At 38.6% G+C, this 246,977-nt stretch overlaps 3 protein-coding genes across 5 annotated transcripts; all 3 read right to left on the bottom strand.

The window, feature by feature from the left end:
- Window positions 1-3,069: 3,069 nt before the first annotated feature.
- ARLN (allregulin) lies at window positions 3,070-6,194 on the bottom strand. The gene is made up of 2 exons (XM_088021059.1): window positions 5,893-6,194; window positions 3,070-3,825 (listed from the first exon to the last, which is right to left on the bottom strand). Coding segments are annotated over exons 1-2 (207 nt in total). The 5' UTR covers window positions 6,099-6,194; the 3' UTR covers window positions 3,070-3,824.
- Window positions 6,195-33,403: 27,209 nt separating this feature from the next.
- Window positions 33,404-36,482, bottom strand: FABP2 (fatty acid binding protein 2). The gene is made up of 4 exons (XM_028087386.1): window positions 36,416-36,482; window positions 35,052-35,224; window positions 33,778-33,885; window positions 33,404-33,454 (listed from the first exon to the last, which is right to left on the bottom strand). Exons 1-4 carry the CDS (start codon window positions 36,480-36,482, stop codon window positions 33,404-33,406), a joined length of 399 nt encoding a protein of 132 aa, XP_027943187.1.
- A 26,964-nt stretch (window positions 36,483-63,446) lies between these two features.
- PDE5A (phosphodiesterase 5A) lies at window positions 63,447-204,956 on the bottom strand. Of its 3 annotated transcripts, XR_003606763.2 has the most exons (22): window positions 204,550-204,956; window positions 182,453-183,041; window positions 173,121-173,210; window positions 150,587-150,658; window positions 148,870-148,959; window positions 146,400-146,537; window positions 144,276-144,343; window positions 135,085-135,193; window positions 133,985-134,072; window positions 123,054-123,229; window positions 119,297-119,356; window positions 99,926-100,072; window positions 94,858-94,983; window positions 93,181-93,275; window positions 85,225-85,312; window positions 80,611-80,711; window positions 78,625-78,702; window positions 76,520-76,583; window positions 71,045-71,119; window positions 69,537-69,620; window positions 64,926-67,967; window positions 63,447-64,605 (listed from the first exon to the last, which is right to left on the bottom strand). XR_003606763.2 is itself a non-coding variant. In XM_028087393.2 (21 exons), exons 1-21 carry the CDS (start codon window positions 204,669-204,671, stop codon window positions 67,830-67,832), a joined length of 2,598 nt encoding a protein of 865 aa, XP_027943194.1. In that variant the 5' UTR covers window positions 204,672-204,956; the 3' UTR covers window positions 63,447-67,829. The 3 variants fall into 3 exon arrangements, 2 of the variants coding, with proteins under 2 accessions (XP_027943194.1, XP_027943196.1); XM_028087393.2 differs by having other exon boundaries at window positions 63,447-67,967; XM_028087395.2 differs by lacking the exon at window positions 204,550-204,956 and adding an exon at window positions 203,977-204,035 and having other exon boundaries at window positions 63,447-67,967.
- Window positions 204,957-246,977: the final 42,021 nt, after the last annotated feature.

The following is a 246,977-nucleotide window of genomic DNA, read 5'->3' as shown; positions in this document are numbered from 1 at the left end:
AAATATTCCAAAATGTAAATGATTAAAAATAAGTATTCCTAGATAAATATAAAATAATTGCTTGTAAAAACCTAATCTCACCCAGTTAAGAAATCTTGCTCAATTATTGTCTTCCACCTAGAGAAGTTTTTACTAGCCTTTTCTAACTGTAACAGTAGGGTTATTAGTTTATATTCTCTTAATTTTACTTGAATATGAACTATATTATATTAAACTTTTATCTTTTAAGAAAGCTTATTTTTAATTAACTTTTAGTATGGAGGGTTTGTAAATACTGTAAAGTTTCTAAAATTGTATTTGAAATATCATTGTATTTAATTACTGCTTTTATAACATTGTAAAATACTAAAAAATGGGTTTCAATATTTTTAATAACTTTGAAAAACTTTGTCTAGCTTTTTTTTAAGATTTCTATTTGGTCAAGATGTCCAGTTAAAAATGTATTATTTGAAACATATAAACTAATTTCTGGTATTTAACAGCAGTCTCATAGATTTGTATTTTCAACTCAGTTGAGTTGCAACATCAAATAGAAATATCTAATTTTGGCTCTTTAAAAAGAGTAATGTCCAGTTGAAACCACCTGAATCATGTAATAGTACTAACAAACTAGGAACTGTTTCTGTTGATTCAACACTCCAAATACAGATTTGAATACATAATTACTAACTATTCACATGTAAAATTTTTATTTCTAGAGTACCTAATTTTTATATGTGTTTTCTTCTGGTTATAAAATTATGGTAACTTCTGAAATAATGCAACCAATAATTATTGTAATGTTCAAAATACTTATCTTCAGACTGTTGATTTTTCTGTGAAATCAGTTTCTTCCGGTTCAGAATTTTTTTTTTAAGATAAACTGATTTTTGGGGCGCCTCAGTGGCTCAGTCGTTAAGCATCTGCCTTCGGCTCAGGTCATGATCCCAGGGTCCTGGGATCGAGCCCCACATTGGGCTCCCTGCTTGGCGGAGAGCCTGCTTCTCCCTCTCCCACTCCCCCTGCTTGTGTTCCCTCTCTCGTTGTCTCTGTCAAATAAGTAAATAAAATCTTTAAAAAAAAAAACAAAACTGATTTTTATGTTAACATGGTTGGACTTTTCTGTGTATTCATGAATTGTGGCTTCCTCTCCTCACATGTTGATTATGTATTTTATGAGAAATTAAGTCACCTTAAAGTTCAAGTGTACTTGGAGTATCACTAATCATAAAATGTCATCACTACAGGCTCCTAAAAATGTAGCTGCAGTGAGGTCTAAAGCAGGGCTCCAAAGGAGTTGGCAAACTTTCTATAAAGAGCCAGATAGTAAATAATTTGATCTTGGTGGACCATAGGGTCTTTGTAACAAACAACTACTCAATTCTGCCACTGTAGCAAAAGACGTATGTAAATGAATGGCATGTTTGTGTTCCAGTAAAACTTTGACGTTGAAACTCGATTTCATATAATTTTCGTATGTTATGAAATAAGTCACTTGATTTTTTTCAATCATTATAAAATGTAAAAATCATCCTTAGCTCACAGGCCTGATCAAAAGAGGTAGTGGGTCAGATTTGGCCCATTGGCCATAGTTTGATGATCCTTATCCTTGAACATAATATACATTAAGTAACCTTAATGACCTTAAATCAATTATCCTGTAGTCTCTGAATGATTCCCATGCCATTTTGGGACTAGATACACGGAGAGGTTTCTGTCCTGAATTTTCAGGTTCATAGACTCCTAAATCCTAAAGACTTTGTCACAGTTACTGGTCAGCCAGTTCATTTCAAATGGTTATTAAAATAATCATTTCATTTATATGAAATTGTCTGAAATTTACAAAGGAATTTATCAGATTAAAATCACATTGATGTTATTATTTGTTTTCATCATAGCAAGTCGGCCAACTTTTCTTGGTGTCCCATTCATCCTTTCGCTTTACCTACTTAGCCTTTAAGTGTGGGTGCTGTAAGCACTCACTATACTTGAGATGGCACAGTAGGTATAATTTCTTATTCATCTGCTGTAGAAAAGATTCACCCTCATACTGGAACCATTTCTGTATACTATTTACAGTCATGTCATAACACCAAGACCTTGCTACCTTCCCTCTACTAGAAATTTTCAGAATATTCAATAGTTGTGGTAGTGGGCTGATTTTAGCCTCAGAAACAAAATTATAAATCTTTGTAACACAACATTAAACTACATGAGAACTGTTAATCCTTTCAAAACCCTGCTACCTACCAAGTAATTTGTTTAAACAAATGCAAAATCCGAATCAGACCAAATTTAGCTATACAATAAACATTGATTGGACAAAATTATTAGCAAGCAGCAGAAAAACAGTTCATACTGTTTGATATGCTCAATGAAATTCCAGTTTTGTGTTTCTTTAGATGTATCAACCTTTGCATAAAAGGTTCTCTCCAAGTAGATGAAATAGTACCCTGGAGGCATAACTGTTACCTTGTAGTGGGCAACAGGCAACTAAAATCTTCCAAAATCAGTCCTGGATTTCATTCTAACGCCATGGAGAGGGTGTAGAGTTTACCAGATCTATGCTCTTATTTCTAAGGGAGGTGAATATCCTCAAAATATTTAGGCAATTCACATGTATCAAATGTCACCAATTTCAACAAGAGCCCATATCTTTTTTTTTTTTTTAAGATTTTATTTATTTATTTGACAGAGACACAGCGAGAGGGAACACAGAGGGAGAAGCAGGCTTCCCGCCGAGCAGGGAGCCCGATGCAGGGCTCAATCCCAGGACCCTGGGATCATGACCTGAGCCAAAGGCAGACGCTCAACGACTGAGCCACCCAGGTGCCCCCACAAGAGCCCACTTCTAACATCTGTTACATAAAGGAGTATCTGTTATATAATAGGACTAGCTTCTGAAGGGCTTTTAGTAGCTGCTTTGGGAGCGTGACCTTTCTGATTTAACACCAGCTGTTCACTCCTAGAATGTAAATTCTTACTAACATTTAGATATAAAAGAATGTAAGCTCCATGAAGGCAAGGATTTTTTGTCTTTTTTGCTTACTACTGTACCTGGCCGAGTAAGTGATCAAATATTTGCTGAAATGACTTTGCTGAAGTATTTAAGGTAAAGACATTATAAAAACAAAAACATATTTTAGCTACAAGCATTCTTAATACAATCACAATAATAAAAAATAGGTTTCAAACACAGTCCTATTTTAGGGAAGTTCGGGAACTTAAAATGAAGCAAGGGGAAGCATCCAGGTAAGAGGACATGCACACTAGATTTCCAATGTTGGATATTTATACTTTCTCTGAGATTGTATCAATCTGGCAACCATAACAGAGGCCCACTTAATCTAAAAATTAAATTGGTACTTAACAGCCAATACATTTTGGGCCTGCACTTTGCCCTTAACTCCTTTTTCTTCCATTGCTTTTGAGTAATTTATTTTTAAATACTTCACCTTAATATTTCACCACATTTTTGCATCATACTAAACCCTGGCTAATCCTTAAAATGTTAAAGGCAAGACATTACCATATTTGTTAATGAATACATTAAACCTTTACGTATAAATGCTTTAATATGCAGCCCCTGTAAAGCTATCAGATGTCTGAAAAGTTTTTAAACATGAATCAAAGAGTAGTTTTAAGAACTTAAGCTATGAATGGGTGAGATTACCCATTTAATATAGTCCCCAAAAGGAATAACAAGAGTATGTAAAATGAAAGAAAGTCCCTCAGAGTTTAAAATTCTGTTGCACAATCCTGTCTTCTATGTTCAAGAAGTTTGTAGTCATTTTCAGAATCCACTCCAGGAGCCAACTTCTTAATCTAGACATCAGGCAAACCATTCTGTAAAAACCAAATATTTGTCAACAATGTCTCCTTCCAGTTTTTTTTTTTTTTTTTTTTTAAGATTTTATTTATTCGACAGACAGAGACCCAGTGAGAGAGGGAACACAAGCCAGGGGTGGGGTGGAAGAGGGAGAAGCAGGCTTCCCGCGGAGCAGGGAGCCCAATGGTAGGGCTCGATCCCAGGACCCTGGGACCATGACCCAAGCCGAAGGCAGATGCCCAACGACTGAGCCACCCAGGCGCCCCTGTCTCCTTCCAGTTTTAATACTTTACCCCAATATCTGAAAATCTAGATTGTGTCAGTCACTTTCCTATTTCTAAATGATTTACGTATTGTTAAGAAAGAAAAAAAAGGCCTGGAGTATTCCTCCTATGGCTTACATTTTCTACCCAGAGCTGAAAACTGTCATTTTTTTTTTTTTTAAGATTTTTATTTATTTATTTCAGAGACGAGAGTGGGAGCAGGGGGCAGGGAGAGGAAAAACTCTGCACTGAGTGTGGAGCCCAATACAGGGCTCGATCTCACGACCCTGAGATCATGACCTGAGCCGAAACCAAGAGTCAGACGCTCAACCAACTGTGCCACCCAGGCGCCCTTGAAAACTGTCATTAAAAAAAAAAAATCACTATAAATGAGGTATCAGTCTCTACCAAAAAAGGAGGGGAAGTAGAGGAGAGTGAAAACTCTACAAATAGTTTGGCAGAGTATCTTACAGAAATACCCATCTCTTCCATTCACCCACTCAACCCTCTGCCTTTTTTTTTTAAGATTTTATTTATTTATTTGACAGAGACAGAGAGTACAAGTAGGCAGAGAGGCAGGCAGAGGGAGAGGGAGAAGCAGGCTCTTCGCTGAGCACGGAGCCCGATGCGGGGCTTGATCCCAGGACCCCGGGATCATGACATGAGCCAAAGGCAGCCGCTTAACCAACTGAGCCACCCAGGCGCCCCTCAACCCTCTGCCTTCTAATCTGCCACATTATCCAAGAAATCAGCGACAATGGGGCCTTAGATACAATGAGCTCATGCCCAAATCTTTGCCAAAATTTTGGGGGTGGGGAAAGAAGACATAATTGCCTATCATGGATTGAGAAAAGTTAATTTATGATAAGTCAACAACTCCAAAGTCCAAGAGAGCTCCCTGATGCCCAAATGAGCTGCACCGCTTTTCTTCCACAGGCCCTCCCTTCAGCTCACCGCTTCTCTCCTGAACTTTTCCCTTACCATCTCAGTCCTGTGTCCCTCTTCTTGTTCTGCTCCCCTGCCCCTTCTCTACCTTTCCTTTCCTTATCCCCTTCCAAAACTGTCTTTTCAGAGTGGGTGGCAATGAAAATGGAGAGCAAGGATTTTGCAAGTGGAACCTACAGAATTTTGTTATTTTAACAGTTGGTGTTTTGGCATGTGTGGGTGTATGTAAAAGGAGAAAATCAAAGAGTCCCAGGCTTCTGGGAGGGGTACTGAATGAATAAAGTTAACATTTACTGAAATAAGGACACTGAAAAATAAGTACATTTTGGTAAGAAGTTACTAAGAGTTCAGGCTTGGACCTGTTCGAGATACCTACCTGGCCTACTCGAGGTCAAACTGTAGTTATAGTAACAACACCTTTAGTTAAGGGCTTACTGCTGCCAGGCAAAAATGCGAATCGCTTTTAGATAAATTACTATCTCATTTAATCCTCACTACACCCCTATGACCTGGTTACTACTGGTCCCAAATGGTAAATGGAAAAATAAAGCTCAGAAAAGCTAAATAACTTCTTTAATTCCTTTGTGGTAGTGCAGGAACTCAAACCCAGCTGGTTTCATTCCAAAACATAAGAAAAAAATTATGAAGCCAAGTTTCTTCCACACCTCTTTGAAGACCCTCGCTGAGGTGCAAGGAAGAACACTTTCATTCCAGCCTCATCCCGACCCCAACACCACCCGCCCCTCGACCCCGCCATTAACCAGCTATATTATTACCATGGGCATACCATACTCTCTGGAATTCAGTTACCTTGCCTCCCCCCAGATTGTAGTGGTAAGCTCCCTACCGGTTCAGTTCTGCGTTCCGAGTACTCACCATGGTAAAAGATACACGAAGATAAACAACACTACATCCAAGAGGATGAAGAGCCAGAGATCCAACCAGTAGGAATGCTTTGGAAACCGGTCGGCCTGGGATTGAGACCGCACTTCGTGGTTCTGCTGCTGTCTCCCAGCTTCACCCAAGCCTAGCCGCTCCCGGGGACCGTCCCGACCATCATCCGCAGCTGCGCCCTCTTCCATCTCGCACCAGTCGCCCCACCACGGTCGGAGCAGCCAGCACACCCTCACGTCCTGTACTTCCGCGTTCACCTGGCCCTAAACTGGCCCCAGTTTGCCCGCCTACGCATGCGCGCTCCCCATACCCGGAAACGGGCCCCGTGCGCTCTTCTTCCAGCGCGCAGGCGCTGCCGGGAGGTCCGCTGGCTCCGTGACAGCCGGCAGGCAGTGCGGCCAGTACCCGGAAGCGGAGTAAGCTGGTTAGACAGGTTTCGCTAGAAGGAAAAGTCTGTGGCCGCGCCGAAAGTCACCATCAAGTCCCATTCCTGTCAGGTGATGGATTCCACCCAGGAACTGCCCACGGCGCCCTTTCCTTATCGCTGTTCCTTGGGGTCCTAATGCCAAAGGTTTAGGGCCCCCTCCGATAGGTTTTGTATTGTGTATATAGCACGTTACACTTCTTTAATCCTCAAACAGCTATAATGAGATGGACGTCATAATTATGAGCATGAGTTTCTAAGGGGGCCAGAGAGCAGATCGTGAGAATGTTGCATGTACCTCATGAGAGTGAATAAAAGAATAACCCAAAGGTTTGGGAGTGTAATCCCCTACGAGATTAGAGTGCTAGCGGAAAAAAAAAAATGACCATTGTAAGGGAGGAAAAATTCTCTACCTACCATCTTTGGGTCTCCAACAGGGCCTAAAAATTAAACTGACATAAGACAGATTAACAGGAGAAAAGCACACACGTTTTATTAAATTTTTTTACATGTACATGAGAATCTAGGCAAGAGAATGAAGACTCGAAGAAGTGACCAGAACAGAAAGCTTTTATACCTTTTAAACAAAGGGGTTTGGGCCAGGGGTAGTAAATTGTGGAGAAATGCCTAGGAAGATAAACATTAGTGTAACAAGATTGGTTTGTACAGATTTGTCAGCCTGATTTCCCCATCTCTGGTGATAAGACTGTTTTTCTTCCTCCTGGTAGAGGGAGGGCACCTTTCACATGGGAGTTTTATCTCCTGTCAGGAAGAATTAAGGAAGGTCAGAGTGCCCCTCTTGCACCTGCTGTTTCTCAAGCTCCTTTAACTTAAAATAATCAGTATGACAAAGCAGCATATTTTGGGGTGACATGCTGTGAACTCCTTCATTTCCTCTGTCTCAAAGTTCCTTAGAAGTTTCACATAAAAGCTGAATTGGTGGCTGTGGAAAGAATTGAGTTAGCAGCCAAGTGGCAAGGGATCTATCTGCAAAGGGAAAAAAGAGCATAGATTAGAATAAGAATAAATAGGTAATAACAAATCTAAGCACATTTCCTCATACCCCATTAAATCAGTCTCCTATCCCTGGAAATAGATCAGTCCAACAAAATGGCTGGACTTCATTTATCTGATGGAGAGTGTTTATCTTGTCTTTCAAAGGATGCAGGTTAGACATTTGTCCCACGCCATTTACATAGAAGCAGCATTCTTCGGCAATGAGTACATAAGCTCCTCCTTTTGGACTGTCAGTGTGTCTAGGGTGAGGCAACTTTGGAGTGTAACAGAGCCTAAACTATTAACTTCTGATAGAACGGCTTCCGATGTTTGTGTAGTGATACGGAACTCATGTTCTATTTCTATGGAAAGATTTAGAACTGCCTTTCCAACTCATAAATTCCAAAGCCTGGGAAAAGGGAGGTTAATATTGATAAAAACTTAGAATTGTGATGCACAAGCCAGTTTTCTGTAACATCACATATAGTATATTTATGTGGCACTAATTTATGATCAAAGGAACCCAAGTTTGTAATTTGGCTGGCATTTAAGGTGGAGTACCTGGTTACAGAGAGTGTCAGGAATCTGAGTCCACATCATCTTGACCATCTAGGTGGAACTCTTTAACCTTATCATCACATAAGATAAAAAGACCAGTATTGTTCATGGATGAGGTCAGAATGAAACTTGTGACCTACTAAGTTGGGGTTTGGTGTATCTTGTCACCTGTCATGTTGTCATCTGCACATTTCCAACTTCCGTGTATCCCTGTCAGTCTATGGGAGCAGAACAGGTTGTGAAAGATCAGATAGAGGAGGCCTGCAATTAGGCCTTAGGAGCTGTAAGGCTTGGTTTTGTTACGTGACCAGGTGAGTGCAAATTTTTGGGCTCCGCATATGTAATCTTTGGCCTTTGGCAGTTCAGCTGCTCCCAGGTTACCCAAGGGTGGCTTGTGAGCCTGCTGTAAAATCTGGTGGTTTGTCAAGTGTCAGTACCTTAAGAGTCAGCAATGAGACCATTTCTGACCTTCATGAGAGGCTCAAGGATGCTACCTGTGGAATCAGACCACAAGGTTTGATTGTAATATTGCCTTGGTATGTCATGTGGGAAAGGTCCAGTACCACCGCGATTTTCAGTGCAAAGGGAAAAAAAGTCCCTTCTAATGTCTTTGAGCAAAGGACAGTTCCTGAGCTTCCATAGATGTTTTTCCATGTACAACTGACTCACAAAAAGAGAAGAATGATGTGGTGTTTTGGCCATGGGTGCCATGACCTGTCATGCATCCAGTGATTAGTTAATGTGGCTAGTATTTAGAAAAGTGGCTTAAGAGGGTGTCAGGTCTATGCATAACCTGCTGAGGAAACAGTAAGAGTTACTAAGTGAGACCCTGTTTGAAGGACAGTCCATAGTAGAGGATCAGAGGGAAAGTGGAATAGATTGAGACAATCAATATCCAGTCAGCCTTTTTTTTTTTTTTTTGAAGATTTTATTTTTAAGTAATCTCTACACCCAACGTGGGGCTCGAACTCACAACCCAGAGATCAAGAGTCGCATGCTCCACATACTGAGCCAGCCAGGTGTCCCTCCAATCAGCCTTTTAATAAATGGCTAAAGAAAGGGGAGACTTTGTTAAAAGGAAGTTTTTTTATTTCCTTCTGGGAGTAGGGAGACCCAATGGGGGAGAAAATAGGTAGAAGTGCAGTTTCTTGATCTGTGATCTTGAGAAAAGCTGTCTACTTCATGATTTTGTCTGCTTTTGGGACCTGGGAATTTGCCTGGGAAATCCTTACTTTAAGGTCACCCTAGGGATGGTCTTCCAGTTGTCCTGGGAGTGCTGATCCTCGACTAACTTGGCAGGGCTTGTGTGAATCCAGAAGGATTTTTCTTTTATTTTGATAGCAGTGTGAGGGGTTAGTAGTACTTGATAAAGATCTTCTCAGTGAGATGATAATGTGTACTTTCCTCTAAAAACGGTGTTGTACATCTAATCTTCTGGTTAAAAGGATGGCAAAGCTTGCCAGTCATCAGAGGCCATGCCATTTTTACCTATTGATGATATGCTCCATTTATACTAGTTAGGTCTTGTATACAGCTAGTCATAATATGGACATGGAGAACAAAGGCAAAAGAATTGTAGATAAAATTAAACCTCTTTACAACTTGCAGTCCATTGACAAATACTTGAGGCAGGCAGAGTAGGACATTCCTCAAGGAACCCACAACTGCTATAAGGTTCATGTTTTGCTAGAGGCAAAAAGCAACCTTAGTTTGACACTAGACTGACCTCCAGGATCCTGTAAGTCTTCTTTAATATATGAAAATCCTTTTGGAAACTTCCTTTATCTCTCCCCCTCCCAACTTAAAGCATATAACCAGTTGTTGTTCAAAATCACATTGCAGGTCTTGTTTGCCCACGGGTCCTGTCCCCTGCCATAATAAAAACATCTTTTTGCACTGTCTCAAGAATTTGTTTTGCCCATTCACTCCCAGCCCACGTTACATCAATAGCATCAAATTTTTCACTTACACCCCTATAATGTTCACTCAATCCAGGAATAGAAGGTTTAGAGATGCCAGTAGGAATGGGTGAGCAAACATTATTTCAAAAGATGTAATGTTTTCTCTTTGGAGTATTCCAGATGTTAAAAGGGCCAGAGGTAATGCTCCTGGCCATTAAATCCAGTTTCTTGACAGATTTTTCCTAAAGTCCTCTTGATGTCTGGATTTTTATGTTCTCTTTGCCCTGAGGATTAGGGATGGTACAGAGTGTGAAATATTAATGAGTACCCCAAAGTTTTTGCAAGCAAGTGGTTAATTTCTGCTGTAAAATTAGTTCCTTCCTCTGACCCAATCCATAAAAGAATGCCCAAACAAGGAATACTCTCAGTTATTAATTCCTCACCACTGTTGTGGTATTGGTACTCCTGGCTGGGTAACATTCAGTCCATCCACTAAATATACAGACGATAACCAAATAGTGGGAATAGCTTGACACTGGAGATAAATCTATGGAATCCATTTTGGGGTTCCATAAGGGGGAATGTGGGCCTTGGAGGATTTCCTGAGGTATGTTGGTTTCCTCCAGAAATTTGGTGAGATTTATAAGTAGTACACTGGGAGATAATTTGGTCAGAAATTTTATGGATGCCAGGGAAGAACCAATTATCTTTTAGTTCCTTAACTATCTCCCATCTACCCATATGTCCCATCTGATGGGATATAAGTGCAAGCCAAAAGGACAAAAGAAAGGGGGCCACAGGAGGTCTGTTTGACCCAATGTATAATCTGTCTAATTGTTTGGCACCCCTTTGTATCCATTTGTCTTTTTCAAGATTGTGGGGTATTTGCCTGAATAGTTAATAATATCAGTCAGGGATAAAAGGTTTATAAATTGGGTGGAAAAAGGAAAGGAGTTCTATTTTGGGCTGCATATTTAGCAGCCTTGTCAGCCCTATTGTTCCCTAGAGATACAGTATCTGTCTCCTTAGTTTGGCGGCACAAGGAACAATAACAATTTTAGTAGGCAAGTGAATAGCTTGTATACGGCAGCAATTATATGCCCATTGGCAAGAGGAATACCAGCAGAGGTTAAGAATCCACAGGATTGTGGCAACAGCCTGATGGGCTCCAAAGCCATATCTAGAGCTGGTGTAAATTGTGGCCGTTTTTCCTTTTGCCAGTGTTCAGGCTCTGGTAAGAGCTATACATTTAGCAGCTTGGGCTGAGAGTGTGGCTCAAGGGTTTCACGTGGGTAAACTATGGCATGGCCAGTTACTATGTTTCCCCAGAAGTTTCCTCTGTAGGAATGATCACAAAATAGAACTTAAATCTGGGTTGTGTAAAGGGGGTCTCTAAGAGATTCCTCTCATGGCTTCTATATTTGCAGAGCAGTCCTGTGGAATGGAGTTGTGCTGTCCCTTATCAAGGATGGGATGATTGTGTAGTCAGATTTAAAGTGTTCCAGCAAGGGAAGATGAAAGAGGGGGCGGATAGTAAGGGCCTGTTCGTGGGTGATTTGCCACCAGGTGAAGAGGTTGTCTTATGAACTTGTAAGAGAGCAGACGTAGCACGAGGAACATAAAGGTGAATGGGAAGCCTGATCTAAGGGTACTGGCTCCATTAGGGAGGCAGCTGTGGCTAGTACAGGCCGGCAAGATGGCGTGCCTGCCCTCACACGACGCAACCAACAGCAAGGACTTAGCTGAGAGGCAAAGGTTTTCCTGAAATTCCCCTAGCAATCCCAGTATTTTCATAATATAGGTGAAAAGTTTTGTCAAAATTAGGTAAGCCAAGAATTATGGGTGCAGACAGTGCTAATTTTGGCCTTTAAAGGAGGTTAAGGAGGGCCTGGAAATGGGCTCAGAAGTAGTATTTGGGAGGGTAGCAAGGGCAGCCAACTTAGGAATTCATTTGCAGCTGTAGCCTGCTGCCTCTAGAAATTTATGTAGTTGTTTTTTGGGGTTTTGTTTTCATCTGTGGGAGAGGGATAGACAAAACTGACTGATGGCATTTGGGAGTGAGTTTGGAATGTCTTGAGATACCTCCTGTCCTAAGTAGGTAAGAGTTGTTTGTACCCCTTTAAGTTTAGATTAAGAGTCCTTATGGCCTCTTTCAGCTCCTGTAAGAGCACACTGCTTAGTCTGGTTACAAGGTAAAAGACCATCAACATACTGAGCAAGAGTGGATGGAGCCTTGGAATCTAAGTTGGCTTTAAGGACTTGGGAAAATATTGAAGGGAGACTTGCAATATCCCTGAGGCATACCAGTCTCTGTTAACTGTCTCCCTCTAAATGTGAATGAAAAGAGGAATTGTGAGTCAGGGTACAATGGAATTGAAAAGAAAGCTGAGCAGAGGTTAATTACTGTAAATCAGGCTGTGTCAGCTGGAATTGAGATAAGAATGGTAGCTGAGGGGCGCCTGGGTGGCTCAGTGGGTTAAACATCGGACTCTTGGTTTCATGCTCAGGTCAAGATCTCAGGGTTGCAGGCTTGAGCCCCACATGGGGCTCTATGCTCAGCACAGAGTCTGCTGGTCTCCCTCCCCCTCTGCTCCTCCCCTCTGCTCATGCTGTCTCCCTCTCCTTCTCTAAAATAAATAAATAAAATCTTAAAAAAAAAAAAAAAGAATGGTAGCTGAATTAGGGACTATGGGGTGTTGAGGAATTACAAAGGCATTAATGGCTCTCAGACCTTATACAAATCAATAGATCTGATTCCAGTCTGAATCAAATTTCCCTTTCTTTACTGGTAAGATTGCAGTGTTAACAGAGCAAAGAAATAAAGAATACCCTGCTGTAAAAGAGAATAGGTTCAATGCTTCGCTGTGCACTCATGGGGGCAGCACTGGGCTACCGGTAGGAGAGGTTTATTCCTTCTCCAGGTAATGTGCATAACTTGCGTTGCTGTAACAGTCCAATTTTATTTGCATGTGAGGCCCAGGCGCTAGTTGGGACATCTTCTAAGGCTGCATCCTCTTCAGAACAAGAACAGTGGGGTATTATCCCCCAGAAGGGGAAAACGAGGTGAACCCTCTGAGGGTGCTGAGGTCTAGGGAGATTGTTTTTTAAGCTTTACTTTTTTTTTTTTTTTTTTTTTTACAGCCATTAGAAATCGAAAACAGGAATACTCATAAATCACCGTGCCTGAAGAACTAGTTCACACCAGTTTTCTCCTGCTAATCTAAATTTGCAAAAGGAAAAACATGAGGAGAGACTCTTACCACTTTGCTTTCATTAGATCTTACAGGCAGAGACCGAGGACACTGGTACCATTTACCTTGTGTTGGCTTATGTCAGAGGTCCCAGTGATGTGAAATGTTGGGATCCAGGAGTGAATGGTCAAGAAAGAATTCTTGAGATGTCTTTGGTGCAAAAAAGGTAGTTTTATTAGAGCACAGTGATAGGACCTGTGGGCAGAAAGAGCTGCATCGGGCGCCTGGGTGGCTCAGTCGTTAAGCGTCTGCCTTCGACTCAGGTCATGGTCCCAGGGTCCTGGGATCGAGTCCCGCATCAGGCTCCTTGCTCAGCGGGGAACCTGCTTCTCCATCTGCCTACAGCTCCCCCTGCTTGTGCTCTCTCTCCATTTCTCTCTCTCTCTGACAAATAAATAAAATTTAAAAAAAGGAAAAAAAAAGGATAAGGTCATTTACTACTGTCTAATAAAACCTTATTCATGAGACCCTTCAGATGTATATCAGTGGGCCATATGTTTGGAGGATAAGTGCTAACATACATCCTGGGGGTGGGTGGGTAGAGATAAAGGAAGTTTCCAAAGGGATTTTTATGTGTTAAAGAACACTTAAGGATCCTGGAGGTCCAGCTAATGTCAAGCCAAGGTTGCCTTTGCCTTTAGCCAAGTATTAACACTGAGGCAGCTGAGTTCCTGGAGGAAGGTCTGCCTGTCCCAGGTACTTGTCAGTGGGCCGTAAGTTATAAGGAAGTTTGATTTTTTCTATACTTCTTTTGCCTCTGTTCTCCACATCAGCAGGATCTCTCCGCTGCAACGCAGCTCTGGAGTGAGCAGTGAACCAGTGACATCCCATCCTTGTCAGCAGAACTGTAGGTGAGGAAAAATTCTCCTCTACCTACCCTCTTTGGGTCTCCAGCAGGGCCTAAAAATTAAACTGACATAAGACAGATTAACAGGAGAAAAGCACACACGTTTTATTAATTTTTTTTTACATGTACATGAGAATCTAGGCAAGAGAATGAGGACTCGAAGAAGTGACCAGAACAGAAAGCTTTTATACCTTTTAAACAAAGGGGTTTGGGCCAGGGGTAGTAAATTGTGGAGAAATGCCTAGGAAGATAAACATTAGTGTAACAAGGTTGGTTTGTACAGATTTGTCAGCCTGATTTCCCCATCTCTGGTGATAAGACTGTTTTTCTTCCTCCTGGTAGAGGGAGGGCACCTTTCACATGGGAGTTTTATCTCCTGTCAGGAAGAATTAAGGAAGGTCAGAGTGCCCCTCTTGCACCTGCTGTTTCTCAAGCTCCTTTAACTTAAAATAATCAGTATGCCAAAGCAGCATATTTTGAGGTGACATGCTCTGAACTCCACTAGACTGCCTGGATTTTCCCTTATGACTCCAATTTTAAATATTTTCTCCCTTGTCACATAATGAATCTTGGATTGTTCAGAAAGCACAGGTATGTATTACTGGTTCTTTTAGTATATGAATGAAGATATGACTGTGTACCACGAAATCTTCATGAAACCTCTTTGAAGCTGTGATTACTCCATTTTACAGAATTCGAAAATGAGACACAAAAGGAGTACATAGTCTAAGGTTACTAAAAAAAAAATTATAAAGCCTAATATTGATTCCAAATCCAGCATTTTTAATGCTGTTCTACAGATGCCCCACCCTTGCTTTCATTTACCTCCAAATCTGTTAGCCAATAATAGAGACAAAGACAGTATACTCTCTTAAAGAAAACTACCATTGTCCTTTTGCTTTGTACATTCGGGGAATGAGAAGACCATTACCTGAAGATTAGCTAGACTGTGTGTTGTAGGCCAGATTATAGGCTGGGGTAGACTGGCAAAGGCCCTGATCGTAAGTGACACGGAAGCTTTACAGAAATTAGGGGAGGCAAGTCACCTATTGCCCCATGCAAATGATGAAAGCCTTCTTCTCAGTGGCAAGGTTGAATCAATTGCTTCTAACTTTTGAAATAGGATCGATAAAAAGTATTGAAATTATTAGAAGTAGCCTGACATAAACTGAACAAGTTCTGAAATGGTTTTAAATTTGTCCTTGGCAAAGAATCACATGCTCATCTGTGAGAGGACGTTGGTACTAGAGTCTGATCTCTTGAGTCAAGAAGGTCTGTCACATTTGGGAGAGCAGTTAAGGCAAACAGGGAGGGGTCATTTGGACTCAATTCATTTGAAAGAGCTTGTCACCTCTTCTGGCTTCACCCCTGTTAAAATTCCAGTAATTCTTGATTATTCCGCATGACAGAAATGAATATGGAGTATGTGGTAGAATTTGCTATGTCCTTAAATTGAAAGCAGTTTAATTTCAAAAAGTTCTTTACTGAAACCCAGGCACACTGTTAGTGAGGCAGGAGCTCAGCATTTTCCCCACCCCCTTAAATCTTTCTGCCCGATATGTCCAAGTGAAAAAGATGCCCCAGAAGCCACAGAATGAGTTATTACACTGCAACCACGATCCAGCACGTTCAAAATTCTGTCAACACAGTTAATCTGACTGGAGCTAGGGTCGAGAAGATAGTGTATGAGAATGCCATAACAATCAGATCAAAGGTATGTTTAGGAAGACATTCCAAACTTCTGAAGTTCAAGTGAAGTGCAGTAAGTTCTTAAGAGGGAGGTGATAAATTATGCTTTAACCTAAGGTGATAATGCAGATTTCTTCAGGCAGCAGTCAAGATTGTATGTCCATATAATAAATCATCCTCATGATCATTCTAGGAATTAATTTTATAGAGTAACCTCTCCAACAGCAAAAAAATGCAAATTTGCCAAATTTCCTCTGAAAACATGGGTTTTCTTAAGTTATCCCTTTCTTATCTTCATTCCATTTTTGTCTCCTTTCCAAATTGAATGAGTGTTCCAATAACCCTGTTGACTGGTACAACAAGTTATTTCTGTCTTCTGGGAATTTTATACATTTGTTTTGTTTTGTTTTTTCTCTTCCATCATCACTGCTATACACTTCTATTATAGTTTCCTCTGAGAATTGAGTCATCATCATAGCTAATTGCTATTTTTGCAGCTTCCCTTTTATCTTCATCTTGGCCTGCAGCAGCTGCCATCCATGTACCCCACCATTAATCGGTCTCCGCCCTACTCAGCCAGCCTCGCATCCAGCAGACACCCTTTGCTCCAGCCAGATTGTTGCTGTCTTCCATCTTTTTTTTTTTTAAGATTTTATTTATTATTTGAGAGAGAATGAGAGAGCACGAGACGGGGGATGGCCAGAGGGAGAAGCAGACTCCCCGCCGAGCAGGGAGCCCGATGTGGGACTCGATCCCGGGACTCCAGGATCATGACCTGAGCCGAAGGCAGCCGCCCAACCGACTGAGCCACGCAGGCGCCCCGTCTTCCATCTTTCTTACGGAGACTGTTCTCTTCTTGGCCTTTGGGCTTTGGTGCACGTTGTTCTCATTACCCTGTAATGCTTCCCCACCCACCCTAGTCCTACCCTTCCTCTTTCAGTTCAAATGCTGACTTCATGAAGTTTCCCTCTCGAATTCACACTGATCTCTCCATTCTCAGTATTTCTAACATACTAGTTGTGAAAACTTCACATTTAATTTGTCTCTACCTATTTTGTACACCAAGTTTTCTTCTTGGGGCAAGGGTTATCACCTCAAGATCAGTGAAGTATTTGCTTTCATTCTTTTCTTTTCTTTTCTTTTCTTTTCTTTTCCTTTTCTTTCTTTTTCTTTCTTTCTTTCTTTCTTTCTTTCTTTCTTTCTTTCTTTCTTTCTTTCTTTCTTCCTTCCTTCCTTCCTTCCTTCCTTCCTTCCTTCCTTCCTTCCTTCCTTCCTTTCTTTCTTTCTTTCTTTCTTTCTTTCTTTACCTTCCTCTGCATTAATTATTAACCTCTGCATTGTATAACAGCCACCTATTGATGAGGCTGTCTCCTGGGCTGGTCATTTTCCAAAATTTTTCTACCTTCAGGGCACCTGGGTGGCTCAGTCGTTAAGCGTCTGCCTTCGGCTCAGGTCATGATCCCAGGGTCCTGGGATAGAGCCCCGCATCGGGCTCCCTGCTCGGTGGGAAGCCTGCTTCTCCCTCTCCCACTCCCCGTGCTTGTGTTCCCTCTCTCACTGCGTCTCTCTCTGTCAAATAAATAAATAAAATCTTTAAAAAAAAAGATATTAAAAAAATTTTTTTTCCTACCTTCAACTCAAAAAACAGCCAAATTTTCTGGACATTGCCTGGCACATTGGCTTGATTTATAGCACAATGTTATGTAAGTTTTCTCCCCTATTAGAGTATTAAGTATCCTTTAGAAGGGAAACTGTACTTTTACCATCTTTGCAACTTCCACAGTCCCTCAAACAGTACCTTGAACACAGAAACAATCAAATATTTATTCAATTATATTTTGTCATATTCTGCAACCACTAATACAATTCTGGTCAAAAAATACTTGTTGAATTACCTCTGTTGTAACACAATAGTATAGTGACACCACTAAGATATGTTACTACTTATCTTCCACTCTCAGTGGGGATATTTTCTGAGTTTTTTTTTTTCAAGTGCTAGTAATAGATATGCGCTAATACATTCCCCACTCTTGGATTTCTTGTCTTTAATTTCAATAAATACTCTTTGAATGCCTCCCGAGTGTCAGGCACTGTCTGAAGAGCCATAGGAGGTGGTACAATAGTCATTCGATTCATTAGAGGTACTGACTGAGGACATGTAACAGAGCAATGGGATGTTCAAACACTCTGTCCCAGAGCCCTGAGGTTCTGCATCATGGTTTTGGTGTTAGGAAGGCTAAGCAGGGTTGGCTGTTGGACAAACTACCTCCCTCTTCCATCTACACGTGTGCACACTTCAACCATAAAAGCTCAGTTTTGTTTATTTAAATTTTAGGTTCCATAAAAGATTTCACTTCAAAATAAAGAAGGCATTTTGCTGCTTTTTAAAGTGTAAAAACAACTTCAATAGGGCCAGGCTTAAATTGGTAAGCATAGATGAGAAAGATGTTGAAATCTCTAATCTTGAAATCTCATTGCACTGATCAACTGAGTGATCAACCTGTTTTTGTTTTATTGAAAGGTATTGGAAGGGACAATCATTGAGGGTGGAGATTGATAGGTTAGTCAACACGTGAAAAGTCTTCTCTCATAAAATTATGTAATAGGCATCCAAGAGTAGACATGACGACCTTAACATAGGTGTGAATAGAATAACAATGTTAAGTGGATGCCAAGGTGATAACTGCTATATATAAAATGTTAACCAGAATTAGACTTATTTTATAAATAAGAAAAATGTCAACATATTAATAGCAGTTATCTCTGGAAGATGGGATCACAGATCATTTTATTCTTTGTGGTTTTTCCTATTTATTTATTTGTCAGAGAGAGAGAGAGAGCACAAGCAGGGGGAGTGGCAGTCAGAGGGAGAAGCAAGCTCCCTGCTGAGCGAGGAGCCGGATGTGGGACTTCATCCCAGGACCCTGGGATCATGACCTGAGCCAAAGACAGATACTTAACTGAGTGAGCCACCCAGGCATCCCTATTTAACTGTTTCTAACACCAGATCATAAGCACCAGACACATAATTATCAGGGGGTTATAATGACTTATTATAGTGCTTTTCAAACTACATTTCATGGAGTTCTATGATTCCTCAGGGGCTGACATGAAATGGAAGAGCTAGATGCAGGGAATGAGGCTTCAAGCCCCTACTGCAGAAGGTCAGCTTTTATGTTTGTATCTATAAATATGCCCTGTTAGAAAACAGATTTGCTTTTTTTCTGCTCTGGTGAGAGCTTTGTCAAAAAGTCACCTTGGGAGACCCATGTTCAAATTGGTGGAGTAGGCCATGCCAAGCCTCCAGAAACATTGAAAAATAAGCAGAAACTATTTGAAGCAAGTTTGTCAGAACTCTGGGAAATAGTCAAAGGTTTACAGCAACCAAGAAAATGCTGAATCAAATTATATAAAGAGGATAAAGACAGAGTTAAAGGGAGAAATAGCCGGTTCTACAGTAGCAGTTAGAAACTTCCCTACTTTCAATAATGAGTAAAACATCTAGAAGAATCAGTAAGAAAATTGATATTAGCACCTGGGTGGTTCAGTCGGTTAAGCCTCTGACTCTTCTTGATTTCTGCTCAGGTCATGATCTCAGGGTCATGAGATCCAGGCCTGCGTTGGGCTCCGTGCTCAGTGCAGAGTCTGCTTGAGATTCTCTCACCCTTTCCTTCTGCCCCTCCCCCGACTCATTCTCTCTCTCTCTCTAAAATAAATAAATAAAATCTAAAAAAAAAAACCGATCAGGTCTTGAACAACACTATAAATCATTAGACCTAATAAATATATATGGGATACTCCACCCAACTATACTACATCAGTTGGTAACCCAGGAAGAGTAAAATAGTGTATTGACTTTAGAAAATGGAAAGAATGAGTTCATGAAGTTTTCAACATTGCCAAGTCACAAAGTAATCCTACACAAATTCCAGCTCAAAATAAATGAGGAGGCTGTTGCTCATTTAATAATGCTCATTCAATTGCATTATTCTGCCCTTCTTAACCTAGCAACTTGGAACCCTCGTAGAATGTGCTAGTTAGGCACTTTATTTATATCGCAAATCCCAGAAAGTCACTAAATGTAATTCCAGGGCTATTTTAATACGGTCATGGGTCCTAGAATCCAAACCCAGGGCTCTTACTCTACTGAATATTCTACAAGACATACTTAGAATGGCACATTCCCTCATTTTTTTTTTAAGATTTTATTTATTTATTTATTTGACAGAGAGAGAGGGAACACAAGCAGGGGGAGTGGGAGAGGGAGAAGCTTCCTAAAAGTGAGGTCCCCATTCCCTCACTTTTAGGTTGTTGCTCAAATATCACATACTCCAGTTATGTCCTTGAACACCCCATTTAAAATTGTACCCCCGGGGCGCCTGGGTGGCTCAATCATTAGGCGCCTGGCTTCGGGTGGGTCATGATCCCAGGGTCCTGGGATCGAGCCCCACATCGGGCTCCCTGCTCGGCGGGAAGCCTGCTGCTCCCTCTCCCACTCCCCCTGCTTGTGTTCCCTCTCTCACTGTGTCTCTCTCTGTCAAATAAATAAAATCTTTAAAAAAATAAAATAAAAAAAATTGTACCCCCAGTGTCACCCCTAGCACTCCCCATCCTTCTTCCTGGCTTTATTTTCTCCATAGCATTTATACCATCTAATGTACCATTTATTTTACTTCTTGTATATTATCCATATCCCCTCCATAAAGACAAGGATTTTTTGTTTTGTTTTGTTCGCTGTTTTGTCCCTAACAGCTAGATCAGCACCCGCATATAATAAATGCTCAACAAATATTTGCTGAATGATATTTCGGAAGAAAATTTACTTATGTAACCACATTAAATTAAATTGAATCTGGACTCTAGAACACAGAGACTCTAGAACCAATACAGACACTTACTGGCTGTTGACCTTGGCTAAGTTATATAACCACTCTCTGCCTCAGTTTCCTCATCTGTAAAATGAGAATAATAATACTAGTTCTTATTGTATAGAGTTGTTGTGAGGATTAATGTGAGCTGATTTTTATAAAGCACTTTGAACAATACTTAGCATATTGTAAACACCATTATGTGTTAACTTGTGGTAGTAAGAGTTGTTTTGAGCTGCCTCTGAATTAGTGGTAACTTGTGGTAGTAAGAGTTGCACTGAACTGATCTGAATTAGTGCTGTGTTCTGTGGATAAAACATTTATTTGTTTAGATCTTACAGTTTCCTGTTTGCATTTTGGAGCAAATTCGTATTTTGAAGATTTTATGGGCCCTGGGAACTAGCCTTTTCATGCAGCATTACAGATGAAAATAAGAATGAAAAGAATCTCGAATGGAAATTAGGCCTCTTGGAATTCTGGAAAGGCCATATCATCAGGCATTTTAGGAAAAAACAGGCCAATGAAAAATATATTTCAAGATACTATCTGCGTCTATGAGAGGCTACACTACTTCTCTGTAACATGTATTACCACTGTTTGTGTTTGTTCAGTGTCAATGTTCTACCTCTAGATTCTAACCTTCGAAGCTACATTCAAAACTCCATGGGAACAAAATAGATTTGTCTTGTTCACCACTAAAATTCATGGCACATCTGTCACATGGTAGGTGCTCAATTCATATTTGGTTAAAGAAATATGTACTCTTGGCCACCCAGGATCCAAGGAAGCTATGGTTAACAAGTTATACTTTTATCCACTAGAAGCAAGAATTTATTATGTCTGCCTCTAAGAACCTACATTCACACTCTTTTCTTCTATCCAGGGTTTTACTGAACTCAGTCATGACCCCCCCTTTGCCTCATGGCCTCAATTGTCTACCTTTTCCTTTGTGCCTTTGAACTTTTACCTATTGTTACTAGCTGATGACTTTCTCTGTGTATTGAAGTCAAATTTCCCAGGGAGAGACCCTAACTGGCTTAATTAATTAGTATTATTGGCCTTAGACAAAATTCTCATATTATAGGCTGCTCTCAAGTATTATAGATTGACTGCCCTTGGATCTTCTGGCCTAGTCGATATGGCCAGGGTAGTGGTGATCTGGTTCAGAATAAGGTTATCTCGGTATAAGGAATAACTAGGGCTGATTCCCTCAGTACAGCCTCTGTATATAAGTTCTCAGAATACAGGATGGTGAAGGCTGGCTTGCTGAGGCTGAGGCTGTTTAGCATGCCCCATTTATTCATTCAGTTACAATTACTGGTTACTCTATTGTTTACTATAATGTTAAAAGGGTATGGTGGGGGAAGGGGTAGAGATATAACCCTCTGTCCTAGCTCTCCTAGACCTCACAGACTAGTGGAAACAGTCAAGCAAATTGAATACCGAATAATGGTATGATATTGGTGAGCACCTCTTACTACGGAAACACAGAATGAACAGCCTGTAGGGACTGGGAGTGTGAAATAAGCTCCATCCTCACTCAGATTTTTCTGTTCTAAGGATGTGCTGAAGAGGAGTTCTGTGTCACATTTATGTCCTTTGATACCCTTGTTATCTTGATATCTTGTATAAAAAATTATCTAAAGCAAAACCAAGAAATGGCATTAAGCATATACTCCTTCACCTAAAGGACTTTTGTGTTTTTGTTTTAATTTTATTTTAGTAATCTCTAAACCCAACGTGGGGCTCAAACTCATGACCCCCAAGATCAAGAGTTGCATACTCTTCCTACTGAGGCAGGTAGGCGCCCTGGACTTTTGTTTTTGAGTGAAACAACAGAGTCTTTGGTTCTCAGATATTTTCTCCAGGGAGTGTAATGAGTGTATCAGAATTGTTTGAAAATAACCAGTTACAGCCCAGGAATCTGAAAGATATGTCCATAAACGGGGCTGAGATCCGGGGAGAATTTTATTGTTCTCCTGATTTCAGATTTCTGTTATTCTCCCTTCACAGCGGTTCTAACTAGTAATTACTGGACAGGTATTTAAGTTCCCTATTTTTTTTTTTTTTATTTGAGTATAGTTGACACACAATGCTACATTAGTTTCCGGTATACAATTTAGTGATTTGACAAGTTTATACATTATGCTAAATTCCCTCTCTTCTTTCTGGTAATCTAGATATTGTAGAAGGGAGGGCTTGTGATAACCCTTCATTCTGATAGAATTCTTAGTGGGGGTAGATATTCTATGATGAGAAGCCCCCTGGAACACTATTCTTTTTCGGTAACTTATTAATTTTCTCCATGTCCCCTAACTTTCTACATCTTCTGCCACTGCCTTGCTTTCTCTTTTTTTCCCAATCAATTCTCCAGTAATGTCTGCTTTACCCAATAGCCTGAAGGTAGGTCATTGGGCTTGAAGGTCATAGATATATACCACCTTACACATTAGCATATACTGAATATAAAAATGTAAATCTACCTACCCCTAAATGACCAGTTTTAAAGATGATGATGATATTCTAGGTATTCCAATTCAGACCTAAGATGAACCTGAGAATTTGAATTCATTCGATGAAGTTCTTAATGGTGTTCCTCATTGAACATTTGATTTCTGGCACATAGTTACTTTTTAAAAATTGTTTTTTTGGTTGAATCAAGGAAAACAGTTGTAAGGGATTGTTCAGGAGGATATAAGAGGTCTTTGTTATTACTTTAGTTTGGAAGTTGGAACTGTGGAAGCACTTAATAATTATTATTTTTAGCTGCAAAATCTGTTCACTCAAACCATTCTAGATCACCCTTTGGCAATGAAATGCAAAGACCCTGCTTTGGAAGTCTGTGAAAGAGTTCATGACATTGACCAGTAGATGGCAGTGTTATACTATAGTTCAGAGAAAGCAAGCGGCAGAAGGTAAAGAAACATTTCGTAAATTGAAGTATCCATCCACAGTGCCCTTCTTCCCCTCCTGATCCCCCCCAAAACCCCTCCCACTTACTTTCTACCCCAGACAGCTATCTTACCCACCCAAACACCCCTTTTTAGGTTCCCAGGGATCTCTTGCTGCCAGTCTCTATTTACTCACAGGAAATAGCTTTTACACTTATTCACAGTCAGCTCATAGGAACAGGGCCAGCTACATAATTTGCAGGGCTCAGTGTAAAGTGAAAATGTGGCCTTCTTGTTCACAATTTATTGAGAGTTTTAAGACAGTAACAGCAGCACTTTAAACCAAACACAAAGGCCCTTCTGAGCCTGCAAAGGGCGTACATGCAGGAAGCCAGCTATGCGTTATGAACTTCAAAGATCTCTTTCTCTGCCCACTCCTCCCTCTGTTATTGCAATGCTGTCCTGTGACATACACCAAAGGGCTACTCAAAGGAAGAATCATTGAATGTTATTCAGACATCATAGAATTTTCTTTTTTCTTTTTCTTTTTTTTTTTTAAGTAAGCTCCACACACAGCATGGAGCCCAATGCGGGGCTTGAATTCACAACCCTGAGATCAAGACATGAGCTGAAATCAAGAGTCAGATGCTTAAACAACCGAGCCACTCAGGAACCCCCAGACATCATAGAATCTTAGTACTGTGAAAGAATTAGAGATCATCTAGTCCAATTGCCTTATTTTAAAGATGACTAAACTAGGGCACTTGGCTGGCTCAGTCAGTAGAGCATATGACTTTTGATCTAGGGGTCATGAGTTCAAGTCCCACATTGGGCAGAGAGCCTACTAAAAAAAAAAAAAAAAAGATTGAATTCAGTTCTGGAGAGATGAAGTGGTTCACCCAAAGTCCCCAGCTAGTTATATCACAGGTTGGACCAGAAGTAAGGGTTCTCACCTGCCAGGCCAAAGCTCACCCTACCACAAAGGCTTGGTGAGGGGTATTTTGAGAAAAGTGTTGTCCTGTCTATTCCGTCAAGGCTACTTTGGGGCACCTGGGTGGCTCAGTCGTTGAGCGTCTGCCTTCGGCTCAGGTCATGATCCCAGGGTCCTGGGATCGAGTCCCGCATCGGTCTCCCCGCTCCGCGGGGAGCCTGCTTCTCCCTCTGCTTCTCTCTCTGTCTCTCATGAATAAATAAATAAAATCTTTAAAAAAAAAGAAGACTACTTTGTTCTGTTTTCTCTACAAGAGAAGGGTGCAGGCTCATATTACTTAGATTTATTGAATACCAGCTATATGCTAGGCACCATGTTAAATATTATATATATATTGTATATTATATATATTACATATTATGCCTCAATTAAAAACAACTAAAAACAATCACAGAAAATCATTACTATTTTCCTCACTTTTCAAGTAAAAAAACTGAAGCTCAGAACTTGACTTTTAGTAAGTAGGAAGACAAGAATTTAAGCAAGTCTATAGGATTCCAAAACCCATTTTCTTTTTACACATCATTCCTGAGTTCTAGAAATGCTGAGTTAGCCTGTATTTCCTGAACGTTGTCTTTTTGGCCGGCCCTAGATGATCTTGGGGACTCTTACTAGACTTTCTATTCTCTTAAACTTTGTCAAGCTTGCTCCTGCCTTAGGGCCTTTGCTCCAGGGCTTTTCCTCCACTTGGGATTATTCCCCTGGACAATCCATGAAAACAGGAATGCATGTCAGCTAAATAGGGGACCTGATTGTGGGCCACTGTGAGGAGATGGGCTTTTTCTCTGAATGAAATGGGAGACACTGCAGTGTTTTGCTGGAGTGACATGTTGAAAAGAGACTAAGGGGGTAAGGAAGGGAAGGTAGAAATTGGGAGGCTTTTTAGGGGAGTTACATTAATCTAGGGGAAAGATAATGGTGATTCAGATGAAGATGATAGCAGTGCAGGTGATGGGAAAGTCTTGGCTTCTGGAGTTATACATGTATTTAAGTATGATAATTTTAACTTTGTGTTATGGATAATTTTAAATATGTACAAAGGTAGGGAGAAAAGTATAATGAATTCCCATGTTCCTACTAGGCACCTAATGAAACTATCCTGTGTTAGGTACTTTCCAACAACTGTAACAATTATTAACTTGTAACCAATCTTGTTGAACATATTACACACCCCGCTCCCCATCTCCCCAATTTGAAGCAAATCTCAGACAATATATTTCATGTGTAACTATTTCAGCTTTTACTACTCCACTTACTTCTGACTACCCTTCTTTTTGCTTTCTGCTTGTTCATTCTTTGGCATACTCTTGGCTTTTTACTCACGGTCTACCCTCTTTGTCCTCTTTAAACGTTTTTCATTTCTACCAATTACAAATTTTGTATTCTCAAATTCAGACTCCCTGAAGAAAGTTTTTCTTTTCTTTCTTTCTTTCTCTCTCTCTCTCTTTTTTCTTTCTTTCTTTCTTTCTTTCTTTCTCTCTTTCTCTCTCTCTTTCTTTCTCTCTTTCTTTCTTTCTTTCTTTCTCTCTTTCTCTCTCTCTTTCTTTCTTTCTTTTCTTTCTTTCTTTCTCTCTTTCTTTCTTTCTTTCTTTCTCTCTCTCTCTCTCTTTCTCTCTCTCTCTTTCTTTCTTTCTTTCTTTCTCTCTCTCTCTCTCTCTCTCTCTCTTTCTTTCTTTCTTTCTTTCTTTCTTTCTTTCTTTCTTTCTTTCTTTCTTTTCCTTTCTTTTCTTTCTTTCTTTTTAATGTAAGCTCTATGCCCAACGTGGGGCTTGTACTCACAACCCCAAGAGTTGCGTGCACTACTGACTGAACCAACCAGAGGCCCCAAGAGAGGTTCTTCTAGGTTCAGGTAGTTGTATTGTTGTCTCTGCACAGAAGTTATAAACTGGCCAAATTATGATAGATTGGCTGTTCTTGAGTCTGGCCCCCTCTCTCGGTCAGTCAAGTTGGCATAATATTAAGGTCAGTTTTTCAAAGAGGGGTGATGGCAATGGCACTCCATTAGCAAACAATCAGCAGATCTCTAATACTAATAAATAGTGGAAATGTAATACTGGAAAGGATATAAATTGAAAAAATGTGAGACTGCAATAAAGCGAGAAATCGGTAAGTACCTAACCACTTAATTGCCATTATTGTACTGTCTGACTTGATTCATTTAGAGTGCTGTTCTTGAGTGCCACTAAGGAATTAAGGGGCATTTTTTTTCTTAAGGTATTTTTGTTTATAACAGGCTGAGTAATAGTGTAGATCATAATGTACTGGATTGAAAGTCAAAAGGTACATTTAATTCTTGTGTTCATTATGGACTCTGTACAACATTGGACAAGCTAATAAACTTTGTGCTATAGCTTTTCTACTTTCAAATGAGATTAATACCTGCCCTTTTCCTATTTCACATATGGAGACAAGATGAGAGAGATAGAAGTACTTTGAACATTTATTTTTTAAAGAAGTAAAAATCTAAGTAATAGCCATTTTCTATGTAAAGTTTTTAATGCAGTTATAAAATGAACAGTGGATTTCATTTCTTACTTTTGCAAATGATTACATATTCTCTAATCTATTTCTTTTCATCATGTCCTCAAATGTGTTTCTTCCCACACTGTAATGTATCTGCCATATGTACATACCACTTAGAACAGTGCCTGACACTTGGTAAGAACTATAGAAATGTTAGCTATTACCTTCATCAGTATGAAAAAGAATTATTCAAAACAAAAGTTCATAGAGTTAAATGCTGAAAAAGTTGACTCCCCTCCCCACCGTGTAATACCCACCTTCTTAAAATGTAATTGCTTGAAGTATATAACATAGCGCACCGTGTGAGAATATGAAGAAAATAAAACTTTTGGGACCCTAGCCAACTGTTAGAATCAGTGTTTATGGAAAAAAAAGGGGGGGGAGGAGGTGGCAGTTGAAGGTGACAATTTTGGTATCTGATAGCCCAGTTGTTCTCAAAGACTGCTTTGTTCTCAAAGACCCCAAGAACCGCTTGGGAGCTTTCTGAAATCTCTGGTTCCATTTGCAGAGATTCTATCTAGTCGGTTAACAGTGGAGATCAAGAAAGCAAAAAAAAAAAATTAAGTTTCTCTGGTGATCCTGATTCTTAGCCAGGCCTGGGAATCACTAGTGTAGAAAAATATAATAGAATTCTTTAACTTAGTACATCATTTATTTCCTATCATTTTATTCCAAGTGATATTTATGGGGAAATATACATATCTACACCCAGAGAAGGAGACTAGGAAGATACTTACCAAAATCAGAATTGTGATTATCTCTGGATTATAGGTTTATGGAAATATTTATTTTGCGATTGCTTTTCTTATTTCTGAGTTCTGGTTGAGCATGTTATTTTTATAATAATAGATGTTTCTAAGGAAAATATTTACAACCAGTGCAAGATTTATTTTTATTGAGGTATAATTGGCATACAATAGCCTATTAATTTAAGGTATACATCATAGTGAGTCCATATTTTTTATACATTATGAAACGATCCCCATAGTAAGTCTAGTTACTCTCACCATACAAAGCTAATACAGTATTATTGATTATATTCCCTTTGTGTACATTACATTCTTACAACATTTATTTTATAACTGGAAGTTTGTCCCTGTTAATTTCCTTTACCTATTTTGCCCACCTCTCAACACCTACCCACTCTGGTAACCAATAGTTTATTTCCTGTATCTATAACTGTTTCTGTTTATTTTATATGTTTCTTTGTTTTATTTCTTAGATTCCACATATAAGTGAAATCAAAATGGTATTTGTCTTCCTCTGTCTGACTTATTTCATTTAGCATAATACCCTCTAGGTCCACCCATGTCACAAGATTTCATTCTTTTTTATGGCTGAGTAATATTCCACTCTGTATATATGTCTGTATGTGTGTGTACCACATCTTATTTATCCATTCATCTATTTATAGGTTGTTTCCATATCTTGGTTATTGTAAATAATGCTGCAGTGAACGTGGAGGTGTCTATATCCCTTCAAATTGGTGTTTTTGGGTTTTTTTTGGATAAATACCAAGAAGTGGAATTGCTGAGTCATATGGTAGTTCTATTTTTAATTTTTGAGGGGAACCTCCATGTTCTTTTCTACATTAACTGCACCAGTTTACATTCCCACCAACAGTGTATGGGGGTTCCCTTTTCTCCACATCCTGGCTAACACTAATTTTTTGTCTTTTTAATAATAACCAATCTGATGGGAGGTAAATGTGAGGTAAAATTGTGGTTTTGATTTGCAGTTCCCTGATTTGTATTTCCCTGATGTTGAGCATCTTTTCATGTGCCTATTGGCCATCTGTAAGTCTTCCTTGGAAAAATCTCTATTCAATTTCTCTGTCCAATTTTAAATCAGGTTGTTTGGGTTTTTTTCTTTTATATTAAGTTGTGTAAACTATATGTATTTTGAATATTGACCCCTTATCAGATGTATGATTTGCAGATATCTTGTCCCATTCAATTGGTTGCCTTTTCATTTTGTTGATGGCTTTCTTCTCTGTGCAAAAGCTTTTTACTTTGATACAATACCATTTATTTATTTTAGCTTTTGTTGCTGACTAGTCCCCCCCCCAAAAAAAAAAATGTTGCTAAGACCAATGTCAAAGGGTTCACAGCCTATGTTTTCTTCTAGGAGTTTTATGGTTTCAGGTCTTGCATTCATGTCTTTAATACATGATGTGAGATAGTGGTCCAATTTCTTTTGCATGTAGCTGTCCAGTTTTCCCAACAACATTTATTCAAGAGACTGTCTTGCCTACTTTGAAGAGAGTGTTCTTGCCCACTTTGTCATAGATTAATTGACCATATAAGCATGGGTTTATTTCTGGGCTCTCTAGTCTATTCCATTAATCTATGTGTCTATTTTTGTGGCAGTACCATACCATTTTGATTACTATAGCTTTGTAGTATAGTTTGAAGTCAGGGAGCATGATACCTCCAGCTGTGTTCTCCTTTCTCAAGATTGCTTTGGCTATTTGGGATCTTTGTCATTTCAAATAAATTTTAGGATTTTTGTTTTGTTATGTTTTAGTTCTATGAAAAATCCCCTTGCTATTTTGATGGGGATTGCTTTGAATCTGTAAATTTCTTTGGGTAGCATAGAGATTTAAACAATACTAACTCTTCCAATCTATGAGCACTGTGTATCTTTCCATTTGTTTGTGTCAGCTTCAACTTCTTTCATACTGATGATGATGATCATGATGTCTTACAGTTTTCAGAGTATAGGTCTTTTACCTGTTTGGTTAAATTTATTCCTAGGTATTTTATTCTTTTTGATGCAATTGTAAATGGATTGTTTCTTTCCCTTTCTGATAGCTTGTTAGTATATAGAAATGCAACTGATTTCTGTATATTAATTTTGTATCCTGCAAGTATACTGAATTCATTTATTAGCTCCAATAGTGCTTAGGATTTTCTGTATATAGTATCATGTCATCTGTAAATAGTGACACTTTTACTTCTTCCTTTCCAATTTAGATGCTTTTTATTTCTTTTTCTGGCCTAATTGTTGTAGCTAGGATTTTCAATACTATGTTGTATAAAAGTGGCAAGAGTAGGCATCCTTCTTCCTGATCTTAGAGAAAAAAACTTTCAGCTTTTCTCTGTTGAATATAATGTTGTGGGTTTGTCATATATGGCCTTTATCATGTTGAGATACATTTCTTCTATACCCACTTTAAGAGTTTTTATCATAAATGGATGCTGAATTTTGTCAAATGCTTTTTCTGCATCAATTAAGTTGATCATATGATTTTTATCCTTTGTTTTTTTTTCTGTAGTGTATCACATTGATTGATTTAAGGAAGCTGAACCACCCTTGTATCCCTGAAATACTGTACCCTGAAATCCCACTTGATTGTGGTATATGATCTTTTTCATGTGTTGTTGAATTTAGTTTGCTAGTGTTTTGTTGAGGATTTTTGCGTATGTGTCCTTTAAGGAATATATGCCTATAATTTTCTTCTTTTCTTGTATCTGGTTCTGGTATTGGGTAATTCTACCTTTGTAAAATGAGTTTGGAGGCATTCCTTCCTCTTCAATTTTTCTGGGATAATTTGAGAAGGATAGGTACTAACTCTTTTTTAAATGTTTGGTAGAACTCACCTGTAACAACATCTGGTTCTGGACTTTTGTTTGTTGGGAGTTTTTAAATTACTGATTCAATTTCATTACTAGTAATCAGTCTACTTGAGTTTTCTGTGTCTTTATGATTTGGTCTTGCAAGGTTGTGTATTTCAAGGAATTTATTCATTTCTTCCAGGTTTTCCATTTTGTTGATGTATAAGTGTTCATAGTAGCCTCTTGTGATCCCTTATATTTCTGTGGTGTCAGTTGTGACTTCTCTTTCATTTCTGATTTTATTTGGGCCCTCTGTCTTTTTTCTTGATGACACTGGCTAGAGATTTATTGATTTTGTTTACCTTTTGAAGAACCAGCTTTCAGTTTCATTGATCTTTTGTATTTTTTCATCTCTATTTCATTTATTTCCACTCTGATCTTTATTATTTCCTTCTTTCTACTAACTTTGGGCTTTGTTTGTTATCTTTATTCTTTTTCTAGTTCATTTAGGTGTAAAGTTAGATTGTTTATTTGGGATTATTTTTGTTTGTTTCTTGAGGTAGGCCTGTCTCACTATGAACTTCCTTCTTAGAATTGCTTTTTGCTGTGTCACACGAATTTTGAAACATTGTGTTTCCATTTTCAAGGTGTTTTTAATTCTCTTTCTTTCTTCACTGACCCACTGATTGTTTAGTAGCATGTTGTTAGTCTCCACATGTTTGTGTTTTTTCCAGTTTTCTTCTTGTAATTAATTTCTAGTTTCATGTTGTGACCAGAAAAGATGCCTGTCATGGTTTTAATCTTCTTGATTTTACTGAGACTTGTTTTGTGGCCTAACATTGTGGTCGATCCTGGAGAATAGTCCATGTATAATTGTAAAGAATGTATATTCTGTAGTTTTTAGATGAAGTGTTCTGTATAAAACTGTAAAGTCCTTCTGGTTTAGTGTGTTGTTTTTTGGGTCACTGTTTCCTTATTATTATTATTATTATTATTATTTTTGCCTGGGTGATCTATGTATTGATGTAAGTAGGGTGTTAAGGTCCCCTATTATTATTGTATTACTGTCAGTTTCTCTATGTCTGTTAATATTAGCTTTATATATTTAGGTGCTCTGATGTTGGGTACATTTATATCTACAAATTAATTGATTCTTGGATCGACCCCTTTATCATTATGTAATGTCCTTCTTAGTCTTTTGTGACAGTCTTTGTTTTAAAGTCTATTTTATCTCCAGGGCACCTGGGTGGCTCAGTCGGTTAAGCATCTGCCTTCAGATCAGGTCATGATCCCGGAGTCCTGAGATCGAGCCCCATGGTGGGCTCCCTGCTCAACGAGGAGTCTGCTTCTCCCTCTCCCTTTGCCCCTCCCCATGCTACTTCTCTTGAACTCTCTCTCGCTCATTCTCTCTCCCAAAATAAATAAATAAAATACTAAAAATAATAAAGTCTATTTTATTTGATATGATTATTGCTATTCTTTCTTTTCATTCCCATTTACATGGAATATTTGTTTCCATCTCTTCACTTTCAGCCTGTGTGTCTTTGATCTGAAGTGAGTCTCTTGTAGGCATCATATTTGTAGTCTTCTATTTTTATCCATTCAGCCAACCTATGTTTTCTTATTGGAGCATTTAGTCCATTTATATTTAAAGTAATTATTGATGAGTATGTACTTATTGCCATTTTGTTAATTGTTTCCTGGTTATTTTTGTAGTTTTTCTCTGTTTATTTCTTCCTCTCTTTGTCTTCTCCCCTGTAGTTTGATGGTTTTCTTTAGTGTTATGTTTGGGTTCTTTTCTCTTTATTTTGTGTGTATCTATTGTAGGTTTTAGGCTTGTGGTTACCATGAGGTTTATCTATGTTGATCTATATATATATATATAGCATTTTTTAAAAAAAGATTTTATTTATTTGACAGAGAGAGACACAGCAAGAGAGGGAACACAAGCAGGGGGAGAAGGAGAGGGAGAAGCAGGCTTCCCTCTGAGCAGGGAGCCCAATGTGGGGCTCGATCCCAGGACCCTGGGATCATGACCTGAGCCGAAGGCAGATGCTTAATGACTGAGCCACCCAGGCGCCCCTATGTAGCAGTTTATTTTAAGCTGATAGTCACTTAAGTTTGAATGAACCTAAAAGCACTTCCTTTTTTACCTCTCCCCATGTTTTATGTTTTTGATGTCATATTTTATAACTTTTTTTGTGTGTATTTTTTAACTACTTAGGTAGTTATAGTTATTTTTACTATTTTTGGTTTTTAACCTTCATACTAGCTTTTAAGTGGCTGATCACTGCCTTGACTATATGTTTGCTTTACTAGTGAGATTTTTTTTCTTTTATATATTTTCTTATTTCTAGTTATGGCATTTTCTTTTCCAGTTAAAGAAGATCCTTTAATAGTTCTTGTAAGGCCGGTTTAGTGGTGATGACCTCCTTTAGCTTTTGCTTGTCCGGAAAGCTCTTTTTCTCCCCTTTAATTTTGAATGATAACCTTGTAGGGTAGAGTATTCTTGGTTGTAAGTTTTTCCCTTTTAGCACTTTAAATATATCCTGCTATTCCCTTTTGGCTTACAAAGTTTCTGCTGAAAACTGATGACCAGTGTAGGATTTTAAAGAACCCCATGCAGTCTGTTTTTTTAGTTTACCAAATGTGGAAAAAAACAACAACAACAACCATATAGTCTATGGCACATAGCTTTTTTTTTTTTTTTTAAGGAGAAGCTACTTATAAAACAATGTGGAGACAAAATTTATTCATCTGTGTTAAAAAATGGCACAAATTCTTTTAGAACACCAATACAGCAATAAATGTACATCTTAGGGAATGTAAAACAAATTAAATCCTAATTAGCTTTTACTTGTTTTGCCTTGGTCAGATTAGAAATGTGAGTCACTGGTTATGTTTACAAAAGGACTAATCAGAGAGAGAAAAACAGTTTTATTACAATATAGATTTTCCATTCAATTTGTGTTCTGGGCTGTGCTCCAAGAACAAAGTTCATTCCTTTTTGAAGATCCTCTGGGCTTTTACTCCTTCATATGTGTAAGTCTGAAAGATGTTAACAAACATAGAAGAAATTGACATTAAGATTTAAAGCTTAATTAAGAAAAATATTAGTATTATTATAGCTTTGAAATGATTATAGTATTTTTTTCTTAGTCTTTATAGCAACATTTTATACAGATACAGGATATACCCACTAAAACACATTTTTTTGTTTTTAGTCACATTTTTAGTTAAAATAAGTAAGATTTATGAGAAAAATAATAGTTTATTTGTCGAATATATAACTCAGCAATCACAAATATAAAATTATTATTATGTAATTATTTTTGTCTTTAGGAAATAGCTGTGATCTTTTTACCACTCACCTGAACCAATTCACCAGCTATAATTTCTCGGATAGCATTCAGTTCATTTCCATTGTCTACCCGTCTGAATTTTCCAACAAGTTTATTTCCTTCTAGGTTCCAAGTACCCTATAAATGTAAAATAATAATAAATAATAATAATAATAACAAATAGCTTTTTTAAGGGTCTTACATATGTTAGGCACTGTTCTGAGTATTATAGATCTACTTCTTCAGTCTTCACAATGACCTTATGAAGTAGGTATTACTGTCTCCATTTTATGGTTGAGAAAACTGGGACACAATAATTTACCTAAAGTCATAGAGCCAGGATTGAACCTAGGCTTTTGGGGCTCTAGATTATATGTTGGTAACCCTTATGTTTGTCTCACTCAGTTGTTTCCAAATGCTAAATTTTAAGGTAGATGAGCAATGTTTCCTTTTTCTAAATCTTTCATGTTAAAAAGAGTATCCTAAATTTAGTCATGGTTCAAGTTAGTTTCATGGAGAGCCTAACAACACTGTGTATGTTTTAATTTTATAATGGTTGTAATAATTTAAAAATGGCCATTGGGATGCCTGGCTGGCTTAGTTGATGGAGCATGCAACTTTTGATCTTGGGTTGTGGGTTCAAGCCCCATGTTGGTTGTAGAGATTGCTTACAAATAAAGTCTTTAAATAAATAAATAAGTAAATGGCCATAAATGAAAAATATTTGACAGTTTGTCATTACAAACATATAGTTTAACTAGAAAATCCTGAGGACAAAAAAGTTTTTAAAAAATCAGTTGAAAAATACGACAATCTAAAATTTTTTATTTTAAACATTAAAAGGTATATTCCCAATGACCTACAATGTAGCATGCATCAGACTTTTCCATTTGGTCACCCATTAATTAATTAATTTATTTATTTATTTTGTTATGTTAGTGTATTTATTAAATGATTATTAAGTTTAAGTTAGATAAATCTAAAAGCTTTTGGTGCTATCAGGTATGTAAAGTTGAAAACACTGAGCTTTAGTTTTCCTTATGAATAATAGGTCTATATTTAATAATCCAAAGGATGTTTTTCTAATTCTTAGTGTTCAATCCAGGTTATTTACAGATGTATGAAAATAAAAACATTAGACTTAGATATCCTGCCAATTTGTGCAATATATAATGTGGATAAATTCTATTGGCTGCTTCAGTAAATGAAGGAGGCTTAACATTAAACATCCAGTGACAGAAAAGAGATTATTTTAGTATTGTGTAGAAAAATCAAGAATGTATTGCTTGTAAAAAGTATCTTACACTGAGTTCAGTTCCATCTGCTAGGCTGTAATTAAAAGTGACACCAAGCTCAAAAACAATTTCAATGGTACGAAAACTGCTTGATTCTTTGACGGTGAATTTATTTCCTTCTTGTGTAATTGTCAGTTTCAAATTGTCATGAGCTGCAAGCTTCCTTTTCACCATATTAACACCTGCAAAGCAAAAGATGTTGGAGAAAATAAAGTCAAAATGCCATAGAAAGTGTTTATTTCAACAAGTTCTGTTTTATTTATTTGTTTATGTACATTTTGAGGGTGGGAAGGAAAACTTGATAGCATTGCCTTGGTACAAGAGCATTCAGATTGCTTCTTACAGAAAAAATTCAAGCTTAGTCAGATCAAGAATAGTGATTCAAGTTAGGTTTCCAAAACTTATGAAAAATTAAATGAAAAACAGAATTGTAGAATCGTACAACTGAGTAATTTTAAAATAATTATCAAACTTTATGCTTCAGTGTTAAACTAAATTCCAGAAATGTCAAACAAAGGATTAAATATATTAATATATTTACAAGGAACTTTAATTCTGCATAAACAGTATTTTTAAACATTTTTTGACTTTCCATAATGGCTTTAAAATTTTGAACTTCATAATTCTCTTTGCTTTTTGTGGCATTTCTGACTATCACAAAAATGAGAAAATTGGCAAAGATTGCAGTCAAATTCGTTATTGTAAGAATGTGCAAATCCCATAAATTTCAACATGGAATTCTGAACTATAGGATATAATTGATGCAAATTTTGTTTTGGGGGAATGACTCCAATTTGTTTGCACATCTCACACAGTGTATGAGCTGCCAGAGTATTGGAATAGATATTAAATTTGTTAAATTAAAACCCGCATAGAAACCACATGGAATCATGAGATTATTCCCAAATTTATGTCAGAGGAAATGAGAATTACGTCTAATTTATTTAGAGCTGTGAATCATGATAGAACTTTTTTTCCCATTACTTTACTGTATGATCTTTGTTTTTCCATCCGCTAAAATTCAACGTTTTCAAGTTTTCATTATGCACTGCCCTTTTTTACTTTCTAAGCCAAAAAAAAAAAAAAAGTAAGTTTTCAATGATACAGGCACAATCAGCAGTTGAAGAGTGAGTGAATCATATCTGGATCTCTTTTGTTTCAGAGAACTCAGTCTTTTTTTCCCACTAGTGAAACTGTAGTTTTCCTAATATGAGAAGTGAGAATATTGTTTTCCCTACTCTGAGCCTCACACATTTTGGATCCTCACCACCAGAACAGGAGCCATTCCCTAAACCCTGAGGTTTAGAAGGAATTAGAAGGAAAAATGTCTGTGAAGAACAAAATAACAAGTCACTAAAGAATTAAGCCCTTACCCATTTTTTCCATGAACTTGTCATAGTTCTCATTCCGGTCTATCTTCCAAGTACCATCAAGAGCCATGATCTCCAGTTGAGTCAGCCTCTAAGCAATCAGAGATTCAGGTCTGTCCTTAGGAGAAAATTTATTCTATTTCTTATCTTAGAACCAACTTCATACTGTGATGTGGAAGTTTAAAGTTTAAAAGGTCACTTAACTACATAATGCCCAGCCATTGCGGTTTATCTTTCTATAAATTTCTTAGTTCCTCTCTGGAAATTCAACTGAATTACAGTTGACCCTTGGACAACATGGGTTTGAATTGCATGGGATTTTTTTCAATAAATACAGTACAATATTGTAAATGTATTTGTTTTTCCTTATTTTTTAAATATTTTCTCTAGCTTTCTTTAGTCTAAGACTACAGTATGTAATACATATGACATACAAGATGTGTATTAATTGACTGTTTATGTTATCAGAAAGACTTCCGGTCAACAGTGGACTATTAGTGTTTAAGTTTTTGAGGAGTCAAAAGTTATACAAGAATTTTTGACTGCGTGGGGGGGGGGTGGTTGGTGCCCCTGACCGCCCCCCCCATGTTGTTCAGGAGTCAACTATAAAACATGATAAACAATACCTATTCTATCGCAAACTACAACTTGTGAGTACATTTATTTCAGGAACTAGAATGCGTTCTCTCTTAAAATAGGTTTTCTGCTTATAAGTTCAAAGTGCTCACTACATTGGAGGTAACACAATTTAGAACATATATCAAATAACATCTGGGAAATGAGACAATTAATGACCTATCCCTTTTTTACAATAACAATTACCTTGTAAAGTAAGATTTTATGACCAAATATAAATAAAAAGTTAAAGTTAATATGATATTGAGACTGAAGGTTTATTTATTTTACTAATACGTTCTTTTGCATTGTGCTTTTGGGTTGCCAGGAGTTTGGTAAATATCCTGACACCTGGTACGGTCCACAACCCAGGGGTGCTCACTGGGGTTTTTGTTTTGGTCTTGAATGATGATAGGCAGCTGAGAAAAATTTTAAGAGGTAGAAATGTAGCTGGATAACCCAAAAACTTCCGTTAGAGAAACAGTCAGTTTTAAACCTCGGCCGTGTACAGAGAAAACAAAAACCAGATATCAGCCATGCCATTAATTAAAACCATTCCTTTGTTTTACCCTTTTTCCCTCTCATCCCCAATCCTGGGGCAATCAGAAGCTCAAAGTCAATATGTATGTGGGACGAGACTATGGAGGATAGCCTAAAAGGTAAAAAGTAAAGGAGGTCACCATATCTCTCCCTTCCCCCACTGCAGGCTTTCAGCCTGGAGCAGGACTGAGCTGGTAGAGGAAACACATTAACTTATTATGAAGTGCAGAGTTTTGGTTATTAACTAGTCTGAATATATCACTTGCTAAAAAGAGACCAGTATTGTGAATAAATGTGACCAAAGAAACTCTTATTAACTCAAGGTCAGCAGAGAAACTAAAGAGCATGCCCAACATTTCATTCAGGGTTACAGGAAGGATGTATCTAATGCATTCGAACAGGAAATTGGGGAAATAGAATTAAGTTTTTAATTTTTTTTTTTTTTAAGTAGGCTTCATGCTGGGCATGAACTCACAGGGCTTGAACTCACAACCCTGAGATCAAGACTGAGCTGAGATCAAGAGTCAGACGCTTAACCAACCAAGTCACCCAGGCGTCTCTAGTTTTTAATTTTGATTGTATCCATTGGGCACACTTTTTCAGTGGAGTTGCCTACTTATTATTTTATCAAGTAAACACATTAAAAAGCTAACTACCTTCCACTAGCTCCATTATTTCATTAAGAGAGAAAAAGACATCAAAACCGAGAGAGAGAAAGGGAGAGGGGTGCTGGGGAAGAGAGATTGTAATTTTAGAATACTAGAAGTCCTTTACCTTTGTAACTAACTTTATGAAAAAAAATTGATCACTTTGTTTTTCTCCCTTTTATCAAAGATAGTGAAAACTCATTATTTGGGAACCATAACCCTAGTATACTTCCATTTAAGAAGGGAACATAATAGGATCAGGTAAGCAAATAGCACTTGGACTCATGCCAACCGACTAACAGAATGGACATGTTAAACTTTTCAGTCTTCCACTTATCAGTGGCAATATCCTAATTTAAAGTCAGGAGTCCCTGTTGTCTGTAGAGTGGCACCCTTGGATTTTTTAAATGAGTAGATCAAATTTTTAACATTATACTTTTCCAGTTTCCCAATTCTGTAGCTTCTGAATTCTTACCACTCAACTGGACCCCACCTAGAAAAGATTATATAGAACCTATAGACCAAGTTCCCTGCAGACCTCTCCTACTGATGATACAATTGGACCATCTGGCTGAGGGCTGACCCAGTTCTTTATTTTCTTCTCTGATAAAGCTAGAAGACTAAGGGTCCTGCAGCTGGGGAGAATGGGTGGATTAGGTATGTGTGCGCAGATCCTCTCTCTCTCTCTCTCTAGGCTCATAGTCCACGTTAGTCACGGAGTGGTATGGAAGAAGTGGGAATCAACAGAAGCTCCTGGTGATGCCTATCCCATTCCTGCAGGGGATTGTACAAATTACATTCCTAACATGGCTTACGAAGCCCCTACTCATATCTCTAGTCTCTTGCCATTCCTTACTGTGTCCTCCAAGGTCTAAACACACTACACTTCTTTCAGTCTCTGGTCTCCTGAATGTGCATGCCTTCTGTTGCTTAAGGTCCCAGCTTGGTCATTGACTGCTCTGAGAAGCCTGTCCTAAACTACCACGAGTGCATCAGGTAAGCCTGCTTCTCCCAAATGTAATGACCTTCTAAAAGTCTCATAAAAGTCATAAAAGACAAAAACAGCTGATTCATGATAGCCAAGGAAATATTAGTATCATCATGAAGACCAGAAACATCATGAGGAAGGGCAGTACACTGTTTCAAGCTCATCTCAAAAAAATAGCTTTCTAGAGATCACAGAAAAACCCTTTCACTGCCTTGTATAGTAGGAGGAAACATTTTTCTAGAGTAATTAAAAAAATACATCATTTATGGAAAACAGCATTTTCTGGCCTCTTCTAATCACCTCAGAATTTCAATCTCAACTTGTTTAACTTTTACATGCCAGAGAAAACTAGTGGTCTCTATCAGGCCCTTGTAAGAGAGGGATTTGAGGGACCAATGCAAGGAGAAACAAGACGTTTTAAGATTACTGTCCAATGCCTAGCAGTGAATGGGGAATGAGAAAGAATTTTAGTGTTTGCCTACAGAAACCACTTCATTCTGTTTTAACTGTAATCTTCTAAATTTTGGAAATATTAAGACCTGTTAAATTATATCTTAGATTTTGCACCTGACATGGCTGTTTGGTTTTCTTCCAGAAAGACTGTAGAGTTATAGCAGTGCATAGCAGGACTTCTGCCATAAAATGGCCAGTGTGGCTCGCTGATTGTCCTTAATAACAGGACAGCCATTTTATGGGATCCACATGTGTCAGTTGAATGATCTTGCATGAAGGATTTATTCTTTTTATGATTTCATTTATTTATTTGACAGAGAGAGCGAGAGCACAAACAGGGGGAGCGGCAGGCAGAGGGAGAGGGAGAAGAGACTCCCCGCTGAGCAGGGAGCCTGATGCAGGGCTCAATCCCAGGACCCTGGGATCATGACCTGAGCCGATAGCAGATGCTTAACCGACTGAGCCACCAAGGTGCCCCTTGCTGAAGGATTTATAACTCCTTCATCTTCTGCCTTCTTTGTAGTCTAGGTCTATCCCCAGAGTGATGAGTCTCCCTCAAGCAATTTGGATGGAAGGTCACTCATCTCCTATGTTCCCCATACCACAGATAGTGGAAGATGAGTTTGCATTATCTCAGCTCCCCACTGCCCCAACCAAACCATTGTCCGCCCCCCCCCCATTCTTTAAGAAAGTCTTTTCTTTTGAGACCATTACCTTTTGGCTATCACCTTCCAGCCTCCTTCATCATAGTTATCTGCCATTTACCCCATCTATCATTATCTACCATCTGTCCTCATGTAACATTGCTATCTACCATCTATCACTGAAGATCTTGCAGCTGGCATCATCTTCTGTGTCCTGGCGTCATCCTGGGTGACCTCAAAGTCCACGTAGATAAGTCATTTGTCACTGTGGCCTCACAGTTCCTTAACCCCCTCATCTCTAGTAACCTTTACTTCTGTTACACTTTATCCATTTACATCCAGGGTTATAACTTGTGATTTGCGCTCGCTAGGGTTGTTCCTTCCGTAAAATTTAACACGGGACTCTCTGACCACAACTCTCCATCCTCTCAGCTGCTTCATTTTCTCCCATATTTTGGGAGAAAATTTGGCTTGGAGAGAACATCAGTCAGTTCCCTTTATTTTCTCCCAAATTGGAGCCCCCTCCTGGTTTCTTTACATTCTCTAATCAATATCCTATCACCGATAAAAAAACTCTCTTGCACATTTTCCCTGCACCAACCCCTGTGCTATTACACATGCACGGTTTCTAGTCTCAGCTGAATCGTCCGCACTGTCTGGCAAGACGTCTCTGTGTCCCAATCAACTCCCTCTTCATTTCATGACAGTATCTTTAATAATTTTTTTCTATTAAAAGCAGAGTTTTATTTTTTTAATTATTTTATTGAAGTGTAGTTGACACAATGTTACATTAGTTTCAGGTGTACAACATAGTGATTCAGCAACTCTGTACATTATGCTGTGCTCACCACACGTGTAGCCACCATCGGTCACCATCCAACGCTATTACAATATCATTGACTATTTTCCCTTGGTTGTGCCTTTTATTCTCGTGACTGATTCATTCTCTAACTGGAAGCCTATATCTCCCCTTCACCTATTTTGCCCATCCTCCCAGCCCTCTCCCTCTGGCAACTACCCTCTCCGTCTGTTTTCTGTATTTATGGGTGTTTCTGCTTTGTTTATTTTATTTTTTAGATTCCACATGTAAGTGAAATTATATTGTATTTGTCTTTCTCTGTCTCTTATTTCACTTAGCATAATAAGACCTAGGTTTATCCAGGTTGTCTCTAATTGCAAGCTCTCATTCTTTTTTATGGTTGAATAATATTCCATTATATCTGTCTGTCTATATCACATCTTCTTTATCCATTCATTATTCAGTGGACACTTGGGCTGCTTCCCTAGCTTGGCTACTGTAAATAATGCTGCAATAAACATAAGGGTGCATATATCTTTTCAAATTAACGTTTTTGTTTTCTTTGGGCAAATACCCAATAGTGGAATTACCAAAGCATATGGTGTTTCTTTCTTTTTTTAAGATTTTTTTTTTAAAGTAATCTTTACACCCAATGTGATGCTCAAACTCACAACCCCAAGATCAAGAGTTGCATGTTCTTTTTATTTTTTTAATTTAATTTAATTTTATTATGTTAGTCACCAAGAGTAGCATGTTCTACCAACTGAGCCAGCCAGGTGCCCCCCATATGGCATTTCTATTTTTAACTTTTGAGGAACCCCAATAGTGTTTTCCACAAGGGCTGCACCAATTTACATTCTCCCCAACAATGCACATGGGTTCTTTCTTCTCCACATCCTCATCAACACTTGTTAATCCTTGTCTTTTTGATACCAGCCATTCTGACAGGTGTGAGGTGATAATTCATTGTAGTTTTGATTTGCATTTCCCTGATGATTAGGGATGTTGAATATCTTTTCTTGTGTCTGTTGACCATCTTCTTTAGAAAATCTCTATGCAGGTCCTCTGCCCATTTTAATTGGATTATTTGGTGGGTTTTTTTTTTTTTGGTGTTGGATTCAATCATTTTCTTATACTCTTCTTCCCTTGCCTTCAGCAGATGACCTACATATTACTCCACAGGGGAAATAAACCATCAAATAATAATTCCCTCAATTTGTGCCTTCTCATTTTCAATATTACCTGTTAGTACTTTCTTTACTGCTATAAATTCTTTTACCCACTTATTTACTCAACAAATACTAGAATTTCTACTGTGACCCAGGCACTATGCTAAAGTGTAGAAGAATGAATACATACAGTTTCGGTCAAGAGGAAGCAAGGCTTAAAATTATAATAGTGAGGCATACGCAAGGACCTTTGCCCCCTGCATTTTCATATTTGCCCCTATCTTTCTCTTTTGTTTATTAGGCTGAGGTGGGATCTTTTCTCCTTCATATCAAGATGGTCAAGTCTTTCCCATTTTAAGAAATGAAAAGACTCTCTGGATTCTTTTTATGTTTCTAGAAACTATTCAGTCTTTCTCCTTCCCTTTATAGCCAGGCTTCCTGAGAAAATAATCTATACTTGTCTCTACTGTTAGTGCCTCAATCTACTGCAATACCAACTTTCATATTCACCACTCCACTGAAACTACTCACTGAGGTCACAGATGAATTTTTTGTTGCCAAACACTATGCACACATCTTGGCCTTTATTTGATGTCACTGCAGCATTCCAGACCACTGACTCTTCCCCACTTTGAAATTTCTCCTTTTCTTTTCCTGACTTGATTCTTTCTTGACATTCAACTTACTTCTCTGAATGTTCCTTTTTAGGCTCTTCCATGGGCAATTGTTCCTCATTTGACACCTAATATTTAAAGTTGTATCTTAAGACCTCTTTTCAATCCACGCAGTCTATCTGGGCCATCTTTTTCATTCCCATGTCTTCAGTTTCCATCGATGTGATTCCAGGCTTCAGAGTTACAACCCAGATCTCTCTCCTACCAGGTACCTATTCCATTTAAAACAAAACAAAACAAAACGATTTTATTTACTTATTTGACAGAGCACAAGAAGGGGGAGCAGCAGACAGAGGGAGAGGGAGAAGCAGGCTCCCCTCGGAGCAGGGAGCCCGATGCGGGGCTCGATCCCAGGACCCTTGGGATCATGACCTGAGCCGAAGGCAGACGCTTAATGACTGAGCCACCCAGGCGCCCCGAGGTACCTATTCCTTACCGGCTTTCTCTACCCGCATGCTTTATCGGCACCTCAAATTCCACACAACTGGAAAGGAGCTTAACTTTCCACTCAGTCTTGTTCTCTCCTCTTCTATTTCCTGTATCAGTGACTGATTCTGCCATTCTAGGGATAAGTCTAATGTCTTTCCTCTCCTCTATTCTCAGCTTTCCATTTTATCAACAAATCAACATTTACTCTTTAATATCACTTAAATATATCCCCTCTTTGTATTTTCTAGTAGTCACCATCACTCACCTAGATTGCTACAATAATCTAAATGGTGTTCCCCTCCTCCAGTCTCTCAGAATCTGTTTTGTCTAGAGAATTCTCTTCATAAAATGCACATGTGACCATGTCCTGTCTTTGCATATTATCATTCAGTGATTCCCTATTGCCATCAGCATAAAATTCTATGTTCCTTGCCTCTCCTGTTCACCTCACTTTACTCTTCCCTTATCCAAGGTGCTCTGATCTCTCCCATCTCTGTATTCTTGTCCATCTTCTTAACTCTGCTTGTAAATCCCACCCCTTACCCCATGCTCTCCCTACCTAACACCCACTTAGACTTTCAGAGTCACATCAGTGTCACATATCCAACAAGCTGCCTTGCCTTCCTCCTTCCTGCTGGTCTGGCCTAACTCTTCTTTGCCTGTGCTCCAGTATTGTCATCAGAACCCTTTTACACTTACTGCATTGATCATGTAGTATCTGTTAGCCTGTTTCTTCTAAGAGATTTTCAGGTTTGAGGGCAGAGACGATTCAAAGATTTTACTTATTTGACGGAGAGAGACACAGTGAGAGAGGGAACACCAGCAGGGGGAGCGGGAGAGGGAGAAGCAGGCTTCCAACCGAGCAGGGAGCCTGATGCAGGGCTAGATCTGAGGACCCCGGGATCATGACCTGAGCCGAAGGCAGAGGCTTAACGACTGAGCCACCGGGGCGCCCCGGCAGAGACGATTCAAAATGGGTACAAAATATGTACAAAGTAAGCTTATGTAGCCTAATTAAAGCCTTTGTTGCCTGTACAAAATATGTACAAAGTAAGCTTATGTAGCCTAATTAAAGCCTTTGTTGCCTGTTTAGAAGTGCCATTTGTTTCCCAGTCTGGGTTCAGCATGTGGGTGTTTAACCAGCTAACAGGTTATTTAATAATGAACAGTACCCCACTGCCTTCTAACTTGATACTAGGGTCATGGGCTTACCCATGTAATTACCCAGTGTAATATTTCGACTCCCTGCCTACTTCGCAACCTAATTAAGGAGCCTCCATTTGCAGGCTTTCCAAAGGAAAGTTAATTGCTGATCATGGCCTCCAAAGCTATCTGGTTGGCAGAATACTACAAGGGACTTTGGCTCCCTGATGGAATAAAGCAAACTTTTATCTCAAAGTGAAAGAATAATGTTGCCAAAGTGCTACTTTTTTAGGCATGGCAGAAGTAATCCTGTAGAAATCAAGAAAATGTTACCAGTGTTAGGAAAAGCATCAGTTGACTTTGCTATACCATAGCTTTACATCCTTGCCACAGAGAAACACACTTACTGGGAAGACTACCATGACTGTATATGTCACTGTAGAAAATTTTGAAAATACAGCTAAGCCCAAAGAAAAGTAAAAATTACTCAAGACCTTATCTCCCAAGGTAGTCGGTGCTAGCATTTATATATATATTTGTAATGAATAGATATTATAATTATATGTTATATATAATTATATATATTTATACACACATCATTCATTCATATAAAATATGCATGTTATACAAATAGATGAGCTTATTCTATATATATTATTTTACAAATCTTTAAAAATTAACAGCGTTATCAAAATTTTTCCATTTCATTAAATATTCCCCTACATCATTAAGAAATTTTTAAAATTTATTTATTTATTTATTTATTTATTTATTTATTTATTTGGGTGGGGGCCAGAGGGAGAGGGAGAGAATCTTAAGCAGGTTTATGTACGATTCATCTAGTTTTACGTATGTTTGAACACACTCACGCATTTTTTGTATATATATATTTATGTATTTCTAGGTACCCGTATGCGTGTATACGTACACATAGATATGTGTATGCGTAGACTCCTTTAAGTTTGTGTGTGCATAGAGACCCATGTACATATCTTCATTTGATCAAGATTTGTATTTTAGAAGGCTTCACTTGGTACCAAATAGAGGAGGGATCTGAGGGACTCATCTGGAAGAAAAGGCTAATTAAATATTGCTATAACCTTGCTGAGAAATGAGAACTGAAAATAAGATGGTGAAAGCGAGACCGGAGAAAAGCGAGCCACAGAGATGTGGGAATGCCCTAGATGGCTGGCAGACTAGATTAGCTGAGGAGACAACAGATTCCAGTTGTGCCAATGTGTGTGCTCTCTCCCAAGGGCATCAGGGCACAGTCTTCTCTTTTCAGGGAGCTTATCTATATGGAAGACCAGCCTTTGAAATACAGATAAAGTCCCTAAACAACATTAGTCAGTCAGACATTGAAATTTGCCCCCAGTGAATGTTGGTTCCCTTTTCAGTAGGCCTTTGCTTCTTCACTCATCTCCCTGTTAAAGAAACAGATTAATTTAAATAGAATCACTCTCTTTAATAATTTAAACTGGCCTTTTACAATCTGTTTATTCATCCATTCATTCCTCTGCTCATCCTTCTGTAACCATGGGTTGAATGAACACAATTTATGGAGCTTTACTAAAGTGCAAATTTATTTTTGTCTTTATCTTTCACTGGCAGAAGTTTTTTCCCTGTGCCTGCTTAAAAACCTAGGCGGTCCCTTGTTTTTTCTGCCCATTCAAGTAATAAAATGTTCTGTCAGGGCCTCGGAGTCACACAGCTCCAGGGGCACCATTTGCACTGTAGGCTTTGCAAATGAGACTCCCAGAGTTTAGCTCCCTCAGATTCTAATGGGAATTGGGCCCCTGGAGTTTTGCAACAGGACCTTGAGTCCTAAGGCCACGTTCATATCAAAATCATAGCTCTAATTCAGTATTGAAGAATGTTTTGTCTAACATATTAAAGAATACTTTACTCTTCATTCAAAATTGAGACTTCTCCTCTACACTCTACCTCCATTCCCGGGCCTGGCTGCAGGCAAGCCATAAACCTTCTCGCTCCCGGCCTCTAGGGTTGTAGGGCAGACTGGGATGTGGAGAGAGGCGGGCCCCTTCTATTGTCCTGGCGCTCAGTCTAGCTCTCCAGAGGTAGCAGTGCCTCATCCTTGGCGCCCCTCAGCTTCGGCCTGCAGCGGCTAGGTTGCCTTTAATCCCCTCAGACCATCCTTTTGGACAGGATACCTTTTTAAATGACCCCAGAATAATATTCCTACTCTTAGTTTTCATCCAGTTCCTAGAATTCCCATACTTTCGACCCACAATGAGAAGAGAGTGCAGACCCTTCCTAGTCACCCGCCTCTATCTTGCTGTAATAGTCTGCTTTAGCAGACACAGGTGAGGGCCAGACAGCATTACCTGGCACCCCGCACTCAGGACTGGGACTGGGGTGGAGCTAGTGAGGCACTCGCCTTAAGAGCAAAATTAAAGGGGCTGCCAAAATACTCAGCATTCAAGATAAAAATATTTTAGTGAAAATTAAAAAAATAAATAGTAATGGAAACAAATACGATGAACAAGATATCAAATTTTTATTTTTTTAAGATTTTATTTGAGAGAGAGAGTGAGAGAGAGCAGGAGCCGGGAGGAGAGGGAGAAGCAGGCTCCCCGCCGAGCAGGGAGCCCATCGCGGGGCTCGACCCCAGGACCCTGGGACTGTGACCTGAGCCGAAGGCAGACGCTTAACCGACTGCGCCACCCAGGCGCCGCAAGATATCAGAATTTTAAATAAAGACAGGGTTAGTGCAAGAGATAGTGAATTCTCTGTCCAACTCCTCTATTCTGCTTACATCCCCACCTCTACAGTCAGTTCTTAGGAGCTCTTCTGAAATAGCTCATTCCATAATTTCTGATCCGTTTATCGTGAGTGTAAATAGAGACTCACCTTCAGAGGTAGAATGATGAGCTTATATTGTTCAGAGGAAAATGAAGGACCTTCAAGCTAGTAAATTGTCAGTTCCTTTGTAAAGAGTGCTCTCAATTGTTTTAACATAGTAGTTTAAGTCAGACTTTTTGTCAAAGAATACAGCTATGCTTGTCATTGTAGGCACTGAAATTTTTTTGATACCTGTTTTCGGAGTTTTTGTTTTTTAAGCTGACGTATTAAAGGGGTAATTTAATCAATAAATATCTGTTGTCTATATAGCTGACTTCATACAGAGCTATTGGCTCCAATGATTTTGAGTAGTCGGAAAGAATTCTCTAAAATCAATTAAGGCGCCTTTGGCCTGTTTGTGTAACCCAGGACAAATTAGTAAATTCCCCTCCTGAAGTCCAGCTGTAGCATATGGTTCAGTAACACCCAGGCGTCAGCTATTGTTGCCTTGGTCCAGTAAGTGACCCTGCTCCGTAAGCATAGCCTAAAATTCATTTGGCTCAGTAAACAACACTGTAATATGCTGGCCGCAGAAAAGAGGATTTTATAGAACTCTTCCTGCTTGGAATAGCATAATCAGGAATTGAATTAATTATGATCCAAAAAGTTGTCTTAGCCCATGGTGTATGAGTTCTAAAACCCCAAACACCAAAATCTTACTTTGTAAAAATGATCCATATAATACAAAAACAGGCACATAACTTGAATTGAATTTCACAACATGTTGTTTTCCTAAAATAGACTGTCTTAAGAGTTCTTGCAAATCAGTTCCTGCTGCTTTATAAATGAACATATTTACACTGAATTACAACAGCTCTCCTGCAGTGGAGGCCAGCTTGTTCAGAAAACGAATTAGGGCCCAGTGACACCAGGGACTCTATGGCCCCATTGTTGCAAGTGAGCAGAAGGTCAGTGAAAATGAAGCATATTATGAAGTTCACGTTTCTAACGAACATCTTGCAAAGAACAAAACGGGCATTCAAGAAACATGTACAAGTTTACTTAATATTCTTAATTAACATTAGCATTGATATGAAAGAATACATTTCACATCCATAGTACGAAGAATAACCAAATAAATCCCATTTTAGCCACTCCTAGGTTAAAAAGTGGAATAGTACTGTAGGAGGTTTCCCCGCTTAGTGCTCACTAGTCCCCAATGGCTCTCTGCCTTGAGCACCTGAGAGGCTTTGCCTGCAGGCTTTCCTCTGGTCGAAGACCACGCTCAGCCCCTGCAAGCAGGGCATGCTGGATGTGCCAGGGAAGAAAGCCATCAGGAGCAACCCTCAAGTAATAATGGGAAGGAGCTGGTAGATAGATATCTAAGCTTCTTGGTCCCTCAGGTGGGATGACTTTGACATGTATTCTCTACAGCGTTTAAGAGGTCCCCAGTGATGATATTGAGCCTCGGTTGCTCACAGTAATAATCTGCTTATAACTTACCTGTGTAGACTTCCTTTCTCTTCCTCCCCTTCCCATTTGACTTCTCTACTCCCTTACCAGTATCTGCTAGGATAACTTCCTACTTACACTCAAATTCTCGCGTCAGGTTTTGCTTCTAGGGACTCTAACAATTGCCAATACTGTTGAAGCTCCTTATTTTCATCCCCAATTTTAACTCTCTGTTTCTCTCCAACCAAGGGCAACTACTGCTTTAATTTTTTTTATGTTTATCATTGCTTTGCCTTTTTAAGTTTTGTTAGATATATTAAAGATATCAGTAACTGGCAATACATGTTTAGGATTTTTTATTTTGAACTGAACAAATTTATTGCATACTGTATACACCCTTCTATAATTTTTAAAGAACTAACCATTATGTTTCTAAGACTCATCCATGAGTTACTTTTTGTTGATATGTCAATTAAAGCTACGAATATTTCTGCCCCTCGCTGCTAGTACACAGGTACCAAGAGTTTACCTGTAAGTGAAACTACCTGAAAGTGAAATCTGGGCATCTTCATTTTTTTAAAGTCACATTTCTTAGTAAAGACAATAGTTCTAATGCGTATGTCTAATTTTGTTTCCTTTTAAATCTCACTAAAGCTTTTAAGAAGGCAAAAATCCACAGAGCTGGGGAAAAGAGAAGATGAGACTATATCAGTAAAATTTGTAAATCTGGAAAGTAAATGGATGAATGGTAAGCTGCTTGGTAGGACTGAGAAAGCCAAACCTAACTTAGGGTAAGGGGTGCGGGGAAGGACTCAGAGAACAAAATTAATTTATACTGCAGAATCTTCAAAAGGCCCCATAATTGGTGTCTCTGGAAGATGGGACTAAAGGAGCTAGCTGAAATAATAGTGAATTAATTGAAAGTGTTTAAAGAAGCAGTTAAATTCTCAAATTGCCTTCTCTATACTAAGCCCGTGAGCAATTATTCCTCACAGCCAGCCGAATTATTCTCCAGAGAAGTTAGCACAGAACTGACTGAGGAAAAGTAGACACAGTTGGGGACGCAAATACTATAAAGAAACAGGAAGATTAACTGAATGTGTGCCTATTAAATATCGAGAGATCCACCCTATTCACTTTTTAGAACACTGGAAGCCAGGCCTTTACTTTCTATACAAGATTTTAGAACTCTGGGGGATCTGACTAGCCCATGGAGAAAGACCTGAAGAAAATGTCATTGCACTTTCCCCAACAAATGGCCCACCTAGATCACCCGAAGGGAAGTTCACAGTTGACAAGCTCACCGGGCCTCTAGTCACAGACCTTGAAAAACGAACGTTTAATTAAGGAGACATTTGAGAAAAGAAATCTCTAATGTGGAAGAGAGAGAGAGCAAAACAAATGGATGATAGATTTTAGATCTATGTGGGAAGAATAAAACTTCAAAAATAAAAGTAGGAGTGTAACTGTCATTAATATTTTCAGAAATGTAAGAGAATATGTTTCTTTGGAACAAAAATAGGATGCCAGGAAAATTGAACAGAGAATCAGAAGCTGCTCTTAGAAATTAAAAATATGATGGAAGAAATGAAATACTTAATAAAAGAGCTGGATGATAAAGAAACATCCCAGAAAATATATTAAAAAGACAAAGAAAAGGAAATTAGAGGAACAGTCTAGGAGTCATAACATTTGAGAAACAGAAATTCAGAATGTGAAGAACAGAAGGCAGGAAGCCATGCAGCATGTAAGTCACAAGAAAATTCCCCAAATGAAAGATGATATTTTCCACATTGAATAGGCCCACCAAGTACTTAGTACAGTGAGCGAGAATAGGATCACACTCAGGCACAAAGTGAAATTTCATGTATGTGGGGAAAAAGAAATAATTTTATACATTTCTGTGATTCTGGGGTGTAGGGTGAGGTGGCCAGGACAGGTGACATACACATCATAATCATGATGGGTTTAAATTTCTCAACGGCATACTGGAGGTTAGATGATCAAGGAGCATTGCCTTCAAAATATAAAGGAAATTGTTGCTTATTTTTCTAATCTAGAATTCTATCTGAACTATCAACTGAGTATTAGGATAGACTACAGATGTTATCCAGTTATACATGTCTCAAAAAATTTATCTCGTAAACATCTTTTCTGAGAAGCTGCTGGAGGACAAATGTGCATATGAAACTTGGATTAAAAAAAAAACAACCTTAAAACAGATTTTAAAAATAGGGGAAAAATAATACCAAATAAGTTTTTCAAAGTGGTATATCAATGTACACCCCCTAAAACAGTGTATGAAAGAGTACCTTAGCCACATCTTCATCAATAATTATTTTTCCTCTAAAAATTTGATAGGACTCATTGTGAATCTGTCTGAGCTTGACAGATCCTTTTTGTCTTCTTTATGGGAAAAGTTTTAAAAGAGCAATTTAATTCCTTTAATTATAATAATGTATATAATATAAAGATATAGTATAATAATATAGTATACATAATACATATCATGTAATATGTATGTTATATATAATACTCTAATTTTTTTACTACTATAAATACTATATATATTTTATATTTTTGAGTTAGTTTCAATCAGTTATTTGTTCCCAGATGTTTTTCTCTTGTCTGTTACCAAAATTTTTTTCACTAATATATAAAATTTATCCTTTTTGGTTTTTTCTCCTCTTCATTTTATTTTCTTGGTCATTAAACGGGAAATATTTATTCACATTCACTAATAACTAGAAAAATACAAATTTAAATAACTTTTTTTTTAAAGTGCACAGCAACATTTTTTCTAAAGATTTTTATTTATTTGAGAGAGCGAGAATGAGAGATAGAGAGCACGAGAGGGAAGAGGGTCAGAGGGAGAAGCAGACTCCCCGCCGAGCAGGGAGCCCGATGCGGGACTCGATCCCGGGACTCCAGGATCATGACCTGAGCCGAAGGCAGTCGCTTAACCAACTGAGCCACCCAGGCGCCCTAGAAAAATACAAATTTAAATAACAGTGTGATAAAATATTCTTTCCTCCAAATGTCTCCTCTTCATTTTATATGTTGTAGATCACACCTACACATATTGGCTATTTTTGCCAATTGCATATGGCTATTTTTCCTCTGAACTTAATGACTCTAAGAAATTTTTTATATATGCAGTGTGTATGTATGCATATATAGCTCTTACTACAGAAGTAATTTATGTTTATTGTTGAAAATCAGAAAATGCAGATAAGCAAAAAGGAGATAGCCTTCAATAATCCCTTCATTTAGGAATTGCCACTGTTCACATTTATTTTAGGTTGGGCTCCCTGAAAGACAGACTTGAAGACAGATAATTCAGTGCAGCTTATTGGGGCGTGCTCTCGGGAAAACCCCTGTGAGTGAGTGGAGGCAGCAGGACTGGGCAGCAGGGAGAAGCTGGTCTGATCTGCCATAGCAACCAAGTCCTTAACCAGTCCTCTGAGGAATTCTGGAACTGGAATAGCCCTTCAGAGTTGTGCCTCACTCAGACGATGGGGTTGGGTCTTTGTTCTGAACCCTCATTGCCCAGGGACGGGACACAGGTTGCCCCTGGAGAGAACCATGAACCAGGCAGCTCCCTTAGGCCTCGGACAATTTCCTGGCCCAGCTGTGAGCCGACACTGTCAGCAGCCGACAGTCAGCCTGGACAGTGAGTGGCTTTGTGCCTTGGTGGGGCGTGTGTAGGTCTTGAGGTGGCGGTGGCTAGGGCGAGAGGTGAATCCTGTCAGTACACCACAGCATCCACTAAAATCTACTTCTTGCACTGCTTGGGCCAACTTGCTTAATATAATAAGTTTACTTCATCTGGGAACAGTTCCTCTAGGATTCTGATTGGTCTCTTTTTCTGGGGAAAAGTAGGTTAGTGGGACGAGCTATTAGCCCCAGGTAGGCAGCTATCCTTGGGGTGACAACTGAGTTTATAATCTCTCTCCTTTGTTCCCCATTCTAGATTTGCCTTGCCTTAGGACTTGCCTTGAGGAGCCTGGGACTCTGGCTCACACTGTGGCAGCTCTAAGAACAGCCCTATCTTCTGATACTCTGTCCTCAATTATTCCTGCCAGGATGGAGACTTCTTTCCTCCTCTATTGGCCTCTTGGGAAATAGGAGTTCCTAACTCATAGAGGCCAGAGCTGGGGTAAGAAGTGGTGGTAACAGGGCAACTTTTACTTTTACTCTTTATTTCTCAAACCGCTGTATTCTCCGTGTTGAAGATAAAGCACCATATAATGGTTATTTCTAAATATAAGTTATATCCTGGAGGCTGATGCCCCATTCTTGCAGTGTAGGCATATATTCACTCCTTAGGCAAAATTCCTAAATTAGATTTGATGACCAAATGCCCATAGTAAAATCAGCTCACACACACAGCTCTGTTCCTTCCTAGGTCTAGGCCATGACAGAACACCCTGGGCCATCTACAAATGCTCTCCTCCTATCCCATTCCATACTGTTTGCTCTGCCTGGCAAGTAGCAGCCTGAATTAGTGCTGCCTAGGAACCCTGCCCTGGTATGGAGGAATGGATTCTGACTTGGAATTGTCCTGGCAAATAGCTTGTAGAACAAAGGATGTAATTGTAGTCGGTAAATACAAAGGGAAGTGTTAGTTAATACCTCACTATCCTATCATAGTTAAAATCCCCAGTGGGGAATAATAAATTATATATTCCAAAGAAAAGTATATATTCCAAGAAGGAAGGAGTCTGTTTCTGAAAGTGGTCCGTTGGCCCAGCTGGCAAATGGGAAAACAAACTTCAAAGAAAACTGTTCTTCTGACTTATATAGCCTAATGAATGATTAACTGGCTGAAATATCATTGATGGTTATGACTGTGTTGTATATCAAGCTTGTTTAGGGCAAATAAAAGAGCACTTAGAGGATTATGCTGAAATAAGCAAATTGCAGCAAATGCTGTTTGTCCTCCTTTGCAATCAAATGTTCACCTCAGCCTTTTTTTTTCCTCATGTAAGAGATAACAACAACAAAAAAATTGATGATGGCTTTCTGTTTAATTGGCGTGTGTGGGGGGTAATGTGGAGGAAAGAGGTCTGGAAGTTCTGAAAGAGGAGTAGATAGAATAAGTAAGGATCATCCATGAGAAACCGCCCCCCCTGCCCCGCCTGGCTCTGATCTCTATCCCCTCGCTTGGCTTGGCTGTGGGAGAAGTGCACCGTGCTTCTCCCTCAGGGCCACATAATTAGGATGTATGTTTGCGGGCCAACAAAGATGGCACAGGTGATGTCCACACTGTGATCCCCGTTGATCTGGGGGCAACAGCTCACGCAGGAAGGCCTGCAGTGACCTTTGCTCAGAGACAGGCGGTGAGCCCGTTGGGCCCCTTCCGCTGTGACAGCACCGACAGGAACTTTGCAGCCAGACCAGAGTGCATATTCTGGCTCTATCAAGTGCCAGCTGTGTGACTTTGACTAAGGAACCTAACTTTCCCTGCTTTGTTTTCTTGTCTGAAAAATGGGGATAAAATTATCTACTTAATGAGCCCGTTATAAGGATAAAATGAAGTTAGTATATGGAAAAGGCCTGGCACATGGTTACTGCTTCAAATAAATGTTCACCTCCTTCCCTCCACTCTGCTAGAAGGCCTTGCTATAATGCAGAGAACTGTCCTCTGGTCATTCTACAGAAAGGTCCTCTTTAGGCATGAAATCACCTGCCAGTGGTGCCCAGGACACAAGCTTTAAGGCTCTTGCGGGCCAACTAAGGTGCAGGGCTCAGGGCAGGAGGATGTTTCACTGAAACTGTGGCAGGACAGTCATCAGGCTATCTTCCCTGGCCGGGGTAGAGCTCTTCCCCTGAAGAGTTGGAATAGCCCCATTTCCATGTGGAGTGTACCCCAGGGTTTGAAGAAGCTCCAAACTAGAGCAGCGAGGAAGGTCTAAGGCTGAGCGGGGGACCAGGCTTACCCAGGATTTGGGTAAGCACCGCTACCTCACCTTCTCTTCTAAATCTCCTTTGAAATGCTTACTGTCTGTGATAAACTTGGAACAGACTGCTTTTCCTCAGGGATGCTTTTCTGCCTGTCTTCCCCAGGGCCTCTTTCGAAGCTGGACTGATCCCTTGGTTCTGATAATGAACAGTGATCGTCCGACCTCTGGTGTGGCAACCTGCAGGAATCTTTGCCCTCCCAAATTGCTCCTGGATGTTGATTCAACCCATCAGGACATGGATGATAAATCAGAACCATAACCTTTGTCCTTACTCCCAGATCTAGAAACAATTTGGTGAATAACCAGTAAGCAGTATTTATAACACATAAAATGTCAGCTCTCCCTTTGCCCCTCTCGGCCTAGGGCATGCCACATCCAATTTGTCTTTGTTCCAACTGTGAGAGGCCTTAATGTCATTGCGGCCTGCTGCAATTAGGTGCTCTCCAAGCATATGGTCCATGCAGAGGAGGAAGAGGGCTGATAATGGATCGGATCTTTCAAGATCCTGCTTAAGCAACTGTAGATAATATAGAAGGAGAGCAAATTCTGGAAACCATCATTTTATTTATTTATTTACCCCACAACTTATTATTTTATTTTAATTCCAGTGTAGTTAACATACAGAATTATATTAGTTTCAGGTATATAGTACAGTGATTCAACACTTCCATACGTCACTCAGTGCTCATCAGCAAAAGTGTGTCTTTGATCCCCATCACTCATTTCACCCATCCCCTCCACCGACCTCCTTTCTAGGAAGCATCTGTTTGTTCTCTATAGTTAAGAGTCTGTTTTTTGATTTCTCTCTCTCTCTCTTTTTTTTCTCTTTGCTCATTTGTTTTGTTTCTTACATTGTATGTATGAGTGAAATCATATGGTATTTGTCTTCCTCTGACTGGCTTATTTCGCTTAGGATCACACCCTCTAGATCCATCCATGTTATTGCAAATGACAAGATTTCGTTCTTTTTATGGCTGAATAACATTCCATTGTGTATATATATATATATATATACCACATCAAAATAAAAAGCTTTTGCACACCAAAGGAAAAAACTAAAAGACAACCTACTGAATAGGAGAAGATATTTGCAAATGACATATTCAATAAAGGGTTAGTAACCAAAATATGTAAAGAGCTTATACAACTCAACACCCCAAAAAACGAATAATCCAATTAAAAGTGCTTGTGGTGTTAAGAACATCCATGAGAGCCCTCCGATAGGTACAGGGCTCTTGGGCAAAGTCATCTGTAGCCTGAAAAGGTCAAGTCCAGCCGAAAGGCTGTTGGGCCAGTTAGAGTAAGGCTTTGCCTAGTCAGGTTTTTTCATCACTCCATATGGTTTGCAACTTTGACCTTACTTGTAATTTTTTAAAAAAGCATTTGAGAATCATAGTTGTCACAAACTGATTAGTTATAAAAGTATATGTTACTTCCTTATTTGGGGTGGAAACAAATGGCATGGCATTGAGAACAGAGAGAAGTATTGGCTTTTGGTGATTTGAAAAAATTTTTCTGGCAAGTCTGAATCAATAAATATCTTTAAATTATAAAAAAAAATGAGCAGAAGACATGAAGACATTTCCCCAAAGAAGACATACAGGTGGCCAACAGACACATGAAAAGATGCTCAACATCACTCATCACTGGGGAAATGCAAATCAGAACCATATGAGATATCACCTCACACCTGTCAGAATGGCTCAAATCAAAAACTCAAGAAACAAGTGTTGGGTGAGGATGTGGAGGAAAAAGGAACTCTCGTTCACTGTTGCTGTGAATGGAAACTGGTGCAGCCACTGTGGAAGACAGTACGGGGGGTTCCTCAAAAAGTTAAAAATAGAGCTATCCTACAATCCAGGAATTTGCACTACTGGGTATTTACCCAAAGAATAAAAAATTTGAAGGCATATATGCACCCCGATGTTTACTGCAGCATTATTTGTAATAGTCAAACTATGAAAGCAGCCCAAGTGTCCATAATTAGATGATTGGAAACCATCATTATTATCTTACTTCTGTCCTTGTTGAAATTCAATCTTTTACTTTTCTCTTTCCTATGTAGATGGAATATGTTGTACTTTTGTTGAGATGAAAAAGCCAAATAATTAGAGAACAAAGTTCAAAGAGACTTCTAGGAGTCTCTCTAATAAAAGTGTTAATGACTGAATCATTACTTAAATGGCTTTTTGTGGCTAGGCCTTTAATCTCGAGATTGTAAGCAGTTAGAAGAAGAGAGCAATGTTTTAGATCAGTAGTTCTCAAACTTCAGTGTCCATCAGAATAACCTGGAGGGCTTATAAGAAACTAATCTTGCTCAGCCTGACCCTCAGCAGTCAGTATAGTAGAGTCAGCATCTGCATTTTCAACAGGTATTTCTGGTGCTGCCGGTCCAGGAACCACTCTTTGAAAATTACCGATTGACCAGTTGGAACTGTTAGAGAGCAGAACTATTTTGTAATGCAAAGTACGGCAGATGTGATGGGGGGAGACTTGGGTTCCGGTGGCAATTCCAATTCTGCAGACTACCAATGGTGAAGCAACTGAGTCTTTTGAGACTCGGTTTCATCACCAGAAAGTCAGGAATGGAAATAATGCCTGTATCACAGAATTGTAGGCAAGATGAGATAAAGTCACGTGTTTGAAAGATCTTGGTAAATGGCAAAGCACAATCTAAGTTTAACTCATTCTGGATGTGCTTTCAACAGTCAGGTTTTCTCTTCAGAAGAATAAAAGCTTTTATTTTAACTTCTGGGATGAAAATCTTTCATCATTATCATCATCGTGATAATAGTAACAATAATCGTGGTCTTCTATTCTCCTAGTGTACTTCCTGTGCTGGGCACTTAACACATTTTGTTTTTATCTTCCGAAAACCTCATAAAATCTATTTTATCATATAAATTTTTGCTTACCTAAAAGGAATATAGACAGAATTTTCAATTTTTTTTGAAGATGGAGGAAGAGGCCACGAAGTAAGCAGTGCCTGCAGCCAAAAGCTCAAAAAGGCAAAGAAATGGCCTTTAGGAGGAACGTGGCTGTGCTGACCCATTTTAGACTTTTGATCTCCTGAACTGTAAGCTAATAAGTTTGTGCTGTTTTAAATCCATACATTTGTGGTAATTTCTTACATCAGCAAAAGGAAACTAATACAATGACTTCTCAAGGACAATTTTAGAAAATTGAGTACAGAAGGGATGTTGACATATCTCATTGTCCAGTTAGTAATTGTGAAAATCAGTCGCCACCAGTAGTGTCCAGGTACCGTCTCCTCGTGTTCAGGTTCAGGAACCATCTGCTTGTGTTTTTCATTGTCAAATGTGCTCCTCCTCCCGAATTTCATAATCTCCACTGAGAGAAGAAAAGAGCAACTCTGTTATACTCACAATGTTGTGGCTCTTTAGAACCTGTTTCTATGAGAATAGTATCTTGTTGCTTTTGCAGTTTCCTGACACCATTTATTTATATCGGTTATATTATTATTTCTGCCACTGCCACATCCATTGTACTGCCTACGAATCCTGGCTGTCAATGAACTGACCATCATCAGGTAACGATCAGCATAAACGCAAGTCTTAGAATAGGCAGAAGAAAAATACGAATGATAACTTCTGGCCTTGTTAAATTGGCTTTTCAGAATTTGATAATACAAAATAGGACAACATACCTTACAACTATGCTTTTCTTGAACTCTTTAGGCCATATTTACTGCATTCTTCCCTAAAATGGGATCTCATTCAATGTTGACTTCGCTTCTGCCTTCTATACAGCCTCTAGCAGGTAAGAAGAATGTTCTGCCTTGTACATTACGTCCCTCGAACAGCACAGCCTTTGACAGACTCGGGAAAGCAGATTTACCACATTGATTAGAAGCAGGAGAAGCCATTGATTGAAAAGTCCCATTGATATTGCAGAATGACAGTCTAGAAACACCTTACAGGAGATAGGCAGAGCACTCCAAGAAAACCTTGTGATGCTCTGGTGTGGAGCTTTGTGGAGATGGTTAGGTAAATGAGGTGTTTGAAGCAAATACACAGGTTGGAGAACACGCCACAGTTAAATGGGTTTGCTAACATTCCCTGCCTCACCCCCACCCCTTCAGAAGTTTAGATCTTGAGACAGGCCACATATCCAGACACTTAACCTAGGATTTCCGTCTTACATTGGATCAGGATTAGAAAGGTAAAGAAAAGAAACAAATCCCCAGCATTCACTGCTTTTTATTAGATTTACTTAAACCACTTAAGGTCTGTGGAGTGATGTGGCCATCACCCTCCAATTGGGTATCTGACTGAGTTGATTTAGAGGTGGAACAGGAGGCTAGGAGTGTGGTTTTAGGGGTGTTCCTTCATTTGGAGATACAAGAATGAGGTATTAATGATTTCTCCCAACAGCCTCTATCAAAGAGTTCTATTGTCTGAATTTCTTGGGGATCTGATCCTAGTCTCGTGGCTTCTGACTTCATGCATTGTGAATTGTTTCCTCATGTGTTTTGCAATTGTGAATTAGGAATTTGTCTTTACTGGCATAATTTCTACAGAAATTTTATGGGTCTATTTGGGGTTATGTTTTTCCAAAGACATTTTACCTTTGCTTTAGCCAGGTGTCCTGGGATATTACTGGCCTGAGACTTCTTTTGTGATTACAGTCTAACTTGGGTAGTCCTGGATGATATTCAAACATCAAATCTGTGTTAATGAGGATGGACCCAATATTATTAGCCCAGATTAAGACAGGCATGCTTCCTCTGTTTCCCAGTCTCCCAGTGGATTTCTTCTGTTCCCCCAACCCCCCCCTCTCCGTCTTAATGTTCATTGAGGGCATAACTCTTCAAATGTTTCAGCCTTACTTGGAAAGCCATTCCCCACCCGAATACCCTGTTTCCTGCTTGGGTGGGTATTAAACGCCCTTCATGATATAGTTCTGCAAATATTCCTAGGTCTGACATAGTATCAGTTCACAAGCAGACTGATTTGTTTTTTAATTAGCTTTATTTTGCCTCTGGGGAGTTCTCCTTCTTAAGAGTTCAAATATACATTTATTAAAGCACATTTGCTTTATTTTATACATTTATAAATATTTATGTATTATATGTTACATATATTATATTTCTATTTAAGTATTATATTAATACTTTATAAATAGCCTTAATCATCATTCATAATTATAAAACTAGTAAGTATTTGAATAAATAGTGGGAAGACTTTTAACTTCTCTAGTCTGCTACTTTTAGATTTTCACACATACTGTCTCTTCTGTCTGGAATGTTCTCCTTCCTTTTCACTTAGCTAAACCAGGTATCACACCATTAAAGAAGCCAACTGTGAGCCCTCAGGTTGGAACTAAGTACTCTCCACTCCCCACCCTCAGTGCATAGATAGAACTGTCCCTTGTATATAGTCTCCACTGGGCTAGAAACTCTGTGAGGCCATGCTTGTTTAGTTTACCCCAGCTGGATACGTAGTAGAGAGTCAACTATTTGTGAATGAATGAGCATCTTCTGCTGATTTTGTTTGCTTATTTATTAACTATTATTTTTATTTAAAAATTTTTTAATTTAAATTCAATTTAGTTAACATGTAGTGTATTATTAGTTTCAAAAGTAGAATTTAATGACTCATCACTTGCATGTAACACCCAGTGCTCATTACATCCAGTGCCCTCCTTAATGCTCATCACCCAGTTACCCCATCCCCCCCCCACTTCCCCTCCAGCAACCCTATAGCTTTTTTCCCTATAGCTAAAAGTCTCTTATGGTTTGCCTCCCTGTTTTTATCTTATTTTATTTTTTCCTCCCTTCCCCTATGTTGATCTGTTTTGTTTCTTAAACTCCACATGAGTGAAATCATATGGTATTTGTCTTTCTCTGACTGACTTATTTCACTTAGCATAATACCCTCTAGTTCCATCCACATCGTTGCAAGTGGCAAGATTTCATTCTTGCTGAGTAACATCCATCATATTTATATACCACATCTTTATCCATTCATCCGTCAATGGATACCTGGGTTCTTCCCATATTTTGGCTATTGTGGACATTGCTGCTATAAACATTGGGCTGTGTGTGCCCCTTCGGATCATTCTTTTTGTATCCTTTGGATAAATACCTAGAAGTGCAGTTGCTAGGTTGTAAGGTAGCTCTGTTTTTAACTTTTTGAGGAACCTTCATACTGCTTTCCAGAGTGGCTGCACCAGTTGGTGAGGTCGCAGAGAGAGGGGCACCCTCTTAGACTGTTGGTTGGGAATGCAAACTGTTGTTTATTTATTTTTAAGTATAAATCTTATCTTCTCCATGAGATCACTGGGCTCTAGCCTTTATGGGTGTTCCTTGGTTTGTAGCAATATGGTAAAATTCCCACTCGGAGTAACGCCACTAATGGTTATCAATTAATGAAAGTCTGATAGCTAACTTATTTTTCACAATAGAAAACAAATGTTTTTTTCCTAAAAATTGTTTTATTCAGCTTGTTTTTTCCTCTTAAATCTCACCTCTTGTCCGACTGAGAATTCCTGAAAACTCTGTATTGATTTTTGTTTCCCTTCACTGGAATTACTTTCCCCTTTCTTTATAAAAAATTCAATTTTATATCAGGTGGCAAAGCATGGAAATATATTCTTTCACTCAGTATTTGTCGAGTACCTTCAAAGTACGAGAAAGATGCAGACATACTGGTAGCTTAGGAGGGTTGTGTGATTATAGCAGGTGTTCTTAGGGCCACAGGAGAATCAAGTATGTTTGAAGGCCTAGAGGATGGAGCTAGAATAAAAAAAAAAAAAAAAAAAAAGAGAGAAACAGGGGTTTCAAGAAAGACAGTCTCCCCTTCATTGCCCAAGAAATTTATAACATTCTAACAGACTGAGGGTCTAACACCCTTAGAAACTACTCTTACTGGCTTGTGTGCACGCAGTGTGAGTGAGCAGTTGTAGCTGAGGCAGTCACTGACCAGGTTTTACGCCTTTCCTCCCTGGGCTAGGCAGATCAGTGAGACCAGAGAATTCCTGAATTATAGAGAGCTGGCTGGCATATGTTAGATCAGCGTTAGATAAAGCCTAAAAACACTCCTGTTGGGTAAGGGAAAAAAGTGATAAGAAGTGAAATATGATTTTACAAGTAATTAATATCGGGGATTTGAAGGTTGAAAGCTATTCTGACAGTCTACGTTAATTGCTTCCCCCCTGCCATTTGGTCATAAAAACTCGTCCCTTACATGGCAATTTAGAAAGAGGAATCCTAAAAAGTGCCTTTGGGATTGCTGTCAGATGATTGAGAAAGTCAACTTAGTTCTGTATATTTTACACACACACACACACACACACACACACACACACACACACACACACACACTTAAGATGAGGCAAGCCAGAGAGAAAAATCATGCATGCCATTTAATTAGATTTCTTTTGGTTTCAAATAATTATTTTGATTCCATTCATAACTTTTGTGAACATTTGTTTTGAAAAAGTGGTTTGTGAACTGGAAACATAGTTATTGTTTGTTTTCCAAGGCTGAATATAGCCTACAGAGAATATTCTCTGTAAGTTCAAAGAGTTTCTGTTAATTTAATGTCATGTGCCTTAAAAATAGAAAATCATATCCTGACATTTGCATATATCAAACATAGGAATCCCTGTTTGCTGTGAAGGCAGCACAGCTAATAGCAAGAATGTGAATTCAAGAGAGTTGTCAAACGCTTCCTTTTTCTACAAAAAGGGGTGATGTCTCCATGGATGAAATAATGAGTATCAGTCAGAGACTTCAGACGATCAGTTATTATTTGGAGAACATCTTGATGACATGATCACTGATCAAAGAACAATAAGCAAGAATTAATTCTCTATTGATTATTTCCATTTTGCTTTTCTTTAGTTAGTAAAAATTTTTTTGAAAAGCAGTTTTATTCATTGTACCCGGTAAGGGATTACTACTTTAAATAATCAGGAACTCTGGCGCCCCCTACTGGACAGGAAATCTAAACTATTATTTTACATGAGCTTTCATTTCATTTCTGTCTTTAGTTTTGTGAATTAGGCATAGCCCAGATATTCTGTCTCTCGTGACGAGGGCTTCTCTAGTGGTAAAACTAAGTGATGAATCAAAAATTCTGCATTTAGTTATACCTCCACGCCTCTACATTAGCAGCTCTGAAGCACGGTGGTATCGGGTTCTGTGAAGGCCTGACATTAGCTATCATCAGATGAACTCCGGAATGTTAACAGTAAAAACCCAAACAAAACCAGACCTGCCGGGTCAGGGAAATTTTACCTCTAATGCTTCTAGATAGCCCATCTGGTCCACTAAGAATGGAATTGAGGGCTTTTACAATTAAAATTCAAAAAGAGAACTTAATGGAATAAATACCTGCTTTGAAACTAGACACATCTGGACTCGAATCCAGCTCATGCCCTTTGGCAAGTATGCACCTCCTCCGCCTTAGCTCCTCCTGCAACAGGAGGCTGGTAATAATCACCCTCCATGGAGCTGTTAGGAACTTGAAGTGAAAAAGATGTGAAAATGTTGCCCTCAGACTGGGAGCAAAGGATGTTAATACAAAGAAGACTATTACTGAGAGGAGTCTTGGTTAAGGAAAGGATTTGATTAAATCACATTTTTTCAGCTAATATGACTACAGGTTAGCTTGCCTAAAGTCTCTCAAGCCATTAGGCTCATTCTCCCTGCCTAAAATTCCCCTAATAATCACACAACACTCATATCTACTTGTTCATTCTTCTTTTTATTTTTACAAAGCATAGCAAAATGAGTAAACGGCTGACAGGTGAAGAGTTTGCACAACAGAAGACCACCCTGACCATCTCCTGATTTTATGGGCATCATAGGTGGGGAGGTGTTCCTCTAAAGTGATTTCATCATAGAAGAGTGATCGGAAATGGGTCTCATGGTGGGGGAAGAGACAAGAAATCAACATTCACAATTATTTAAAAGGACTTAAAAGCTAAACATAATATACATAGTAACTCCTTTATCCTAGTACAAAAATAGTGCCAGAAACTATATATTTGTTCAAATATATTGAAAAAGGTATAAGAATACAAATAGATATTAACAGTGGCTAGTGATGATTCATAAGGTTTTATTTTCTTAAACTGTAATAGAAATTTATATTTTCAACTATTTACACTGCTTTCAATGACATTTATTAAGACATGTTTACACAGGCTTTTGAGAAACATATGGAAGAGTGAAGTGAGCTTTAATACTTTCTTCCTTGCTCCCTGTAGGGGAGCAGAAGGGGTCCAAAACTGTGTACAATTTAACAATCTAAAAGAACTCTGAGTAATCTCTACCTGGCTAGCATATGGAAAAAAAAACTCTATATAGTAGAATACATGACTTCTTACATAAGGTGTTCTTTAAGCTATCAACAGGGTAAATGATGCATACTTGTAAGAAGACAGGATATTTACGGATGGATTCTTAGTAAGTTCCAGGTAAAGAAGGTCCTGGGGGGGGGGGGGAAGAAGGTCCTTGGAAAACTGTATATAATACGTATGTTATAGATAACAATGCAAGTGATATAAGGTACCCTATATTTTCAGGTTCAATTGGCAGGATCAGAAGCTGGTAAGTCTTTCATCTAGCCCTTTTTGCAGACGGTGGGCTCCTTGAGGTCACTGCTCTGTCTCCATGGCGGAGCACAGCGCCTGACGTTTCTCAGGGACTCAATGTAACGGCGGACTGTTGCATGTCTGATACTGAGCAATTCAATTATACCACCTGATTTCAACTACAGTCATTCACAGGGGAGGACAGCAATTTCACCTTTTCCTCTTCTCATCTTAAAATCACTCGTAAACAAAACAAAACAAAACAACAGCACAGCTTGTGATGGCCTATCAGGTGTTAGGAGTAAAATCTGGTGAAAAACACAGAAAAATTGAAAATCAAATTGGAGTAGGTCTAACATTTGTGCTCTACGCTGAAAATAAAGGCACTTTACCGCTAGGCAAGAACAGATCTGTGACCAGTTTCCTTCCAGAACCCAAGATACCCAGTATATTTTCATACACTTCCTAATCTCAGTACTCTTATCTAAGGAAACTATTCTTCACGATTAAGAAATCAGTGGTGACAATATCACTCTCCAGAGTTTGTACCTTGAGGCAAGGTACTCAAAATCTCATACTCACTAGTGATCTGCATGAGAAACCAAATAACTGTATTGTGTTTTTTCACCTTTGAACACAGGTGGGATTAGATACGGTGCTCTGTAGCCCAATATCCCACTTCTGACAGTGGTCTGCTGCCTTCTGTGACATCCTCCGTGAAGACAGAGGCTTTGCCCAAACATAATTCCTCTAGTAACACTTGTTCAGGCACACAGAGGTTAAGTGACCCCCACAAGTTCACACAGGACTGCAACTGGCGAGGGCCAATCCTGTGAAAAATATAAGGCCAGGCAATTTTATAGACATCTTTTAACAGCTTAGTAAAATAGTGGGCACTTTTTGGGCTGAAAATGGAAATGAAATGGTATGTCATTCAGCTATAACAACTTTAATCTAGAAAAAGAACAACTTCTTACTAGTTATGGGGTAGTATAAATATAGAGCAGGGGAGGAAGGACTATAAATATACTTTTTCCAACTTGGGAAGATACTGAAAAATAATATTCACGTAAGAACAAAAGCTTTGATTTGTGCCCATGTACCAGATAATCTATGTATGGAATGATTTTCCTAAAAAGTAAAAATTATTTGAACCAACTAACTGGTCTTAAAGAAGTACTCTTCTTCTATAAGAACTAAAACTTGCAATAATAGAATAGGCATGGCGCTACCCAACATCTTTTAATTGTTAAACTAGAAAAGTAAAATAAACCATTATCTAAAGGTAAACCAAACAATTTCTAATCTACTTGGATCTTCTTGCTTGTTAAAATGACACACATACAAAACCTCCATATATCTCAGTGACATATTAGATGGGTCTAAACAAACTACTAAAGTATATGATTACAGATTTTAGCATAACTGCTAAATCACAAGGTGTATGATAATAAGGTTACTAAAGACTGCTATTCTTGAAACAATTTTTCTATACTAAGGAATTATGTATGCATGCATAGGTGTATACCAGTATATAGATATGTTATTTTAGTGACAGCCTGTGTAATTACACACCAGTGCCACCAAGAGGCAACTTTATAGATCTCACCTATATGACATCAAATAAAAATCGAGTAACATCCTGAAAATACAAGTATTACAACAATTACACATATAACAACAAACAGTTGGTAACTTCCTAGACTAGCCTTTACCACTATAAAGTGATGACAATACAATTTGTTTTGCTTTTTTTTTTTTACCTGAATGGTAAGAATAAAATCACATTATGTAAGACTCACACTCAGAATTTTAAAAATGTAATGAATATGTTGAATTTTAGGCAGTTTAGAGAAAAAAGAATATGAATGGGAAACAATATGTTTAGTGAAAGTTCTTTGAGGATGCTGCACCATGTCCCCAAGAGATTTTCTAGCCAATTTAGTGATTGAAACTCAGAAGCTTTTTTTGGTGGTTAACAAATCAGACAAATACCTCTCTTCCTACTTTCCCTGAGTCCAAACATTTCCACATGTTTGCAACAGATTTTCCTTTCCTGAACCAGTTGGTCGATTCAGTATCTGTTTCTCCAATAATGAATAAATGTGTATTTAGGGTACACATGATCAGTGGGAATCCACTCAAATGGGCTCAAATCTAAGACAATGTTAACATTGTGCTAAATGTGCTAAAAGCTATGAGAAGTATCAACAACTCTAAGCTCAGGGTCAGCATTTAGTGCACACCCCCCAATTTCTGTGATTCTGAGTTGACTAGTCCTATAAATTGAAATATGGCAGTTTCTCAGATGCAAACTCAACACTCTTAAGTTTTATTCAGGCCTAAACTTTCTTACCTTCCTGCTCCCTCAATTTAATTTTTGACCCCAATATCAAGGATAGCCCTTTGCTGTTTATACAATTAAAAGTATTCTCTATACTTCCTTTGACAAAGAAAAATAATGATTCATTTTACCTTTTATCTGCAGTCATATCTCACCTCAGGTCAATGCTCCAATTATCACTTTTATTCTGTTTTCTGTCGAGACTTAAACTGTTCACTTATAAACTATGGTTTGTAAGAAAAACGAGAAGGAAGTTATTTTAAAAAGGAAGTTCAATATTCAAAACACTGACTCTTAGAAGAATCTACCAACAGAATGTTTCTCTTCACTGACAGACAGATACGGCCATTCCATTTCTGGATCACACCCATCCCTCAGTAAAGTCCATGACCATGAAGTCCGTGAAATCAGTGTCTTCTCCTAAGGTTTCCCCTGCTTTCCATCAGACAGGATAGATTGCAATGATTTTATGGGTAGTCTTTGGATAGACGTATGTACTGAAATGAAAGAGTTCTCCCCTTTGTGCTCACTAACAAAAACAGCAAATCAATTAAACAATACCTTTTCTTTACAATACTGCCTTACAGTACTTGCCATTTGTTTCAGAGTTTTAACTTTTTCTGTGAAGGTAATACATTGTTGACAAATATTATCCTATCCCCTTAAAATCCACTAGGCTAGCCCTTCTCTCTATCCTATGAAGGTTTTAAAAATCCTGGAATACATTCAATTTGCTCCTAGACTATTTTTGAGAATGAAAAGATTCCAAACATTCTTTAAAGGATTGGTAATTCAGAAAACACAAAAACAATTATTTAAAACCCCCAAGCAAAAAAACAAAAAACAAAAGCCCCCAAACTCCCCCGAAATAAAACAACAAAAAAACCACCTCAGAGCAAGAATTTAACTTGCACCCTGCAGTACACAAAATATCACAAACAGAGCTCTTATCCATGTGCTAAGAGTGAGTGGGTGTCATCGATAATCTCAGATCAGTGGCATAAAACAAATATACAGAAAATATGTAATAGTCTCCTAAAAACATGTCATGCTGTGCTCTTAAAAGTTGTGCAAAAATAAAAATACAGCAGTGGCAAAGTATACACTAAATCCATACAGTGTATAGCAAAACTAGACATACTGCTGAATGTGCCATCTGTAAACTTGAACGCGGCGTGAACGGGCCGCTCAGTTCCTCTTGGCCTGGCCGCTCTCTCCGTTAATTAGTGTTTTCTCCTGCTGTTCTGCGAGAGCCTGCCATTTTTGCCTGTTCTTTCTGCAGCCATCCAGCAAAGGGAAACAGTCCTCTGATACGTGGGTCAGGGCCTAAAGAAAGAAAAAGAAAGCAAACAACTAGAAGGCGTCCAGGAAATAAACCCTCTCACCGGGCCCATCCCCAAGGGCCCCAATCTCACACTCACTTCACCAGCAGGGCCACTGTTGGGGTTTTCAAAAGCTCTGTGAACAAATATGCAGACCATTTATGATTGAATTCTCTTAATCGGTACAGAAAAGGAGTATGTGCTGAGAGACAGAGCACACACATACATTCCGAAGGAACCTTATGGAGCTATGATAGAGAAGATCTGTATAGAACCCACTTTGCAGGGGAGACAATACATTTTGCTCTTTGGTAGTACAGACGGAAGTGTGACTGCATCAGGACCTGCTTAGTTTTTGTGTTTTTCTATAAAATAGTTTTATACAATGCACTTAAGTAGACTGTATCCAAGATCATAATAAAGATTAATTTATAATTCTGCAAGGTATTATTACTTACCAATTAGAGTGCCGCCCATATTTAGATACAAAAATGTTCACTGCAGGTTTCTTTGTAATAGAGAAACCCTGAAAATAACTTTAAATACCCAACAACAGGGTTAGGTATACTATGTTACTACTTCGCAGCTTTTAAAAATATCGCAGAAACACATATGACATGGAAAAATATACATTAGGATGTATTATGAATTACAAAAAGCAAATTTGCTAAGTGAAAAAAATGCAAAAATTTCATAAAGCATATACACTAATATATTAACAGTAGTTGTCTGAGTAGTGGAATTATAATTCTCTGAGTTTTCTACAATGAGAACATTATAACTTCTGTAATAAATAATAGTAAAAGTAAAAGTACGTATCAATATTACATAGAATTTAACAAGTAAATCCATGTATACATATGAAATGTAGGGGGAGAAAAAGTCACTGAATTGTGAAATGCCTGGATTAGAAGATTCCAGGGTTTCTTTGAGTCTTGACATTCTATGATAACTCTATGATAAATATGGTTTTCCCAAATAATTAAAACTTAAAGAGGTAGTTTCCTATTTAAACTTTAGAAACAAGGATAGTGTCTACTTTCTGTACTTGGGAATAAGCATCTAAACTAGCAAACTGGATGTTTTAGGGAGAATATCTTTACCTAAAAAATAAAAATCCCAAGCCAGCAGGTGTAAGGAAATGGGAACTTGTAATATTTGTCCAGCTATCTCCTTTATATCCTCATAAAAATTTTAACAATATTAAAGCTACACTATACAATGAAAAAAAGTTGGGTAGTTTTTTTCTTTACTTAGGCCTAACCTTAAAAGAATATGCTGACATAGATTATGCACACTATCCCTCCTTAAGGTAACACTGACATATAATTCTTTTTAGTATTCCTACATCAGTTTGCTAGAGTCTAGCACAGAGTAGGCACTCAACAGACAGTTCTACACTGATGAATTAAAAGTTTTTGAGAAAAATCAAATATAAAATGTGTTCTTTATTCAATGCAAACACAATGTTCAGAAAAAAAAAAAGCCTAGTGTTAATCGCTTCAATTTACTGGAGGTTTTAATTCATAACACAGTCTAAGTTTAGTAAGTCTAAGTGTTTCCATATAAATACCTCATATAGTTGCAAGCAGATGGCATCTATGAACCCAACTTGCATACTTGGGATTTTGTTTTTCTTCTCCCTGTTCATTAGATCCTGAAAATACAAACACAGAAACAGACACACACACACACACACACACACACACACACACACACACAGATCTGCATTTACTCAAAGAACACAATGCAAGTTGGCTCCAAAAAACATGAATCACTGGGTTAGCTGAGGAAGGCCAGACACTTGCGTATCTGTCTCCTTCCTCCACGAGTCTCCTGCACTCCCTGCCAGCACCAGGCTCAGGGAGGCCCTGATCCTCTCTGCCTTTTTCATCCTGGCTGACTTTTCCCACACTACCCCTGGAATTGATCACTAATCTAGAAGTCGACCGCTGACCTAGAGTCAACCACTGACCTAGAGTCAACCACTGACGTATATTTGGAGAACACACAGCTTTGAACTGTCTATTGATGGGGAATTGAACACCCTCAGCTTTGTGGAAGAAGCCACTGAGGCCACAGCTGATTACAATTAAATTCTCGAAGAGAGATTTCTGAGTGATGATTATGCAGATGTCACTCTGCTTATTTCCAGGAGGTCATGGCTGGAGCACCAGAGGATCCCAGCACCCCATGGGAAGCAATGAGTCTGTCTCTGTGCTTGCTTAAAACGAAGGAAATTCCCCATTAGCCGTGATCATCACTCTGCTACCCACCACTTTCTAAGAAGATTCTGAGCCTCTGAATGAGCCTACCATTACATTAGAGGACAAGGAGTAATTGTGAAAGACTAGTGAGACACAGCATGTCCCCAGCTGAGGCTAAAGAGCGGAGTGGATGGAACTGTACACAGAGGGGTGGTCATGACCATGTCCCATTTAATATGGGCTCAATAAATGTCCATTTGAATTGGAAAAAAAGAAAGACTCTATGCTTCATTTTCAGGAAAAACTCATTCCAAAAAAGCCAGAAGCGGTTTAAGAATCTTTTTCTTGTCTATGAGATCCACACGCTATGTAAAAAAGGCAGTATGTATCAAAAACCTTTAAAAATCTGTGCCCTTCAACAGAGCAATTCCAGGAATTTGCCCTAACAAGATAATGAAAACTGCCACAGAAACATAGCAACACGGATGTTCATCGAAGTGCTACTGGTCCTAGTGAACATTGCAGACATGACACCAAAGGAAGTAGGTAAACTATGGCTCCGTCTATTTCATGTGATCATTATAAATAATACACATAAGAGCCTCTCTTAGAACGAAAATAGCTTACGATATTTAAATAGAAAAAACAAATTACAAAAAAGTAGGTACAATATGATAACCTAAGGAGTCTTTTTTGTCTTCTTTTATTTGCTTATGTTTTCTGTAATAAATACGTATAACTCTTTTAATAAGAAAAATGTTTTAAAAACTAAAATGAAAAGAAATTGTGTTCCTAAGATCCCACAGAAAGTGTAAGAAGTCTACCCTGAACAAGTGTATTTGAGTAATTCCTACCAATAAGGGCTCATACTTACAGCAGGCTCTATGTTGAGTTCTTTTCTCTCTCTGTCTCCCTGGTCAAAAAATTCAGTCGCTACAAGTTCTGCTATCTGAAATAAATAACCGATTAAGTTTTGGCAATTAAAAGCACACAACTCTGTAATATAGAGACTTTGAATAAAGATAGTAAAATCTATCAAAGCTAGCTTTCAACCACATCAGTAAAATGATAATAAAACAATAATGAGTAATAGAAATTATTATTTTATTTGCTTTTAAATATATGCCTAATCACCAAGCCTAGAGTTTATAACCTGTAATTAGGCAGAAAAAAGCAACATATTATTTCAACTTCAGCAATCAGTGGGGAAAAGGTAGTGCGTCCCCTTCTGTATGCATATCAATGAGCTATTTGTTAAGCACCTGTTATTCCAGGTGCTGTGAAAACATAGTATCAGTATAGGGGCATACATGGTGATTGATACGCCTTTTAAATTTATTTTAATCTACATGGTCCTCCTTTTTTCAAAACTTTTCCTTATAATTTTTGTTGTTGTTGTTAAATAAGCTGGGTTGTTTATCCTGCAGTTCCCCACTATCTGGATTTTGCTGATTGCATTCCCATGATGTCATTTAATGTTCCTCTGTGCCCTGTATTTCCACACGCTGCTAATAAGATCTAGAGGCTTGATTAGATAATTTTTTTTTTTTTGACTGCTTCATAGGCAGTGCTGTGTACTTCCATCAAGAGGCATATAATGCCTGGCTGCCTCTCTTTTGGTGATATTAGACACCATGAATGATCTTTGTCTAGATCCACTAGTTCAGGGGCTGCAAAAAGGTGATATTCAAAGCGATCATTCCTTTTTCTTTTATTAGTTGAAATACAATAAAAAGAAAGTTCCCCTCATCAATTATTTAGTTACCCTAAAGCACAATTCATACAAGAAAAGCAGGAGAAATGCTTGATTTTCTCCACTTTAATTACCATTTGAAAAAAAAAAACTTGGTTCCCAAGTAACTATCAAGGATGACCAGGGAAGGTTTTGTTTTATTATTATTATTATTATTTTTTAAAGATTTTATTTATTTGACAGAGAGAGACACAGGGAGAGGGGGAACACAAGCAGGGGGAGTGGGAGAGGGAGAAGCAGGCTTTATTACTTTGAACTTTTAAATTTAAACATATTTAATGTATTTCGATCCTTATTGATACTCAGATTGTGCCATTTTGCCAGTGGGAACTTAATAAGTTGGCTTTGCTGTTCTTTTGACAAAACGCCACCAGTCTTTGATAACTTCCCCTGCTTTCCCATCCAATAAGATGTTCTAGGCTCATTTATACATGTCCTGCTTTAAAACTGCTATCAGCTGTTTCTTTTTGGAGCCCTTGTTCCTTTAAATTGAGGTACTTAGAAACCTCAATATGGGCATGAGGTTTGTTCATGACTACCAGGTTGGTCATTATTTTTAAGCCCTTTTATTAGAGGACGGAGCTAGGACACAGCAGAAGTTCATACAACATTTCAATTCAAATTCAGGACTACAACATTTCTGCCCAACCTTATCCACCTTTATCTTTCTGCTTACACTGATGATCCTGGCTCTCAACAATACCAATGCAATTTTTTTTTATTTGCTTTTATCCCCCATCATCTAAAACAGTGATTATCTAGGACAAATTACCACTAATAATAAGATTACGGAAAACAGTTTTAAAGCCTTTTGTTGGTAATTCCTTTTTGTTTTTAGGGTACATCCCCACTAGAGATACATGGTCAAATTATTGTTTTAATGTCACTTGGAATGAAATAGTTCCTTTCAGTATGGTTTTGCAACCAAAATCAGGTTTGTTTCATTTTACTTTCAAGGCTTAGGGATATTTAAAATTCAATTTTATAATTTTAAAAACGATTTACATGGTTCCAAAGTTAAATCTACAAAACTAGTACACGCAGCAACTCTAGCTTCTACTTCTGTTCCCTAAGTCCTATTTCCTCCTTCCTTTATAGGGAATCATTAACATTTTTGTGGTTAATCCTGGGTTTTTAAAATATGAAGCAAATATGTACATATATTCATATTTTACCCTCTTCTTAAATAAATGGTAGAGTACAATATACTTTCTCCTCTACCTTGCTTTTTTCACTTAAAAATACATTCTTGTAATCACTCCATAGTAGTATACAGATAATTCTCATTTCTTTTTACAGCTGCATAGAACTCATTGTGTAAATGTACTATAAGTTATTCAATCAGCACCCTACTGATGAGCATTTGGGTTACTTATGGTCTTTGCCATTACAAATAGTACTAAAGTGAATAGTCTTGTATAAATATCTTCTTATATTCTTTCCAGCGTATCTTTGGGATAAAATTCCTAGAATCAATGGTACATGAATATATGTATCAATAAACTTCCAAAGAGTTACAGTATTTTGCATTCCTTGTTTTCCCTCAACCTCCCCAACAGATATATCATAAAACCTTTGAATTTTGCCGACTTGACAAGAAACGGTACCTCAGTGGTTTTTTCTTTTTTAATGAAGTAGAATTTACATTCTGTGAATCGCACAGATCATGAGTTCACTGTATTGACAAATGCATATAACCATGCAACAAATGTCCCATTCCAAGACAGAGAATTCTTCTATCACCCCTGTGACCCTGCTCAGTCAGTTCCTGCTCCCTCTTTCCTCCCTCCTCTCACAATCACTATTTTATTTCTTTCACCAGAGATTCGTTTTGCCTAGTCTAGAACTTCATATAAATGGAATCACAGGACGTATTCTTTTGTGTCTGGCTTTTTTTGCTCTGTACAGTGTTTATGAGACTCATCTGTGTTGTTGCGTGTATCAGTGGTGAGTTTCCTTTTATTGTTGAGCAGTACTCTGCTGTGTAAGGAATATACTGCAACATGTTTAGCTATCCTCCTACCGATAGATGTTTGGGTTGTTTCTAGTCCTGACTATAGTAATCTCCCTTATCCACAGTTTTGTTTTCCATGGTTTCAGTTACCTGGGGTTAACCACGGTCCAGAAGCAGATGATCCTCCCTCTGATATATGGTCAGAAAGTCAACAGTAGCCTAACACTACATCACAATGCCTATATCACCCACCTCACTACTCTCGACTTTATCATCTCCCATCATCACAAGAAGAAGGAGAGTGCCATATAAGAAGAGAGAGAGGGAGAGAGAGAGACCCCTCCGTCATATAACTTTTATTATAGTATATTGTTATAATTGTTCTGTTTTATTATTAGTTATTGTTAATCTCTTATGGTGCCTAATTTATAAATTATAATTTGTAATTTAATTTATAATTTAAAATTATAATTTATAATTTATAAGCTTTATCATAGTTATGTATATATATGAAAAAACATAGTGTGTATATATATATATATATATATATATATAAGATTTAGTCCTATCTGTGGTTTCAGGCATCCACTGTGGGGTCTTAGAACATGTTCGCCACAGATAATACTACTACATTGGGAATACAGCTGTTATGAGATTCTATACAAGCTTTTTTGTGTCAGTCAAGTTTTATTTGCAGTTTTTCTTCTGAGTGAGGTTCTGAGCACCTCTGCAAATGAGTAAGAGCCATTTACATTCCATCAACTTTTTGTTCAAAATTTTGGTCCATTTTTCTGTAGTGTTCTTCTTTTTCTTCTCTATTTTTTACAAGTTCTTTAATATTAGGTGTATTAACTATCAAATAATTTGCAAATTTTTTTTAGATTATTTATTTATGTATTTGACACAGAGAGACACAGCGAGAGAGGGAACACAAGCAGGGGGAGAGGGAGAGGGAGAAGCAGGCTTCCTGCCAAGCAGGGAGCCCGATGTGGGACTCGATCCCAGGACCCTGGGACCATGACTTGAGCCAAAGGCAGATGCTTAACGACTGAGCCACCCAGGAGCCCATAAGTTGCAAATATTTTTTACCAGTTTCTCATTGACTTCTACTTTGCTTATAGTGTCTTTTGCTATACAAAGTTTGCTTTATTTTTTCATTTTTATGTAATCAAATTTATCAGTCTTTTCCATTGTTTTTGCATGTTGAGGCACAGTTAGGAAAGTTTTCTTACTCCTAAGTTATAGAAGAATCCATAGATGTTTTTATTTAGTACTTCTATGGTTTAATTCTCTACTTTGAACTCTATGCTCCATTTGGAATTCAAGTGTGCAAAGTACATCCAATTTTGTGTTTAGCCATCTGGTTATGGAAGATGGGAAAGTCACCCTAAAATTATTTCATAAAAAGTCCCTCTTTTCCCCCAGTTATTTGCAATGTTATCTTTATTATATACTAAATGTTCTATGCAATTCCCAATGCTGAATTTTGTTCCACTGATCTGTCACTGATACCAAACTATTTTAATTCTATAACTATTAAATTATATAATTTAAGTATTGTGTTTTTTAATGTCTGGACCCCCAACCTCATGGCTCTACCTTTTAATTATAGAACTATTTTAATTCTATAACTATTAAATTATATAATTTAAGTATTGTGTTTTTTAATGTCTGGACCCCCAACCTCATGGCTCTACCTTTCTGGGATCTGATTAAGAAGAAAGGGTAAATGAAAAGACCAATTCTTCCCTCTACCATCCTCTTCCCTCTTTGGAAATGGGCAGATAGTCCCATTTATTACAGAGCAGGACAGTGAGTGAAGACCACCTTTCCTGAATGCTTACAGCACGGTACAGCTTTGGCACGTGGAGGGTACATTTCTGATCTTGTTTTTCCAGTATGTGTGTTTTGTGGGATGAACCTGTCACTGGGCTCCGTGACTATGCAGTGCCAAGCCCTGACCAGCAGCAGACTGTCAATAGTCCTGGGGAGTGCATTTAGGATTCAAAATGCAGTCTCAAAAAAGCAAAAACACAATATACACATCATTGTATGTACAGCCATCCCTTTTCTGAGCTGAGGGCCTTTTACTGCCTCGGCAAAATGTTTTACGGCAGTTACTTATTTAGAGAGAAAGATATATTTCTAGCCTTCCAGCCACAGGCCCTGATCACATCCTTCCTGACACCTTATATCAACATTTCCTATATTTATAAGCCCCAGGAAATGTTTAAGTTCTACTCATTAATGCCTTCTTAGAGCTGAGGTATAGCCTGGTAGGCTAACCATAAAGAAAAATCATAAAAAGAAAAATAATTTGCTGCTTCTATTTTTCAAGGTTATTTAAGGTTATGTGCTAAAAACATTCCTAAGTGAGCCAGAAGTACTGGAATTAAAGATTATCAACAGCTAGATTTTTGCTGTGTTAATATAGATGCTCTCTTAATATATCTTACAGATCTTAGTAAATGCTAAGGAATCTTCTAAAAAAGAAAACCTGTTTATGTCCAATTATCTGCTTTTAATACCACTTAAAAATTAGATAAAAAGTTCCACAAATACTTCTGAAGCCAACTTTAGAATACAGACTTTTCTTCCTTTGACTTTTTAATCCCTGCTTTTACTGTCAGCAAGCCACATACCCGTTGTTGAATAGGCCAGGGTTTGGTAATGGCAGAGAGATCACAAGCTGTCATCAGCATCGCTCTGTTAAGGGAAGAAGAAGCCCAAGGCTATGATTTACTTTTTACGCAAATATATACTCTCGGTAAATAGTTACTGGTAAAAAGGTTAAATTAAAGCCCCCTAAACTATGAAGACAGCAGCTTATAAAGACTAAAGAAACAGAAACAATTTCTTTGGAAGCGTGGCTGATTCAGTGATAGCAGTGTCACCATTTTGGTTGCCCATTGAACTACTGGAATTTGCCCTAACACTTCATTTAGCTCCAGATTGGCACGGGGAGAGAAATCACTAACCTCTGGGCAAAAACTTGCCTGCTGTTACTATATTTTTTCACCCTGGTATCCCATTCCCAGTGATAGTAAGATGAAAACACACTGATTACTAATAATTAGCCATTAAAGGATAGCATCAGATATCCTACTGATGGAAGTCCTAGGAGAGCAAGAATTATGGTGGCTCAACCCAATGCTGAACTCCGCACACGTAGTGACTTCTATGTGAAAAGCTCCGACTTACAAACAGTGTCTGCCAGAGAAAGAGGGAAATGAGAGGACAAATTTCGTCTTTCTGTTGTCGAGAGAAGTGAAAACCAGGCTGGACTCTGGCGTCGATGACAAGGTGCTCTAGAACTCACTAGCAGAACTATCATATGACAATGGTTCTGTACTTAGCGCAGTGTTTCCCATGTTGGCGCCAGATGCCTGTTTGTAATAATTTTGTTTGAAGGAACAGGCAGAAAGGCCCTCACTGTAATACAGAAACACTTGCAGTGAAGGACTGGATCCCTCGTCCCTGCAGGGAAACCCAACCTAAGCGCACGTTCTCCTTAAGTATGTGAGGCAAAAAGAAAGTGGTTTTCTGCTGCTATTTGACCTCTTTCCACCAACTCTCTTGGAGAAGTGAGTGCACCAGAGATATTTTTAATCACTGTGTAAACCCACTGTCATGAAGGATTTCAGTGCTTGCTAGTATAAACTGCCTGCCCCAAAGAAGACTATGCCCCTCAGTGAGCTTCACTAAAATCTGAGAAATGAGCGCGTCTGGTGGCACTGAGCTCTAGAGCTGTGAGGGCTTCTCGGCAAGTGGTCCTCGGGTAGGACTGAGCGGCGGGGATGGGCGCAGACTCGGAACTGCAGCTGGATTTCTTTTCTGTTATTGGGATAAACTGTTCACTAACTACAGTAGCATGTCTGTACTTTTCTTTTCTTTCTTTTTTTTTTAATTTTTATTTTTAAGTAATCTCTACACCCAACGTGGGGCTTGAACTTATAACGCCGAGATCAAGAGGCGTGCTCTACGGACTGAGCCAGCCGGGCACCCCTACACATCTGTACTTTTCTAAGGCACTGTTATGAAAAACATTTTGAGGCTACGAAGTCAAGCATGATTACGCAGAACAGAACAGCGGGGCATTTGCGTGTTGTTTCCTTAAAATTTGCATCTTCGTTTGAATGCTAAGTAATATCAATCCATTTAAAGAAATGTTGATTTCAAAATTATAATAGCACTCTCCTTGGTGTTCTGAGTCATTCTTTTCATTATGATTGACCGCTTGTTCTTTGTTATGGATCCAGTTCTTGCCATGGCAAAGGCAGGAATACTAACAGCAAAGGGATGGTATCTGCAGCTAGAAGGAAGGGGAGAGGTGTACAGGGGAGGAAAATGGAAATTTTGACGTTCTGACTGGGCTACTCTGCCATCACTCAAGAGAAGTAAACACTTCACAACCACCTTCTTGTTCCCACAATCTTTGGGATGCTATTTTCAGCTATTCCATTCCAAAGAATTGGGAATATGAGCAAGGGAACCTTATAGCTTTGTATTGATATTCCACCACATTTTAAAGGTCCTTCTAGGACAAAGGAGTGATTTATTCACTTGCATTGGCAAATGCATTTCTTTTCAAATAAATATTCAGATTCAGCCCTTTATACAACACTTTAGAGAATTCTAACAGCCTCTAAGATCATCCCATTGTAACAAATAATTGCAATAAAACCTGATAGTGATAAAATTAATTGGGTAGCAAAACTTCAGCTTTAAGGACAATAAACCTACTTACAAAAACAACTCTTTTTGATGAGGATCTTCCAAGTTGAATTGATTTTTTCTTATAAGTTCAAAAAATTCTCCTCGTCTCCTTGAAAATAAAGAAAAATATTTGGTAGTTATGATGAGCCCCCAGGCTCTTATTTCTTTGGTTCACAAAGACTCAGAGTAAATTTTTTTGGAAAAAAATCTCTAATGGTTTTTTCCCATCTTAGAATCCAATACAGAAATCATCATTTAAAAAACTAAAAATATCTCACTTTCTTCCCTTCCATCATTTTCTCTCGGTAAAACGGAATATTTTTAAATTTAAATTATTTTTAAATTATTATTTAACTATGGATCAGAAATAATGGTAATTTCAATTCTTTTTATTATTATTTTGTTATGTTAATCACCATACATTACATCATTAGTTTTTGATGTAGTGCTCCATGATTCATTGTTTGTGTGTAACACCCAGTGCTCCATGCAGAACGTGCCCTCCTTAATACCCATCACCGGGCTAACCCATCCTCCCACCCCCCTCCCCTCTAGAACCCTCAGTTGGTAATTTCAATTCTTAAACATGATTTTAAAAGAAAATGAAACAATACAAGTTAAAAACCTGATGCCAAGAATGACTTAAGAAATTTTAAGTGTATGGCATAATCAGATCTACATGGCTTCATTTTAATTTCATTTATCTTACACATTAGGGTATAGGGTAGAAAAATGTTCATAACAATTACTCTATGTCAGTATAAACTGGCGAAAGCCTTCTGAAGCAAAGACCAAGTAAAGTGTCCACTGATATTCACTCTATGTGCCCAGCACCGTTAAGCATCTTGGGAAGTTATAAGGCGTTAAGTCCTTTGGACAATGTTTAAAATCTAGTCGGAGACACAAAACAAACATAAGAAAAACTTATATAACAAAACTGACTGTACGTGATTTGAGTACCAAAACTGAAAAATAGGTTTTTCATAAGGGTTCAGAGGTGAGACCCATGTGGCCTGGAAAGGCTGGGAAGTCTTTGTGGTTATAGATATTTTTAAAGTCTTGGTAATCTGATAATCTTAATTCTGCAATCATTTGACATTGACTGAAGTTTGCTGTATTTTCTTTTACCCTGATTAAAGTGCTCCAAAACCCAACGATGCAGACCCTTTTAGATGTGGTTACTTTCAGATGTACAATAGTGGAGGTCTGGAATGTGATGTGTGTCTCTTTGTTTGTTTTTACTTCTCATCAGAGTGGTTAAAGCCATGGATGTGAGTCTCTGTGCAGAGGGAGAGAGGGTTGGGCTTCACGGAAATCCCATGAGGGTGACCACCAGACTCTCCTCACTCCTACATGTGCAGCAAAGATCTTGGTCTGCTTGTGGGAAACCAATACCTGCCCAAAGGCAGCTAAGGCTTTTCTCACTTCTAGAAAGGCAGTTTAATTATAAGTGAATGCATACACGCATGGCAAATACTACTCTAATGCACACTTTAATTTTTGAGTCGGTAACTTCACTAATTAAACTTCTACATTAATACTCTTCTGCCAGAATCAAATAAAAAGAAACAAGATTTACTTCTCTGGCACTTAGCTCCTTTTCTTGCCCACCTAGGCTTAGATTACAGTATAAAGAACTGTAACATGGTCAGAAGCCGGGGGAGTGAAGGAAAGGAGGAAAAGCAAACAGGCTATATAAACTTTAGGTTGCACAACCTAGCTTGCAATGACCGTGGGATGGTAATTTACTTTGTACATAGCTTCAGAGACATAGCAGTAGATCAACAGCACAAATAACTCTGTATTCTGTAACTTCTAGCATTAAGTGGTAAGTCAAAGGAGGAGACTTTCCTGGCTTCCTCTAAGAAACCGTTCCATAGTTTGAAAAACAAGACATTTGACTTGCCAGGACATTTGTCTTTATAATCTAAAAATTTCCCAACGTGCATTTTAAAAGTTTGGAACAATGCAAACACTTCCAAGACCTATTTATCTCAGAATATTACTTAAAACTTACTTAATGTACAGTGCTAGGTCTGTAGCTAAAATAGCTTGCTTGATCATTTTCAATGTGGTCTTATATTCTTCAATGGAGAGGCCACTGAGGATCTGATTGCCCTTTATAAAAAAGAAAACCATCATTAGCACTCCACCTGGAGAAGCTGCTGACAAGAACAAAACCTGAAGATAGAGTGACATATCTTAAACACACGCCTAGTGTTCCGAACTCATGAATACAGAGGACACCTGCCTCCTTAGAGTAAATGCCATGAAAGGATGTCTGCCTTCCATGCTCCCACCCCCACCACATTGTCTGATAAGGAAAGACAGCTTCATGATGGTGCATCTGCCTACACATGCATGTTTTTCCAAATCTAATACCCCTTGGGTCTTAGTCCAGGCCTAAAATCTAATAACTATATATCTTTGTCCTTTGGGCAGGTGAACTGCTATAATATAACAGCAAGAGAAAGCTTTGAAAAATCAAAGCCATATTAGTGGACATGAAGAATGGAGTAGTGAAATCTTTACATAATTGATTATTAAAGAAATCAGTTCTCTATGGTTTTTGTAATAAATCCAATAACATTTTTTTTTGGTGAAAATTTATATAATTTAACTTAATACCAAGAACAGTGTTTATTCTTTAGGAACACGCCAATATGGATGGGTACAGGTCATGTGCTTACTGGTGATAAAAAGCAAACATGGGTTGAAATGTCTCAAAGGTGGCTAATCCAGCTGTAAATAATGGAAAATTTTTGCTATATAAGCATTTTTTAAAATTTCTTGGCTGTAATTTAAAGCATAGTGGTTCTCTCATCTTGAACTACAGAAAACATTCCTTGGGTACTCAGAATATCCTCAAAACAGTATCTGTAAATTAAGTCAGATGTGCTTCCTAAATCTCAGGTCCAAGAAAAAAACCCAGAGATGTAGGAATGAGACCTGGAGGCAAAGGATTTGTTCTGAAGACAGGGAAACTGCTGAGTGCCGGAGGCCAGGGCCAAAATACTGGTTCGAGGGTAACTAGATGACAACATTGTGGTGTGTATCTAATTAATGAATCTGTGATGGTAACCATACACATTGTTTTTAACTATGAAATCATTTTAGATTCTAGGCCAGAAAGAAAACTATTTAGAAAATAACTCCCTATACTTTTATTTAACATAAAACAATTTCAAATGGAAAAGGAATTATCTTTTGGGGTTATATTTTTATTTTCCCTTCCAAAAACATAAGACTGTAAATTCTTATGTTTTGGTGCTTACAAAGACAGAATATATACATGGTCTTATACTTGGAGGCCAGCTATATATATATATATACAACCAAATTTCTTGTGAGTTAAGTAATGACATGTTACTTAGTAAGCTGTTATTTAATAACATGGCTACCTCTGATAGGGATATTGTTAAATATGCTTTAGAAAAAGGTTAGCACGTTTTCTTTCTTTGAAACTGAACAGGATATTAAAATGAAAGTTTTATATTTTTATTTTTATTTATTTTTTAAATTTTTTTTAAAGATTTTATTTATTTATTTGACAGAGACACAGCGAGAGAGGGAACACAAGCAGGGGGAGAAGCAGGGAGCCCGATGCGGGGCTCGATCCCAGGACCTGAGCCGAAGGCAGATGCTTAAAGACTGAGCCACCCAGGCGCCCCTGTATTTTTAAATGAGGCACAGAGATAGCAAATCCCAAGGGAAGTACAGATGTTTCTACTACCACACAATATATAATTCCTGGAAAGTCTCCATTCTGAAACACTACACACTAAAAATAACATGGTTTGTAGGGCAAATAGTGTTGGGGCAGATTACACAGAACCCGTGCAACTTTATAACCAGAGCGTAAAGCAGACTGAAGATTCGTGCATCTGGAGGTAACCTGGACAGTTCAGGCTGGCCACTCTGGAGGCCCTTCGAGAATAGTCAAGACACACAAAACAAGGGAGTGGAAATGCTGGTTTGTGGGGGCCCAGAGACAACGCGGATGGGACTGGATCACTGAGACGGCGGGGCTGCTTAGGCGGGCACCGAAGGAAGAGCAACCTCCTCGGACCCTAAAGCGAGCAGTCCAAAGCAAGGGAGCACACCTCAGGTGCAAGTGACCATTTTCCACATTCTTGCAATAGGACAGAAAGGGTGTGTGAGCAAAAGCCAAGCGGAGGGATTTTTTTCTCTTGCTGAAGGTCAAAATTCAACTCCCATAATTTTGGTACCTTACCCGAGAATGTGTGTAGGAAATACAATTGTACACTTATGCTAATGTCATTCAAGCACCAAGCACACATGAACTAATTCATATTAAACAATCACATGCTTTAGCAATCTGTATGAGAATTTATACTGAGGTTACTGAATGAGGTTACTGAACTGGTTGTATAACTCTTTTTTATAAAAAGATTATTATTTATTTATTTGACAGAGAGAGATAGTGAAAGCAGGAACACAAGCAGGGCGAGCAGGAGAGGGAGAAGCAGGCTTCCCGCTGAGCAGGGAGACCCATGCGGGGCTCGACTGGGATCATGACCTGAGCCGAAGGCAGACGCTCAACGGCTGAGCCACCCAGGCGCGCCTGGTTGTATAACTCTCAACCCCTCACCCCACACTGAGATGTTTAGGGAGAGGTGAGATCCTGTTCCCTGTCATCTCAAGTAAGAGAGGAACATGAAGTCCCTACATGTGTCTCCTGTAGTGTAGGGGGGGTGGGAGGGGCCACAGCGGTCTCGTGTCTAATATCTGTCTGGAAAATCTAAAAGGCAAGACCCAGGCTAACTAGCCACTCTGACTTTGGCAGCAAAGGAGAGGTTACTACTTGCATTCTCTGAGTTTTGGAGGCGTGGGGTTGATTTCTGCCCTGTCCTTTTCAAGAGGACCTCAAAGAAGGCTAAAGTACCTTAGCAGCAAGGAGCTCAAAGTGAGCAATCCGATTTTCAGGAGCTGAGGAAGGAGCCATAAATAAAGCAGACAGAGATGATCATTCACATTAAAGAAACATCTGGTAGAAAAACCCCACAATGAGGGAGCTTGGCAGGGATCATGAACTTACCCACAAGAAAATAATTTGGTTTAAACACCTACCAGGCCCAAAGAGTGAGACACTCCTAACAGCACCAGTCTGTTGAGAATGTTCTTGCCTGTTTTTTTACCCATTTCCCCTTCCTACTCTCCAAGTCCGGAAGGGTAGGAAACTACATGGGGGTTTAGGAATGAGGAAGGAGTTAGAAAAAACACAAGGTAGGGATGAAAGAAGCCAACCAGAGCAGAAAGGGGAGAACCTGAAACTTTAAACCAAGTCCAGAATCTGGACTATTACACAGGACTGGACATTTTGGTTTCTAAATTGAGACCTGTATACTATATTTTGGGACTTAAGGTAATTAGAAGGCTTTTACTTAAAAAGAATGACCAGAAAATGGGGTGCCTGGGTGGTTCAGTCTGTTGAGTGTCCGACTCTTGATTTTGGCTCAGGTAATGAACTCGGGGTCATGGGATCAAGCCCTGCATCGGGCTAGCGCTAGGCATGGAGTCTGCTTAAGATTCTCTCTCCCTGGGACGCCTGGGTGACTCAGTCGGGTAGTATCTGCCTTTGGCTCAGGTCATGATGCTGGAGTCTCAGGATCGAGCCCCACATCGGGCTCCGTGCTCGGTGGGGAGTCTGCTTCTCCCTCTCCCCATACCCCACACGTGCTCGCTCTCTCTCTCTCAAATAAATAAATAAAATCTCAAAAAAAAGATTCTCTCTCCCTCTACCCCCCACTCCCCCCACATGTGCATGTGTTCTCTCTCTCTCTAAAAAAAAAAAAAAAATGAAAGAAAGAAGAGTGACCAGACAAGTTATAGGCCTCCCAAGTTTTGTTTTAGGGCTCAGAGAAAAACTCGTCCTAGCAAGCAAGCATAAAAAGATGGAGGTAAAATTGCTTTAAGATTATATACCATGCATTGTGCCTCTTCCACATAATAGTTACAACTTTCACTTTTTTCTTACATAAAGGTAATACATGCATATAGCAGATAGTGTGAATAATGAACAAATCAAAATGAGAACATAAAAAGTATTAACAATTTAACTATACAAAGACAACCTTTGTTAACGTTTTGGTGTACATTATTTTACTTCCCTTCACATAAATTTGTCTAGCGTAGCATATCATATGCTTTTTTACACTGATAAATATTCATTTAACCGAACTGTTGAATAGCTCTATTCCTTAACGCAACAGTTTGTGAGTGGCCAGAAGATTCAATAAAAAGAGGAACAGGCATGGTTTTGTGAAAGCAAACCTTTGAAAGAGCTGTATAAGCCACTTCGTTTGACAAGAAAAAAAGGAAAATTAACTGCGAGCCATAAAATACTAGTTTTGTTTGTTTCTAGTTTGCAAAAACCAAATAGAGGTGAGGAACCAGATACCCTTTATCAGGCAACATTTAGACAGTCTTGGTTGTCTAGAGAAGCGAGGCTGGGAAGATTTTAAATGTTCTGGCTTTGCCTTCCTTACCCAAAAAGGAATAAAGCATGCTCAAGAATTTATGGTGCTGGGAATAAATCCAAAACTTAAAAATAAAACTGAATTTATAAAGCTTTCTTTTAAAATCCCACAACCATAAAGTAGGTACTTACTGGACTATTAAGAATCATCAGGCACTGGTCAAAATGATGATGCTCCATGATTGAATGGCAGTAGAGTTGAGCAAGTGGGTGTTCACTTCTGAAAAATATTTTGTTGAAGAGAGGAAAACAGTTTAAAAATTACCCATTTCCCCCACATATCAGTTTTTTTCCTATCTTCTTAATGCTAGTTAATGAAAAAAGAGGCTACTGCACAAAATTAACCAAACTAATAATTTTCTCTTCTTTGGCTGAGGAAAACAGTGAGTTAATCTCTGGGGAAGACAGAGTCAAGTTGTTTTCAAATACCAGTGTAACTGGTACCAGTTCAAAGTACGAACGATTTCACTGGTTTTAATATTGATAAAATAGTAGAAGGAATGAGGACAAAGGACTAATTCCTCTAAACATGAAAAAAAATCTCTGAAGTACTTGTAACCATTATATTTTTCAATTTCAAAACTGCAATTAATTTAAAATCCGAAACAAATGTCGAGCCAGTCTTTCCTCTGAAATAAGGCTGAAGGTGAGTGTAGTCACACGTGCCTACATCCCCAAAAAGACTGGACTGAGATGGACTGATCAGGCGCGAGTGCTGAAAGGCACAGAAAAGGGGTATAGTCGGTGCACATCCCCCTTCGAAGGGAGGAAGCAGACAGCTGAGTCAGAACAAGTGCCCCATGTGGAATCCAAGTTATTTCAGTGTAGGATATCCCACAAGCTTGTTAATTTGAACTTGGGGAAAATGGTAGAGACCATTTGGCTGAGTGAAAGGAAGGATACTCTACTCAGTTCATTATATGTAACAGGGCAGTCACAAATCAAGTTCTAAAGCATGACAAGCACGGTCCTCCGCCTCATCTTCTCATGGCCCTTCACGTGTGAATATGAAGCACCATTTTCACTATTTTTTTCTTTAAAGAAAAAGTTAGAGTTCCTGCAAGTCTCTGTTTCTCAAATTTACGAATTGTAAAGTACAACACAAGTGTTTGTTAATACAGTTGACTTGTTATTTCTTTATACTACTATATGAATCGATAATTTACGTATTTACTTTGAAGATAGAGAAGCTGCCCAACACTAAAGGAACGGAACACAGGAAGAAACTGAGTAGAGTAAGAGATGCTTAAGGGAAAACAGAAACAATAAAAGGGAAATAAAGGTAAGAAAATTGGGAATCTCATCTATTCCTGTTTAATCTCCCACTGATACTGCTGGCCCCCAAACCTCCATTTTTTTGTGCTGTTGTAACTTTTCCCAAGTTAACTCCTGCCTGTCTTCTTTGCTCCTTCCATGTTTAGTGAGTTGTATGATGGACCAGATACTGTGCTTATCATTGGACAATGGGAAGACAATGGATGGAGTAAAATGAGAAGATTTATTAAAAAAAAAAAGATAAATTTGCTGGAATCAAAACTGGAGACTACTGGAAGTTAGTTAGGAGACCGCTGGGAAGATAGTAGTCCCAGTTCTGGTAACGTCGGTGCGAGACAGCCCGGAGTCGGGTGACGGAATCCCGCCTATCGAGAAGCAGTTATTCAAAAACTATTTAGGAGGTAGGAGTTGGCAATGAATCCCGAGGTGGGGACCCAGCAGGGATATTCCTGGGGGGAAAGTATGCATGCCAAGTGTATGCCCTGTCTTATACCGACAGAGGAAAAATGGGAGAGAATGATTAGGGATGGGAGGTGAAGGAGGGAAGATGTCTAGTTGAGTGTTGGATCTGTTGATTTTAAGGTGCCCGAGGTCCACCAAGTGTTTAATATAAATATCTGTACTCGGGTCTGGGCTGGAGATGCAGGCTTGGAACACATCAACTGTATACGGTACTAATCCACGCCACGGGTAGTTGAGGCGCTGCTGAGTACTGGAGGGCCCAGGGCAAACAGCATGATGGCCTCCCTCTGCCGTCTGCCTTGTAGTCTACATTCTCTACTTTGGCCAGTGCCTTTTCTCACCATTCGGACTAGCTATGCTAAGGTCAACTTCAACATGACAATTGCAGCCTTCCCCATTCCCTTCACTTCTAGAGTATCTGTTTATTTTCATTTACGCAAGAACTTCAAGGACATATGATATTAGTTTAATGTCCATTTTGTTCTGCCAGTCGTTAGCCGTTTATATGTCTATTACCTTGTTAGACTGTAAACCTCCTGAGCTTGGTAGGATCTGTTTTCCCTAATGATAATAATTACCATTTCCTGAGAGCCTCAAACATGTCAGGTGCTGTGATAAGTAGTTTATATTTAATCTTTATTTAATATGGGACATTTCCATTCTCCACATCAAAATCCTCAGCCCACCTCTGACTCCAGCGGACTGATGCAGCGTTGAGTTTCCTGTGTGATTTAACAGACTCCCTGCAGGGGTCAATTAGAAGGTGCTTTGCCCCTCACCGGCCTAGTTAGAAGCTGGCCCAGAAATGCGATTAGGCAGACGCAACACGAATATGCCTAAAATGTCGAACGCACTTTACATTTTTAGACAATGCAGAAAGGACTGTTTCATATTAGAAAAACTTCTCGGGCTGTGGGATAGATGAATGCAAATTACGTGTGTTTGCCTTTACTTATGTTCTAAAAATATGGATTTATGAATCAATAAAAGGGTGATAAATGCCCCAAGTTTCCTGTTTACAAAAATACTCGTGGACACCAATGTATTCTACATTCCGTTGCTTTTTACTCTTTCAAACACAAGGCTGTGTTGCTTCTTTCTATGACATCCTGTCCGAGGGACTTGTGTAGGTCCCTACTGCCATCGAATTTTATGCCCACACTGAAGTCAGCGAGCAGTACGGATGGGACACCCTCCTGCATTTTCCTCTTGTCCTGCAGTTGTCTGTCCATCTCTGAGAGTGGTGTCAGGATGCCAGTGCCCAAATCAGAATGACGTTCTAGAAATAGAAAGCCTCAGAAATCAATAGAAAATGTAAGCTCTGGGAGAAAAACAATGCTTGCTGCCCTAGGATTCCTTTTTACAGACTCTTAACAACCGTCCTTGATCCTGCTTCTCACCCACGCAAATGGCTCTGGGCTCAGATCTCTTAACTAGTCTTCTTCATAAGCCACGTCAACCCCACTGAATTCTTTCTCTCCAAAGCATCACTGCTGTATTCGAGCAGCCGGGGGTTATTTTACCTTCGTGTTCTCCGTGATCACATTAGATGCCACAGATGTTCAAGCTGATGATGCATTTGACCTCTGACCCTAGTTCTCTGACCGCCTTGACCCTACTGATAGTCTCTTTTCCCGTCAGCAATACATACACCTTTCTTTGTTCCGCAGCTGCTAGGTGCTGCTAGAAGCAGTATTTTTGCTGCTGCCTACTCCATGTCCCACCATGGCACAAAGCAAGATCTTGAATTCCTATATGTCCTTAATAGTATCCCCCTTTGAAAACGCTAAAACCAAGGTGCCTGGGTGGCTCAGTTGGTTAAGCATCTGCCTTTGGCTCGGGTCATGATCTCAGGGTCCTGGGATCGAGTCCCGCGTTGGGCTCCTTGCTCAGCAGGGAGCCTGCTTCTCTCTCTGCCTCTGCCCCTCCCCCTGCTTGTGCGCGTGCACTCTTGCTCTCTCTCTCACTCTCTTTCTCTCAAATAAACAAAATCTTTAAAAAAAAAAAAAGGAAAGAAAATGCTAAAAACTGGAGAGCATTTACTCTGTGCTGGGTACTGTTCCAAGTCCTTTACATTTATTTATACTCCTTAATCCTTGTTAAAACAAAACAAAGCAAAACAAACTGCAAGGGAGATGCTGTCATTGTTCCATTGCACAGAGAAGGAAATAGAGAGAGGATGTTAAATGACTCGCTCAAGATCAAATGGAGTCGGTATTTGCTTGTGCACCCAGGTATCTGGCTCAAGTTGGTCCTTAGCCACTGTAACCATCATAGCCCCCGAGGGGTGGTCTAAGGATTAACTGAACTCATATATAGATATAAAGTACTAAAAAGAGTTCCAAGTGCCACATGGTTGAGAGCCATATTAAGTGTTCACTTCTATTATTATTATTATTATTATTATTATTAGCTAGTGACATTAGGGCTCCTTGAACATGCACTTCTTGCATATTGAGAGACTCCAGCCTCTCAAGCCCTCCATCCTAATCGGGAATGATCTCATTCCTGGCTAATATAGACTCTATCCAGTTGAACTTCACAAACTGTGATTCCTGTGCTGTCTCTCCTGCCCTGTTGAGGCCCTTAGAGCCTGATGCCCACCTACTGTCACCGTGCCAGGCCAGGACTCCAGCTCATTGCTGTTCTAGTAAGCGGGGAAGACCAGGGCACAGACCCAGGAGAGAGACGTGGTCTGATTATGGTTACCAGAAAATTCTTTTATTCTGATTTTATGGGAACTTGAAAAAAAAAAACATTCCTTTAATCATTTTACTTCTTCTAAGTACCATGATATTTATTGTTTTCTCCTCATTGCCAACACTCCTCTCCCTTCTGCCTTTCTTGTCCCTTCCTCTCTAAGTACACACACACACACACACACACACACACACACACACACACACACACACTTCCCAGTTCCTCCATTTTTGTCAATGGCTCCATCGCTGTTTCAGTTTCTTGGGCCACGAGACATGATTTCCCCCTTCCTTCATGCATATAAGCATCAGTTTAATATTAAATGGAAAAACATTTCTCCCTCCATCTCTTCCTCTCTGTAGCCAGTGTGTGATGGTCACCATGTACGTGGCTGTCCTAACAGCTCCCTAGCCGAACTCTGTGCTTCTAATTATTACCCACTGCACCTTGTATTTGACTTTCAGTCTTTCCTTCCTCAACAAGGTCTTTATTACCCACTGCAGTGGCTCCTCGTTTCTTCACTCTACCACATCTCAAGCTTGCTGATTAGTTTTATAGCTCTCCCTCCAAGGGGGTTCTACCTCTACTTCTTCACCCTCTTACTCTCCGTCCCGAGTCAGTGAGCCTTTGGATTCTGCACGGGCCAGCCAGCCATCGTTGGTCCGTGAGAATGCCCACCCACCTCAGACTGTTTCTGGGCTATCTTCATTCTCTCGCCTCTCCAAATCTTAGCCACTTCTTAGGATCCACTTTGTCCGTTAACAGTGGAGTCTTGACCCATCTCCTCTGCCAAACACTTTACTAAACAACTCAGGACTTACTGGGTATTTTCTTATATTGGTCACCAAATGTTTCATGAGACTATGAAAATTACTTAATAACAGGAACCACATTTTATACTCTATAGCTCTCTTTCTGCCTAACAAAGTGCCAGGCCCTAGTAATTGCCCATTAGCTGGCTGCCTAAAATGTAGGACACTTTCATTCTATTCTTTTATAAAAATACCAAACTTGAATCTAACCAAATAAATGCATCCATGACAGTCTTCTTATATTGACTGCAGGCCTAATGCAAGAGGTTTCTCAACATGAGCCGAGAGTCACACTGTGCTTTCTCTAGTGGATGTCTGTGACATTTTGTCCCCATTACTGCCTGTTTTTAAAATAATACTTTAATATCTATCTGAAACCACTCTTTGTTTTACCCACCCAAATGGGAGAAGAAAGCACAACAGTGAACTCTCTCTAAATATTTCACTGGCACACTTGCAGTACTCCTCATAATGACAGTTTTCCTAATCAAGGAAGCCGTCAAAGGACCAAATAATGGATCAAAACATGGTTTCCTATACATCTTACTTCAAATTAATTTTCTGAAAAGGTGTTCAAGAAGAACGACTGATAGAAGTTCAGTTTCTAACTTTGCTACCACATGAGGGCTTTCATCTTTTTGATATATTAGTTTCATTTCTGTGCCTTCTCTGATGGTGATGGTTTTCTTCACGTAGCGTTTGAATACAGATGAGGTTGGACACTGTATACCTTTTTACAAGTTAGCTCTTTATACGGGAATGTGTATGGTACTCTTATTCCCCCAAGAGTTCCCTGGTTAAGAAAATCCTCCTGAAGTATCACTTATTTACCACTAAGGAAAGAAAAAAAAAAGAAACATCCCTGGAAAATTCTTGGTTTCCTCTACTCAAACCACAGAGATGTAGGAAGAAATAAAAATCTCTGAAACTCCTTTAAATTTTTTCTTAAAGTTACTCTTACTCGGTGGAAGTCTGCTTTGTGGTGTGTGTGAAGGCAAGATTCTGCAGTCTATGAATTTTTCCCAGGACTTTTTTTTTTTTTTTGAAGAGAAGATGACGTTTCTCCAGATGTTTTTCCGGGTAATTATTTTTAAATAAACAAAGGAAAAATAGCTGTTTTTTTTTTTTTTTCACTCTAAAGCAGGGCAACATGGCATCTTGGAGCCAACCATGCACTAATAATGTATGTTCAGCTTTGAGGTATGGAGGCAACATAGCACTGCCGGCTTGGGTCTTTTGGCTGCCCTCGACCCGCGCTAAACATCTTTTCATGTCGTTGTTCCCTTTCATAATTACTCCTGTGTCAGTGTGAGGCTCAGGAGCACGATCGTGTGGCAGAGCACAGAGGACAAAGGACATGGCATCCAGTCCATTCTCCAAAACGTTTCCTCTTTAAGTTCAGATCTTAAAGAGGAAAGAGCCAGTCTCTGACACTCGGGCAAGAGCTCGCTACCTTTTCCCATCAGAGGTCAGCAGAGGACATGGTGGCCGCATCACTACAATTCTTGTTACATGAAGTTTTCCATTTATTTAGATAAAGGGAATGTGGTTCGAGAGCTCTCTGAAATTCCCTCAAGATATCAGACATCTGGAATTTCCTTAAGAGGTCTACCCATTAGTTGCATCACTTGATTACCTAAAAAAAATGCTCAGTAGTAAGAGATTTTGCCATTAAGATGTAGGCTTTTCAACTATGTTGCTACAAGTAAATAAAAACATCCCAGTGGCTCAAAATCTGACGAAAAGTGATGTCACCTTTATCACCTCATTTGTCATTGCAAATGTCACTTAAGGATGGCCCGGGAGGGAGCCTGAAACACTTGTCTTGAGTTGGTATCTGCTCTGAAAATCAGCCACAAAGTAGGCTTCTGATGTTGAGAGGACTATCACTAGCATCTGCTGCGAAGACTTAACACTGAAATATGCACCGCGCATTCCATCTGGTATTGATCCATGTTCTCTCTTGAAACGGACATCAGCCCTATGAGGGAGGTAATAAGCTATTGTTTTCATTTTGCAGATCAGGAAATTGAAGCACAGAGAAATAAGCTCCTTTGCCCAAGGTCACACGGGAACCGTGTGGCAAAGGTAGGGTTTGCATCCTGTCTGACTGCAGGCCCCAACTTGCAAACACTGCGCTACACTGTCTTCACTAAGACCAAAAGCCTCCTTCCACTTCGTGCTCATTAAGTACTCAGAATCGAGCTAAGCACTTTTCAAATATTATCTTCTCTACTTCAGGGTAAAATTCTATCTTTTTTGAACTAGTCTTAATATATTGTTTTCTAATGAAGCTCTTAAGCTGGGTAGACATAAACTAAAGCAAAACTCTTGGTAATTATCTTGTGAAATAAGATTCTCAACACAAAGATTTTTTTGAACTTCAGGCCAGAAATGTTACCAATGTAATATTGGATTTGGATTTTTTTTTTCCCATTTCCCTTAAGTAAAACCAGAGTATGTTATGGGGCCTCAATCAATTGAAATCTGGTACCATCAAATTTTGCTGCTTTTACTTTAAAAAAGACAGCCCTAGGGGCGCCTGGGTGGCTCAGTCGGTTAAGCGTCTGCCTTCAGCTCAAGTCATGATCTCAGGGTCCTGGGATCAAGCCCTGAGTTGGGTTCCCTGCTCAGCAGGGAGTCTGCTCCTCCCTCTCCCTCTGCCCCTCCCCACCGTTCCGTGCTCTCTCTCTTGCACGCTCCCGCTCGCTCGCTCTCTCTCCCAAATAAATAAATAAAATCTTAAAAAAATAAGTAAAAAAAATAAAATTAAAAAAAAAAACAGCGCTAGAATTTAAAAGAAACATTTTCTTCTTTAGCTGGGGAAAAGGCGCCTTACCGCTGTATGTAAGAGTTATTCACACCACGGTGGTCCAAGTCATGGCTCAGAGCAGCAATCAGCAGGGCGAGTATCTCCAGGTCAGTCAACTTGCTCTGCATGACCAAAGACGTCAGTGGAAAGAAGGAGAAAGACAATTTGGTAAAGTTCGTTATTCTACCTCTTTTCACCGACCATGTGTTTGTTTTTCCGAGTGCTTTTCACATGTGCTTCTTTATGGTTAGAAAGGACCCATGGGAGAATCCTTTCTGCAGGGCATCAGTGGTACTTTGTCTTCAGAAGGGAATGATTATGATAAATGTCATTTATCAACAGAAAAAGTTGAAGTGCCTCAAATAATCCATAATCTGTCCACCTACAGCAAATAGCATTAACTCTTCATTATCTACATATATGGGGAATCATCAAAATAAACTTTAACCAATTGTTGTCTCTCTGACTTCCAGTTGCCTGCAGATTCTGCTCCCCTCACTCTCTGCTGGTAGTTGCTAGGTCCTTCAGGAACAGAGACAATGTGAATATTAAGCAAAACAATACATAAAAAAGAGGATTAGAAATGAAAATCTGGCTTTAAAAAGTTGCACAATATGTTCCAAAGCCAAACAGAGGTTATTTTTGTAATATCTGCCATTTGTATTATTTATCCCGCTGGTCTCCTTCATCAGTAAGAAAACAAGTTGAAATCATTATCAGCTCCACTCTGCTGGAAACTCAACATTCTACATTGTATGTTTATAACATCAGACAAAAATCATCATTTTGTTATTCTTCATAAAAAGCAAGGATAGTCTTCAGCAGTATAATCCTGATGACATTTCCACAGCCCAAAATAAGTTGATCTTATTTTTTATAAATGTTTGCTATGGCAGGGAAATACTACTATGGTATTTCATATGGCCTCTTGGACAACAATCCCTTCTTTTAGCTCTAGCCAGTTAAAATGTGCTCCCTATGGAAATAGAGACAGAGAATAACATTTTTAGAATTTACTTTTTAAAAAAAAAAAAAGAGCATGGAAGCTCTGAATTAAAAACAGTTATATGATGGATGCCTGGAATCACTTACCTAGAATAACTAGTAGATTCCCACTGAAGTTAGAATCTAAGGACAGAGTTATGGATAAAATCTGGCCTGGAAATGAACGAATTACTTGAACGTTTTCTGCATTGATCTTCCTTGTACACAGTCTCTGGTCAATGTATATGATATTAAAACCATTTCCATGAAATACTACTTATAAAATTTAACTGAGTGCTCCAGAGAAAATGCGATAGAGAACCCCGGACTTATCTATGAAGCCACCTGAGTGGTTTTTGAGGAATTCTACTATGGAGCAAGTTGGATGGGAACAGGAGGAATTTGATACTTTTTCTTATACTGTAGAAATTTCCTACAGAGGAAGTATTTGCCCAAAGACTATTAAATTTAACATGAAGTTATTTTAAGGATTTTTAAAAATATGCCATATATATTACACATGAAGGAAAATTAATAACTAAGTATTTTGCCATGCTAGTCTTCAATTAACAAGATGTCATTTATTTTGTAAGTGGCAACAAATATTAATCTAATCATCCATTAGTGCACATTACACAAAAAAACCTGAAAGAATATGCTGTAAATTTTACTACCAAAGCAAGAAGAGGTCTTAAATATAAAAACAGCTCTAAAAAGTACCTGAATCTTGCCTGCTTTTAGAGCAGCAAACATGCACTGAGCTGTATTAAAGGCGTGTCTCCAATTATGATAAGCAACATTCTTCCGATAATTCTTCTTAACACTTAAAATCCACCTGCAAAGAACCTTTAGGAAAAAAAGCGTAAGTAGTAACAATACTTGCTAACATTTAGCCCATATTTACTATGTTCCAGGAACTGTACAAAGTCTTTACCTCTAACCCTCAGGACTCTAGGGGAGGCACTACTACTCTGATAATTTTACAGATGAGGAAATGGACATTCAGAGTGGCAACTCTCCCAAGGTCACGTTTCTCATAAAGGAAGGGGCTAAAATTCAAACTTGAGCAGCTGGACTTCAGAGCCCACCATGTTCACCCCCATGCTAACTAAACGAGATGTAAAAGGCAAGAGAGCCTTAAGGAAGGTATTTTTGGCATGGGGTAGGGAGGGTACTGACTAGCTTTTTAAAAGATATTGTGTCCATGTGCCATCAATTAGGAGAATCCAGTCAACTATGTATGGATTCACTTTTAGAAAGTCATGGAAATGGCCGCTCTCAACTTCTTCTCATGCTCCCACTTTTTAGTTCTGCAAGGGTATAGGGTACAAGGCTGAGCGGGTGGGTTGGGCACTGAGATACAGAGCAAGTGGCCAAGCACAGAATGGAGCTCCGAAGTCCTGAGGCAATCAGCAGGTCTTTTGTCCCTTTTAAACTACGCTTAAGTATTCAGGCAGAGTTACTGCTTGGTTACCAAGAAGTAATTTTTAAAAATACATATGCAAAATAAAGCCCTGGGGTCCCTATGAAAAAGATTTATTTTAAAAGATGGGAAAAAAAAGGAGACAGACTTCAGAAAATCTCAAAAGCTGGGTTTAATTCAACTTCTAAGGAGTGTATTCAATAAAGTCCCCAGAGACTCATGGGCTCTAAGCATAGTTATTTTTTGTTTGTGTTAGCATCAGAGTCTCCCTCTCTTTAATTCTGAATGATTTACTATACTTTGGAGGATCTGTAAAAATAAATATGTGCTTCTTCTTACGTATATCACTGGAGATACTTCAAACACAAACAGCATCGCCCTGGGGTATGGAAAAAGTACCAGGGAAAAGAATGTTGCTCTAACAATATTCAACACAGAATGACTGGCTGCAGAAGTAGGCCAAAAACAAGGTTTCTTCTTTGTTGGTAGAAATTGCTTATATAGGATTTGGTAGAAAATCAGTGCTTTCATAACCCTCCTTTTCTTTTCAGGTCTTTTGTTCCTGTTCTATAACACAGTTCACAGGGAATTCTGATAACAAGCAACCCGAATGTCCCTTAGCTCTTGCATCTCCAAGTCACCATATTTAGCAGAGGATTTCTGTGTGCCTAAGACTGACATGCGTTAATCCCAAGTACAGTGCAGTTTCTTTCACCATAACCATTTCTGAACAAAATCAGCTGGAGAGCTGATAGTTTCGTCTTACTGGCAGAATTTAAGTAAGAGCTCTAAACTTGCTTGGATATGCTTATATGTTTATAACTATCAAGTGTTAGAGAAAATTATCGGTGATGAATTAAAGAATCAAGGAAAATAAGCAGGAAAACCCAGAAATTTAACCTATGGATATATCTCTTTACTAATCATAAATCTGTAGATATAATTAAATGTGCACATATATCATATAATGTTAAATAGTGACCAAAATGACTCCATGAAATATTAATTCCTGAAGGACTATTCTATTATGCTTCTAATAAGATGGGCCTAAGAGAACTGGGTAATCCAATGCATACATTAGTTAGGAACTAGATTTAAGTACAGTTTTGGATTACATTATCAGGATAATCTTTTAAAAACTTTTTTTTTTTTAGTATAGTTAACACATAATGTTACATTAGTTTCAGGTGCACAACATAGTGATTCAACTTCTCTGTATATCGTGCCTTGCTCACCACAATTTTAACTACTATCTGTCACCATACAAGCTTATTACAGTATCATTGATTATATTCCCTATGCTGTGCCTTTTATTTCTGTGACTTATTCATTCCATAAGTGGAAGCCTGTATCTCCCATTCTTCTTCACCCATCTTGCCCATTCCCCCAACCCCCTCCTCTCTGGTAACCATCAGTTTGTTCCGTGTATTTAAAGGTCTATCAGGATGTTAACAGCACTTAGGAAAATTACAGTCAGATCTGCTCAGTGCTTGGTGGATATGCCTGGCATGTTCAAATCTGCAATACAGTCTTTTGTATGGGACTACTGAATAATTAGGTACAATGTGGATGACTCTAGGGAGCATGCTCAATACACTAATCAGTCTCCAACAATGACAAAGGCTTCCTATGTCCTGAGTGGCAGACTCAAGATGCTCTGGGAGAAAGAGAAGAGCCAGAAAACAGCTCAGTTTCTGCCCTCAAGAATCTCAATCAGGAGTGAAAATAATAAAAGTGCACATATAAAAGAAGTAAAATCAAGACCACAAATTGTCAACAGTATTCCAAGTGGTATGAAGTCAAAACTAGGGTTGAGTCAGGCTCTGAGGACGAGAAAAGTGTGCTGTGGCAAGTAGTGGAGCAGCCTTGCAAGTGGGGCTGTCCATTCAGGAGATGAATGACATGTGAAAGACAGAAGGTGAAGATACACACAGCACATGCAGATTTGTTCAAGTAGAGTCAAGAGTCTGTTTCATAGGTCAGCAAGAGCAATGGTTGCCATGTTTGTAGGAGAGTAACTCAAGATTTGGAAGCCAAGAAGAGACATGAAGATTTGACAGACCTTTCAGTAGGAAAGATTCTTTGACGGGGAAGCTTCATGATGCTAACATCCTCTCCAGCAATAACATTTTAAAAATTTTATCACCCTAAAATTATACTGACAACAATATCTCAAATAAACACGACAGGAGAGTCACCAGGGCAGGAAGGCCAATCAGAATGACTGTGGTATTCAAGTTGATGTTGGCCGGAATCAGAATAGTAGTTATTCAAACAGAAAAGGAGAGTAAATGAACAAGACATTAAAGAAAAATACCTGCCTAATGAACAAAAATTCAAGAAAAGGGAAGAATAAAGATTGCTAAAGAAATTTTGAGTGACTGGGGCACCTGGGTGGCTCAGTCGGTTAAGTGTCTGCCTTTGGCTCAGGTCATGAGCCTCAAGTCTGGCTCCTGCTCAGCGGGGAGTCTGCTTCTCCCTCTCCTCTGCCCCTCCCCCAGCTTGTATGTGCACGTGCGCTCTCTTAAATAAGTAAAATATTTTAAAAAAAATTCTGAATGACTACCATCATATCTAACACTCACATGCTATCTGAAAACTTATAGGTTTTTAAGAAATAAGAAATAAATCAAGTTTTAAAAACTTCATAAATAGGTATAAGGATCAGATTCCTTTGTCCTGGCTGGGCTCTTTCAACAGAACGTTACTAGTTTAACGTATGGGAAATCTCAGAATGGAAAGGGATTTGAAATGCTGTCTTGCTTTTTAAGGTCATGCAACCAGCAAGAAGCTGAACTGAGTTTCACATTGAGAACTGGCTCTAAATGAGGTCTTTAGTCCATTAATAGAAAAACCTTTTAAAAATGAGCCTTATAACCTACAGTAGAGAAACATGATAGGGTGATACAATAAGGAGCAAAACGTCATAGGAGATAGGGGTATACCTATATCCACATGTGTACATACAGTCACATCAATGCGTGTGTCATTCTTACAAGACTCCCACTGGGGAAGTCATAACTGATTGTGAAATGGAGAATTTGAGAGATGAATCGCTTAAGGAAATAAGAGCTAATGACTAATAGAGCTATAACTTAAAACCCATGATCTTCCTACTCTTCTCACGCCATCTGAATTTCAAAGAGGGCCAGTAATAACCAGAGAAGCCTTCTTGAGAGCTTTTTGAAATAATCAAGTAACATGATGTCCTTTAATCAACATGGCTCTAAGAAGAGTGAAGTATTATTAGAGTCCACAGACAGTCGTTCTTTGTTTTCACCCAAGAGTCATATAAACTTTGGCTGTATTTAAGAAAGAATACCCCAAGAATACCATCAATGGCACTGTCTTAACCTAGCTATATTAGCCCTTCCTTTTCGTTCCTAACTGGAAGGCTTTTGAGAGCAGGGACAACTCTTCACTGAAATGAAGGCTTAGCATGGTGCCTGGTACACTGTATGTATTAATAAAGTTTCATTTTATGAATTTGTGGATTGCTAAATAGTAGAGGCCTCCAAGGTATTTAAATTTCTAGACAGGAAATCTGTAAAAGAAGACTAGAAATTTGATTGACCAGAAAAAAATTAACTCTAAAGGCAAATTACTACATTTTTTCCCCCAAACAATCCTTTCTCTTCTCCCTTATTCTTTGATGCTATACATAGCTATTCCCTGGTATCTCCAGATGGGTATTAGAAGATACTGATCGAAGCCCTGCTGTTTTCTGAGAGGTGAATAAGGTAATCAACAGGGGTTAAAATCAGTTTTCATCTCCCCCCCCCATACGGGTAACCCCTGTTCAAACCACAAGCTTGGCCTCACATCAAGTGCCTGTACTCCCTCATTTCCAAAGGAGTTCACTTTGTTTTGGTCCTTCTCAGTACTGTGTTATCATAACCTCTGAGATCGGATCAAGTTACTTCCGTGTTTACAACTCCTCAGTGACTCACCATTGTTTTCAGGATAAAATCCAAATTCTTCTGAATAGCCTACAGGGTTATATCCGATTTGCTTACCTTCCTCTCCAAGTTGCTTCCCTTACCACCCTCCCTCCGCCAGGGCTCTGCAGCCCCAGCCCCACTCTCTCATCCTGCCTTTGCACACACCCTGCTCCCACTGTTGGGAGTACTCTCCCCTGTTCTTCAACTTGGTGCTTGGCAAATAGTAAGAACCCAACAAATGTCTTTTTAGGGTTGATCATTTTTCTTTAAAAATCTCAGGTAGGCATTAGGTGACAGTGATATCGATTAATTCTCTCTCTCACACACACACACACACACACACACACACACACACACACACACACACACACACACACACACCCTCTCTCCTTCTCTCCTCCAAAGGACAGGACTGTATTCCTACCTCATGTTTCATCTGGAAGTTCTGCACAAGGTTGAGGTCAGTGAACATCCGAATTGTGCACAGTGCCGTTTCTAGGTCAGACAGCTCAAAGTCACTGAAGCTGAAGTCAGTAATTTTAAGCGTCTGAGCAGATGGTACCACAGCAGCCTTAGGTAAAGAGAGAAGAACAAAATGAAGTAGAGCTGTGAATTTTATATAGCAGCAGTGATTCACAAAGTTTTCTCACTTTACTACAGGGAAATAGCACATCATGTTTCTTTTTAATGTGCGCCCTAGAAATCTCTTGATAAAGGAGCTACTTCTGGTTTGTTTTTTGTTTTTTTTTTTTTAAATGAGTCACTTGGGGGGTAACTAATATGGTTCCAGGTAGGTTGGGTGGAGGAGAGATGGTGGCTGCCTGGAGATTGTACCTAGAGCAGTCAGCAGAACAAAGGACTCCAGGGATCTGGCCCCTGATACCTCCCCAGTCTTAGTCATTCAACAGATATTTATTGAGTAATTATTCTGGACCTGTCCCAGTACTATGGGCTGGGGATCAAGCGGTGAGCAGGATAGTGATAATGTTTTAACTATTTTCTGCTTAATTGGCAAGACAATCTTATTAAGCAGATACTCTAGCTCTATTTTTCAGGTACAGAAGCATAAGCACAAAGAGGCTAGCTGCCTTGCCCAGAGTAGCCCAGCTGGTTAATCTAGGCAGACTATCCTATTTTCAGATTTGACACAATCTCTACTGTGGAGATGAACAGAACGCACTTCACCCAAGCCTGATAGTGAGACTCACCTAGGGTGCCCGTTAAAAAAAACTCAGTGATTCTGATTCAGTAAATCTGAGATGGGTCTTGAGAAGCCAGTTTTGTTTTCTGGAGGGGAATCTGTCTTTTAATTAATATCCCTGGTTTTGATAATCATTTAATTGTAGTAAATAATTGCAATTTCTTCAAATATACCTTGCTCCCTTTCGTCACTGTTCATTTGTACCTCCTACAAAGCACTAGATGCACTCCTTTAAGGCACAGCTCACCTCCAAAGAAAGGTTAAATGCCCTTCAGTGTGGACCCCACCTTGGGAATATCTGTTTAATTACAGGAAGTTCACTGTAATGTAATTTCCTGTTTATCTGTCTCCTAAGTCCCCGGGGATCTATAGGCAGGACTGTATCTTACACATCCCTGTACCCATCATGGCTACAGCTTTGAAAACTGTTAACATGAACATTTATTAAATGAGTGAGAGGGGAAAATCCTATTCCCTTCACCTAATATAAGTCATAAGTTCCAGTTTTAAGCTCCCAAAACCACCAAGAAGGATGAAGCCCATGAACCTGAGTTGGAAAACTAGCAGACTTGGCAAGTGCATTCCAATCTGTTATACTGTTTAAAAATTGCGAGATTTTAACAACAACAACAACAAAGAAGGATTTCTGGCTTCTGAGAAATCAGGCCACTCTGAGCCCCAATTCTCATGAAGCAAGACCGGCCAAGGCCAAGGTGCCTGGCTCCCTCGGACTGCGCAGGGCTTTCAGGCTTCTCTCTTAGATTTCCTGCCCGGGGGCGGTGGGGGGGCGGTGGGCATCAGAACTTGCAGGAACCCCCACCCCCCCCACCCCCTTGACCGTTTTCCTTGCCAGCCCTTCAACTGCTTTAGCCAGATTGGGCTGCGATTCACCTGATGAAAAGAGGTTTTAACTTGGTGCCAGGCAGAGGGAAAACAAATTAGGAAATCTGAACCCGGCTCCTTCCCTTTAATGTCTTTTCCTTGACTCCCTCCAAACCCCTTAATTTTCCTAGAAGCGTCTAGGATATCACTACTCTGCTTTACCTCCATCATTTCCGAAGCAAAAAGGCCAAAGGAATAAAATCTGATGGAGCAATCCACTGGCTCCCCCTACCAATCTTGGGGCGCTTGCCCATTCTCCTGCTCTCTTGACTTCCCATTGTACTTACATATATCGGACACATTTAAACTTTAATTTGATGTCACCCTCTTCATAGTCCAGACTAAGACTCTTTTCCCAAGCCCAACGGGCACGAGGAAATAGGCATTCTGTTAAGACAGTTCCACAGGCTACTGCATGGGCTGGAACAGGGGCAGAGAGGAGGACTGGACTTGTTTAGATAAGGGGCTCCATTGCTTACAGTGGCCTCCGACAGCAGGGAGGGCAGCAGTCAACTGCGGTGCAAGCCCCCAGTGCAGAGGGGGGAATGAGCCCACCTTGTAACTCAAAGCAGACTGCAGCTGCTTCCCTGACGCAGGCTGCACTCTACCAGACAACAGATGCTTTTTTTTTCCTTAGGGCATCGTTATTCTTACAGAAATTTTCTTTCTTTCCTTCCACAAAGGATATTCTAGATGCTAAGGGATGGGATAATGACGGCCAACAGCTTGCGCCTCTCTCCTTGGACACTCAAATCCCCAACCTCTCTACGGAGGGAAGACAGTCTTTTCTTGTGTGTGTTCGGTCACCCCGCACCGCAACATAGCCTTTTGGAGCTGACCCCGTGGGGACGGGCAAACGTTTTCCTTCCGAACCTCGTGCTCAGTGATACAGAGGTTCAGAATTCTTACTTTACAAAATCTTTAAAAATATGTTATTTCTGGGGCGCCTTGGTGGCTCAGTCGGTTACGCGTCTGCCTTCGGCTCAAGTCATGATCCCAGGGTCCTGGGATCGAGTCCCGCATCCGGCTCCCTGCTCAGCGGAAAGGCTCTTCTCCCTCTCCCACTGCCCCTGCTTGTGTTCCTGCTCTCGCTATCTCTCTCTCCATCAAATAAATAAATAAAATCCTAAAAAAAAAAGATTTTGTAAAGCGATAAGGTGCTATAAATGTGTATGTGTACTATGGTTGAATAATCCAATTCAACTCTGCTATCATCGAATCCCACAGAACACTGCTTATTCCTCCACAAGAGAGCATAATGCCTCTGAGTCCTCAGGCAACAGCGATTAGATATTTTATCGCTTAATTCAAATATAGTTAAGCTCTTCTATAGTTGGGAGTTTAATTTGTGTCTCATTAACCAAATATGGAATGCCAAAAGTACATGAAGCTCAATGGGTTAAAGATTCAATCTGGCAAACAGGTCAGTAGTATAATCTCATTTTTCTTCTGAGTTCTGTAATTGGATCTGCCACTTAAACTAATGAAGAAACTAGTTTAGCTTCCAGGACACTTTAGAGGAAATTCTTCATCTAAGGAACCTTTTTATGACCCTTTATTTCTAATGCTTTGGCCCATTTCACCGTTTTTGCAAAATTTTTTAAAAAACACAACTGACCCCGTTGTGACCCAAGTGAAGCACATGGTAAAAAGGTATGTTTGCAGGGCGCCTGGGTGGCTCAGTTCTTTAAGTGGACGACTCGACTTTGACTCAGGTCGTGATCTCAAGGTCATGAGATCAAGCCCCATGTTGGGCTCCAACCTCAGCGAGGAATCTGCTTGTCCTTGTCCCTCTCCCTCCCACTCAGCCCCTCCCGCCGCTCTCTCTCTCAAATAAATAAATAAAATCTTAAAAAAAAAAAAGGTATGTTTGCTATTAAGGGTTCTAGTCCCATTGTTCCACTGACTTTATTCACCCTCGACAAGGCGTCCAACCTATTTTCTCCCCTGTAAAATGAGGGGGTTGGGTTAGAGTGTCTCCGAGGCTTAATATTCTGAACATATAGTATATTTATCTCTCTGGCCACAGGACTCCAGGATCTCTTATTGGCTTCTCACTTTGGAACAAAATACCACCCTGTAGGTAGCATCTGATTCTTACCAGTGACTTTCCTATACAGGGCTCAGCCTCTGTCTGGGACCCTCTCCTCAGTGAAGGGAATTGGATGGGTGCCCCTCAGATGTTAGGTTATGTTGTATTTTTCAAGCTTGATTCCACGTTCATGTCACTGTCAGGCTTCCTCACACATGAGAGAAGGGGTATTCCATAACTCTTGGCTAAACAGGGGACCACAGCCTCTGCGTGCGTGTAGCGGAGGATTAGACTGGGTATGTGGTAGCATCTCTACTTACTGCATCAATGCTCTAAATGAAAATTTGCGTTTCCTGAAATTGCCATTTGTATTTTTGTGGGGGAGGCTCTGGGAGGAGCTCGGTACTTTTGTCGTTTGTGTTTTAGGTTAATTATTACTCTTTCTCACTTCCAGGCCTCTTTAACCGTTTTTCCTCTGCCTAGAATGCATCCCCCCAAGTTTTCATATAGCTAGTTCTTCTCTCATCTTTCCCAGCTGCACCAGGGAAACATTCACCAGTGTATCCCTTTGGTAGATACTATAGCAAGGCTCCATTAGCATCTATTTCAACCTTTTGCTGGTGACCCTTCATTTTTTGAAGAGTCTAGAAAGCTCAAAAGTGTATTTCTCTGACTCCCTCGCAGCTAGGGTTCTGGATTGATTTTGGTTTCTTCAGTGAGGGACAAGCATACTTCATTTTACCGCACTTTGCAGATGCTTTGCATTGTTTTTTTAACCAATGGAAGATTTATGGTAACTGCATCAAGAAGTCTATCAGCACCATTTTTCCAAAAGCATTTGCTCACTTTGTGTCTCTATGTCACATATATTAAACTTTTTCATTATTATTATATTTGCTGTGGTGATCTGTGATAAGGGATCTTTGATGTTACTACTGTAACTATTTTGGGGCACCACACACTGTGTCCATATAAGACAGTAAACTTAATCGGTAAATGTTGTGTGTGTTCTGCAGCTCCACCGACCCACTGTTCCACCATCTCTCCCTCTCCTCGGGCCTCCCTATTCCTGGAGACACAACAATATTGAAGTCAGGCCAATCAATAGTCCCTGCAATGGCCTCTAAGTGTTCAAATGAAGGAAGAGTTGTACATCTCTCACTTTAAATCAAAAGGTAGAAATGATGGAGCTTAGTGAGAAAGGCATGTCGAAAGCCAAGGTCGGCCAAAAGCCAGGCCTCGTGCTCTAGTTAGCCAAGTTGTGAATGCAAAGGAGAAGTCCTTAGAAGGAAATTAAAAGTGCTACTCCAGTGGACACACAAATGATAAGAAAGTGAAATGGCCTTCTTGCTGATATGGAGAAAGTTTCCGTGGTCTGGATAGAAGATCAAATCAGCCACAACATTCCCTTAAGCCAAAACCTAATCCAGAGCAAGGTCCTAACTCTCTTCAATTCTCTGAGGGCTGAGAGAAGTGAGGAAGCTGCAGAAAAGTCTGAAGTTGGCAGAGGTTGTTGATTCATGGTGATTCAAGGTGAAACAGCAAGTGCTGACATAGATGCTGCAGCAAGTTCTCCAGAAGATCTAGCTCAGGTAATTCATGAAGGTGGCTACACCAAACTATAGATTTTCAATGTAGATGAAGCACATCCTATTGGAAGAAGATGCCATGTAGGAATTTCTGAGCTAGAGAGAAGGCATTTGCAAATATCTTCTTCCATTCACTAGGTTGCCTTTTTGTTTTGGTTTCCTTTGCTATGTAAAACCTTCCTTGTTTGATATAGTCTCATTTGTTTATTTTTGCTTTTGTTGCCCTTGCCTGAAGAGACAGATCCAAAAAAATATCACTTAAGACTGATGTCAAAGTGTTTATTGCCTATGTTTTCTTCTAAGAATTTTATGGTTTCCACTATTACATTTAAGTCTTTGATCCACTTTGAGTTTATTTTTGTACATGGTGTATGAAAGTGGTCCAGTTTCATTCTTTCCCATATATCTGTCCAGTTTTCTCAACACCATTTATTGAAGAGACTGTCTTTTCGCCCTGGTATATTCTTACCACCTTTGTTGAAGTTTAATTGACCATATAAGCACGGGTTTATTTCTGGGCTCTCTATTCAGCTGCATTGGTCTATGTGTCTGTTTTGTGCTAGTACCATAGTGTTTTGATTACTTAGCCTTGTAGTATAGTTTGAAAACAGGGAGTGTGATTCCTCCAGCTTTGTTCTTCCTTCTCAAGATTGCTTTGGTTATTTGGGGTCTTTTGCGGTCCCAGGCAAATTGTAGTATTAGTTGTTCGAGTTCTGCGAAAAATGCCCTTGGTATTTTGATAGGGATTGCATTGAATCCTCAAATTGCTTTGGGTACGATGGACATTTTAAAAATATTAATCCTTCTAATCCATAAGCACAGGTAGATTTTTCCATTGGTGTCTTCACTTTCTTTCATCAGTGTTTTACAGTTTTCAGAGAACAAATCTTTTATGCTTTTGGTTAAATTTATTCCTAGGTATTTATTCTTTATGATGTAATTGTAAATGGGATTATCTTCTTAATTTCTCTTTCTAGTAGTTTGTTATTAATGTACAGAAATGCCACAGATTTCTGTATATTAATTTTGTATCCTGTGACTTACTGAATTCATTTATTAGTTTTTTGATGGAGTTTTTAGACTTTTCTATATACAGTACCATGTCATCTGCAAATAGTGGGTTGTACTTTTTCCTTTCCATTTGGATGCCTTATATTTATTTTTCTTGCTTGATTCTGTGGCTAGGTCTTAGAATACTATGTTTAATACAAATGGCATGAGTGGGCATCCTTGTCTTATTCTTAATTTTAGAGAAAAACTTTTCAGCTTTTCCATACTGAGTATAATGTTTCCTGTGGGTTTGTTACATATGGCTTTTATTATGTTGAGGTATGTTCCTTCTCTACTCACTTCGTTGAGAGTTTTTATCATAAGTGCATGTTAAATTTTGTTAAGTGCTTTTTTTCACATCTATTGAGATGATCACATGATTTTTACCATTCATTTTATTAATGTGGTGTATCACATTGATTGATTCACAGATATTGAACCATTCTTACATCTCTGGAATAATCCCACTTGATCATGGTGATCCTTTTAATGTACTGGTGAATTTGGGTTGCTAATATTTGTTAAGCATTTCTGCATCTATGTTCATCAGCAATATTGGCCTATAATTTTCCTTTTTTGTGGTGTTCTTTGCCTGCTTTTGGTATCATGGTAATGCTGGCCTCACAGAATGAGTTTAGAAGCATTTCTTTGCCCTCATTGGTTTTTGTTTTTTCGTGTGTTTTTTTGGTAGTAATTTGAGAAAGATAGGTATTAACTCTTCTTTAAGTATTTGGTAGAACGCACTTGTGAAGCCATCTGGTCCTGACTTTTGTTTATTGGGAGTTTTTTTGTTTTTGTTTTTGTTTTTATTATTACTGATTCAATTTCATCACTAGGAATTGGTCTGTTCAGATTTTCTATTTCTTTGTTGTTGGGTCTTGGAAAATTGTTATGTTTCTAAGAATTGACCCAATTTTCACTTAATCAACTGAGCCACCCAGGCGCATTTCTGTAGCATCTGTTGTAACTTCTCTTTCATTTCTAATTATGTTTCTAATTTTCATTTCTATTTGGGCCCTCTGGTTTTGTTTTGTTTTGTTTCATGATGAGTATGGCTACAGGTTTATCTATTTTGTTTGTCTTTTCAAAGAATCAGTTCCTCATTTCATTGATTTCTCTATTGGATTTTTAGTCTCTATTTCATTTGTTTCCACTCTGAACTTTATTATGTCCTTCATTCTACCAACTATGGGCTTTGTCTGTTCTTTTTCTAGTTCCTTTAAGCATAAAGTTAGATTATTTTTTGAACTTTTTCTTATTTCCTGAGGTAGGCCTATATGCTTTAAACTTCCCTCATAGACTTGCTTTTGCTATGTCCCATAGATTTTGGAATGCTGTATCTCCATTTTCATTTGTCTCTAGGAGTTTTTTGATTTCTTCTTTGGTTTCTTCATTGACCCATTGGTTGTTTAGTAGCATATTGTTTAGCCTCTATGTGTTTGTGTTTTTTTCCACTTTTCTTCTTGTAATTGATTTAGAAATCAATTCCATACTGTTCTGGTGGGAAAATATGCTTGATATATTTGCTTCTTACATTTATTGCGGCATATTTTTGGCCTAACATGTGACTCGTCCTTGAGAATATTCCACATGCACCTGAAAACAATGTGTATTCTGCTGTTTTTGTATAGAATGTTCTGTATATATTTAAGTACATCTTGACTAATGTGTCACTTGAAGCCAATGTTTCCTTATTGACTTTCTGTATGGATGTTCTATCCATCTGATGTAAGTGGGTGTTAAAATCTTCTACTATTGTAATTTTCTCCCTTTATGTCTGATAATATTTGTTTTATGTATTAAGCTGCCTCTATGTTGGGTGCACAGATATTTACAAGCGTCATACCCTCTTGTTGAAGTGATCCCTTTATCGTTATGCCATGCCTTTTTTTTTCTCTTGTTACAATCTCTGTTTTAAAGTCTATTTTGTGGCGTACCTGGGTGGCTCAGTCGGTTAAGCATCCGACTCTAGGATTTTGGCTCAGGTCATGATCTCAGAGTTGTGACTGAGCCCCATGTCAGGCTCTGCACTCAGGGCAGAGTCTGCTTGTCCCTCTACATCTTCTCCTTCCCTACTCTCTCTCGAATAAATAAAAAATCTTTTTAAAGAAGTCTACTTTGTTGTGTTTTTTTTTTTTTGCTTCATTTGCATGGAATATCTTTTTCCATTCTTTCATTTTCAGTCTGTGTATGTCTTTAGATCTCAAGTGAGTCTCTTGTAGGTAATGTGTAGGTGGGTCTTGTTTCTTTATCCATTCAGCCACATTATTTCTTTTGATTGGAGCATTTAGTCTATTTATATTTAATTATTGATAGATATGTACTTACTGACATTTTGTTATTTTCTGGTTGTTTTTGTAGTTCTTCTCTGTTCCTTTTTCTCTTGCTTTCTTTTATGATTTGGTGACTTTCCTTAGTGTTATGTTTTTATTCCTTACTCTTAATTTTTTGTGTATCTATTATAGGTATCTCATTTGTGGTTACCATAAGGTTCATATACAACATCCTAGGTTTATACCAGTCTATATTAAGTTGATGGTCACTAAAGTTCGAGCACATTCTAAACAATTAGATTTTTACTCCACCACGTTTTGTTTTTGACATCATATTTTACACATATTTTGTGTATCCTTTGACTAATTATTGTAGCTGTAGATGATTTTATTACTTTTGTCTTTTAACCTCCATAATAGTTATATAAGTGGTTGACCCAGTACCTTTACTGTATGTTTACCTATACCAGTGAGATTTTTTTTTCTTTAATAATTTTCTTATTGCTAATTATGACCTTTCCTTTTCTATTTAATGAAGTACCTTTAACATTTCTTGTAAGGCCAGTTTAGTGGTGATAAACTCCTTTAGCTTTTGTTTGTTGACGAAACTCCTTATCTCTCCTTCAATTCTGAATGGTACCCTTTCCAGGTAGAGTATTCTTGGTTTTGTTCTTTTTCCATTCAGCTGTTTGAATATATCCTACCACTCTCTTCTGGCCTATAAAGTTTCTGCTGAAACATCGGCTGATAGTTTTATAGGGGCTCCCTTATATACAACTAGTTTTTTTCTCTTGCTGCTTTTAAGATGATCTCTTTTAACTTTTGACACTTTGATTATAATGTGCCTTGGTGTGGCTGTCTTTGGGTTCATCTTTTTGGGGCTCTCTGTACTTCTGGAGTTGGATGTTTTCTTCCTTCACAGGTTAGGAAAGTTTTTAGGCATTATTTCTTCAAACAGGTTTTCTGTCCCTTTCTCACTCTCTTCTCCTTCTGGGATCCCTAAGTGAGTGTTAATATGCTTGATCTTATGCCTTAAACTATTCTCATTTTTTAAAAAATTCTCTTTCCTTTTTGTTCTGATTTGTTGATTTCCAAACCTCTGTCTTAGAGAAGTTGATCTGTTCTTCTGCATCATTTAATCTGCTGTTGATTCCCTCTAGTGTATTTTTAATTTCAGTTATTGTATTCTTCAATACAATAGGCTCTCTTTGTATTTTCTAACTCTTTGTTGAAGTTGTCATTGTATTCATCCATTCTACTCCCAAGATCAATAAGCATCTTTATGACCATTTCTTTGAACTCTTTATCTGGTAGATTGTTTATCTCCATTTCACTTATTTATTTTCGGCAATTTTATCTTGTTCTTTCATTTGGAACACATCCTTCTGTCTCTTCATTTTGCCTGATTCTCTGTTTGCTTCTATGGATTAGGTAGATCAGTTATGTCTCCTTGTCTCAAAGGGGTGGCTTTATGTAGAAGGTGTCCTGTGGGACCCTGTAGTGCAAACTCCCTTGGTCACCCATCCCCTCTGGTATGGCAGGGTGGAGAACCACCCACTGGTTGTGGTAGGGTGAGGTTACCTGGGGCAGTACCACTGTCCCTGAGGCCACCCATCAGGTGTGGCAGGGCAGAACCACTTGGAAGGAGCAAGGCCAGGCTGGGTGGGCTGGGTACGGCAAGTCTGAAGGGAAATGCCAGGGCAGGGCAAGCGGTGCTAGTACTGGAGATGGAGAGTGTCAAAATGGCACCTGCTAGGTAGGGCAGCTACTCAGAGCTGCTAGGTAAAGGGGAGTGAAAAAAAAATGGCATCCATCAGTACTTCTATCCCTGCAGAAAGTTCCAACAGATCCCCAAACTAGTTCCATGCCCTAAATTCAGTCAGTTAAATTAGTCAATGTATCTCATTCACACGTAACACAGGCACTTTTCAAACTGTTGCCTCTGCTCTGGGACTCAAAGCAAGTGAGACTGTGCACATACCCTTGAATTAAGAGCAAAGTCTTGGTTTCCTACTGTCCTCTGGCTCTCCTGGACTTAAGCCCCAGTGGTTTGCAAAGCCAGATGTTATGGGAGTTCATCTTCCCAGTGCAGGTTTCCTGGGTCTCTGGGTCAGAGAGCCCGATATGGAGGCTGGGCCCTTGTCCCTCAGAGGGCCTTTGCAATTGTGATATCCTCCCATTTGTGGGTTGCTATGCTGGGGGGTGTGGGTCCTGAGTAGACAGCATCTCTGCCTCCCCTGGCTGTCTTGATGTGACTTCTTCTTTATATCTTTAGTTCTGTAAAATCTTAGTTCTGCTAGTCTTCAAGTCATTCTCAGAGATAGTTGTTTTATATGTAGTTGTAGTTTTGGTGTGTCTGTGGAAGGCAGTGAGTTCTGGATCTTGATTGCAAATCCAAACATTCTGTTTCTTGAAGCATCATTAATGTAGCCAAAACCTAGATGCAATCTTATCTTGCAGATTGCTGAATTACAGTATAGGATGAATTCACAGACTTGCCACATCTCTTACATGAAAAACTACACATATCCCAGACCATTCATTCTAGAACGTCTCTATATTATATAAGTTCACAATGCCATACACTTTAAAGTTACAGCTTTTTGTTTCTGGCTATAATCATATAATATTGTATAATTATAGTATATATTGTATATAGTCCTTCACTATTCAAGTTCTAAGAGGGTAGAGACTTATTATTTATTGTCATGTGGAGCACCTAATATAATGTCCACATAGAGTAGGAGGCAAATATAAATGTGTAAATGAAAATCTTTTTGTGATCATCAAGCACCTAACTAGTTCTCAATAATATTAAATTTATTTTGGCAAAGAGTTATAATAAATATGTTAACATTAATAATGAACCATGCTGTGTCAGAAACAACAGATATATGCTTTCTTACCCTATACATCAATTATTAATTTTATTTGCTTTAAGAAATTTTAAATTCCTTTCATCTGCACAATAAATATTTCATTACTGTAATTTTTTCAAAATCAGCTTCAGTTTGTCTTAAGTCTCATTAAAATTTGATTCATTCACTTCCAAAAAACTTAGGATGGGAAAGCAGTGACCCAAATCCACTTTTTAGCCACTCTGGCAAGAAGTTACCTAAAATGGTCAATTCTAGATTACTCCCCTCAAGTAGAGAACTGGTTGTACCTGAAAAACAAAGGTTTCCATATGTTCTTAGGACACATGGGTGTTCTTAGGACACACACTTAGCACACAGATTTTTCACCTATCTGTTCCACTTAAACTAATTTTAAAAAATGAGTGTATACTTCCTTGAAGTGCACATTATTAGAATGGCTCAGGCAAAAAGACATGGAACATGACAGGACACATCAAGATCTTGCTGCTGCTACTACTAGATTTTGAGAACAGATTTTCCTCTCACTGTTACTACTACTAACAATAACTAATACTTCCTGGAGACATATGTACCAGGAACTCCAGTCACTACAACTCTGCGAGGTAAATTCTTTTATTATCCTCTTTTTACGGATAAAGAAACTGAGACACAAAGGAGTCACAGATTTGTCTGAGATCACAGAGCTGGAAGTTGAAGCTGGTTTTTCTCCAGACCCATGAAGATTTCTATATGTCATCAACTAATAAATTATTTCTAGTTTCATAACCATTTTAAGGAATAAAGCAAGCAAAATCTTGTTGAATACTGAAGGAGCTTGGGTTGTATTATTTCATGCTAGAGTGTAGGCTCTCTAAAAGTCCCGATTTTCCTGAATCTACTGATTCATTGATTGATTCAATCATTTAACAAGATATGTAAACCAGGTTCTTGTGAAGCCATCACTAAATGGTAGCTATGATGACGATGATGGTGATAATGATGGCTCAAGAACAGGCTGGTGGTGAAGATACACACATAAATAACTGAAATACAGGGCACCTGGGTGGCTCAGTAGTTAAGCATCTGCCTTCGGCTCAGGTCATGATCCCAGGGTCCTGGGTTCGAGCCCCACATCGGGCTCCCTGCTCAGCGGGAAGCCTGATTCTCCCTCTCCCACTCCCCCTGCTTGTGTTCCCTCTCTCGCTGTGTCTCTCTCTGTCAAATAAATAAATAAGACCCTTAAAAAAAACTGAAATACATAGTTTTTAAAGCGCAATGACACACAAACAATGAATCATGGAACACTACATCAAAAACTAATGATGTAATGTATAGTGATTAACACAACATAATAAAAAAACAAAAAGAATACTAAAAAAAAGTGCAATGACACAACTATGTTAGTTTGCACATGATCCATAACAACACAACAAAAGAAAATGTAAGTAAACGTTTAACTTCTTTTTTTAGTCACTCGTGATGGTTAATTTTTTGTCTCAACTGGACAGCAGGTGCCCAAATTAAACATTATTTCTGGGTATGTCTGTGAAAGTATTTCTGGATGAGATTAGCACTGAGTCAGAGGGCTCAGCAGACTGCCCTCCCCAGTGTGGGTGGGCATTATCCATCCGTTTAGGGCCTGAATAGAACAAAAAATGGAGGAAGGAGGAGTCTGCCCCTTTTGCTTCCTATGGAGTTGGGATATCTCATCTCATCTTCTCAGGCTCTTGGACTTGGATTTCAACCATCAGCTCCTCTGTTCTCAGGCCTTTAGACTCACACTGAATTATACCACTGGTTTTCCTGGGTCTCCAGCCTTGCAGACAACAGACTGCTGGATTTCTCAGCCCCCATTAACAGTGTGAGCCAATTCCTCAGAATAAATCTCTCACCTACTGGTTCTGTTTCTCTGGAGAACCCTGGCGAATATAGTCACATATTTTTCTAAAATCAAAGAGAATCTATCCTGAGCATTATCAGTGCCTTACATAAGACAAATGACAGACTTTTTCATTCAACTATTTCTTATTATGAAGGCTTTTACACAAGTGGAGAGGGTGCCTCTTTGTTTACTTAATAGAAAAATAAGACTTTATAGGAAGTAAACTTTATAAAGCGTATAGTCTCCTTGAAGCCCAAAAAGCATGTGTCCATGGAACAATAATACACTTGGGTAAGGTAAATAAAAGAATCATTTAAAAATTATTGAGTTTCTTATTTTTGGTGGGTGCCTCACGAAAAAGGTTTATATTTAGTCTGTGGCAAAGTCTCTGGTAACCTCAGAAGAAAATAAAGACATGTGGCTACACGGCTACACAATGTGCTCAATTGTATAATCTTTATACGAAAAAGGTCACACTGTTATCAAAGGCATTCTACCTGCCTTAGGTCTGAAGTATCAAATTTCGAGAGCGAAAATAAGAATTACTAAAACAACTCCTAACAGCCAACTGTTAAGAAAATGCTTCTTACTCAGAAAGTTATTTGTTAAAATAAGTTTGAATAGAAGAGCAGATACTGAACTTGGTCTTCCATAAAATGTCAAATTCTTCCAGTTAGCTTCAGTGTTCTATAAAGGCATTTTGTTACATTACTCCTGATGCTTATTCAATATAAATGTTAGGAGGAAAAGAGATTTCCCTCAATGATCCATTCTTCAGGGAAATTACCTTCAGGGATAAAATTAATATAAAATATCTGGTGAGTTAATTGGTAGCGACAAGGAAGAGAGATGCTCAGTTAGGGGTTTAAGCTCCGCCTATCAGTCCCTGATCCCTATCCCCCACCTAGTGGGGGACCATTTTACACAGAGCAGAGCAGTTTGGTTTCCAGGTCTCTGAATAAAGCCGTTTGACAGCCATCACATTATACTTTACAGAAGCCTAATGTCTCTCTTTCCCACTTTTAACATGCACAGAAAATATGTTCTTAAAGAAAAAAAATCCACACGATTTACAAGCCTGTTAGAATTTATCTTTCTCTAAGAGGGAAGTGAATCCAAACGCATAGGAGAAAGAAATTTACTTAAACAAAGGGAGGTGAATATTCAAAGAACCAAATCTTACAGAGAATAAAGAAGCGAATGAAGCAAAGCAGGACTGATTAGCATATTTTCTTTAATAACTACATCAACATGTTTTATGATTTTTCCTTCTTTCTCACATTATATAAATGTAATCTTATAAATCTCAATGGCAAAGAGGCACAGAATGTAAAAAATAATGAGCATACAGTTTTCAAAACCATGTAACGATGGCACATGATAATATCAAGACTCTGATAAAATGTATATATGCTTATAAGTAAAACATTCAAGATAAATTTATGACTACAGTTAGGAATAAGTGGTGCAGATCTGGTCAACAACTAGTTAGTATATAAGAAGTTCAAGAATGGTGCCACTATACTTTGGAGCTAAGATTACCTTTGGAAGTAATCCACTAGGAAAATCAAAGCAGAAAAGATAAGATTAGCTTGCCAAAGGAAAGCAGGAAGAATCAAAACAGAATCTATTAAGTCTTGCCAATGTGGAAAAGATATACCCCAGTTAACGTTGTAGACACCTATAAAAATGAATGTATCAACTGATGGTGTACAGGAAGTCCAAAGGACCCAGATGGTTTCAGGGTAATTCTAGCACCTGTTTGAGGAAGAAGGAATCTTCCTGAATGCCAGAGGTTACTATAGTTCAGTGACACTGGTTATCGAGATCATAACGCCAACTCTGTTATTATTGGCTCAGAATTTTCCATTTATAATTTGACTCTCCATATACAGATTTTCCCCAAAAGTGAGGGAATGTGATGATCATCTTAATACATGGAATCGGATTGATACTCTGACACTGACTTTTAGGCGTCAGAGATTTGGGTCAGGGAGGAGCTGTGCCCTTTCCTGCTGTCACCTGTCACGCATACACCTGATCAAGAGAGTTCATGGGACATTTCTGGCTCTGAAAGGTTAAGATCAAGATGAAGTAAGTTCAGTCCTAAGAAATCCTGCCTAAGAAGTCAGCTTCTTCCTCTCTCACTATATTGACGCAGAAAACCTTTCAGGATACAAAAGGGTCTGTTTGCTTTTAGATACATTATGTATGATTGCAAAAACTGCCATAAAGCAGAAGTTCTACAGACTGAACTGAATAAGCACGGACCCCATGGCAAAACTGAGAAGCTTATTTTAAAAAACTAAACTCTAATACATATTTATTTACTATCCCACTAACAAGAGAGGAAAGCAGAAAAGGCGATCAGTCCATCAAATATCCAGTTACTGGAAATAAACATTGATTACTTTCTGATTATCTTAACTAATAATTTTCTAATAACCATGACCAGGCAGCTGGGGTCCATTTATTTTTATGTGATCAACTTGTGACTAATGATCATTAAAAGGTATATGGTAGAATGCTTAGTTTAAGGCCTTATTTCTGCGATACCCAATTCTAAGTCAAGAGAAATTAGATTAAAAACTCCAGTAAAACAAGGGAAAAAAAAAAGGATTCTGAGTTCCCTGTCAACTTTGTTATACTTCTATTGTAATTAGAGAACTTTTCTGGACACAGGCATAAATATTCATGATCCTGAAGTATATTATTTAATTCAAGAACTAATTTGTAAAAATAAAAGTTAAGAATACATTAGACAGCTTTTCGATTTATTTTAGGTTTTAAATTGAGATAAATCATCAGATACATGACAAAGGCAACAACTCTGGCAGTCGCTAGATAATGCAGACACCTGTGTAGTTGGGGCTGTGAAGGAATTTTTATTAGGTTGCTAGAAAACCAGCATTGCATTCAGTTGCTGAATTTCAACCAGTTTAAATAAAGAACTCGACCTACAAGCTTATAACCCTAAATTTCTCAATGCAGCTGCCAGAGATCTATTTTCCAAATGAAACAACAGATGGTTTTGAACAATACTGCAATATGGCAATTTTCAGTTACTCCAAAGGGTTTTTCTCTTGTTAAAATTATAAAAATAATTGAGAAAATAACTTTCAAATTTTTTCTGAAGGACTGCTATTTTCAAAGTGAAAAGCAAAGTTTAATAACCTAAGTGATTTTTCCAGCATTACCTTTAGACATTGCTCTATTTGCTAGTTTTTATTTATGTAAAACAACACATGGCAGAGTGTAACCTTGCCCTCATTTTAGAACTAATTTAACACTCCTGCAGTGCCTGCAAGCACTTCAAGTTGTATCTTTCTATGTGATAATTTCCAGCTTACAGTATGCTTTTAGTTCAAAACTTCATCATTCTGGGAGGATTAGACAAACAGGCCAATTAAGCCTGATGTGAAAGATATTTAAAACCTATAAATCTTTGTAAATAATTGAAAAACTGCTCATTCCTTCGAATACCATCGTCAACAAAATAAATACAGCGCATATAGCCTCCAAATAAGGCTAACCCCAAAAGAAGAAGTGTAACCTTTCAGGACAAATCACCTCAAGTTCCTTAAACTGCTCTTGGCAAATGACTCCACTTCCTACTCACTGATTTAATTGAGAACGTCTGTAAGTTTTCATCCTTCCTTCCTTTCCAGCTCATTGCCTCTCCAGTGTTGTGCAACGGAGTGTGGGCTCTGGATGTGGGCTGCCTGGATTGAGTACTCGCACCATCACTTACCACCTGGGAGATCCTGAGATCCTCTCAACCTCAAAATCCTCGAATTCCAAATGCTATAGGGTACTGACCTCATGGGGCTGCTGTGGACTAAATACACTTAGTTAACACATGCAGAGAACTTCAGAGATGCCAGGTGTACGGTAAGTGCTCAATAAATGAAACTACTATTATTACTATTATTATTTTTTTTAAGTTTTTTAAAGATTTTATTTATTTGTCAGAGAGAGAGAGCGCACAAGCAGGGGGAACGGCAGGCAGAGGGAAAAGCAGGTTCCCCACTGAGCAGGGAGCCTGATGCGGGGTTCGATCCCAGGACCCTGGGATCATGACCTGAGCCGAAGGCAGACGCTTAACCGACTGAGCCACCCAGGCGCCCCTACTATTATTGTTATGATCCCTTCCCTCTTGTCTCGCTCAATGCCTCGGCTGCTCCAATGTCTAGATCTCTTCCCTGCCTTGCATTCACTCTATCCCCTACCTTCGCCCTCTGTCTAAGAGCATGCTGGTTCCCTAGCTTGTGAGCAACGCCCCCCCACAACAACAAAGCAAACCGAAACAAAAAACTTCACACAGTTCAGCCAACACCCTTCATTACTACTTCTCCACTCCCTCTTTTACACAAAACTTATCTTTTGAAACAAGGCTATGATTCATTTTCTCCATTTTGTCACCATTCACTCTAACCTCTGGCAGTTTTACACCTAAAGCTGCTTTCTCAACAATCACGTGATCACAGAGTCTGGCAGTCTTCTCTCAGTCCTATTTCTCAACCTTCCTACCACTGATGGGCCCTCCTTCCTCTCTGAAACTCATCCCTTTGCCTTCTGCGCCACAGCCACATCCTGAATCTTCCTCCCTGCTCACCTACCACTTCTCCACCTCAGCCAGGTTCCTTTCCTACTCCTTCCATTGAAACCCAGATTCCCAAGAGTTCTGCCCTCAGTCTTCCATACCCTTCTCCCAACTGCTCCGCTCCCATGGGATCCCCCAAACCCCATGGCAGGACCTCCAAATCACCACCTCTGGTTCAGCCCCTCCCCACGCTAGTCCTGCCTCTGCTGACTGTTGAAGACCTCCATTTGGTGGTTCCACCAGCGCCTCACACTTACCACATTCTCCATCAAACCTACCATTTCCCCTTCTTAACATTTCCACTCTTGTCAGTTAATTGAATTCTTTGAATTCAATTATAAATGAAATTATAAATGAAATTATATAATTTCAAAATTATATAATTATAAATTATAAATGAAATAGCATTCTTTGAATTATGAAGGTCAAAGCGTTTCAATCATCTTTAATCTTCTCTCTCCCTAATGGCTCATAACAGCACAGTGGTCTGTGCGTGAGTGCTGGAACTAGACCATTAAGAGTTTGTACCTGACTTCCCCCACTTTCTGCCAGTGTGACCTTGAGCAAGTCAACTTGGCTTCTCTAGCTTCAGGGTGGCCTTCATAACACAGCTGTGCAGATTACATAAGGAAATGTATGTAAGGCCACAGAAGGTTGGCATGTGGCCAGCTATGCTGATGATGACAATGAAAAAGAATCTCAACCATCTGTTCGCACCCTCCTCATTCTTTACAGACTCTCGTCACATCTCGTGTAGACCTTCTCCATGTTGTCCCAAGTAAGTTTCAACTTAGAAGGCCACTTGCCTTTGTTGTCAATGTGTAAGTGCCTCAAATTTTCATTAATCTCAACCAAGACCTAGAACATTTAACATTCTACTTAAGTATCAGTATGTTTTTTTCTCATAACATACTAAATAAAAAATGTAATGAGAATTCAGGAACTGACCTTATTTGAACCCAGTTTCAAATAACATTCCATAAGCCACATGGTCAGACATTAAAATCACTCTCAATTCCTGGTAAGGCAGAGCGGGTTATCGGCAACAAACTATAAGATCTTTGTTGTCATTACCCTTACCCAGCCACCACCTCATGGTCACCTTTCACATTTCCCCAGGAACTGAAAGGTAAGTTTAGTTTTGGCCTAAAAAAGATGTAACATTACTGGGAAAAAAAAAATCAGAATCATATAATGTATTATAAAGTCAATATGTTATCTTTTGCTTTGTTATCATCAGTGACTTTGTGGCCCTACAAGAAAGTAGAATTGATTAAATATTTTTATGAATGTCCATCTAAATATTTACCACATTTAATTCAATGGGACCACTGCCATTAGAAGCAGTTATCCTAAGAGAACCATGTTTATGTATTAATTAGATGTTGGCACTTAGTCACTTTTACAAAGAAAGGGGAGCATTACCGCTAAGGATTGGAGCTCTCTTGTTTCTTCTTCTGCTGCTGAAGCATGATATGACAGAACCTACAGGGTAAGAAACAAAGGAAAACAGGTTATCCAAGAGAGGACTACCGAATGTAGACTTTGACAGTGTCAAGCTTGAGATTCTGCTAAAACTTCCTGGAGACAGAACTAGACGCCCCAGAATGTCAAATCTTGTTTCCTGCTTTCTTGAACAGAGAGAAAAAAATCCCAGATTTCCATTCAATTGCGTGTTTCAGAAGACAAAAAGTTATACTCCCTACGTTCAGAGAAAGTCTTGTCACTTTTATTCTGACACCATTGATACAGAGAGCATATTATTTATCAGCCATGCTACTGGCTCAAATTTGGCAGAAAGCTTATTTTGTACTGCTTTTTTTTTCTTTTTGTACTGCTTTTTAAAAAGTAATAGTGACTTCAGTTATTTTTAACCTGTGTACAGAATTAAGAAAAAAATGTTTGCATACACTGACATTTTAACATTGATATTTGGAAAGAAAGTAGTCTAGAAGTGGCCCTCAGATGAGGCCCATAACCAAGGTAGAATTTCATAAAGAAAAATTGCATGGCTAGAATGTAATGTCATACAGATTCAGGAATTCCTTCCCACTCCTAGGATTCAGGAGCTGAGAAGTGTAGCACTGGCCTATAACCCCTCTGTTAACATCTGAGAACACCAAGGCACAGGTGTTCTCAAGATTTGGCAGCAAGCTCACAGTGAGAGGACAGGGAGGCCTGGGACCCTGCTTTCAACTCCTAATCTAGTACGCTTTCTGTTACCTGAGTAGAATTAAAAAGACAAGCTTACTATTTTCTTATACCTTAACGTAAGAATCATTAATTCCCAATTTCGGAAGTAATAACTTCAAAGTAATGGGATAATATTTCAGACATTCTTTGAGCCGAGGTAGTGGTCATATTTAAAATGCCTACCATATTAAAAAATTTTTTTTTGAAAATTCATTTTTGACAGACACACATAGATTTACTAAAACCCCCAAAGATTTTAGCATGATTGAAAAGGAGGTGAGGCATTTTCAGATTTTAAATGGGGACTCGAGTAATTGAGCAGCCTGGGCTAGTTTTCCTTGAACCAGTCTTTAAAATTTTAAGCAATTCAAAATCTAAAATGGCATATATGTCTATCTTGTGATTCAGTGCTACATGAGGATTTGTCTTCGTATTTGAACCATTAAGCACTAGGAAGCCCCAGGAAACGTGGAGCTACTGTCTTCTGTTTACATGAAATTGATGGGTCATTGTGGCTAATTCATTGCTGCTGGGACCACAGAGCTAGTTTGTTGAGGAAAGCGAAGACCGTGGCCATGCACTAGTCTAATATAAATAAATGCAATACAACACAGATGAATGGACATGGGAATAACATGCCATTCTAAATTTAAAAAAAAGAGATGTTGTCTCACTGAAGGTAAAAATAGCACTTTACTCAGGGTCGTAAGGAATAATTTTGCTAATACAGGCACACCTCAGAGATACTGCGAGTTTGTTTCCAGACCACTGCAATAAAGCCATTATCGTAATAGAGTGAGTCAAATGAATTTTTTGGTTTCCTAGTGCACGTAAAAGTTATGTTGACACTATACTGTAGTATATTAAGTGTGCAATAGCATTATGTCTAAAGAAGCAACTTAATATCTTATTTAAAAAATACTTCATTGCTTAAAAAAAAAATGGAACCCATCACCTGAGCTTTCAACAGGTCCTAATCACTATCACACAACACAACAAATATAATAATAATGAAAAAGCCTGAAATATTGTGAGAATCAACAAAACGCAACACAGAGACACGAAGTGAGCAAATGCTGTTGGCAAAATGACGCCAACAGACTTGTTTAACATAGAGTCGCCAAAGACTGCCAGTGTGTGAAAAATGAAGTATCCGTGATGGCCGATAAAGCAAAGCACCACAAAATAAGGTATGTCTGTACCTGTGAGCATTAGAACACAGAGTAAGCACACTGATAAAGGTTAGCTATTATTATTGTTGTTGTTTTATTGTCATTATAATGATCATGGCTTCCAGGTCAAATTAATTCACCGTCCTAAGAAAACCTGAGGAGTTTGTGTCCCTGGCTTTTATCCAGTGCCTCCTAAGGACAGGAAAATCTTTTTCAAGGTTAAACTTGTAAGCATAGATAGGACTTCTCATAGTGAATTGAAATAAATGTTTATACTAAGTAAAAGCCTAATTACTCACATATTTATCTAAAGTAAAACTACAGTGTAAAAATAAATCTCAATCAGGAAACTATTCGAAGATTTTGAACTAAATTATATAATATCTGGAATTTGCTTCAAAAATATCAATGGATTAAAGCGGAAAAGAGTGCAGTGAAGTGAGCAAGTGTATGAAGGAATGAGATCAGCTATGGGTCAATAATTATTAACGATGGCTAATGAGTACATGGTCTCTCACTAAGCTATTCTCTCTACTTCTGTATATGCTTGCAATTTTCCATAGTAAAAAGTTTTACAAAATATAATTTCTAATTGATAACTGGCTTAGATTCACTTCAGTACAAAATCATGGAAACTATAAAAAATTTGATTAAAAATTATATACATATATACACATGTGAACACATGTGTATACATGTATATACATGCATGAAACTACATGTGCATATATATTGTATAAATGTAACTTGAGGTATATGTGTGCATACATACACACATGCATATATTTGTATGTATATATACACACGTACATGTATTTGAAAAAGATTTCCACTGGCTTATAATCCACAATCTCTTATATGTTACTATGGCAAAATTATTAGTGTTATATATTCATTTTAGAAAATAAAGAATACCATCTTGGTTACTAGTAAGTTTTTACTTATAATGCATATCTTTTGAGCTACTTAGGTTAGGTATTATTTAGACAATTGGAGGAAAAGTTACCATATTCCAAACACTGATACCCAGTGATCTCAATCAACTAAATAAGAGTAGGCATACACTCAAATATATTTCACACCAGTGTGTGAATAAGTAGAGACATTTGCCCGTCTGAAGTCTATTTCCCTTAACTGGTCTCTGATGTAAGAAATTTCTGTGTTATACAAAGTGAACATTTTCAGGCAGTTCGTGGAAATCATCTGGAAAGGGCTGGCCCGCTCAGGTAGGATAGTCCTGGGAGGGAGCTTGCCTGAGGGTCAGTGCCCCAAACCAGTGGCTCATTGGCTGCCTGAACATTCAGCACCACTTGGGGGAAGCTCTGGAATAATGGAGATTCCCAGCCTCTATCCAAGACTTAGGAATCAGGATTTTTAGAAGTGGGAACTGTAAATCTGTCATCTGAGAGTTTCCCATGCCTCACATCTGATTCTCTGAGTGCTTAGGGTTTCTGTTTTTGTCTTTTAAGATGTGTGACTACAACTGTGCACAAGGAGATAGGGAGGCTCAGGCAACAGGAAAGGGCCAGGCTGCAGTGACAGCAGACGTCTGTGTGACTGGATTCTTAAGGTCGAAGAAGTGAAGGTTAAGGTCGAAGGAGTGAGGGACAACCAGTCTGAGTTCTGTTGGTCATATGACCTTTGATAAGTTTCTACAATATTCTGGGTCCCAATTTCCTTAGCTGTTTAAATGAGGAACTAAGAATTCAGTCTGATTCTCTGAGGAGACAGTGACCCCACGAGTGGTTCTGGGGGAAAGGGCAGAAGCTGACTGTGTGGCCACAGAGACAGAGAAGGTCCCGCACGCGCCAGCCCACCTCCAGTGTGACCATTTGCTTGGCCATGGCTCTCTCCACCGCTTCATACATCTGTGTGTTCTGGATCCCCAAGCCACAAAAGATGACAAAAGCCTCCAGAAACTGTTCATCATTTCGGTTGAAAGGCTTAACCTTGCCAGTATTCTCCTCCATCTTATTAACAAGTTGGCAAACCCCTATAACAATCCAAGAAATTTGAGTAAATATTATTATTAATTATTATAGTTTGTATTGCCTTTAATACACACCCCCCAACCCCCGCCAAAGACTGTCTTATACTTTCCTCTTAGGAATGCTTGGCATCTCCAATGAAGCAAACAGATCCTCACAAATATAAGCTAGAAAAGTAAACTGAATTAATTTACATGAGAAATTGTTTCACACAGTCCTAAATGTATGTTGCCTGTGTTCAAAAAAATCCTAGAGTACTATTTTCTTCCAGACTAGGTCACAAATTTTAGATCAGTTGAGTCCCCAAAGACAATTTGTCCTTTGGAGACTAATTGAATTTTTGTACACTTGCCAAGAGAACAATTTTGATGCACATCAGAATTTTGGGTCACACAGACTGCCTTTCCTGACTGAGAAACTAAAAGTTAAAAAACACAATTACATACAAAATAGAATGCAGAAAACAGGCAATTCACATAAATAGTTTCAAATTTCAAATAAGCACCTCTGCATCCAGAGATGCAGAGAATCCTATTTGCAGACACCTTTGGATACTACAAATAAATGAAAATAAAAATGACTATTTGTTTAGAAATAAAAGCAGGACTAATCTTTGAAGAAAATCATAACCTCCTAAATCCTGGGTTCTCTTAGAAGGTAAAAGATATAGTCAATAAAATGGAAAATCACATCAACATTATGGTAAATCTTTACTGAACTAGTTCTATGGGATTCTGACCCTAGTAGGCCGCTCTTTGAAGGGCTTGGGAACCTCCTACCTCTGGGTTTAACAAGTGTTGTTAAATCCTTATTTCTTCTGTCTCTAAATATATAATCACAGAGTTCCACTGTGTGCCCACTGTGGGGCAGGTATTGCACTAAAACCTTCAGGACACAGCGCGATCGCTAGGCCTTACGATCTAATGCCGTGAAGTAGGTGTGACCATCCCCATTTTACAGATGAAAAAACTGAGTCTCAGAAAGGTTAAGTCATTTGCTCAAGGCCAGTAAGCTGGTATGCTTAGATCTAAAATTCAAACCCAGGGGTGCCTGGGTGGCTCAGTCAGTTAAGCGTCTACCTTCAGCTCAGGTCATGATCCCAGGGTCCTGGGATGGAGCCCCAAGTCAGGCTCCCTGCTCCGCAGGCAGCCTGCTTCTCCCTTTCCCACTCCCCTTGCTTATGTTCCCTCTCTCGCTGTCTCTCTCTCTCTCTCTGTCAAATAAATAAATAAAATCTTCAAAAAAATAAAATACAATTCAAACCCCAGCTCGGGCCAGTCCCCAAGGCCACTGTTTCCCACACGCTGCTACTCTGTGCCCTTGTACCTCCTTCCAGTCATTGCGGGTAGTCCCCTGACTGCATCTCGCTTGCTCACACCTTGGCCCGTGCTTTTGCACTGGCTTCCACTGGCTTCCACTGCTCCCCACATGCTCTTTGCTGTGCTTCAGGGGACACCTCAATTTCCTTCACCATAGCTCCTGGAGGCAACCCACTTCCCAGGTGAGGTGGGCACTTCTCTTTCCTTTGCCCTTAAGATAATCACTCGGTATGTGTCTTTCTCCCACCGGCTTATTGCACTAAATTCAACTCCTAAAACCAATGCCAACACTATATGTGAACTAACTAGAATTTACATAAAAATTTGGAGAGAGGAAAAAAAAATGACCACTCGGTATATCATGGAGGATTTCATTCCTGGCTCTCTTTCTAGGCTGTACGTATCATGGGCCTAGAGATTTTATTTTTTCAGGCCCACTTCCTCAGCTAGCAAAATGCCTGACCTATAGCAGGAACTTGAAAATGTTTACTGAGTTAATGAAAGAATGCAGGACTGCGGCTCTGACCCAAACTACTTTCCCATGAAGACTATAGTCTGTTATCTCGTATTTTTCCCAGAGCACAAAAGGATTTCGTAGAGTCCACAGTGATACATGCTTGCACTTTAAGTCCCTTCATCACCATCGATGTGCAATTCATTTTTAACCCTACAAATTAACTGCACTCTCATTTTTGCTCTTTCTTGTTTGTTTGTGGGAGTTTTTCTACGATAGACAGGAAAGACATTCTTATCTATCTGTATTACTACCGTAGGGATTACTTCTCTAACACTTATTCCATTATCAAGAAATACTTTAAATGAAACATAATGACTTTGGACACTGCAAGAAAAACGGTAACTCAACCGGCAATCAGCATGATCTTAAAAGTCCCATGTCCCATGTATATGGTACAGCACGAGGGTTTTGTCCTCCAACCTTTGTGAATCCCCAAATTATACATGTGGAACTGTTTATCTAGGATCTGGCTATCTCCCAAATCACATTTTGAGAGTCACGTGTTTCATGCCTTATCCTCACATCACAACGTTAATTGATTTTCAATTCTGACTAAAGTTGTCTCCTACTTGATGGTCCCTTCTCATAAACAAGATTTTTTTTTAACACTTCATAAGAATTATTGTATGTCTGGAAAGGAAAAGACAACAGGAAGGGGTTGAGCCGTGGCTGTCAGCAGGCTCCTGGGCTTCTGACCTAGCTAAGTAAACTCTCCTGCACATCACTGAATGTGCATTAACAAGTATTAGTTAATACCTCTGGGAATTCAAAGGTATCGAAATGAATGTTAAATGTACCAATATCAGGAGCTGGCTGTCAAAACCACAGCTCAGAGTGGAACAGCTAAATTGTGTTTGCATTACAATCCACCAATCTAGATACAGATGTGTAGACAGAGCTAAGCTTAGCACAAGAAAAGGGGTGAAGACAAATTATCCACTTAGGCATATCATTTAATTCTCCTTTGAAAGCTGAATAGACAGTTATATTTAAATAGCATTCATGATCATCCTGCTGATTTCTTTATACCCTTCAGAAAATTTAATTCTATCAAACAAAAATACCCAAGTTAAAAAAAAAAAAAAGCTATGAAGAAGGTTTATAACAAACAAACAGGGTCCCTTTATGGGAGAAAATATAAAGCCCTGACACATTTACAGGTAGGGTTTTCAGAACTTCATTAATGACTGGAAGAGTGGCTAAAGAGTACAATAATGAAATTTAAAACTTGTCACTTGAGATGCCACATCTACCAGCAATCCATATAAGATCAGAATCACTGCTCTATAAAAACCAAGAACTTAATGCAGAACCCAAAATAAAATGAAACCACTCAGCAAAAATCAATTAATATACACAATCATGAAAGAAAACACTCAAAAACATAAGGCGAAAATCAAGAGCGAGCGCAGTTAGTAAAATCTCAGTGTCACTTCGTATTATTAGAGCACACGAAGTACTTGTACTGACGTTGCTTCATTTGGTCATCACAGCAGCTCTGAGAGCTAAGCCGGCACCAAAGTCATCTCCAGCAATTACAGGGAAGGGAGTAGATGGTTTCTAAAATCACACAATTATGTTTCCTTTTCTGTAATTCCAGAGATCAGATGTTGTTACCGACCACAGTTTTTCTCCTGGCTTTTTGGCAGAGCAGGGGGTCAGCTCTTAGATTCTGCTTGTGGTCTCATGTACTCTCTACCATACAGGGTGGACTCCAAAGCCAGCATCCTGTCTTGCTAAGGTGTAAGACCTGTCCTTATCACCAATCTTGCGAATATTTTTTTTGCACTTGTCATTTGTCAATTATCTTCATCTGAGGTTTTCTGCTGTATAGTGTCTTGCTTTTAAGAGAAGCTTCCCCATTTTTTTTTGAAGCTTCCCCACTTTAAGATGATATATGAACCTATATTTTCCCCTGGTACTTTTACAGATTCATTGTATCACATTTAATTTTTTAATTCAACTTAGTTTTTTTCCCCAAATTGCTACTAGATTCTTAAAATATTTGAATAGTTATCCCTTCTCCAATGATTTGAATTGCCACCTTAAATACTAAAGTCATACTTTTTTTAACTACTAGGTACTTTTCTCACATTTTATTATTTTTTGAAATCAGTGTGCATCCTAATCAACTGCTTGACATAGTTTAATTGAAATCATTTTTTTTCTTTCTTGGAAGTACAGAAAATGAAGTCTTTCAATCCATGGCACCTTAGAAACAATGAGCTATTATATACAGTAACACTAATATACCTATGTACCAGACTTGGGTCTGCATTTAGACTTTCTATTGTATTCCATCAATCTTTCCATCTTTTCTGCCACACATATGATCTTTTTTATTTAAAGATATTATTTATTTGACAGAGAGAGAGAATGCACAAGCAGGGAGAGCAGCAGAAGGAGAGGGAGAAGCAGGCTCCCCAGTGAGCAGGGAGCCCGAGGTGGGGTTTGATCCCAGGACCCCGAGATCATGACCTGGGCTGAAGGCAGACACTCAACCGAGTCACCCAGGTGCCTCCACATATGATACTTTTCATTATGATACTTTTACAGCATTATTTTAATTTCTGACAGGCAAATCTCTATCCATCAACTCTGATTCTTTTCATATGTTATTCTTCCAGATGAGTTTTATAAATGTTGGTTAGGAACTCCCCCTTGCCTCTGAAAAAAAAAACTCTTGTGAGGATATGTATTAAAATCGATATAAATCTAATCTGGGGAAAGTTGACCTCTTACAGAATAGGTTCTTATCATCGGGAAATGTTATGTCCCTTCATGTACTAAAGATTTTTAAGTTACTCAGTAGAATATTATCGTTTTCCTCATAAAGATGCTACATATTTCTGGCTACATTTATTCTTTGCTATTATAAATGGAATTTTTTTCTATTATTTTCAAACAGGTTTGTCTTGGCATAAATTAAAGTTATTTCTCTTTAATAATTTGATAACCAGGAACTTTTACAACTCTCTGTAGAGGGGGCACCTGGGTGTCTCAGTCGTTAAGCATCTGCCTTCGGCTCAGGTCATGATCCCAGGGTCCTGGGATCGAGCCCTGCATCGGGCTCTCTGCTCGGTGGGAAGCCTGCTTCTCCCTCTCCCACTCCCCCTGCTTGTGTTCCCTCTTTCACTGTCTCTCTGTCAAATAAATAAATAAAATCTAAAAAAAAAAAAAAGAACTCTCTGTAGAGAAGTATTTTCCCCTGATTCCACCGGGCTTTCCACCTCACCATCTTATCATCTGGAAGTTTTTTAAACTTTGCCTTTTCTTCTTCTGTACCTCACATTGTTTCATCTCCTCCGCTCTGATTGCTTTGGTTAGAATTTCCTTTGGGCATTTTTTAAATTTTTTATATTTGCTTTTTTTTAATGACTTTAAAAATAACTTTCTCAATTACTTCTATGAAATATTTATTTATTTTATTTCTATGAAATATTTAAAACTTGAGTTAGTATTGGTTATTACCAATTTTTATGGAATTTTTCCCTTTCATCAAAATGTATTACCTTTTTGGTATACTGTATTACCTAACATCTTTTAAAATTTCTTCCATCTGTATAATTACATTTCCCTTCTCATTCCCACTTGTGTATTTCTCTTATTATCCTCATTATCTGTGTTTCCGGTTTATTATTATTGTATTCCCTCATTATCTCTTTTTTTCACTATCCCTTCCCACTTCATAAATTTATCATCTCAATTGCTGTTCTGCTTTTGATTTATTCATTTATTGGGGGACAGCATAGAAGGTGAGAAAGAGAGGTGCTGTTTTTCTAATTTCTTCAGTTGAATGGTTAATTCAAATAATTTTATTATTTCTTAACTTAGAAATGACTGGTTTGTGTTGCATGTGTGTATATCATCAATACTTGTAAGTTTCTGATGGATATCTGACAGGAGTTTGTGTTTATAAATTATGAAATATAAACATAAATTTATAGTTGCTAATTAAATCCGCTTCATTTTTTATATTAATTGATTCTAATGTTTCCTTATTTTATCCTGTACTTTAACCCTCTATGAGATGTGTACCAAAGGCTCCCACTATGACTTCCAGTTTGTCCATTTCTCCCTGTATTTTTAATAGCTTTGGCTTTTATATATCAATGATGTTAGTTTATTAGAAGCATTTATGACAATTATACTTTCTTGGTGGATTTTAACTTTAATCAATGCAAAGCATCCCTTTACATTATGTTTTTATCTTAAATTCAACTTTCTCTGATATTAATATTGTCATCACTATTCAAATTTTGCCCATTTTATGTAAAATGTGTTCTTACGAATGGCATATACCTCATATCTTCCAGAAATTCCCTCATTGTTTCTAGTCTAGTAAAGGTAAGTTTCTGTTTTCCAACACTACTGTGAAGTTTTCCTTACTACTTTTTCAATTAATTCTTAATTTTTTTCTTTTCAAAATTTTTTAAAAAATTTAAACTCAATTAATTAACATATAGTGTATTATTGGTTTCAGAGGTAGAGGTCAGTGATTCATCAGTCTTAATAATACGCAGTGCTTATTACATCACGTGCCCTCCTTAATGTCCATCACCCAGTTACCCCATCCCCCCTCCCCTCCAGCAACCCTCAGTTTGTTTCCTAGAGTTAAGAGTCTCTTATGGTTTATTTTTATTTTATAGATTTTCACTTTTATAATTTTAATCTTACTTCCTTAGTTTTATTTTTTTTTCTCATTTTCTTCCAGTTATTATTGCCCCTACGGTCTTATTGCCTGGAGCTTATTATAACTAAGCATAATTTACAATTCTCTGGGGAAAAAACCCGGATACTTTAAGCATCATAAGCAATGTGTTTCATGGATGACACAGTTTAATTATACTTGCATTAGGAACATCCTAGCAAATATTTTCATAAACAAATGAGTAGTTAGTGATATTGCTAAATGGCAACATTTAATTTGAAAACTAAAGTGAAGTAGTGTCAAATTTAAAAATATAATTTTAGAATATTTATCTATGCCTTAGAATCAAATTGCAACACATAAATGAGCAGAGAATTAGGATAGTAATCAGTTTAGAACATACATTCTAAGAAATACAGTTGACCCGTGAACAACATGGATTAAACAGTGAGGGTTCACTTTTTTGTGGATTTTTTGTTAATATAGTACAGTACTGTAAAATGTAGATTTTTTGGATAAATACAGTACTGTAAATCTATTTTCTTCTCCTTATGATTTTCTTAGTAACATTTTCTTTTCTTACAACAAGCTTACTTGTTGTAAGAAAACAATATATAATATATATGACATAGAAAATATGTGTTAATCAATTGTTTCTGTTACTGGGAAGATTTCTAGTCAACAGTAGGCTATAGTAGTTAGGTTTTGGGGGATTTAAAAATCATACATGGATTTTAGACTGCATGGGGGGGTGTCAGTGCTCCTAGCCTCCACATTGTTCAAGAGTCCACTGTACATATTTCTCATACTTCACTGTCAAGCGATGTGTGATATAACACTATAATTTTTGTTATACTTTTTTGTTAACAAAGAGATGAAAATGTAAGTTATTTAAAGTGGAGATGTTCTCAACATTTTTTTTTTGGATGGGAATGGGACTAATTTCTTCAAAATCTGTCCTGAAATTGGCATGGAAAATTGGAATAAGAATTTCTGGTAAATATGATTTGGGAAAAAGGCATATTTAGCCTAATAAACAGGGGAAATAATTGGTTAAAACAAATGAATGTTGAATGAGAAAAATATTTCCTTAATAGCATTGGAAGCAAAACTCTGGAAACACTCTGTATTAGCCAGAGCACTAAGAAAACATTTGATATGAAACAATACCTTGGGGAATACAACAGGCCCCATACTGGTCTAATGTCTATAATTTCATCTAAATGTCAGTAATGGAAAAATAAGAGGGGGAAGGAAGATTACAAAAAAACACATGGGCCTGCCTGTCTTTTTGCATGTAACTCTATGGGGATTCTCTATTAGAATTACATAATAGATGAATCTGGCCTGTGCTATGTAAGGAAAATTATCTACAGCCATGACATTTTCTATGCTGCATCTGTGGGCACAAAACACAGGCGAGAACTCAAATTTTCTGTTTTGTCACACTTTTAAAGAGCAGGGAGCACTGGAGATGTTTATTCTTGTACTTGGAATCAACTTGAACGCCCACCGAAACCCCCATTTTTTCCTTTCTTTTTATTAATAGGGAATTTTTCCTCTCCAAAAATAACACTTGCGTACTTTTAGCTCTGTTATCAAGTAGGGTGACATGAAAGGCAGGCCAAGTCTGATGACTTCTAAAAGTATTTTTTTTATTTTTTTGCTCACTTGAAGGAAACATGACAGGATCATAGCATATGAATTTTGAGCAGATCTGAAAGGTTATTTAGTTCAACTCCACAGAGGTGAGTCATTTGCTCATAATGTTTTTAATGGTTAAAGGAAGAGGGGAGCCAAATGGACACTGGAGTCCGCTTCCCACCTGGGGCTGTTTGCACTTCACTGAACCAGCTTGCATTTGTGTCAAGTGATGACAAAGCCTGATATATAACTTCCTCCAGCGACTCCCTATGCCCCATTATTATTCCAAAGAGATGCTGCTGAGGAAAAGCAAAGATGTGACCTGATGTGGCAAGGGGCCACTCAGTCCTCCTTATGAAAACTTATGAGGGAATAATGCATCCCTTCTGGAATTTCATTTCACAGGTCAGAGGCAGCTTTGTAGTAAGTCTTCATGCTTATATCAAAAAGCATTAAAAATATGTATTTCTAATGCATATTTCTTTTTTTTTTTTAAAGATTTTATTTATTTACTTGACACAGAGAGAGAGAGACAGCCAGAGAGGGAACACAAGCAGGGGCAGCGGGAGAGGGAGAAGCAGGCTCCTGGCTGAGCAGTGAGTCTGAAGCAGGGCTCGATCCCAGGACTCCGGGATCATGACCTGAGCCAAAGGCAGAGGCTTAATGACTGAGCCACCCAGGCACCCCTAATGCATATTTCTAATGTAGTTTTCACCTTGCATTCCCTAGGAAGTAAAATTTTAGAATATAACATTTCCTTGGGATCATATATTAAGCCACCCTTGTCAGTTTCCTTATTGCTTATGTTAGCGAACTGAGGGGTGATAATCTTGAAAAGAAAACCCCACACTGTGTATTCATCTTTTCTCTTTGAGAGCTGTGAAGAGTGCAGGGGACCAAACAGCCCAGCCGGGAGTTGCCGGCCTGGTTTCCCAGAGACTTTACAAGGCAATTCAGCAGGTCAGGATCTGACTCCTCTCCCTGTAGGCTTAGAAACTAGAAGACCATGGCTGACAGAGCCATCTCTCTGGGGTAGAGTCACAGTCACTAAGTTCACAAGACCGCTATCTAACACCAGAATATTCACAGATAGCACAAAACAGATCTGTCCCGGGGAACAGGAGCACATGCACCTGCTCAACTCCAGCCCACTGCCTCAAGCCCAGCTCACAGATTTCTAAGAAGACACAACTGTCAAAGCAACCAATGTATTTTTGGGTATATGAATAATACAATCTCCTCCTATGAGTTCAGCCACCTTGGGAAAAAATAATCAGAACAAGGGAAGTCAGACTAGTGGGATGCTCAATGGCACACGCTGGTGAATGTATCTCACACCAGCAAAGGGACTGGTGTCATCGACCGCGACAACCTGCTACAGCCACTGCCCCCTAAGCGATGGCCTCACCACATGGTCAGAAAACTCTATCCACACTGATACAACTTACTGCATCTGTCTCCACTTGGCGGGGGGGGGCAAAGATTTCCTGACTCCTGGATGGAACCTCAATAGGTATTTTAATATTTGCCTTTTTTTCCCTATTTTCCTTAATAATACCTCCCTCCACTGCCCTTCTGACTGATAGCTTCCTTCAATAAAATTATAGTTAAGTCTTGCAACCTGGAAACTACTCAGACTTTTTAAGGTAAATTTATAGTCTTGCAACCTGGAAACTACTCAGACTTTTTAAGGTAAATTTATATTTCTAAGCCTCCCTTCATTAGGGTTTATTTTTTTAAAAAGATTTAGTTATTTATTTGGCAGAGAGAAACACAGCGAGAGAGGGAACGCAAGCAGAGGGAGTGGGAGAGGGAGAAGCAGGCTTCCTGCTGAGCAGGGAGCCCGATGCGGGGTTTGATCCCAGGACCCTGGGACCATGACCTGAGCCAAACTAACAACTGAGCCACCCAGGCACCCCTTCATTAGGTTTCTATTTAGAAGTTTAGCCTTTAGAAGGTCCTCATATTTCCTTTATTTCCAAGTTCTCAAGACAACGTTAACAGTTCAGACTACTTTCACATGTCAATCATGCATGATTGGCATATAAAACCTCATACTTTCTGTACTACTCTTAATATAGACAAGAAACAAATATGTCAATAATAGGTAACATCATTCCATATTTTCCTGAGGATGCATTCTTCCAATATTCCTGAAATAGACATTTTTCTATTACCTTAATATAAGAATGTAAGCTCCCTGAGGGTGAGGATTTCCACTTTGCTCACCAATTTATTACAGATCACCAGAACACTGGAGTGCTTTTGAACGAATGAATACAATCTAAAGTGTAAACCCCACGTTAAAAAAAAATCAGAAGCAAGAAATGAGACTCTCTAAAACAACATACATTATCAACTTGATGTCTCTCAGTCTACAACCTTTCAACACATCATTCTTCAACAAAAATTCCATTGAAAAGCATTATAATAATTACTAAGACATTATAGTTAAGATATTTAACAATGTCTATTAACATTTATCAATATAAAATTATTTCAAAATTCTCTTATTCCAATTTTTATCTTTTTTTCACACATTTTATTTCTCAGAATTACACCTGAAGGAAAGAAGTTTCTTGGAATACATTTTTTTCTTTAATAAGTGCAGATTAGTAAAAGGCTTTACCTATCACTTTATTCTTCTTTCCATTTTTTATAGGCGTACAAAGCAAACTTCTAATGCATTGCTGGTTTACATTTCCTGTGTTTTCATTCTAAACAAAAACAAAAATAAAACAAAGCAGGTGCAAATTATGAAGAGACTGATTTTCTCACTAGGTGCTATATAAACTAGATCAGACATCTGAAACCACTAACAAATTCATTCATCTTTTATTAGCAGGTGATAACATCAGAGTGCAGAAAATGTACAAATTATAATGAAGTTCACGTAAATGCAATATGCAGCAATTAGTCTTTACATTATTAAGAGTAAGAAATATCCTATATTTCTTTTTTTTTTTCATTCTAGACTTTCCAAGTAGCTTTTGGTAATATTAAGGAAAATCTTTATGCAATTATTTACTATACTGGTGTAGTAGATATCTCAATAACTTCACAAGACCAGCAGAATCCAAAAAGCACTATGTTACCTCAGATACTCCATGCTACAAACTTGTCTTTCTTTAGGACTGCCACTGTTTCTATTGCCCATATCGCTAAAGTTCTAAAGAGGTCTTCTAGATACCCAAATAACAAAATCAAGGCAGCGGCTCAAAGTGCAACACTTTTCCAGAGATGAGAGAAAACACTAGAATTCCAAGTTTTCAATGCCTGAGAAAGTGATCTTTGTACCTTTGCTGTCAAAGAAAACATACTCAGTTCTCCATAGAGCTACTCACGGTAGTAGATTACCAGTTACGTCAGTTCGAGCCATACGGCACTTAGTTTTTAAGAATAAACTCAAGAATTCTAGCAACACTATGTAAGGAATGTCTTTGACATTAAGTAGGTAATAGTCAAATTGCCCCATAAATTAGTTTATGATCATTCATTATTACACATTACAAAGCTGAAAAGTACAGGGAAAAATACTTGAGTACAGCTGACCACCCCTCAACAGATGTCATGAGCTGTTGTATTTTCCTTCATCAGATCAGGGAAAGCACCGTTCACTCTGAAATACAGCCAGTTCTCGGGCCAGGGCTTCAGCTGAAGAGTCCCTAGAAGTACAGATCTGATGGGAAAACAGTGTTCGAGCCCCAAGTTCAAAACTGGTTTACTTACTGTCCAGGGAAATCTTTTGTCCTTACTGACATCTGGGATATTAAGTGGTTCCATAGTATTTTTGACATACTGAGCATACATGTAATTGATTCTGTTTGCATCACGTTCCCTGTGGAAAAAACAGATACGAGTTATTTCTGTGCACTGAAGAAACATGGGCAAAACGAAGTTAAGTAAATGATAATAAGAGAAACACACCCGTCTTAAATTATAGGGTAAAGTGTGTATCTTCATGGGAAAATGCACTTTAAATGTGATGATTTGCAACTTTGTAGTTACTATAATTTAAATGTTTTGAAAAGACAAAGACCCACAGTTTTTCAGCTGTCTAAAACAAATTTTAAAATGCCATTAAGTAATGCTACCACTACTGTTAATGGGCATGTTGATTTTTGTGCCGTTCATGTAAAATCGTATGAGTTTTCTTTTCATGTCCTCTTTTTTCATCAGATTATAGAATGACTAAGGTCTAGTGCCTGTTTCACTTCCTCAATTATTTGCTTTATCCACCACAATAATCATTTACACATTTCAAACCAAGGGGAAAATCAAGCATGCCTGAGAGAATTTTGTTAAGGTTTTCTCCCTTCTTTTTTTCTGCTTTGAGATACTTCATGATACTTTTTTAAACGAAAAATTTATCTTCTTCAAAAAACTTTCTTGAGCTTAACAATATTTTCCCCAGTTTTTTCCCATTTCTTACTTAATAGGCTGAATATTAAAGATTAATCGGATGTCAGAGGGTACATAAGCACAATGCCAGGGCTGCAGCCGGGAAAACAAGAGAGGACATGTTTTTACGTCAGGAAACTTTATATGTTCCCAGCGATGGGGATGAATTGGGCAAAGAGTATCAGGTTGTGGAAATTTACTCAAACTATAAGGATATGCCTATCATAATTATAATATCGCTAACTGAAGAAATAGGAGAGTCTAATAATGAGAGATAGTTCAAAATAAAATACATGACTCTCGAAGTTCCGATATTTTCCCTATCTTCCATCCTTCCCCCACCCCCCTGCCCAGCCGGCCCAACCTGACCAAACTGCCTCTTGGGATGGCACTCTTGAGCGCTACTGACTTAGCGATTTCACCAAGACTCCTGAAGTCTGCGGCCTCATTCCTGGCCACGATATTTTAGCCTTTCCTTTCTTTGCTGTCCATTTTAACTTGGGTGTAACTTGGTCAAAAATGGGTGAAATTTGACCCTGTGTCCTATACTGTATATAAGTGAAGAAGAATAAAGAGCAAATGACAATGGTCACAGAGTAGATAAATTCCAGAATGGACATTTACTGAGACAACACTGATCATCTGTGAAGGCACGCAGATTGTCCAACAAATCAGACCTGGGACCTGGCTCCACTTTCATGTGTATTATCTGGGTGGAATCCCACCCAAGGAAAGGATATGAGATAAGTGCAGGATTTGGGTTAATAAAATTAAATTAATTTTTTAAAAAACTATTCATAGTTTTTTAGTCTGAAGTCTCAGGAAAAGATAATAAGAAGGTTTAATAAAGATAAGAAAAATGGAATGGAGGTTATGGGGAGAAAGAAGTACATTGGAGAAGATACTCTTGTCCAAATCTTTTCTAAAATAACAACACTACTAATGACTTTTATTATTCTTATCACCATCATTATGTTCACAGTGGGAGCCAGATGAAACCCAAAATAGTTAAGGGACTTGCCAGAGATCCTAAGATCAGACCTACAGGCATTAACATAGAGAAGAAGTAATTTAAATTACTTTTAAATCAATAGAAATCAAATTCTTTTTTCTTTTTAATTTCCTGAAAATTTTCAGTTTCCCTAGCGGTGACCTTCATGAAAGATAAGTATTAAGATTTATTAAGGTATGGGATACCATTTTGTTTCTTACTCTCTAAGAAACAAGCTGGTGAATTCTCAGTTCCCGCACTCAGTAAACACAGACTGAGCACCTGCTCCACGAGAGGCACCCCTAGTGCCCCATGGAAGATGAGCTCATGCAGGTCAGTAGCGGTCACAAGGAGCTTACAATCTAGCAGAGGCCAGGACACAGCACGGAGAATCCATCCAGCTGCATGTCCTGTTTGGGTCGAGTCCAGTGCAGAGGCTTCCAGCTGTCCCCTCCATAACTCTCCTCTGTTCGTCTTGATCTGGACACACGGTCACCCAGAACAAACCCTACGCTGCCCAGCCACCCTAGTGGTTTGGTGTCATCATGTAAGTTCTAGTCAATAGCTGTAAGAAGAAATATGGCTGCTTCTAGAAACCTCATGTACGAGAAAGCTGGTGCATGCTCTCTGCCTTTTCTTTTACTGGACACCCCCTGCCCCCTGCTCCCCTTTAAAATATGGGTATGATGGGAGGAGCTGCATCCCTGACACCGAAGGCAAGGGCCACACCCTAGAGAATCGGAGTAGAAAGCTCCAAGGTGCCCGGGGCCCTGAGGCCTTTGTGGAGAACAGCTGCAGCACCTGAGCTGCCAACCTCTGGGCTTTTATAGGAGAGAGTAATTATACTGCATTCTGGTTTAAGCTATTTTTGGGGGGTTATGATTTGCAGTCAAGCCTAATCCTCACTAATGCAATTGGTAAAATGCAAGCACCACACATGTGGGGAAGATCGACAGGTAACACCTACATGGAGTGGGTTAGGGAAGAGGTAGCATTAGAAAAATGTGTAAAAGGCTGGATAAGATTTAAGGATGGGGAGAAACACATCAGGGATGAAAGGGAGGGTGTTCCAGCCGGAAAAAAAAAAAAGCCCTCAGCATAAAACACGTCTCTGAAATGTAAGAATTCTATCTATGGGTATTTGGGAAACATAGATTGTTAGGAATAAAATGATGGTTTCAGGCTGAAGATGTGAGGCTAGGGCAGATAGTGGATTATTCTGAAAGAGCAATGAAAAGAATATGGATCTCATTCTTTAAATAGCAGGAGTATCACGGTGGCCTTAAACTGTGCCTCTCGGAGCTCCAACTGCAGGGAGCATCACTGGCAGGTGTCTCTAGCTGCGGTGTTCTAGATCCTGGGACCACCCCTGCCCCCCGCCCCCTTAGGCACCGAGGCCACGCCTCCGGCGGCTGCTTCTAGATGAAGACTGAGCCCAGAGGGATGGGAAGGCAGGCCCATTTCTGGGAGATCTGGGATTCTTCTGACAGGAGACCGGCTAGAGGACTACCCAGATGTCTTGCCCCCTCACAACTGCCCGGCTGGCCAGGACACGTCTACAAAACACTCCTTCCTTCTTCACCCACCTGCACACACTCTCACTCTTCACTGAAGTACAGTTGACACACAATGTTAACATTAGTTTCAGGTGTACAACATAGGTCAGCAACTCTGTGTTCCGCTGTGCTCACCACAAGCGTAGCTACCATCTGTCACCATACATCGCTGTTACAGTACCACTGACTGTATTTCCTATGCTGGACCTTTCATCCCCATGACTTATTCATTCCATAACTGCAAGCCTGTGTCTCCCACTTCCCTTCACCCCTTTTGCCCATCCCTCCACTCCCCTTCTTTTCCCTCTTTTTTCACTCTAGGTCAGACTTGTGTGGGGGGTCCACGGCTCTCTTAGCTCTGTCCCCTTTTATCCTTACAGGGGATTTCCCCTAATAAATTTCTTACACATTTAATCCAGTCTTGGCATTTGCCTCTTGGAGGACTTGGGCTAATTCCGACACCTAAAGCATTTTGCACAGCAGCTATCAGTGGAATGTACATGAGTATATCCTTGGGAAGACAGGGACACGGAGCTGGGGCTCACAGAGAAATTTTTGTGCTTTAGAACTAAATGGGAATCATTGCAGGCTATGTAAACCAAAGACAGAAAAACACATCAGAGACATGGAAATAACAGGCAACACTGACTTAGTACTTAGTATGTGCCAGAAATTTTCTGAAGCATTTTGTGTGCATCATCTCATTTAGACCTTACTACAATCCTGCTATCAGTATCTCCATTTTACAGATGAAGAAATTGAGGCTTTGAGAGGTTAATTCATTTACAAAACACCCCACAGCTAGTAAGTGGTGGAACTTAAATTTCAATCAGTCTGACTTTAGACTCTACACTCTTCCTACTAAGTATGCACAGTTCTTTTTTAAAGTAGTAAAAACCTTTTTACTACTTTTTACAGCGTCACTAGTATATACATTCCAAGAAAGTGAGCTTAAAGAATTAATTCTATGCATTTGTCATTTTATAATAAAAATGTGCTTTTATAAATTAACATCAAGTTAACTGACATGGAATTACAGCACTGAAATATCATTTTTTCCTTCTCATTGGGTGGCTCTTATGAACTGAAGCACAGAAACTCCAAAACCTCCCACCATCTGGAAATGAGCTAGCTTTCCTTCTGAAATTCGTAGGCAACCCAAGTCCCAAATGTCTTCCTGTGCTTTATGTCACTGACGATATGATTCTGATGATTATGTATAATGTCCACCCTGAATATTTATTTTTTAGTTTTACACTTAACATTACAAATCTGTCTTCAATGTGTTATTTTAATTTATAAAGGATAATTAGTGGGTTGGTTGGACAAATACCAAATGAGCAATGCTTTTCAACTGAAATGACTGGTCTAAAAGAATGATTTGTTTACTGCTGACGTCGTAAAATTGCCTAGCATTTCATCTCATGGGAGATGTTTGGACTGGCAAAGTGTTTAAGGATGAGCTTCGAAGAGTCTTGAATTCTATCAATAACCAATTTCACCAATGGAATAAAGAGTCTGCTGGTGAAGTGTCAATATCAGTTTAGTCCTTTGTCAAAATGCTAAAGTCACTACACATCATTTTTAATTCAGAGGTTTGGCAAATTAGGCCTAATATCTAATGTTTATTAAAATAATAAAAAATATTTACATCACTTAAAGACCTTTTATTGTGTCTTTAGTATAAAGGCTAACTTTAAAATGTTTAGCTGAAGGGCGCCTGGGTGGCTCAGTCAGTTAAGCGTCTGCCTTTGGCTCAGGGCATGATCCCAGGGTCCTGGGATCGAGTCCCACATCAGGCTCCCTGCTCCGCGGGGAGCCTGCTTCTCCCTCTGCCCCTGCCTGCCACTCCCCCTGCTTGTGCTCTCTCTCTCTCTCAAATTAATAAATAATAAAATCTTAGAAAATTTTTTTTAGATACATAAAATGTTTAGCTGATATAAGGCATTAGTGAATGCTTTTAAATACTGTAAAATTAATGAAGCAGTTACCATGATCCATTAAATTACTCTCTTTTAAGGTAATCAACCTGCCCTATCTATCCTTTATAAAAATATCTTTATACTAAAACTATCTTGGAATGACTACAAAAAAAATGGAAAAATACCTTCCATTTTGTCTACCGAAAGGGAACATAGTATTCATCAGAAACACATCAGACTATACTTTCTTTTAATGCATATTTACCAGTAGAGGTCACTATCACACCAAATAGGCTTGTTTGGCTACTATCAGAAATTAGAGGACCAGGCTGAATTTGTAATAAAATCAAAATGCCAATACGTAAAATGTAATTATATAAGACTTATGCTCCTATACAAATATTCAAAGGTAAATGTAGATAACTCATCATTTTAAACTTTTTCTTGATCTTACTTTTTTAATTCAAGTATAATATATGGTGTTACATCAGTTACAGGTGCACGATACAATGATTCAAAAAATTCCATATGCTTCTCAGGGCTTATCAAGGTAAGTGCACTCCTAATCCCCTTCATCTATTTCACTCATACCCTTACCCACCTCCCCTCTGGCAAACACCAATTTATTCTCCGTATTTAAGATTCTGTTTTGTGGTTTGTCTCTTTTTTATTTTGTTTGTTCATTTGTTTCTTAAATTCCATATATGGTGATTTTATATCATTTATATTATATATGTTATTTTCATATCATTTGTATCATATCATTCCATCATTTTATACTTTTAATATACAGCATCATAGCTATGGACGTATGTAAAAACATTAAATATGTCTATATTTATATATGTAGCAATTCATTACGCAATCTGAAAAGTAAAAGAATCAAATATTTACATGTGTCTTATCTAGAAGCTTTCTAAAACATCATAAAAAGCAACAAAAATGTTATGGCATCATAAAATCAAAATTATATTGATGTTCTTCCTAGGAATAAGAAACTTCATTACTGGGCGCCTGGGTGGCTCAGTCGGTTAAGCGTCTGCCTTCGGCTCAGGTCATGGTCCCGGGGTCCTGGGATCGAGTCCCGCATCGGGCTCCCTGCTCAGCGGGAAGCCTGCTTCTCCCTCTGCCTCTCTCTCTCTCTCTCTCTCTCTCTCTGTCTCTCATGAATAAATAAATAAAAAAAAATCTTTAAAAAAGAAAAGAAAGAAACTTCATTACTGATTTAGGCAGGAGACACCAGCATTTAAAAGGGATATACACATAATCACCAAGACATGGGCTTATTATCATATATTCAAAAAGGACTCAATACTAACTAAATGTCCAATATGCCAGAAAATACAGTGGCACACAGAGGGGCCTGGGAAGACTACACGTGGAAATGGGACAGATACTTGTCATGACCAGCAGTGACAAGAGGGAAGCAGGGGTAGGCTACTCAATTTAACCTTGTGAACAAAAAACCCCGGGTAGCAGAAAAATCTCTAGCAATAACATGGTTTATCTACTTTTACCTACGCAACCCCAGGCCCAAGTCAGCAGAAAAGGCCTGAGTCAGGTGTAGCAGGAGGCAAATGAATTCCCCAGCTGCCCCCAAGTTACATCTGCCCCTTTGCTAAGTCCTCAAATTCTTTTAATCAGAGAAAACGTATTTCATTCTATCAGACTGTTAAAATAATAGTCTAGAAATAATGAGTCTTGACTTACATAGAATCACTTAAACAACTAAACTTTAGGTCACTCTGGTCAACGGTATCTCCCTCTTGTTGAGGAAAGACATGAGAGAGAGGATGAGGGAAGAGGAAGACGATGGAAGACAGGTCTGCAGGCCTCACGCTGATCCCGGGGCTCAGTCTTAAGAGGGTTTGAACAAAACCAGGCTGTCCACTGAAATATTCTGTTCTTGAAGAGAGCTGTAAACTCAGGCAATTGTCCTTTGCAATTCTGCTTTACATGATCTACAGAGATGATTTTCGTTTTGTTTCTAATTTTTTATTACAACAATTTTCTTCCAATTTTTATTAACATTTTGAAATATACAAAAAAGTTGGGGCACCTGGGTGGCTCGGTCATTAAGCGTCTGCCTTAGGCTCAGGTCATGATCCCGGGGTCCTGGGATCGAGCCCCACATCGGGCTCCCTGCTTATTGAGCCTGCTTCTCCCTCTACCCCTCCCCCTGCCTGTGTTCCCTCTCTCGCTGTGTCTCTCTGTCAAATAAATAAAATCTTTAAAAAAAAAAGAAATATACAAAAAAGTTGAAAGTAATATCCTACTCTAGATTCAACAATTTTTAATGTTTTACCGATTTGTTTTATCAACATGTTTGTGTGAATATACTTATTTGTTTAAATATATGAAATTTAAATATATTTACTTATTTATCTTTGGCTGAACCATTTTAAAGTAAGGTGCAGACATTCTAATATTTCATCCTTAAATACACCAGGATGAAATTCCTAAAAATAAAAAGTTTCCTACTAATCACAGTATCTTCTTATTTCCAAAGAAAAGTAACTCCCCATCAACCATCTACTATCCAGTCCGTATTCACATTTCCAATTGTTCTCAAAAACTGTTCACTGATAGTTGTTTTAATGAGAACCCAGCCAAGATTTATGCATTGCGTTTGGCTATTATGTCCAAGATAGTCCTTCCCTCCATTTTGTTCAAGGACACCGATTTTTTTAAAAGACCAGGCCAGTTATCTTATAGAATGTTCTACAGTTTAGATTTGTCAGAGGTTATTTTTAAAGCACCACCACCAAAGAGCTTGGTTACTGAGGACTGTGCTAATTGTAACACCACCCACTAAATGAAATAATGCTCCAATAGGTCAACTTTAGTGAAAAAAATATGAAACTTTAATATCAAATAGGCAAGTTAGGACAATGTTCTATTTCCATGATCATATGAAGCTTTTAGATATAACATCAATAATTAGGGATAAAATAATTTGAGACAAATGATTGTAGGAAGTGAAATAATTTGAAACAGATGAACAATGAAAATTATTTATTTTTGCTAAGGGTGAAAAAGAGAATCTGAAAGAGAACATTTGGTAGTTTACTCTAAATCCTTTCTAAGTTCTTCAAAAAGCACAAATAAAATTGGGGAAATGATATCTCTAACCTCAATCATATCAATACTTTGTATTATCCATGTGATAATTAACAAAAAATTAATACAAATTTTTAAATTACAAAAAACATGACAAAGAAATGAACTGCAATAGAGATCTGGTTTGATTCTAGTCATTGGGTATATGTATTGGTGTGACTGGGTTCATAGGCTTCCTTTTAATTATTAATTAAATCCCCGTGGCTGATTCCAAATCACAGCAGACTCAAAGAGAAGTCTGTTCAGAAGCCTATCAAATTTCCAGTGAGGGTCCAATATGCAGTGAAACATATAACTGCAATACAGACTTATAGATTTTAAATGAGCCAGTTCACAAAAATACCATACCCAGGCCTATACTAATTTGGACACCATTCACTATATAAGCAATTCTCTTATAGGTCAACTGTAGGGGGAAAAAGTCCTGGAACTCTGTCATCAAATAGTAAAGTATTTTTTTACAAATAAAATTACTGATGGTCAGAGGGAAGCAGCCTGTAGCTTCTATGTCTTAAACTAAACAGGTCATACAGTAAACAGTTTAGCCAGCATTACATATACTGGCTTAAACAATGTGGGGGTTATGGGGTGTCAACACCCCACATAGTCCAAAATTTGCATATAACTTTTGTCTCCCCCAAAACTTAACCAATAGCCCACTGTTGACCAGAAGACTTACCGATAACATATATAGTCGATTGACATATATTTTGTATGTTATATGAATTATATACTGTATTCTTACAATAAAGTAGGCTAGAGAAAAGAAAATGTTACTAAGAAAATCATTTAAGGAAGAGAAAATACATCTATAGTAGTGTACTATATTTATAAAAAAAAAATCCATCTCTCAGTGGACCCACATAGTTCCAATCGTGCTGTTCAAGGGTCAGCTTACTTGTGAAAAAGACAGAGAATGAGTTATTTTACCTTGTTAAAGTATCTGATGATTTTTCTAATTCCTCACACTCCATGTGAAACACACTAGAAAAGGAATCCTGAAAACAGAGCGACAACACAGACTGAGAAGTAAGTCTGACAATGTAATGAAATCTATCTAGATATACACACGCAAGTCAGTGGAATTGACGGAAGACACCAATACTTGTGATATTTTTTGAACTTATTCTCAGACTAAACTGACACAAGTACTCACTGCCTGACAGCCTCAAGTCTGCTTCCCACGTTCTTATTGTTTCTGAGACTCACCTGCAAAAATGCTCATTTGCGTATTACTTGGTTTTTGCTTTTCTAGCAGGTGCTAATGAATATCTTAGCTTCAAATTTTCTCCACATTTATTCAAAATCCTCGTGTTTTAGCTTTTATGCATACATTGACTGCTGTTGTTAGATCATTTTAAAAGACATGCAATTCAGTAATATTTTATGAATACTTAATGAAAATAATTGCGAAGATTTTAGCAACATAGAGAAGTACTTTGAAATTACATTAAAAAACAGAATGCATATTCATACCCGTGCTGTATTTACAACTGAATAAAGAATTGGAGGGAAACACAGAAATAAAACAATGATATTAGTTTAATTTGGGGAGGGAAGAACTGAGTACTGTATTTTTCTTGCTTACATTTGGATTTTTGCTCATGTTGCTGAAATAATTTTAATCAAAAAGCTATAATATAAATGAACATCAGGTCACTTGATTCCTAAAATTAAGTTAAAAAGTGAGCAGAATATATAAACGGCATATAACTGAGCTATATATACTTCAAAGCACCAGTGATCCAAGTCGGTTGCTGTCATGATAGATGGTAACTGGTAAAAGCATGAGCCGAATGTTAATTAAAGTGATATTTAAGTTGTCTAAAAAAGGAGTGCCGTACATATAACTTTCAAAAATTAAATGCTAAAGAACAGGTCACAGAGCACAAATTGTAAATTGACTTACTGCATTAATGAATTCTGACCTGAACTTTATAAGGATAGCTACTTGTAATCATCTCCATATTAAAGACTTTATAACTGATTGAAAATATGAAATAATATCTATGAGAATACTGATTACCTTATAGCACAGTAAATTCTCATTTGATAGCCAGTTAATGAGAATTAGACACGCATGCACACACACACAAAATGATTGAGATAATGAGTCATATAGTACAGTCTTACTATCTAAACCAATTTTTAAAATTTTAATATAAGTATTACACATCTTTTATTATTCTACTTTCCAAAAACCCATCAATTCAGATATCATACATGGATTACAACTGACCACACAGTGGTGGGTGATCCCCACTCTCTTTCCTAACCCACCAATGAAGAGCCTTTTCTCAGGGTCTAAAGGAAAAAGAAAATAAACAACGACATCAAAAAGAAATATCCCAGGAACAGTGGTTCATAGGTTAAAAAGGGAAAAAAACTACATAAAGGAAAACTGCCCTAGGCCAGGAGCTCTGATTCTAACCGCAACCTCAACTGGCCTGTCTAGAAGTAACCAGCACTCAATGAGAACACTCCATCTTTCCACACACATCTGTTTCTTTATGTTACACAGCAATGGATTGAAATCTACCAATTAGAACAGTTAGTGGTTTTCCATTGTTGGTAAAGGATTTAGGACTAATAGGCACCTTTAATAATACTGCCTCTATTGGGCCATGCCTTTTGGTTTCTAAACAATTTCTGATAAAAAGAAAATTTTTCCCCAACCCATTCAGAATGGAGGTCTACTTGCTCAGAGCAACCAGGGCACCACTATTCCTGACCACAAAAGGTGTGCATACTGTAATGACAGTGTATTTCTCCATCAAGGAAGTGTAGCCATTGACAAAAACAGCACACAGACAGTCCCAAGGTAACCACTCAGTGGAGGGACACAAAGGTGAAAGGGTGCTTTGAAGGCATCCTCCAACCTCACCTCTACCCCCTTTCAACTAGAACAGCTCATACTCTGATTGGCTTTGCATACACAACCATATACAGTTGGGGTTCAGAGAGATCTGAGGCTAACATGAGGTTTAAAAGCAGCACTTTAAGGAATATAATTTCTGTCTTTCTAAAAATAAAAAAGTCATACTCTGTACTCACGGAGCAATCTTCATCCACTATGAAAATGGTGCATTTCTGCACCTGCATGAAAGAGATAATAGTGGCAGCTATTTTCTTTAGAATTACTTCTAATGATTGTTGTTCTTCAAAAATTAAGCTAGCAAGGTCAAGCAGCACCTAGACAGGAAAATTTAGAGCTTATTACTTAATAATTATCTGCAATTATTAAAGCAATACAATGACTTATATAGTTTATAAGTTATTTATTTATAATCTAACAAGTTACAACCAAGTTTGCATTCAAGTATTAAATATATAAGTCTCTGTTTACCAAGAGAGCTTCCGTATTGACTGTTAGTACAACGGTTACAATCAGACTCTAAAACCAGAGTCATCAGTTTTGAATCCTGCCTTCCCTTCCTGCGAGCTTTGTGATGTAGGGCCAGTTCCTTAAAAATGGGGATAACAGTAAAAGTAATGCCAAATCACAGGACTATTGTGAGGACTAAATAAGCAAACATTTATAAAGCATTTTGAACAGCATCTGATACATAAAACACACTGACGTTGCTGTTGTTCCCAACTTCTGAGATCAACATTTATCAGCATTTTCACATAGCACAGTAAATATTGTCCAAAACAGACAAAGTTTTAAGAGCTTCTTTTGTGTTTTTCCTGGTAATTTCACTTTCCTTTGAATTCCACAGAATTTCTTCTAATCTTACAAAAATATTTGTGTGATGAGGAGGAAGAAAGGGTATCACAGAAAATTGACTGGAGGAGATACTATCTTAGCTGAGGCCTGAGAGATAAGCAGGAATCGTTCAGGTAAAGTGCAAAAGGGAAATATTTCAGTCAAAAACAACTGAATTGAGAGACGGTAGCAGACTGCATGTTTTGATCAAGTTTTAAGAATCTAGAGTGTAAAGAGGAGAGCTGGGGAGATGAGATGGCAGAGTCAAGTGGAGAAAGAACCTCAAAAGCCCTGTGTGTCTTTAGAGGCAGCTTGGGCTGTGATGGACTGCAGGAAGAAAGTGGTAGGCTTGCAGCTATGTTTATAAAAACGGGGACTGGATTAATGGGTGGCAAGAATGGAGTAGGGAGAACAGTTAGGAAGATACTGCAGTCAAAGGCAATGGAAGATCCAATATCTTATTAACACAAGTTCTAGAAAGAGAAAATGGGAGGACGGGAGAGAGGGATTATCAAAGAAATAATGAAAAAGAATTATATAAAATGGAAGAGCTTAAGTCTCCAGATGGAAAGGGATGACCAGTTACCAGCATGATGAATGAAAAAAAAGAGTCATCCTATAAAATTAAGTTATAAAAGCAGAGAAACGATCTGAAAAGCTTATAAGCAAAAACAAAAAAAACAAAAGATAACATCTACACAGAGCCAAGAATCAGAACAACATGGATGCTAGTCAGAAGATAAAGCACCGCTTTAAATTCTGAGAAACTGATTTTTCAATTTGGAATTTTATACCCAGTCAAAGTGGTAGGATGGTACAATAGGCATTTTCATGCTATGCAAGGACTCAGAAAGTTTACCTGATCAATATTCTTTCTCAAGTAATTATTTGAGAATGTGCTGCAGTAAAATAAGGGCATAAACTGAGAAAGAAGGAGTTATGGGATCCAGTGGATAACCAATGGAGTCCTTCTGAGAAAGCAGTGAAGGAAAATTCTATGATGACATCTATGCAGCAGGCATGGGGAGAAACAGCTTAGCTTGGAAGAGAAACAACAGAGAACCTCAATTTGGAGGTCTCCAAGAAAAAGAACTCAACAGAATGCCTAAATAATGGGGAGTCTGGGGGAAAAACCAACAGTATAAGGCTACACTAGAGCAAACAGTTCAAGGGGAAAAAAAAGAATGGAATTCAGAAACATCAGGAAAAACTAGAAGTCGTATAACAAATGTAATATGAACAACATTTACATAGTCATGGTTCTTATAAACACTTTATTTTAAATGACAACTCTAGAATTAAACTAGACAAAGCTTACTAAAAGCTAACCATGGTTGTAGAACAATATATATGTTATTGTCGTGGGCAACAGAAAAGTCCAGATGGGAAAAGCAAGGGTAAGGAGTAGCAGTTGGGAAGGAAAGATCCTCATTTTACAAAGCATGGAGTTATGAGATGATGTCTCTAGTTGACAAAGCAAGAACTGAAAGCCTTATTTAACATGATGAACGCAGTCCATTCAGTAACTTAAAACAGACATAATTATATTGGTAGGAAAAAGATAATGGCAAGTAAAGAGTGGTATAAATCAAATAACTCCACATCTGTTAAGTTAATAAATGATACATTTATTATCATGATACATATATACATGATACAGCAACAGAGCATGGAAAATAGGAAATGGAAATAATTATTAAAAGATACAGCTAAAATATTAACTGGATTTTTTAATCATACACATATATTACTTGGATAAAAATTTAACAACGAAAGGAACAATTTCTATACTCTCTCTTTAATAATCAGACTTGCCTGATTTCTCTTGTTCTCCAGCAGTGAAGTCTCATAGAGTTGAGCATTATGAAGAACAATACCACAAAATGCCAAATAAGCAGCAAAGTCCTAAAAAAGGGGTAAGATAACAGCCAGATTAAGAGCTGTCTACAAAAGGGTCTTATAGTGCCTGAAACAATGAAAGGCACTCAGAAGTGTTTACAGTTGAAACAAATATTAGAAAGCCAAAGGGGACATGTTAATTCTGCAGGAAATTAAGAATGAATGCAAAGCAAGTGTTAGCAAGTAGCACAACAAATAGATGACAAGTACGAACAGTCTCCTTCAGTCATACCTTAGTTACAAATTAACAAGGAGACTAGGGAAGGAAGTAGGACACAGATCTCTTTATATCATTTGAAATTGAAATTCACCCTATGCAAAATTTGGTGTAGTCTCTGAATGATCTTAGCAGTTGGATCTGTGCTGAAACTACATAAATAGCTTGTGACTCATTACTGGGGCAAGCGAAAGCTAACACACTTGAGAATACTGGCAATAGTCTCACATAAAGTTGTATAAAATATTAGCTTAAATATGTTTTAACATGGATCTGTCATCCTCATTATACTATTCTAAGGTGATATGCTCACAGTTATATTAATTATTGATTAAAGTAAGTCTTTCCATGGCAAACTTTATTCACAATCATAGATTTATTTTGCCAAGAGATGATACAGCCTAAGAACGCAAATCTTTTGAGAGGGGTTTACATTAATGGACTATAAACAAATGATGGACTATAAAGCCAATCTAGAACCATGTTCCCCACCAAATATTCTCAGGTGTCATGAACAGAATAGGAGACTAGATGTCTAGAACACTGATTCAAAAAGGTACTTGCTAAGTTCTGAAGCAGTTAAGACATGGGGACCCACACAAGTGCCAATACAGCCTACACCATGGAGACCAAAAATAACTCTGTCCTGTTTGAATGTCTTTCAAAAGCTCCTACTAATTTTCAGGGGAGTGACTTAAATAGCAACAGGCTTGAATACGAAGAATTCATTGGGTTCCATGATATACATATAGTTACACATTCAAGAAGAGAAATAATAAGACCTACTGACAGAATGAAGTTATAAACAGGTTTAGGGGCTTCTGTCCTTACACAGAAAGCATGTCGATGTGGTGTATGTGATGTATTCCTTCAGCGTTGGTTGAGAAGAGTAATAAAATAATGCTGACTGCTGCTCTTTCTGAAGCTAAATTAACATTACCCGGCTTGAACTCACACCCTGGTGACCCACCATCTGAGTGCAAAGCTTATAAAACATTCTGAAATTTGCTTCACCAGGAGGCAACTCCAATTTTTAGCCAACCTGGAGTGCAGAACTTGGAGCAGTGCTTCAAGGGTTTTTACTCAGGGTTGAATTTCTTTATAGCAGTGATGAAAGGTAAATAGGATAGTTAAAATACCGTGTCACCCTCGGGATGGCCCCAACATGCACACAACCCTGGGGGAGGCTTGGCAGCACAGTGAGGAGGGAGTTGGGGGGCTTCTACCACTAGTACTCCAAAGTCAGCACTGTACTTCACGATAGGAAAAAGACACTTTTGAACATTTCAGATAATTTTAAAGCATAATGGTTTTTGCAATCAACAATTTCAGGAACAGCTAATTCTAGAGGTCTATACACTATAAGGAAAACATATCTTCCTAAATTGAGGTCACATCAGATGTAAGTTTTGGTACCTTTTCATCTTTTTCAGTAAATGTCCCACCATTTCCCGATTTCTTGTTGATGGCCTGGGCTACACCAACAACCTGGATTAGGAGAAAAATGTGGTAGCTTCATTGGCTGTCATTATTTCACCAAAATATGTTTATAAAGGAATTTCTATGTGTGCTTAAAAATAACAATAAGCTGTGAAACCAAAACAAAACCGCTCAGCATCTGAACTAGTTCTCTAGCATACATCCTTTTTTGCTCCTAAGAATTCGAATGTTGTCAACTTCTTGGGTTCCACTATTTTTGGTTCTGTGATTTCACCCTGCATTGTGAGAAAAGTTATTGGCAATCACATGGTAAGTGAATATTTCTCAGGGTTTTTGGATACAAAATAAACCATCAATTTCTATCACGTTCAAATTAAATCTATGATAAACATTTTACAGTGGCTTTAAATTTATTATTTCAAATGGGCTAAAATGATGCTCTTTTACTAAAAATGAAACAGGACCCAGTGCCCAATTAGAGTGGAAAATGATTCCTAATGTAGTGGGGGTAGTCCAGTGTCTTTTGAAACCTCTGACGTTAAAAATTATTTTACCTTCTGGAGCACTGGGTGTTATACGCAATGAATCATAGAACACTACTTCAAAAACTAATGATGTACTGTATGGTGACTAACATAACATAATAAAATAAAATTTAAAAAATTAATTAAATTATTTTACCTTCAATAGATTTGATTTTGGAAAAGAAGTTTTTCTTGAAAAACCAAAACAGGAATTAGCAGGCTGAGTCTTACTTCAAATAGATCAAAGATAAACTATATCTTGAGAAGACTGAACTAAAACTCTGGCAATAGGTTTTAAGTTTCCTCAAAAGGTTTAGCAATACTGTTAAGAACTTTCTCATCTTTCTGTATGTTACTTACCTGTTTAGTTCCAATTTCAGTTGGAATTTGGTTTGATTTGGATTGAAATTCCAATTTCAGTGTTTTAAAGACCTTCAAAACTTACCTTTTCCCCTCTTTCCTCTTATAAATTCTACTCTCTCCCTTTCTGTGATTTAACATCAGTGGAATAAGCTATTATCCCCTAACTGGTTACACTTTAGGAATATAAAGTCCTTCGTTTTGTGTGTATGGCTCATCCCTTTTTTCTTAGCTCCTTCTAAGTTCCTTGGCTCTAAGAATAGGGTATAAAATTCCCTCCTAGGATAGCAGAAAAGGAAGGGGAGGGAAATGGATTCTTGCCTGATGTAGTTTTCTGGTCTTCTTAACACCTTTCCTCCATGCCCCATGGAGAGTAAAGAGATGTTTAAAAAAAAAAAAAAAGCGAATTCTCCAATTATCTTGTACCTTTATAATTGTCCTTAGTTCAGCATTCCCTTATTTTTGTACACTCTTTAGCTCTTGAAAATGGCTAACAGATTTCTAGATGCTCCAATCTCACAGACTAAATGCATACAAAAACTTTTGTCTAAGTTAAAAAACGTCTGGATTGCAGATAACCATGTTCACTTGAGTATAACTGAAAGGAGGCACCTGAGGGTCACTGGGGTCTGATATACAGTGGTACCAGCATAACTTGGTTATTTCAAGTGTTCATTCATTCACCCAACAGATACTGAGGTGCCTATATGTACTGAGGAGTGATAAAAACTGGGAGACAGACTACTCTGAAGGAGCTCAGAGTCAAGAACAGGTGATACCTAAACATACACTTAAAGCCCATGGGATGATCAGTTTGATGGTTCAGATGCCCACAAACTGCTAAGAGTACAGAAGGGGGCACATAATATGGGTCAAAGAGGCAACTTCTCAGAAATGATAACATTTGAGTTTCTATTTGTCTTTAATAAATGGTTTTATAAAAGAAAGACTTAAATTTTAAATCTTCAATTTAAGGAAGATAAGTTTACAAACAGATAAAAAGACACTGATGCAAACCTTCTCAGATAATTACACAGTATAAAGAAGTATGTATCGATGTGCTCTCGTACATGGAGCCATGTGAGGCAAGTGTTGGGCAAGAAAGTGAAGAGAAAGTTCCAGGTCATTCAAAAATATAGACACAAAAAGCTAGCTGTTTATTAAATGGTAACCAATCAAACTGTATTAGCATTTTAGTCTATCCTGACATCACCATAAATTGACAGTGGGATGACAGTTAATTTCAAAGTCTTAAAAGAAAAGAGGAGAATCACTGCATTATGTATTTCCTGAAATCAAGACTAGTAAAAGTGGTAACGATGGTCAGTTTGGATCACCAGAGTCCCTTGAGAATGAGGGCTGAGCCGGTGTGGGCCCAACAGCGCACCGTGGTCCCAAGGCTGCAGGCTACAGATGCCCTGATATTCGGACTGCTAGGGGTGGGAGGGGAGGGCTGGGAGAAGGGGGGGAAATGTTTTAGAGGTGGGTCAGTAAGCAGAACCAAAGCATGGCCTGCTCCCAGGGGGTCGGCAGCTACTTCATTTAAGAAGAGCACTTCAAACAAGGCTTCTTCTTCTACACTGGGATGATCCCTTCAGCTCTCCCTTTATTAAAACTTGCATGCCAATTTCAACTTCGGTTTCAATCTGCGTGTTTGACACTCAAGACCATTTATATGGTAGGCATTTTTCTAACTATGGGCTGAAAAGTTTTCCTTCTGGTTAAAAGAACAATGTCCTTGAAACCATACTAAATATCAGCCATTATTCACAATTTTCAACCAACCCAACAGTGTTCACACAGTTCAATAACAATTTTCCATTCTGGAATTTCTTTCTTTTTTTCTTTTAAGATTTTATTTATTTATTAGAGGGAGAGAGATTGAGAGCACGAGTGGGAAGAGGGGCAGAGGGAGAAGCAGACTCCCTGTGGAGCAGGGAGCCCGATGCAGGACTCGATCCCAGGACACTGGGATCATGACCTGAGCTGAAGGCAGACGCTTAACCAACAGGGCCCGATGCGAGACTCAATCCCAGGACCCTGGGATCATGAACTGAGCTGAAGGCAGACGTTTAACCAACTGGGCCCGATGCAGGACTCGATCCCAGGACCCTGGGATCATGACCTGAGCTGAAGGCAGACACTTAACCAACTGGGCCACCCAGGCCCATGGAATTTCTATCAGATTCATTTTTCAAACCTGCCTATTCCTCCTTCTCCTCCTTCTTTTTCTGTTTTTAGAGAGAGAGAGTGTGTGAGCCGGGGGGTAGGAGGGGAAGGGCAGAGGAAGAGAGAGAATCTTAAGCAGACTCCATGCTGAGTCCAGAGAATAAGGCAGGGCTCAATCTTACCACCCTGAGATCATAACCTGAGCCGACATCAAGAGTCAGAGGCTCAAATGACTGAGCCACCCAGGCACCCTCCTCCTTTTCCTATAAATACTAGTACCTGATGTCCTTCATCTCTTTGAACATACTTAATTTTGCCTGTAAGTTCATCTTTAGCAGGGACTGTTTTCCACGGGAGCCCCGTGTTCCCTGAGTCATGAAGTGTCTGTGCGCAGTGACTTCCTGTTTGTCTTGGCACTGTCCTGGGGGTGTGAATTTGAACCCCATACCTACGTATGGCACAGTCTTGTGCTCTTAAAGTTCACAGGTATCTCCTCTTTCTCTCACAACAGTAGTCAGGAGGCAAGCTTCCTTGAGGCTTCTCCTGGCTGCTGGTGCAGTTTGCTAGGCCCAGTTTCATGAATGAAACCATCATTCATCTAGGCTTCACCTCCCTGCCTCCCCCCTCCCCCCCACCAGAGTGGATGCATCCTCTAGTCTGCAGATGCTATCCCCAGACATTCATCTCCCTCCTGAATCTCAGACCTCCGTGAGCCCCTCTGGCCAGTACTCCATGCTCACATCTCTTATCTCGGGTTCCCCTCTGTTTCTGATACCTGGCGTTTTTCCCTTTCTTGAGCTCATCTGCAATTTGTAAAATTGTTTTTGGTGAAATTTTATCTTCTACTTTTTTGCAGAATTGTGGAGGGGGATTCTTCTGCATCTGTACAGTCTGGCAAACTGACAAGAAGTCTTAAACAAGACTTTAAAACAAGGCTTTAAAACCTACTTTGTACCTCATGAACATCAGATCTTTACTATATTTGAATTTTTTCCTCCTAACATTAGAGCAAGATATTTACTTTTATTTATTTATTTTAATGTTTTATTTATTTAATCATGAGAGTCAGAGAGAGAGAGAGAGAGAGACAGAGGCATAGGGAGAAGCAGGCTCCCCGCCTAGCAGGGAGCCCGATGCGGGACTCGATCCCAGGACCCTGGGATCATGACCTGAGCCGAAGGCAGACGCTTAACCATCTGAGCCACCCAGGTGCCCAAGATATTTACTTTTAGGCAATGTCATGGAATGAGGATTTCCAATGATGGCTTTTTCATCCTTTCTGGTAACCAATTATTTCTCTAACAATTTTACAGATTTCAGATATTAAAGGTTAATTTGTTTAAGAGATGATTAATTAAATATAATTGGTATTTTAAAAAATAGGCAAGTTCTTCTGAGAAAGTTATTAGACCAAGAAAATATATCTAATACGTACACGTGCCTCTATCCCCAGATGGGTGACATTTTAAAAACAGCACTGAGAAAAACAACAGGTAAAAACAGGACAGAAGGCATAGTGTCTGTCCAAGGTCACACAATTCAGTAAAAGACCAAAAAGAGTTTAATTCTCTGAATTTCAAGGATCCTAAGCAAAACTAGCACCCTCTGCCCTCCTTGCCTTGATTTCCTTCCTCTGCCTATTGTTCCTTTAAACAAATTAGCTCTTTGTCTTCAAAGTAACGGCTAACCCTAGGTTTTTTTAAATGTTAGTTTTGAAAGGCAGCTTTGATGGCAAGTGTATGTCAGACTTCATATCTGAGAGGCAAAGCGCCTGCAAGTATTAGCTTCCACATGAGAAAGCCCAATCGTGCGACCTACCTGCTAGCTACCTGGACCCTCAAACGCCTCTACTCCATGCTATTTTCTTAAGCACAAAGAAGCTTCAGTTTTCTATTTTACTGGCACTTTCCACAGCATAAATAGATATTATGTCCTCACAGGGTCAAGTGTTCTTTTAGGAATGCAAAGGGCAAGACTTGACTCTCACTGACTGAACAGTGTGGAATGTGACAGCTGGTCAATTCAGGGGCAACTGATCATTGCCACAGCGAGCAATTTCTTCTTCAATTAGCAGCTGCCCCAGACGCTTACTGAGGCCATACATCAATCTCAATACACTTCCTCATTCCCGATTCCAGGGGATACTCAGCATGGAGGCTAAAAGCAAGGGAGGACAGGAACAGACTCTACAAATCTCAGCTATCCCTCTCTCCCATCCGAGGACTGTCTCGATCTATAACTGAGCCGAAATCTTACTTCACCAAGAAAATGAGAATTTAATATATACAGGAGCCGGTGGAGAAGTTTCCCCAGTGCTCTTTTCAAACTTTCCCGTGACTCGGTCATTTATTCAACAAAAAATGTGTTATCATGTATCATTGTTCTAAGCAATGAAGACCCACAGTGAACAAGACAATTGGAAATCCATGTCCTCATGGCCTGACATTCTAGTCAGAGTGTTAGGCCTGGAAGAGAACCCCACCCCTACACCACCTTCTCCTCCCATTTCACAAGTAAGCAAACTGTAAGTGACAGGGTTGGTATGACCAATCAGGGCTTTCTCACCTCTCTTCCAAATCCTAGGCAATTATCAAAGTATGGCCATAGTCCATATAGTGGGTGAAATAGTGTCCCGGCAAAGATGTCCTCATCCTAATCACTGGAACCTGTGAGAATGTTACCTTAAATGGCAAAAGGGAACTTTCCAGATGCAATTAACTTAAGGATCTGGAGATGGGGAGATTATCCCGAACCATCTGGGTGGGTCCAACTGTAATCCTAAGAATCCTTATAAGGGAAAGCAAGAGGAGGCAACAGAGTCAGAGATTTGAAGATGCTTTGCTGCAGGTTTTGAAAGAGAAAGGGCCAGGCCAACGGATGTGGGCAGCCTCTAGAAGCTGGAAAAGGCAAGAGAACAGATTCTTCCCTTGAGACGCCACATAGGAACACAGCCCTGCTGACACCTTGATTTTAGCCCAGTGAGAACTATTTTAGACTCTGGCATCCAAAACTATAAGATAATACATCTGTGTTGTTTTAAGCCACTATACTTCTGGTAGTTTTTTCCAGAGGCAATAAGAAACATACATTCTGTTAGAATCATCCTCCATTCCCTTTTCACTTTTCCTCACCCCATACTGTATCTTGTGTTTCATCATCTAAATCTTCACTTTCTTTGAAAGCCCTGACATCTCATTGCTAACTGTTTCTCTGCCTTCCGTTGACCTTTGACACTTACGCCAAATTTATCTTCTTGGGACACTGCTTTGCACATACAAATTACTTCTTTACTCAAAACATTTTAATGTTCCATCCATCTACAGGATAAAAATTGATGACCGATTCCACATCCCCAACTTGAACTAAGATCACTTCAATGGGTCTCTAAATTAGAATGCTACAATGACCTTGTTCACATCATTCCTTGAAATATTACCTTCCCCTTTGTCTCTTGAGGCTGAGTCTAGAAAAAGCTTCCTTTCAAACCCCCTGAAATTCTGTGTAGCAGTTGGGTGTGCCATGCATTTCACAATGAGGTATTCTCATTTTTAACCTCATTTCCTCTACTCTCATCCTGGCTCTCCAGCTAGATTGTCTTCTAAGGACATGATTTGTATCTATGCCTTATTGTAGCATCAGTACTTTGCTTTGTCCTGAATGCACTCAATGCTTGATAGATATTTGCTGTCAACGATAATGGGAGAAGAGAGAGGGATCAAATATTTTTTAGGGTGATGTACTCACCCGACAATTCACATTCGAATAATAGTTAATTATATCTGCCCATTTTCTTTCTCTGCCATTTGTTGGATATTAAGTGGTCTCTCCACATCTGGTAACTTTATGTGGCAGTAAGAAGTTTATGCTCTTAATAAGCCTTTGGTTATGGAGCTGTAACTTAAGAGTCTAGAAGGACTTTGGGACAGTGGGAAAGAAAAGCTTAAGATTGATTGTTTTAACATTTTAAAAATAAGGAAAATCACAGAGAATAAGATAGTAGACATCAGTATCTCTGTCATGTAGAACAGTGGCAGTGTGCGCTTGTTCAACACGGTTTGTTGGGCCTCACACCTCCCCTCCCCATGCCCCACCCCCAGCTTCAGATTCAGCAGATTTGGGTTGGGGCCTGAGAATTTGTATCTCTCAGAGCTCTCAGGTGATACCACAGGCTGCCAGTCCAGAGACAAAAGACACTTTGAGAACCACTGAAAAAGAACTGCTAAGTGTTAATATTTGGGGATATTTCCTTTTTTTTAAATTAAATTAAGAAAATTAAGTTGGACTTTCTCCTTCCAGGCCCGTTCTTCTTCCTCCTGCCCTTCCTCCCCAGAGGCAACCTCTAGCATTGCATTCTTTTTTTTTTTATGATTTTATTTATTTATTTGTCAGACAGAGAGTGAACACAAGCCGGAGGAGTGGCAGGGAGAGGGCAGAGGGAGAAGCAGGCTCCCCGCTGAGCAAGGAGCCCAATGTGGGGCTCGATCCCAGGACCCTGGGATCATGACCTGAGCCGAAGGCAGATGCTTAACCGACTGAGCCACCCAGGCGTCCCTAGCAATGCATTCTTAAGAAATATATGAATCTATAAACAACACATGGTACTTTCATCTTTCAAAAAGGTGACTCAAATAAAATCATGTAATATGCATAATTTTGCAACTCGTTGTATTCAATGTTGTTTTTCAATCAATTTCTATAGATCCGGTTCATTCATTTTATATATAATGTTGTATTGTATACCAAATTTTGTTCACCTAATCCCCAAATGACGGATGTTTGGGTTGTTTGCAATGTTTTGCTGTTATAATAAAACCATCTACAATGAACATTTCTATTGTACACATATACAAGAGCTTCTTTGGGGAAATCTTCAGAGGGATTACAGAAGTTATACCTTTACCAGCAATGCTTAAGTGTTTTTACTAACCTCAGATTCTAACCAGCACCCAGTATTATCAGACTTTTAAATCTTTGTCCATCCAATGGCCATAAAACTGTATCTCACTGTTACTTTAATTTGCATCTTCCTGATTACTAGAGAAAATGAACAGCTTTTTAATTTGTAATTGTCTATACTGGTTCTCTTCTGTGTTGCCTATGTGTATTTTTTGCCAATTTTGACCATTTTGTTGTTGTTGTTTGGCTTTTATTAATAAATTTGAGAATCAAGGGTTGATTTTTGAAGTTTGGTAAGACTGACTTTATTTGGTAGTGATCCATTTTATCCATTTATATGTATAAGCACCACCATGCCTACTATTTCTCTCAAGAGGTGTTTACGGATCTTCTGAGGTTACAGACAACACAAGTAGAAATACAGGAGAAGTGGATGCTTTTAGTTTATTCTCATGGCCTGGGAGACTAGGAAGAGGCAGCCAAGTTGAAAAGAAGCTTCGAGGAAGCTGCAAGATGTAAACAGCAACGCCCTAGGACAGCTGGCATCAGAAATACATGTTTAGAGTCCCGGGATCGAGTCCCACATCGGGCTCCCTGCTTGGTGAGGAGCCTGCTTCTCCCTCTGTCCCTCCCCCCTCTCATGTACTCTCTCTCTCTCTCATTCTCGCGCTCTCAAATAAATAAATAAATCTTTAAAAAAAAATACATGTTTAATGGCCAACATCTCTAAGATAGTTAATAAATCTATTCCTGGCCAAAAAAAAAAAAAAATTCATAATGCTAACAAGTCTGCCATTTAAAAAAGGGAGAAGGAAGGGCTTGTTGTATGACAGGTGCTTTGTATCTGTTAATTCATTTAGCCTTTGGCACAACCCTTTCAGATAGATATTACAATTCTTATTTCATCACAGAGGCAGCGGACGTCCAGAAAAGTTAAATAGTCCATGAATGCGCAGACACAGATGCTCTGCAGGTCTGATCCCAAACCTCTGTTCTTTCTACTACTCCCCCCTAGGGGGAAAGTGACACCTTCACTAGTATAAAATACAGATTTTTAAGCACTTATTCTTTAAAGGAATCATGAAGACCAAGGATTTTCCAGTTTTGCCAAAGGCTGTATTCAAATCCCATACATACGCCTATCTTGTTAATTCATATTTTTATCAAAAAGAATGGAACAATTTCAAAATTATAACTTTTAAGAAACAGAGACAAATCCAAAATGGCAGCTAACAGTTGTTTTTACTTCCATTATAAATCTCATGACACGTCTTTATATCCAAGAATCTCTTATGCAACAAAAAAAGATCCTATGTTTCAGGGATTTATAATACACTCTCAAAAATAAGTAGAATTAAAAAAAAACAGAATTAATCTATGGCAACAGAAATCAGAACAGTGTCACCTAAATTTTGTGGGATACCTTAATTGGGGTATTAGTTACACAGATGTATATACATTTGTCAAAACTCTTCAAATTGGACATTCTGATCCATGTACTTCACTGCATACAAAGTTTAACTCAGTTTTCAAAAAGTATGTTCAAAAGTCTTAAAAGTAAACTTATAATTGCTGATGGTATATGCAAGTGATGGTCCACATACCGAGTTCCCAGCTGTCCTGGTAATGGTGAAGCAGGCAGAGGTTCTGACCATTTGCTCTGTGCTATTAGGCAGGATGGATGATCCCCAGATAGGGCCAGGACAAATCCAGCCTCTGGGGGTCAGTAGCAGTCCTGCCCGAGGAACATCCAGGGGGAGTGGTGCCAACCCGAGACTGGGTTCCTTCCAGACAAGGGGATGCTGGGCATAATTCTTGATCCTGATGTTTATTCTCATCTCTTCGCACACAAAAAAATTCCTCTTCCCTGCCAAATACTAAACTCTCTGCCTCACTAGCTTTTAAGCAATGAGGTGAAGGTCCTAAATCTGGAACCATAGGAACCTTTTGCCTTCTTGTGAGACCTCTCTGTCCCTCGGGATAGAGAGATTCAGTCCTGAGACAGCAGTACGGGGCCATTGTGCAAAGTCGTCTTCCATGCCCTTTAAAAACATGCCAGAGACACAAAGGTTACATAGCAGAAAAGAGCCTGCTGTCTTTCCCACGGCAGGGTACGCTGAGCATTTACTGTCATTTAACTTTTCCATTCCTCCATGTGTCTGGCCTCGCAGCACTCTATAAAGGGAGGGAACAGACATTTTTTTGAACCTTCACTAGGTGAAGAGCTCTGTGGTGGGCACTGTCACATTCTTTGCCTCACTAGGGCCTTTAAAACAACCCTGTGTGTTTGCCTTTCATGTTGAAACTTTACAGATGAGTCACCTACGGCACAGAGAGGTGAAGAAACTTGCTCAAGGAATCGTAAGCAAGCACGCAAGACTAAGTCATTTTTGCTACAAATTCAGAGCTCTCTCTTTCAAACGGCCTTTGCTTAATTGGGACTAAGTCCAAAAGAGAAAAAAAAATTATATACTCAATATATATTATATAATTGTACTTTGTATCAGAATAAACCTACCACTGTTTGTGCCCACCTTTACACATGACGTTGCCAAAAATGACTTCAGAGCCTTGGATCTATTTAATAACTAAGATTTATTTTCAGGGCGGTGTTCTGCATTCTGCCAGGTGCTGGCCTGCAAAGCCCAGGCTTACCCCTGGATGGTGTTGTTGGATTTGGACTCTGTTAAACCAGGATCGAGTCTGTTCCAGCACTGCCTGTGCTTATAACAGGTCCCTGTCTCTACAGCTTGGTAAGATGCTGGGCTCATAAAGCTTCCTGATAATTATGGGCTAAAGTGGCGTATGCATAATGTGCACTAAATACAAACAGAAGGTAAATAACTCAGCAGAAGAGGCAAAAGGCAAGTTTCGTGCATCAAAACACTAAGTAGGCTGAATCTCACTTACAAACTAGAGCTGGCATCAAAGATTTTGAGAGAACACCTTCATCAGAGCCGAACTGAGTGTTCAGGGCAGTGCTCCCACCTGTACCGGTCTAGCAAAGCACCTCAAGTCCATGAGAAGTTAGATATCCATATCATGAGAAGCTCAAGAGGGGTGAAAAAAGTGTATGTGCATATTTATCGTCTTTTTTTTTTTTTTACATCCGGCAAATCCTTCACATAGAGAATACAGTCTATTATGTCATCATAGCCAGAACATAATTTTATCTCTAAGTGTTTTCTTCTTCAAATGGAAGATGTGCCCGAGAAGGTAATCATATATGAAAGCTCAGATGCAGACATCTGTCTCACTAGCAAAACTCCGAACTGCAGGTGTTACCTGCAATAAAGACATGTCCTCCTCCACACAGCTGTGCCAGATAATACATGAAGAAATTGATAGTATTTGGAATCATTGTTTGCAACTCTGTATTTTATTATTATATTATTCCAGTCCATAATTGGCATTTTAAAAACTAAAATAGTAAAAGAGTTGGTTGGTAGCTTTTCAGGTACAACCATTAATAAAGATGAAAGAAGGTAATTACTTCATGGTAAGAAAAATGCAGCCTGAGAACAAAGACGATGTGGGTCTAAATACCAGCTCTGCCACTTAGAAGATAATATAATATTGGGAAATTTCCTGTACTTGACCAAGTCCATATTTCCTCATCTTAAATGGGGATGAGAGGCCAGGGTGGCTCAGTCGTTAAGCGTCTGCCTTCGGCTCAGGTCATGATCCCAGGGTCCTGGGACGGAGTCCCGCAGCAGGCTCCCTGCTCAGCGGGGAGCCTGCTTCTCCTTCTCGCTCTGCCTCCCACCTGCCCCCCACTTGTGCATTCTCTCTCAAATAAATAAAATCTTTAAAAATAAAATAAAATGGGGATGATAATATCAACAAAAAGTATTATTACTGATATCTAAGAATGTTAGCATGACGCTCCCAGCCCTACTGCTATTTAACATACAGCCTTGATTAAATTTCTACTCGAGATCCCTTAACTTGTCAATCTATTTTGGATACCATGCTTCAAGATGGCAAAGACAAACTAGTGCAAAAGAAGTTCTTGGGTACACTAGATTATTGCATACCATAAATGCAATTTAAACGTGACCAGCTCTGTGAAGCATTCTTGTCTCACCTTGCTCTCATGGAGGGTACAGTCTAGTGAGGAGAAAGAGAAATACTCCAGTAAGTTAATATGTAGTGTGCCAGATGGTGATTAAGAGCTTACATGTTATGGAGAAAACGGAGCAGGGATGGAAGTAATGGCTGAAATTCAATAAGGATGGCTTAAGAAGAGTCTCGCTGAGATGTCATTTGAGTAAAAGCCCAAGGGAGATGAGAGAGTAAACCATGTGAACAACTAGGGTGGGCGGGGAGGGGGCGGAGGGAAAGACACTTCTAGACAGAGTGAACAGCAAGTACAAAGGCTCTGGGGCTGGAGCTTACCTGATGTACTGAGAAACGGCAAGACTGCCAGTGTGCCGGAGAGCACAGGGGTGGAATAATAGGAGGTGAGATCAGTGGGGCACCAGGAACCAGACCGTGTGGCACCTTTCTTATGGGATGAAGTGGTAGGAGAGGGCTCTGAACAGGGGCGTAATGAGATCTAACGAGTTTTATAAAATTTGTGTTCAGAATAGACTATAGGGAGTTAAAGGCTTGAAGCAGGGACACTAGCTAGGGGGTTACTATATAGTAACTCAGGTGCTACATCCCAGTGGCTTGAACCACAGTGGTGGCAGTACAGGGAGAGCAGTGACTGAAGGGAAAGCCAACAGTATTTACTGATGAATTAGAGATCTCCTCTGCGAGAAAGAAATAAGGTGGAGATGGCTTCACGGAATTTAGTGTGAAGAGCTGGAATGAGAGAAGTTGCTAAGTGTGGTGGAGATGAACACGGAGCAGGTCTGGTGGGAGGGAAGATCAGGAGCTTGGTGTCCGATATGTTAAGTGCAAGAGGCCCGTTAGACATACAGAGGTAGAGAAGTAAGCAGCTGAACAGAAGAGTTTAAATTGAAGAAATGGTTCAGTTGCAATCTAAGTCTGGTTGGCATCTAAATGGTACTTAAAGCCATGAAGGTAGATAAAATCACGAAAAGTGTGCATTTAGTTAGAGACAACGGTGCAGGGCTGAGCCGCGTAGCACCGCTGCGTTGAGTGGGCACCAGCCAACGGGGCAGAGAGGCAGACAGAAGCAGGAGGAAAACTGGGGAGACTGAGGCCCTGGAAACTGGTGAAAACACTCTGTCCTGGAGGAGGGACTTATCACCAACAATGTCACAGGCTGCTGACAGGCCTGGCAAGGTGAGGACTAAGGAATGATTGCTGGCTCCCTGTGGAAGTGACGGGACACTGCCAAGAGCGGTTTCCACAGAGTGGGAAGAGCCAAGGCTTGGATGGAGTACGTTCAGGGGAGAATGGCAGGAAATGGAAAAAGGGACAACTCTTTTCAAGGAATCGCTCTGATGGTGATCAGAGGAATGAGGTGGTCCAGTGGGTGTTTTAAGATGGGAGAAATAACAGCATATTTGTATGCTGATGAACCTGTGTGGTAGAGAGGGAAATTTTGGTGATCCTGCACATGGCGAGTGGGAGGGGACCTGCTGAGATGTGGCTTTGAGCAGGTGACGTGGAAAGAGAGCCGGTGCACAAGTACGAGACTGACCTTTGCCATTTCATGGACAGTCTGACCCTAGAAGTACAAGGGAGACCAGAGTATATGGACTCAGATGCAGGGGCAGGGAAGGGGGACAGAATAAGTTCTCTTGCAGAAGTATGCTTCTAATTGCTTTCTTTACTGACACCGTTAAGCAAGGCCATCAGCTGAAAGTGGGGTGGGGAGGCAGCACTGAGATTCGAGGAGAGAGGAGAAAGTATTCAACAGTAAAATAACATAGCCAAAAAAGAGAGATAACTGTTTTGATCCCCACAAACCAATACTTTCTGTTGTATGTTTTACTTTAGGGAACATCATAACGCTCCTCTGTTAGATCAATCTAAAAAGCCCAGAACGTATTCTAGATTCTTCCTTCTGCTGATTTTTCCATTATATCAATCCCTCCACCTCCTCAACAGAAGTGTAACAAATCCACTTCTTGTCTCCTCTGCCTCAGCCTGGGTCCACTTCTAGCCTGGGTTACTGCAAATTCCTTACCAACTCCTTGCTTCTGGATACAGTACTTTCTCCATGTCTGAACAAATATGGAAATTATTTACTTAGCAAAATCTATCAAGTATCAAATTATGTGGCTTTGAGTTATATATTAAACAAAGAAAACTGTTCATCCTCAATGCTGTGGCCATACAAACCTTTCAATAATAGCAAGTATTTCCTGAATTTAAAAAAAAAAAATTCCACACCCCCTCTGCCTGGCATTGGAGGGCTCTTCATGATCTCGCCTCTGCCTGCCTGCACAGCCTCGCGTCCAGGCTCTTCCTTCCTTCCAGCTTATACTCAACACTGTGCCAAAGGACTACACACATTCCCTCTGCTTTTGATCCACGAATGGATGTAGAAAACACTGGAGCAGAGAGATAATAAGAATAAGCCAGTGAGCGTTTCCTGTGGATATTATGGAGCAAAACATTTAAATTACATGCAAACAGTGATCTCATGTAGACTTAGCATTTGTGACATAACATTTCAGAAGCCTCTTAATACCTTAATCATTTGCCACAGCCGAAGAAGCAGACATTTTCCTCATTTCTCCTCAGTCTTCTTCCTTTTTTTAAAATTTTCTGCTTCCTTCCTTCTCTTTAACTTACACCAACTGGGCACAGTGTACATACCAACCCTCCACCTTTCTTTAAACACAGCCTATGTCGCTTCTGGTAATTCGTGTCATTTTTTAGTACATGAAAGGGTGAGAAATAATCATTTTAATTAACGAGCAGAATTTCTCTTTTATCCTCTGGCCAGTTTTAAGGAAAGAGAATAAAGCCTCAAAGGACATCTGGTACTGCTGGTTTCAAAATATCTCCTCAAATTCTTTGATACTTCTCTCTTCAAGAGGCGGAACCTAACTAACCCTCCCCCCCCCGTCCCCTCTTTGAGTTGGGGCTGGCCTCCATGCCTGCTTTCTAGAGAACAGAATATCATGAAGTGAAGTTGAGCAACTCTAGAGGTTTGGTCAGATAGGCTCTGGGTGCTTCCTCCTTGCTCACTCTCTGCCACACAGTGAGGAAACGGAGTGCCCCGTGGAGAAGCCCATTCGGCAAGGAACTGAGGCCTCCTGCCAACAACCACATGAGGGAGCCCCCTTGGAAGCTGGGAAGCGGGTACTCAAGCAGGGGTCAACCCCCCCTGCCTAGATCCCAAGTGCTGCCCCCTGCAGGGAAGCTGGGCCAGACCCACTCAGCCGGCCAAGTCGCTCCAGAATTCTTGAGCCACAACAAACTGTGAGAGAACATATATCTGGTGTTCAAAATCACTAAGCTTAGGACAGTTTGTCATGTTGAAAAAGACCACTAATACAATACTGATAATCATGAAATAATATGTAATAATCAAATAGATCTGGAGTTCTAAATCCAGGTTACTTTCACTTTATTTCACTATGAAGTGATGCAAAAGAGAAAAATAGGATTCAAAAATTTTATAAGATCATCTCTCGCTCTTTTTTTTTTTTAAATTTTATTTATTTGAGAGAGAGAGAACAAGCGTATGAGTTTGGGATGGGGGAAGAGAGAGAAGCAGGCTGCCCCCTGAGCAGGGAGCCAGACACTGTCTTAATCCCAGGGTCCCAGGATCATGACCTGAGCTGAAGGCAGGAGCTTAACGGACTGAGCCACCCAGGCACCCCTCTTTAAATCTTCTTAAATATTAAAAAAAATTAAAAATTGAAAAAAAATTTTCTTAAGCCTGGAATATTCATTTCCACTCTCTGGCAGAAGAGAAATAAGTAGAGATTTTTAGATGTGGATATAAGAAGGAGTACAGAGTACTTTAAAAGTTTACATAAAGCATTTTATATGTAATCTTAGCTCTTAATAAGTGAACACAGATGTTTGCACCTGTATCTATTGAGAGTAGCAATATCATTGACAACTACCTTAATTCTTCAAGAATACATGAAAAAAATGAAAATTATTTAATAATTAAAGTTCCATCCAAAGACTAAATTATGTAGTTCTGGGTTAGATATCTTACAAAGAAATTGTTTATGATTATCTGCAACTTGTTCCAGACCTCTAATATTCATTATTCGGGGCCTATATAAAACTTCTCAAAATTAAATTTATAAATGATTACATTAAAATGTAATGCATTCCAACAAGGGCTGGAATAGTTATCCTGAAAGTACCAATGAAGATAAACCTCATATTGAATAAAACATAACCTTCAGTCTGATCCAAATTTTCTAAGCATTAAAAATAAGATTTGGGGAAATACAGCCTCTGGTGAATGTAATCGCCAGCCTCAAGCTGTCATTCACCCTTTCTTCTCCTGGACCAGCAGTGTGGCCTCAGGGATTTAACCTATTAGCACTGTGTTTTTCATCTGCTGCTCTTAACAAATGTTTTTTCCTTAGGAAATTGGTTACCATCTTCTTTGTAAAATACACTTGCTTATTAATTAAAGGGCAATGAGGAAAAGCAAAGAGGAGAGATCCTTAATATCATGACATCAAGTCCAGAACAAACGGAAACTTTGCGGAGCACTTTTGTTTTGTTTCTAAAAACAAAGCTACGAGAAAGAGTCTCACAGGGGAATAAGTGTAATGAACACTTCATAAGTTTTTTTTTTAAGATTATTTATTTATTTTGAGAGAGTGAGAATGAGAGAGAGAGAGAGAACATGAGAGGGGGGAGGGCCAGAGGGAGAAGCAGGTTCCTCGCTGAGCAGGGAGCCTGATGCGGGACTCGATCCCGGGACTCCAGGATCATGATCTGAGCCGAAGGCAGTCATTTAACCAACTGAGCCACCCAGGCGCCCACTGTATAAGTTTTTTAAAAAACCACGTAAGTACCCAATTCTTTAAGATTAAAATAGATCTAAATCAACTGACAGTCTGCAATTAAACTCTGCTTCTTTTTGTAGCTGTATTTTCATCTAGCCTGACTTAGAATCGAAGGATTCATAAAGCCATAATGTTTATCTGTTTTAAGCTTACTTGTCAAATTTAAGCACGAGATCACTGGCAAGCATCTATCCTGCCTCTGCCCGCTCATGTAAAGCATGTATGTGCCTCCCTTAAGGCTGTGGGATAAATAGCAAGAATCTGCCAAATGAGACATCTTCCCTCTGTAATTTCTGTAGGTCTCAAAATCCAGTCCACTTTTCATCCCTGTGCCTTTATTTTATAACTGGAAGTTTGTACCTCCTAATCCCCATCACCTGTTTCCACCTTCCTTCCCCTCTGGCAACTACCATTTTGTTCTCTGTATTTATTTCTGATTTTTTGTTTGCTTATTTTGTTTTCTAGATTCCACATGTAAGTGAATCAGATGGTATTTGTCTTTTTCTGTCTGACATCTTTCACTTAAATGTTGCCTAGATTTGAATCTCAGCTTTGCCAGTTTTTAGTTAGGTGACTTTGGGTGAGTTCTCTGAATGTTCCATGTCTGTTTCCTCATCTGTTAAGCAGGAACAAATAATGACTACTTCATATGGCTGCTAGGAAGATTAAATGAATTAATATATGCCAGGTCCTTAGAATAGTTTCCTTGGGACAGCAGTTATTTCCAAGGTCCTACCCCACCGTCTTCAAAGCACTCTAATATACAGCCTGGGCCAGCTCTCTTCTCTCCCTTGACCCTTCCTCTTCTTGTCTTCATTTATTTTTCTCTAGCCAACAGCTCTTTGACCTTTCCAAAATAAATTATTTTAGCCCCCTCAAGCTTCTCCAGTTTTTCTCCCCCACTTTGCCCATTAACCCCATTCTCTCAGAAGGGAGCAGGAGAGGGAAAGATTATAAAACCTTACCCACTACGATTCTTTTCAAAAATTTCTGTCACAGAAGTTTAACAATATCTATGATTCTCATTCCTAAAAAGGCACTGCTATCTCTTACACTTAAGATTACAACATTAATGAAAAGAACTCCTGAAAATGTTTAATTAGTCAGAATATTTCACAGGAAGAAGAGGCAAATGAGGAGATTATATATTTCGCTGAATCTTAAAGATTTTCTTCAATTTCCTGGGCTATGTTATAGTTCAGACTTTAGCATTCAATATTCAGCTTCTCCATCCAAGCAGCTTTCCAGAGTCAGTGCCTATGTCTTAAGGGGTCATTAAAAAGTCCAAGGACATTTTATAAATAATCAATAAAATAAACTGTTTACCGACTATTCATAAGATCACACTTCATTTTAGGTTCCCTGGTAATTAGTTGGAATAGGTATTGGCTTACTCAGTACAGTTGGCATAACACAAAGGGAAGGCACCAAATTCATTTTGCTTCATTTATGCAAAAAGCATTTTTCTTTTTAAGCTGAAAGTTAGAGGGTCACAGATTAGTTAAGTCAGGGACTGCACTGGTTATCATTTGAGCCTAATTGGCTGGTTATCCTATAGTGCTGATGACCTCTTCATATAATTTTATTATTCCTTATTTCTCAAAAAAGCTCTGTCAGTTCTATGTCTCCTTTTAAAAAAATAACATATATTGATCATCTTTAAGCATGCCGGGAACTATGGTAAAACCTCAGCATACATGAATGCCTCTGTCCTTCACAACAAGGTAGGTCCTTTTATAACACCCAGTTTGCAGATGAGGAAACTGAAAACCAAAGGGATTAACCAATCCCATCCTGACTACTCACCAAGTAAGTGTTAAAGATGGAATACAAGCCCAGAGGAAGCAGTCTTAGCAACTGCTCCCAAAAGCCTTACTTATGCCTCTTCATCTTAATTTCAAAAATTTTGTGAGAAAAGGAGTACTTCTGTATGTAATCTTTACTTATAAAAGTAAACACTGCCCTGGGTTTGTCTACATAGCTATAAATTTAAAAATAATTCTGAAAGTCGTATTTGCACCTTCTTAGTGGCCTTGGTTCTTCGTCAGCCAAATAACTTTTTCCTTTCCTCCCCCCCCCCCACAGCTGAGTATGTCCATGCTTCTGTTTCTCTTCATTCTTTTTCTCTGAAGAAAATACTCACAGGAAAGAATTTTGAACTGAGTGGTGCCAACGTTGGGGGAGGAGAGAGCAGGTGGGAGAAGGTAGAAAATGGGGAGAGTCAGGGAGACCTTTAAAAAGCGGTGTTTAGAAACCCTCCCTTCAGTGATGTGACTAAGTGTCCAGTGAAGTTGCTGAAGGCTTCTTTGTCCCATGAAATGCTTGGTGTGAGAGAACTTCTGGGGAGACCAGTAAAGACCCCTGGCTTCCCATCCAGTCATTAGAGGGTAAAGCAGAGATAGCAGGAGAGGATGCGGGAACATGGAGGCAGGCCGACCAAGGATGTTCAGGAACCCAGCAGGAATCTTAGGGGGAGCTCTGGACAATCACAATCTGGGGCCTGCAGCTGGACCCACTTGAATCAGATCTGGAAGTGAGCAGACAGCCCTTGGCTGAGAGTGGGGTTATATATTCACGTAATAAGTTCAAATTATCCTAGGGGCACCTGGGTGGTTCAGTCGATTAATCATCTGCCTTCGGCTCAGGTCATGATCCCCGGTTCCTGGGATCGAGTCCTGAGTCGGGCTCCCTGCTTGGCGGGGAGTCTGCTTGGCCCTCTCCCTCTGCCCCTCACCCCTGCTCGTGCTCTCTCTCTCTAATAAAAAAACAAAAACAAAAACAAAACAAAAAAATGAATTCAAATCATCCCCACTAAAACACCTAAAAGTTTTAAAAACTGATAATACCACATGTTGCCAAGGATGTGAAGCAACTGGAACTCATACGTTGCTGGTAAGAACGCATATGGTACAGCCACTTTGGGAAAGTCTTTGAAGTTTCTTATAAAATTAAACACCTACCATATGACCTAGCAATTCCCTTCCTATATATTTACCCAAGAGAAATGAAAGCCTTATGTCCACACAAAGCCCTGTATGCAAACACTGACAGTGGCTTCTTTCGTAATAGTGGGTTGCTTCACAAAACTGGAAGCAACTCAAGTGTCCATCAACTGATGAATGAATGAATAGTCAAACTGGTATATTCCCACCATGGAATAAATCACTCGCCAATGAGAAGGAACAAATTACTGACACATGCAACAACATGGACAAACCTCACAAATGTTGTACTAAGTGAAAGAAGCCATACACAAGACTACATACAGTAGGATTCTATTTACATGACATTCTAGAAAAGGCAAAAACAATAGAGACAAAAACAGACTGGTGATTGTTAGGGGTCCGGGGTTGAGGGAGGGTGAGGACATCGATTGCTAGGGGTACAGGGAAATATCTGAGGCAAACGAAATGTTCTGTATCTTGATTACAGCAGTGGTTACATGACTGTGTGCACATTTGTCAAAATTCATCACACTGTACACTTAAAATGGGTGGACTTTTATCGTGTTAAATTATACTTCAATACAGCTGGGGTTGTTTTTGCCTGTTTAATTTAAACCATCCTCACAGGTCGTCATAAAGAGACCAACACATATGTCCTGCAGTCGCTCTCTTACAGAAGGGCAGCCCCACACCCTTCGCCTTGGTGATTTTGTTGCACCATTCTCATGGGTGCCCCCAGTCCCCAGAGCTGGTGAGACTGCACTATTTAGAAAGAGAAGTTTAATCAGAGTGTGATTCAGGCTGGCTCTCTTGGCCAGTACAAGGCTGATTTTTAGGCCACAATTTTAACCGTATACTTAACTAACTGGAAGCTGAACACTGTCTTCTCAAGTGCACAGAATCACAGCCTCTGGTTTATAACTAGGGCTATCAGATAAAATACAGGAAGCTAGTCAAATTTAATTTCACATGAGCAACAAATAATTTTTAGCGTAACTATGTCCCAAATATTGCATGGGACATGCTTTTTATTTGTCATATCTGGCAGCCTCATCGTTAATCCATGTATGGCCTTTTCTATTTTATTTATTCATCCACATAATTAACTAACCAATTAATTTGTCAATTAATAATTGAGTAATTAATTAATCTCATAATCATGTTTTAACTGCAGGTATTTTTAGTGACTTTGACTCTAACTTTCCCCTTAAAAACCCACGTAGCAACTCTAAGGCACTGAGAATTTATTTTAGACTACTGAGACTACTGACTCATTTAGGATCCTGTTAGTCAAATTATGATCCACAGACTCAGGGTGTCAGCATCAACTTGGTGCTTGTTACAAAAGAATCTCAGGTCCCACCTGGACCTACAGAATTCAGAAACTGCATTTTAACAAAATCCCCATGGGATTCATGTGCACATTAATATCTTAGGCGCACTGATTTAGAAAGCTGTGTTTTAGGAAAATTCCCAGGGCAAATAGCAGGCTGGATTGGAGGGAAACTGGCTGCAAGTATAGAAGCCTCTTAAGAAAATATTTTAAAAGTTCAAGCATTACTACAATATCTGAATTATGACAGTAGGTAAGAAAGGAAAGGAACTGAAGTGAGAAAAACTCCAATGGAAAAAAATCAATGGGACTTGGTAAAGGACTGGATGGAAGAGAGAAAGGAAAGATGTCAGAATGTGAAAATAAGTCAAGTAGAATCATCAGAGTGCTTCTAGTATCTTTGGCAGTGGTTCGGTGGTTCTCGAACCTAGCTGCATGTTGTCATAACCTGGGAGCTTTAAAATACTGATGCCTGGGTCCCAACTCCAGAGACTCTGATTTAAAGTGAAGCCTGGGCATTAAAATTTCTAAATACTTCCTAGGTGATTCTAATGTACAGCCAAGGTTAAGATTCCCGAGTACAGGCATCTTGTTTTCAGTCTATTTGTTTTCACTTAGGGTAGTGATTTTCAACCCTGGCTACACTTCAGAATTATTTGGAGAGCTTTAAAAATATATCAGTGTCTACACCCTGCTCTTAGAGATTCCGATTTAATTGGTTATATTTTAGAAGTTCCTCAGTTGATTGTAATGTGCAGCCAGAGTTGAGAACATTTAACTGAAACATACAATTTGATTGATAATTTATTAACTTTTTTTTTTCAAATAAGTATGAATGAAGAGGGAAGTCAGTGCTAACAGAATCCAAACTTCTAGTTAGGTGAAATATAAACCCAAACATTTCAGTTGCTTGTTATAATTTCACAATGAAATTTACCTGGAATTAGCTATAATTTTCATGTTTTCGAAACCTCATTTTAAATCCCCCCACAAAATCAGCTGGTAACCATTACAATTGAATAACCATTATGAAATGAGCATTATTCATATACTTCCAACATAATATAAAGTAGATTCCAACCACACCACAATTATGTATCTTGGGATAAAATAAGGTCCTGCGGTGGTGATAGGGGGTGAGGTAAGGAAATAAAATGTCTGAAATCTATTTCTAAGTCAAAGTAAAGTCTCTATCAAGATTCAGCCCTATCTAAAGTCTAAATAATAAAAAAAGAAAAAACAAGCAGAACACTTACGCACTTTGTAGTTAACTTGTCACTATAGTATTATTTCATAAGTATGCAAAGTAAAACTTCTTTTTCCGAAAGAAAATGTTTCAAATGACCTTTATAAAATGGAAAATTGGCTTACCTCTTCCCTATGATTCTTAATTGGCATACAAAGAATACTCTGTGTCCTGTAGCCTGTAATTTGGTCAACTTCTGCATTGAACCGAGGATCCTAAGTAAGGAAAAAGAAATTCAATTTAATGACTGACCTGTTCAGAGATTGATTTGATTTTTCCGATTTATAAGATTAGAAAAATCTAACCTTCGACTTACCTTATTGCTCTGAATGACAATTTTATCAGTGGAAAGACATCAAATCATGTGAGTACATATCATCTTTGACAAAGATATATTTATGTTTTTTAGTAACTAGTGTTCGTGAGAAACAAAAAAAATACAGATTCAAATGTTCAGAAATAAAGGAAATTCAAAATATTAACCAATTTAGACAGCATTCCTTAGACTCACGGAAAAGTGGCAACTCTTCACCTCTGTAATACAGTTTGCCTGTTCCCATATCTCACTATCTGATCCTTCTGTGCCATCCAAAGGAAAGCATCTCTGCTCTGGAACTTTTCCTCTAAAACCTACCAACTCCAAAACGACCTGCCTAATACTGACTTTATTTCCCTCGTAATGGTTGTTTATATACTAACTTAGTATTCTGTTCTTCTATGCCAGGTGTTCATAAGAATTTTAAATATTCTTAAATGTTCTTAAATTTTAAATTTTAAATATCCCAGGGTTCATAAGAATTTTAAATATCCTCATGTGTATGTGTGCATAAAAAAAGCTGCACAGCCTCAATCAGACTGTAAACAACTCCTTAATCTTTGTATTTCTTTTCCCTTTTACAAAGTACATCATGCACATCCAATAATCACAAAGGACTTCTGAGAGTTGTAAAGGTTCTAAATGTGGTTAAAGAAAGAAAGGTATAGGCCATTATCCTTTGAACTTTAGATTGGGAGTGCCTGGGTGGCTCAGTCGTTAAGCGTCTGCCTTCGGCTCAGGTCATGATCTCAGGGTCCTGGGATCAAGCCCCACATTGGGCTCCCGGCTCGGCAGGAAGCCTGCTTCTCCCTCTCCCATTTCCCCTGCTTGTGTTCCCTCTGTCTGTCAAAATAAATAAATAAAATCTTTAACAACAACAACAAAAATAGATTCGGAAGATTCAAGTTAGGCTGAAAACTCTAGGAGGGGCTTTTTTTTTTTTTTTGGTCCTTCACTGTATTCCCAATACTAGCACAAAAACTCAAAAGCATTTGTTAAATAAATGAAGGAATTTATTAACAAATGATATCACAGTTATCAGATGTGATCATTTTTAGCTTATTATAGTTTAAAACAAACACTGTAGGTAAGAAGGAAAACATACTACAAGAAATGGACAGATACTACTATATGAGATAAGATTAGAATGGGGCGCCTGCGTGACTCAGTTGGTTGGGCGACTGCCTTCGGCTCAGGTCATGATCCTGGAGTCCCGGGATCAAGTCCCACATCGGGCTCCCTGCTCGGCGGGGAGTCTGCTTCCCCCTCTGACCCTCCCCCTGTCTCATGCTCTATCTCATTCTCTCTCTCAAATAAATGAATAAAATCTTAAAAAAAAAATAGAATGGAAACAAACATACCAGAGCATAAACATCTGAAGGAGTGTTGTTCCCCTCAAAGCAAAGCCTTGGGAAGTTACATGCTCAACCTAATAGCAACACTGCTCTAAAAACTCTGCTTTTGGAATTCCCTTCAGAGAATATGGAATAGACACACTGGAAAACCTTCATCTTTGAAAGTCATTTATTTATTTTTTTAATTAGTCCGAAGTCATGCAAAGCCAAAGCTGTGAATGAAGTAAATGATTACAGTAGATTCCATCAACTGGGGTCAGAAACGAGGCCAATTTTCCCAGGAGAGACCAAACTTGGCGTTAAAGACAATTTCAAAAGAAAAGTTATAAAATCAGTATAAATATTTTATATTATAAATAAATACTACTGCATTTTTGCTTTTTTTTAAACATGCTCAAAGTTATATTGAGACACAGAGAAAATGTTGGCTGAATATATTTTTAAAAAATTATTCTTAAATATCATACTAAAAAGGCAGGACACTGATATTGATGAATTAAAGAAGTAAAAAATTATTAACTTATATAGTGGATTATTCTACAAGCTAAAAATCAAAATATGAATAAAAATGCATCCTCAGAAACTATTTTGTTAATGAATATTTGAATTACAAGAACAATTTATAAAGAAAAAACTTTTAACTATCTAATCAAAGCAGTAGAGTTTAACAAACTGAAATTAATAGGGTTCTCGGAGCATTGGGGGCATACTAGGAATTTAAAATCAACAGCAGCCTTGGATCCCACTTCATTGAAGGAGGTGGGAGTAATGTATGCCTCAAATTCACTTTAGGTGAATTCTGGCATCTCAAAGAATTTTCCTAACAATGCACTCAGTGCAAAGGCAATATACATAGAGAACCTTTAACCCCTTTAGGTCCAGGAAACACCAAAGAAAACATGGAGCAGTACTATTACTGGGATTATTCCTTTCACTGTTTATGAGAATATGACAGTGTAAAAAAAAAAAACTTAAGCCTTGGACATCCACTTGCTAAAATAAAGAACTGGTACCAGACTTGCCCTCCTACCGAAAACTGTAAGACTAGACCAAATATATGAGACAACTAAACCACAGACCATGAAAAAGGGAAAGACACAGGACAACCACTCTGGCTCTCTTCCTGGGAGCATTTTCCTGCTGGCAAGAAGGCAGATGGTACCCAAGTGTAGCCACTGTTCCAAATGGAACTAAAAGGAATTCAGGGCTTCTAAAGTGGCTAAAATTTGCAAGGCAAAGTACCTAATAAGAGAGCTACATCGGGGGATTATGGGGAGAGCTAAAAGGAGTGGCAGAAGACTGAGTGGCTATGCATTTCAAACATGTATAGGGTAAGACTCTAAGACAACCAGCTAAAAATTATGTGTTGGAGGCTGAAAGCAGAATGGTGATACCAATTAGGGAAAAGTTTGGAGACACTGGAGTTCCAGCTCAACCATTCCACCTCAGGCATTCAGCTGAGACACAGAAAACCACTCCTTAGGAGTAAGGACCATTCCCTAAGACCGAATTCAATCCACCCTAACAATAACACCAAGCCTGACAGGGCCAAAAAGATCTTTCAGTAATTGAACTGCCTGGAAGAACAAATGTCAGCCCTATTTTAAAGAAAGACAATATGATCCAATGCCCTGCAAGAAAACATGTAAAATGTCCAGCATACAATCAAAACTCACACCTGTGTGAAGAGAACAGGAAATTGCAACCCATAGTGAGGAGAAAAAGTAGCCAATTGAAAATGACCCCGAGATGACTCAGATGTTGGAATTAACAGACAAGGACTTTAAAGCAGCTATGATGAATGTACTTAAGGACTTAAAGGAAAATGTGCTAATAATAAACAGATGGGAAACTGTAAAAAAAACAAAACAAAACTATTTTTAAAAACTCAAATGGAAACTCTAGAGCTGAAAAGTACAATGTCTAAAATGAAAAGTTCCTTAGGCGCCTGGGTGGCTCAGTCAGTTAAGTGTCTGCCTTCGGCTCAGGTCATGATTTGGGTCCTGGGACAGAGAGTCCCACATCGGGCTCCCTGCTCCGCGGGGAGCCTGCTTCTCCCCCTGCCCCTCCCCCAGCTTGTGCTCACGTGTTCTCTCTCTCAAAAATAAATTTAAAAAATTAAAATAAAAAAATAGTGCTTCCTTGAGTTCTGTGAGTCATTCTAGCAAATTACTGAACCCGAGTGGGGAAATCAACTAATCTGTAGGTGGACATAAATGTGGGGACCCTGTTTGCGGCTGGTATCTGAACAGGGGACAACCTAGTGGGACTGAGTCTTTAGACTGTGGAGTCTGTGCTAACTGGTGGCAGTATAGCACCAGAAGTTAGTTACTAGATGCTACTAATAGTTAGCATCAGAATTGAACTGGGTTGTAGGACACCCAGCTGGTGTAAAAGTGAAGAACTGATGGTTGTTTGGAAAACCAAACAAGGTCTCAACATTGACATGTGTGGTATTTCTGCCCAAAGTACCTAACTTGAATCTCCTCAAAATGCATTCTACAAAATAATTAGGCTGTACTCTCAAAATATATACTTGAGAGTATATAGGCTATACTCTCAAGAAAGAGAAAGAAACACTGAGAAACTATTCCAGATTTAAAAGAGACTAAAGAGACATAACAAGCATATGCATTATGTAATTCAGGATTAGATCCTTGACCAGAGGAAAAAATAACTATAAAGAACATAATGGGACAATAGACTAAATTTGACTATGGACTATTAGGTAATAGCACTGTATCATAAAATTTCCTGATTTTGAAAAATGTATTATAATTGTATAAAAGAATATTGTTAGAAAATATTCACTGAAATATTTAGTAAAAATGTTTCCAACTTATTAAGTGGTTCAGAAAAGCATTATGTATAGGGGTGCCTGGGTGGCTCAGTCGGTTGAGCAACTGACTCTTGATTTTGGCTCAGGTCATGATCTCAGGGTCATGAGACTGAGCCCCTCGTCAGTCTCCACACTGAGCATGGAGTCTGCTTGAGATTCTCTCTCCCTCTCTCCCTTCCTCTGCTCATGCTCTCTCTCTAAAATAAATAAATAAAATCTTAAAAAAGAAAGAAAAATAGTATGCATATATTACTGACACACATTGTATGTAGAAAAAGAAAATGATAAAGCAAATGGGGCAACACATAAATAACTAGAGATTCTGGGTAAAGTGTGTATGGAAGTTTTTTATACCAATCTTACAACTTTTCCTTAAGTTTGAGATTATATAAAAATAACAGTAACAGAAAACAACATAGTAGTCTTGCCGATTTATAAGCTAGTTTTCCTCCACAGAGTGGCATTTTTAAGACAACCCCTAAAGATTTTTAGACCACTGAACAAAGACAGATATAGCAGTTCCCAAACTATGTTCCATGGGGCACAATTAGATCATGACAGATTAGTAGATTCATCAAGATTAAAACAATCGCTGGTGCTACTTCTTTCTCCTAAAATTCATTTTAGAAATCATTTTATTCATAGAAAATTCATTTGAGAGAGCTCTTATTTCTTAAGAAAAACATCTTGACTAAGTGAGACGTGCAAAATGAGAGATGAGACTGATTTATCTAGACAAGGAATACAAAAGGAGTAATAAAGTCATCAGGGTGGGAAGAATAGTAGCTACATAGTGGAGGCCACATGAATTGTAATGAGACCCTTCCCTAAAACCCTCCAAGTCTTCTCCCTAGAAATCGTGGTATACGTGGAGTGGATGTCCTATGGAAACAGAACAGGGGCCTGTTTTGCATTCCAATTGACTTGGGAGAAAGAGGAGTGTTTTGACAATATAAATCCTTTGACAGGAAATCTTGGAGAATCTTAAGGCTTCTGTAGGACATGAAACTAGGTGTTCAAAGCAATCTGTGATGGTCAATTTTAAGTGTCAACTTGACTAAGATAAGGAATGCCCAAATAGCTGGTAAAACATTATTTCTAGGTATGTGTGTAAGGATGTCTCCAGAAAAGATTAGCATTTGAATCAATAAACTGAGCAAAGATCTTCACCAATGCAGGTTGGCATCATCCAAATCACTGAGGGTCTGAACAGAACAAAAAGGCAAAGGAAGGACAAATGCACTCTCTCTGCTTAAGCTGAAACATCTACCTTCTTCTGCTCACCTGACCTCCATTGAAGTTCCTGGTTCTCAGGCTTTTGGACTCAGACCCGCAACAACTTACACCATTGGCTGCCCAACTCTCAGACCTTCAGACTCTGAATTACACCACCAGCTTTCCTGGTTGTCCAGCTTGCAGGCAGCAGGCAGACTGTAGAACTTCTATGCCTCCATAATTGAGTGAGCTAATTTCTGTAATAATCCTCTTCATATAAATATATATGTATTGAAGAACCCTAATATACAATCCATTCTAGATACTGGATAGTATCTAGTTTTCACATAGAAGGAGAACACCAAACATTTATACAGTTGTTCTGATTACTATATGTTAATATCTTATTATAAATAAATGCTGTGCCACATTCAAGAAAGTTACATGAATGATGGGCTGATGCAGGAGGAGTTGCTGTGTGATTGAACATCTATATATAGCCAGCAAATACCCTCTCATTGGTATTTGTGATCTGATTGAGAATCACTGGTTTAAGTTGTGGATCTTGTTTTATACTTTAAATATACGAATGTGCTATCTTATTAGTAATAAAACAGCTGAATTATCAAATTTATATCATTCTGTCACAAAGTTTTAAAAAAATGAATCAAATGTTGACTTCTTACAATTGACTTATCTATGAGACTATTATTTATTTTTAGCTTCAATCTGAGCATGATTATATTTCACAGCCACCTTGTGGTTTTCCATTGCTACACTGCAACTTTTCAAGGGTCCTGTGGTCAAACAGGCTTTAAGAAATGGGAGATGAACCATGAGAGACAATGGACTCTAAGAAAAAACTGAGGGTGCTAGAGGGGAGGGGGTGGGGGATGGGTTAGCCTGGTGATGGGTTTTAAAGAGGGCACGTACTGCATGGAGCACTGGGTGTTAAACGCAAACAATGAATCATGGAACACTACATCAAAAATTAATGATGTAATGTATGGTGATTAACATAACATAATAAAGAAAAACGTACTAAGAAAAAAAAAAGAAATACGGCTATAAGGTGTCATTTTTACAGATACATGTTTAAAGAGGTAGGACTCAGAAAACAGAATGCATTTTCCTATTCTGACTCCTTTCACAAGAAGCTATGAAACACGATTGTGATTATTCAAATTACGGGTGGGGCTGAATAATGAATTATCCATTAGCCAACTGACTTCCACTGTCAACACCAAAACAGATCAACTCCACACCTTCAGAATGAAATTCCTGGGACACGTATAACTTCTGCTAAGGCCACTGTAAACAGAGATCAGGGTGCCAAGGGTGAAGCAGCAACATGAAGAATCCGCAGGGTAAGAGGCTTCACCCTGGAAGTACCGCAAATCAAGGACATGAGCCTCTTTCAGACAGTAGTACTAGAATTAAATCATTACTGACTGAAACAAAAATTACACTGTCAAAACTTTGAAAATGGCAAGCATATTAAACAAAACTGCACATAAATGAAGCAATTCTCAGAGCTGCAGAAACTTAGAACCACACAGACAAATGAAGGCTTTCTCAGCAAAGCTGAAGCATATTTATGGTCCTACTGTACTTGGGACTCTGGTGCTATTGAAAAGCGGAAACCAAGCTGTCACCTAGGACAGGAAGGGAATTCTGCAAACTTGGCAGCAATGCTTCAGCTGTGTCCTTAATACCCCTCTTGTAGTGAGCTACGGTGTGACGTTACTACAGAGCTCATGGAAGTCACGGAGATAACTCCATGAAGAATCACAACGGAATAAACCACTGTATAGAGTGAATTCTGAAAAATATCTCATGATTTCACCCACCTGAACTATCATATCTCAGTATTCCTCACTAGTGACCATATCTATTCACCAAATTTCAAACCCTCAGTCATCCTCAACTCCTCCTTCCCCCTCACTTCCATCTCCTAGTAGCTGCCAACTCTGGCAGAGTCCACTTCTTCACTGGAAATCCATTCCCTTCTTTTGCTCGTTAAGGCCGGCGCCTGGTTCAGGTCCTCACTTCCTCACACTACTAAGTAATTTATCCTCCCAGTTTCTAGTATGTTTCATTTAATGACCACTGCACAATCCATCCTGCTAAATCAGTCTGAATCATACCAACCCCCATTTCAAACCATCTTCAATTATTCCTCATGGCTCTGGACCACATACATCCCCCCAACCTGGCATTCAAGACTCCAGGAATCTCCAGGCTCTGCCCTCATAGCTCCTCAACGTCTACACTGACTGTTGCCCACACATGTCCATACAAACACCACATGGTGCACCTGCCCTGTTGCTTCTTTCAACTTCTCTTTACATCTGTTTCTCACCATGCACACAAACCAATCTATTCAAATCTTATCTATTTTCCAGGGTCCATATCAAGCATTGCTTCCTCGGAGAAACATTTCTCTGCTCTCCAAGTAATGTCATCTCCTGCTTCCCTGAACCTACCACATTTTCCCTGGCATCTGTTATGATCTGCTTTCTATGCTACTTATCTATCCTATCTACTATATAATTTTCATTCAATCAATATTTATTAAGACTTGACTATGTGCCAAGCATTGTATTAGGCATCGGGAATACAGGAATGAATAAAACAGCAATGACTGCTCAAATTACATAGAGGAGTTGCAGGCCGGGATTACCACGGAACATTTAGAGTGTACCACATAACAGGTAGCTAGAACAATTGTTCTATCAAGGTGCTAGAAAAACCTGGTAAACAAAGTGTCATTCTGTTAAGATGCCTTGGTTAAAAAAACATAATTCTATTAATAAAAAAGATCATTTAAAATGGGAAATTTGAAAAATCATATAGTGTAATCTTTAAGCCCATAATTAGAGACCTATATATAATTACAGCAAAAGTGGAAGAATACCAAATATTTCTGCTGAAATATTTTACAGCAACGATTTCCATTCTTTGAAGACATAAATTTATTTAACAAAATGAAAGAAAGGATGAAAAGAAAGAAAATCAGATTTTCGTGTCAATGGGACTTCAAATAAATGAATATAATTAATTTGAATGAATGAACAAATGGATGGAAAAAGACTACTGGTTTGGTTTTTTGACAGTTTTTAGACCTAGCATTTTAGAATCTCAGTAAAATCCTCAGAAGTTCACGTGGCAATAACAGATAAGGATATCTATAGTCAGCAGGTAAAGAGAAGAGAATACAACTGTGACATGAGCTATGTGAAATTACCATGAAGGAGAAAAACAAGACAAGATTTCTCTATGGCACATATCCTTGACTCAAGCTCCAGTAAAGAAACTCATTTAAAAGATGGAAAAGTTCTGGGACGTCTGGGTGGTTCAGTCGGTTAAGGGTCCGACTCTTGGTTTGGGCTCAGGTAATGATCTCAGGGTTGCGGTACTGAACCCTGAGTGGAGCTCTGGGCTCAGCACGGAGTCAGCTTGAGATTCTTGCCCCCTCCCTCTCCTTCTCCCTACTCACACTCTCTCTCTCAAATAAGTAAATAAAATCTTTTTAAAAATAAATAAGAGATGGGAGAGTTCTTACCACACATACCAGTTTGAAGTATGCAAATTACTACATCTCAGTGATCCTATTACATCTCAGTTTGAAATACCCACCCCCCCATTCACAGCAGGTGTCCAATGTTCCACCCGTGTTCCACACCCTCTCCTCCTCACCCCGCTCCCCTGTCTCAATGATTCCCTATTTACCTCATAAGCATCTTTGATGTTCAAGGGCTCACCAAGTGCTGCCACGTGTCCCACAATGCCTTTGTTCCATTCTAAGCGGATACAGTTATTTGAAGCTTCTTCCAGCGTTGAACCTTCTGCAACATCAAACAGGCGGCTGATAAGAAACTTGTCATTGGAGCTGTCCTCACAGACCAGAAACAGCGAATAGCGATCGGCGGAGATAAGTCCATGAATATGCAAGAAAATTTTGTGACATAAGGCTGTGACATCCAAATGACTAGAAATATCTTTCACTAATTCCAAGAGTCTTGAGCACTGGTCCCCTTCATCATTATCAAACCTTCGGGGGGTTAGAGGCATCTGTTCCCTCTTTTCTGAGTCAGCGAGGAAGCTCACAGTGCCCTCAGAATCCTTGACAACAATGGGTCTAAGAGGCCGGTCAAATTCGGAGGCAGAGATTTTCCTGGTTGGTGTTCCAGGTGCACTGCTATCTGCACGAGGACTCTGCTGCGAGGGGCAAGAGCAAGATTCTGTGTGGCCTCTGATGCCTTCCTTGCACACAGGGATGGTGTGGACTCTCTCAGCGAACCAGGCATTGACCATTTCTCTGCAGGACAGAATGCAGACAGAGTACACATTTAAGAAAGAAAGGGGCAATCCCTGAGAGCTCTTAAAAACTCTCTCACGGCAAACTGACTAGATAATTATTCAATTTTTCATAGAAAATAAAAACAAGGTGGTTTATTTAAGAGTTTTATTTTGAAAACCTGTAAAGAACAATTGCTTCAATGAACATTTTAATCAAGTCTGATGCCTATACACATAGATTTTCAGATATCTGATTTGCAATGCATAAAGCATCAAGTCTGCTTCTTTCAAAAGCAGTTTGCATTAGCATAACAGACACTAGATTTGACAACAGTCTTAGGAAAACATAAATATAAAAATTAACTCGCTGTCTAAAACATACAACTTGTTCTGAAGTTAAATGTTTGAAAATTTAAAACAAATATTTATCTAAATTTGGCTAGCTAATAATATGCTTAATTTTAGATAATTTTATCTATATTGCTATATACAGATTAGATTTAGAAGGGGGAAATACAAACAATTTGATCTGGTATGTAGAAAGATTACAGACTTCTGTAAATATTATCCTAATAATGCTTGTTCAATAATGGTAAAAATTATCTCTTCTTCTAGATTATCTAACTCCTGGTATAAAGGAAGAAAATTAAAAAGTAAGCAATACCTAATTTTAAAAATTTAGTCCAAGATAATTTAAATTATTTGTTTTTAATGTACCTCTCTGTTAAAGAAATCCACTTGAGTTAAAGGCTTCATGGTGGGTGATTTTTTTTAAACAAACATCAGATCATACACATCAGAAGGACTGTTCAATTCAAATGATTCCCCTTGCAAGATTGTAATCTTATACCAATTGATAGTACCACGATTCCAGACACTTTTGGAGCTCTTCTTTTGAAACTAATTTCTAAGAAAATTCATAAGGTAAATAAGGATATTCGTTTTCTCTCAAAGTTAGATCTTGTTTTTCACTTAGCCTTCCTCTCAAAACTAACAAATAAAACCCAAACCAAACCAGACCAAAACAAAAAACCCACAAAAACATAAAAAAAACCCTAGAGTAACAGTTAACTTAATCTCATATGCCTATGATTTGACTTTTCCCAAAACTCAAATTCACCTTAAAAGACAAAAACTTGCTATCATTGAAGATATTTAAAAGAATTTGCCCATAATAAAAGCAATACAATCCCCACTCTACAATGACATATTGATTATTTTCACTAAAAGGCCAGGACAAAAAAAGTTTGACAATGCACTATTTTGGAGAGTGTTGGTATACTACTCTTCAATCTTCTTGGCTGTAGTAAAAATTGTTACCACCTCGTTGGAGGTAAACAGGCAATATCTAACAAATTTTAAAATGCATTTATCCTTTGTTCCAGAGATTCTACACATGTGGCAAAAGAAGTGCCAGCATATTTACTGTAGCACTATTTGTTATAGCAAAGGTAACAAGCTACCTGTACCACCACTGAAAGGCTGGTTAAATACATAATGATACATTTATACAATGGAATAGTAGGGCAGTTCTTGAGAAATGGTTGTATGTACCGCTGTGAATAATTTCCATAATTTATTAAGTGAAAAAAGAAGAATACAGAGGGAAAAAGAAAAGGCTGACTTATTTCTGAATCTCTACTAAAAGTTTTCCATTTTTGAAATATTCCCTTGGTTATTTTGTTTTGAACAACAATGTATTATTTGGTAAATATCTAGTACTCTGAAATAGTACCAGTCTAGAATGGAATGGGTAAAAAAAAAATAATAACAGATATTCTCAGGATGACCTCAGAATTTCAAGTGTTGGATACAGTTATAAAAAGCCTTTCAAAGATCCTTTAAGAAGAAACACTTACATAACTCGCCAAAATTGCAGTAGCGGTGCCAAAGACATTGATTTCAAAAATGCATGTGAAGCTGTCAAAAATGTACAAGAAGTTTCCAAATAAAATTGTTTTGTAAAATGTAGATAGGAAGAAAGCACTATGTCTAAATTAACGTATTTTATGTGATTTAAAGATATGTACATGTAACTTAAATTGTTAAATCAATATAAAAATAAGCATTTGAATTATTTCAGCTACCATTCTAAAATTTAGTCCAATTTATTTCTTATCTTCTTATTGTAAAGTGGTGATCAACTGTTTTTTAATCAAAATATCTACCTGACAAATCCATGAGGATATCTAAACAACTTAAGGCAACTTAAAATGGTTAAAACAGAATTCCTAATGCCCTACCCATCATCTTACTCCAATTTCACTCCCTGCCAGTTTTCCTCATATTAATAAAGAGCACCATCACCTCCCTAGTTACTCAAATCAACATCTAGGAATTACTCTAAATTTCTGTTACTTTCAAATCTCACATCTAAGCCAAGTCCTGTCAATGTGACTCCCCAAACCTTATATCCCAATCCGTTCACATCTATCTCTTGCATTACATCCTGGCCCAAGTCCACTATGGCCACAGCGCCCCACTGGTCTCTCTGTATTACACTTGCCCCCCCCTTTCAATTCATTCTCCCCACAGCAGCCAGAGAAATCTTTAAACAAAGTATATCTTCACATCGTTAATTATCCTACTTGGCTTCTCAGTGAGTAGAGAACAAAACCCCAAACTCTTTTAATCCCCTACCACAGTTCCACTTGCCCAGGCTGGCCTCCCTGGTGCTCCTCAAGCACCCCAAGCTCTACCTGCCCCCAGTCTGGAATGTTCTCACCTCACCTATGTCTTGCTGATCACAGCTTCTACATCCTCCACTCAGACAGGTCTTCTCTGGTCATGCCACCTAGAGGGGCCTCTGATACATGAGGTTCTCACCTCCCAGCACCTAAATTCTTATTACTGGATATTTTTCTTGTTTGTTAATCTGTTGTTTTATTGTCTGTCTCCTCCAACCAGATGTAAATTTCATCAGAGCTACTTGTCTGTCTTGGAAAATGTCTGTCTCATAGTCTGTCTACAATAAATAATTCTTGAGTGAAGTGAATGGATCAAGAAGTAAGGCTCCTAAATTACGTCAAAAGGGACAATAGTCTTTGAATATCTGAATGCTGGTATATTTGTTACGGAAAATCAACACTGTGGTTTAACTATTAGTATTTTTCACCTCTTGGATGAAAGCCTCCTACCTGACTATGGTTAATTTATCCTCACATAACCTGCAGGGCCTACTATATATCTTAAATAGAGCCAGTGCTTAAAAATTCTTTGTTATATGTTTTTTATTACTATATTTGTCTCACAAGTGTTTTGTTTCTAGTTATTTTCTTGGTGAGATGAACTTAATGTTAAATTACACAGGAAAAGCAGATCTTGTACGTTCACTCATTCAATCAACAATTTTCATTAACCACCAGTCATGGGGGAAGGGGTTTCTCATGACCGCATTATTGATTATCTGAGTCCCTATAGTTATACGTTTATGCAGGAAAACATACGTTATCATAATATCAACCCCAAAATAAAATTAAATTATTTCTTACACTTCTCTCTCTTCACACATCCCTTGAAATTTTGCAGTGTATGACCTAGGTGGTTATATGAAGTGGGCTTTCCTCTTAAGACTATCAATCCTCTCCCAATAATCTTTTAATATTTCAGTCTCTATACAAATATATAACCTGCAAATCAAAATTCAAATTCTTATATAAGATACAGAATTTCTAGAAGTAGAGCAAAGTAATGTTGGAGAACCATTACAATACTATTTTTTTACAACCATATTACATTATATGACAATTACATTACAATATTACACAATGCCACTGACAATTAAGGGCTACGCCCAGTTAAAGACCAGCTAACAAATCAAGAAAGAATCAACAAGGAAAACGACATGACAGATACTTGAAAAGAGAATTTTATTTAAATAATTATATTCAAGACTAAGAAATGTCCTTGAAAAAACTGATGAAACATTCAAAATATTAATTTGAAAAACTATTTTTTGAAGAAAAAAAAAGAAAACTCTCTAACCCTGTTGTAAAAGTCAAACATGGAGAAGTTAATTGACTATGTTTTGTTAAAAACTGTTTATTCTAAAATTTAGCATGGAATTTTCATCATAATATAAATTTTATTAAATCTAGGACAAGATTAATCTACTTTCATAATTTGTGGTTCCATTTTCAAGATATAGTTCCAATCAAATCCTTTCCACTGATTTTTTTTTCCATTTTAATTGGATTCATGCTTAAATATCCTTTTTTTTTATAGAATGAATTATTCTCCTAAGGCAAAGATGTGAGTGTATCAGGCACTATGCTGGGCACCAGACAGAGAGTACTGAGCTCCCCAGGCAAACCATTCAGTGACCACTCCTCCAAAATTGAAGTGTATGTTGTGTTCAGGAGTTAACTTATATACATATTGGATTTTGCCATCATAAGAAGTTAAATGCAAATGCACACAAATGAATAAAGATGGAAAAGATGACTGTGGACATGTCAGCTATAAGGGTAAAAAGTACCAGATGGGATTCAAGAAACCTAGATGGTAATTCTGACTGGACAAATCATGCCTATGGCTAGGATAGGATCTCTATTTTCACTTCTCTTCCTTGATTTTGTGGGATTTTTAAAAGTACTTATATTAATGATACTGGGAAAAAAGGGGGGGCACCATTTTATTTAAACCTGGTAAGGCAGGCATTAACAATCCTGCTTTCTAAATTATGAAGCTAAATTAAAATGGCTGAACCAAAGACATTCTATTCGGTAGCAATATCAGGAGTCAAATCCAGGTCTCCTTTTCCAAGTCTTATGGCCTGTAAGAATACAAACGTTCCCAGAACGTCAGTGCTTACCACGAAGGAGGCACTCTGTAAACTTCTAGCTGCGTATGAAAAGAGTCAAACTCATATTCAAGCATCCAAGCACAGAGAGAATAAGATCACTTAACAATAACACATTCTCTAACTTAATTTTTTGCACTCAGATCATAAAAAGATGGCACATTAAGCCACTGAGGTAAAAACTGTCTCAAAGGACTCGGAGGATAAAGATTCTTAAGGATAGTGTCCTGAAAAAAAGCTGACTGAATCCCATGTCTGTTTCTCTGAAACCAGGTCGTGTTTTATAAAAAAAAAAAAAAAAAAGCACTGAAAAAAAATGTATCATGAATGTATTCGAGAAGAGTCGTTCTTAGGGTTGCTAGATTTAGCAAATAAAAATACAGAACACCCATGGGCGCCTGGGTGGCTTAGTTGGTTAAGCGACTGCCTTCGGCTCAGGTCACGATCCTGGAGTCCCTGGATCGAGTCCCGCATCGGGCTCCCTGCTTGGCAGGGAGTATGCTTCTCTCTCTGACCCTCCCCCCTCTCATGTGCTCTCTCTCATTCTCTCTCTCTCAAATAAATAAATAAAATATTTAAAAAAAATACAGAACACCCAGGTAAAATTAAATTTCAGATAAACAATGAATAATTTTTCCGTCTAAGTGGTATCTGAAATTCAAATTTAACTGGGTATCCTGTATTTCCTCTGACCACACCACTCATTCTATATTCTTTTCCCCAACTGAAATTGTTGGCAGACAGACAACAAAGAAAAGGTGGGTTCTATACAGCATACTAATGAGTTCCAGGCTATCAAAGCACTAACACAAATTTTATCATCAAAAGAGCACAAAGGACTATCACATTGTGATCCTGTGTATAATAACTGAACCTTTAGAAAGCGAACAGATTAATAATTTATAGTATAAAATTCCTCTGTAAACCAAGTTCTTTGATTTTACTCTCAAGACCACACCACGCATTTAATAGAGAATAAACAAATTATAGTTGACTCATAAAAGAGAAGCTGACTAACTGCTAAAAATCCTTGGGACTACAAAGCATCAAGGGGCTACATTTTGGGGAGTCCTAAATTCTAATCTAATCTAAGCATTTGCTACCAATGAATTGTATGAACAGTAGCAAACAATTTTCTTCCTCTGAGTTTTGACTTCATCTTCTATAAAACAGGGAAAATGCCACCTGTTCTGACTTCTTGATGAAGTGCAAGGTGCTGTCTTCAGCAGGGTATAAAGTCAAGAATACCAAACAGGCCATCAGAAGGTAATGCTAGTTCCAGCTATAGGACTACACAGATGTGAGGCTGAACCACTTAAAATTTCTGTGGATTTCCAGTCTTCCAGTTGTAAAAACAGGCAGCCGTATTAACAGGCCACGAAGACCAACCCCCCCCCCCCCCCCCCGCCCCGCGCGGACACACAAAGGCTGACTTTCTCAACAGGCCATCGGTGATCATTAGGTCAGTCAACTCAATGTCCTTTCCCCCTCTGCTTCCTCTTTTTTAAGTGGGAGAAGGACCTCCTTACTCCTTCACTCACCGCTCAGGGCAGATACAGGAGTCAAATTAGAAAATGCTTGTAAAGCCATTTCAAAGTCTCCTCCATATTTTGAAGATTTCGCTATCTCCTGTACCCTTAGCACTCATTCCAATGGAGATGCAGGGCTGGGGTAGGAAGCGGTGGCTGTTCATTACTTCATAAAGTTCTAAGAATCAGAGAAAGGATGAGGAGGAAAAGGTGTTCCTGGTGTACAAACCCACAGGCTGAGTGGGCTCACAGGGTCTGGAAACAGGCTGGCTACAGGCATCCTGATGACTCAAAGCCCTTGGCCAAAGCAGATACTACAGAATGCCATTCTTGATAGAATCCCATGAAGTTTTCCCTCCTCCAAAAAGATGAGTTCTATCATAACTCTAGACAAGTTGCAGCCTAACCATTTGAGCAAAAAGAAGGAGAGAGACACAAGTTCTGCAAGGTATTTGACCCTGTGTTACAAGCACTAATAACTTAGGGACTCTGCTTTCGTGGATAAGCATGTCCTTGCTAACTGCCCAGCAAAGCTGGGAGCAATCAAAACCACGGCGGCCCTCTTGAAGTTTTTCTGTTGACTTCATTTTACAAGGCTGTTAACAAAAGCTAACAGGCCCTAGACACTTGAAATCAAGCCACGACTAAGGAAAATGCAGTGAAAATTGATGCCAAGAATTTATATTCGATGACAAGATCCTGATGTTTAACAACCCATCCAAATCATTCCTTCTCTCCTTACCAAAATCTGTTTTATGATCCTCCTAGTCACTTATATCTTTCCTTATTTTATGACACAAAGAATTTACCTCATAAATGAGTTGTATTATATGTTTTTTTTAAATGGGTAAATTAAATATCGTTTTGTGTTTGTTTGTTTTTAACTTTTACAATATGTCTTAAAATAACTAGAGAAACCCTGGAGAGTACCAACATCAATGCTGGAAGTTATTCCTCTCAGGTAACACAATGTGAATATCATCCGTGCTTTCAAACTTGTATATACCTTAGATTCTGCTCAGGCTCACAACGGGACTCTTTCCAACACTGAGCAAGTAAAGAGCCCAAAAGACTGATATTAATTAGATGACAGGAAATAAAGCCAAATGGCAGTTGTCAAAAACTTGCCCTGAGTTGTCATAAATGTGACCTGAATTTTAAATTTCAAATCTTTTTAAATATTAATGAATCCTATCAGAAGTTTATTATCTTAATATTCTACTTTAGGGAAGACTCTTGCAGCCCAAACTGCTCATGCAATGGCAATTTGATGTAAAAGTCAGCGTCATGAAGAATAATGTTTAACACATTTTGATTTCACTGAGGTTCTTTATAACACCACCAGCACTGTACCCTTCAAAATGGTGTCACAAAGTAGGTGGAGTGCCCTACAAAATTAAATGAGTTCATGCACCCCAAAGGCCAGGAAGCCAGGTTTTAGCAGCTGCTGCAGGAAAAGGCTGAGCTGGATATTTCTAGTTGGACATTTTTGCATCTTTAGGAATACACAGAGGGATGACCAAGTTCATTCATTTGTGAATGATAAAAAAGATCAAAAAAATTCGGGGTGGGGAGAAAACTTAGAAGGTGAATTGTCTTTTTTTACAATGGTTGTAACAGAGTTTATTTCCTCAAACTTATAAACATGGCAGAGCCCTGTGTACTTATATTTTTTAAGTAGATGAAAAGTGTATCATTCTTAAAATGATAGAGTCAACTAACTTGATTTAAATTAATGGTTCAAACCTAGTAATATCTTTTTTATGGATGTTTAAATAGGTTTAAGTTTGTATAATGGGTACACTTCATCTTCTTTCTAAAAATATTATTAAGCTGATCAGTAATCCTCATTGAAAAAATGAAAGGTAACTAAGGCACATACTCTGTTAAGGATCAAAACTTTTCCTCCTTTTCCAATTTCTCATTTTCACTCAAGATTACTAGAGACCTATCACAGGAAAGAAAACTACAATTTATAGTTTGTGTTCTAGAAATTTTCCACTAATCTAGACATGTCACAGCTTCCTCCAAATGCCTTCTATCTAAAAATATTAAATAGGAAATGCACAACTTATTAATAGGACAGAGGGATGTAAACTCTTGCATAGTATTTCAAATATGGTTAGGAGAAGACACACAGACACACACAGACATTTGGGTCCATAACGACTCCATGCAGCAATAACTTTACTTTCTACCAAAGTTGAAATGCTCATTCATCCTACGAAATGAATCTTGAAAAAGACAGAACTGCCTTAAAACATGTATTTAATATTCCAGATGTCTTGAAAGGGAAAAATGATTAAAACACTTTGTCTAGGTTTTATACAATATTTCTTGGCATCTAGAAAACTAAGGAAAAAAGAGAAAAATTTACAAGGCAAAGTAAAATTGTGATATAAACACAGTAACTCTCATAAGTTAAAAATACAATTAGATGAAACCTAATTGTGGAGCAACTAAGTTTAATGTGTTTTGTACTCTTGCCTAAAATGATGTATCAAAGGATAAAAATTATTTGAAAATAAAATGTACTTAGGGTATTTGTGTTCTAATACTAAAAATATAATTGTGATGGCCCAGTACCTAAATATTCAGCCATTCTATTTTAAAATGTCATTTGAGAGTTCCCACTTTTTATACTCTAAAATTATATATGGAAACTAAACCCACTTGGGCAAAGTCTCTAGGCACATTGTTTAGTAATGCGCATGCACATTAAATGGCCCTAGGAGAAACCTGAAAATTTTGCTGAGTTAGAGTCCACATGACATTAAATCTATGAGCTTTTGCTTTGCTTCCTTTACCGCTGACACTAAACTTCAGTAGAGCCTGGATGGTAAGGGCCCTAGATGGGACAGACAGGCTTCAACCCCAGAGCTACTTTCTTTCTAACAGTAAAACCTTAGGTACATTATTCACTCTCTCCATAAAATGGAGATAATGACAAACCCTCCTCGGGTTCTTAGAAAATTAAAGGAGGGGCTCCTGGGTGGCTCAGTTGGTTAAGCAGCTGACTCTTGATTTCGGCTCAGGTCATGATCTTAGGGATCGATTGAGCCCTGTGTTGGACTCCATGCTCAGCCAGGAATCTGTTGGAGGATTCTATCTGTCTCTCTCCCCCTCTCCTTCTGCCCCTCCCCCTGCCCGTGCACACACACACACACACACACTCTCTCTCTCTAATAAATAAATAAATAAATAAATAAATAAATAAATAAATAAATCTTTTAAAAAAATTAAAGGAAATAATGCATATAAATTGACAGCATAGAGTCTGGGACACACACACTCTATGTCTAATATAATGTTTAATACATGATAGTTATTATTTTTGAGATAATCAAACATTATTAAATAGAGCGTATTTTCAAAAGTGATTCTTTTTAATTTTTTTAAAAAGATTTTTATTTATTTATTTAACAAAGACAGAGAGCACAAGTAGGCAGAGCTGCAGGCAGAGGGAGAGGGAGAAGCAGGCTCTCCGCCAAGCAGGGAGCCCAATGTGCGGCTCGATCCCAGGACCCCGAGATCATGACCTACCAAAGGCAGACGCTTAACTGAATGAGTCATCCAGGTGCCCCCAAAAGCGATTTTTTGTAAAAATAAAAATAATTTATTCAGTGGGCTTGTACAGAATAACTAGATGTTAGCACTGTTTCTTCTTAAAGCTCCTAGTTTAAAAGCAGTAATGTATGTCTCTACAGAAACACTTACATGAAAAAAATAGTTGGTTTATTAGTATTTCCTCAAATTAGAACTGAAAAAAACATTAAGACTCCCTAGACTAATAACTACACTTACATGATACAATTTTCTGAAAAATATATAAAAATAAAGAGCTGAACATTTAGTTGAGAAAAATAAATGCAAGAACGTAACTTGTTTTTCCATTACTACTTAAAAATTAATTTTTTTACAAAAATAAATTAGAGATTTGGGGATGATTTTTTTTCAAAACATCAAAGATGAAATAAAACTGACAACAAATGTGAGAAAATACATAACTAATTACCTATAATGAAAACCACAGCAATATTTCATAATAATCATAATTCTAAACCGGAGTATGGTTTTAATACTAGACAAAATAATACTTTGACACTGCTACAGATTTGGGGACTAAAGTGGTCTGTTTTAGTTCCTACCCTAAGGGGCTCAATTGAGGAAATTCTCTAAGTAGGCTGAAGCCTGGGCTTCCTGGAGGGCTATGCAGCAAGTCCTTGAGTAGCAACATTTGGGGAGATCAGCAGGGTGCCTCAGATAAAATAAAGTAAAAAGTTGCAGGCCCTGAGTAATGAACAAAACACAATGCATTCCCATATTTTTATATTTACTATTAAAACTGTCATCCTTTTTTCTTTCTCCCCAGTGCTTTTTTTCCTAAGTCCTGTGAATTAATCACTTTCAAACCAGAATTAGGAAAAGTGTACTAATTTCCTGTCCGAAAAGGGATGGTTAAAAACTCATATGGAAATCTGCTAAAATTATCAGTAGGAAAAACACAAAAATAACTCACAAAGAATAAATAAAATGTTAGATATTTTTCCTGCTGTTAGGTCCTTGTTTTATAGTTTTAGTTACACTGTTTGCATAATTTGACCTGGATCCACTACTCATATCTGGAAAGTAGTTAAAGAAAGAAACTTCAATCCGAGAATTTGTTCTCTTTGTGAGAATCAAGAATGCTTAGAGCTGGGGTGCCCGGGTGGCTCAGTCAGTTAAACAGCTGCCTTCCGCTGAGGCTGAGGTCAAGATCCTGGGGGTCTGGGATCAGCTCAGTGTTGGGCTCCCTACTCAGCGGGGAGTCAGCTTCTCCCTCTCCCTCTGCAGCTCCCCCTGCTTATGCTCTCTCTCTCTCTCAAATAAATTAAAAAAAAAAAAAAAAAGAATGCTTAGAGTTGAGAGAGTTTTAAACTCACTAATGAATTTCTCTGCCTTCTCCCACTTTTAAAGCCCAGGGTTATTAATTTGGGCCAATCCCAAAGCTGGGGACAACACAGGGAGGTCTGGACTCCCATTCCAATTCCCTTTCAAGTACCTCACACAATCCACAAATGGTTCTATTCAAATCATTAATTTTCATGTAAAAAATACAGTCTCTTAAAATCTATATAATCACTGTTCATTTGTTCTAATTCCCACTTACCAGATTAAAAGAATGACTATCAAAATCTGTGATTATATTTAAGCCGCTGATGATTCTCAAGGTAAAATAGTAAACTACTGAAATTCACTCTAAAAAAAGAGAAGGAAATATGCATTATCTCCTTTAAATTTCCTAAGAACCCTATGAAGTAAATGCTATCTCCATTTTACAGAGAAGGCGGATAAAGCACCTAAGGTCATACTTTTTGTTTTGTTTTGTTTTTTAAAGATTTTTTTATTTGACAGAGAGAGACACAGTGAGAGAGGGAACACAAGCGGGGGGAGTGGGGGAGGGAGAAGCAGGCCCCCTGCTGAGCAGGGAGCCCTATGTGGGGCTGGATCCCAGGACCCTGGGACCATGACCTGAGATGAAGGCAGACACTTAACGACTGAGCCACCCAGGTGCCCCAGATCATACTCTTTTAAAGAGATAGTTCTAGGGATGAAGCTAAGATTTTTCCTACCTAGGGTCCTTAACCACCATTAGTAGAAATCAATATTAAACAGATTATTATGAAATATAAAACTATTAAATAGTTCAAAATACTATATTTTTAGTATTAGAACACAAGCAGTATGTATGTAGTAATATGCCCTTGGGGGCACTTGGAAATGAGGGGCATAATGATGGGGGTGCTCTGGCATTTAATGTCCAGGGCCCAGGGACGTTAAACATCCTGCAATGTGTTGAACAGCCTCTCACAACAACATAAAAAGGTCACCACCGAATGCTAATAGCAACCCCCCCTTTTCTTTTTGGGAGGGAGAGAGAGAGGAGGGGGAGGGGCAGAGGGAGAGGGAGAGAGAGAATCTTTTTTTTTTTCAAGATTTTTTTTTTAATTTATTTGACAGAGAGAGACACAGCTAGAGAGGGAACACAAGCAGGGGGAGTGGGAGAGGGAGAAGCAGGCTTCCCGCGGAGAAGGGAGCCCGATGCGGGGCTCGATCTCAGGACCCTGGGATCATGACCTGAGCCAAAGGCAGACTCTTAACGACTGAGCCACCCAGGCGCCCTGGAGAGAGAGAATCTTAAGCAGGCTCCATGCCCAGAATTGAGGCTGACGTGGGGCTCGATCTCACCACCCTGAGATCAGGACCTGAGCCGAATTCAAGAGCTGGACACTTAACCAACTGGGCCACCCAGGCACCCCAATAGCATCCCTTTTGAGAAGCACTGGTTTAGATGAAGAAAAGATGACTATACTATAATAGGCTATTAAGTGAAACTGGGGAGATTTGGAGCACCTCCAAGTGATAGCCTCGAATAATCTCTACTCAGAGGTTACAGTGATTACTTCTCCTGGATCTGGCATGGAAAGGAAATGAATGCTCTGCCTAAAGTTATTTACTATTTCCAAGTCTTCTCCAGCTATGAAAACATCTGAGAAGTTAACTGGGACAAAACATAAATAAAATACAGAATTGCTTCATATGGTTTAACGTTCAAATTTGACTGAAAGTTGAAAGAGACATGTTCTGTTATTTTCCATGCATTCACAATCACATGTGTGAAAAATGTTCCTTAAAGGAAAACATACTTATATCTGAAAGAAAACATAATAACTGACATCTATGCTGTAAATACGTAAACTGATTTGTTTTGTAGCTGAGATATGGGAAGACTGCACTAGACTGGCATTTTTCAATCTGAGGTATGAGAAGGCCTGAGACTCCCAAACAAGTACGTTTTGAAGATCTGTAATTTTTCTATGAAAATGTCTTAACTTTGCGTTTTCACACTGACGATGATTAAAACAAAACAAAACAAAAAGGTGAAAGAATAAAAGACTGGATGACCACGTTAAAACCAAGCACTGTCCTGCAATTTTAGCAGGTTTATATTTGTGTTTACAATCACACTACAGCTCAGTGGTTCTAGGATAAAGAGAAAATAAAAGAGACAAATTTAATATGCAAATATCCTTTCAAACCAACTACAAACCAAAAGCTGGTATGCTGTGCTATAGGAATAAAAGCTTGGTGACTGAGCAGACCCAGTGGGAGAAGTGAATCATCATTAGGGCAACTGTAGCAAAGGTGAGCTGACCTCACCAGACCCTTTATTGGGCAGTCAGGGCCATATTCACTCTGCAAAGGTGATTTAATAAATGCTGTCAAATTGCATCTGGCTGGAGATGTATCATTCTTATTCAGAATTAACTAACAAATTTATTTTGGTATTACAATTGGAAAAATGCTGTAATTATGATTAAATTATACCTACTCTTAAGAATTCCACATTTAACTAACATTAAATAAAAGGAAGTCCAACACTAGGTATAGTAGATATCTGGAACTTGTGGGTGTGTCTATCATTTTCTTTTGGGAATTCCCTCTCCCCCAAAGGCATTTCACATTATGGGTTACCTGCCCCAACAAAGTACTTGGAGAACCTTATTCTTCTGGACACAGTGATTGGTCCAGAGCAGACACATAACCCAAGCAAAGCCAGCATAATTTTGCGAGGACTGACACAAATAACAAGGTATTTCTCTAACATCAGAATTTTGAGACTCACAGAAAGTTGCCCTGAAGAACCTGCCAGGGACGCCTAGGTGGCTCAGTCGTTAAGCGTCTGCCTTCAGCTCAGGTCATGATCCCAGGGTCCTGGGATCGAGCCCTACATCAGGTTCCCTGCTCCACGGGAAGCCTGCTTCTCCCTTTCCCACTCCCTCTGCTTGTGTTCCCTCTCTCACTGTTGCTTTCTCTGTCAAATAAATAAATAAAATCTTAAAAAAAAAAGTTTCCATCACATAAAGAAAGCGTACAGAATAAAACCAACACAGCACAGGGCCCCAAAATGGATGGGTGGATGGATGAATGGATGGAAGGAAGGAAAGAAGGAAGGAAGAATGGATGGATGGATGGACTGAAGGAAGGCCAGATTAAAAAGATACACAGACAAGCAGAATCTTGACAATATTTGATCAGCTGAATTTCAGAACCAAACAATCTCTTGTAAGTCAATTTTGTATGAATTCAAGTAGGGTTTATGTTACTTATGACCAAACACTTTCCAACTAATATACTAGAGATGAATAAGAATGTCTTCCTTTAACAGGGGAACATTACTTAAGTCTGAGAAACACTGGATTACATGATCCCCTCTAACTCTAAATTCAAAAATCCTCTGTGTGTGTGTGTGTGTGTGTGTGTGTGTTTTAATTATTTCATCCGCATACAAGATCAGGATCGTTTCTTACAACCTCAGCATATGTATTCAACAGAGAGAAGAAATAATGATTGCTATTTTTTACAGTTATCACTAGGGATCTGATACTAGAGGGGGGATCTTTTTTCTCCCAAGTTTAGATTTAATAAAATTATTCAGAGAAGATAATTTGCAAAAGGTTGGTTTTAAAATTCACAGTTAAGGGAAAAGTCTTGAAGAATACAGAAGCTAACAATGGCACATAACACTTTAAAAAGCATGTTCACCTCACACCAGTCAGAATGGCTAAAATTAACAAGTCAAGAAACTACAGATGTTGGCGGGGATGCGGAGAAAGGGGAACCCTCCTACACTGTTGGTGGGAATGCAAGCTGGTGCAACCACTCTGGAAAACAGTATGGAGGTTCCTCAAAAAGTTGAAAATAGAGCTACCCTATGATCCAGCAATTGCACTACTGGGTATTTACCCCAAAGATACAAATGTAGGGATCCGGAGGGGTACATGCACCCCGATGTTTCTAGCAGCAATGTCCACAATAGCCAAACTGTGGAAAGAGCCCAGATGTCCATCAACAGATGAATAGATAAAGAAGATGTGGTATATATATACACAATGGAATATTATGCAGCCATCAAAAGGAATGAGATCTTGCCATTTGCAACAACGTGGATGGAACTGGAGGGTGTTATGCTGAGTGAAATAAGTCAATCAGAGAAAGACATGTATCATATGACCTCACTGATATGAGGAATTCTTAATCTCAGGAAACAAACTGAAGGTTGCTGGAGTGGTGGGGGGTGGGAGGGATGGGGTGGCTGGGTGATAGACATTGGGGAGGGTATGTGCTATGGTGAGCGCTGTGAATTGTGCAAGACTGTTGAATCACAGATCTGTACCTCTGAAACAAATAATGCAATATATGTTAAGAAATAAAAAGAAGATAGCAGGAGGTGAAGAATGAAGGGGGGGAATCGGAGGAGGAGACGAACCATGAGAGACGATGGACTCTGAAAAATAAACTGAGGGTTCTAGAGGGGAGGGGGGTGGGTTAACCTGGTGATGGGTATTAAAGAGGGCACGTTCTGCATGGAGCACTGGGTGTTATGCACAAACAATGAATCATGGAACACTACATCAAAAACTAATGATGTAATGTATGGTGATTAACATAACAATAAAAAAATTTAAAGGAAAAAAATAAAAAAATAAAAAGCATGTTCAGTACAAACTACAAACCAGAGAAATAATAGATATCCTTAAGAGCTGTTTAAAAATTTTTTAGAATACATATCAAAATTAAATACTTTATTTATTTGAAAGAAAGCAAAAGAGCGCACTCAAGGGGCAGAGGGAGAAGCAGGCTCCCCACAGAGCAGGGAGCCAGATGCAGGGCTCGAACCCAGGACCCTGAGATCATGACCTGAGCTGGAGGCAGATGCTTAACCATCTCAGCCACGCAAGCGCCCCCTATCAAAATGAGTCTTAAGAACTTAACACTCAGTTTTCTTTACCTGCCTTCAACATTTGGTTAGCAGTAAGTATAAATTCCTACCTATTAAAGAAAATGAATAAAGCACTTACATCATGAAAAAAATATAATAATTCAAATTAAATAGGAATACCAAGTCAGTAAATAGATTACAGAGCTAAATATCAAATGAATGACTCATGTTGGAAAGACTTTCTTCAATTTCTATTCCTAGGTATGTAGCTCACAGGCACTTTTTACTGAGAACCTAATATAACAGATATCTCCAAGACCACATCAATCAGCTGTAAACACTGGTCAACTGGATCTACATCTGTCCAGCTAAACTAATTTCATAGGAAGTCCTGCAAAGTCAGTAGCTAGCCTGCATCCTAAATTCAGAAATTAGTTATTTTTCAACCCTCCACGATCAATCAACTCAATGATTTATTTAATTGCCCTACAGTCCTTACCAAAGGCTTTCATCCTAGGAAGAGGTTGTCATCCTACAACCAGCTCTGAGAACAAAGATCAAATCTCACTCAACATAACAGGTACAGGTTTAATAAATTATTAGGTTGAAAAATGTTTGGGGGATAAACTAATAAACACCAAACTGTTCTGTGTAGCCTTTTCAATTAGGGAAGAAATCTTTCCTGAGCATTATTAAAATGCATTAGGAAGTTCAAGCAAAGTTCTAAGTTAATTTGTGTTTCAAATCTAAAGGAAGGGGAGTATCTTAGAAAGACATTCTCTGTAATCAGATAAGGATGAAGGTACAGACTTTACCTATAAAACTTAAAAGCCAGTTTCAGATATTTTAAATATTTAAATATTTAGGTGGAACTACTTTAAAAGAAAATTTTGTTGCACACCATATCCAAAATGCTAAAAATTGTACAACTTGAGGTGTTGAAAACATGATTTTATGAAAATATTGGCTATTTCCACAGATCTGAAAAAAAGCTACTGAATTGTACTATATGCCTACTTAAGTTTTTGTTAGCTAAGCAAATAGATTTATTTTGAGATATCCATCTATGAATAATTGCCACTGCATTAATTCTACCACATTTTTAGGAATCATGACCTTGCATTGCAGACTCTAAAATGGATCTGAATTTGAAACCTTGGAAACACTAGCGATAGAAGGGTAACGAGAAACATCATCATAGGGGCTTCTACAGCTTCTTTTAGGAGGAAAGAATCTGATACACATGAGTAGTTTCAGGGCACTAAAAAGCAGCTTAAAGCTGACCATATGAACCCTGTGTATAAACAATACAAAAAGAAAAGGTCATTACTGCATCAGAATTACCATCATAAAAAATATTATAAATAATATTAAAGTCAGACTTAGTCAATAACCACAGGGTTTTATTATCTTCAACACTATCGACAGCTTGATAAAATATGCTTAACAAATCATTTGTCTGAAAATTGAAAGTTATATTCCTATGTAATTACAGAAACAGTATTTTTAAAAAGTGAATGGCAATACTTATTTTATATCCATCATCTGATTTTAATATAAATATCTTGCAAATAAAAATGTTACAGCTTTTAGAGATAAGAAAAAAATATGAAAGAAAAACGAAAAAAATCTCAAACACAGGACCCAGAAAGTCAACTAATTCAGCACAGTTTTGCAGTGTCAAATAAAAAGTCTATCATAGAAAGTTACATGGAAGTGTAAAACTTCTGTTTCTGGACTTTGATCCAAGCAGTCATAAAAACTTGTCCTCATTAGTAACTCCTATTTCCATTATATGCCAAATATTCTCAAGCTTTTGCCTAGTACAAAACAAAGCAATAAAAGGTCAATCACGTTACCCCTACTAAATGATCTAAAACATCACCCACAATGGCAGAAATGACTAGTAACTAATGAAAGGTAACATTATTTTAACACGCTGTCAAGAATAACAACAGCTGTTAAAGTGGCATTAGCAGCGGGAAGCCTTCATTTGCAAATGCATGAAGATTAGAGCCTTTAATTAACACAGTATCTCAGGCCCCTAGAACTGCAAAGTTGTCTAGAATGCTGAGGGTGGGAGTTTCCGTATGTTGTAGTTTACTAGTCTCAAATTAATTTTTATGCCAATAGATTATGTTATGAATTGTTCAACTGACACTCAAATTCACATAAACAGGCTGTGATTACTAAAAAGCATCTATGCTCCAAGCTTGTAGCTTTTAACGAGGTTCTTAGCTCTGGAGGTTCTTAGCTCTGTATTCGAAGGTAGTTATAGGAAACAATGTAATATAGCAGCCGAACTGCTTTCAAGGTCAACCAAAATTCACAGGTATTTAAATGAGAATTTAGGGATGCCAGAAACCTTCATTCTGTTCAATGACTACTACTGAGTACAGATCATTCAGTTTGGGGATAGGATAAAAAAGCATGCATCAACGTGCCTGTTTACTGGCACAGATGGCCAATCTAAGTGAATCCAAATTTATTTTAAATATAAAAACATGTTAAATGTTTCTACAGAACTGTTTCATGGGGTCCTGAATCACATACAGTACTCATTTTACACTCACAGAGTGTAACAAAAGGGATAAAAGCAAAGTAACAGCTTCTAGTTAAAAGAAAAAAAATCCTAGCTGTAAAGTTAAAAATGTCTGCAATAAGTTTTTACCACAACCATATGAATCACACTGGGTTTAGAAGTTTGTAATTTTTATAATCAACTACTGTCTAATCTCTCAATCTTAAATCTCCAGTTAATGCCACCACCTATAAGCCCAAACAGGAACCTCTCTGACTACACACAAGCTCTTAGATCATATTCTTTAAACTGACAACTTTCAGCACTTTATACTTAATGAGGGCCTGTACTACTCTTAAATATTTTACACTTTCGTTTTCCAACTTTTACTCAACATAAACTCATAGAAATATGTAAGAATATATACACACATACATGTCATAGAAAGTGGTCAGCCTATTGTCAACATCAACTATAATATAAAAACCGTAACTAAAAAAGTCTTTATGTAGAGTTTCAGATGATCTAAATTTTACATGGAACAGTGTAACTTTGAGAAATGAGGATTTTAATCCTGTGCTACTCGGAAGAAAAAGTAATGTGAAAAGAAAATTAAATTTAACCCTTTCCATTTAACTTCCAATAAAATGTTACTTTCAAAGATTTGGCAGGCTCTGAGTGAAGTGTTCTTATGTATGACTGCTGAAAAGGATCACCAAAGTATCCCAAGTTTCTGTCTTTAAAAGGAGAGAAGGAAATAAAGAAGAGGACATTGGTGTTGATTTATAAGACAAATCACTTTTTTCTTTCAACCATTAATAATCTGCCTACAGAACATCTCCAAAGAACAGCCTGACACACTGAAAAAAATCAGCCCAGCTCTCCTGCCCACTCCCCATTCAATGGGGGCAGAAAAGTGGAAGCGTGCAAGGGTGAAAGGAAACTAGGGACAGATGGCCTCAGAGTAGCAGGTGACCTTTGAAAACTGGGGGCCCACAACAATCAATAATTCCAGATCTAGATGGCCTTAGTGCCTCACCCCAAACTCGCAGGAAACTGTCCTTGGAAAAGAAACCACTTTTCTTTTCAGGGTTTATCCTCTGGTTGCTCCAGATTTAGATTTTGAAGGAAGACAGCCAAAGCGGGCAAGAGGACTTTAAAAGGAGGGCGGAGTAATTAAACAGAAGAGATAAGATTTGCCCTAAGCTATCGCCTCTGTCCAAAACCCCCGAAAGTGATGAAATCTACACAAACTCGTAAGGAGAAACAGCCTTAAAAAGAGCCCCTTCTAAAATCCCAAAGTAATACACCGTAAGAGAATAAAGGAAGACAAAAATATCAGACAGTCCATTTTCAATGAAGCATCCCTCCCCCCGGTGTGCCCTGGGCACCACCAGCCAGCACCCAGCCCCGCGCCCCCAAGGGAAAGTGGGAAGTGGGGGGGATGCTGAAGGGACTACCTTGTTTTGTCTCCAAAGGGCAACATAGCAAACATGGGAAGTTCGAAGTGCAGACCATGCGGCCTCCGCACTCTGGACTCCGGGAGGCGCCGGGGGACGACGACGTGCCCAGGTGAGGCGGTCACTCGAAGCCTGCTCCCTTACCGACCCCGCCACCGCGCCGCCGCCCGCCGCCGCCCGCTCGCTCCGCGCTGCGCCGCCCCCTGGCGGGGAGCGTCCGGCAGAGCGGAGACCGAGCGCAGGCGGGTGGGAGCCCAGCGCCGTGCCCCGGCCGGCCACTCCACCATCACCGCCTTGAGTGCGCTTCCCTGGCGGCCAAGGCAGCCAGCGCCAGCTGCCCGACGGCCGTTGCCTGGAGGCGGCGGCGGCGGGTAGGGGACCCTTCTCCAAAGAGGCGCGTCCTGGAGTCAGCCTGAGTCCGCGTGGAGGGGCCTTTGCCCGCGCCAGCGGCTTCTCACCAACTCCTCAGGCTTCGGGGGATCCGCCCGCCTCCACTCTCTGCTCCAGTTCCTCCTTCCTCGGCTTCAGCCTCAGTTCCTCCCCAACTCTACGGCGAGCATTTCCCACGTGCGCCCCAACTGCCCCCCGGGCAGCCACCTCCCAAAGGACAGGCGCCCTCCTCCCCGCCCTCGACAGCGGCCGCCCCGGCGCTTGGCTCTCGACCAGGAGGAGCTGGCCTCTGGGGTCGGCTGGGGCCGCGCGGGACCCGTCAGCCCCCCGCTGTCGGGTCGCGTCGCGCCGCGCCTCCCCAGCGCCCTTTGTGTGCGCGCCGCGAACCCCTCTGCGGAGCCCTTTCAGCGGCGCCGCCTTGGGAGCAAGAGAGAGTGAAAGGAAGCGCCGGGCCAAGCAATGGAAAGGGGCAAAAAGCGACAGCACTTACTCTGGGAAGATTCCGGCATGTTGCTGCCTTTGGGCTCCTCGTGGTCTCGTCCCTACCCCGGCTTCCCCGCCCCGCCAAAGGCCAGGGCGAGGGGGGACGGGGGAGGAGCGGAGCTGCTGGGACCGAGTTGGAAATGGTGCTTCCGGAGCCTCAGGGAAGGGGCTCGAAAACTGTTTTGGTTTCGCTAAGGAGATTTAGGGGGACTAGGAGGCTAAAGAAGGGCTGGGGAAAGGCCCGTGAGCGCGGATGTATGTAAATAATCTTGCTCTCAGGGAATACCGAGGCAGCCGGGGTGTGTGTGTGTGTGTGTGGGGGGGGTCCGCATGTACATTTTTGTATTGAACTTTGTGAGCAAGTTGGATCGAATCCCACGCTTGGGCTTTTCGACTGTCCTGGCCATAAAGTCGAGGTCTCTACACTCTAACAGGACCAAAGACCTACTTCAAAAGCAAACGGCCTGGGAACCGAGGTCGTTTAATGGTAAAGGAAGAGGAAAATTCAGTAAGGGAGAGAGATGATCCCCCAGGTCACTCTCAGCGCCCTGGGTGGGTCTTCCAGGGGTCCTCGTCTTACCTGGTGGCTTTCCTAACAAAGTAAGAGAAGGTAAAGTCCCAGTGATCATCCAGCCACGCTTCCACGGAATTCTGGTACCCCTGCAGCTGCGACCCCCCGGAGCCGGGGCTGGCCCGCTCCATGATCCGCGCCCAGCGTCTGTGCAGCTGGTTTGTGCCGTTTTCCACCCCAGCTGGGGTCTCTCCCTCGGAGGAGCCCGACTCTGCCCCGAGACCCTCCCCCTCCGCCTTGCTCCAGTCCGGCTGGCTTTCGGCGAAGCTGCTCCGGCAACCGGCCAGCCTCTTGCCGCGCCCCGCCTCTCCTGGTGCTCACCGCTCCCAGGTGTGGCGGGTGGGGCAGGCGCAGCAGCCGCGCGTCCTCCCTGGGGTCGGGCGGAGACTGGGTCTCGCAGTCTGTCGGGTCCCCAGATTCCAAGGCGGCGGCGGAGGCAACTGGCCAGCTCTCCGGAAGCTAAGTGGCCACGGCTGGAAGGAGGCCACTCCGCCGCTGGGGTGCGCTGTGTGCTGAGTGGGTTCCAGGGGAGCACGCAGAGGTGACTGTGGGTGTGTTCGCAGAGTGACCCACAGTAAGAAAGGGAGAGTCGCGATGTGTGCGCCCATCCAAAGTCCTGAAAGCTGGAGTTAGGGGAATTTGCCACCGAAAGGAAAGAGGTGCTGCTACCCTGGCGACTTTTCTCAGGCCTGAGTGAACAGTGACCGTCCGGCCTCGCTTTCCTCCAACCCAGGGCTTGGGTCTGGAAGGTGCAGGGATCGACCTTCCTCGGAGCCCAGGCAGCTCGGGGGTGTGTGCTACGGATTTGCGGGTCCTGGTGGGTAACTTCCAGCAAAGGCATTCCCGTAATTACTATGTTGTTAATAACCACAAATAATTATAAATTAGGCGTCTTTGCATCAAACATTCCCTTTTTATGACTGAACAAGATTTTCTGGGAAAAGGGAAAGGTAAAACTGAAATAATCATCATGGTTTGTGTATGAAGTCAGAAGACAAGGGCACCTCTCTGTACAGTTAGGTTAGAGGGCACAGGCGCTATCCGGGGACAGTACAGATCAGACTGGTTAGCCCAAGTTTTATTAGTCATTTATGTTTAAATGGAATTAACACACACCCCACAAAAAAGTATCCGTTTCAAAGGGCTCAGCTTTCCTACTCTATTTTGTCCTATCCCAATCATGCTTTACAAAAAGGAATTGGTGTCTTCCTTTTGCTTTGTTCTCATCTCCATCTCCTTGTCCCGCAATTTGCAGTTTTAATACGGTATTTTGCAATGACCTAATTTGGGGGCAGAATTAAATCTGGAGTTGTATGTTTCACAACGTGTGAACGACACCATTAGCAGTGATATACCCATAGTGATTTAGCCGACATACTTTTAACAAAGTCCTTTCAAAATATTCTTGGCAAGAATGTTAGACATTACTCATAGAATGAGTATTACTACATAGAAATGCATAATTAAATTGATAATATAAGAACTTTAAAAAATGTCTTCCAATCCCCCAATGCAATGGTTTATCCTTCCTGCATTAAATAATTGTCCTTCTATAATTATAGTTTTTCTGAAACTTTACTGAGGTATGCAAGTAACCACAAACCAACAAAAAGTAAGCAAAGCCGTAGAATGTGAAATAATGTGCAATAAATTACATCAGATTTTAAAATGCGAGTTCTATGATCCTGATGTGTGATTACAGTGCTCGTGAACTCGAGACTTTGTCCTCAGAGCTCAGTTTTTCCCTGTGGAAATCCATGCATTTCTCCTAACAGAGGGTCAGTTATAATTTAAAATTATACTTTCCTACAAAAAATGAAGTGAATTTGTGGCTTGAATTGTTTGCTTCAGTTGGCTGCCTTGATTAAATAAACAAGCACTATGTAACTGTCCATTTTTCTCTTAACCTGAAAGGGTTAATTATCAGAAACCAGAGAGTTTTCTGAAAACTTACTGCAAGAAAAACAATCCATGGATTCTGCCATTAGCGAGTCTGAATTCTGTGTGGTATACATGGCAGATTGGGGGTTCCTGTGAAGGCCGGTTATGTGAAGTGAGCATATCACAGTGGTTTGGAGGATGAGTTATTTCAAACTGTTCTAGTCTCCAGAGATCTCAGATAAAATTTGTAACAAACCTCTAACTTTAAAGTTCTTAAAGCTGACCTCACCCCGACCTCTTGTTTCCCAGCTCCATTTTATTTTTTATCCTTATTTGATAGATTGTTTAATGCTTAACTTACTGGTATGGATTGCCCTAAGCATCTCCAACCTTGTTTTAGAATGAATTGAAGATTGAGTAAATAATAAACATTATCAGGAAATAACTTTAAAAATGCTGTTAATGCTATTTACAATAAACAAACGTGCAATGGAGGCCTAACAGAGAGGCCTCCAATTCCCATTGTACTAGAATAAAACCCAAACTCTAATGTGGCTTACAAAGTTCTGCATGATTTGACTTTTACCTACCTCTACTGTTGAGGTTTTGATCATACAACTAGAAAAAACTAAATCTACGTTGATCAAATTCCCAAAAAAGAAATGTGAATTATGAGTCATGAAATCTTTCCTGACCTGCTTTTTTTTTTATTCAAATACCATACAGTATATTCTGTCCCCCTTGCAACCTTCTAGTGTATTCCAGGCTTGAGAAAATTAATATATTTGCACTTATAATGGGATCCAGGTTTCTCACGATTGAAGGGGGAAGACTAGAAGGTACATTGTGATGTTGAAATGGAATTGGAGGTTAAAAATTAAATATGTGGGGTTGTGTGTGGGTGTGAGTTGTATCACGGGGAGAAATCCCACATGATGCAGAAATGCAGGCAGTTTCTAAGAGCTGAGGGTACCCTGCAGCTGACAGCCTACAAGGAGTTCCAGTCAGCAAGAGAATGAATCCCTCAGTCTTACAAATACAAGGAGCTAAATTCTGCTAACAACCTGTGTGAGCACAGAAGTGGATATTTCCCCATTCGAGCCCCAGATATGACCACAATCCCAGCCAATGTATAGACTTGCAGCCTTGTAAGATGCTAAGACATTTTCATAACTGACATCTTAATAATAATGAGTCCTATAATCCATGAACATAGTAGATTTGTCCATTTATTTGCCTTTTAAAATTTCTCCCAGTAATGTAGTTTTTAGTATATTTGTCTTACACATATTTTGTTGAATGTATCTCTGTACCTACTTCAGCTCTGTCATGGAAATGGACGTCCATGAGAAGTACTAGAAGCAATGACATTTCAGTAGCAATGAGTACAGTTAGTACCCAGATTTTGGTTTCTAAATACCATTCTTCACTTTAAAAGGAATCAGAAGTCTTTGGAGAAGAAATTCCAGGTCTAGGACACAGAAAGTATAAGATAAGCCTGGAAAATCTTGTTTTGCTAGAAAATTAGAAAGGCTTGAAATGATGGCGATATATCAGAAGGACAGAGGATATATCTGCAGGGAGCTTCCAATGGACAAATCTAGAGCAATTTAAATATCAAAATTGGGATACAGTAATAGTAACAAATTTTAACAGCTGACTAAAATAAGAAACTGTAATTTCACTCTGGTATAAATAAATCACTAGGTAAGTAAGTAAATAGGAAAGAAGAGAATGTTCCTTACGGTAGAATGCTAACTAATAAATACAAAAGGAATTATGTAGTAAGAGAATCATTAATGGTTACTAAAACTAATCAGTGAGAGTTTGATGATGAATGGGGTATCTCCTTATAAGTTTTTTATTAGTCATCATGGGGAAATAGTATCTTTACAATGGAGAGAACTTATGGATACCTTTTTAACCAAGTGATCAATTTAATATCACTTATATTGGGACAAACCAAGCATATACACCTCTAAATAGGATATTCTGAGAAGGACACAACATCACTTCTATGTTATTCCTGAATCTAAATCTAATCATGAGGATCGGATTGAGGGATTTCCAAACAAACACACCCAGTTTGAGGCACTTTGTACAAAATAACTGGCCTGTATGCTTCCAAGATTTCAAGGTCAAGAAAGACAAAAAAGACCGAGGACCTAGTTATTTACTATTTTGTAACAATATCACCACAATTTTAGTGGCTTGAAGCAACGCACATTTGTCATCTCCCAGATTTTGTGAATAAGATGTCTAGGCTCCGCTAAACTGTGTCTTCTGCTCAGGGGAGGTCTCACACGGCAGTCAGGCGGCAGCCAGAGCTGCCTTGTCTGAGGGTGGATGGGAGAAGGATCTGCTTCCAAGTGCACTCAGGCTGTTGGCAGAATCCAATTCTTTGTAGTTGTAGAACCGAAGGATTCTTTTTCTTGCTGAGTTCTGGCTGGAGACCCTAACAGGCTGTTGGCTGGGAGCCCCCCTTTGCCTCAAGAAGCCACCTTCGTTTCCTTGCCTTCATTATCCCAATGTGACTGCCTGCTTCCTCGGAGCTAGCAAGGGAGAGAGACCCCAGCGAGACGGGACTATAATCTTATGTACATAACCATGCAATCATATACGCATAATTACATACATCCCATCACCTTTGCCATATTCTTCTGTTTGTTGGGAGCAAGTCAAGCTTCTGCCTTCACACAGGGGAGGGGAATCACAACAGGGTGTGAACACCAGGAGAACGATCCACGGAGGCCACCTCAGGAATCCTTCCAGAATAACACTGTGTCATAAAGCACAGTGAGTGCGATGTAGCATGTGTCCAGTAGATATTTGTGGGGGCGATTTGAAAAAAAAGTTTTCTTAGATGACTTTGGCAGTACTTTTGTGTATTGTATGTAAATATGTTAGCAATTGATCTTTGAGGAAGGGTTATTTCTTTTCGTGGTCTTCGGAAGTCGTATCACACTTAATAAAATCACCTTTTACTCTTAGCAGCCCTGGGCTCATGTGAAATAGTTTTCTGAGGACGGTGTTGGAATACACACTTCAAGCTGTTGCACGGGAGGGATCAGTCTAATATCTTAAATGCGTGAATTTAAATTAGATCATAATTTTCCATTTCAAAGACCAAGCCAGCTTATGAATAATAAAGCTGTGTAACGGTGCAATTATTCCGATCAGTACAGAGAATTTTCTTTCCCAAATCAAACATAGAGTTTTCTACCCAAGTCTCTTGTGGCAGCCCAGAATTCAGTTTGACATACAAAGTCTGATCCATGTAAAAAGACATGACATAGAAGATGGTGAGCAGCTGTTTTTTGTATCAGTGAAGGTCACACATAGAGGAAATGGATGTCCATAAAAACAGGAGGGATTTTGAACAGATACTAGAGTCACTTTCCTGACAGAGGGCGGGGATACAGATGGATTTATGATGAAAAACAACTGTGGAATTTTTCCCTAGAGACTTTTACAAATGGGGTGGACAACCATCTGTTGATAATGCTTTGAAGTCCTGTATCAGAGACAGATTGACCTCAAGAGCTCTCCAGGTTCCTCACTGCCCTTTCACCTGCATATGGAGAGTATGTTAAACAGAGCAATTATGTGGTTTTCACTGAAAAATATTAACTGCTCACAGAAACATAACATATATCATAAACACTCAGACCTAGGACATATCTATGCTCTTCTCATCCACTTTCCTATTAAAAGAGAGATTCCATTCTCTAGAGAAACTATCCTGCACTAGTCAGAATGACTAAAAATAAAATAATTAGTTTAGAAAGAAATAGCAAGGACTGAAACACTTTTAAGTCAACTACATCCAGGTGTGACACACTTAACTAAAAACCAGTTTAAAAGTAGGTCGTTTAAAATAGACTCTTTAAAAGTTAAAGGAACAAAAATGTGTATTTTTAAAAGAAAATCTAGAGAAACAGATTTATTGATCTTGAATTTCTAGTCTAGAGAATCACTTGTCTTTTGAAAAATATATAAATTATAGGTAAAAAATTTTCAGTTGATGTGGACAGTCCCATTTTAAAAATCTCATGTCTTTTTGTAGACACCATTGTGGAGCCTGCCTTCTCCCAAGTATGTAAGGAAAAGTGTGATTTAATTATCAAGCCAGAGAAAAAGAAGGAACCTCATGAATGGTGATAATTTTCATCTTTTAGGAGTAGCTTTTGGGTAAACTTCTTTGAACTAATTCTTTTTTTTTAATCAACATTTTATAATTTAATAAAATCAATTTAACAAAACTCAAAATTAGGTATACTATAAATTGTGCAAAATTTTTCACTCAAATTCAATCCATGCATTGAAAATGCTACATTTTTCAAATAAACAAAGGCTGTATAGAAATCTAAACTAGAAGTTCATTCCTTACAGATAGTCACAGTGATTCAGTTTTCCCATTCTTTTCTTACAGGGAAATTAGCAATATATTGAAAGGGAGTAACTTGCAGCCATTCAAATCTAGAAGCTGCAGGATAAAATTTTCCAGCTAGGCTCACAGAAAATGTTCTTTAAATAATTGCAGTCCCAAGACGCTTAATCAATAAATCAATAGAAAGAAGAAACTACATCCATAGAACAGGCCCCAATTCCTTCAAGTTCATTTGTTTTCATTCTTCTCCGCTGATGAAATCACTGAGTGCATCAATTAGAAGCTTCGCACAAGCTATTCCAGCATGAAAGTCAGGCCTGCATAATCTCTTTTATATTCGGGCTAGGGATCTGACAAATGTTTCAATAATGTTTTAAAACTCTAGAATTTATCAGTGCCAGTGATTTTCTCTTTGCAGTAGTAACCTTGGAAGGCTATATATTTTTATAAACTGTGCTGCCATTGCTAAAAACATTTTGGTAAATTTCTCTTTGGAATGCTTTCAGAGTCTGCATTAGTCTTCTTGTGTCTCTTCACTAGTGACAATATTTTGGTTTGTTTATTTTCTGATGAGAAGGAATTTGTTTCTTTGTATATTTTAAACAGCCAAAATCACTCCTCCTATGGTTGGATGGGAAATACATTTTTTTTTTTTTTAGTAAAATGAGAAATGTTTATAAAGTAATGGGACTGGTTTTTGTTCTTTAGATTGGAAATTTGTATTATCTTTTACATTTGCTAGCTGGGTGACCACAGGCAATTTACTCAGCTACTCCCTGCATGCCTCAGTTTCCTTACCTGCAACAGGACTAGCAGCAACCCACATAGCATTGTTGTGACTATTAAGTGATATAATAAATACACCGTAGTAATTAGAGTGCCCCGCACACAGAGCTCAATAATTCTTTTTTTTTTAAAGATTTATTTATTTGAGAGAGAGAGAGAGAGAGCCAGGGGTTGGGGCATAGGGAGATGGAGCAAGAGAATCTCAAGCAGACTCCCTGTTGAGCGGGGAGCCCGACATGGGGCTCGATCCCACGACCCTGGGTCCTGAGGTCATGACCTGAGCTGAAAGCAAGAGTCAGACACTTAACCAACTGAGCCACCCAGGCACTCTGAGCTCTTACTAATTCTTGGACCAGGCACTCTGAGCTCTTATAATAATTCTTACTGAGAGAATAACTATATGAAGGGACTTCTAGCTTCATCTTCCCATCAGACTCCTTTCTCCCAAATCCAGCACGTTATCTAAAACTTACTGAAAATCTATCCTCTGAAATCAGCTCTCCCTCTTTGGGGTTACTAATTCATTTTGTAATTCTCTCTTTTCAGCCAGTCATGGAGTCCTGATATGAATGCGTCCTACGTCACCTGTCATCAGAAATATGTGGCTAGTTCAAGTGAAACAAGCTTTTCCTGATTTGGGGAATCCAGAAAACAGTCATGAGACTCAGTTTAAAATGAGACTGCAAAATGTTTGACGATCACTGGACAGATATTCAATGGTTAGCAGGAAGTTTCTGGAAGAAATATAAGGCAAATGCTACTTTACTAGTGTTTGCTGAAGAAGGTATTAACTATTTGATTTCCAAGATAAACAAAAAAGTAAAGAGGATGTAGGGCATGATTTTTAAGCCTTCACCCGAAACTCTACCATTCCCTGCCCTCTAACCACCAAAAATTGTTTTAAAAAAGCAAACTTTGTAATGGACGAGGACAGGCACAGGTCTAATGTTGCTAGACTCTTGGGATGTAAACACACTGCACCCCAAGCCTCAGTATACTAGCACATACTGACATGTCGCCAGCCGCCCTAGTGTAAGAATCACTTGCAAGAATATTTCAATGAGGGGATTCCAACCAAAGATAAGGCCATTTTTCCTGTAGGCTTTGAAGAATTGATGTACCAGGAATGGAGGGAGTATTCTGGAAATGAAATTTTAGTCCAAGTGAAAACTCTGTTTGAACACTGATTAAAACTGCAATTGTAAAAGGTACCAGAGTGAGAGTTACAAATGTAGGTAATGGAGGGCTTACACCATTCTCTGTGTCCTCATGATCATGCCTATATCCTTTTTTTTTTTTTAAAGATTTTTTATTTATTTATTTGAGAGACACTGAGAGATAGAGAGCACGAGAGGGAAGAGGGTCAGAGGGAGAAGCAGACTCCCCGCTGAGCAGGGAGCCCGATGTGGGACTCGATCCCGGGACTCCAGGATCATGACCTGAGCCGAAGGCAGTCGCTTAACCAACTGAGCCACCCAGGCGCCCCATGCCTATATCCTTAAGAGCATACGCATACAGAGCTCTGACACAGTGCTTGAAAGCTGTAGAGGAAGCAGTGAGCATTTGGAGAGTCATTGGACATATTGAATATCTTCTGATTGTCCCTCCAGATCTATGTTCCTGGGAAGCTGACCTATAAAAACTGCATCAGCAAGGTCCTTTGCCCTCTGGCCAGTGGTTGCCTTGTTTAAGGGGGAGCATCAGTAACAAATGATGGGGTAGGAGGAGAATGAGCTCAGAATTTTTATTAACCTGATACGATGGACTAAACATGGTGGGAAATTTTTTGCTACTTCTGCCACTGAAAGGTAGAGTCCCATTCTCCTCTCCCCTTTCATTGGGACTGGCCCAAGTGATTTGCTTAAACAACTGAATGCAGGGCAGTGACATTTTGGGACTTCTGAGGCTAGGTCATTATAAGAAGTCTCGCAGCTCCCATCTCCCCAGGTCTCCTGGAGCATTCACTCTTGGAGCTCTGAGATACAGTGTAAGAAATCTGACGAACTGAGATTGCATAGGGAGAGACCCCATGGAGAGAGAGCAATGCCAGCCATTGCCCAGCTGTTCCAGCTTTTCCAGGCAGTTATGTGAGTGAAGACACCAACTTGGAGGACATTGCAACCCCAGTAGATACAGTATGTGAAGAATCAAGAAACCCAGCCAATAGCAGAACTGAGACCCCAAACATCTGACCCCCGCTGAGCTGTTCCAGACATTTCCAGCTGTTCAAACCACCCTGGCCTGGAGGCTGAGGCTCCAGGCATTGTGAAGTGGAAAAAAATCTATCTCTGCTATGCCCTGCCAGGGTTCCTGACCCACAAAATGGTGAGCATAACACATCATTATTGTTTTACACTAGTAAGTTTGGGGGTGTGTTGTTACACAGCAGTAAATAACCAGACACCTGGTAACCTCCCAGCTGTGTCATCCCTGGTTGGCCGTGTTCCTCTGCAGAGTCTCTTCAAGGCAGTCCTCTCCATATAGCTACTCAGGCCTTCTAGCCTATCGGAGGTAATGGGTCCCTGCTATGGCTAACTCTAATAGCCTTTGTTCTTGGCTTTCTTAAATCTTGCTCATCTTTTAAAAGTAGTCCCTTAATTAAACTCTCCTGAATTACCCAGTTTAAGTGTGTGGTCTGTTTCTTGTTGGAATCTCAGCTCACATGCCAGACCTGCTATACATTATCTCAGGACATATTGAGGAGCAGGGTAGAAAGCTACACTCTATGGAAGGAGATTCAGGATCATACTTCAGATAGCCACAGAAAAATTTGCCTAGCAAAACGGTATGTTTATATACTTATATCAAGTAATTAGTGTGCTACCCTTAATGAAATAGTTTAGAAAAGACTAAGTTTTTAAGGCCATCCTTAAGGTTTTCTGGATTCAGCAAGTCTTACCCTTTTGCTTTGTTTGGGAGGGAAGCGGTTATTCTCTAGCAGACTGCATTATTTTATTTAACAAGCATTTATATATTACACTTTCTATATTCCAGGCACTCTTCTTTTTTTTTTTTAAGATTTTATTTATTTGAGAGAGAGAGAGAGCACGCTCACGTGAGCAGGTGGGAGAGGGAGAGGGAGAAACAGACTCCCCGCTGAGCAGGGAGCCCCACCCCGGGATCGATCCCAGAACCCTGAGATCATGGCTTGAGCCAAAGGCAGACGCTTAACCAACCGAGCCACCCATGCGCCCCTCCAGACACTCTTCTAAGACCTTTACAAATAATGACTCATTTAACCCTCCTAATAACCCTATCAGCACTGGGTTATTATCACTATTTTACAGAGGAAGAAACCAGGGGATGTCGAAGTTCCCTAACTGGCCCAAGGGCTCACAGCTAGTGAACTAGAACTAGCACTGGAAACCACAAGAGTCGGCTGTAGAGTGTGTGCTCTTTACCCCTGTGTTACACTGTTAAGTCTTGCCAGGAAAGGCTTAGAAAAAGGAGAAATGAGTTGCCCGGGGTGGTCTGCTCTGTGACTGGGCTCCGTGATTGTCGGGACCGCCTCTTCCCACAGGCATCAAGAGATGATGGAGAGTGAGCAGGGGAAACAGACTGGGAGCTCCCGAGAGCACAAACACCAGAGAGGACAAGTGTAGTAGTTACCCGCCGCTGTGTACCAAATCACCTCAAAATGCAGTGGGTTAGAGCAGCGCTAGGTGTTTATGTCTTACGGTTTCTGTGGGTCAGGGATTCAGAGAGGGGCCAACAGCATCTCTAATCTGCCATATCTGGAGTCTCAGGTGGAAGATGTGTAGGCTGGGGTTGGAATCATCTGAAGAGTCATTGAGTCCCGTGTGGGCCTGGCTGTGTTTGCAGCCTGAAATACTGTTCACCCTCCATCTGGCTCCAGGGGTGCCGAGAGGAAATGTTCCCCACAAATGAAATATGGTTTCATGTGTGGGAGTTACTATTTTGGAAAACCTAGCTTAAATGATTGTTTGTTTCAGCCAGGCTTTCTGAAGAAAGCAGAGGGCAAGCTCAAATGGGGTAAAGGGATTATTATAAAAATGTGGGGAGTGTTTAAAGAAATAAAAAATAAGGGATTATGTAGAACCCCAGGACTAGCAACAGCAGAGAGCCTTTATCTCTCCCAGGACTGAAAGAAAGGGAGAAGTTACCAGAACCCTGAGGGGAGCTATTTGTAGAGTGTCTGACAAGAGCTATGGCCTTTAGGAAGGAATGCAGATAACCAAGGATGAATTGGTGGAGTACAAAGAAGGTGAATAAATACTCCTGACTCATTGTCCTCCTGCCCTCTGAACTGCTTATCTAACCCAACTCGATGCCATATGGCCAGACCAGTTCATATAGGCCAGCCTCCCAGGACCACAGAGTAGAGCGATGGTGAGAAAGGTAGAGGATGAGCCTGGACAGACAAACAGAAGATATCCAACACATCAAAGTATGACTGGTGGTAAATGGTGGGGAGTGAAGAGTATGTTTTGGAGGGTCACCAGTTGTCCCTTATAGAACTTCAGGTGAATGCTGCTGGAATTTGTAATGTCACCATTGACAGACTTTATATTATGATGTATCATATGAAACTACCATTTTGTAGGTTAAAAAATTGGAAACATTGGCAATTTCATATAGTTCAACCCAATATTTTGGGTACTTTCCAGTAAAGTTGCAAATGAATAAATACATTAGATAATGGAAAATGTTGCTGAATTGTTTTATGGTTGACTATTTTTTGAGTTAGGACTATTAGACTTGATCAAGCCTTTTTTTTTTTTTTTGGTTGTTCAGGGGTGAGCCAAGATAAAAATATAAGGTCAGTAAAACGTTTGAGGTAGGCATGTTACTTACTATATAGCTCATGGCACTCTCAACCTGGTTGCCCAAATGAAGTAGTTTAACCTACATGGCAGTTTGTCCTTCAAAAAGTAGACAGCCTTGAACCCAAGCAGAGAATTATAAAGAGTATCTTGATGCCTGAGTTTCAGTGAGGCCCAGCAGCAAATAGAAGAGACTCAGGATAGACCATGGGAATGGCAAGTTTTGAGTTTCATGTTCAAATCATGCCTTTGACCATACTGCCGTCTAATCACACATTATTTAGTAACTTACTGGATAAAGAAATTCTGGGGAGAAGTGGGTGGAGTTTAAAGGGATATACTGGGCTCTCTGCTAATGTTTTGTTTTTACTGATTGGATTAAATGAAACAAAATAAGAGATATGCATAAATTTTTATTATCTAGGTTTATGGAGCAGATCACACTGGATATACATGTTTGTGTTCTGTTGAAAAACTAAAAAGCAAAAAAAATTTCTAGTTTCCTCCTTATGTATTTTTGGGAATTTGAAACTAAACTACACCAATTTCTATATTCCTTTTTTCCCCCATTTTCTATATTCTTTATTCTTGCTCTAAAAACAAATAATCTTGCAATCCTATAAAATTAAAGGAATTGCATTTATATGCCTCATCTTCTTATAACGTCAGCCTCTTTAATTGGGAGATTCCATCAATGAACATTTTCCAAAAGTTGCTTAACCTTTATGGAGGGTCTACTTTATATCACACATTATGATTTTACATAGCTCATCTCATTTAAATCTTCCCACAATTCAGTGTGGTAGATTTTATTTCTATTTTATAAATGAGGAAATATGTGCATAGGGTTCAGGAATTTCTTCCAGGTAGCTATAAAGGATGGATCTCTAACCAAGTGGCAAGTGAAGCATGAATGTTAGCAGGATGCTTGAATGCATTTAGTCTAGCAATAAAATCAAGATAAAAATATAAGCTGTAATATAACAACAGTTTACATATCTCTTATTTTGTTTCAAATAATCAATCCAAACAAATTCTATCAGCAGCTAGCCCAGTATTTCCCCCATAAACTTTACCTCCTTCACCAATTCCCTAAACTATACATATACCAATAGCTTATGATAGATGGATAAAGAGCACCTAGCACCGTGCTTTAAATTGAGAAGTGCTCATTAAAGTTTGGTTGAATGAAAGGTTAGCAAAAACATGATCTGAAATGCAGTTACAAATGGGAAAGAAAATGTTTGATACCATTTCCAAAGTTACAGCCTGATTTTAAAAATAGTAGCTACAGAATGAACAACCTGGTATATAACTCCTTTTGGCAAAAAGGTTGAAACATACCATGAATTTGAAAGACAGGATTGCAAAAAGTCTCTTGACTGAATAATTCTAAAATTACAAAATAAACATTCTTTACCTAAGGAAGAGTAGTGCCCTTTCAACGTTTTTATTTGGTTTTGATTTTTGGACGGGCTATATTTTATATATGATCACCCACCACCCTTTGAAATAGACATTTCTGCTGCCCACGAGCATTCATTTCTCTCTTCTTTCCAATAGTACCCAGACCTTATTCAAGCGTCTTCCTCTTCCTCACACCTCCCATGGGCCTCAGGAGAACCCGAGCTCACTACTCAGCCCAGGGGTGGCTGTTACATTTCAGGCTAACGCCATATCCCTAGAACAAGCCACGGGTGCTGGAGATGACCTATGATCCAATTAATGTGAGGAGAGTTTCTCAAGGGACATCTAAGAAGGACCCATCTTCACAATGAGAGAGATTCTCAGAGTGATGCTCCTCTAGACATTACCATCATTCTTCTGCAGCGATTTTGCTACTGTGCTAGTACTTTGAAGAGGAAGCTTCTATTTAAAGCGGGAAAAGACTTCTAGTGCTGCAGGACTGTCCCCTCGAAGGCCTCCCCTCCTTCTCTCCTAGTGAATTGTGCCCACGAGTATCTGATTGTCTAACTAGTTTGAGTTGGGTTTTCTGTCATTTACAGCTGAAAGTATGCTGATCTATAAACCATCAACATTTTATGCTCATCAACAGTTCTGCTATAAATATAATTCTGGTTTGAGTCAATAAAAGCAGTAAGAAAGACAGTCCTTGCTTACGTGATCAAAATGATGAGACTGTTGCAAACCGAGAAGTCTATACTTAGAGGCCTGCAGAGCCATATACACACCCCCTCAAGACTCCATTGGTTAAAAAAACTTGCCAATTCTAGCATGCCCGTTCATCTGAAGTCATCAGTTTTTGTTCCCTGACACTGTACGTTGCGTGTTTTGTGAAATTATACATTTCCTGTGATAGCAAGAAACCCAAGTAATAATTTACCTGGCAAAGGACAGTGAAGAGTGAAGACGGGTATGTAATTTAGGTACGGAGTGCTGTAGAACTTTTGCATATTTTTAACACCACGCAAAATGATTTGAATGAAAAAAACTTAACAGGTTTTTAAAATCCAACAAATTAAGAAAAGGCCAGGGCGCCTGGGTGGCTCAGTTGGTTAAGCGACTGCCTTCGGCTCAGGTCATGGTCCTGGAGTTCCGGGATTGAGTCCCGCATCGGGCTCCCTGCTCAGCAGGGAGTCTGCTTCTCCCTCTGACCCTCTTCCCTCTCGTGCTCTCTATCTCTCATTCTCTCTCTCTCAAATAAATAAATAAAATCTTTAAAAAAAAAAAAAGAAAAGGCCATAAATTTTTAGGCACATTTAAAGAGAATCAGTAGAATCAGAGCCATTACAATTTGTTTCAAGTTGTAATGCTGCTTCTTACCAGAAAAAGAACATTTGACACTTGAGTAGATGATCGTAGTATACATAATTTTTAAAAACCATTCTGAATTTAAATTATCACAGAACTATCAATGTAGTGTTTCAAATTGAGACTACCGCAAACAATTAACCTAAAATAATGTGTCCATTTGGTTTAAAGACCTAGAAGGGAAGAATAATTAGCAACTTATGAATTATCATTTTAGTCACACTCAAATTTCAAAAGCATGCTTGTGACTTGAATAAATATGCTCTTGTATATAAAATAAGGCCCAAATTTACTTTAAAATCTTAAATGGTTTTATTTGTTAAATGATTATTTATCACCTATAATCAAATTATAAACTGTTAAAAAAACAGCATTTACTTTTCCTGTAAAGAGAGATTTTTTTTTAAGTTTCCTGTTTTCCTTCCTAACTAGTATTTATGACACATTTATTTGGAGTAAAGGGGTTAAAACAAACCCAGTTCTTATGTAAGCTAGAGGATTGACTTTTGTAGTCTCAGAGATATTTCTTCTTTGTATTTTGCATTTGCTTTGTATTTATGTATTATGCAAAAAACTAGTTCTATTGTTTTTTAAAAAATTGAATAAGTAGCAAGATATCTGCTTTGTTGCTCAGAATTTGTTCACATAAAATCACAGTATTGTCCCCAACTGATCATATAGTAACTATTTTCCAACTGGAAAATGAACTAATAGTTGAGACAGTATCCTAACTGCTTTATTTACAGTAAAGAAAACCTAGTCACTAACCATAAAAAAAGTCTAGTTGTAAAACAAATGGCAAAACAGGGATAGTGATAATGATTATCACTCAAACATTCATTGAGAGTTACATTTAGAAAATAATATTTCCTAATGCCTTTGGAAATCTTTCTCACCTTGCCTGCTCAAGCTTTTTTCCAATATCCAATAAAAACCTGACTCTATTCTGTAAAAGTATCCCTTATGGTATTTTTTTCTACAAAAACTAATTGATTGATTAGTGATTGATTTTTGTTTTGTTTTGTTGTTGTTGCTTTCCGTCCCAAATAGGCAATGTTCTAGAAGGGGACATAAGTCATGAATAGAAGAATAATTCAACTATTCATAGGCTCTAGAAAGCTCCTCACTGTTTCTTCAAGATTTGTTCATCCATTCATGTATTCAATGATAAAGGATTTTTGAATGTCCCCTAAGTAAAATAAATTGTAATTCTTCAAAAGTGTTCTGTGTGAGTATACCATTACTGGGAGGACAGCTATTAGGCCATTCATTTTCTGTTTTTTTTTGTTTTTTTTTTTTTGCAAGGAAATGTACCCCTTTGAGCTTGTTTGAGTTGGATGTGTATTCCTAAAGTAAATATTGCTACTGATGGCTTCCTGTTTAATGTTAAGCTAGTCAAGTGATCCTAGAAGTCTTCCGGTTGTGTTAAAATTTCCTTTACATAGATTCAAATGCAATTGCTTTCAAATTATTTGGTATGTAAAAACCAACGACCTCCTGTATTCAAACTTTTACACCATTTTATTCTTACATTTCCTAAGAGACAAATTGACAAAAAAACAGTATTATTTTAAAGTAATGATGCTATATCCCATTTAGACCAACACTTAATGTATGTCACATTAATTTTTAGACAGAAATTAGCTTAATGATGCTGGCTTCCTGGTTCTTGGGAAATTATTCATTACTCTTTTTTTCTTATCTGCAAAATTAAATTAAATTCCACATGATCTATCAACGTTGCTACATCTGGACCCACATCCTCTGCTCTTCCTGCAGGAACACGGCTCTTATCTCTTCACTTTCGTGGCAGATACTGTTCCTCCTTCACACTCCACGACGCTCTGTGGGTCCTTTCTTTCTTCTGCATCATTCCTTCTTCTGCAGTAAATTATTCCCATCAGCATAAAAGCATGCTGTAATATCTCTCATTCTATTTTTATTAAAAAAGCCCTCTCTTGACCCCACATCCCACTAGAGTTCTGCTCATTTCTCTGCTCCCTTTTGGGGAGCTCCAACCCTGATTCTGTCTTCTTCATTTCCTCCCTCTCTACTTGGATCTTTCACCCAAACCCACTTCTTTTTCTCCTCCACAGCACTGTCTCTTGAACCCATGGCAGTTATGGGCTTTATTGCATTTCTATTCCTGAGAAGAGTGCTTGTTAGGGGCACAAATGACCTCTATGGTATAACCAGTATAAAATTCTCAGTCCTCATCCAACTGGACTTACCAGCAGCATTTTGCACAGGTGATGATCCCTTCTCCATGTTCCTCACTGTGTTTCCAAGATAACTGTCTGATCTACCTTTACCCCATCTCACTCGCTGCTTGCTCACCTCTCTTAGTTTCTGGATTTCCCTCCTTTTCCCAACTAGGATCAGTCTTCAGCCCCCATTTTATTCTTGCTCATGTCTTCAGCAATCTCATTTCTGAGCTGAAAACTTCCAAAATTATATGCCCATCAACGCAGAACAAGACTGACTTTATTTCTAATTGTGACATAAACTGGAAAAGAAGATTCTATGGCACCCTTCTTTCTTGATTCCATATTTATCCCCTCGTTCTTCCTGCTACCCTTGGGATCAAACATGATGTTCATTTGTCCATTCATCTGACAAATACTTATTGAGCAATATGTGCCAGACCCTATTCTGGCTTATCCATAATCTAGGCTTCTAATGGTTTCTGGTCTTTGCCTCCTCCTCCTCCTCCTTCTTCTTTTCCTTCTTTTTATCAGTTCTTCTTGTTCAGTTTTATCCATTCCCAATACTTCAGATATGTGCTAAGGACCCCCCAGATATATGTCCCCAGTATCCCCCAATACTTTCTCCCCAAAGCTACAAACTCAAAATTCTACACACTATATTTCTATACCTAGAACAAACACTTCAAATTCAACAATACAATTTAAATGCAATTGTGTTAGGAAAGCAAACAACACAAATGCTGATGCCCTTCCTGCCTAAGTCAGACCTGAGTCATTCTCAATTCTTCCTCTTCTTTTAGCTTACCAGGCCTTTCTAAGTATCCCTATAACTGGTCCCCTTAGCTCTATTCCTACTAATAGTGCTTCATTACCTAACACACCACAAGCATTTTTTTCTCTAAGGATCTCTGAGCTTTCATTCTTGTATTCCTCCATCTCTTGCCCCACTTTGCTGCCAGCATTATCTACCTAAATTGAAATCTGAATATTTCACTGCTCTGAAATAACATCTCTGATGTTTCTCCATCTCCCACAGAGAAAAACTCACAGTATCATCCCTTGTAAGAATAAAACATGTGAACCTCATCAGCTCTTCTGCAAAGACTTGATGTTTCTGGCCCAACAGAATGACTTGTAGATTTGTGAAGTGGACATGGTTTTTCTGACCTTTTGTCTCTGCATATGTTTCCACACCCTGCATATCAGGTGGATGCCCATCTTCTATCAAGACTCAGATCAACTTGTGCCTGAGTGGCACAGTCGGTTGAGTATTAGACTCTTGGTTTCTGCTCAGGTCATGATCTCAGGGTCATGAGATTGAACCCCACATGGGGCTCGTGCTCAGTGCAGAGTCTGCTTGGGATTCTTTCCCTCTTCCTCTCCTCCACCTTATAGTCCTCCCCCTGCTCACGTGCTCTCTCTCTTAAAAAAATCAATCAATCCATCAATAACAGATCAACTTATACTGTCTTTGAAGCCCCTTAAGCCGTGACACTACCCGTAATTAGGCCTTCTCTCTTCTGTGTTATTATACCTTGTATAGATATCTTTATTTTTTCCATGTATTTCATATAGTGTAATTATTTGTCTGTATGTCTGTCTACTTCAATGTACAGGGCAATCTATGAAGGCAGAGACCATGTATTATTAATCCTATAATTTTAGTTTTTTAATTTTTATTTCATCTTTTGTAAAGAACAGGGAATAGCTGATATGCACTATCATATAATGAATATTTTTAAACTGCAGAAGTTTAGATTATAAGACAAAACTTATTTTTTCTAAAACATAACTATTTTCCTAATATGAGTTAATCACTTATACACTTGTTTTTTTAGTATTGAACTATAACCCCCATACCGTAAAATTCACCCTTTTAAAGTGTACGATTCATTGGTTTTTAATATATTTACAAAGTTGTATAACCATCACCACTATCTGATTCCAGAACATTTCCACTTCCAGAACATTTTCATTATCCCCCCAAAAAATTCTGATCCCCATTAGCAGTTATTCCCCATCCCCACCCCCTCTCCAGGTCAACTAGTCTGCTTTCCACCTCTATTGGTTTGCCTAATCTGGACATTTAATATAAACGGAATTATGTAATATGTGGCTTTTTATGCCTGGCTTCTTTCATGTGGCATCATATTTTTAAGTTTCATCCATGTTGTAGCATGTTTTATTACTCTTTATGACTGAATAATATTCCATTGTATAGATATACCATATTTTGTTTATCCATTCTTCAATTGATGGATATTTGGGTTTTCCACTTTTTAGCTATTATGAATAATCTTTCTATGAACATTCATGTACAAATTTTTGTGTTGGTGGACATATGTTTTCAATTCTCTTGGGTAAATGTTAGGGATGGAGTTACTGGGTTATATAATTCTATGTTCTTTGAGGAACTGCCCAACTGTCTTCCAACGTGACTGCACTATTTCATGTTCCCATGAGCTATGTATAAGAGATCCAATTTTTCTACAACCTTACCAACACTTGCCATTGTTCATCTTTTTGATTATAGTCCTCTTGATGGGTATGGAGTGGTATCTTATTGTAGTTATACAGGGTTTGATATCATCCTCCCATAAAAGGGTTATAAAGATTCCCATTCTATTTAAAACCAATAAACAAATATTTCACTTTATATTACTCTGAAATAAATGGGAGGTAAGACTCTAAAATGTTTCATAGGACTTAGCATATTTTAAATTATTTCTTATTATTCCTAAGATACTTCCAAGATTCTCCTGTTCCCCGCCCCCCTTTTTCTGGCAATATAAGACCCCCAAATGCTGTTAATTAAGATTTGACTCATGTTGATTTTGTTGATACTTTCTAGTTCCTATCTATCTTACGTGTAAGCATTATATGACAGTTCAGGGCTAAGGGAAAAGATAACACATTTAATTTGTCTCCCTTGTGACTCTTTAGACTTTTTATTTTCTTATTTTTTCTTAACTATTCTTTTCTGATAACTAGCAATTACCTTGTTTTTGTCTGCATTTAACCCACTCAACTTAGTATTATCTGAAACTTTTTATAAACATACTATAAATTCCTTTCTGCTGCACAACATGAGGATGGATATTCAGCATAGATAGTGGGTTTTAGAAGTCAGGTAACCTGTTTGAACATGCAGTAGCATAGAGTGACATTTGTTATAGTGGCTGTTTGTACCTTAACGCACACATTCCTTCAGTTAAGTCTTACAAATGAGGTGACTATGATTGTGGCCAGCACTCCAGTCTCTAGTTGAATAGAGGATTATTCTAGCTTCTACAAAAAATGGTGACAGTGATTTGCCCAGATGTATTCCCAAGCTGATAAGATATGGCCAGATGCTATAGACCATTTTCTGCAGTGTTAGGGCTTTTGAGAGACTTTTGTTGACAAGTCCCAAATATATTCTCATGGGATTGTTGCTCTGTTTTTTTCCATGTTTATAAGAATATTCATCCAATGATCTTGTGTTCATGCACTTTAAGTATTTCTCAATTTTGTTTGGAGGCTTTAGGTTAGCCATTGACTGAATGCTTTCTTCATTCATTCACAATTTATTCACCCTAGATCCTTAGTGGGGTGCCTGTGATTTTCATTATTATTATTATCACTAAAACGTTATCTCCTCAAAGACTTTTCTGACTTTTCCTTAAGCTACCGTGTATTTATATAGCTGTGTATAACCTAATCAACCCATTCCACAGAACCTTACCTTAAATATCTCAGATCAAATATTTTAACTTCACTCTCTTGTGAGTGCATAGCTGAACATTTAGTTTAAATGGTATCACTTCATCCTAATAGGCACAACTAAACATTAGTCACCATATAATTCACCCTACCAATTATGCACATTTTTTTTATTTTGAACTAGAAGTCAAAAATAATAAGCATCCATATTTCTGTCTGTTAATATACAGTGATTTTTAAAAGGAAGGAAAGCAAATTATGTAGAAGAATAATTTGTACCTGATAAATGTTTGAAAGTTACATTACCTTAAATATGTCTCATCAATGGTGGGAGATCATGTCTCATTTTTACCTACTAATGCATTTTGAATACAAATATTTTGCTTTCAATTTCTTTGTTACACTGACTTTTTCTAAGAAGAGGGTTAATATTTTTCATTGATTCTTAGGTTAAGATTGATATTGGTAAGCAGTTAACTTCCCCTGTTCAAGTATATCTTTCTCACCAGTAAAATTTCTTGTTTTTATTGTTTATGCCTCTAATAATATTACATTTAATTTATACCACTGGGAACTCTGAAGATGGGCCATAAAAAAAGTGTCCTCTCTTCCTCCTCCCCCAAGAATATAATGCTTATTTAACTAAAAATTTGAGACAAATTAAAGAGCAGGAATGGACAAAGCCATGTGTTTAAAGCAACTGGAATTAAAAGAAGCTGAAGCCCAGAATATATCATGAAGTTTACATGGTGAGGAAATTACCACTGCTGTAATTAGTATGTACACCTGCAAAGTCTGGGACTTACAGGGATGTCTGTAAATGGAAGGTGTATCTGGAGTTCCCACAGCATTTGTTTCAATTTGAATGTGTAATTTATCACATACTCACAGTGCATAAACTTGAACAGAGTGTAACATAGGGCTTGGATGACATGGTTTTATGGTTCCAGATGTTTTCAGATCTTTCAAATTTGCCTTGAACTAAATGAGCCATCCATCCTTTTAGAATTGTTTTATTGCCAATTGCATCCATTTTCTCTAAGGAAGAAGAAGCATCTTGACCCCCAAATAATGACTTCTTATTGAATTCTAAACTAGTAGGTCCTATTCTGTATCATATCATCAAATTACTTTCAACAACTTTAAAAGTCAAAGATTTAAAGTTCCTCTCTTCCATTTTGTTGACTTCATTGGTCAAATTCTTCTTTTTTTTTAATTTTTATTTTATTATGTTATGTTAATCACCATACATTACATCATTAGTTTTTGATGTAGTGTTCCATGATGGTCAAATTCTTCTTATTAGAATGATTTTAGAGTCCCAATTTTAGTTGACTATAGCAATGCCCTATAGGATGGAGACTGGATGTTGCAGACTAGGATGCCTCGCTGTGTTATTGGTCAAGTTATAGAGCCATGTAAAGCCTCAGTTTTCCTATATAGAAAATGGGTAATAATAAAATAGGAGAGCCTCCTTACCTGTGCAGAACTGATACTGGAAGAAAAACCCACTTAAAATGAATATACTTCAAATACCATAAATTTTATAGCAAATTATAAGAAGTTTGAAGATACATCTTTAAACATTCAAGCTAAACTATCTGGTAATGAATTCATTTTAATTCACAGTTTAACATTGCAAAGATAAGCTATTTTTTAGCATAAATACAGAATGAAGCAGGTATTAATTTTTGGCATAATTTTGGAGGGGTAAAATTATATGATGGCATGATAGACAATCTTTACTTCAGACTTGGCTTTTAAAGCAGGATCAAGATTTTTTGATATTTAAATCATTCTTTTTTGAAAAACATAACCTGCCAAGAGTTTGCTGATTTTCTTTTTCAGTTGTTAGCTACTCTAAATTCTGCCAAGTCCTCATTTGTTCATGTCTTTGCCTGTGATTTGAACAGTGTTCCAACATATTTTTTTATCAACTTCATGAAATCTGCATCTTTTCCAAAATCTACAATTATGATTTGTTGTTAGTTTTCACTGTGTTTCTGGATGTTTGACTCAATTAACAAGAAACTGAGGGACAAAAACTTTGGTTTCTGTACTGGGATGCTGGCATTAAATGGAAGTGATGTTTGAGTGCAACTCATTCTGTAAGTGGTCAATTTATTAGTGAATATTTTGTGTTATAGTGACTTTTACTTTCCCTTAATATTTGGACTCAATAAATGAATACTGATATAAGGGTGCCCTAATGCATCTAATTATATTATTAAGAAATGTAAATGTAGGAATATATCTATGACACTTAGCAGAGTGTCTGGTATATATTAATCAAACAATACCTATTAGTGATTGTTACTTTTATGATTATTTTACAATCATTTTATAACAAAGATAGTTGATTACATATGGTAAGTCTTTGGGATATCCATTTAACAGAATGATCTTAGCCATCTAGCAATCCCCAACTGTTAGGTCAACAGACCACTACTGTGATTGGGGTCACCCATTCCATTTATTTGACTCACCAATTTTATTTCCACAAACCAACTGACAAAAAACCAAAAAACCAAAACCAACCCAAAACAAAACCTTTTTAAGAGACTCTGCAGCCCAATCCATTCATACTGGTTTTTCTCTTCAAAGGGAGGATATAGAAAGTATAGATATTTTAGGCTTGTAAGTCAGAAGTGGGGAAGGAGCATGGTGTTTGCCTGAATTAGTAGCAGAGTGAGAGATCAAGATAGTTATGTCAGCTGCAATTTCCTTCAGACACTTTGCCTCTTTCCTTTCCTTCTTCCTTCGGTTTGTCTGTGGTTCCCTTTGAGTTAAGATAGAAATAAAAAGTAAAAGTAGGATCTAATCGTTATGATTTTTATTTGAGACGGAGGAGAAAAAAGACAAAAACCGGGATATGTTAAAAGATAAATAACCCTGGTCGAGAACACACAGGGCTAAGTTCCCAAGAATTGCTGTCAGAATGACCTGAGCAAAGAAACTGAACCTTACATAGAATGGTTGCCATTTCTTGAGTTGGACTCCCCCATCCCCAACCATTCTGTCCTTGCTTTCATACCTAAATATGTTTTTAAATGTGGCTTATCAGATCAGTAGGTACTTTAACTATCTGTTCCAGTGTTTCTTAAAATTGAAGTGCATGAGGATCCCCTGGAGATTTTGCTAAAATGTAGGCTCTGACTCTGTAGGTCTGGGGAAGGGGCCCAAGTCTGTTTCTAATAGTTCCTAGGTGATATTCCTGCTGGTCCAGGGCCAAGGACTGCACTTTGAGGAGCAAGAATCTAGTATATTCCCAGGAATGTTTGGTAGATGAAATGAAAGGCCTTACTGATGATTAAAGAGATTAAATGTGCAGTTTTCCCTTTATCAATATTGCTTTGCTATGTATCAGGAAATTAAATTGGTCTTTCTAGCACTATTTGGGCTTACAAAGGCATGCTGGTAACTCTATTTCTGGCCCTTCAAGGACATTTCAAAATGATGATGTTCTTACGTTCTTCTTGAGTGTCAACATTAAGCTGTCTCATCTAATTTTGCTTTGACAACATCGTGAAAGTAGATGGTCTCTGGTTTTGCAAGTTACCTCATGATCTCTTGCTTTCTCCTCCTCAGTGAAGCTTCTAAATCTATTCTAATTAGAGTGTAAATAACTAATAATGATGGTGTCAGGCAGATGGGAAGGCAGTATTAAGTTCCTACTATGTGACATAAAGTGTCGTAAGTGCTAGAGACACAACGATGAACAGAACGTGTGAGGTATCTAATTGCCTCCCCCTTTATGCGCATAGTGAGTTAAGTACCCACAGCAGTAATAGCTGGTACAGGGCAGCACTGAGAGGTAAGCCCATTTCTTTTTGTCTGTGAAGCCCCTGCTGAAGCTACTCAACTATTCTGAATAGGAAGTTGCTTACTCCCTCACCACAATAAATGACTGGGGGTTTTGTATTCTCTAGTGTCCAAAAATGTCACTCTATTTCTTTTTCTTATCCTTACAGAAGAAAGCTGCTGACTCTATAGTGACAGCGCCTATCTATTTTGTAAATAAGGATCCCATCTTCAAACCCAAGTAATCCAAACATATATCGTATTTTAAGACTGCTTTTCAGGGAAGTAGATGTTCTCATTTTAATGTCATTTCCTGTCTTTCTATCTCTTGTCCTAGATAATTGACTATAATTGATATTTTTTTTCAAAAAGACAAAGGAAACTCCTACCATACACGGAAATCAATTCGAAGTGATGTTGAGATCTAAATGTGAAAGATGAAACAATTTAACACTTTTGTTGTTAAAAATATATTAAGGAAGTAAAAAGGCAAGTCACAAAATAGAAGATATTTACAATATGTAAGCGAACAGAGGACTCAGCATACACATAAAAAACATTCCAATAAATCATAAGAAAAAAATAGAAAGTGTATTAGAAACTGTTGCAAGAGACTTACAAGGGCACTTCACACAAAAGCATATCCAAATTGCCAGTAACATATGAAAATGTTCTCAACCTCATTTGTCACCAGGGATATAAAATTAAAACCATAATAAGATATCACTTCACACCCCGTAGAAAATCTAAAATGAAAAAGATTGTTAATACAAACTCAAGGAATGCTTGGAGCAACTGGAACTCTTATACACTCTTAGTGGGAAGGTTAATTAGTACAGCAACTTTAGACAATCTTTTGGCAATAAATATTAAAACTGAGCAAATGCACAGCCAATGGAATATGCAATTCCACTCCTAGGTATATATGTAACAGATATATGGCCAGTAGAAAGTCATGTTTATGAACATGCATATTCATAAGCATCATAATAGTCAAAACTGGGGACACGTCCAATATCTTTAAACATAAAATGGATAAATAAATCATGTTTTATTCATTCAATGACATACTAGTCAGCAGTGAACAGGAATAAACAATTGCTACTCGCAACAATATGGGTGAGATCTCATAAACATAATGTCCAGCAAAAGAGGTCAGACACAGGGGAGAATGCATTGTACGATTCTGTTTATATCAAGGCCAAAACCAGGCAGAACTGATACCTAGTGTTAGAAGTCGGAATAGATACATGTGAGTGGAGGGAGAAGCAACAGGTGGGGGCATGAGGATGACTTCCAGAGTCTGGGAAATGTACTATTTCTTGACCTGGGTCCTGGGTACCCGTGTGTGTTCACTTTATGAAAATGCACTGAGATGTATATTTATGTATAGGTAGGCTAAAGCAAAGACTTTAATATACATTTGTTACTTTTTCAGTAAGAATTAAAATGTACAAAGGAGTAAAATTATTTAGTCTCTGTGTTTTTAATGTCATCTGTTACTAGTTTTTCTCCCTCTATAGCAAAGAAGAAAATTTTTTCTTAATTTCATTCCTTTGCCTTGCATAACTGCAATCTGTTTTTTTAAACAGAATTTTATGACACTTGTAAAGTACTTTTATGACACTTGTAAAGTACATTTTTATTACTGCTTTTTGGCCCACAGGTTTTGCCTTTTTTACACCAAATTCATTCTGCATTATTATCTTCTTTGGAGTTCTGATCCACCCCTGCTTTTGTCACTTTTCCATTTGCCTTTTATATTTCAGTAGGGTTCTGGTAATAATTGCATTTGACCTTAAGACAAATGCATTATCAAACGTTAAACAAAGAGCAGCCGCCATGAGCCTGATGTGTGATCTTATTCCTTCTAACATTTAAGGAAACAACAGTCCTCTAAGAATGATGGGACACGTTTTTCCCCGAGGATGTGAGGCTTATGACGAAATAGATGCTCTTTAAAAAAGAGCACAGAAGATGAGAGTAGAGAGGCAGTTTATCCTGTTAGAAGGAGAAAACCACCCTACCACCATAGTGTGCTGAGGACTGCTTTGCGCACTCTTCACCACCACCACCCACCACAGCCCATGGCAGCACATGGTGGGAATGGTCTGGAAAAGACTTGGGTTCCAAGATCATCAGGTAAGGATTCAAACCCTAGATCTTACTAACAATATATGCTTGAGCACGCATTCAGCCTCTCCGACTTAATCAACTTATCTATAAAAACGGGAGTATAAAAAGTCTGTATCACAAAGCTGTTGAAAAGAATTCAATTACATGGCTGTATAAATGTCTCTGATGTAATATTTAACACATCTAGATGTTCAAAAAATGAACATTTTCTCTTTTATATCCTTTTCCTTTTTAGGCAAAAATATGTTGTTGGAATAGTTTGCAATTTTATTTGAGTTTTTTTATTAAGTTTTTTATTTTAATTCCAATATAGTTAACATACAGTGTTACATCAGTTTCAGGTGTACAAAATAGAGATTTAATAATTCTATACATTACTCAGTGTTCATCATGGTGGGTGTACTCTTAATCCCCTGCACATACTTCACCCATCCCCCTGCCCCCTCCCTTCTGGTTAATCATCAGTGTGTTCTCTGTACTTGAGTCTGTTTCTTGGTTTGTCTTTCTCTTTCTCTTTTTCCTTTGTTCATTTGTTTTGTTTCTTAAATTCCACATATGAGTGAAATCATATGGTATTTGTCTTTCTCTGACTGACTTATTTCACTTACCATAATACTCTCTAGCTCCATCCATGTCATTTCAAATGGTAATATTTCGTTCTTTTTAATGGCTGAGTACTATTCCATTATATATATATATATATATATATATGTATATATATATATATATATACACACCATTTCTTCTTTATCCATTCATCTGTCGATGGACACTTGGGCTGCTTCCATAATTTGGCTATTGTAGATAATGCTGCTATAAACATCAAGGTGAATGTATCCCTTTAAATCAGTATTTTTATATTCTTTGGATAAGCACCTACTAGTGCGATTACTGGATCATAGGGTAGTTCTATTTTTAACTTATTGAGGAACCCCCATAGTGTTTTCCAGAGTGACTGTATCAGTTTGCATTTCCCTCAACAGTGTAAGAGGGTTCCTTTTTCTTCACATCCTCACCAACACTTGTTTCTTGTGTTGTTGATTTTACCCATTCTGACAGGTGTAAGGTGATATCTCGTTGTGGTTTTGATTTCCACTTCCTTGATGATGAGTGATGTTGAACATCTTTTCATGTGTCTATTGGCCATCTGTATCTTCTTTGGAGAAATGTGTGCTCATGTCTTCTGCCCGTTTTTAATTGGATTATGTTGGGGTTTGTGTGCAATTTTATTTGAGTTTTCAATTCACAGCAATCCAGTTTTGGACATGATAGGCTGTGGGATTTTTATTTTATGTATACATATTGGACCCACCTATCTTTTCATATAGCCTTTTTTTTTCCTTTTGAATATTCCAGGTGAACTTTATACCTAAATGGGATAAGAAAATAAAAATATTGTTAATAAAATTCTTTTAATGTAAAGAAAATATTTGATCTACTATCTATCTTAAAGGTGAATAGAGAAATAGTATAAATGAGAATTTATTTTGTATTTTTAATCCCTATTTTAAATTCTCACAAATTTGGACAAACTTCTCTTAAAGACCTGGATATAATTATAGTGTTTGTTTTTAAAGCAATGCACATTTGGCTACTTTTTATTATAACCAGTTGAATCTGGCTTTTAAAAAATGTGTTACTTAGGAAAGTTGTAAATGAAATAGCTGGAGGAAACTTTAGTATTGAGCAATCTCCTCATTTTGTACCTGAAAAATGGAGGGAAGCAAAATATTTTGCCTATGGTGGCCATTGAAAGTTAGGAGTCAGTGAATCCCTCCTCTTCTCTGAGTTCTAAATGGTAGAAAGTGAACACAAATACTGGAGAAAAAAAATCAGAGTCAGTGTATTAATGGCTGGTAAAGCTGGATTAGAAAACCCTGCTGGGAATGAGGTTAGAATGGCAGTGTTCTGTAACTGTGCCTCAAAATCAAGACCATGGAACCCTCTGCAAAGCGGACTCCACGTATACTTGCCAGCCCCATGGAGACCCCCAGGTCTGCCTGGCAAACTCAGACACTACAGAATGAGGTCTAAGGTAGAAAGATGAGCCTGGTGACTTCTGTGCATGATCTTCTCAGAAACACTCTTCAGTTCCCCTCAAAACAGCATACTCTGTAGATCAGCAGCTGCTTTTAAAATGCCAGAAAATATCTGGGGTGCCTGGGTGGCTCAGCCAGTTGAGCATCCGACTCTTAATTTCAGCTTAGGTTATGATCTATGGGTTGTGGGATTGAGCCCTGCATCAGGCTCTGCCCTGAGTGTGGAGCCTGCCTGAGATTCTCTCTCTGCTCCTCTCTGGCACCACCCCCTCCTGCTCATGTGTGCACACATGCATATTCTCTTTCTCTCAAAAATGAAAAAAATGCCAGAAAATATTTATTTCATTTGACAGAGAGAGAGAGAGAGAGAGAGAGAGAGAAAGAGTACAAGCAGGGGGAGCTGCAGGCAGCGGGAGAAGCAGACTGCCCGGTGAGCAGGAAGCCTGATGTGGGACTTGATCCCAGGACCTTGAAATCATGACCTGAGCTGAAATTAAGAGTCGGATGCTCAACTGACTGAGCCACCCGGGTGCCCAGAAAATATTTATTTTAAATACTATTTGCTCTGTTCTTTTGCAGAGTATTAATTTGTTTACCCTACTTTTTTGAACCACTTGTGTCATATGAGGGAAAATGTCAACCTACACTTTGTCCAAATTATTGTAATTCCACATTATTTTTATTCCTTTTTTGTTGTTGTTATCACTTTCTATATTGTTTGGTAGATTTCTCTCTTAGCATCAAACAACTTAGTATAATACCTCACAAATGAAAGTCCTTAGAGGATTATACAGAATGATGTCCCTTTTGTTTATTCAAATTTATGTGGGGCTAGTTCTCCAAATTCTTCAGGCGTTATTTTATAGTTTCCAAATTGTAAAACAGCTCCATAAAACTGGAAAGCCCAAAGAGATAGAAAAAAAAAAAAAAAGCCACCTAAGGGCTAAGGGACTATTTACCACGTGGCTGTCAAGATAAAAATTAGGTGGAAGAGTGAGTTTCTGGGCATGAACAGCAGTTTATTCCCTAAAGTTAAGAACCTTGTAGTGAAATATAAGTGGAGAACTATAACTACTACTTTATGCAGTCACCACATTAGCAAATCAGTTTGATATTAGTGCACGAATAAGCATGGGCATGTTTTGAGGACATATATTATTTTGTTATATCCCCATCATGCCATAAAGGATCTGAAGTACCTAAGCCATTATTGAGAAAAGGACAACTTTTTTTTTCTTTTCAGGAATGTGGTACCTAACACAACTGTATCTAGCGGTGTTGATGTGAATGAAATATACAGTGAGGAGTCCAGCGAATACTTCACAGATGTGGTCTTTAAAATTGGCTAAATCCTTTGTGCATCTGGGAAACTCCAGAACTAAAATAATTGTAAAGGTTGGGAAGGTTGACATTAGAAGGCACTGCCTCATGTGTCTCCATGTGGACTCAACACCTCTCAAGAAAAGTACATGTTAGTTTTAATTCATTACTTGGTCATCCTTTACTAAGCCTCTTTCATCTCATCCCTTTCTTGCTCCTTTCCTCTTATTCTCTCTCCTCCAAATAAAGTCTTATTTTTGAGCACAGAGTAAATGAACCTTCAATCTCTGTGATCGTCTATCACAAATTAAAGTTGTGAAAGATATTTTGCATTTGACCATGAAACATAAGTTAAAAAGGGCATTCTTGTTCATGTAGTGAAAATGGAGTATATGGCTCTAGTTTTAGCTGAGTGGGTGGCTTTTTCTACCATGGTACTTTTTCCCATTTCTGTTCATGGAAAGTGTAACCGACAGCTGCTGTAAAGGAAGTACACTCTATCTGCCTTTGCTCACTCTGGACTAATATTTCTGTATTCTCTTGAAAATACATAATAACTCCCTACGGCTGCAAATGCTGTCTTTTGTTGAAAGAAGAGAAACAGCTCAGGACCTGTATATGGCTTGGTTTCTTTGGGTCATGATTATTCTCCTGTTTTATCACTATGACTCTGCACTCATTGTAGCATTCCTATATTCCACAGATTTGGAAGAGCCTGCTCAGAACATAGAATATCTCTTCAAAGTCTTCGTTGCTCTTTTGGTTTGTGAAGTGAAGTTGATGGTTCATCTATTTCAGTAGTCCTTAAGCCTGGGGGCAAGAAGAGAATCACCTGCAGGGCTTTTAGATAATATACATGATGATTTTTGAGTGGGGCCCAGACATCAGAATGTGTTTTTAACCTCCCACATTCCCTTCCCAAGTTGATGCTACTGAACCTTTAGGATTGGTAAGCACAGATCTAGTCACACAGCTGTTTTCTGCTGTCTCGAGAACTAATACTACATTATGGTATAATAGATCCTATAGCTAACCTGCCTGGCTTCAAATCCTGGCTGCCACTTTTTACCAGGGTGCCTTTAGGCAAGGTGCTTAGCAACTCTGATCCGCAGTTTCCTCATTTGGAAAATGGGGATGGTAGTAACAACAGAACATACATCATACATACAAAATAACCAGACTAGTGTCTGGCACCTAGAATGTAGTATATCAATAAATATTTAATTCTACTTCTAGCATTTTTGTATTTCAAAATTTCTCCCGAATGTTAGGGTGAGCCTTGTTCATCCATATATAATTCATGCATTTTTAAAAGACTTATTTTAGAGAGAGAGAGAGAGAGAGAGCGCGCACGTGAGTTGGGGGAGGGGCAGAGGGAGAGAGAATCTTAAGCAGATGCCCTGCTGACCTTGGAGCCCAAACACAGGGCTCCATGTTGGAACCTGAGATCATGATCTGAGCTGAAATGAAGAGCCAGATGCTTAAGCGACTGAGCCACTCAGGCGCCCCGTTATTTATGCATTTTAAGTGGTTAACAAGTCAGTGTTCTAAGCAACACATTAGGATTTTTTACTGTTCTTTTGTTTCATCATCCCCATAATTACCCAGTGTGTGCTCAAGAAAACCCAGCGGATTATACAGTTTCATTAAAATTTGATTATTTATACTCTAATTTTTTTTTCCAAAAGGGTTTTGGGCAGGTATCTTACAAAATCTATATATAATATAACAAGTTAAAAGAGATAAATATTAAAATCAGAGCAAAGGATAAACAAAGGCAGGAAGATAAATTAGCCTTTTAAGTTTAGCTCCCAAGAAGGTACCCTATAAGGTCCTGTACTCTTCCAGCTCAGGCCCACATCACTCATTCAGGGCTAAATTCATACCAAAGTGATATTTTACATTATCTGTGTAATAGCTTTCCTGTTAGCACAGAAATAGAAGGATGACTTTTATTATTGTTGTCTTCATAAGAGGAAAATTAAGGTTCTAAAAATGAAGCAAGTTATTCTAGATGATTTTATGGGTTAGTGACAATGAAATACCGATATTCAGACTTTTTTGTTTTACCTAAAAATAGCTTAATTTATATAATAGTATAAGATAAAATATAAATGTTTTAAAAATACCTGCTAGGCATTACCACCCCATAAAAGACAACTGTTTACACTCAGCTGTCCAAAGAAATGAGTCTACAATGTGTGCCAGATAGGGCATTTATTTCCATTTCTATGATCCACTTTTATCGAAGCATGCAACTGCTTGTGGTTAGCTCTCAAGTCTATAAAAGGAGACTAATAAGAAGTTGAGCAGTTTGGCCTAGTGTTCACCCACAATCTCTTCTGGACATCCTTCCCTGTGTTGTCAAGCAGCTGCTACAAGTACACCCCACAACCCGATCTGTAAGCATCCCCTCCAGACTGCAGGCAGATAGGTTGGTGTTTTCCTTCAGCTTCCAGAGAACAGGCCATGCTCTTGTGGATTACTCCAGTAGGACGGAAGAAAGACAAAATAGCGGTCAAATCTAAATTTGTTAGAAATAGGCTTGTGACAGCATTTTCTTCTCTGTGTCAGAGGAGGCAGGTTTGGGATGGAGCACATTATCACTGATGAACTTGAACTCCTTAGGATTGTTTTCTTTTGTGAATCTATTCCAAGACTAAAATTTTCCAAGGATCTTAAAGGTTACAGTGCCTCCTGGGACTTCCCAGGAAAAGCTACCTGTATAGTATATACGTAAAATATCCCCTCCCATGTAACTAACACATCTTAATCTCACTGAAAATAATACGTTGGCAGGGAAAGTAGAACTAGGAGGCAAATGCCTCCTAATTAATCTAATTTTAGTTTTGGTCTTAAGTTTGGTAGTGTCTTATATTTCAGGCTGATAATTTTTAACTTCATAGTCTTACCCATTCATTCTGAAGGATGAAGAATGTTAGAGTGTAGAAACTCCAACTGTGTTTTTATTCAGAACATAGACAATTACAGATTTTTTTTTTTTTTAAGTAGGCTCCATAGGCTCCAACACAGGGCTTGAACTCATAACTCTGAGATCAAGACCTGAGCTGAGATCAAGAGTTTGACGTTTAACCAACTGAGCCACCTAGGTGCCCCAACAATTACAGCTTTTAATTTCTTTCTTTGGCTGCAATATTACCGGTGGGTTGTACTTAAAAATATAATTATCCTTCTTTATATTCAACTCACTGCCTTATAGGATAGCTGTTAACCCCAGAAGCATATTTATTTATTCATTTGTTACTAGTGAGTGTTTATTAAGCACATGGTCCTGGGGTAGGTATTGTGGAGAATATAGAGAACAACAACAACCAAAAAACTTAGGTGGTAGTAAAAAAAAAACTCCATATAATTTCATGTCTGATCTGGGTTTGAATCTCAGCTCCATCATTAATTTGCTGTGAAAATTCTCAATTATTTTCCTTTATCTATATGTTTATCCTTAGGCTAGTTCCACACCATCTTGATTACTGTAGCTTTGTAGTATCGAAATAGGGAAGTGTGTTTTCTAGCTTTGTTCTTTCTCAAGATTGTTTTTGCTATTTGGGGGTCCCTTGAGTGTCCATATGAATTTTAGGATCACCTAGTCAATTTCTGAAAAAAAATGTCAACTGGTATTTTGATTGGGATTGTGTTGAATCTGTAGGTCAGTGTGGGGAGTATTTCCATCTTAACAGCATTGATTCTTTCCATTCCAACACATCCTTCCATTTATTTAGGTCTTCATTGATTTAAATTTTAATGATGTTCTGTAGTTTTCAGTATACTTACATTGCACTTCTTGTTAGATTTATTCCTTAGTATTTTACTCTTTTTGATGCTATTACCAATGGAATTGTTGTCTTAGGTTTATTTCTGGTTTACTCATTTGTATAGTAATATAACTGATTTTTGTATACTGGTTTTATATCCTGCAACTGTGCTGAACTCATTTTATTAGCTCTAATAGTATATGTGTGTTTGACATAAAAATCATGTAACCTGCAAATAGAGATGGCTTTACTTCTTCCTTTCCAATCTGGATGCTTCTATTTCTTTTTCTTGTCTAACTGTTCTGGCTAATATCTGTAGTTTAATGATCTGTAGAAATAGTGAGAGTGAACATTCTTTTCTGATTCCTGATCATAGGGGGAAAACTTTCAGTTTTTTACCATTGATGATGTAAGTTGGTTTTTTTTTTTTTTTGGTAGATGTCATTTATCAGGTTGAAGACATTTCCTTCTACTCCTCATTGGTTGAGTGTTTTTATCATGAAAGAATTTTGAATTTTGTCAAATGCTTTGTCCACATCTATTGAGATGATCAGGAGACTTTTATCTTTTATTTAGTTAATATACTAAATTACAATGATTGATTTTCATGTTAAGCTACCCTGTATTTCTGGGTTAAAACCCATTTGGATATATTATTTTTAAACCACTGGTCCAGAACAATATTTCCCCAGTGTAAGCATCAGAGCAAACACTCCATAGGGATGCTAATAGCTGCTCCATGAAGAAAAGAGGTACATTAAGTAAATTTAGGAAATGCTGGATTAGAATTAAACAGCATTTTGTACAGCAGACTATCTCAGACACTATAATATATTAACACACTTTTCAAATCTCCAAGAGGGAGGTATGGTAAGCCATATTTTATACATTTATCTGGCAAGAGTATTTTGTGAGATTAATGTTCCATCAAACATACCTCAAGAAATTTGTTCCCAAGGATTTTGATTAAACTTCTCTATCATGTAGTAGTGACCTAGAAAAGCTTAAAACTTATAGGATCATCAATTTTAAATTATGTTATTATTTAGAAAAATTCAATCAACATACAATAAATATTTATAGAGTGTCTATTATGTGCTAGGTATTCTTCTAGGCACTGGAAAGACAGCAATGGGAAAATATGACAAAAGGAATCTCTGCTTTTATGGAGCTTACATTCTGGAAGAGAAGCAAACAATGAATATAAAAATCATGCAAATTATAAAGTATGTTAGAGAGCATTATATATTATATGAAAAAGAAAAATCAGGTAAGCTCCACGACATCAATAGCAACAATTTCTTGGATTTGACACCAAAAGCAAAGGCAACAAAAGCAAATATAAACAAGTGGGACTACATCAATGAAAAAGCTTCTGTACAGCAAAGGAAACCATCAACAAAATGAAAAGGCAGTGTACTGAGTGGGAGAAAATATTTATAAATCTTGTATCTGATAATGGGTTAATATTCAAAATATTAAAAAAAAAACCTCACACAACTCAATAGCAAAACAGAAACAATCCAATTGGGAAATGAGCAGAGCATCTAGAGATATTTTTCCAAAGTAGACATATAGGTGGCCAACAGGTACATGAAAAGATGCTCAATATAACTAATCATCATGGAAATGCAAACTAAAACCACAATGAGATATTACCTCATACCTATTACAGTGGTTATTATAAAAAAGATGACAAATAACAAATATAGGTGAGGATGTGGAGAAAAGGGAACCCTTGTACACTTTTGACGGGAATGTAAATTAGTACAGTCACTACAGAAAACAGTATGGAGTTTCCTCAAAAACTTAAAAATAAAACTTCCATACCATCCAACAATTCCAATTCTCAGTATTTACCTGAAGAAATGAAAACAGTAATTTGAAAAGATGTATGCACCCCTAATGTTCACTGCAGCATTATTTACAATAGCCAAGACATGGAAACAACATAACAGTTCATCAATGGATGAATAAAGAAAATGGGATATGTAGACACAATGGAATATTATTTAGCCACAAAAAATGAAATCTTGCCATTTGCAATAACATGGATGGGTCCTCCGAAGGGGTACGTGTACCCCAATGTTTATAGCAGCAATGTCCACCATAGCCAAACTGTGGAAAGAGCCAAGATGCCCATCGACAGATGAATGGATAAAGAAGATGTGGTATATATACACAATGGAATATTATGCAGCCATCAAAAGGAATGAGATCTTGCCATTTGCAACGACGTGGATGGAACTGGAGGGTGTTATGCTGAGTGAAATAAGTCAATCAGAGAAAGACATGTATCACATGACCTCACTGATATGAGGAATTCTTAATCTCAGGAAAGAAACTGAGTGTTACTGGAGTGGTTGGGGGTGGGAGGGATGGGGTGGCTGGGTGATAGACATTGGGGAGGGTATGTGCTACGGTGAGCGCTGTGAATTGTGCAAGACTGTTGAATCACAGTTCTGTACTTCTGAAACAATTGACGCAACATATTTTGAGAAAAAAGAAAAAGAGGAAGATAACAGGAGAGGAAGAAAAGGGGAGTATGTCAGAGGGGGAGACGAACCATGAGAGATGATGGACTCTGAAAAACAAACTGAGGGTTCTAGAGGGGAGGGGGGTAGGGGGATGGGTTAGCCTGGTGATGGGTATTGAGGAGGGCACGTTCTGCGTGGAGCACTGGGTGTTATGAACAAACAATGAATCATGGAACACTGCACCAAAAACTAATGATGTAATATATGGTGATTAACATAACAATAAAAAATTAAAAAAAAAAAAGACTTGGAAATTCTGGTGGGGTGCCTGGCTGACTCAGTTGGTTAAGTGTCTGCCTTTTGCTCAGGTCATGATCCTGGGGTCCTGGGATTGAGTCCCGCATCAGGCCTCCTGTTCAGCGGGGAGTCTGCTTCTCCTTTACCCCACCCCCTGCTTGTGATCTCTCTCTCTCAAATAAATAAAATCTTAAAAAAAAAAAGGAAGACTTGGAAATTCTGGGTGGGAGGATGGGTAACACATTGGAATATTTAATAGGATGCTCAGGATAAGTCTTGTTTAGAAGGAATGTTGGAGAGAAAGGTAAAAGAATATCTAGTTTTGCAATGAGGTCATTATGGTTGAAGACGACTGAGTGAGGGGGTAGTAGTAGGAGCATTTATTATCTCTAACCTTCATTACTGCAATAGCCTCCTAATTTCACTGCTTCTCCTTTTGCCTCTCCCCTCACCTCATGAGTTGGAGTAGATTCAGTGTGTGTGTGTGTGTGTGTGTGTGTGTGTGTGTGTGTAGAAGAGCATGGAAGTAGTCATGGTGATGATGTTAGGTAGAAGTAGGAGCAGTGAAATTAGTGGTCTTTCTCAGTAATCCAGGCAACAGAGGATGGGGGCTTGAACATAGAGCAGTGAAGATGGGGAGAAGCACTTATATTCTGAGCATTTTGAACACAGAGTCAACAGTATTTCCTGGAAACTTGGATAAGAAGTGTGAAAGAAGGAGAAAAGTCAAAAATGACTCTAAAGTTTTAGTCCCATGGAGGGGTTTGGATAGAGTTGCATCAGCAGAGAAGGGAAAGGATGTATGTGGAGCAGGTGTGTGGAGGAAAGTCAACTTTTCAGTTTTGGAATATGCTGCATTTGAGATTTCTATTAGATCTTTTATGCATGCTAACTCAGCAGAGGAATTAATACACATGGTCTCTGTTGTTGAATTGTTAAGATGCATCTTTCACCTAATACCAGTAGAGATATCAATCGGCCACGACTTTACACTGTGAATAACTAAAGAGACGAGGAAAAAAACAGAATTGAATAGATGCCATTTATAACATGTATTCCTTAATTTGTATCCTCTCCTCCACTTTCCAGAAAATTGACTGCTTTTTAGAGTTTGCCTTATTTGTAAACTAAGGAGCTCATGCTTAAAGCATTTTTTGATCCTTTTACCAAACCACCCCCAAAACAACAACAAACAACAAAACAAAACAACAACAAAGCTCCTCTATGTGTCTTTTACACAGTGAGTAATCATTCCTGTGGTTTAAAATGCACACCCAGGGCTGACACGTAACTATAAATTAATTAATGAGACTACTTTCCTCCAACAATTGAAGAGGTGATGGAGGCAGCTGGGAAAGCACCAGTGACTGAGGAGAGAAAACTATATAGCCTGCAGGCTGGAGATTATCCAGAAGGGTATGGCACTGTTGCCTGTCATCCCTGGCATAGCTTGGGCTATATTTCCTAGCTTCCTTTGCATGTGACTGAGTTTCAGCCAGTGGAGTATGAGTGGAAGTGTGTGTGTCTCTTTCCCAGGCCTGGCCCAGGAAACCTTTCCATCTGATGCTATTTATTCCTTTCCCTTTTGATTGGTTGTAGACTAGCATGGCCCTCTTGGAAACATGTTGAAAAGAATGGAGCCAAAACTGAAAGAAGCCTAGGTCTCTGAATTTCTGCTCAAAGAAGACCATCTGTCAAAAAAGAACTCCCATTTTGGACTTATCACGAGTAGCAAATAAATGTCTATTGTATTTGAGCTCCCACAACTCTGTAAACTAATGGTCTCAAAGCTAATACAAAGAGGGACACCTGCCTGGTGCAGTCTTTTGAGCACCCGACTCCTGGTTTCGGCTCAGGTCGAGGTCTCAGGGTCTTGGAGCCCTGCGTCAGTCTCTCCGCTCAGCGGGAAGTCTGCTTGGGTTTCTCTCTCTCTCTCTCTCTCTCCCTCTGCCCTTCCCCACCCCCATAAATAAATAAATCTTAAAAAAAAGCTAATACAAAGAGAGAAATAGGGGTTCAAAAGCACACTTGTTTTCTGCCCACATTTCTCTATTTAGCTCTTTAATTTGGAGCAATTATTTCCTTCAAATTTCCTAAGAGCATACAGTTGAGGAATCAACTGGGGAATAGGATCACAAGTACATACCTTTAAAGGTAAGGTTTAAACTAAGCTATGGAACATTTCATATACTATACTACTAACTTAAGCATGAAATCAAAGATCTAAATCTTTGAGGCTTGAGAAATTGGCAGCATTACTAAGATGTTCGGTTTTCCCAATTTGATTTGCATTGCCAGCTAAATCTCTTTACTGAGTGCATAGTGGCATTTAGAGATCTAATTCAATGCTCTACTTGAAAATTTCTGATCATGCTTTTGGATGAGAGCCTTTCACAAATACTACATCTTTTCTAGGGCAGTATTCATTACAGCAAAGTTTGCTTAGAAGTGTTTCCCATTTTTTTTTAAAGATTTTATTTATTTATCTGAGAGAGAGAGAGATAGAGAGAGCACGAGAGGGAAGAGGGTCAGAGGGAGAAGCAGACCCCCCTGCTGAGCAGGGAGCCCGATGTGGGACTCGATCCTGGGACTCCGGGATCATGACCTGAGCCGAAGGCAGTCGCTTAACCAACTGAGCCACCCAGGCGCCCGAAGTTTTTCCCATTTTTAATATATCCGTTCTTTGGCTTTATAGGCAGATAGAGTAAAGCCCCTATTTTCAAATTTCATGCATATGTCCTTCAGAGAAAAATACATTTGTTTTCAACACAGGGGACATCTTTAGCAATAACTCTATGTCCAAACTATATTCTTCAAAACAAAGTACAAAAATTACAAAAGGGTATGGATTTTCCAATCTTGTACTGAGAGGAAAAAGATAAGTAAATTAACATTCCTTAAGGAAATGAAAATTTTCAAAGGTTTTATCTACCAATTTAGATACCTGGAATAAAAATCTTCCAGTATGTAAACTCTGGTTTAGTTTTCCATGAAAACAGATACTATAATAATATGTTGACTTTGGCAAGCTCCCCCTCCTCAAATATCTCCTCTAAGTAAATGACACAGGGTCCCAAATGTATTTAGTTTACCTTGTAATTTTCTTTTTTTTTTAAGATTTTATTTATTTATTTGACAGAGTGAGTGAGCACAAGCAGGGCGAGCAGCTGAGGGAGAGGGGAGAAGCAGACTCCCTGCTGAGCAGGGAGGCTGATGCAGGACTCAATCCCAGGACCCTAGGATCATGACCTGAGCTGAAGGCAGATGCTTAACTGACTGAAGCACCCAGGCGCCCGTCCTTGCAATTTTCACGAATCTTTTTATGTAACTATCACTATGACCCTATGAAGAGATAAATATTATTTTCTACTTTCCCACTGAGGAAACTGAAGCACAGATGAGTTTAATGACTTGTTCAAAGGTATTTCTAGTATGTGGGAGAGCTGGGAATTGAACAGTGTTGCGGTCTGGCTCCATAGCCCATGCTCAATGTATCTGGAAAGGTTAACTTATATTAAGTCCCTTTCATTAATTCATTGCAAATCAATTCATCATTTTTATTAATGATATTATGTGTCAGGTGTTAAAATAATACCTAATGCAAGAAATTAGAAAAAGAAACTATTAGTACTTATCTTTATATTAGTACATATACTTATGGTTATTCTTATGGTTATATAAGTATAGTTAAATCTATAGTATTTATTATGGGAAATATAGTACTTATATTAGTATTTATACTTACATTAGTACATTAGTGCTATCCATTATACATAAAACTAAATCATGGTTTAAATATTGGGAACATTTTTAACTTATTACATAAAAATGTAGCAAAAACCTTAAATATTTGATATAATACACATATATTTATACTATACCATATGCTAATATATTATACTAAAGAAACAATCACATAAATAATCACTATAAAATACAATTAAGTAAAATATTAAAAAACATCATTATTTTGTACTCATCTGAGAAAGGTTCAGTATTATTTATGTGAAAAGTATGAAATATGAAATACATTAAACAAAGTGCTGGTGACATGTTTAAAAATGAAAGTGAGTTTTTTTTATGTTAAATGGTTTAATGTCCTTGTATATCTTCAAGGTGTCAAATATATTAATATTAAATTCTACTAAGTAAAAGGTAGACATTTATTTTTTTTTGAAGATTTTATTTATTTATGAGAGAGAGAATGAGAGAGAGAGCACATGAGAGGGGGGAGGGTCAGAGGGAGAAGCAGACTCCCTGCCGAGCAGGGAGCCCGATGTGGGATTCGCTCTAGGGACTCCAGGATCATGACCTGAGCCAAAGGCAGTGGCTTAACCAACTGAGCCATTGAGGGGTCCAAAAAGGCAGACATCTAATCTCTAGGGCAAAAATGGGCTTCTTCACAGCAAGTTAAAAAAAAATCTTCTGTATAAGCCCAGTGTCTGTCACATAGTTTGAGTAAATGCTTAAATGTATAAATATTAAGAAGTTGTATTAGGCAGGGTTCTCAGAAAAATAGAATCAATGGGCTATATATGGATATATATATATATATAAGAGGAGATTAATTATGGGAATTGGCTCATACTGTTATGGAGGCCAAGAAGCCCTATGATCTGCAGTCTGCAACCTGAAGAGACAGAAAAGCAGGTGGTATAATTCAGTCCGAGTTTGAAGGCCTGAGAAATAAGGGAGCTGATGGTGTAAGTGCCAAAGTTGCAATGTCCAAAACCCAGAAGCTCTGATATGTGAGGTCAGGAGAAGATGAATCTCACAGCTCAAGAAGAGAGAATAAGAACTTGCCCTTCCTTCATCTTTTTGTTCTATTCAGGCCCTCAATGGATTGGAAGATGTCCACCTGCACTGGTGAGGGCAGATCTCTTTACTCAGTCTAATTCAAATGTTAACCTCTTTGAGATATACCCTCACAAGACTCACCCAGAAATAGTTTTACCAGCTGTCTGGGCATCCCTTAGCCCAATGAAGTTGACACATAGAATTAACCATCTCCAGAGTGTTTCCGTGTAAGAGTTCATTTAGACCTGCTTCACATCAATGAATAATAAAAGGGATTCATCATCTAACAAATCTGTTATTAATTTATAAATAGTTTTAATGGTTCTAAATTAGTTCTTGTATTAGGTTTCTGCTCCTATGCAACTTTTGATCTTAATCTGATTATCAGTCATTTCTTCATCAGCCATTTCTTGATTTCTTCATAGTTCAAGAAGTCATTGATGATAGACTAGTTCAATCCAAGTCAAATAATCATAGTTTCTAAATTAGTAGTTTTGGAGTTAATGAAATGATACCATATAGCCAAACATGATAATTAGAAAGGCATTAACCACTGCAATAGCTATTAGCTACATGTGGCTATTTAAATTTAAAACAATTAAAATGAAATACAATTAAAAATTCAGTTACTCAGGGTGCCTGGGTGGCTCAGTCAGTTGAGTGTCGGACTTTTGAATTCGGCTCAGGTCATGGTCTTTGAGTCGTGAGATCGAGCCCCACGTTGGGCTTAGCGCTTGGCGCGGAGTCAGCTTCAGATTCTCTCAACCTCTCCCTCTTCCCCTCCCCCTGAGTGCTCTTTCTTTCTCTCTCTCTCTCTCTCTAAAATAAATAAATAAGTCTTAAAAAAATTCTGTTATTCATTTGCACCAGTGGTAACTGCATTGAAGAGCACAGGTACAGAACATTTCAATCATCAAAAAACATTCTATCAGACAGTTTTGTTCTAAAGAAAGGGAGACTTTTTAAAAAGATTTTATTTATTTATTTGAGAGAGAGAGAGAGAACATAACCAGAGGGGACGGCAGAGAAGGAGGGAGAGGGAGAAGAGAGAGAATCTCTCAAGCAGACTCCACACTGAGTTTGGAGCCTGATGTGGGGGTCGATCCCATGACCCTGAGATCATAACCTGAGCCAAAACCAAGAGTCAGACACTCAAACGACTGAGCCACTCAGGTGTCCCAAGACAGGGAGAATTTTTAATATGAATCAATGATATTCATAGATAATTTACAAACTTCACTTTTGCTGGCAATTTCTTATTTTCCATAACCCCTT

The sequence above is a fragment of the Eumetopias jubatus genome, unplaced genomic scaffold (genome assembly GCF_037043125.1).
Source record: "Eumetopias jubatus isolate StellerSeaLion01/CBP00866 unplaced genomic scaffold, mEumJub1_p1.0 scaffold_2, whole genome shotgun sequence".
Lineage (NCBI taxonomy): Eukaryota > Metazoa > Chordata > Mammalia > Carnivora > Otariidae > Eumetopias > Eumetopias jubatus.
This window is presented reverse-complemented; position numbering and strand designations above follow the sequence as displayed.

Excerpts from the sequence above, each read along its gene's own strand:
- FABP2 (XM_028087386.1), bottom strand. The coding sequence starts at position 36,482 with ATGGCTCTTGATGGTACTTGGAAGATAGACCGGAATGAGAACTATGAC. Across the intron at positions 35,225-36,415 it reads CAAGTTCATGGAAAAAATGG|GTGTTAATATGGTGAAAAGG; the intron begins GTAAGGGCTTAA and ends TTTGCTTTGCAG. Across the intron at positions 33,886-35,051 it reads CAGATGGAACTGAACTCAGT|GGTACTTGGAACCTAGAAGG; the intron begins GTAAGATACTTT and ends TTACATTTATAG.
- ARLN (XM_088021059.1), bottom strand. The coding sequence starts at position 6,098 with ATGGAAGAGGGCGCAGCTGCGGATGATGGTCGGGACGGTCCCCGGGAG.
- PDE5A (XM_028087393.2), bottom strand. The coding sequence starts at position 204,671 with ATGGAGCGGGCCAGCCCCGGCTCCGGGGGGTCGCAGCTGCAGGGGTAC. Across the intron at positions 135,194-144,275 it reads TCATCAGATACTTTAACAAG|GGAACGTGATGCAAACAGAA; the intron begins GTAAAATAACTC and ends TTTTTTCCACAG. Across the intron at positions 119,357-123,053 it reads AGCAAATGGTCACACTGGAG|GTTCTGTCATATCATGCTTC; the intron begins GTGGGCTGGCGC and ends CTTACCCTGTAG.